This window comes from Pleurodeles waltl, chromosome 5 (assembly GCF_031143425.1).
Source record: "Pleurodeles waltl isolate 20211129_DDA chromosome 5, aPleWal1.hap1.20221129, whole genome shotgun sequence".
Taxonomy (NCBI): Eukaryota; Metazoa; Chordata; class Amphibia; order Caudata; family Salamandridae; genus Pleurodeles; species Pleurodeles waltl.
The window spans coordinates 92,964,703-93,253,060 of record NC_090444.1 but is presented as its reverse complement, the minus strand read 5'-3'; the positions used below and the strand labels follow the sequence as shown (position 1 = coordinate 93,253,060).

Sequence of the window (288,358 nt, the reverse complement as noted above, 5' to 3'; positions counted from 1 at the left end):
AGCGGGTGGGTGGGTTGGGGGGCATCAGCCACAGAGAGCGAGTGGGTGGGTTGGGGGGCATCAGCCACAGAGAGTGGGTGGGTGGGTTGGGGGGCATCAGCCACATAGCGGGTGGGTGGGTTGGGGGGGGGGGCATCAGCCACAGAGAGCGGGTGGGTGGGGCATCAGCCACAGAGAGCGGGTGGGTGGGGCATCAGCCACAGAGAGCGGGTGGGTGGGTGGGGGAGGGCATCAGCCACAGAGAGCGGGTGGGGGGGCATCAGCCACAGAGAGCGGGTGGGGGGGCATCAGCCACAGAGAGCGGGTGGGGGGGCATCAGCCACAGAGAGCGGGTGGGTGGGCGGGCATCAGCCACAGAGAGCGGGTGGGTGGGCGGGCATCAGCCACAGAGAGCGGGTGGGTGGGGGGGCATCAGCCACAGAGAGCGGGTGGGTGGGGGGGCATCAGCCACAGAGAGCGGGTGGGTGGGGGGCATCAGCCACAGAGAGCGGGTGGGGTGGGGGGGCATCAGCCACAGAGAGCGGGTGGGTGGGGGGGCATCAGCCACAGAGAGCGGGTGGGTGGGGGGGCATCAGCCACAGAGAGCGGGTGGGTGGGTTGGGGGGGCATCAGCCACAGAGAGCGGGTGGGGCATCAGCCACGGAGAGCGGGTGGGGCATCAGCCACGGAGAGCGGGTGGGGCATCAGCCACGGAGAGCGGGTGGGGCATCAGCCACGGAGAGCGGGTGGGGCATCAGCCACGGAGAGCGGGTGGGTGGGGCATCAGCCACGGATTGGGGATCAGCCACAGAGGGTGGGTAGGTGGATGGGAGGGGATCAGCCACGGAGAGCGGGCGGGTGGGGGAGGGGATCAGCCACGGAGAGCGGGCGGTGGGGGAGGGGATCAGCCACGGAGAGCAGGCGGGTGGGGGAGGGGATCAGCCACGGAGAGCAGGCGGGTGGGGGAGGGGATCAGCCACGGAGAGCAGGCGGGTGGGGGAGGGGATCAGCCACGGAGGGCGGGTGGGTGGGGGGGGAATGGGAGGGAGGGCATCAGCCACAGAGAGCGTGTGGGTGGGAGGGGGTTAGGGCATCAGCCACAGAGAGCGTGTGGGTGGGAGGGGGTTAGGGCATCAGCCACAGAGAGCGGGTGGGTGGGTGGGAGGGCATCAGCCACAGAGAGCGGGTGGGTGGGTGGGAGGGCATCAGCCACAGAGAGCGGGTGGGTGAGAACGGGTGGGTGGGTTGGGGGGGGGGGCATCAGCCACAGAGAGCGGGTGGGTGGGTTGGGGGGGGGGGCATCAGCCACAGAGAGCGGGTGGGTGGGTTGGGGGGCATCAGCCACAGAGCGCGGGTGGGGCATCAGCCACGGAGAGCGGGTGGGTGGGTTGGGGGGGCATCAGCCACAGAGAGCGGGTGGGTGGGTTGGGGGGGGGCATCAGCCACAGAGAGCGGGTGGGTGGGTTGGGGGGGCATCAGCCACAGAGAGCGGGTGGGTGGGTTGGGGGGGGCATCAGCCACAGAGCGGGTGGGTGGGTTGGGGGGGGCATCAGCCACAGAGAGCGGGTGGGTGGGTTGGGGGGGGGCATCAGCCACAGAGAGCGGGTGGGTGGGGCATCAGCCACGGAGAGCGGGTGGGTGGGGCATCAGCCACGGAGAGCGGGTGCCACGGAGAGCGGGTGGGTGGGTGGGGCATCAGCCACGGAGAGCGGGTGGGTGGGTGGGGCATCAGCCACGGATTGGGGATCAGCCACAGAGGGTGGGTGGATGGGAGGGGATCAGCAACGGAGAGCGGGCGGGTGTGGGAGGGGATCAGCCACGGAGAGCAGGCAGGTGGGGGAGGAGTTCAGCCATGGAGAGTAGGCGGGTGGGGGAGGATCAGCAGTGGAGAGTGGATGGTGTGGGAGAGGATTAGCAACAGAGAACGGGCAGGGTGGGAGGGGACCAGCAAAAGGGAGTGGGCAGGGTGGAGAGGATCAGCAACCGAGAGCGGGAGAAGTGGGAGGGGATTAGCAATATAGAGCAGGCATGGTGGCAGGGGATCAGCAATGGAAAGCAGGCGAGGTTGGAGCGGATCTGCAACAGAGAGAGCTAGAGGATCAGCAACAGAGAGTAAGTGGATTAAAGTGACAGGTTCAGTAATGCAAAACTTAACTGATGGCTTGCACCAGTGTTGCAGAGATGATAAGGACTCGCCTCCTAGTGCCCTATCTTTCATTTGGGGATTACAACTTACTCCAGGAATTATGGGTAAAGCCCTGGGAGAAGGGTCTTCCAGGAGTGTCTTCTTCCTGGTCACGCTGTCCTGTTGTCGACCTTTACAAATGGAAGGAAGTTCCTAGGCTGATCTATATATAAGCTAAACCCTCATTCACCCTCCATGAAGTGTGATCTATTACCCTACTGTGTTGTACCTGCTATCAACTGGAAGACCATTTGGTAGGAATTGCAATCTCAGGGAACCTCCTGTGACCGGGAAGTCTTCATGATTGCTGAAAAGACATACGAGTCATTATTATACACACTATAATTTATTAACATACCCTTAAGTATCCATGAGCATAATTATTATACATACTTTTGTCATCTCTGGAATTGGGATATCGGATTGACCTTTATGTGACTGTCTTTAGAGAAGCTGTATCAGTTCTGCAAAATACTAACTGGACACTGCGTGGTTCTGACGTGTGTCCAGGTTACTAAATATACGTGCATCCAAAGAACCATTTGTAATATTGTTTCACAATTTTTAGCACAGCCCTTTGAGTTCCTCTTATTGTGTGAATACAATTTCAGATAACATTATTGGTTTTTGTTGATAACCACACCTTGTCTCTGGGTTTGTATTGCGGTTCTGGGTGAAAGGTGTTTGTCTGCTGTGGGTTTGTAAGCTTTTTTAGCTCGTGCTAAGTGGAAATGGGCCTTCTCTACAAGGTGATAGATACATGGGTGATAATTGTGTACTGCTGGGACAGTACTGTATGATGATTGTTCCCAAGAGGTAATTTGTGGATGTTCTCCAATCAGTCAAAAAAAAGTGACGTGTCTAGGGAAGCGTGGTCAGTATTATTGTATGCAAATTATACTGCCCACAATAACTTTGACCAATCATCTTCATGAGCAAATAGCAAGCACCGTATATATCCTGCTACATAGTTTGATTTGTTCTCTCAGCTTGTCCATCTTTTTGCAGGTGTTAACTGGATCACAAACGTGCATCCATGCCCAATAACTTGCACATTGCGGACCAGAATTTGGAAATGAATTGGGATCCTAGATCAGTGATAATCACAGATGGTAAACTATGCAGCATACAATATTGGTAAAGAAAATAGATGAAAATTCAATAGCTGTGAGGAATTGTTTTCATGTTATCAAATGTGCCATCTTGGAGAGATGCTCTAAAACAGTTGAGTATTGTATAACCTGTGGTTGTTTTTGGAAGTTCCACTATGAAATCCATGGATATAGAACACCATGGTTTTGGTGGTACTGGAATTGGATGTTAAAGGCTGATAGGGGAGCCATGTGAGCCCTCACCATGGGCACACACTGCACAGGAGTCTACATATTGTTGCACGCCATTGGACATCAACAGACCCCAAAACAGTTGTTTCACAAGCTGTAATGTTTTTTGGAACCCAGCATGTCCCACTAATACTGTATCAAGAAACCATTGCAGAGCTTGCTTTTACAATGTTTAACTTGGTAAATTCAAACAATCCTCATTCTACGAAGCCATTTTTCTGTACCAATTCAGTTCTTCTTGTAACCAGTCTTGTATGCATTTCCATCGGTAAGTCATCCATGAAACTGGCAGTAAGTATACCTCCTTGAAAATGGTCAGTGGAGATGATTGTTTTTTGTTCTTCCTTGATCAGGAGGTTGTTTGGCTTTTCTGATTTGCGATAATGTGTCTGCTTTAACGTTTTCTCTTCCGGGATGACCGGTAAGAACACAGTGGTAATTGTTAAAAAATAGAGTCCAGCCTAATTGTCTGGCTATGAGGGCACAAGCAATCGCAAAAACTGTAGATTGCGAATTTCTGTGTAAATTATTTCAGGATCTCTTGCACCTAACAAGTACGGTCACCATTCTTCAAAAACTGCTTTGATTGCAAGTAGTTCTCGGTCTGCAATGTGGTAATTTTGCTCTGCTGGAAGCAGTTTATGTGAATAGTACTCGATTAGATGCATTTGACCCACGGTTTCATCACGCTGGCAAACAATATCCCCATAGCGTTTTGGGAGGCGTCAGCCTCTACCAGAAATGGGTGTAGTATCCGGATGAGCCAAAATGAGGGCTTCCTTGAACTTTCTTTGTAGGTTCTGGAAGGCGTTTTCCACTGAGCAATCTCAACGAAAAGTTACACCCTTATGTACTAACCGTGTAATAGGGGTGATGGTTTCAGAGAAATTTGCTGATAAAAATTTGCAAACCCTAAAAAGCTTTGGTTCTGCTTCACATTCGTGGGAGATGGACAATTTATTACCACTTCCACTTTTTTGGGATCCATTTTTACACCATTGGGCCCAAGGACATAGCCCAAGTTATCTACTTTGGTCATGTGGAATTCACTTTTTTTCCAATTTGGTGTGCAGATGGTAACAGCGCAGTTGTTGTAGCATGGTGCATACTTGTTTTACGTGTTCCATCAAGGATATCGAATATATAAGCATGTCATTGATATACACCACTCGGCATAGATCGATGAACTACCCAAGGATGTAGTCTATGAAAAACTGGAAGGTGGCTGGGGCTTTGCAAAGCCCAAATGGCATTACTTGATATTCGAACAATCTAAACTTGTTTGGAAGGCCTTCCTCCATTTGTCTCCTTTCCTAACCCTCACTAGATGGTATGCACACCTTAGTTCTAATTTGGTGTGCATTACGGAGGCCTTGACATTATTTAACAACTCGGGGATAAGGGGCAAGAGGTACCCTGTAATGTCATTGAGAGCGGAATAGTCAATACAGACACGTAACTCACCCCCTTTCTTTGGTACATAGAATACGGATGAGGAGACTGGTGACTTTGAATGGTGAATATAGTCATTAGCTAACTACTAATCTAGATATTGGTGAATGTATTTGTTTTCTTTTTAAGGGAGTGCATAGACGAGGCTACACTGTAGTTTGGCCCCTAGCACTAGACCAATCCTACAATTGAATTCCCTATTGAGGGGGTAGAGTGGTGGGCTTTTTCTCGTCAAAGACATCTGCTAAGTCTACATAGATGTCAGGTAGTCCACTCCCAACTGAGATGCTAGGCATAGGCTCTGGCACTTCTTGAGCTTGAATGGTTTGATCGTGATGTGCAGCGACATAATAGTGTTGTTCACAGAATGTAGGACCTAAGGTTGTCATACGAGTATGGCAATTTATATGAGGGTTATGTTTCACCAGCTAAGGTAGACCAAGAATCATTCGAAATTGTGGGACATCTATGATGTTGAAACGGATTTGCTCCTTGTGGTTATTTTCACAAGTCATGAGTAGCAACTCTGTATGTGATAAAATGGGACTGGATATTAGTTACTTACCATCTACTGGTTGTACCTTCTCTGATCTCTCCTTGTAAAGGATGGTAATACCCAAAGGTGCTGTGATTTGGGTGTCGATAAAATTGCCAGTGGCCCAGAATCAATTAGGGCTTTCACCTTTCATGCAAGACCGGGGTGAAATGTAACAAGATAGATATGATCAAGTGAGGATATGCCACACAAAAGTGGTTTAATGAGGCCGTGTTATGTGCTGAACTCAATAAGAGGACCTCGTCACTTAGAAAGTTGACAAGTTTTCTGCTGGTGTGACTGTGAAGTAGCAGCTGTAGAAGCACAGGTAGATGCTTTTGATTTCTGAGGACAAGTCGGGCATTCAAAGTGTCTTGCTTTACCTTATTCAGTTCTCTACGCTTTTCTTTTTCATCTTTTGTTAATGGTCCCCTAATGGGACCGATCTGCATGGTTTCAGTAGTGTCAGTCAAGGTCCTAGCTTGGGACTCACCCATATTTCTGTTCTGAAAAATGATCACTTTGTGGTCTGGGTGTTTCCCTTTCTCAACCTTTCTTTCTGAAATCCGACGAGTTAGCTTTACCACCAAATCGATAAACTTGGCACAGTCATTGGGTAGTTCTAATATCTGTGAGAGTAAGTCTTTCAGCTCGTCCTTAAGCCCCCAAGGAGAGCTATTCTTTTATTCTTCGACCGGTTTGTTTCTATACCTAGTCAGTTGAAGGTTGTGATGCAATATAAGATGTGTAAAACTCAATTATTAATTCTTTGCCGCCTGTAAAAAGGCATGACGAGTAAATAGGTTTTGCATGGCCTCTTTAAAGTGCATAAAGTTGTACAACAGTGTCATCATGCTTGACTAACGGAATTGACCACCTTAGTACGAAAGAGCAAAGTCCACCTTGGTGGCATCCTCAGGAAATGCTGTTGGTGTTGCCGTGAAATGCAAGTGGCATTGATGCATGAAGATGCCAGACTTTTGGCTAGCTCCATGAAATTTCTCTGATAGGGCTAAAAGGGCAGACCTGGGAGGTACTGCTTGAATCTGTGTGGGTGCGAAATTGTCGGTCAATGATGCGCACCCGAAGCCGAAAAGCCAGGGGTTTTAAGAATGGTTTGCTCCTACTGTGAGTAGAAGGTGACACCCAAAGGTTGTCTTTTTTTGCCAACTGATTTTGGATCAAGGTCACGTCTTGCCTTAGTGTTGTATTTTCCACCTGCATAGTGGCTAACATATTACCTATGTCTTGCATGATTATTTGCAATTATTGGCTCACCTCCTTCCTCTCCGAAAGAACCCAAAGAGTTCGCCTCCCTCCTTTCCAGTCTACCGCAACCAAGATAATCTGTGGGATCCCCCAAGGATCCTCCCTCAGGCCCACCCTCTTCAACATCTACATGGCTCCTCTCACCAACATCCTCCGCCACCACGGCATCACCAGAATTTCATACGCGGATGACACCCAGCTCATCATCTCCCTCACTAGGAACCCAGTCACTGCCAAGAATAACTTGCACGCCGGACTGCTAGACATCGCCAAATGGATGACAGCAAGCCACCTCAAACTGAACTCGGACAAAACAGAGATCATCATCTTCGGCCCCAACAAGGCAGCATGGAACGACTCCTGGTGGCCCACCACCCTCAACACCCACCACCCATGCACGCAACCTTGGCATCATACTGGACTCGTCTCTCTCCATGACCCAGCAAATCAACGCCATATCATCCTCCTGCTTCAACATCCTTTGCATGCTATGCAAGACTTTCAAATGGATCCCTTTAGAAACAAGAAAAACAGTCACCCACGCCCTCATAAGCAGCAGACTGGATTACGGCAATGCCCTCTACGCAGGGACCACAGCCAAGCTTCAAAGAAAACTCCAGCGAAACCAGAACGCAGCCGCACGTCTCATCCTCATCCTCCCTCGCCACAAACACATATCCACCCATCTCAGATCCCTACACTGGCTGCGCATCAACAAAAGGATCATTTTCAAAATCCTTGTCCACGCTCACAAAGCCCTCCACGACACTGGACCTGCCTACCTCAACAACCGAGTCAACTTCCACATGCCAACTCTGCAGCTCCGCTCTGCCGACCTCACCCTCGCTACAGTCCCCCGCATCCAAAGTATCACCTTTGGCAGCAGATCCTTCTCCCACCTCGCCGCCAAGACCTGGAACTCCCTCCCCACCAACCTACGCAAGACCCAGGACCTCCTAACCTTCAGAAAGCACCTAAAAACATGGCTTTTTGAGCAGTAACTGCCCCCCCACCCCAGCGCCTTGAGACCCTACCGGGTGAGTAGTGCGCTTAAGGAATTATTTGATTGACTGATTTGCGGGTCCATATCATCTGGGCAAGGTTAAATTGGTGGGCTTTGTGTTCTAACAGGTTCAGTGATGCAAACCTTACCTGAACACACACACACCACGGTGTTGCAGAGACGATAAGGACCTACCCCCAGTGCCCTTCTTTTGTTCAGGGATTACAACTTACTCTGGGAATAACGGGTAAACCTTGGGGAAGTGGGCCTTCCAGTTTGTTGTCTTTCTGGTCACGTCGTCCTGTTGTCGACCTTTAAAGAAATGGGAGGAAATTACTAGACTGATCTATATACGAGCTTAACCCTCATTCACCCGCCGTGAAGTGTGGCCTATTTTCCTACTTGTGTAGCACCTGCGATCAACTGGAAGACTGTTTGGTAGGCATTGCAATGCTTGCAAATCTTTTCTGACTAGGATGATTTTCATGATTGTTGATGCCTGAAAAGACATATGAATCATGATGACACGCACAATAATATATTAACACACCCCTAAAATATCCATGAGCATAATTATCATACATATTTTTGACATCTCTGGGATTGCGATATTGGATTGACCATTAGGTGAATGTCTTTATAGAAGCTCCGCCACTTCTGCGAAATACCAGCTGGACACTGCACAGTTGTGATGTGTGGTGCGTGTTGTTAAATAAATGTGCATCCAGGCTGTCATTTGTAACAGAGTTCAACTGTCTTAGCACTTCCCTTTCAGTTCACCTTATTGTGCTAATAATACAATTTCAGACATTTTGTGATCTTGGTAAACATCCATGAAAACATCCATGTCTTTGTGCATTGACCGTTAGCATGCACGAGTTATGGGTTAATGTCTTTAAGCCATTAATGTCTTTAAGCCAGTGCTTAATTTGTAAATAAAAAGGTGACGGTGCAGTGCCCAAAGCCCTCCTCAAACATGCGGCTGCTGCAATTAAATGTGTGAACACAGAATACTCAGGCAGCATAATCCTGAAGCCATCTTGGGCCTCTTCAATCCATATAAAGCCACTCCCTGCCCCTTCAGCTCACTCTTGCAGCTTTTTACTCTCTCTCTTTGTGACGCTTTTTTCATTTTTCCTTTCATCCGTCTTTCCCATGTGTGTCTTTTGCTCGCAGCAAATGCTTGAGGCAGAAGAATAAGCCCCGGCCCTCAAAAATAAGTGCTGGTTCTCAGCACCGGAAACAACAAGCACAAATTAAGCACTGCTTTAAGCACTGGGTTAGCTGTGCATTAAAATGTCTTAAAGCGTGAGGCATCAAAATCCAAATATATCTGTTACCTGGGCTGGGTTCTACCGGTCTCCTGCACAACAAGTTTTTAATTTACCTTTTGTTGTTGCTTGTGTTTACTGTAAGGACTTACGATTCTGGTCTCATTTTATTTTCTGTTGCAGGTCTCCAGGACCTGCTGTGCAGGCCGTGAACAGAGCCAGAGGATCGAGAGCTCCAGGGCTCTGGAGGCTCAGAGCTGGAGCAGGTAGGTGAATCCTGGATGAATCCTCAATACAAAAAGTGTCAGCAGTTGGATGCGGTTTAAATAGACCGAGCCCTGACTGCACCCAAGGTGGATGACAGGATCACTAAATCCCACAAGATTTCAACCCTAGCTGTGGCGGAGGAAAAATACTGTAAATAATTCACCCGCTCAGTCTGCATTCACTGTCCTGTAAGCAACAAATCTGAATTAGGAGTCTTGTACCTTGTCAATGGGGGGGCTGAGATCATTAGTACCATTATACGTTACCTTATTCTTTGAAAAGCATGTTAACAACCAAGTACAATGTACAGGATTGCACATGGCAATAAATAGTACAATAATAATTCATAATTACATACAGTTTGTGACAGTTTTAGATACAGTACTTCTGACATGGAGGAGATTAGCAAAGAAGAGCGGGTAGGTGGGAGGGGGAGCAGCAACGGAGACAGGGAGAGTGTAAGGGGTAAAAGCAATAGGTAGCTGGAACAGCAATGGAGAGCAGGTGGGTGAGAGGGGGAGCAATAACAGATAGCTAGACAAGCTTTGGGGAATGGGTGGGTTGGTGGGAAACTGGGAAATAGGTGGGTGGAAGCAAGATGGTGGGAATGGGGTTGGGAGTTAGATGGGGAACGGGTGGGAGGGAGACTGGGAATGGATGGGAAGGAGGTGACTGTGAAGAAGTGGGAGGAAGGATGATTGGGAATGAGTGGAAGGATGAGGTACCTCTAACAGGGAATCATTGGGCGGAAGGGAGAACAGGAACGGGTGCGAGGAAGACCAGGAATGGTAAAGGGTGGGTTGGAGGGAGACTTGGAATAGGTGAGTGGGAATGAGGGGGGGGGGGATTGGGAGCCGCCCAGCAGCAGGTGGGTGGGAGGTAGACAGGAAATAGGGGGACCAGGAACTAGATGGGGACAATGAACTGGGAGCTGAGAAATGGGTGGGGGTAGACCGTAACAGGTGGGTGGGAGCTAGATGGGAACAGACCGGAAAGGAGACCAGGAATCGGTGAGTGAGAAAAAAAGACTAGAAATGGGTAACGGGTGGGTGGAAGGTGAGACCAGGAATGGAGAACGGGTGAGTGGGACTAGACCAGGAATGGGGAATGGGTGGAAGGGAGACCAGGAATGGTAAATAGGTGAATGGGAAGATGAAGCTGCAAAGGGAAACAGACAAGGGGGAGGTACCACTCAAAGGAGGGAAAGTAAAGCAATGGGAGAGCCACATGAGGGTGAACACAAGACAGAGAGGGGGGGGGGTCACTGAAGGACATGAGAGACAGCAATGTAGAGAGTGGTGGAAGGGGAAGAGAAGTACATGAGGGAGATATGTGAAAAACAACATGCACTCATGTTTTGCTTAACCAGAAAGAGAAAAGCAGTTGCATAAAAGTAAGCACTGGAAATACACAGGTAATGAGGCTCTAGGAAGCTGGCTCTTTATATGACATATCAAAATGAGATATACCATGCAAAGAGTCCAGGGATTCCCCTTATTAGTGGGTAGAGGCTGGCCTTAGCAATCACAAGGTGCCCTTTTGGAGGTTAGTGTGGTTGAGCAGCCTTAGGCTTAGAGAGGATGTGAGACATCTGCAAATACACACACAGCCAATAATAGAGACACACGACTCAAGGAGGAGATCCACACAAATTCGCAAAAAACAATTTTTATTCATGTTTTAGCACTAGAATCATTACAATTAGGTAAATACGTTTTTGCAAGGAGAAACTTCGCAGCTTTGGAAAGTCAATATTTATCAGAAGGGCAACGTTATCTTATGACAAGAACAATGAGGACTGTTTCTTCTTTTCATTATTCTGCACCCTGTCTTAGGATTCAATAGGCCTCCTCTAGGGGTGACTTATATACTTTAAAAAAGGAAGGTGTGAGATTTGTCTTTGCTTTTAAAGGCAAAGTCAAGTTAGCAGTTTAAACTGCTCTATCACTCTGCAGTGACAGTCTGGGACAGATGTTTTACTTTGTTAAATGCATGGTGGAACAACTAGTGATGGTACTTTTGGTAGAACTTTTGGTATTTCTCTTAGACTCTTCAGAAAGGATATGGTAAACTGGATGACCATTGCAGTTCATATTCGGCTTCATATTCTTCTGCTAGGGCCACTCCATATGGGGAGCTCCCATACCTCAACTATGAAAGGCCCTAACTTTGGCTAGGATTGCGTCTTTGCCAACCTTTCCTCCATCCTCTTCTTGGGACTGTGGGGCACTACCCTCACCTACCCCGATCTTAGCTTGGGCTACACCTAGCTTACCCACAGAGTTTACCCAACACTGGAGAAATCCCACCATGACCAACAGGGTGAGGGGACCTACCTTGCTTCCTAGCTTAGGGTCTGATCCTTATATCATGGCTAGGGCTGCCAGAAAGACAAGCAACCAGCAGCTGGTACTGAAAGCTGTTAGCACCCAGAACCACACTCTGAGTTCTCCACTGACAGGCCAATGTGCACCTGGAGGGGCAACTGTGGAATCTTGGGGCCTCTCCAACTTCTCAGAGTGGGGGGGCTACAATATCGGGTGGCGACACCCTTCTTCCACTCCTCATTCAGTCAGTTCAACAGAGGTCCCTCGAGTCTGATCAGTTGCCAGACATCCCAGGACTTCTTGTCTCCCCTGAGACAGTCTCCCCTGAGGTCAGGAAGGCATAGGCAGGGTCATTCTTGGGGTCCTCCGCTAATTGGGTAGGTTGCCCCTGGATCTCTGGGTCTCCAATTAAGGGTGGCCTCCCCTTCCTACCTCTACTTCTTTTCTGGGCCTGCATCTCCTAACCTTAGGAACAAGACCTCCAAAATACTTGGGTCTGCCAGGGCCCTGGGAATCTGCCCCCTCTGGGTCCAACTGACCTCTAAGAGGTCATTACCTAGGCGACAATCTAAAGGAAGGTCAGGAATAACCACCACCCTATGTAGGATAAGTGTGTCCTCTTCCTCTAGGGACACTAAAGCCACAGGGCGGTCAGCGACTTGCCTTGGGACTGCCCTCACCATCACCTCTCCTGGCAGGTACTGATCTGGGGATACTAACTGGTCCACCTCTACAGTGTGAGTGGTACCTGTGTCTCTCTGGGTAGTCGTTGGGATCCCATTGACCTTAACCTGGTGGAAGTGCCTACTACAACCCTCCGGGATCACCAACTTACCATCTGAGCCCGTCTTCCGTTTAAATGCTATAACAATTTCCTCATCTGAGGTCTCTTCACTATAGGCTGCACTAGCCCACCCGAGTGGCAGCCTTTCTCTTAAGGCATGCTGCATCCCCTCTGTGGGGTCGTGGATGCTCACAGTCAAAACATTACCGCTTTTCCAATAGTTCCTTCAACCCTGGGTCCTCACCACTCTGTTTGCTAGAGATTGGTTGGGTCTTGATTCCAACCTTGGGGTTCGAGGTTTCTGAGGGAACCTCTTTGGTAGACTTACTACCCCCTCCTTTCCTTTCTGTGGGCTTAACCACTCCTTCTTGCGATCACCCCATAGGTTTTCTGGGTACTCGTGTTCTCACCGACTCATATGCTATCCTGCCCAGTTCTCTGGGACTAGATACCTTTGAGTTTACTATATATTGGTGTAACTTGTCTGAGGGACAATGTGTGAGTTTGGGCTGACATGAGGGGGCGTGGCTAAGCTGTGCAGGAAGGATGCTTCTCTCTAGAGGTCTCCCGTAGCAAGTAAGCCATCTGCTAGCTCTTTGGATTGCAGAGTGAGTGAGAACGGCCTGTTGAGGCCGCAAGCCATGGGCCAGAACGTGGATGCAGCAAGATAGCTCAACAGAGCATTACAAAGCCCGAAGGCATGCTTGCAGAGGATGGAGCAAGACCTGCTGTGCCCAATGAGGTTGACTAGGCCACAGGACGTGCTTCCGCTACAATCTGTAGCTGGGAGAGGCCCGCTGCCCAAGAATGAGCATGCGTTCTGGCCCGCATCGGCCACCTGGTTCTGACTGCGTTGTGGGCCACAGAACTTTGGAGCACCTGCCGGGATAGGCGATGTACTGGTGGTGCCTGCAGTGAAAGCAGGCTCCCACACAGACCCAGAAAGGCGGGCAAGGACAATCACAACATTCAGATGGCCTAAAGGGTGCTGGACCCCACAGAGGAGAGCCCTGGGAACAGAGCGACTGATTGGGGCCCAATAGCAGACCCCAGGGGCATAGAAAACATTATAGGCTCCGACCAGACCGCACTCATTCAGCAGCAGATCACTTGCCTTGAGGAAGGGAAGTGCCCCTCCCTTCCTGCTACTCCTTCCCTCGCATTTCAGAGCAAACTGCATGGCCATCTAGCCCTCACTGTGAGCAATTGGAATGGAGGTGGGGCAGCCTCTTGCTACACAGAAGTGGCTCCCAGTGGCATTGCATTCGCTCAAAGGCCCACACCAGCTCCACGAGGGACCATGGAGGGGTCCCTCAATCCAGCCCAGCCACCTTCCCGCCCGACAGAGATTAGGTACAGCAAACAAATGGTGGTGTGCAAGAGCGAGTGTGGCCCCCAGACAAGTTGGACCACATTTTGGAAGCCAGCAATGCCACTAGAGAGGTCCTTGAAAAAAAGATCACATGACAATTGATCTTAACATACTCCATAATGAACATCGGAAGCTGGCAGATAGAGTGAAGTAAGGGGAGACTACCTTAACTCTTGTAAAAACCACTGGTGAATAACTTGAAAATCCAGGTGGCTGCCCATACCGATAAAATTGCTTTGCTGGACAAGAGAGCAGAGGATGCTGAGGGCAGGAGCCAATGTAATAATGTGCAGATTGTGGTGCAACCCCCTCCAATAAGAGCTCTCCTGAGTCCTGCGGAGGCCAGACTGCTCAGTTTTAGGAACAGAGATGCTCTACTCCGTCGGGCTTGCTCTTTGGGTCTGCTGCAGATTAAAAATATATGCATCTCATTTTTGGATGCCAAAAGAGCACTCAGACTTGGGCCTTCACTACATGGTTTTGTTAGCGGCCCAAGTTAAACTGATTGTGGAAGATCGCTCACTCTTTTTCGATGACCCCACACAGAGTCATTGACGAGAAACACAATTGGATGAAGGACACCGTCTGCCTCGCCGACAAAGGGGCAGACAGCGCCAAACGACAGGTAGACATGGAGACAGCAGCTGACAGTCCACAGCACCCAGACTCCAGAAATCAGATATCAGACTCGTCCTACAATGGTTCAGATTCCGATCAGGCCTCTGAGACATGTGCCAGGGGCTTCTCCCTGACCCTCACAGACAGCCAATGATATTTGATATTTAAGCCTCCAGGGTCCAATGGCCGCCCCATGTGGGCGTTGAGGAGGAATGGCAGTTCAATGGATCCTAGTTGTGTTGGATGTCAGACCCCAGGGAGGTGCTGGGTAACACTGCATGGCTGGCTGTGGATGTGTGATGGTGTGTGCACAGAGACAGTCACGTGCACTGATACACAGTGGCCACCCACCCCTATAGTGCTACTCAATAAGCGTACACCGATGGACCAGTGTTGGTACCACATTAGCGAAAGGATGTGTTTGGACACCTGGACACTGCCAGGATGACCGGGGGAGTGGGAGTTGGGGATTGTTTTCTTGAATGCACTGGGCATGAAATGCTACACTCATTCCACCCTGAAATAACACATGGACATTTGACCACCCACACAGCGGAATTGGGTTCGCATCACACTTGGTACCAAAATGAGTCCCTCTATAACCCTGACCGTTTGACGAAATGACTCACCTGATCTCTAAATATACAAGCCTCACTTGGAAAGTCTGGAGCATGCACTCCACCAATAAAAGACACCAGTGTACTCCTACCTGAAACACAGGAGGCTGATTTTACATTCTACAGGAGACTCACTTACTGGGAAGTGAGATTTCCAAACTACAGAGATGCCGGAGAGGAAAATCTATGCTACAATGTACTCCACATATGCTAGAATGACATTGATATAGATCAGAGTTGGAATTCATTTTGAATGCATCTCCCAGGTGATAGCTAAAGAGGGTAGGTCCATCATCATCCATTAAGATTCTAGATGGTGCCCCCTTGTCCCTGGTTGACTATGTTTACAACGTGAACCAGTCAAACAATCTGCAAGCATTTCGTACAGCATTATGCAGACCTTTATAGAGGAGAGAAGCAGACCACTGAGAACACTACAGGCTTGTTCTTGGCTAGGGCTACATTATCCCCAGTTCCCAACAAAGTTCTGCAGTCACTGGGACAAGTGATCAAAGAGTAAGAAATTAGAGGGGCAATTAAAGAGCTTGTGACTGGGAAGACCCCTGGTCTTGATGGCCTGCAGGCAAAATTCTATCAGACGAATGCCCCCTCTTCTTGTTTCCCAACTTGCAGAAGTATACAGAGTAGCCTAGGAAGACAGCATGTTACTGCCCTCCTGTAGGGAAGCCCTGCTGAACTCCATCCCCAAACCACAGAAGGACCTGAAAGACACTTCAGCTTATCACCTAATGTCGATGGTAAAACTCAACTATAACATACTAAGCAAAATATTGGCCTGTCATCTGCAACCTAACAACTATTGATCCACCAAGATCAAAATGGGTTAATTACAGAGAGGGTTTTTTCAGGCGCGCGGCAGGTTCCCGGACATGACTGAGGATCGAAAAATTTGTTTTCCTTGGTTGATGCTAGCGCAGACCTAGGGAGCCCAATCTCTAATATGGGATGGGCGACTATACTGACCGACTGACTTAGACATACTCTGTCTTCTACACTGTAAGTGACTTGGTGTGCACTTGATAAATTACTGACACATAGGAGAAGTAGTTTAATAATCAAAGGCTTTTTTCGTGGGTCCTGAAGAAGCGTCACTGAATCACTTTGTGACCAAACACAGACGCGAAACATGTTGACCATGTAGGATTAGGCGAACTACCTTCCTAGATTATAGAGTGTAACGGTACATTATTTCCAGTAACACTCTAATATTTTTTGCTTTTAATCTTGGCCTGAACCCAATTTCTATCACATTAAAATAGTGGCTCAGGTTCAGAGCCAATTTTAGAGTTTTGTCTCTTTTTTCTACACTCTCCGTTTCCGATTCAGTTTCTTTCCCAGACCCTTGTTGTTAGCAATTTTACAACGGTTGAGTGCCACCCAGAATGTTGGGTGGCCCGCCAGGCATTGCAGCACCAGTCTGGCGAGGAGTGAGCCCGATGATGATACCTGTCACCCAAATGGGTGCTTGAGGGCCCTCCTAAGAATACTCAGTACAGATTCGCCACTTCCAAACTGGATTAGTTTCCTTATTTCTCTCCTTTGTGGAACAGTGCACTTGTTTTGATATTATAATTACAGAGAGAAACAGAGCACAAAAAAGGTGTCTAGCATTCAGTGACCTGTCTGAGTCCCCAGGGGATGGCTTCACGGAGGTGGTGGTACTCTCTATCGATCTCCTTAAGGGTTTTAACACCATTGAATGGTATTACATGCACACAGTGATGCATCGCATGAACTTGGGATGTGGTGGGACAAGTGTATAGTGCTCTTATGCCAGAGCATATGCCAGAATCAATGTGGGAACAAAATAGATCTCGTGTTTTTGAGATACAAACTGGAATCCGGCATTGAGCTTTTTGCAGATTTCATCAAAAGAGAAGACCGGGGGAAGGCAATCCTATTACATGATCATGAGCATTGCATCTCTCTTTACACATATGAGGCAAGTACGGGGGTGACCTGGAGAATCCAGATGCTGCAACTGCTGGGAGAGGTAACGGGCCTCTGCCCAAACTGTTAGAAGACCTTTGTCTTCCTGGTTTGTAAGGCCCTCCATACAATTCCACTGGTAGTTGTCACGCAGAGTATAGAATGTGAGCCACACGTGCTCCAAAATCTCTGAGTCAAAATCTATAACAACACTTGGGAGGGTAACTTTGCTCAAGAGCTACATTTTATGAAGTGTAGCTTTTGGTGTTTGTTACAACTCCCTATCATGGCACGCATAACACTCATAATTGTGCTACCACAGGTGTTTTACTTATTTGCAGGGTCCCCATCTTGGTAACCTGGGCCTGGTTCTGGTCACTAAACATGCTAATGAAGGACTTAATATGGGACTGGGGTAGACAACGGGTTCTCCTGTGGGTCATGCAGCACATAATAAGTGAGGGTTGTCTTGGAGCCTTGGACTCTAAATTCTATCAAGTAGCAGCCCAACTTCAGTGACTGACCTGTTGGCTTATGGGTCGCCAAACGAAGGACCTAAGAAACTATGGCCTGCAGCGGGGGAAGGGTGTGTGGGTAGCCCTCTTACTGGGGATGCACCCCTCCCTAGATCCCCTGCCTAAACTGCTTGCTCTTGCGCTATACTCTAGGAAGAGATTACTCAAATAAATCTACTGATTCCCGCTGCTCACACCAGCAATTCCACTAGTCAGGCTCCCTTCACAGAGATGCAATTTTTTCATGACACATAACATGTCTAAATGGATGGAAATGGAAATGCTTATGTTGGGAGATTGTTATGAGGAAGGGAAGCTGAAGCCTCTTAAAACACTCACCATAGAGGGCGGCTTACCTAACTCACAGTTCCTGGTATATGTAGCAGTGGTGCAACCCCTTCAGGCTCTGTTGAATGCAGGCTGCAGGAAACCACCGAGACACACAAGGGGTTACAGGCCCTCCTTACCTTCAGGCACAGATGCAAACTTGTCTCCTGGTTGTATGGATCGGCCCTACATATGACCATGGTGGACTTAAGTGCGATACAAGGAATGGGATAGAATTCTGGAGCATGCACATAAAGTGTCCTGAAATACAAGATTCTGCTGAACTCAGTTAAATTACCCACATATATCCCAACTCACGCCACATAAACTACATGGGAGGATAAAGCATGCCCCAGATGCAAGGTACCGATTGTTCATTTCTTTCATATGACCTAGTCCTGCCCTCATGTGGCACGATTTTGGCTGGCACTGGTGGGAAGGTTGGAGTGTACTCTTCACCGTCCTGATCCGTCAAGGGTGGAAGTATGCTTAGTAGGATTATACCTTATCCCACGACTGGCAACAGTGACCTTACAGTTCCTGAGTCTGGCCCTAGCTCATGCTACAAGAGCAATTGCAATGCATTAGAGATCACCTGAGGGTCCTCCTAACTGTAAGTAGAAGAGGGAAGTTGAGCACTGGGTGCTAGCAGAGGAGTCAACTCTCAGTGACCAGCATAGGAACCTATGCACCAGCTCAATAGCTGATGACCGGGATGCATACCAGACCTCTTTTCTGGCAATGACAGAAACTGAATCTCCAACTCCATAACTCTTATGCTGAAAAGCGAAGGGTCTTGGCCACCACAGAATGTGTGAGGTTGATGCCCCAGGTGTCGGTTCACAATGTGGAGTGGTCCTCAAATTAGATATGTGAACAAACTGCCCAGTGAATGTTAATGTTACTGTATATAGTTTGCAAGGTTCACCATACAACACCATTCTGATACTTTGGAGTTATTGTGAACAGGAAAATGAAGAATGGCGGTTACTCCTACGGTGGGCTAAGACATAGGGAGGGGGGCTAGCTAGAAGAAACCAACGATGTCACTCAATACTGTATGACTTACTTGTACAATATACCACATGCAATGTTAATCTGGATGGGTAGCAATGCAGATGGGAGTGTACCTACTGTTATAAGTATGAAAAACAATGAAAAGCATTACAAAAAAAATAATTGTAAGTATGTGTTCCTTAACCATCAAATTATAAAGTCCCTGATAGGTATGTACCTGGTTACCCTAAATCAAGCCATCCAGTGCCTTGGCTTAAGCATCTGTAAAGTCCACCCATGTCTGTGTTGCCCCCTTGTGTGTTGTCCTAAGCTTCTGTCTGTACTCTTCAGGTGTGAGACGAAACAATTCTACAAGTGCTGGCTTCATGTGGGCGCAGGATTCTGCAACCTTATCCTCGAGTGTAAGCAATCTATACCCATCAACTAGTGACACTAAGTCACACAGTAGTGTCCACCACTGTTGTGTACCCACCTTTTTCACCCTAAGAGCTTTTTCATAGGACGCTAACCACTTGTCTGTCATCCCCTTGTACTGTATATAGGCAAGTGGTTAGTAACCTATGAGAGAGCTGTCTTCGGACAATCTGACCTCTTGGGCTCCCCTGTCAGATACTTCACTCACCATGTTGCTGCCACCATTCTCTCTGGGCCTTATGTCCAGCCTGGCTTTTTCTTCAAGGGCCAGCTTCTTTTCTTCCAAGGCCAGGGCTCTCTCTCTTCCAGCTTCAGGGCTTCCACCTCTTCTTGAAGTGATCTCCTGCTGCTGAGGGCGCTCCTCCCACTGCTTGCTCCAGAGGGAACCTTTCGCCTGGTGTTGGGGGTGAGAAAATCAAAACCTCCACCTCTACTTCCGACACTCCTGTTCTCTCCCTACTCTTCTTCTTCCTCACTCCTTTGAGATACCTCTTTTTACAACACATGAAGCTTCCTCCTATTCCTTGAGGACCTTTATTATCAGGTCATCTTTCCTTGCATTTTTTCCCCATGTTGAGCCTTCTGTCCCTACAATGCCCCTTCTGCTCATCTCTTATGAGGATGGGCAGATTGGCCAGGTCAAGCTCCATGTTTTCCTTGTTTAAAGTAACTTTTTAGACTTTCCAAAACCTATTGAAACGTTTATCAAACATTTGAAAAAAAAAATTGAAAACCTTGTCAAAACTTTTATAAATGTATTAAAAGGCTAGCAACTCTTGCAAACATTGCTTCTGAAGTATTTAGGACTTAATCACTAGTAGGAAAACACAAGAATTACCTTTTAAGCGTCACCTTGCCGATTTGTGATGATTTCAAACCTTTAAGCTGTATAGTACTGCTAAACCCAAGTTCTGCATCCCACTGCAGTCCCCAGTGTGAGGAAATGAAGTGTATTACATGGTGTGATTCGGAGACCTCACCTTGTAAAACACTACCAATCATTCTAGAGCCAGTCTGGTTTTACCTTGGGTCGCTGTGGCTTCAACCATCCAGGCTTCAATAAAAGAACAAGTGGAAAGCATTTAAACAACACCACAAAACACAAATCTCAAGAAATCCAACACCAATTTTTAAACATAGCTTATATTTTTATGAATTTATGGACACCAAAATGAAAAAGATCCACCAAAGGGTTCCAGAGATATAGATTTCATAAGGAACAATGAAACAAGACTTTTCACTCAACTGCGAGCAAGCAATATCAAATTCAACAAATTTGACTCTTAGGGCCATATGTACAAACACTTTTTCCCATAGACACAGAATGGGGAAAAACCTTTGCTACATCTGGCCCTTAGAAACTAGTGCAGTCAGACCGCCACAGATGGCAGGAGGCACCTTCAGGCCAGCGGAGACCATGTTTCCACCGGACAGATTACGAAGTTGCACACTGCCAAGGTTACTGCTGCGGTCGCACCACCACGGAAACCAGGAGGCACTCATCTTCAGGAAGCCAGACCTGTCTGGAGCTGCCATGGAACCTGAACTACACGTCTTCTCGCTGCTCCTGCGTGCCCAACGACTCCAGACCCAGCAACGGCGGCAGCAACCGGGAGTACACACACTTACCTGTCACTGTCGCATAATGCCACACACAACATACACATCCCGTACGGGTGGCAATGGGGACACATACTCCAACACGGACACGCTAATTAACACACAGCTACATACACACATGCACAGACTCAGTAGACACACCACGGCCAACACACACTACCAAAACACACACCGAGGGCAGACACACGGTACCAGCTCTGTCAAACACAACAACACACAATACCAGTAAAGCACACAACTACAGAACAACAGCAACACCTCATACGCACCATCAAACACTCCACAACACACACTCCCACCTGACAATACAAACACAACAACATCATTGTACCAATACACACAATCACTCAGCCACACAACGCGGCATACGTCATACCATGCAAACACAACAAACAGAAGTTATGACATACCAATCCCCACATAAACACAGTACCTGCGCAAGGGCACACCACACGCCAAATAACAAATGCCATCACTGTCAATACACACAATATGTACATAAATGAATGTCCCAAACACATACATGCCCAAAACACCATACCCAGCCAACACTGCAGGACAAACGCAAAGAACAAACCCACACAAGCATCCCACACACAACTGGTAGTACAACCACTATACACACAAAACAACCACACACAAAAGAAAGCAGGCAAGACCATAACAGCCATGAGGAATTAAAGGCAGGACAAATATGTAACATTGGAACCAACACCTGGTTGGCCCAGATGTATGGGAATAAATAAATAACTATGTACAATAAATAAAAGCTCTTAGGCCAGTCCAAAATCGTAAGGTGCAACATGCACAAATGGCATGCCTGACTGCCACTACTTGACTCCTCACTGCTAAATTACCTCCACAGGTAGGGGCAAAAAGGGGGCAGGCAGGCACCTCAGGGATTGGTGGGTAGAGTGGGGTGTTTGGGCTTAGGTTTGGGAGGAGGGTCCTTGGGCTTAGGAGGGGGATCTTTGGACGTAGCTTAGGGGAGGGCTGGGAACACTTTGGAGGGGCTGACTGCTTGGCACGAGAGGGGCATGGGTAGTAGCAGGGGGCAGGGGAGGACTCCGAGGTGGTAGGGCTGGAAATGGGGAGGAAAACTGATCTCTGTGGGAGTGGGGGGGGGGGGGGGTCAAACAGGGTGGGAGAAGAGTAGGGAAAAGGGACAACTCCGAGAGGAAAAATGTCTTCGATAAACAGGGATGGTCATGCCAGAAGGGTTTAGGAGTGGAGGGAGAGGGTGTGCTTGTACGAAGGGTCTTGGTGGATGTTTTGGGTGCATGTGTGTGCAAGGAATATTATGTGTGCTGGGTGTCTGTTGGGTGGGTGAGTGTGAGCATTTATGTGTCTTAGGAGGGGGGTGGGGGGGAGGAGGAGCTGGGAGTTGCCGTGCTGGATGGGTGACCGTCTGTTTGGGTGGTGACTGCAGGTATGGTGGTTGTGCTGCATGTGTATGCATCTGTGGTTGTGGTGTATGCGGATGTGGGGACTGGGGTGGATATCTGCGGGTCTGTTATTGTGCTGACTGTGGTTGGGATAGGAGTCGGGCTGTATCGGTGAATGTGGGTTTGGTGTCTGCAGGTGTGTCTGGTGTAGTGTCTGAAGGTGGGGGTGATGGGGGGGGGAGTCTGTGCAGATAGTGGGTGTTGATGTGTCTGCAGGTGGGTGTTGTTTGTGTGCTTGCCGGTGGTGGGTCTTGTGATGCTTGCGTTTGTCTGCGGAACCCTTGGCTATTGAGGTGGATTCATGCTTGTCTGTCTGTGTGCTCTGGCTGGGACGGGGAAGAGGGGTGTCAGATTGGGAGGAGGAAGATGGAGGGGGGACGGAAGACAAAGTGTGACTGACTGCAGTCATTGTGGAAGCCAGAGCCTGAAAGGATCTCTGTAGGCCAGACAGTGAACAGTGAATGCCTTCCAGGAATGCATTGCTCTGTTGGACTTGAGTTGCAAGTCCCTGGATGGCATTCATGATGGTCGACTGACCCACAGAGATCGACCTCAGGGGGTCAATACCCTCCTCACTGAGGGCAGCAGGGCTGGCAGGGGCAGAGGTGCCTGCGGCAAAGGAGACCCAGGAGGGTGAGCGGGCACAGACAACTAGATGGGGAGTTACAGAGAGGACAGTGGTAGTAAGGAGGATGGTGGACAGAGATGGTGCTGGGGTGGTCCCAGATGGGTCTGCCACCACCAGGGAGTGTCCACTGGAGAAGGATTCCAAAGATGTGGAAGATTTGGTCTCCCCAGTGGTACTCCCCTCGCCCTCTCGGCCACTGGGTCCCTCGCTGTGGTGGTTGCAGCACTCCTGGTCCCGTGGCCAGCAGCATCCCAACTTGCCTGTGCCCTGTCTCCTTCGCCTACCGATGCTGATGTACACAAATAGAGAGAGAGGGAGGAAGAGACAGAGAGGGAGAGAAATGGTTAACATATTCCACACATACACACATGTAAACATGCACAACTGTAGGTAAACAGGCTATCTCTGTTGGCATTACACATATCCTACATCATGTCACAAAATGTTACAACTATCCACCCCTTTATGTCATCCCTCACACCCCATCAGATTCCAAGTAAGTTAGCATGACTGGAGTAATCCAATTAAACACCTGTAAAGCCATCTCAGCATGCTACTCATGCCCTGGCAGAAGTAGGTATATCAAGCATATTCCAGAACATGTCTCTCCATACTCCTATCACCTATTGGAAGAGCAGGTGACTGATCACAACACATCATGCATGTCCTGAAACAACACCTAACCAGTCCATCTCAATTAGTAAGGTCTCCTCCTAGCGTAGACTACCCTATTCACAGACCACACAGCACCTGCCATACATATCACATGGCTGGCTGACCCCCTATACATATATGGCAACATGGGTACCTGAACTGATGAAGCCAGAACAAATAAGACTCACATAAAGGTGACAACAGATGTGTAAAATACATGTCTGGAGTACAAGCATGGCAGGACATTCACATATTCACAGAGGAATATCTGCAGACGCAAAATACAGATACAACACATCACTGTCTAAATGCATGTGCAGCTACAATGGCCTAGATAGCATACAATACATACATTGTCAATCACTGAGTGCAGTGTCACAACAACTACACTTCAAGCAGCCACAATTGACATCATAGGCCACCTACCATTCTACCTGACATTCAGTTATAGTTGAAGGACTTACCAACATTAGTGAACCAACATCATTCACACCATACCAGACGTGTTTACCTGTACCTAACTCCAGACTACACAAATTACACATGGAAATGACATGTATATATGATGTACACACAGACCTACATGACTGCCAGTGCATATACAATTGTCATTACAACAAATACCTGCTTTAGAAATAGTGGAACAACAAAACCATTACTTTATGATCACAAAAGTGATGTAATACCTAATCCTCACCAGACTGAACACATCAGCTACGTCAAGAGTAGCAAAGATTGTCCCACGTCATATGTTGTGCCCCCAAGTAACCATTGAGACATGATGTAGGCAGCATATTACCAAGGTTGCTAAAGAATTGGTAGGGCATTGCCACACATAGCATTGACATTGCATGTTGTAAAGGGCTAGCTCTGCCAAGGCACTTACCTCCTCTAGAACCAACCCATTCCGTCAGAGATGAAATGCCCACATGTCAAAGCATGAGGAGTCTAAATACACAAATCAGACACCCAAAGTAGAACGTCCTTTGTTGCAACCTTCACATACCACATAGAATGGAGATAAACGGACAATGGGGGGTTGTAGGAGGCTGGACTGGCTTGTAGTGAGTACCAAGGGGTACTTGCACCTTGCACCAGGCCCAGTTATCCCTTATTAGTGTATAGGGTGTCTAGCAGCTTAGGCTGATAGATAATGGTAGCTTAGCAGAGCAGCTTAGGCTGAACTAGGAGACGTGTGAAGCTACTACAGTACCACTTAGTGTCATATGCACAATATCATAAGAAAACACAATACACAGTTATACTAAAAATAAAGGTACTTTATTTTTATGACAATATGCCAAAGTATCTTAGAGTGTACCCTCAGTGAGAGGATAGGAAATATACACAAGATATATATACACAATAGCACAAATATGCAGTATAGTCTTAGAAAACAGTGCAAACAATGTATAGTTACAATAGGATGCAATGGGGAAACATAGGGATAGGGGCAACACAAACCATATACTCCAGAAGTGGAATGCGAACAACGAATGGACCCCAAACCTATGTGACCTTGTAGAGGGTCGCTGGGACTATTAGAAAATAGTGAGAGTTAGAAAAATAACCCTCCCCAAGACCCTGAAAAGTGAGTGCAAAGTGCACTAAAGTTCCCCTAAGGACAAAGAAGTCGTGTTAGAGGAATAATGCAGGAAAGACACAAACCAGCAATGCAACAACTATGGATTTCCAATCTAGGGTACCTGTGGAACAAGGGGACCAAGTCCAAAAGTCACAAGCAAGTCGGAGATGGGCAGATGCCCAGGAAATGCCAGCTGCGGGTGCAAAGAAGCTTCTACTGGACAGAAGAAGCTGAGGTTTCTGCAGGAACGAAAAGGGCTAGAGTTTGGTGGACGGATCCCTCTCGCCTTGGAGAGCCGTGCAGAAGTGTTTTCCCGCCGAAAGAACGCTAACAAGCCTTGCTAGCTGCAAATCGTGCGGTTAGCGTATTTGGACGCTGCTGAGGCCCAGGAGGGACCAGGAGGTCGCAAATTGGACCAGCAGAGAGAGGGGACATCGAGCAAGACAAGGAGCCCTCACTGAAGCAGGTAGCACCCGGAGAAGTGCCAGAAACAGGCACTACGAGGATGCGTGAAACGGTGCTCGCCGAAGTTGCACAAAGGAGTCCCACGTCGCCGGAGACCAACTTAGAAAGTCGTGCAATGCAGGTTAGAGTGCCGTGGACCCAGGCTTGGCTGTGCACAGAGGATTTCCGCCGGAAGTGCACAGGGGCCGGAGTAGCTGCAAAGTCGCGGTTCCCAGCAATGCAGCCCAGCGAGGTGAGGCAAGGACTTACCTCCACCAAACTTGGACTGAAGAGTCACTGGACTGTGGGGGTCACTTGGACAGAGTCGCTGGATTCGAGGGACCTCGCTCGTCGTGCTGAGAGGTGACCCAAGGGACAGGTAATGCAGCTTTTTGGTGCCTGCGGTTGCAGGGGGAAGATTCCGTCGACCCACGGGAGATTTCTTCGGAGCTTCTGGTGCAGAGAGGAGGCAGACTACCCCCACAGCATGCACAAGCAGGAAAACAGTCGAGAAGGCGGCAGGATCAGCGTTACAGAGTTGCAGTAGTCGTCTTTGCTACTATGTTGCAGGTTTCCAGCGCGGTCAGCAGTCGATTCCTTATCAGAAGGTGAAGAGAGAGATGCAGAGGAACTTGGATGAGCTCTTGCATTCGTTATCTGAAGTTTCCCCAGAGACAGAGACCCTAAATAGCCAGAAAAGAGGGTTTGGCTACCTAGGAGAGAGGATAGGCTACTAACACCTGAAGGAGCCTATCAGCAGGAGTCTCTGACGTCACCTGGTGGCACTGGCCACTCAGAGCAGTCCAGTGTGCCAGCAGCACCTCTGTTTCCAAGATGGCAGAGGTCTGGAGCACACTGGAGGAGCTCTGGACACCTCCCAGGGGAGGTGCAGGTCAGGGGAGTGGTCACTCCCCTTTCCTTTGTCCAGTTTCGCGCCAGAGCAGGGCTAAGGGGTCCCCTGAACCGGTGTAGACTGGCTTATGCAGAATTGGGCACATCTGTGCCCAACAAAGCATTTCCAGAGGCTGGGGGAGGCTACTCCTCCCCTGCCTTCACACCATTTTCCAAAGGGAGAGGGTGTCACACCCTCTCTCAGAGGAAGTTCTTTGTTCTGCCATCCTGGGCCAGGCCTGGCTGGACCCCAGGAGGGCAGCTGCCTGTCTGAGGGGTTGGCAGCAGCAGCAGCTGCAGTGAAACCCCAGGAAGGGCAGTTTGGCAGTACCAGGGTCTGTGCTACAGACCACTGGGATCATGGGATTGTGCCAACTATGCCAGGATGGTATAGAGGGGGCAATTCCATGATCATAGACATGTTACATGGCCATATTCGGAGTTACCATGGTGAAGCTACATATAGGTAGTGACCTATATGTAGTGCACGCGTGTAATGGTGTCCCCGCACTCACAAAGTTCAGGGAATTGGCTCTGAACAATGTGGGGGCACCTTGGCTAGTGCCAGGGTGCCCTCACACTAAGTAACTTTGCACCTAACCTTTACCAGGTAAAGGTTAGACATATAGGTGACTTATAAGTTACCTAAGTGCAGTGTAAAATGGCTGTGAAATAACGTGGACGTTATTTCACTCAGGCTGCAGTGGCAGGCCTGTGTAAGAATTGTCAGAGCTCCCTATGGGTGGCAAAAGAAATGCTGCAGCCCATAGGGATCTCCTGGAACCCCAATACCCTGGGTACCTCAGTACCATATACTAGGGAATTATAAGGGTGTTCCAGTAAGCCAATGTAAATTGGTAAAAATGGTCACTAGCCTGTTAGTGACAATTTGGAAAGAAATGAGAGAGCATAACCACTGAGGTTCTGATTAGCAGAGCCTCAGTGAGACAGTTAGTCACTACACAGGTAACACATTCAGGCACACTTATGAGCACTGGGGCCCTGGGTTACCAGGGTCCCAGTGACACATACAACTAAAACAACATATATACAGTGAAAAATGCGGGTAACATGCCAGGCAAGATGGTACTTTCCTACAGGGGTACAACAACAAACACAGAAATGTACTGTCCTACACAGGCCACATCTGTGGTATAAATGAGATGGCAGCCTCACTAGTTTGGACCCCGTACCAAAAAGGTGAGTCACCCAGTTGATATAACAGGTGATCAGCACAGATGGGAATTTTCAGACACCTTAGAGCCACTAAAGCTCATATGCAGATGGATGGACCAGGTTGGAGTCAATGTGTATGGTGAAACACCAACTCACATCCATAGGAATGGCAGGATGGGGCAACACATGTGGCATTAACATTTGAGCATCAACACATGCAGTCAGAATGAAGTCTTGATACAGGAGTCAAAAACTTACACATAGCTAACCAAGATGCCAGATGCACTTCTCATACACTGGCAAGGTGGTACCAACTGATTCCCACTAGTCTACAAACATTTGCCACTTACTACACTGTAACAGAATCTACAGTGTGCCAGCAAGCACCATACATCCAGAGCCAAGTACCAGGATACAGTCAGTACTTACCCCCTTGTGGCTGCTGTGCTGCCCTCAAACGACCATCCACCTCAGGGTAGGCCACTGCCAAAATGCAGGCCTTGGGGGTGGGGGGTGTCAGGGTCCAACAGGCACCCCACCATCATTGGGAGGACATCCCCAGCTGGGCCTCCACGGTCTTTCGGCCCAGCGTCTAAGGTCCTCCCACTGCTTCAAACAATGGGTGCTCCGCCCGCTGTGGACCCCCAGGGTCCACACTTGTTGGCGATGACACACTAGATTCCCTTCTTCTGACGGGCGTTCACCTGCATGGATGACACAGAAAAAAGGAGAAAGTCACGTACACATGCCCCATACCAACAGTAGTTGACACTACACAACTGTAACAGCAAGTGAGCATACATACCCATCCTCTCAGCACACACGCCTGTACGGTATGCCACATGCATGCATCTACTCCAACTACAGTTCAAATGGCCGACTCACTGTCACACACAACACCAAGCACACATGTCTGGACCATTGTACTCACCTGTGCCTCTGGTGCCCCGTATAAGTGTTCCTACAGGAGTAGGACCTCCTCCACCAGCTTCTCCAGCTCTTCCAGCGTAAAGGCAGGGGCCCTATCACCTGCAGGAAATGCATGATGGCTCCCAGAGGCAGTACACAGCAGCTCACTTAGTGGAGGTCTTGCTAGCAACAGTATCAGGAGTCAAGTGAGCAAGACAGCAGAACATGACAGTCACGGCCACCACGTACAGGACTGTTGCCACCGGCAGTCATCGCCATTGGTCATAGTCCACCATAGGAAACAATGTTAATCTGTGACAAGTTGCACAGCGGTTGTGACCGCCTACCACCATGACGACTTCCGCCGGCAGACTAAGGTCACTTCCAACTGTCCAGAAAAGTAGGTGAGGTGCCTCCCATTTTGGGCATATGTACTCGATGCATGTGCTTAAATAAGTGTGTCAGAAACCTAATCGTCCAGAAATCTGTGTCACCCAATGTTGTGACTTCATGGTTGTGCCACATAATGAGGCAGTCATGAGAATATTACATGTTGAGTCTATATATATATATATCATCTGATAGTTCTCTATAGCTACTCTGAGGTACATAGACTTCAGATAACTATAGGTTGATTAAATTACATATGTGTGATCAGTGCAGAACTGCACAGTTTCCCACACATTTTCTTATACTATATGTCATATGCCCTATCTGACTTCCATTTCAGCCAATGTGCTTCAATGACAGTATATGATGTGCATTTCTATGGTCTGTAATGTTTATCTCAGCAATGCTGTGCATCACCCAACACGTTAGGTATCTGCCACTATACCATGTGCTGCTGACGTGTGCCTACTGCATGACTTATTGTACATTCTCTCCTCTCAACATAGATATCCTGCCATGAGGGAAATGAGACAACCACCAGTGTACTGTCCACTGGTAAACCTGGCAACCATGAAGGACAGGCATGTCATCCAGACCTATCGTCTGACTCGCCAGACCATCATGGATCTATGTAGACAGTTGGAGCCAGATCTGATGTCAGGCAATCGCAATCCCTATTGCATACCTCCCATTGTTCAAGTATTGTCAGTGCTACACTTCCTCGCCACAGGATCATTCTAAAATACTGTCAGCTTAACAGCAGGGATGTCTCAGCCCATGTTTAGTCTGGTGTTGAAGGATGTACTGTGTGCTACCTGGACAGCTACATCAGGTTTCCCCAAAGAGCGGATATGGCCTATATGAAAGCTGACTTTTATCAGATGGGACAGAAGCCTCATGTGGTAGGGGCCATTGATGGAACCCATGTTTCCCTGGTCCCTCCCAGTGTCAATGAACAGGTGTATAGGAACAGGAAGAACTATTACTCAATGAATATGCAGGTGGTGTGTCTGGTAGACCAGTACCTCTCCCAGGTGACAGACAAGTTCCCTGGATCAGTGCATGACTCCTACATTATGCGGAACAGCAATGCCCCACACATGATGACACAACTACACACAGAGAGGGCCTGGCTGGTTGGCAAGTATGCATTGTAATCTGTTTGTATGGTACGTGACCTGTCATCACAATGTGCTCACACGCGGAACCTTTTATTTGTATTGTGCTACCATTGTGTTCACAGGTGACTCTGGCTATCCAAACCTTCCTTGGCTGTTGACACCTGTGAGGTACCCAGCCACGCCAGGTGAACTCCGTTTCAATGAGGCCCACGGGAGGACAAGATGTGTAATCGAACAAACTTTCGGACTCCTGAAAGCAAGATTCAGGTGCCTGGACATATCTGGAGGTGCCCACCTCTACTCGCCCCACAAGGTTTGCCAAATCATTGTTGCTTGCTGCATGCTCCACAATCTAGCCCTGAGGCATCGGATACCATTGCTAGCAGATGACGGTGAGGCAGCTGTACCTGTGGCTGGACATGGTGATATGGAAAGTGATGAAGAGCCAGAGGAAGAAGGAGCAGCTGACTGTCGGACTGTACTCATCAATCAGTACTTCCAGTGACATACAAGTATGTGAGGTGGGCTTTTTTCCCCTCCTTTTACAGTGATCCCCTTTAGTAGGCGGTGACCACGGTTAGCTTCAAGAGGCCCCTTTTTGTAACAAAAACATTAAGGCAGGTAAGGAGAAATAAAAAATGAGTTGCAGAAAGAAAAGGGGAAATAAGAGAAAACACATCATGATTGTTAGTGCCAATGTGAGTTCCCTTTCTCTTGCAATCTCACATGAAGATGAAACTCCTGGAAGTTTGATCCTTTCAAAGGGAGAACCCCACGTTACAACATGCATGGCCACAGGTCGTTCCTGGGGATAAGGAAAAGGTGGGAATAATTTTTACAGTCAACAGGGGTCTGCTTTATAGAAACAAAGTCTCATGATAAGCTACATAGCCAACCAGTGGAACCCCTTCCCTTTTAACTATAGGTCCTCCATTTAGCACACCGCCAAATGGGGAAGAGGTCATTATGGCAGGGAAAAAACAGAAGATTACCTCCTAACATGCTTTTATTGGCCTGGCATCTATTCTGATATCCAAACGTTTTGTAACTCCTGCCCACGGCGTGAAGTAGTTTACCTACCCCAGGTCACTACAGCACCTTTACAACCCCTAACTATCATAGACGTCCCGTTTTCAAGATTAGGAATGGACTTAGGGGAACCCTTATTAACCTCTTCTAAAGGATCCCAATATATATTGGTACTTGTTGATTACACCACAAGGTATCCTGGGGCTATACCCCTGGCTAGTATGACCACCAGAGTGGCAGCCCAAGCAAGGATTGAGTTATTTTCCAGGGTGAGGTTTCCTAAAGAACTCCTTACAGATCAGGACACCCCATTCATGTCCAAATTTATGACTCAGACATGCCACATTCTAGGCAAAAAACATCTAAAGACATCAGTGTACCACTCACAAACAGACGTTCTTGTTGAGAGGTATAACAAAACAATCAAGACAATTCTGAAGAAGACCATTTCCAACGGGGACGGGACTGGGATAGGAAACTTCCACTGGTCCTCTAGGCGGTACGCACCTATGTTCAGTCCTCCACCAGACATGGCCCCTTTGAACTAGTTTTAGGGTTGCAACCTAGAACATTACTGGCTATGGTAGCCAAACATTGGGAGGAAGAAGAAGATGAAGGGAAGAACCTTCTTGAATATACCCACTCCCTTATGGAGAAGGGCCATACCTTATGGGCCGAGTTCCGAAATCAAATGGAGAAAACACAGGAGACAAAAACACAGTTACGACCAGAGAAGCAAGTTGAGGGAGTTACAAGTTGGTTGCAAAGTGTTAATACGCCTTCCCTCTTCTGATAATAAACTCCTTGCAAAATGGCAGGGTCCTTTGACGTTATCGCTAAAGTCACCACCGTCACTTATTCAATAGCTGTCCCTCATACCTGTAGAGGTGGACAAATCTATCATATCAACTTGCTAAAGGAGTGGAGGGAGGAAGCAGCAATCTCTTCAAACACTCAACTTGCCTTGTTCATCACTAATAACCAACCCCTTTAAATTGAGTTACCATTCCAAAAAGATGAAGAAACGGCACCTATATCCGTATAGGCGAAAACAAAGAAAACAAATCCTAGATTTGGTGAACTGTAACAGAGACTTATTCTCCCAAACACCGGAAAGGACAACACTTGTACAACATGACATCCACACAGAGCCAGGAAAGACAATCCGGGTAAGACCATACCGGATCCCCGAGTTCAGACGTAAGGCAGTAGGAGAGGAAGTTAACAAAATGTTAGAGGGAGACATTATCAAACCATCTAAAAGTCCATGGTGTTCACCCATCCTCTTAATGCCCAAACCGAATGGCACCATTCAGTTTTGCATAGATTTTCACCAGCAAAACTCCATATCCAAATTTGATACCTACCCAATGCCACAAGTTGAATTTATTGAACAATTAGGAGCGGACCAATACCTCGCTACATTAGACCTCACAAATGGCTATTGACAAATCCCCCTATCGGTAAATGATAGAGATAAAACTGCTTTTGCCACACCTTCTGGCCTGTATGACTTCAAAGTGATGCCCTTTGGACTTCATGGTGCACCAGCCACATTTAAAAGATTAATGGACAGAATTCTTCAGAATCACAAAACACATGCTGCTGCTTACCTTGATGATATTGTCATCTTTAGTCCCTCTTGGGCCTCACACTTACATCACCTTGAAGAAGTCCTTGACACTCTCTGAAAAGCTGGACTTATAGCAAACTCTGAAAAATGCCACCTGGCTAAAGATTTGATTCAATATTTGGGATACACTATTGCACAGGGAACTATTAAACCTCAGGTTGACAAGGTGAAAGCCATCCAGGACCTCCCTTATCCTACCACAAAACGTGAGTTACATTCCTTCTTAGGATTGATTGGTTAATACAGAAGCTTTATACCACAAATCGCAGATAAGGCAGCCCCTCTCACAGACCTGTTAAAAAACTAAAGACCTAATAAAATAACTGAACTAACGCCACAACAGCAGGAGAGCTTTCACTATCTTAAAACTGTTTTATGCACCGGTCCTGTCTTACGATGTCCATACTATTCCAAACTATTTATTTTACAGACTGACGCTTCCAATCAAGGAAGGACTAGGTGCAGCCTTCTCCCAACCTGACAACTCCATTCATCTTCACCCAGTGATCTACATCAGTCGTAAACTACTACAGAGAGAACAACATTATCCCACCATAGAAAAAAGAATGTTTATATATCAAGTGGGCAGTAGAACCACTCCAGTATTATTTGCTGGGACGCTTTTACCCTACTTACAGATCATGCCCCTTTAACCTGGCTGTGTTGTAACAAAGACACTAATTCTATAATTCTTCGATGGTTTCTAGCCCTACAACCCTTTTCTTTTCAGACACTCCATCTTCCTGGTAAAAGACATCAAGATAGCAGACTACCTTTCACGAACATCGCCGTCCTGATGGCCCGACTGGCCATGCCAGGAGGGGGAGTACTGTAACAAGGTCGCTTTTGTAATCCTCACACAAACCCCTGGAGAAAGCAAGAACAAACGGCCTATGCACACATCAAGGCACCCTGGGGAAACACTGGAATTCCCATTCCCCGAGAGTCATCACAGCAACCGGGTCCCGATGAGGAGCGCATGCGAAAGTCCAGGGGGACAAGAAGAAGGTGCGCCTGATGAAAGGGCAGGAGGGAGGAGAACGTCGGCGAGAGGGGAGCCAAGCACAACAGAAGAGAGACACTCCATGGGAAACCAATGGGAGGAGAGCACAGCAGGTCCAGAGAAGAGTGCGGAGCAGGAGGAGAACAACCCAACATCGAGTTTAGAGGAATGGAAGGAGAGCCCAAAAATCAGCAAGAGAGCGGCCTTGGAAGCCCAGGAGCTGCCTCAAGCCCAACCAGAGCAACAAGAAACTGCTTCTTCCAGCCACATCCCTGGAGGGACCTGGCTAGCAAAGGTACGGTTGCCACTAATTGGCAGAATATCAAAAGTAGGTCTAAAACGTGAGAGTTGGTAGGGTGGGGACAGTGAGCCTGGAGCTTACATGCAGCTGGTGTAAGAGGCATGCATGTAGACGGTGAGCCTTGAACGTACATGTGGTGGATGTAAGTTGCACAGGGTTGCACGATTAGCACTTATCCAGTTGACAGTGGAATAAGAATGGTGATTATATATGTATTTACATTTTTCAAGGGCACTTATGTGTTGACCTCACAGCTGGGCACCTCCTAAAACCTTCACCCTCATGGGCCCTTTTCCCACCCTTAAGATTCCGGAGAGTGAAAATCACTTACGTAACCCCGGCTTTGTTGTTCTTCCGAGGGACGACAACCGGAAAAACCACTGCCGTGGACATCCGCTCACGCACCTTAAAGGAGAAGAAAGTGAAGATTGTTAGAGCCCCTATAAAAGATAAAGTAAAACAAGAAGTAAAAGAATAACAGGACTGATAGTGGAAAGAAATAATGATCTAATAAGAAAATAAAAGGAATTGGTTGTGAACACCAAAACGCTGTCCGCTTCCTTTAATTCAGGAAAGATACTGGACAGGTCTCTGCCACCAAGACAGCTATCCCTCCAGGATACAAGATCACCAGACAACACAGGACCAGCAAACCCAGAGGAAGAATCACAATTATCTACAAGGAATACATCCTCTGCGTCTTCACCAAAGCCAATTGATGCAAAAAACTGGAACACCTGACATTTAGACTCAGCATCTCCAACACCACCACCCTGAGTGGATCGCTGCTCTTCTGACTACCAGGACCAAGAGCAGAATTTGGAAACTCCATCACAGACAAGATCTCCTTCTCATACTCATTTCCATTGTGCTCAATGACCTCAAATTCCACCTCGAAGACCTCACCAGCACTACCACCACCAAACTGTTTGACAGCCTGAGCATACTCAGACTCTCACAGTGGGTGAAGGACCTCACCCAAAATGCCAGACATCTGTTAGACCCCATCTTCAATGACATCTCAGTGGACAAACCCTTCCCCCTCCCCTGAACTGACCATTCACTTATCCGCTTCAACATACACTTCAACCACCAACGAAGAGCCACTACTCTCAAGACCACTGCTGAAACTGGGATACTATCTCCGAAGAAACCTGGTACACAGAACTACAACACTACAGCCCACTCCACCAAGGGTACCTGCTTGTGCAATCAACAAATTTAGCCTCTGTATCACTTCCTGTATAGACATCCTGGCACTTGCTCACAGTACGACCACCACAAGGACCATACCTCAAGCAAGCTGGAAGAAGGATGACGTTTAATGCACCAGGTGGCACTGCATGCAGCTTGAGCACAAATGGAGACTCTCCTACAACGACCTTGGCAAGCAAATCTTTAAATCAGCCCTCCAGCAATACCACCACCAATAGAAAGCCACCAAGACTGCAGGCCTCACAGAACGAATAGAAAACAGCACCAACATCTGAAAGAAAATCTTCTCCATTGTAAAGGAATTCAGCACACCCTCCGTCAGCTTGAACACCACTGCTCCTTCTCAGAATCTCAGCTCCCAGTTCACACATTTTTGTTCCACAACAAGATAAGCACTATCTAGAACAACTTCGCACCCCAGCTAAATCCTGCCACTTTGGCAGCCCTACTTGAAGATAGCAACAGCACTCCTGGGCCCACCCTGACCCACCATCATCCTCAAGGAAATTGCCATTACCTTGCAAACTTTTCACTGAAGGACCCTTCGGACTCTTGCCGACACTTTGCTTCGCAAGAGGACTCAAGCAAATAAGAAATGCTCTCACCCCAATACTCAACAACTTTCTAACCATGAACACCTTCTTGAAGCTCTGGAAAGACACCACCATCCTGCCTCTTCTAAGAAGCCCACAATAGACCCGGCCTCACCAGCTAGCTATAGGCCAATCACACTGTTACCCTACTCAGCCAAAGTCTTAGAAAAAGTCCTTTAAAAAAAAAGGAAGTAGTGCACCAACTGGATACAAATCACCTCCTGGACCCATCTCGATCAAGTTTGCTACATCATAGCAGCAAATCTGCCCTCATCAACACAACTGATGAAATCCAGAACATCAAGGACGGAGGCAACACCTCAGTCCTCATCCTCCTTAATGTCTCAGCTGCTTCCAACACCAACACCATCTCCCACTCAATCCTCATCCATTACCTCCCCAAGTCAGAAATCTGTGATACAGCCCGGTCACTGGTTCAGCTCCTTCCTCACAGGATGCGCAAAAAGAGTCAGCCTACCCCACTATACCTCTGAATCAACAGAGCTGGTCTGCAGAGTCTCCCATCCATTTTCACTTAGCCCCACGCTCTTCATGGCTACACTCACCAACATTGTGAAAACCTTTGGAATCAGAATTATTTAATGAACCATTGAAACAACTCATCCTCTACCTTGCCAAGGACACTGCCAGCACTCAAGCAAAGTTTGTTGAGAGCATGTCAAAAGTCACCCTCTGAATGAAATCAAACTGGCTCTAACTCAAGTCAAACAAGACTGAGGTAGTTCTCTTAAGGAAGAATTTGACTCTCTGGTCCTCCCCGTGATGGCCAACAGAACTCAGAACTCAGACCCACAGCCACCTTTTCCAGCCAAGCCAGCAATCTGGGAATCTTGGTCAACAGTAAACTATTGATGGCCAGCCAAGCCATCTCGGTCCCCTCTTCCTTCCTACTTCTACACCCTCAGGGTCCTCAGGAAAATCTTCATATGCTTTCTCCTCGAACACCGAACAATAGTAAAAGCACTCATCAATAGCAAGCCAGACAAGTGTCCTGCATTCAAACTACTCACACAAACTTGCAAAGCACTATGCAATTTAGCTCCAAATACTTAAACTCCACCAGCTTCCACCCAGTTTCCACACACCCGCCAGACACCTCTGCTCAGCTAACCTCCTGCTTGCCCTGTCGCATTCACAGAGCCAGAGCTGGAGGTTGCACATTCTCATTCCTGGCTCATAAATCCTGGAACAAACTACACCTCTGCACTAGAGCCACTAACTCAACCTTACAATCCAGGGAAAAACTGAAAACGTGGATCTTCACATAGGAAGCAACCCGCCGCTCATTGTAGCCAGGATACCCCCTGCTGAGATGCATGCTTTACCTAACATACAACATAAAACATAACATAACATAACAAGGGAAAACCAGATTCTAAAACATACTTTTAAACTTGCTGGTAAGAATGTTCCCAACAGCATGAAAAATGGAAGAGGAACAGATTCTGATACCCACTGGTAATGATCACCGATGGCAGTGGGAGCCATGACTGCAGACAGCAGCTACAGTCTCCACTAGGCAGCATTCATTTCCTGCAGCAGCTGTCTTCCCTTCCCACTTGTACTCCCATCACAGCATCATCAACTGCATTGCCCGGGCCACCCCGCTGGACTATATTAACGAAGGGCACTGAACCCGTTCTTGCTATTCTGCTCTGCATCCTGTGCAATAAGTGAACTTCTCCAAAGTTCAGGGGAGGAAGAACAGAGGATACTCCCTGGCATGCTCTATGGAAGATCACAGTCCGGAAACTAGGAAGCTGGAGAGCCACTCCACAATGTGTCTTTTCAAGTTCATTTTCCCCACAGTGCCAAGATGGCTTCACTTCACCCATACAGATGGGAAAACCAGGACTAGCCCACCAGTACTGCCTCATATAATGAGTTTGGATGCAAGCTCACAGCCCTCCGCATTTCCACCATCACTGAACTATCTCAAGGACTGATGCATCTAGGACTCCAAGCAGTACTTTTCATAGCTACTCACTCTCAGCCCAACTCTAGTCATTGGTACTTGCACTTTCTTTAAGGAACTCTGTTTCTGCCTGGACCAAGGACCAGATCTGATAAAAAAGGCATGTAATTCTTTAAATACTTTTCAGTGTATAATGAATGGCAGTGCACAAAACAAATAGCAACCTGAGCAGCCCTAGTATCTTAGATATAGCTATCCCAACCACAGGGGACAAGGTCAGAGTGATCCAGAAAGTGACTGACTGCACATCGCCAACACGAATCTGGTGGTTACCCACCACAGGCTGATCATTGGTGAAGTACACTAGCAGGTTGAGGTGTTTGAAAAATAATATATTTAGCCTCATCTCAAGGGTTTCTTGGTCCCTATATCATTCTGGTCATCCAGCCTGCATCATGACTACCAATCCTGCCACTTTCAAGATAAATACCTCCACTACCAGCATCAGCTGCTGCTAATACCGGCACCACTACCAGCATCAGCTGCTGCTAATACCACCACCACTACCAGCATCATTCCTATTAACACCATCACATCTACTGCTGCTACCATCACTGCCACAATGCACAATACTATCACTGCTACCACTGTCAGCACTACTTACACCACTAACCACCTTCAGTACCTCTGTGCTACCACAATCACTACACCCGCCACTACCTCCATGATGACTGCTACCACTAACTCCGTTACTGCCGCCACCAGTACTAGCACCGTCTACACTACCACCACCATCCCAGCCATCAACACTGCTACTACCAGCCGTCAGACTCCAGCTACCTCCACTGCTGCCACAGCCACGATTATCACCAATAAATGCTACACTCCCACCACTACTCGCACCCAGTCTCCAAACCACTACACTGCCCCTACTGCAGTCACCATCACCACTACTCGCACCCCGTCTCCAAACCACTACACTGCCCCCACTGCAGTCACCATCACCACTACCACCACCTTCGTGTTCTTGCGCGTAGGAGAAATGAGGGCTTGACGGTATCATGTTTGCAAGAGAAACAGTAACGTAGGTTTGTGTGTGTGAGACATTTTGATTGAGACCTACTGTATTTGCTTCTGCTCGTTATGTTTTCTGTCTCCGATAGTAGAAACAGGGAGCCTAACTCCATGTCATCACCAAAACCTTTTCCATTCCTAGCATTTTAACCTACTAGTCATTGCTATCGTGTGGGTGCCTAAATTGATCAGTAGAAGCAAATCAAGACTACAACACCCAGAATGCATCATGCTGTTACATGGAAGCCCAATAACGGAGCAGAGCCAGTGATCAGGTGACAGTGAGTGATGTGGGCATCGTAGCAGGGAGAAAGCTCTGGGTGTGTCAGGGACACTGCTTTTGTTCTCCAACACAAGCCCTAGTTTTGTCTTTTGAAAACTAAACAAATCCTGCCGATTTCATGGCAGACTGGCCAGCAGGGCCTTTAGCATGGGAGGGAGCTGGGCCCAGGCCGCCGATGTTCTGAGGGGGGCATGGAGCGGTGTGCATTAAGGTTATGCCAACAGCAGCACCCTTCTCATCCTGTCCCTGCCTGTTAGTTTCTGTCTGATTCACCGAGTAAAGTGGTTTTAGTTCTTCATTGTCATAGGGTGGGCGATGTTTTTAACTCCCCTTCACCCCCCTGACCCTAGCTGACACAACAAAATCATCTTCTTGAGGCAGCTAAACTATTGGGGATTTAGGTGGCTGGGAATGGTGGTGGGTGGGATGTTTGTGTTCAGGGCCTAGTCCCTGCTCATCCAGATACTGACCAGCGAACACAAAAGGGACCCCCTTCTGCCTCATTTAATCACTACCATCAGCAAGGCCGCCAGATTTCTCTCCGCCCACTCCCAGGGCGCTACCTTAGCAAAGCCCAGCTCTGCTGGCCAGCATCATTTTTTAGGGTCGAGCCTGTGAGTGCATGAGGTAGTGCTTGCGTATCACTTGCAAGACGCTGTTGTATTTAGAAAAGGGCTTGGAGCCTGCCTGTCGCTCACCATTTGTTGGCTTGCATGGCACTCTTCTTTACAACCTCGTAATTCGTCCACTTCAGGCCTGACATCATTTCCGGTCGGTCCATAAAGCAGGGAGCAAGCACTGATTGATTTAACTTAATTAGTGCCCGTCCGCTGCTCCCGACGTGATTGAGATACTATTTTGCTGCGTTGGTTATTGCACTAGCTAGATAATATAATACACCAATAGAATCACTGGATTTGTCTCCATATTTTCTTCATGAGAGTCCTCCTTAAAAATGTAATCACACCTGTGTCTGTTGAAGACCTTTACACATCCTTTGCATAACTAGGACAATCGACGGCCATAGGCTCTTTTTCACGGGCACGTGTATTTTTTTTTCAGAATAAAGCTGACTGCCAGCCTTTGTTACCGTGCATGCTGCACTATTGTCTGCTCGTCTTCTCAGTATTTATGCAAATTAAATTTGTGGTGTGTGAAAAATGAAGTTGCAAGCAGGTATTGCCCCACGTATTTGATAAATATGCACTCGTGGATGTCTGTCGAAATTGTGCTGCAAACAGCAGAGTACATATTGTAAAGATGCAGTACTCCGAAAAGAGTATTGTAGTAGTATAAGCACACCACAGGTTCAGCTACTTCAAATCTTTTTGTAAATCTCTTCTGGCCTCTGAACAGCCTCTGATCTGACAGTCATGACTGAATGCATCAAGAAACTGCAAAAGTGACATACGATATATAGACTTAGAGTCAACCTTAGCGGGCTACACGGCCATTAAAGGCCCACTCCAGTGTTAAAGGCCCAGGCGAGGGCCTTTAACAAGGGAGTGGGACTTTAAATGCGGTATAGTCCAGCTACAAGGGCTTTAAGGCTATTAGAACATTCAGCCACTAGAGGGCAGGATGTTCTAATAAGTAACACAAAGCCCTCAGGCAGCACGAGGGGATTAAAAGAGGCCTTTGTTCATAGCTTTTGCGTGAACAAAGAAAACTGGAATGTTGACAACACTCAGGGCTTTTACCAGTCAGTATAAACCCAGAGCACTCCATTGTCTGCAATGGAGCTACCAACATTCCAATGTTCTAATGTTGTGTTTTTACTTATTTAAACTTAAATACATACAAAACAACTCTGTTTTTCATTTAACAATTCTAGACGTGGTTGACTGCTGATGCGTGATCCAGTACAGAATCACGGCGCCTTCATCATGTATATAGATGTGCCTCAGCAGCCCTCTCAGCAGGCCTGCTTCTGCACCGGTCACTAATTCTTTGCTCCCCTGGTGAGGCCGGTGACACAAGAAGGCAGCTCCCTTTCCAGAAGAGCCACAAAAGGTTAAAAGGTTACCGGGCTGCCCTCCAAAACTGCCTTGTTGTTAGGTGACAGGGAGCACCGAAACGGCAAACTTTTTTTCCTGGTGCTCAGAACATCCCTGTTCCAAAGGCGACTGGGTCAGGCTTGTGCAGCTGCACATGGACGTGCTTTGCGCAGAGATGTTTGCATACACAATGTCAGCTGCTCGTTGAAGAGCTGCACTTGTGACTTCACCAGCACTCATGCACGCGAATAGGGGAGCACAAAAGAGGACGAGGGAACGAGAGAAAACGTGGTAGAACAATTCACAGCCAGAAAGAGGTAGAGAAGAAGAAAACTGAAATTCCAGACAAATGTAGAATAGTAGAAAATGGAGGAAAACGAGATTGAAGGTAATGCAGCAAACCAACAGGGCAAGAAAAAGAGAGAAGGGGAGGAAAGCACACGGTGAGGAAGAAAAGCGAAGAAGACACACCATGCTTAAGAGGAAAAGAGAAAGAAAAGGCAAAACGAACAGGGTGGAGCCAGGCGCGTGAACACAAACATACGAGTAAATAATAGGGATTAAAAAACAATAGCAAAGCAAGAGATGGGGAGGAGATATAAAGTGAATGAAGGGGTTGCTAAAGGGTGAAGTCTGTATGGACCACCTCAGATTATTATAGAGCTCTGTGGCTCCCACTCCTGGCGGTAATACACCAACCGCATATGCTGCAGGACTAAGGTCAGAAAACTGGGCAAGTGCACTTACTGCCGAGAGCGGTCTCTGCCCCGCGGGCCGCGTCTAATCCATGTGAGAAAGCTCAGTGGGTTAATTCACCTTCTGCATCAAAAGATTGGAGTACCCAGGGCACTGGGGTTCCAGGGCATCCCTGTGGCCTACAGCATTTCTTTTGCCACACATAGGGTGCCCGTGCAAAGGCTTCTACAGGACTGTCATTGCAGCCTGTGTGAAATGGTGCATGCACACTTTCACTGCACCAGGTCACTTATAAGTCACCTATATGTCAGGCCTTCCAACCCTTAAGGCTGGGTGCAGAGTACCTGTGTGTGAGGGCACCCCTGCACTAGCAGATGTGACCCCCACGTCATCCAGGACCATTTTCCCAGACTTTCTGAGTGCGGGGACGCCATTTTACGCGTGCATTATACATAGGTCACTACCTATGTACAGCTTCACATGGTATCAACAAGTATGGCCATGTTTGGTATCAAACATGTTGGAATCATACCACAAGGCTTTTGCAAGCATTGGTTGTATGATTCCATGCACTCTGGGGGCTCCTTAGAGGACCCCCAGTATTGCCATTACAGCCTTCTGAGGTTTTCCAGGCAGCCCTGGCTGCTGACACCTCACAGACAGGTTTCTGCCCTCCTGTTGCTTGAGCAGCTCAAGCCCAGGAAGGCAGAACAAAGGATTTCCTTTGGGAGAAGAATGTTACACCCTCTTCCCTTGGAAATAGGTGTTACAGGCATGGGAGGGGTAGGCTCCCAGAGCCTCTGGAAATACCTTGAAGGGCAGATGGTGCCCTCCTTGCTTAATCCAGTTTACACCGGTTCAGGGACCACCTGTCCCTGCTCTGGCATGAAACTGGACAAAGGAAAGGGGAGTGACCACTCCCCTGTCCATCACCACCTCAGGGGTGGTGCTCAGAGCTCCTACAGAGTGTCCCTGGGTTTTGCCATCTTGGATTCCAAATTGGCAGGGCACTCTGGGAGCATCTAAGTGGCCAGTGCCAGCAGGTGATGTCAGAGCCCTCCCCTGATAGGTGCTTACCTGTGTAGCTGACTAATCCCCGCTTTCAGGGCTATTTAGGGTCTCTTTCTTGGGTGGTTCTTCAGATTTGGATTGCAAGACTCCAGCAGGACTCCTCTGCATCCTTTACTTCACCTTCTTACTGAGGAAACTGCATCTGGACCCTCCAGGAATTCTACAACTGCAACAAAGAAGCAAAGACAACTTCTGCAAAATTGTATCTTCAGCTCCTGCCAGCAACTGCAACTGTTTCTCGGTTGTGCATCCTCAGAAGACAGCCAATCTTCAGCCTGCACCAGAAGAACGAAGGTCTCTCCCTTGAAGTGAAGGAGTCACTTCCCTGCTTCAGCAGGAACCCCTCTGAAGTGACGACCAGTGGCTTGGGTCCCCTCTCCTGAAGAAGTGTGTGGATCCAGCATCACAGGTGGTGGACTGAAGTGGTCCCAATGGTCCTGAAGTCCAGCTGTCCAACTTTGATGGAGGTAAGAGCTTGCATCCCCACGCAAGACAGTACCCCCATGCACCACATGTTTTGCAGTTGCCAAGGCTTACTGCCACCCTTCCTTGAAGTTCTTTGTGCACTGTGCAGCTCTGGCTCCCGGCACTCCTTCCTACGATGTGCAGCCTCCCGCTTAGTTCTCCGGTGGCGTGGGATCCCTTTGTGTAGTGATGTGTGGGTGTCCTTTTGCACCTTTGTCTCTGTGCTGTGGGATTCCTGTGCATGCTTCCTGGTCTTCTGAGGGCTCTTTTAGTTGCTGGGAGCTCCCTCTGTCTCCCCCTCGTGGGTAGAGGCCACCAGGTCCCTCCTGGTCCCGTGCAGTGCCATTTTCCACTAACCGCGAGCTTTGCGAGTGCCAAGGTTTATTGGCGAAATACAGTGACGCAAACCAGACTGCAATCATCCATCCGGCGTGGGACATCATCTGCACCAACCAGGAACCTGCATCCATCTTCTTGGGTGCAGTACTGACTGTTCTTCACCAGCGGTTCTTCTTTTGCACCTTCATCCGGGTTAACAAGGGCTCCCTGGACTCTTCGGTGCTTCTTGGACTTGGTCCTCTTCTTCCACAGGTCTTCAGGTCCAGGGATCCATCATAAGTGTTTTACAGTCTCTTCTGGTTCTTGCAAAATCTTCTACCATATGTTCTTATGTGTTTTAAGAAAGTAACTGTGATTTACTCCTGCTTTCCTGGGCTCTGAGGTGGGTTCTATTACTTACCTTTGGTGTTTTCTAATACTCCCAGCGCCCCTCTACAAACCACACTTGCCTAGGTGGGCAACCGACTTTCGCATTCCACTTTCTTAGTATATGGATGTGTTCTTCCTAGGCCCATTTCTAACTATTGTGATTTTCACTATTTGCACTGTTTTCTAGCTGTTTTTTACAGCTATTACTGCATTCTAGTGTATATACTGATCTCTTAATGTAGTATAGTCTATAAGGTATTTTTGGCATTTGTGTCACCAAAATAAAGTACCTTTATTTTTGTAACAGTGAGTATTTTCTTTGATGTGTGTGAGTACTGTGTGACTGCAGTGGTAGTGCATGAGCTTTGCGTGTCTCCTAGTTAGGCCTTGGCTGCTCATCCACACTACCCCTAGAGAGCCTGGCTTCTAGACACTGACTACATTTCACTAATAAGGGATAACTGGACCTGGTATAAGGTGTAAGTACCCTAGGTGCCCACTACAAACCAGGCCAGCCTCCTACAATTAGCAACTGTGATAGGAAGGACCTCAATGTACCTCGCCTGGAGGTTTTAATAGCCCTCGGTTGAGCTTTCTTGATACCACGTACTTGGTAACCCCCGAGTTTAAAACGCTGACCCATATCTTGTATACATTGTCGAAATTCCACTTCCTTACAGCAATTTCATCTGGAATAGTTGGAAACCGGAGTTTCCAAATCGAATCCAATATTGTTATATAACAACAAATAAACATTGAGCTTGTATGTGGACCACATACAAAGAGAAACTAATGTTTCATATTTATGTTATAATGTGTGCCTTGATGCATATCTTCAACACATACACACTGCTCTCAGCGGCCCTGCCCTGACTCCAAGTCCTGCTGCTTCCCAGCGATGCGGGAAAAACTTTGGGAGTGCGGTCATTATGGAAGTCTAAAGGATTGTGAAAAGTTCAAGCATCACAAAAAACACAACTGTAGCAAATGAGACAAACCAATTTAGCAGGGGAGTAGTATGGATGTGGTAGGTAGACTGCAGTGCATTTTGAAACACTGATGTGGCAGCACGCTGTAATTTACAGACAATTCGTTTTTCTTGAACTGGCCACTAAAATTGCAACAACTTTTCCAATGCATAGCTGACAGTTGTACTTAATGTCAATAGCTTGTTGTTCAGGACTTGCTGTCAATCCTTGGGAACAAGTCAAATGTCTCTATGACCAAACAAAACGGAGCTCCTTTGACGGCCTTGGAATGATGGAAGGCCTGGCTTCCCTTTGCCTTTTTTTTCATATCACTATAAAAATGTAATTTTGCACAACTTCATCCTTCCAGATGCTCTTACATAAGCTTTCTCTTCTATACAGCTTGCGCTTCGAGTCGTTCGCCTTTGAGCTTTAACTCCATGGTGCACCCTTTATTATTTGTTTACTTCCACCCCATCCAGGTTGATCTCTCTCCATTTGCTCCCCTCACTGTGACCTCTGATTTGCCCCCACACCACCTGCACCCTCTATGTTGCTCCTCACCATACACCCCTATGAGTTTTCTGCCCACTCTGTGTTGCTTTCCCACCTCCATTCTTTCCCTACCCATTTTGTTTCCTCCCACCAACTTGACATTAATTTTTTACTGATCCTACTGGGATCAGTGGGAAAAAAAGCAAACTACCTGTGTTATTTTGTAGGCATGCACAAGCTTGGTGTATAAGCCTACCAAATAATGCAGTTGGCAGTGTAAGTTTTTTTTTCTGGTTTATTAGCAATGTTCCACAGCATCAGGGATGCTATGCAACATGACTAAAGTCATCTGCAAAGTGAACTTGTCCCTAAGGCAAGACCTACTGGCTTTGCCAATGCTTGTTGTTAAAACTGCACCAGCCATAACAGCAAGGGCACTGTCGTCAAAACACAAACAGACTTTGCCTCTTTTTAAGGAAAAACTTTGGACTATCCAATGAGGAGCATCACAAACAGGAATGTTTCTAATTTTACAAAGGTACAAGCTATCCAAATATATCAGGCTTTTGCAGATCTAGGGGTACCATCAACATGTTCTCTGTTACACATCATTGTTATAGAAATGTCTATTGAAGCATTTGTGCAAGTCTGAATGGAAATACACAAAACACTACAACTCTCAGAATGCATTGAATGAAGCAAATGAAAAATAAGTCGCCTACAGGTGCATATTTGTTTATTTCACCAAGTTTCAGGAGCTGTAACAGCCAACCACACACCTGGGATGAGCATCGTATAACAGGCTGTGACTGTACCCACTGTGTAAGAGTAGAGGTGGCCTTGGTCCTCTCCCGATGGTGTTGGTGTCCCAGCAGTCCCTATATACCTAGCATGAGAGCAGCATCAGGATTGGTCTGAGCAGCTTGGTCTGCCACTCAGACAGTGCACTGGAGTCTGTGCTGTTAAAGAAACCTAAGTGTGCATGTCAGTTTGGCTTGCCTAAGGTGGCCAGCTAAACTGACATGGGCACTTAGGTGCAATCACTCCACTCCTCCTCCCCGCTCTCATGGCCCATCACTGCCCCGGTCTGCACATGCTGGCTCAGAGCAAGCAGCTGAAAAATAAAACAATAATCAAATATTGTTTTATTTTTCAGCTGCAGGCTCTGAGCCAGTGGGGCAACGCTCCTTTGCCATTGTGGAAGAGCCACCCCTGGGGAAAAGCAAATAGATACCCATTTACTGTCTAATTTGTAGAGACTGAAAACAGAAAACTAGCATAAATTGCGGCTTCCGTGCTTAAAATGTGTGATCTTAGGCATATGCTTTATTTCACCAAGCACCTTTTTCTTCATCTCTTTTAATAAGTACTCCTCAGAGGTATTCATGTTAAAGATTCCACACGTTAAAGATATACATCTCCATTAATTTTGAAGCTGTGTTATCATACGTTATGTGATGCTTGTTGTATAATTTACATCAGTGCTTTAAATGGGCCGGTACTGTCCGGCACTTTTTAGGGTCGCGCATGCGTATCGCAGCGAGACGCTTTGGTGTTTAGAAAAGGGCTCGGAGCCCTGTCAACGTCACGTCAGTGTTTTTTATTGGTTCGTGGGCTTGCCTAATAAAATCTGCTTGCTTCCATTAGTCGAAGGCACGCATACGGCCTGCCTTTTCCGGTGGCTAGCCCTCCTCGAGCGCAGCGACCAAGTACAGAAAACATGCAAGGCTCGCTGTTTTCCATCAGGCTTGTGGACTTCTTTTTCTCTAATTTACGAGCGCGATCTCGCTTGGCAGAAGTCGAGCGCTTTACATAGTTAATTTCACTTTTTCGGGTTATGTACACAAATGCACTTTTGCCCGATAGGTGAAAAGTCGGGTTATGAGTTTACAACGCGATCAGCTCTAACATGAGCAAACGCGAGACCCGTTGCATTGCAAATGCTTGTTTTATTTTGAGAGGGAGAGTATAGGCACATCTCAAGAAAAACGTAATACTTTTAATTGGAGAAGCGGTACTTCTCAGAAACAAGCAGGTACTCTGGCACAGAGTACTTGCACTTTCATTTTTCCATTTTAAGCACTGATTTACATAGCAAACATTTTCAGGTCTCCTAGGCTCAGCTCGTGCAGGGTTCAAAGAGCCGAGACAGACTTTTGGCTCGAGTCGGGTTCGGCTCTCCCTGTTGATTTGTTGGCTCACACACCTCTGTGTAAAACAGGCGGGAAAAAAGCGTTCGAAACAAAAACAACTTTTAATTAAGTGATTTGTACTCGTGCTATACATCGGCAGGTGCGTAAATCGAGCACCAGAAAATAAATTCTGTCAAGTCCCTCCCCCCCCCCCCAAAAAGAATAAATGAAAGTGTCAAACGTATACTGGGGACTGAAAACATCTAAACCTGTAATTTTGTACAATGTCGAGCCAGAGTTGCTCTAATAAAGTCTGTGTTTGTAAAGACGACGTCGCCTCGTTTCACCGGATTTCTCAGAGACCCAGATTCTGAGTGCATACACCAGTGCTTGATTTGAGATGGTGGTGGGTACCTGCACATATTTAACTCGAGCATTTACTGCGAGCATAAGACACACATGGTAAAGAAAGAAAAGCGTCACAAAGGGAGAAAGCTGCAAGAGTGAGCTGAAGGGGCAGGGAGTGGCTGTAAATGGATTAAAGAGGCACGAGATGGCTTCAGGATTCCGCTGCTTCAGTATTCTGTGCTCGCACATTTAAATACAGGAGCCGCGTTTCAGAGGAGAGCTTTGCGCACCGGCACGTTTTTATCTACAAATTAACCGATACGAATATAAAAACTGAAATGTGATCTTTCGAACCTATTTTTGGCATGAACTCACCTTACTTTGCCATCCTTGGTTACTCGAAGACTCGCCTTTGTTTGAATGAGTAGCTCTAGGGCGCGAACACAGCGCTTGCACTTGGCTGAGCTACCGCAACTGCAGTTTCACTTTCCACTACCGGAGAGAGGAAACTTCCCTCGCGTCACGTGACTCCGCCTCGTGACGTTTGCACCAGGAGGCGGGGGCTGGTTCCGCATATCTGCCCCGGTCGCTCCCCCAGCAGAAGTGTGTACTCCCTCACCAGGGCCAGGCGGGTCTCTGCCATCACCTTTTATCCTCAGAAAGTAACTTACTGTCTCCTTTGTCATTTCATTGCAAATTTAATTTCTAACCTGGAGCAAGGAACTGACAGTAGCAGAATACTTTTGCACTCGGTAGTATATTTGATTGCACCCAATAATTACTATTTCTTCCAGCATTTGCAGCAACTTAACCGCCAGTGAAATGACGCCTGACGGCGAGACAAGAAGCTAGCGGACTCCGGGGCGTAGCTAGCATTGGTGCAGCAGGTGCAGTGGCACCCCGATCATTGCTGTAGTATACTTGCCTAACAGTAGTTAAAGGGACCTTATTTCTTGCCAGTAGCAAAGTCCGTGGCATCCTTGCTACGGTACTGAGCTGACTACTACAAAGTTGTAAGGTTTACTAATTCCATTCGTGGCGACCTTGTCCATGTCAGGGTTTTTCTTTCCAGGTATGCCTAATTTATAACAAAAAGAAAAGGTCTATGGGTATCATAACAGTAATAAAAAACCTGGACTGGATGCACAACCTTGAGACGGAAGAGAGCCCCGTTGCAGTGTAACTCCCCTCTGCGCTTAATTTGTAAATAAAAACGTGCCAGTGCCCACAGCTCTCCTCTGAAACACACAGCTGCTGCAATTCGATGTGTGAGCACAGAATACTTAGGCACTTAATCCTAAAGCCATCTCCGGCCTCTTTAATCCATTTACAGCCACTCCCTGCCCCTTCAGTTCACTCTAGCAGCTTTCTGTTTCTCCATTTGTTACGCGTTTTCGTTTTCTCTTCCTTCATCTTTCCCATACTAGTCTTTTGCTCGCAGTCAATGACTGATGCAGAAAAATAAGTGCCGGTGCTTAGCACCGGAAGCCAGCAATACAAAGTAAGCACCGACTCTCCTAAAAGTAAATACAATTCAGCCATTCTGCCACCAGGAGTCCGATGGCTTCCCTGCCCAGGATTCCATCAAGCAGGTACAAAGACCACCCCACAGGTTGCCCGCCCTCTTGGGTCCTTGCAGCACCAACCCTTGTAGGTGCATGCAGCTCGCCATCTTATTTTACGGTTTTATGTAGCGCGAATTAGAGCCGAAGGTACATGGGGCGCTTTACACGAGCGTCAGTTACATTACACAAGGACAGGTTCATCTTCGGTAGCACGGGGAGACGACGTGATTTGCTCAGGATCACAGGATGTTAAACTGACGCTGAGATTGGAACCTGGTCCTCGGACTCCACGGTCGGCAGCTCTGGCAGTTACGCCACATCCTTTCCGGGTTATGCATTTCTCTGTAGCGCCCCTCCCTTCGGACTCCAGTTCCAACAAGACCCCCCTCAAAACCTGCATCACTGTAGCACTGCGTCCTTTTCTCCTACCAACTTCCTGTAGCATTCGACTTTTCAAGCTCATGCAGCACTCACTTCCCACATGCTTCTGCAGCACCCATACCCTTCCTTCAGTCTCCTCTTACGTTTCACTCTCCTTCATGATGCTGCAGCACTCATTCCCTTTGGGTGCTTGCAGGATTCCTGAACACCCATAGTCATAGAGGATCCCTCCCTTGTGGCTCACTGTAGTTGTCAACTGAACCCTCTATTAGAATATATTTCAGCCTGTGCTGTTTTTAGCCAATATCCCTAAGCTTACGGAAGTTTATAGAGTGACACTACAAGTCCCAGAATGCCTAGTGCTGTTGAATAAAATAATAGTTGCTTAGAGTTAGCCTTATTATAGTAAACTGGCAGCTATATGTTAGGCTCTTGGAGCCCACCTACTATTCTGGCTCCTGCTTAAATTGACTTTCTATAGACTGCAAAACTTTGTTGCCATGCACTCTTCTGATTGCAGAACTTTGTTGCCACGTACTCGGAACTCTGGGTCCACAGTATCCTTGCTTTGTGAGTGTGGTGCCGTTGCATTTTTTGCACTTTAATAACAGCTGACAAACAGCAGGACCACTCTAGCTCAACATAATGACAGAGTCAATGAAAATTACACGTATTCCTTGCTCTCGTTTCTACAGGTTTGCCTACTGCCTCAACCTCACTTTCCTCACAGACCTGTGCTCCATAACAGTAAATGTTTGTATGATCAACTGTCTTGTTCAACTAGTGGTGATAGGTGTGACTCAGTTATCCTGCACTTTACAATTTCTGCCTGTTCTTTCAGCTAATCTAGAAGTAGTGGGGATTAACCTGCTGAGAGAGTTGAGCGCAGTTGGTCTTGATTCCCAAGAGCATTGTGGCAACCAGTGCTTAATTTGAACTGGTGGTTTCCGGTGCGGGACACCAGCACTTACTTTTGAGGGCCGGCACTTATTTTTCTGGCTCAAGTATTTACTGCGAGCAAAAGACACATATGGGAAAGACGGAGAAAAGGAATAACGACAAAGCATCATAAAGGGAGAAAGCAGAAAGCTGCAAAAGTGAGCTGAAGGGGCATGAAGTGGCTGTAAATGGATTAAAGAGACACGAGATGGCTTCAGGATTTTGCTGCCTTAGTATTCCAAACTCTCACATTTAATTGCAGCAGCCACGTTTCAGAGGAGAGCTTTGGGCACTGGCACGTTTTTATTTACAAATTAAGCACTGGTGGCAACCCAAAGTCTAGATAAAGCTAGAGCAGTGGTCTCCAATCTTTTTAATGCCATGCCCCCTGTTGAAAAATAAAAATCATTGCCCACCCCCTCAGACTTTTTCACAAATATTTTATAAAGATGGCAATGTTTAAATATGTCTAGATGTATTTAAACATTGCAGTTAAGTAATGTAGCCTTTTAAAAAATGCAATAACATGATTCTGCTTAAAACAAAACACTGTTATCTGTGTAATGCTTTTTGGGGCCAGAACCTGCTGCCCCCCTGGGGCCCCTTGAGGCCCCCCTAGGGGGTCCGCCCCCCCAGTTTGATGACCCCTGAGCTAGAGCCTTGGACTGGAGGGAGACAGCATCACGAGCTGGGCTGCTGCAGAGCTCAGGGGACGGGTGTCACCCAGTCTGCTACAACGCGCTGTTTCTTCAGTCTGACTGCAGGCCCTTCGGTTTAATAACGCTGATCTGGTCAGGGAGCACTATATAGACCCTGCAAGTAATAAGCATCAGACACCCATAACTAATCCAGCTGAAGCAAAGTCTGGAAGACTGATTTTGCAGCTAGAATACAAGACAAAGTACCCCAATATCACTCACAGACAGGAAAGAATGAATTGTTAATGCACATGTTATATGTTTACATCAGTTGCTTTGCATGACCTGTGTTAATGCTGGAACTAGAATGTGTTAGTTTGACCTGTGGTGTGAGGCTCTCGACCGAGAATGAAGGCTAAGCTTCTAGGTATGATTTTTTTGAGTAATTTACGTTAAAATGTTAAAAGAAGCTCACATTACCTGCGGTTTTGGGGAAAGAGCCTGACGACATTACCTGCCAATAATCTTTATTACTCTTAGTCTGACCCCCTACTCATATTCGCCCCAGTCCCCACTATTGAGGTTTGACCCTCCACAGGGCAGTAAACAAAAAAAGAAATGGTGTAGTTATTCCTCTTTTACTGACTGCAAAACTCCCACACCAACCCTCTTTCCTCCAGGTGATAGTGCTTTAGAAACGTGCGATCGCATGCCCATGTCCTGGCTCTCACGCACTCACCTAGTTCCAAGCACGGGGACCACACTGTAGCCGATGTTGGACCCCACTCAGGAAGTAGCAGGACCAGGGACAGTACTCCTAGTCAGCAACGGCTCGTCGTACTGGCAGAGGGGCCACGCCCCCTACTCTTTCCTGACTTGTAGAGTATCTGTCAGGCTGAACAAAAGTCACTCTGACAGACACTCTTCCGGTTCAGGGCAGGCAGCCAGGAGCTGGACATGCGCTAAATGCACAGACTCCTGGCTGCCTGAGCTGAACTTTGCTGGGCTGAAGAAGTCACAGCCCTGTGAGCATGACCTCTTCAGCCTAGCAAAGGTGCCTCAAGGCCCTCCCCTTTTGATGAGGGCAAGTGCCACTGATAGCCTCTAACCTGAGCGCTTCAGTTTTAAGCCCTGAAGCACCCAGGGCTGAGTGTCAATCAGTGACATCTGGTCACAGAGTGATGTAGGGTCAGCAATCTCACTGACCGCATCCCACTCTATGACGAGTTGGGATTGCTGCCTTCCTTGACGGGCTGACCTAAGGTCTGCCAATGAGGGAAGGCAGCAGTCCCAAACCTCCTGGGACCGCCAAGGCCTCCCTGATAGGGCTGCTGAGGTAATTAAAAAAAAAAATGTTTGGTGCATGTTTGTATGAATAACGTATGTGTATTTGTTTGTGAGTGTTGTGAATGCGTGTGTGAATGAGTTGGTGTGAGTGAGGTGAATGTGTTCGGGTGTAATAAAACAACACTTGTGGTACAGATTCTGCTCGGCTACAGTGCTACTTTGCTTAACAGGATGTCACTTCTGGGACCTTCTGGTTGGGGCGGAGGTGGATGTGTATGAACCAGCATTTCTGGTTATTGTGAAAACGCAATACGTTGGAAACAACAAAAAGAGGCAATTACCATCTATGCATCAAATCCTCTACACAGGTTACAAGACAATCCTTCAGTATTTCACACTTGTAGATTTCTTAATAATCATAACACAAGAGCAAATCAACCAGATACTCAAATGGAACTTTCTGGAAGAAGAAAAACTTGACATACTGGATGGAGTTAGAGGCACTCCACGGGTAAACTCAGAACATAGTTTGGAGTTACTGACACTCCCAAGGTATCACTTGGTACATAGATTGAAGTTGGAAACATTCACAAAGGAAATAGGAACCCAGGTTGCTCTAGGCACATATGTGGAAATTTACATAAACTCTCAAGGTGTGTTAGAGACCAGCTTACTCTTGAAAATTGATTACACTCGGAATTGGGTAAACTCGGAACAGGACTATACATGGCACTAGGTTGGAGTTACTTACACTCTCAAAGCTGTACTCTGTACATTGACCAAACTCAGAAACAAGGCAACACATGAAACAAGGTTACTTCTTGGTACAAGATTGAAGTTACTGACACTATCAAGATTGTGCTCTGTACTTTGACTAAACTCGGAAACAGAGCAATACATGAAACAAGGTTACTTCTCGGCACAAGGTTGGAGTTACTGACACTCCCAAGCTTGTGCTTGAAACATGGACTGGAGTTAGGGACACCCCCAAGATATGCTAGAAACACGGTTACACTTCTTACATAGATTAGAGCTGAGGGCACTCCCAACATATGCTAGAAAACATGGTTAGACTTGAAACATAAGTTGGAGGTATCAGATGGTTCAGGAAACAGTATCTAGTCCATGAGCAACACAGTTCAGAAGCCAAGTCTTGGAGAGAGGGTCCAGAGCCAGGACAAGCAAGGAGATGACAGACAGGCCTGCAAATACTACTAGGAATGAGTATGCACTAACCTGGGAGCACGTACTTAGCCTGGGCTAGCACCTGAACCGGAGTGCGAAGGAAGCAGGCTAGTCTTTACAAGAAGTTTGAGAAGAGGTGGAATCGTACCTCAGGGAAGGAGACACTGGGTGTGTTGCATAAATCAGGATCTTGGAGTCATTGGAAAAGACTTGGAAGACTACAGAGATGGAAGGTTTACAGATGGCTCAGAAGATGAGTGCAGGGACGAGATTGCACTGAACTGAAGAGATGAAGGTCCTGGTGACTCAGAAGACGAGTGCAGGGACCAGGTTGCCATGGGCTAAAGGGATGAAGGTCCGGGCGACTCCGAAGATGAGTGCAGGTACAAAGCTTGTGCTGGACAGGAACACAGGAAGATCCGGGCGACTCAAGCGGTGAGTGCAGAGAAGCTGCAGCTCTGGGTACAGATACAAGGCCAATCCCCGATGCAAGTTCAGAGAAGCTATTTAAACAGGAAGCCAAGAGTGTTCCAGAAGGGCACGTGTCTCACATGGAGGATTGCAAAGGAACCTGACGAAATTCACGTGCTACATACAAACGGATATGGCTTAACAGGCAGCAGGTGCAAATGGTAATTGACAGCAACAAGTACAACAGAACTCAAGTGCATGATGGAACAACCCAATAATTTACAGTTTAAACGTGAAGATCCTAAAAAGGGCATGTCATATCTGCAGGTGATAACTCGCCTAAACATGCATAGCAGCGGAACTGAAGGGCCAGTAGTTCAGGCCTTCGGGAAGGGGGAAGCCACAGAGTATTCAAGACAGAAAGGTGCCACAGGAGAAGGTATGACATAGACTGGTGAGTAATACCCACCGCACATAGAGCACAAGATTGTTGTGACACTGGCTCTACACATTTCTTCAAGCGGTACACCTTGGAATTCTACCAATGATGCTGCCATTTCTCTGGCAGAACGTCCCTGAATGTCATTTGGTAATTGTAAATCTTAAGTTGCATAAGCAAAACCAGTTGTCTGTTTTAATGAACTACTTAGAGTAATGTTTGTGGCTTTCTTACCATGAGCAGGTAAACCAAAGGTGACAAACAGATTGTAGGGCTTTATATACTTACTGGATCTGGCAATGTAAACAGGCAAAGCATGTTTTACATCCAAGAATTGTAACAATTTCTCATCCTCAGAAGTAGGAGAAGGGAAGAAAGAAGCAAAAACGATTTCTTGACAAGAATGAAACTTTGAATTGACTTTAGGTAGAAAAGTGGGATCTGGTTTCAGGACTACTCCAACATCCAGAAGTGTAAAAAATATAGAGCACAGAAGAAGCTCATCCAGGCACAGTGTGGAAGTGATAGCTACAAGAAAATATACTTTTAGAGAAAGAATTTCAAGTCCACTGTATTCAAAGTTTCAAAAGGGTGAGATTGCCAGCATTTTAGAACCAAAGTAAAATCCCAAGGAGGAGTCATGTCATGAGGCAAAAGTCAAGTAATGGAAAAAACCCATACAAAGCCTCAAAAGAAGAGATTCTGATTCCTGCAGAGAAATGTAATCACCATAAAATGCCTTTACCAAAAACAATTGCAATGTAAGTGTAGATAAAGAAATGTTCTTGTGAAACTCTCCTAACAAAAAATCAAGAAAATATGATACTTTGCAAGAAGAAGCACAGACCCCATGAGTTAAACTCCATGAATTGACGTTTAACCAATGCTGAGTGTAATATTTAAGGGCCAAAGGTCTTCTCAAACCTTGAATAGCATCAATAACATTTGATGAAAGACCTTTCTGTAAAATGTTTAATCTTTCAACCTCCAAACTGATAGGGTGAGTTTCAGGTGACTCAATGGATTTTCACCTCTTGGTGGTGGAGGACACAAAGGTAGTATCCAAGGAGGTTAAAGGGACATCCCCTTCAGGAGAGGAAACCAAGTCCAACAAGGCAAGAATTATGTCTGCTTTCTAATTCAGAGACAGATGTCTCTGAATTAGAAGGAAAGGAGGAAAAACATAGAGTAGCTTTTTTGGCCACTGCAGCAGTATAGCATCCACTGCTCATGCTCCTTCCTCCTGAAATCTGGTACAAAACTTCAAAGTTGATGGTTCTTTCTGGATACAAAGTGGTCTAGGAAAGGAGTGCCAAGCTTCATGCAGATCATGTTGAACACTGTTAGACCTGACAGTCTTAGGGTGGTCATCCCCCAACCCTTTGCCTGCCTCCCTCAACTTTTCTGATTCTGTTTTTGCTGGTTTTAGGACTCTGCACACTTTACTACTGCTAATCAGTGCTAAAGTGCATATGCTCTCTCCCTTAAACATGGTACATTGGTTTACTCCCAATTGGCATACTTGATTTACTTATAAGTCCCTAATAAAGTGCACTACATGTGCCCAGGGCCTGTAACGTGCGCCTGCAGCACTGATTGTGCCATCCACATAAGTAGCCCCTTAACCATGTCTCAGGCCTGCCATTGCAAGGCCTGTGTTTACAGTTTCACTGCCACTTCGACTTGGCATTTAAAAGTACTTGCCAAACCTTAAATGCCCCTTTTTTGCCATATAAGTCACCCTTAAGGTAGGCCCTAGGTAACCCATAGGGCAGGGTGCTATGTAGGTAAAAGGCAGGATGTGTACATATGTGTTTTATAATATGTGTTTTCCTTGACTTGGATTGTGGTCCCTACTAGGACATGGGTCTATACCTCTGCCAACCAGAGACCCCATTTCTAACACTGGTGATCAGTGGTGAGGATAGGACTTGTGTTTGTGCAGTACCATACAATAACGACGTATACACTACCTACCCACAGTAAAAGGTCAATTTTATTTGTTCTCTTTTTTGTTACAATTTCCCTGCTGGACATTTTCTAATGTAAATCCTATACAACATGTCTCTGGCTGTGTCCACAAGTGGAGCTGGAGAGCTTGACCTAGCCAAGCCGGAGGCATGCACTGTCAGTCAGCTGAAAGGGTTCTGCAAGGGGATGGGAGTACTTACCCGGGGAGCCTCCAAGAAGGAGAAGTACCAAAAGGGACTGAGGGCCTGGGCAGAAGCCCGTTCACAGGAGTATGTTGACTTGGGAGAGCAAGTGGATGGCTCTCCCAAGGATTTGCCAACAGCAGTGGGAGGGGGGTGGTGACACCCTTGAATTTGTCCCCCTGAGAAAGCAGGAAGCCGTATCTCAAATCACGGTCAGACCACAGAGGAGAGAGGAGAGAGGAGAGAGAATTCAGGCTACAGTTGTCCAGATTGCAAATGGAGGAGGAGGAAAGGAAGGCTGATAGGGCCTTGGCAGAGAAGAAACTATGGCTAGCTCATGAACTGAGTATAAAAGGGCTGGAGTTAAAGTCTAGGCAGTCTGAGTTCAGCTGTGATGGTGGCAGCATACAGACAGGACCTGCTGGAGACAAAAGGGGTTGTATGCCCAAGGATTTGGTGCCAAGTTATGTGGTGGGAAATGACATTGAGAAGTGTTTTCCAGCATATGAAGTTGCACTAAGGGCTCATGGGGTTCCTGAAGAGCAATGGGGGGCAGGCTTGTGGAAACATGTGCCAACACCTCGGAGGAACACACTTCTCACATGAGAGGTTGGGGACCAGACCAAGTATACCCCTCTGAAGGACATCTTACTTGCCAAATTTGGACTGACCCCTGAAAAGTATCGCCAAAGATTCAGGGACAGTAACAGCTCCCCAGCCAAACGTGGGTAGACTTTATAGATTTTTCCAGTAAGGCACTGAATGGCTGGGTGCGGGGCAGTAAAATAAATGATTCCATGGTTTGTACAATTTGATCCTGAGATAACATATGGTCAGTATTTGCTTGACAGAGTTGTGCTATCACATAGTGGACAGTAAACTGACTGATCCCAGGAAGCTTGCTGAGGAGGCAGACCCCTGGACTAGCACCAGAGTGTCCAAAAAGGTGTCTGAGGGTGTGGGGGCACCCACAAAGGTGGTCAGGGTCTTCAACAGAAGAAAGAGGGTGGAGTAAAACATAAAAATAAGGATTTCTCAAAATGCTCCCAAAAGAATTCTCAAGGGAATAGTGGTAACCAGTCCCAGTCTTAGTCTAAAAAGAGAGGGTTCCTTGACAGTAATACAGGGAGCATTGTACCCCAATGCATAGAATGCACTTAGTATGGTCACTCTAAGGGTGACTCCAAATGTCCAAAGTGGGCACAGTCACCCACTGGAGGGCAGACACCTAGGTTGGCTAGTGTAGCGCTTGGGGAGGAGGTAGTCTCAGTTAGTTTTGGGGAGCAGACAGAGGTAACCCTAGTGTCTCTGGGGGATGTAGGAATGGTGCCAAAAGCCCATATGCCGGCTAATACTGTCAAGTATAGGCAGTGGGTCACCATTAATGGGCAACGGGTGGAGGCCCTGCAGGACACAGGAGCCAGCATGACTACTGTCAGCAGAGCATATCCTACTGAACACATTCCACCAAGTCATAGTCGCTGACAATCGTGAGAGCCACCCACCAATATCTATGGTTCCCTTTCAGTGGGGGGGTCTCTGGTACTCTGAAAGTAGCTTTGAATCCTGCATGGCTGTAGATTGTATGTTATGCAATGACCTTGAGCACACTACCTGGAAGGTGGTTGAGCTAAGGTCTCACTTGGTGTAGGAGGCTGGCCTTGTGTGTGGTGGGTACCCAAGGTACTTACACCGTATACCAGGTCCAGGTATCCCTTATTAGTGTAGTGTAGTCAGTGTCTAGAAACCAGGCTCTCTAGAGGTAGCTGTGGATGAGCAGCCAGGGTTTATCTAGGAGACATGTAAAGCTCATGCAATACCACTGTAGTCACACACAGTACTTACACACATGAAAGAAAACACTCAGTCCCTCGTTATGACATTGGCGGTAAATCCCACTTACCGACACGATGACTGCCGCCAAAATACCGCCGCTGCGGAGGATATCTGTTCACCATATTATGACATATTATCCGTCAGTAATCAGCCACACACACAAATCCGCCACACCAAAGGTCAGTGATAAACTGGCAGTATCAAAACCCACACCGTTACACCAACAGAACTACGCCCACCACATTATGACCCATGAATCACCACGGCAGACATTAAATGGCGGTAAACCATTGGCGATACATACAGCAGCGCTCAAAATACACACACACAAACAAAACAACACCACATTGGACAATTCAAACAACACACACCTGACACCCATACACACACCACACCCACCCAGTCACACCACTATAAAACACACACCCACAGTACCAACAACCCTTTATCATTACAAACAATTGCCACCAGAGAGAGACAGCAAGACCACAGACACAACCAGAGCCACACACTACTCACACCTATACACCACTCATGTACCCCACATCATTCACCCCAACACATTACCCAATCTACCCTCACCTACACACCTCACACAACACCCATGGCACCACAAAGACACCACTGATTCACAGAGGAGGAGCTACGGGTCATGTTGGAAGACACCATCAGGGTAGAGCCACAGCTATTTGGAGCACAGGTGCAGCAGATATCGATACATAGGAAGATGGAGCTATGGTGGAGAATCGTGGACAGGGTCAATGCCGTGGGACAGCACCCAAGAGCTAGGGGTGATGTCAGGAAGAGGTGGAATGACCTACGAGGGAAGGTATGTTCCATAGCAGCAAGACACCAACCCGCGATCCAGAGGTCTGGCGGTGGAACCCCACCTCCTCCCCCACAACCCACAGCATGGAAGGAGCAATTCTTGGCAATCCTGCATCTTGAGGGCCTGGCCGGAGTAGGAGGAGGACTGGACTCTGGTAAGTCAACTCTATTACTACTACCCCACTATCTGCATGCCATTACATATCCCCACCCTCACCTTTACTCCCATCACTCCAACACTACCCACACACCCCACCAGCACATCTCACTCATCCCAATGGCAAGCCCTGCATGCTTCACCAGTGCATGGACACCCCTCACAGTCCTGCATGGACACTCATCACTAAAGCATGCACACTATAGAGAACTAATCACCCCACTATACACCAACGTACACAAGTGAAAGCTGCCAGGGCTAATACAACCAAAGAGGGCAAGTCACGGATGCACAATATGTCAGACACAGAAACCCATAACACATCATTTACATCCCCACAGGTTCCCCAGCCAATGTCACCGGAGAGGAGGTGCCAGCACTATCCAGTCCCCTAACTGAAGAGGCCCACAGTGAAGACAGCAACTCTGGTCTTCTGGATCTGGATGACCAACCTGGTCCCTACAGGGACCTCTGGACATTCGATTACCCAGGCCCAGTCACACACCACCACAGAGCCTCCCCCATCAGGAAACACCAACACAGCACCCACCCAGCGTACCCATACCTCTGTCCCCAGGACACGTCAATCAGCAGTATGTCCACTTCTACAGAGACCCCAGGGCACACCTCAAACCCATGACAATCAGGGACCTAGGGTCAGTGGCAGTGGGCACACAGTTCTGGGGACAGAGGCACAGGCCAACAGGGACACTGGGAGGACTGCTGAGCGCCAGTGGGAGGACAGGCCCAGGGAACCGACTCTCCATGAGGCACTTGCAGAGATCCTGGGAGCATATCATCATTCCTAGGACACGATGGACCAGATCCTGTACAATGTGCAGGAGAACAGGTGGCTGCAGGAGGGACAGTACCAGGGGATCAGGGAGGACTTGCAGGCCATCAACAACACCCTGATCTCCATAGCAGGGGTGCTGGCAGACATGGCCAATATTATAACGGAGGCACTCTCACACCAGCAGGCCCCTTCCACTAGCCAGACATATGAACAGCCTTCCACCTCTGCTGCCGCTAGTGGACAGGAGGCCCCGCCACAGGACTCACAGGCCACCAGCACCCCTCCCCTGCAGGAGAACCACCCCGCAAATTTTCCCTGGGATCCAGACAGAAGCCAGAGACTATTGCCAAGATCCCCGCCAGGAAATGAGACTCTCCTGATTGTCATCCTTGTGTCCCACCCTGTCACCCTGTCCACCTTGAACTGCCATTGGTCCCCTTCCTATGTCCCCTTGGACAATGCATCTGTGCTACAAATAGACTGGAACAATACCCTGGACTTCCCTCCATCATCACCCCAGTCCATTGCACTTGCCCCTCAGAATTTTAGCACTTCAATAAACACCCTTGCAAAAAAAAGAATTTTGGAGTATATCAAATTGTTCAAGTATGTATTCATTTAAACAGGTACAAACATGGCAATTCAACTGTACAGAAAATGAGCATAGATTAATGACCTGTAGCTGGCTGCAGTGATCACACCCGGAGCATATGTGAGGTCGGTCACCAACATCCGCAAAATGAATTGCCAAAGGGTACAGTAAGTGGGCATAGAAGTGGGAAATAGCAGCATGCCAGAGCCACAGAAAGTTCAACAAATACAATAGAAACGTGAAGTAACACTGTCTTACCTGTGTGTCATTAGAAGTATTGTCTGATCACTGATGTTCTGTTGTCCTCATCCTCATCCTCTGCCTCCTCATCTTCACTGTCCACAGGGTCCACTGCTGCCACACGGGCATCCCCAGCCTCCTCCTCCTGCAGAAAAGGCACATGGCATCTCAGGCCCCCTGTGTCCTCTCCCACTGTGTCAGTCCCCCCCTCCTAAGGTACACAAACGAAGCACTCAGACACCCGACAGCCATCCACCTCACAACAGCATACAGCCCATGCACCTGCACCCAAAAGCACCAGACAGACACCTCCAACAACCACTCCCTCATTCTCCACTCCCATTCCTTCACCCTCTTCCCGCCCCAATTTCCCTAAAAAACTGTTCTGATCCACCATTGACCTCTTCCCTATCCCTCCCCCGTCCTGCACATATGGCTAGGGTGGGAAGAACCCAGCCAAGCACCTGAGCCACCAAGTCTACGGGCCCAGTCGTAACCACAACCATTTGTGGTGGAAAAGGATCCATGCCCCATGTCCTGAAGGTGAAAGAGCCTGCAGCAGGCAGTCTCAAGTGAAAGGAGCCTGCCCCAGCTGCCAGCAAGACCAGGGAGCCTTCCCAGCAGGCAAAAATGTAAAGGAGCTTGCCCCAGGTGCCAGAAAGAGCAAGGAACCTGCCCCAGCTGCTGCTAAGACGGTAAAGGAGCCTGCCCCAGCTGCCAGAAAAAGCAAGGAGCCTGCCCCAGCAGCTGCTAAGAAGGTAAAGGAGCCTGTCCCAGCTGCCAGGCAGAGCAAGGAGCCTGCACCAACAGGGAGGAAGAGCAAGGGGCCTGGGGCAGGAACTGTGACGGAGCCTCCACCACCAACCCTTGTTGTGCAGCCATCTGAGGCTGCAAGGGATGGTCAGGCGCCTCCCCCCACCAGCAGCATCACCACCTCCAGGTGGGCAGCCGTACGAGGCTGCAGGGATGGGCAGCACCACCACCTCCAGTGGGCAGCCGTCAGAGGCTGCAGGGAATGGGTAGGAGCCTCCCCCCACCAGCAGCACCACCACCACCTCCAGTGGGCAGGCGTCAGAGGCTGCAGGGGATGGGCAGGAGCCTCCCCTCAACAGCAGCAGCACCATCACTGAGCAGCAGTCGCCGCCAGCAGACGGTAAGCAATCCTGCTTCCATGGGCTGCTGTGCGGCCTGCCCCCTGTAAATTTAGTGAGTACGACACCCACCTGAGAGACTGTGACCTTGCACTCCCCAGGTTCAAGAGCACAGGGCATGAGGCCCCCTCCAGAACCAGTGGGTAAGACACCCAAATAGCCAAGATACCCCAGGATCAAGAGCACAGGGCACAAGGCCACCTCCAGAACCAGTGGGCAAGTCACCCACTCAAGAGACTGAGTAAATCTTGCCTTGCACTCCCCAGGCCCAAGCACAGGGCATGTTGCCCCCTCCAGAACAAGTGGGCAAGTCACCCACGCAAGAGACTATGGCCTTGCAGTCTTCAGGACCAAGCACAGGGCATGTTGCCCCCTCCAGAACCAGTGGTGTTGTTCCATTTCCTGGCTGAGGTGTCCCCCGTCCCCCTGAGGTGCCTGCCTATTTACCAACTGATGCCCCTGCAGTGCTCTCTCTCCGTGTTGATGCAGGTGACATGTGTGGCCTTGGACTTTGGCCTGTGGCCATTTGGCCTATGAACATTGTGGACTGGGCTGTGCCCCTTTTTATGTACATATGTATATATCTATTCTCTTGCCTAAGCTATTTTCCTAGATGTGTTGCCTACGAACATTGTGGACTGAGCTGTGTCCCTTTTTATGTACATATGTATATATCTATTCTCTTGCCTAAATTATTTTTCTAGATGTGTTGCTCTCATTACATTCACTTTTTTCAAAATTGTTTTGTCCTTGCATTAATCATTGGAGTTGCGGGGTAAAATGTTTTAGTAATGCAGCTTATTGTATGTATGGTGTTGGGGGAGGGTGTGTGTGTGTGTGTGTTGCGTGTGTGTGTCACTGTCGTTTTCCTCCCCCTCTACCTTGTGTGCTAGGCGGCTGTACTCACCATCGTCGTCTTCGCCGGCGTTGATGTTTGTGGTGGAGCAGCAGGTAGAAGGTCATGGGAAAGACATGCAGCTCGGGCTCCATGGGGGCGTGGTTGTTCCCTGTGTGACCAATGGTGAGTCCTTTCCCTTCTGTGCTCAGTTTCTGCCAGGCTTTTGATGTCATTGGTACAGCCCCGGAAAAGATGGTGGATTGATGTGTCTTAATATGGTGGGCGGAACACTGACTTCCGCCTGGCTGTAGGAGGCTACTGCTGTGGTGGCTGTTGTTTCCGCACCGGCGGTCGGTGTGTTACATTGGCTGTCTATCAGAGATCTTTCTGCCATGGTCATTATTTGGTGGTAATTACCGCCGGCCTGTTGGCGGTATTACCGCCACTTTAACACCAACCGCCAGTGTTGTAATGAGGGCCACAGTGTTACAAAAATAAAGGTACTTTATTTTAGTGACACAAATACCAAAAATACCATACAGGCTACAAACCCTTAGGTGGTATGTAATACACAAATTATATACACTAATATGCATAAATAGGCATAAAAACAGTTAGAAAACAGTGCAATCAGTGAAAATCACAGTAGAGAAAAATGGTCCTAGGGGAAACACAAACCATATACTAAAAAAGTGGAATATGAGAGTCGGTCCCCCACCTAGGTAAGTGGAGTGTGTAGAGGGGAGCTGGGAGTACTAGGGACGCTTAAAGGTAAGTACCACAACACCCCGCAGTGACCAGGAAAGCAGGAGTAAATCAGTGTAAATTCCCCAGAACACCCACTTAGGAGAGAAGAAGAATAATGCAAAGCCAAGAAGAGACTGCAAGACATCCACAGTGGATTCCTGGACAAAAGGACCTGTGCAACAAGCACAGCAGAGTCCGGTAACGGCAGGATCCCCTACCCACCAGGCTGAAGGTGCAAAAGATGAGTTGACGGTGATGAAGGAGAGTCAGCATTGCACCCAAGAAGACGGAGCCGAGTTCCTGGAGGATGCAGGTGATGTCCCACGTCAGAAGGAGGATTGCAGTCAGGTTTGCGTTTTCGGATTCCACAGACAAACTTTGGCACACGCAAAACTTGCGGTTGGCGGAAAGTGGTGCTGCCGGGGACCAGGAAGGACCAGGTGGACTCTACTCAGTAGGGGGAATCAGAGGGGGGCTGTCCGTGGCACCGAGAGCCCACAGAAGCACTCACAGGAGTCCCACAGGATAGGGACACAGAAGTCAAAGAAGGAGCCCATGCAGCTCTAGGAAAAAAGTTTCCACGCCGCAGGGGAACCACTCATGAAGCTGGGCGTCACAGGATGGAGTGCTGGAGGCTGGAGCTTCAAGATGCCTGAAGATCCCTTGGAGAGGATGCCAACAAGCTTGGCAGCTGCAAATGACGCAGTGCACGGAGGTACTCTCCTGCGTGTGCTGGCAAGGGCTTACCTCCACTCAAGTTGGACAGCTGGAAAAGAGAACCGTCAGGACCTCTTCAGTCTACCACCCGTGTTGCAGGATCCACGCAACTCAGCAGGAGAGGGGATCCACGCAGCAAGTCGTCATTGTAGTTGGTGCCTGCAGATACAGGGGAGTGACTACCTCACTCCAAAGGAGATTCCTTCTACTTTCTGGTGCAGGCTGAAGACAGGCTGTCCTCAGAGGATGCACGACTGGGGAAATGTTGCAGTTGCTGGAAGGAGCCATGGATACAATGTTTGGGTTCTGGAGCGTCCAGATGCATTTTCTTCAGACAGAAGTTGAAGTGGAGGTTGCAGAGGAATCCTGCTGGAGTCTTGCAAACCGAATCTGAGGAATCACCCAAGAGCGAGGCCCTAAATAGACGTGAAAGGGGGATTGGTTACCTAGCTGGGTGACCACCTATCAGGAGGGGGCTCTGATGTCACATGCTGGCACTGGCCACTCAGATGCTCCCAGAGTTTCCTGCCAACCTTGAATCCAAGATGGCAAAACCCAGGGACCCTCTGGAGGAGCTCTGAGCACCACCCCTGGGGTGGTGATGGACAGGGGAGTGGTCATTCCCCTTTCGTTTGTCCAGTTTCGCGCCAGAGGAGGGTCTGGGGCTCCCTGAACCAGAGAAGACTGGATTATGCAAGGAGGGCACCAAATGTGTCCTTCAAAGCAGCTCCAGTGGCTTGGGGAGGCTACCCCTCCCAAGTCTGTACCACCTATTTCCAAATGGAGAGGGTGTAACACCCCTATCCCAAAGGAAATCCTTTGTTCTGCCTTTCTGGGCTTGAGCTGCTCAAGCAACAGTAGGGCAGAAACCTGTCTGTGAGGTGGCAGCAGCTGGGGCAGCCTGGAAAAGCTCAGAAGGCTGTAATGGAGATGCTGGGGGTCCTCTAAGGAGCCCTCAGAGTGCATGGAATCATACAACCAATGCTTGCAAAAGCATTGGGGTGTGAGTCCAACATGTTTGATATCAAACATGCCTATGTTCGGAGTTACCATTATGTAGTTGGACATAGGTATTGACCTATGTCCAGTACACGTGTAAAATGGCATCCCCACATTGACGAAGTCTGTGAAAATGGGCCTGAAGTTTGTGGGGGCACCTCTGCTAGTGCAGGGGTTCCCTCACACACAGGTACTTTGCACCCTGCCCTCTGGGCTAGAAGGCCTGCCATAGGGATGACTTATAAGTGACCTGGTGTAGTGAAAAGGGGCAGTGAAAGGGTGCCTGCACCTTTTTATGCAGGCTGCAACGGCAGTCCTACAGAACCCTTTGCTTGGGCGTCCTATGGGTTGCAAAATATATGCAGCAGCCCATAGGGATCTCCTGGAACCCCAATGTCCTGGGTACCTAGGTACCATATACAAGGGACTTACAGTGGGGCACCAATGTGCCAATAGTGGGATGAAATACAGAGTTTTGGGGGAGAGAACATAATCACTGGGGTCCTGGTTAGCAGGATCTCAGTGAACACAGTCAAACACACTGACATCAGGCAGAAAAGGGGGAAATCATACCCAGAAAGAGGGTATTTTCCTACACTTGGAGACATTGGGATTGCCTGACTGGGTCTGCATGACCACAAGGTCCATGGCTGCCTGGGAGGGGATTCAGGGGCGTCTGGAGCCTGGAAAAATGGCCCAGACAGCTGCCAAGGCTAGGGGCAAGAGGTGTGGGAAACCGGTCCCGGGTGCTCCTGGTGTGGTTGACGGGGTCCCTGAGGAGGAGGCCCCTGAGCCAACCAGGGAGGACATTGCTGCCCTAGGTGACTTACCTGAGCTTGATGGCTGGCAAGTTGAGGTGGGCCAACCAGGGAAGAATTCTGCAAGGCGCAGAAAGAGTGTCCCACTCTTGAGGGCTTGAGGCAATAGGCCTCAGCCCAAGCAGCAGGTGAAGCCTCTGGCGATCACCTTATCTATTGGGAGAATTATCTCCTTTACAGTGAGCCTAAGGTACCGGAGGCTGGTGGTCCCCCAGTGTTAACTGGGCCTTCCTACTGGGCCTGGCTCATGATATTCGCCTGGCAGGATACTTACGACAAAACAAGACCTTTGCCAGCCTTGTCACCCACTTCTATTAGCCCCAAATATGGACGGTCTCAGATGCATTCTGTAGGTCCTGTCCTACCTGCCAAGCCAGTGAGAAGACAGGGAAAAGGCTCAAGGCCCCCCTGACCCCACTCCCCGTCATTGGCACCCTCTTTGAAAGGGTGAACATCATGTCTTTGGTCCACTGGACCTCAAAGCTGCCCTAGGCAACAGGTTTATTCTGGTTTTGGTGGACCATGCCACCCAGAAGAAATCTCTCTGAGGATGGTGAGTGCAGCAGTGGTGACCAGAACTCTGATGGGGATCTTTACCCGTGTGGGATTTCCAAAGGAGATTGCTTCTGACAGAGGCACACACTTCATGTCTGCATACATGAAGTAATTGTGGGATGCATGTGGGGTGACCTACAAGTTCACACCCTATCATCCTCAATCCAATGGTCTTGTGGAGAGATTCAACAAGACCTTGAAGGGCATGATCACAGGCCTCCCTGAGGCCATGAAGCGTAAGTGGGATGTCCTCTTGCCATGCCTTCTCTTTGCTTATAGAGAGGTACCCCATAAGGGGGTAGGGTTCAGTTCCTTTGAGCTTCTCTGTCAGGGGACCCCTAAGCATTATCAAAGAGGGTGGGAATAAGCTCCAGAGAAACCTCCCAGGATGTGGTCAGCTACATGTTGGCCCTCCACAACCAGATGCAACACTTCTGGAAAAAGGCCAAGAGCAACCTCAAGGCCAGTCAAGAGGTTATGAAACACTGGTACAACCAGAAGTCCACCCTGGTGGAGTTTGAGCCTGGAGACAAAGTTTTGGTGATGGAGCCAATAGAGTCTAGGGCTCTCCAGGACCGCTGGACTGGCCCATTTGAGATCAAGGAGAGTAAAGGGGAGGCCACTTACTAAGTGGACCTCCAGTCTCCTAAAAACCCCTAAGGGTGCTCAATGTGAATAGAGGGAAGCCTGATTTTGAGAAGACTGAAGTCAACATGCTTCTGGTGACAGATGAAGGTGAGGAGGAGGAGAGTGAACCTCTCCCGGACCTCCTCTCTGCCCAAGAAGTTGGTGGGTCAGTGAAGGGTTTCAGTCTCTCTGACTCCCTGACCGTAGACCAGCTACTGGAGCAGTACTGGAGCAGTAGTCCTCCCTGTTTTCCTTCACCCTGGACTCACACACTTGTGCTTCCACAATATTGACACAGGAGACAGTCCTGCTGTAAAGAATAAAATTTGCAGGTTGTCAGACAGGGTGAAGGCCAGCATCACGGAGGAAATTGCCAAGATAATGGCTCTCGGGGTAATTGAGAAATCCAGCAGTCCCTGTTCCAGCTCTGTGGTGCTGGTACCAAAGGCTGCCGCACCCGGTGCCAAGCCAGAACTAAGGTTCTGCGTGGACTACTGGGGTCTCAATTTTGTCACTAAAACTGACGTTCACCCCATCCCCTGAGATGATGAGCTCAAATACAGGCTAGGCTCTGCCAAATTCCTCAGTACTTTTGATCTCACATCAGGGTACTGGCAGATCATCTTGATTGAGGGGCCAAAGAAAGATCCACTTTTTCAACTCCTGAGGGATATTACCAATTCAGAGTAATGCCCTTTTATTTGAAAAATTCCTGCGCTACCTTCCAGCGGTTGGTTAACAGGGTCCTGGCTGGTAGGATGCGTTCTGCACCGCCTATCTAGACGACATTGCCATCTATAGTTCCAGCTGGGAGGAACACCTGTTCCACCTTCAAGAGTTGCCCCAGGCCCTGCAACAGGCTGGCCTGACAATCAAGGCCAGTAAGTGCGAGATTGGGCAGGGTTCCGTGTTGTACTTGGGACACCTAGTAGGTAGTGGCAAGGTGCAGCCCCTCCATGCCAAGATTGAGACAATCACGGCCTGGCAACCACCTAGAACCCAAACAGAAGAGAGAGCCTTTCTAGACCTCACTGGATACTACCGTAGGTTTGTTAAGGTTTATGGCACCATTGTGGCCCCCCTTAACAGAACTAACTTCCAAAAAGCAACCTAGGTTGGTGAATTGGACAGAGGTTTGTCAGAAAGCCTTTGGCTCCTTAAAGGAAGCCATCTGCATGGCACCCATGCTCAGGGCCCCTGACTACTCCAAGGAGTTCATCGTGCAGACAGATGCTTCAGAGCATGGCATAGGGGCGGATCTAGCACAGCTGAATGTGGAGGGCCTAGACCCACCAGTAGCCTTTATTAGCAAAAGGCTATTACTACAGGAACAGAGGTGGAGTGCCATTGAAAGAGAAGCATTTGCCGTGGCCTGGGTGCTGAAGAAGCTGCGACGATACCTGCTTGGGACTCACTTCTGGGTTCAGACAGACCACAGGCCCGTCAATTGGCTCATGCAGATGAGGGGTGAAAATCCTAGACTCTTGAGGTGGTCCATTTCCCCACGGGGGATAGACTTTATGGTGGGTCATCGCCCGGGGACTGACCACGCCAGTGCTGATGGTCTCTCCAGATTCTTCTGCCTTAGTGATGAGAGCTCCTGGGGGGTTAGGTAGCTCTCCCCACTTTCAGCCGGGGGGCACATATTAGACCTAAAAGCCTTAGGGTGGTCATCCCCCAACTTTTTGCCTGCCTCTCTCCACTTTTCTGATACTGTTTTCGCTGGTTTTAGGACTCTGTGCACTTTACCACTGCTAACCAGTGCTAAAGTGCATAAGCTCTCTCCCTTAAACATGGTAACATTGGTTCACTCCCAATTGGCATATTTGATTGGCCCCTGTCCGCAGCATGTTTCTTTGGGAGCCTAGGTGAACCCTGTGAGGAAGGATCAAATCCATTCTAGTGCCTTACTGTGGATGCCGGAGTCGTGGAGTCTGGTGCAGATGGTGGAGTGGGAGACTGTGTCAAACGCGCGGAGAGGTCGGGGAGGATGAGGCGGCCGTGTCTCTGTGGTCCAGTATGGGTCAGATGACATCGGTGGCTGTGAAGAGGGCCGTTTTGGTGCTGTGTTTGCTCCTGAATCTGGACTGGGAGGGGTCTAAGAACTGGTTTGCTTTGAGAAACTCTATGAGTTGCATGTTGTTGGCCTTTTCAGTTACCTTGGCTGGGAAGGGGAGCAGACAGATGGGTCTGTAATTGTTCAACTTCCTTGGATCTGTGGAGGGTTTCTTTAGGAGCAAGTTGATCTCTGCGTGCTTCCAGTCGGATGGGAATTTGGAGGTCTCGATGGAACGGTTGATAGTCCGGCAGAGCTCTGGTGCGATGGTGTTGCTCACCAGGTTTAAAATGTGATTTAGGCACAGGTCTGAGGGTGCCCCTGAGTGGATGGAGTTCATGAGTTTCCGGGTGTCTTCTACAGAGATATGGGCCCAATGATTCAGTGCAGGAAAATAGCCCTCTCTGACGTGTCACCCCAAACTTTTTGCCTTCCTCCTCTTTTTCTGACCTCATTTTTGTTGGCATTAGGGCTCTGGGCACTTTACTACTGCTAACCAGTGCTAAAGTGCAAGTGCCACCCGCATACGTAGCCCCTTAACCATGTCTCAGGCCTGCCATTGCAAGGCCTGTGTATGCAGTCTCACTGCCACTTTGACTTGGCATTTTAAACTACTTGCCAAGCCTTAAAATCCCCTTTTTCTACATATAGGTCATTCTAAACATAGGCCCTAGGTAACCCATAGTGCATGGTGTTATGTAAGTAAAAGGCAGGACACGTACTTATGTATTTTACATGTCCTGGTAGTGAAAAACTCCTAAATTAATTTTCCACTACTATGAGGCCAGCTCCTCTCATAGACTAGCATTAGAACTGCTCTCATATACTTTTAAGTGGTAGATTCTGATCTGGAATGAGTAGCATTGTCATGTTTAGTATTGCCAGAATGGTAACAGAAAATCCTTCCTACTGGTGAAGTTGGATTTAATATTACTATTTTAGAAATGCCACTTTTAGAAAGTGGGCATTCCTCTGCACTTACTGCCATCTGTGCCCTACAGCCCTGTCTCCAATTCATGTCTGGCCTGTGCTGGTTGAGAGCTCCCCTTGTGCATTCCACCCAGACAACCATAAACACAGGACACTCAGTCACTTATGCATTCATCTGCATACTGAATGGGTCTCCTTGGGCAGGAAGGGTGCAGGGTCTCTCTCTTACACTTCAAAGGCCAGTGGCCTGCCCTCGCACAAAGGACCGATACCCCTCTCCCCCAACAGGGATCCTGGCAGACAGAACTGGGCTGAAAGAGGAGCTTGTGCACTTCAAAACCACTCTTTGAAGTTTTCCCCTACTTCAAAGGCATTTTTGAGGATATAAACTGGGTCTCTTACCCCACCAAATCAGACACTTCTGGACCTACACCTGGACTCTGTCAGACAGACTGCCTGGCTGCCCAAAGGATTCATTTGGGCTGCTTTGCTGAAAGTGTGCTTTCCTGCTTGTCTGGTGCTCCTGACTCTGCTGGAAGGATTCTGCCTTCCTCCTAAAGTGCTCTCGAAGGACTTGGATTGAGCTTGCCTCCTGTTTCCGAAGTCCCGGGGCAAACAAAGACTTCACCCCTTCAGGCAATCCTCGTGCATTGGAAAACCGATGCAATGCCTGCAACGGGGCTAGAAAATTGCTGCACCGCTGACCGGAATGATGCAGGGCCCACCTTGCAACCGGAAGCTGACGCAACGCCTGCCTTGCGGCTGAAAATTCGCCGCATTGCCTGCCAGATCAATGCAGCACCTGTTCCTTCTACCGGCGCATCAAGGATTTTCAATGTATCGTCCCTGGGTGTCAAAATATCACCGCATCGCATTAAGGAACCAAGGCTGTGCTCCTGAAATTCGACACATCCCCTTGCAGCATGTAAATAAACAACGCATTGTCTGTGCCGCACCGGAAAATCTGATGCAACACCTTATTTTTCCACACATCTCCTCTGCGGCCCCCATGCATCATTATTTTTGACGCATCCCAGGTACTGTGTGAGACAAAGATACAACCATTGATTCATAAGTATTGAGACTCTTTTAAACCTTTAAAAAGTGATATCTCAAACTGTGCATATTGGATTTTTGTCATTTTGAGCTTATTTTATTCAGATAAACATTATCTATTTTTCTAAACCTGTGTGGCGTATTTTTGTGGTGTTTTCACTGTGCTACTGTATAGGTTATTGCACAAGTACTTTACACATTGCCTTCTAAGTTAAGCCTGCCTGCTCTGTGCCAAGCTACCAGAGAGTGAGCACAGGATAATTTGTGTTGTGTTGTGACTTAGCCTGACTAGGATTGTGGTCCCTACTTGGACAGGGTGAATACCTCTGACAACTAGAGACCCAAATTTCTAACACCAGGGTCTGGTGCAGACGTGGGGCCTGTGGTTGTGCTGGTGGGCGATGGGGGAAGTCTTTGGCTCTTGAATTCTTCTTATATATGTCTTGGATTTTCAGGTGAAAAAAGGTGGCAAGGTCGTCGCAGAGGTCTTGACAGGAGGTGTCTGTTCCGGGGTTCGTGAATTCCTTGACTATGGTGAAGATCTCCTTGCTATTGTGTGCATTGGTGCTCTATGCGCTCTTGAATGGCAGCTTTCTTGGAGGCTCTATTGAGCTAGTGGTGCGTGATGACTGCGTTTTTGTAGGCTGTGTGGTCTTCAGTTGTTTTGTTGTTGCTCCATTTTCGTTACTGTTGTCTGCAGGTGCGTTTTGATTCTTGGAGTTCTGTCGTGAACCAGCTTGTTTTTTTGTGGTACTGGTTTCTGGCGTGCTTTCTGAAGGGGGCTATGCTGTTAGCCCGTTCTGTGGCTGCATGCTTCGATAAGCTGCACTTCGGTGACTTTGCCCCACCTTCTGCCAAAAGCACGGGCATGGTGGGGTGTGGTGGTCTTCGTGAAAGTGAAATGAACCCATCGGTGGTCGGTCCAATGGTGTTCAGAGGTGTGAGAGATGGAGATGTTGTTCCCTGCTAAGAAGACGGGGTCAGGGGTGTGACCTGCTGAGTGAATGCAGAGTTTGACTGGTTGCTTGAGAAAGAGGGTTGCAAGGTTGTACAATAGGGTTGTGGTGTTTGGGTCATGGTGGATATTGAGGTGGAAGTTGAGATAGCTGAGAAGGATGTTGTCGGTAGAGGCGAGCATGTGGGGGTGACGAGGTTGGCAATGGCTTTGCTGACTTGGCACCAGGGCCCGGGCGGTCTATAGACAAGTGTGCCCCAGAGGGAGGTGTTCGGATCGGTCTCAGTCAGGAAGTGTAGGTGTTCAAAGGTGGTAGGCTGGTTCTGTGTCTCAATGGTGGTCTACAGGTGGAGGGTGTTCTTGTATGCTATGGTGATGCCTCCTCCTGGTTGTAGGAGGCTGGACTGGCTTGTAGTGAGTACCTAGGGGTACTTGCACCTTGCACCAGGCCCAGTTATCCCTTATTAGTGTATAGGGTGTCTAGCAGCATAGGCTGATAGATAATGGTAGCTTAGCAGAGCAGCTTAGGCTGAACTAGGAGACGAGTGAAGCTCCTACAGTACCACTAATGTCACTTGCACAATAGCATAAGAAAACACAATACACAGTTATACTAAAAATAAAGGTACTTTATTTTTATGACAATATGCCAAAAGTATCTCAGTGAGTACCCTCAGTATGAGGATAGCAAATATACACAAGATATTTCGACACAATACCAAAATATGCAGTAATAGTCTTAGAAAACAGTTCAAACAATGTATAGTTACAATAGGATGCAATGGGGACACATAGGGATAGGGGCAACACAAACCATATACTCCAAAAGTGGAATGCGAACCACGAATGGACCCCAAACCTATGTGACCTTGTAGAGGGTCGCTGGGACTATTAGAAAATAGTAAGGGTTAGAAAAATAGCCCACCCCAAGACCCTGAAAAGTGAGTGCAAAGTGCACTAAAGTTTCCCAAAGGACATAGAAGTCGTGATAGGGGAATTCTGCAGGAAAGACACAAACCAGTAATGCAACAACGATGGATTTCCAGTCGAGGGTACCTGTGGAACAAGGGGACCAAGTCCAAAAGTCACAAGCAAGTCGGAGATGGGCAGATGCCCAGGAAATGCCAGCTATGGGTGAAAAGAAGCTGCTACTGGACAGTAGAAGCTTAGGTTTCTGCAGGAACGACAAGGGCTAGAGACTTCCCCTTTGGAGGACGGATCCCTTACGCCGTGGAGAGTCGTGCAGAAGTGTTTTCCCGCCGAAACACCGCCAACAAGCCTCGCTAGCTGCAAATCGTGCGGTTAGGGATTTTGGATGCTGCTGTGGCCCAGGAGGGACCAGGATGTCGCCAGTTGCGTCAGGGGACAGAGGGGGCATCGAGCAAGACAAGGAGCCCTCTCAGCAGCAGGCAGCACCCGGAGAAGTGCCAGAAACAGGCACTACAAGGATGCGTGAAACGGTGCTCACCCGAAGTTGCACAAAGGAGTCCCACGTCGCCGGAGACCAACTTAGAAAGTCGTGCAATGCAGATTAGAGTGCCATGGACCCAGGCTTGGCTGTGCACAAAGGATTTCTGCCGGAAGTGCACAGGGGCCGGAGTAGCTGCAAAAGTCACGGTTCCCAGCAATGCAGTCTGGCGTGGGGAGGCAAGGACTTACCTCCACCAAACTTGGACTGAAGAGTCACTGGACTGTGGGAGTCACTTGGACAGAGTTGCTGGATTCAAGGGACCTCGCTCGTCGTGCTGAGAGGAGACCCAAGGGACCGGCAATGCAGTTCTTTGGTGCCTGCGGTTGCAGGGGGAAGATTCCGTCGACCCACAGGAGATTTCTTCGGAGCTTCTAGTGCAGAGAGGAGGCAGACTACCCCCACAGCATGCACCACCAGGAAAACAGTTGAGAAGGCGGCAGGATCAGCGTTACAGAGTTGCAGTAGTCGTCTTAGCTACTTTGTTGCAGTTTTGCAGGCTTCCAGCGCGGTCAGCAGTCGATTCCTTGGCAGAAGGTGAAGAGAGAGATGCAGAGGAACTCGGATGAGCTCTTGCATTCGTTATCTAAAGAATCCCCAGAGACAGAGACCCTAAATAGCCAGAAAAGAGGGTTTGGCTACCTAGGAGAGAGGATAGGCTAGCAACACCTGAAGGAGCCTATCAGAAGGAGTCTCTGACGTCACCTGGTGGCACTGGCCACTCAGAGCAGTCCAGTGTGCCAGCAGCACCTCTGTTTCCAAGATGGCAGAGGTCTGGAGCACACTGGAGGAGCTCTGGACACCTCCCAGGGGAGGTGCAGGTCAGGGGAGTGGTCACTCCCCATTCCTTTGTCCAGTTTTGCGCCAGAGCAGGGCTAAGGGGTCCCTGAACCGGTGTAGACTGGCTTATGTAGAAATGGGCACCAAATGTGCCCATGAAAGCATTTCCAGAGGCTGGGGGAGGCTACTCCTCCCCTGCCTTCACACCATTTTCCAAAGGGAGAGGGTGTAACACCCTCTCTCAGAGGAAGTCCTTTGTTCTGCCATCCTGGGACAAGCCTGGCTGGACCCCAGGAGGGCAGAAACCTGTCTGAGGGGTTGGCAGCAGCAGCAGCTGCAGTGAAACCCCTGAAAAGGCAGTTTGGCAGTACCAGGGTCTGTGCTACAGACCACTGGGATCATGGGATTGTGCCAACTATGCCAGGATGGCATAGAGGGGGCAATTCCATGATCATAGACATGTTACATGGCCATATTTGGAGTTACCATTGTGAAGCTACATATAGGTAGTGACCTATATGTAGTGCACGTGTGTAATGGTGTCCCCGCACTCACAAAGTCCGGGGAATTTGCCCTGAACAATGTGGGGGCACCTTGGCTAGTGCCAGGGTGCCCTCACACTAAGTAACTTTGCACCTAACCTTTACCAGGTAAAGGTTAGACATATAGGTGACTTATAAGTTACTTAAGTGCAGTGGTAAATGGCTGTGAAATAACGTGGACGTTATTTCACTCAGGCTGCAGTGGCAGGCCTGTGTAAGAATTGTCAGAGCTCCCTATGGGTGGCAAAAGAAATGCTGCAGCCCATAGGGATCTCCTGGAACCCCAATACCCTGGGTACCTCAGTACCATATACTAGGGAATTATAAGGGTGTTCCAGTATGCCAATGTGAATTGGTGAAATTGGTCACTAGCCTGTTAGTGACAATTTGGAAAGAAATGAGAGAGCATAACCACTGAGGTTCTGGTTAGCAGAGCCTCAGTGAGACAGTTAGGCACTACACAGGGAACACATACATATAGGCCACAAACTTATGAGCACTGGGGTCCTGACTAGCAGGGTCCCAGTGACACATAACAAACATACTGAAAACATATGGTTTTCACTATGAGCACTGGGCCCTGGCTAGCAGGATCCCAGTGAGACAGTGAACACACCCTGACATACACTCACAAACAGGCCAAAAGTGGGGGTCACAAGGCTAGAAAGAGGCTACTTTCTCACACAACCACCCCCCAAACGAAGGACAATAAGGCTAACCTTGGCCAGTTGAGACTTTATTGTCTAAGTGGTGATAAGTAGAGAGTAGCTCTGCAATAGACTGGTTACTCCCTTTATCATCCACTATATGGTTACTTCCCTGTGGGGATGTAAACCACCCTGTTTGAAGTTTTTTAGCTAAGCAACAATGTGAAGATGTATTTTCAGAGTTTCTATCAGTAAGTTTTAGTTTAGAGCAGTGGGAATTGTCCACTGAACCTATTTATAGTGATGGAAATGCCAGACAGGGATGCTGTCTCAGTAAAGCCATAGCTGGGCAAAAACTTTGTCCATATGGCTGGAAGAGAGAACAGGGAAGCTGTTTCTCTTGAGTTGGAGCAGGGCAGGGATGCTGTCCTATGAGCTCCACACTAGGGCAGGGATGCTGTCCTAAGTGTTGTGAGGCAGTGCAGGGTTTCTGCACTAAAGTTTCTCTGGGTGGGTTGGAGGGATGCTCCATGTTAACTAAAATGGTGCTCCTTTTCTCACCAATGTTAGTTATCCCACAAAGAGGTACTTCCACCTCAGGGAGTACAGTTTTGCCAACTGATAATTCCCTTGGAACAGGTGCCACCCCAGGAGAGGTTTCTCCCACCACAGGAATGGTATCCTGAATGGTAGGGTGGTTAGGGGATACTGTGATACCCCTTTTACCTGTTGTTGGAGAGGGATCCTGAGTTTTCAGGCCTTCTCTCCTTTGCTTTTTCATTTCAGTGAAATGAGAGGGAACAATTCCTCTGGGATGCCCAGCATGGCTGCATGGGCATAAAACTCTACCTCAGCCCAACCTGAGGCCTCTAGGTCATTACCTAAGAGACAATCTACAGGTAAGCTAGGTGATACTACCACCTGCTTAGGGCCAGTAACTCCACCCCAACTAAACTGAATTATAGCTAAGGGAAGAAACTTAGTGGAGTTATGGACATCAATAATCTTATACTGTTGTCCAATGATGTGTTGTTCAGGATGCACTAGGTTTTCAGTCACCAAAGTGATACTGGCACCTGTGTCCCTGTAGGCCAAGGCCTCAACACCATTTATTGAAACTGTCTGCCTGTACTTATCCATTGTAAGGGGACAAGCAGCCAGTGTGGCAAGGCCAATGCCACTAGGTGTGACAGAAACTGTCTTGGGACTGACTACCCCAGTTTCTACTATGGACCCATAAGTGAACCCAACTACACCTTTAACTTGACTGTTGCCAGCAGTCCCACCACTAGTACCACTTCTGCTAGGGGCACTAGAGCTTGATGTATTAGTGGTGGTAGGCTCAGGGGGTTTACCTGGACAGGACTTATCCCCTGGCCTATGGCCTCTGTTTTTACACACAAAGCACCAAGGCTTTTTAAATTGTGTAGGTTGAGAAGAAGAGGAATAATTTGTTTTATCCCCACCCCCTGAAGAGTGTTTAGGATTTGAAGTGGGATTTTTGGTTTTACCCTTATCCCCATGCTTATCTTGAGATTTTTCACCATCTTTCTTCTTATTGTTCTCTTTGTCACCCCCTGTATGAACTTTTCTGTTCACCCTTGTTCTGACCCATTTGTCTGCCTTCTTTCCCTATTCTTGGGGAGAGGTCAGATCTGAGTCCACTAAGTACTGGTGCAACAAATCAGACACACAATTATTAAGAATATGCTCTCTCAGGATAAAGTTATACAGGCTGTCATAATCAGTAACTTTACTGCCATGTAACCACCCCTCCAAGGCCTTCACTGAATGGTCAATGAAATCAACCCAGTCTTGTGAAGACTCCTTTTTGGTCTCTCTGAACTTTATCCTGTACTGTTCAGTGGTTAAGCCATAACCATCCAGGAGTGCATTCTTCAGAACTTTGTAATCATTGGCTTCATTTTCTTTCACAGTAAGGAGCCTATCCCTACCTTTTCCACTAAATGATAGCCATAGGATAGCAGCCCACTGCCTTTGAGGGACATCCTGTACAGCACAGGCCCTCTCAAGTGCAGCAAACCACTTGTTAATGTCATCCCCCTCCTTATAAGGGGGAACTATCTTGTGCAGATTCCTGGAATCATGCTCTTTTGCAGGATGACTATGGGGAATACTGCTGCTGCCACCATGGGTTTCTAAACCCAACTTCTGTCTTTCCTTCTCTACTTCTAAGGTCTGTCTATCCAAATCCAGCTGTTGCTTCTTGAGCTTCAGTCTGGTTTGTTCCACTCTCAATCTATTGAGCTCCCTTTCTAACATTCTGTCATCAGGGTGGGTGGGAGGGATATGCCTTGAAACAGAAGTATGGTGAGAATGGACAGAAGGAGACCTGTCCCTTACAGAAGGCACCCTAACAGCTTGGTTAACAGAAATATCACTTCTACTGTGGTGAGAAGGAATACTCTTGCTATGATGTGAGACAACACCATCTGTATGGTGTGACTGTACATCAGTACCAACTATGCCAGACTGTCAAGTAATGGGCAGGCTCTGAAGTTTTTTTCCTGAATCTTTTCCTAGGGGAGTCCCTGGATCAGATTGGGAAACATTTGCTACTTTTTCAACAGATGTGGCCCTTTTGGCCTTATCTTGTTCTCTAAGCATGTTAAGCAATAATTCCAAGGAAGGATTCTTCCCTACACTCAAACCTCTCTCTATGCAGAGACTCCTTGCTCCTTTCCAGCTAAGGTGATCATATGCAAGTTTGGACAGATCAACATTTTGGCCTGTGCCAGACATTTTTAGAGAGAGTTAAAGTGATAGAAAAAGAAAAAAAAAGTTTTCAGAACTTTTAGAAAGACAGAAAAAAAACCTTTTTAAACTTTTAAGAACTTTTAGAAAGTTTAGAGGTACTTTTCAGCACTTTAGAAAAGAGGTGAGAAAAGAAATGCAAAACTTTTTGGTTAGGTGTACATACACTGAACTTGTTTTGTATATTTTTCTCTTATGAAAAGTCCAATGACAAGAGTGGTAAGTAGTCTCAAAGCACTTATCCCACCGCTGCACAACCAATATAGGAGGCTGGACTGGCTTGTAGTGAGTACCTAGGGGTACTTGCACCTTGCACAAGGCCCAGTTATCCCTTATTAGTGTATAGGGTGTCTAGCAGCATAGGCTGATAGATAATGGTAGCTTAGCAGAGCAGCTTAGGCTGAACTAGGAGACGAGTGAAGCTCCTACAGTACCACTAATGTCACTTGCACAATATCATAAGAAAACACAATACACAGTTATACTAAAAATAAAGGTACTTTATTTTTATGACAATATGCCAAAAGTATCTCAGTGAGTACCCTCAGTATGAGGATAGCAAATATACACAAGATATATGTACACAATACCAAAATATGCAGTAATAGTCTTAGAAAACAGTGCAAACAATGTATAGTTACAATAGGATGCAATGGGGACACATAGGGATAGGGGCAACACAAACCATATACTCCAAAAGTGGAATGCGAACCACAAATGGACCCCAAACCTATGTGACCTTGTAGAGGGTCGCTGGGACTATTAGAAAATAGTAAGGGTTAGAAAAATAGCCCACCCCAAGACCCTGAAAAGTGAGTGCAAAGTGCACTAAAGTTCCCCAAAGGACATAGAAGTTGTGATAGGGGAATTCTGCAGGAAAGACACAAACCAGTAATGCAACAACGATGGATTTCCAGTCGAGGGTACCTGTGGAACAAGGGGACCAAGTCCAAAAGTCACAAGCAAGTCGGAGATGGGCAGATGCCCAGGAAATGCCACCTATGGGTGGAAAGAAGCTGCTACTGGACAGTAGAAGCTTAGGTTTCTGCAGGAACGACAAGGGCTAGAGACTTCCCCTTTGGAGGACCGATCCCTTACGCCGTGTAGAGTCGTGCATAAGTGTTTTCCCGCCGAAAGACCGCCAACAAGCCTTGCTAGCTGCAAATCGTGGGTTAGGGATTTTGGATGCTGCTGTGGCCCAGGAGGGACCAGGATGTCGCCAGTTGCGTCAGGGGACAGAGGGGGCGTCGAGCAAGACAAGGAGCCCTCTCAGCAGCAGGCAGCACCCGGAGAAGTGCCAGAAACAGGCACTACAAGGATGCGTGAAACGGTGCTCACCCGAAGTTGCACAAAGGAGTCCCACGTCGCCGGAGACCAACTTAGAAAGTCATGCAATGCAGGTTAGAGTGCCGTGGACCCAGGCTTGGCTGTGCACAAAGGATTTCCGCCGGAAGTGCACAGGGGCCGGAGTAGCTTCAAAAGTCGCGGTTCCCAGCAATGCAGTCTGGCGTGGGGAGGCAAGGACTTACCTTCACCAAACTTGGACTGAAGGGTCACTGGACTATGGGAGTCACTTGGACAGAGTTGCTGGATTCAAGGGACCTCGCTCTTCGTGCTGAGAGGAGACCCAAGGGACCGGTAATGCAGTTCTTTGGTGCCTGCGGTTGCAGGGGGAAGATTCCGTCGACCCACAGGAGATTTCTTCGGAGCTTCTAGTGCAGAGAGGAGGCAGACTACCCCCACAGCATGCACCACCAGGAAAACAGTCGAGAAGGCGGCAGGATCAGCGTTACAGAGTTGCAGTAGTCGTCTTAGCTAATTTGTTGCAGTTTTGCAGGCTTCCAGCGTGGTCAGCAGTCGATTCCTTGGCAGAAGGTGAAGAGAGAGATGCAGAGGAACTCGGATGAGCTCTTGCATTCGTTATCTAAAGAATCCCCAGAGACAGGGACCCTAAATAGCCAGAAAAGAGGGTTTGGCTACCTAGGAGAGAGGATAGGCTAGCAACACCTGAAGGAGCCTATCAGAAGGAGTCTCTGACGTCACCTGGTGGCACTGGCCACTTAGAGCAGTCCAGTGTGCCAGCAGCACCTCTGTTTCCAAGATGGCAGAGGTCTGGAGCACACTGGAGGAGCTCTGGACACCTCCCAGGGGAGGTGCAGGTCAGGGGAGTGGTCACTCCCCTTTCCTTTGTCCAGTTTCGCGCCAGAGCAGGGCTAAGGGGTCCCTGAACCGGTGTAGACTGGCTTATGCAGAAATGGGCACCAAATGTGCCCATGAAAGCATTTCCAGAGGCTGGGGAAGGCTACTCCTCCCCTGCCTTCACACCATTTTCCAAAGGGAGAGGGTGTAACACCCTCTCTCAGAGGAAGTCCTTTGTTCTGCCATCCTGGGACAAGCCTGGCTGGACCCCAGGAGGGCAGAAACCTGTCTGAGGGGTTGGCAGCAGCAGCAGCTGCAGTGAAACCCCTGAAAAGGCAGTTTGGCAGTACCAGGGTCTGTGCTACAGACCACTGGGATCATGGGATTGTGCCAACTATGCCAGGATGGCATAGAGGGGGCAATTCCATGATCATAGACATGTTACATGGCCATATTCGGAGTTACCATTGTGAAGCTACATATAGGTAGTGACCTATATGTAGTGCACGTGTGTAATGGTGTCCCCGCACTCACAAAGTCCGGGGAATTTGCCCTGAACAATGTGGGGGCACCTTGGCTAGTGCCAGGGTGCCCTCACACTAAGTAACTTTGCACCTAACCTTTACCAGGTAAAGGTTAGACATATAGGTGACTTATAAGTTACTTAAGTGCAGTGGTAAATGGCTGTGAAATAACGTGGACGTTATTTCACTCAGGCTGCAGTGACAGGCCTGTGTAAGAATTGTCAGAGCTCCCTATGGGTGGCAAAAGAAATGCTGCAGCCCATAGGGATCTCCTGGAACCCCAAAACCCTGGGTACCTCAGTACCATATACTAGGGAATTATAAGGGTGTTCCAGTATGCCAATGTGAATTGGTGAAATTGGTCACTAGCTTGTTAGTGACAATTTGGAAAGAAATGAGAGAGCATAACCACTGAGGTTCTGGTTAGCAGAGCCTCAGTGAGACAGTTAGGCACTACACAGGGAACACATACATATAGGCCACAAACTTATGAGCACTGGGGTCCTGACTAGCAGGGTCCCAGTGACACATAACAAACATACTGAAAACATATGGTTTTCACTATGAGCACTGGGCCCTGGCTAGCAGGATCCCAGTGAGACAGTGAACACACCCTGACATACACTCACAAACAGGCCAAAAGTGGGGGTAACAAGGCTAGAAAGAGGCTACTTTCTCACACTGGTCGCTTGACTTGGTCTTTGTGGATGATTTTATACCTATCAGGAATGGCGGTGGTGATATCCGGGGCTGAGGTGGGGGTGATCCAGGTCTCTGTGAGGAAGGTAACGTGAGGGGCGATCGAGTCAAGAAGATCCCAAACTTCTACTGCATGTTTGACGTGGCAGCGGGTGTTGAGGAGTATGCAATTGAGGTGTCCGTCTGGGCTTGGTGCGGGGTCGTGTGGCGCGTGGAGGCAGGTCAGGGAGTAGAAGCAGCAGGAGAATGGTCCATGAGTGTTCTTTGGCTCGGGTAGGTGGCAGGCTGAGGACCTTCCAGGGTTGAGGGCGTGCAGAGCGTTGGTGTTGTACCAATGGGTGGTGTGGGAACCAGGGTCCGTGGTTCTGAGTGTGGTCCAGGCGCAGATGGGCGCAGACAGGCTTGCCTTTGGTGTGCCTTTGGTGCGCGAGCGGCACGGCTGGGCCACGACTACCATTAAGAAAGGGAGGGAGGTGGGAAGGGCTGGTCAGCTGGGAGGGTGGGAATGTGCTTTGCAGGGAGGAGGGGGTGGGGCCACAGGGGAAGCAGGTAGCGAGTGTGGGAAATGACACACAGTGAAAGCACTGAAGTAGCAGCACAAGATTGCAAAAGAGAGGAGAACAACAGACAGACAAAAAAGTGAAAAAAAGAGGAAAAAGCAGGAAAGACAGAGACAGACAGAAGCAAATGGCCACTAGGCCATCAAGGATGAAGCGAATGGGGGTGCCTGCCGGCCTACATGTCAGAGCCGGCAGGCTCTTGAAGAAATCAGAAGCTGCGGCAGCAGGAAGGAGCAAACAGACGTCACCACTCGCCACGGCTCGGCCCCTTCTCCGATCCTCACCTTGGGCGCTGGCTGATGGCTGCGAAGAGCTCTGTAGACCCATCAGGCCAGGGAGAACCGAGGACCACCATTGACTGCCATTGGCTGCCGTATTGCCCCATCCACGATGACTACGCAACCTGGCCTACGCACGTCTGTCCCCCAGACGCATTGAACTGGCAACCCACAGCCACCCACTGCTGCATCACCCCAAAGATCATCAATCTGGGGCCTGAAAAAAACTCATCTCGTCTGACCTAGTAATGGCGTCTGCACAAAGTGGCACCCAGGTGCTTTCCTTCTCAGAGGAACTTTCACTTTAACTCCAGGAGGACTCTTGCTCGACATCACCAAAAATGCTGTGAGTATCATTCTGCTCCAAGCAACTGCAGCATAGTAATAAGCTCACCTGCTCTGCTTAGCCCGTCGCCATGCACACTTATAATTGGAGCGGCAATAGACATCATGATCACCACTACATTAGTTGATGCCACCGAACAAATACACCACAGCGCAGATCATGGAAGGAGACCAAAGAGACACTGTCTCAAAGAAGGACATCTGCCCTACCTGAGACCCTCTTATCCTACACAGCGTCCCTCAATCCCCCCTCATTGTAAGAGGGGGCTTGTGACTTAAGAGCATACCCAATCGTTTTCAAGGGACCTTCCATTGATAAGCACTCCTGCAACTGCAAACGCTTAACTGCAAACACCTCGACAAGACTTGGAGAGTGGTGGCGGCCTTGGTGAAAACTGGTACTGGAGGTGGAGGGTCTGTGGCCACACATTACGCAGGGACTGCCCAGATCAATGGTGGTCTTCCTCTACATGCCGCCCAAAAAAGTCCAAGCCAATAGGGTCTCCAGATACTTTCAATCAGCAGAAGCTCGCACCCAATGTCCATTGGTGACAGCAGACAGCAACGTGGCCCTGACAAAGGAAGTCCTTCTTACCTCCCTACAGGATTTAAAAAAAGAGTTATGGAAGAATCTTCAAACTGATCTTGCTACCTTGCTAAAGGCCCGCTGGTCGGATCTTACATCCAAACATACCACCCTACAACAAGATGTGAAACCTATTGGGGCTCGAACGCATGATCTGGACGCTACCTGTCAGACACTAGATCAGAGATTGCATCACCGTGAAAGCCTCCTCATACAATCTCAATGACCATCTCCAAGCTACTCTATTGAAAGGTGAAGATCTTGAAAATCGCTCCAGGTGAGATAACATTCTCCTAGGAAATCTAGAGGAAGGAGCGGAACATCCTGACCTTGAGGCCTTCGTCATCAGCTTGTTTTCAGAGCTCTTAGGCACAGAATGCCAAAAAATTAAACTGAATAGAGTCCACCAAGTGGGCCCACAACCCTAGGGAGGGGCAAAATGCCCCAGAGATGTCCTAGCAAATTCCACTCTTTTAAAGTCAAGGATGCTGTACTGCAAGTGGCACGAAAAGTGGAAGAGGTATTTTTCCAAGGCTTCACTTGCTCACTGTATCAAGATGTGCACCAGCAACTCTCCTGTGGATTGCAGGTTAAGTCAGTGACTGATAAACTGCTCCACAAGAACATTCAATAAGGATGGACCTGTCCTTTTGGTCTTGCCTTTTCCTTTAAGAATAGAGCATACCATTTCACAGCTCTGAGTGGAGCAGCAGAACTACTGAAAGCACCAATTCCTGATAACCAAGTTTCCCCCACTGAAACCAACTCGGATCAGAGACAATGGCTCCCTCAACAATGACCCAGGTGCCAGGGGAAACGATGGGCCCCACAGTGACCAGCTGTATCACCTAAGAGTCCCCAGTCACCCTCTTCTACATAACACCTACTTGACTTTGCTTGCAAAATAATGTATAATGAAGTTGCATAGAGAATGTATCAATGTGCTACTAATGTACACGTTTGAAATGTGCCCACGGGGAGTGGCCACCAATGTATACGATGATTAATTAAATTGACTAATAATGAGTAAATAATGTACTAATGTATGATTTTATATTAGCATTAAGAGTTATATGTTAAGGTTTTGCTGAATTAATCACTAGGCCTTAGTTGGCAAGGGTCTGGGCTTGCTGCCTGGTCTCATATTAAATGTGTATTTCTAACGTCTTGCTGTCTTCCTGAAGGACATGAAACTGTACTTTTCCAGAAGCTAGAAATGTGTGTGTAACCGTAATAAATTCTTTCTCATGAGACCCGACTTGCTCAAGGAGACATTCTTGCCGAATGCAACAGTGTAATTCGCAACAGTTGCAAGGTCGCCTAAACTGGTAAAGACAATGGAACTACTGACTGGAGCAACAAGTGTAACTTTTCTTACCTGACATTCTACCTGTTGAAGACGTCAATAACAGGAGCCAATAAACTACGTGAGAACTGTCTTAAGTGAAAATTCTAGTAAGGTGATCAATGGATCATTGAACAGAGATAACGATGCACCAAATATTGACCAATTGGAAACTAGAGACTTGTTCGACAAGTTTAATATAACAGGATGACACAAGGAGAAATCAGCCATTCTATGCCACTTTTTTTTCCCTGAAGCCATTACGTGCCATTACCTAGCCATTTTCTATCGATCCTTTACTTTGCCTTTACTTTGCTTCCCTGAGAGACTTTTGTCTGATACTTTAAACCATCCTCACTTCTTGCCTTGCCCGATACTTACTTCTCCTCCTTATGAGGGAAGACCCTATTGCCCTATCCTGCTGAGACTTTGCTGTTTATCCTGGCTGATGGTGAATCAACTGATGTCCTGAGGACGAAGACTGACTCTGTATGCTGACCCATTACGGAGGGTAACTATATGATAATGAGATTGTAATTGTCTGTTTGCCTTTTCTTTCTAGGTACCAACTGCTCTTTTGATAGAATCCATAGTTAGATGTTTTCTAAATTTGTGTTGCTAAATTGTTTTGCATGAAGCCCAACATGCTGTTGCTAATTCAAGGTTAGTTAAGGAGTTCACTAATATCGGGTGCAAATAGATAAATGACTGAATTTTTGCTTTATTGAACAATGTGCTAATGATACTCTGCTAAAGTTGATTCATGTTGACGTCGTGCTTTGTTCTAATGTTCATTATTTTTGCTTTGATAAAGTCTTATTCAAGTTGCCATATTGTGACTTTGTTGATGTGTTTTCTGGTATTGAGACTAATAAACTTGCTAGTAGAGTGTAACAAATAGGGAATAAATATCATAAATCTTACTAAATTTGTGTGGTTATTCATGGCTGAAAGGTCATACTGTGTTTCGATTCTTATTAATGTCATTAACTAATTTGATTGATCGTTATTGTGAATATTTATGAGGTATTGATCTATTGTTTGAAATGCTGAATAGCTATCTCGACTTAAGGTGTCTCCAATCAGGGTCAAAAAGTTCATTGGCCTAAAACGAGTCCCTGTAAGTTAAATTATTAGAGGTGGGATGTGTTATCAGTTCTGGTAGCAGAGGACAGTTTTGGCCCTTTGGGGCCCTAAGACGAGGGACCATTGTTTTAGAATTGTTTTTGAGAATTGTTTTTGTTTTTGAGAAATTGGAGAGATGATGTGCTCCTAAGTCCCAAATGACTTTCGCGGAATCTCGGGGCTTGCCGAAGTTAGTTGGGTATGTTCTCGGCGTTCTAGTGATAGTGTGAATGAAGGAGGGTTTTGCGCTTGCACAGTTTATGCATACCACAGGTGAATTGTGAGGATTTTAGGCCAGGTGATGTTTTACTAGGAGTGTGCGTACTCCGCAGTATGAGAGTGGGGAAGTCGGCGAACTTCATGTGAGTGTGGCGCTTTATGCTAAAAAATTGTCCACGTGGTTGTTGGTGATGTACGGACCCTACGTGGTCTAAGAGTCCGGAGTATATTGATAAGTGTATGAGACACTTGGTTTATGTTGTAATTTGTGCAGTTTAATAGGTCAATCGGGTGTGGTTGACAAGCCGAGTTTGAGTCAATGTGAGTAAATTAAAACTTTGATGGAGATTTGGTGAGTTCTAAAGTGCACAAGGACGAACCATTGACAAGTTGAGAGTAAAATGTGATGGTCAAATTTTGCTTGCGAGTGCGGGATCTGAGAAGGAGAGAGTAGCGGCTGAGGCTTCAAGTGAAATCTCTGTAAAGTTCTGAAGCGAAAATTCAAGCAAATTTGAGTTTTTGTAAGTGCTCGCAATATATTGCATTACTTTTTGTGTGAATAGAGAGTGAGGAGGACAAGCCGCAAGACTTTGTCAGCCACTGTGTGTGTGAGTGTGACATCATTGGAGCCGCGCTGGGATAGGTCAGTTAGTGAGAAGGGTCGCGCACGGATTGGCAGCCGTCCGTGGAAGACAATTGGTTGAGAAGGTAGACGAAGAGTGTTCTGGGAATTAAAGTCACTTCCTGATTCGATTGATAAACAAAATAAAAGACGCAAAAATGAACATTTTCAAGGCTTTAAGAAGTGCTTTGAGGGGAGATGTGTACATTACAGCGAGTGCGGGGGAGCCTACACCGCCAGAGGATGCTCCTGCTATGCTGTAATGGAGGAGAGGGGAGTTGCGCCATGTTTTTGGCTAAAGCAATGGTGCAAATTAACAGAGAAAGATGGGTGTTTGGCGTTCCCAGAGAATGGGTTGTTCAACATAGGGATCTTAGAGAATTTACGGAAGGCGTTAAATGAGCAAAAACCGCCTCTGAGACCAGCAACTCCCTGCTTGGAATGCTTTTACTTACTCCCGCTGAACATTTGTGCGGCAGGCCAAATTTAGGGGATTTCTAACATTGTGCATTCTATACACTTGCCGTTCTAGGCTGACAACACCAGGAGTGACCCACTGATGCAGGGCACTTGGGGCCAGATGTATCAAAGGATTTTACCCATTCTGTGTCTATGGGAAAATGCGTTGGTACATATGGCCCTTGATGCTGCCAGGAGGTCACAACACTATACCACATCACTGCCTCCAGTTACACCTCAACGTTTTGGTTAAATAACCATGAATTTCACATGTGGGATATGAAGTACTTACACCTATTTCTTGTGTTCTTGTATTTACCTGTTGGGGACATAGGCTCCCCATTGTTTATGTTTTACTGTTTGTCTATTATCCCTTGAGTGAACCAGTTGTGATGTATAAGGGGAGATTTGCAGAAATGTTTCTGAAGGGAGGGGGTACATTTGATAGCTGGGGCACACTAAAATGCGACTTGCAAGAAAATACTAATTACCAACCTTAATAATGGTATTGACTACACTCACCTTGAAAATGAAGCGGGTTAACTTACCCTCTAAAATAAATAAAATGTAGACATATCTCTGAGACTAAAGATATGATATAGTAGCCCTACAAGAGACCCATCGACAACGCGCCAACGAGCACAGGCTCTACCATAAACCTTACCACCAGATACACCGTTCTTCAGCACCAGCTAAACACAATGGAGTCACCCTGCTTTTCCACTTTCACTTGCTAGGCACTAAGACAGATAAGGAAGGGAGGATGATGATGGTCAAGTGGACATTCCATGGCAGACTCTGCACAAAGTATCACTATATGCCCCGACCTCTGCACAGGCCACATTCCTCCAGTCATTTCTCATCATACTGGGGGTTCGCTGAATAGGAGATTGTCTTCATGGGCGACTTCAACCTCATTTGGGAATCTGCTCTTGATACTACCCATCCCTAATGGTCCCGCACAGGGAGCTTCACAAAAGCCTTAAAACAGGAGGCACATTCTATAGGCCTGATAGATACTTGGAGGTCAAGACACCCAACTGCACACGACTATACTTCTTTTCACACTCCCATCACTCTTATTTGCGGCTGGACTATACATTTCTTAGTCAATCCCTAGGACATGCATTTAGGTTGGCCACAATCCACCCTATTGCCCTATCTGATCATGCCCCGGTGGAGATAGTGCTGGACTGTGCAGCCTCAACACCTAAGTTACGATGGTGTTTTTTTTCCAAATTCCCTTACTAGGAAAAGCCTCTTTCGAGACAATGTGCATAAGACAATTTGTGAATTTTTTTCACCTAAACCCTCTGCAAGACACTTCACACGCCACCACTTATGATGCCTTTAAAGCTGTACTATGAGGGAAATGTATCTCTCTATTAGCAGCACAAAATAAACAAAAGGCACAAGAAAGGCTGCTCCTAGAAGCCGAACTCCATGCGGCAGAGAGGGCATATAAAGACACCTCCATGCTGCAATTACAGAGGAAAATTATAGTTCTGAGGGAGAAATAGAATGGAATTTACACACACATAGAGCAGAGTTCACTTTATTCCGACTCGAACACAGGTTTAATCATAAAGGGAACAAAATTAGCTCCCATGTAGTGCAACAACTAAAGGTGAAACATAAAAAGGAATATATTGGCCACCTTACAACAGAAAAGCAAACAAACACACATGATGGACAGAATGTGGAACCTATCAAATATTACCCCCCCAGTAACACACCTGGGTTTAATCCATAAACTCTTTTGTTCACCATGCCACCCCTGTTTGGACCCAGACATATGCAAATTAGCCTTGACCCTGTTCCATCTGGGAACAGACCAGGACAAAATGTCAGGCCAGGTCCTCTCTTCACTGGAAGCAAGCATCCTGGAGTGGGGTTCAGGGTATCACCCTTCAACAGCCACTCTAACTCAAGTGCAGTAGCATTGTGAGCCTGGAACACATGGCTGGGCATACCCAGCGCACTTAGGGTGACAAAAGCAAACAAACACAAATGACGGACAAAATGTGGAACCAATCAAACATTCACCCCCAGTCATAGATCTGGGTTTAATCCATCAATTCTTTTGCTCACCATGTTACCCCAGTTTGTGCTCAGCCATATGCAAATCAGTCTTAACCCTGTTCCCCATGAAAACAGTCCAGCCCGAAGTGCCAGAGTAGGTCCTCCCTGGAACAGAAACAAACATCCTGGGACAAGTTTCAGCCTATCACGCTTCATCATCCAGGCGTGGTTGAATCCAGTAGTATAGTGAGCCCAGGACCCATGTCTGGACATACCAGGCGCACTTAGGGTGACAAAAGCAAACAAACACAAATGATGGACATAATGTGGAACCAATTAAACATTCAAGTTCTGTCACTGATCTGGGTTTAATCTATCAATAATTTTTCTCTCCATGCCACCCAGTTTGGACCCAGCCATATGCAAATTAATCTTGACCTTGTTCCCCCTGGGAACAGTCCAGCCCGCACTGCCAGACCAGGTACTTCCTGGACCAGAAAACGCATCCTGTGACCAGTTTCAAGGTATCACCCTTCATCAACCAGGCTAGCTTGAACCCAGTGGCATAGTGAGCCCGGGTCCCACATCTGGGCATACCCGGCGCAACAAAAGCGAACAAACACAAATGATGGATGGAATGCGGAACCAATTAAACACCCCAAGTCACAGATCTGGGTTTAATTCATCAATTCTTTCGCCCACCATGCCATAGTGCACCCAGGACCCACACCTGGGCATATCCGATGCACTTAGGGCAACAAAAGCAAACAAACACAAATATTTGGTTCTGCATTCTGTCCATCATTTGCGTTTTTTTGCTTTTGTCGCCCTAAGTGTGCCGGGTATGCACTGATGTGAGCCCCGGGCTCACTATGTCATTGGATTCAAGCTAGCCTGGCTGGTGATACCATGAAACTGGTCCCAGGATGCTTGTTTCTGGTCCAGGGAGGACCTGGCCTGGCAGTTTAGGCTGGACTGTTCCCAGGGGGAGCAGAGTCAAGATTGATTTGAATATGGCTGGGTTCAAACTGGGGTGGTGTGGTGAGCAAAACAAATGATGGATTAAACCCAGACCTGTGATTGGAGGTAAATGTTTGAGTGGTTCTGCATTCCATCCATCATTTGTGTTTTTTTGCTTTTGTTTCCCTAAGTGTACCGGCTGTGCCCAGACATGGGTCCCAGCTCACAATGCCACTGGATTCAAGTTGGTTTGGATGATGGAGGGTGATACCCTGATACTGCTCCCAGGATGCTTGTTTCCAGTCCAGGGAGGACTTGACTTGGCAGTTCAGGCTGGACTGTTCCCAGAGGGAACAGGGTCAAGATTGATTTGCATACGGCTGGGTTCAAACTGAGGTGGCATGGTGAGCAAAAGAATTGACAAGTTAAATCCAGATCTGTGACTGGAGATGAATCTTTGATTAGTTCAGCATTTTGTTCATCATTTGTGTGTTTTTGCTTTTGTGGCCTTAAGTGCGCCGGGGATGCCCATCCGTGGGTCTCAGGCTCACTATGCCACTGGATTCAAGCTAGCCTAGCTGATGAAGGTTGATACTCTGAAGCTGTTCCCAGGATGCTTGTTTCCGGTGAAGGGATGACCTGGCTTAGCAGTTCGGGCTAGACTGGTCCCAGTGGAAACAGGGTCAAGACTGATTTGCATATGGCTGTTTCCAAACTGGGGTGGCATGGTGAGCAAAAGAATTGATGGATTATACCCAAATCTGTGACTAGGGATGAGTGTTTGATTGGTTCTGCATTCCGTGCATTATTTGTGTACTTTTGCTTTTGTTGCCCTTGGTGGCCCGGGTATGCCCAGACGTGGGTACTTGGCTCACTATGCCACTGGATTCAAGCTAGCCTGGCTGATGAACGGTGATACCCTGACCCGGTCCCAGGGTGCTTGTTTCCAGTCCAGGGAGTACCTGGCCTGGCAGTTCGGGATGGACTGTTCCCATGGCTAAAAGGGACAAGACTGATTTGTATGTGGCCGGGTACAAACTGGGTAGCATAGTGAGCAAAGGAATTGATGGATTAAACCCATATCTGTGACTGGGGATGAATGTTTGATTGGTTCAGCATTTCATCCATCATTTGCGCATTTTTGCTTTTGTTTCCTTAAGTGCGCTGGGTATATGCAGGCGTGGGTCCCGGGCTCACTATGCCACTGGATTCAAGCTAGGCTGGCTCATGAAAGGTGATACCCTAACACCAGTCCCCGGATGCGTGTTTTCAGTCCAGGGAGGACCTGGCCTGGCAGTTCAGGATGGACTGTTCCCAGGGGAGAACAGGGTCAAGACTAATTTGCATATGGCTGGCTCCAAACTGGAGTGGCATGGTGAGCAAAAGAATTGATGGATTAAACCTGGGGTTGAATGTTTAATTGGTTCTGCATTCTGTCCATCATTTGTGGTTTTTTGTTTTTGTCACCCTAAGTGCGCCATGTATGTCCAGATGTGGGTCCCGGGCTCACTAAACAACTGGATTTAGGCTAGCGTGGCTGATAAAGGGTGATACCCTGAAACCGGTTCCAGGATGCTTGTTTCTGGTCCAGGGAGGACCTGGCCTGGCAGTTTAGGCTGGACTGTTCCCAGGGGGAGCAGAGTCAAGAATGATTTGCATATGGCTGGGTTCAAACTGGGGTGGTGTGGTGAGCAAAAACAATTATGGATTAAACCTAGATCTGTGATTGGAGGTAAATGTTTGAGTGGTTCTGCATTCCATCCATCATTTGTGTTTTTTTGCTTTTGTTGCCCTAGGTGTACTGGCTGTGCCCAGACATGGGTCCCAGGCTCACAATGCCACTGGATTCAAGTTAGTTTGGATGATGAAGGGTGATACCCTGATACTGCTCCCAGGATGCTTGTTTCCGGTCTCAGAGGGAACAGGGTCAAGATTGATTTGCATACGGCTGGGTTCAAACTGAGGTGGCATGGTGAGCAAAAGAATTGACAAGTTAATTCCAGATCTGTGACTGGGGATGAATCTTTGATTAGTATGGCATTTCGTTCATCATTTGTGTGTTTTTGCTTTTGTGGCCTTAAGTGCGCCGGGGATGCCCATCCGTGGGTCTCAGGCTCACTATGTGTAGGAAAGTACCATCTTGCCTGGCATGTTACCCCCATTTTTCACTGTATATATGTTGTTTTAGTTGTATGTGTCACTGGGACCCTGCCAGCCAGGGCCCCAGTGCTCATAAGTGTGCCTGAATGTGTTCCCTGTGTTATGACTAACTGTCTCACTGAGGCTCTGCTAACCAGAACCTCAGTGGTTATGCTCTCTCATTTCTTTCAAATTGTCACTAACAGGCTAGTGACCAATTTTACCAATCTACATTGGCTTACTGGAACACCCTTATAATTCCCTAGTATATGGTACTGAGGTACCCAGGGTATTGGGGTTCCAGGAGATCCCTATGGGCTGCAGCATTTCTTTTGCCACCCATAGGTAGCTCTGACAATTCTTACACAGGCCTGCCACTGCAGCCTGAGTGAAATAACGTCCACGTTATTTCACAGCCATTTTACACTGCACTTAAGTAACTTATAAGTCACCTATATGTCTAACCTTTACCTGGTAAAGGTTGGGTGCTAAGTTACTTAGTGTGTGGGCACCCTGGCACTAGCCAAGGTGCCCCCACACTGTTCAGGGCCAATTCCCCGGACTTTGTGAGTGCGGGGACACCATTACACACGTGCACTACATATAGGTCACTACCTATATGTAGCTTCACAATGGTAACTCCGAATATGGCCATGTAACATGTCTATGATCATGGAATTGCCCCCTCTATGCCATCCTGGCATGGTTGGCACAATCCCATGATCCCAGTGGTCTGTAGCACAGACCCTGGTACTGCCAAACTGCCTTTCCCGGGGTTTCACTGCAGCTGCTGCTGCTGCCAGCCCCTCAGACAGGCTTCTGCCCTCCTGGGGTCCAGCCAGGCCTGGCCCAGGATGGCAGAACGAAGGACTTCCTCTGAGAGAGGGTGTTACACCCTCTCCCTTTGGAAAATGGTGTGAAGGCAGGGGAGGAGTAGCCTCCCCCAGCCTCTGGAAATGCTTTCATGGGCACACATGGTGTCCATTTCTGCATAAGCCAGTCTACACTGGTTCAGGGACCCCTTAGCCCTGCTCTGGCGCAAAACTGGACAAAGGAAAGGGGAGTGACCACTCCCCTGACCTGTACCTCCCCTGGGAGGTGCCCAGAGCTCCTCCAGTGTGCTCCAGACCTCTGCCATCTTGGAAACAGAGGTGCTGCTGGCACACTGGACTGCTCTGAGTGGCCAGTGCCATCAGGTGACGTCAGAGACTCCTTCTGATAGGCTCCTTCAGGTGTTGCTAGCCTATCTTCTCTCCTAAGTAGCCAAACCCTCTTTTCTGGCTATTTAGGGTCTCTGCTTTGGGGATTTCCTTAGATAACGAATGCAAGAGCTCATCTGAGTTCCTCTGCATCTCTCTCTTCACCTTCTGCCAAGGAATCGACTGCTGACCGCGCTGGAAGCCTGCAAAACTGCAACAAAGTAGCGAAGACGACTACTGCAACTCTGTAACGCTGATCCTGCCACCTTCTCGACTGTTTTCCTGGTGGTGCATGCTGTGGGGGTAGTCTGCCTCCTCTCTGCACTAGAAGCTCCGAAGAAATCTCCCGTGGGTCGACGGAATCGTCCCCCTGCAACCGCAGGCACCAAAGAACTGCATCACCGGTACCCTGGGTCTCCTCTCAGCACGACGAGCGAGGTCCCTTGAATCCAGCAACTCTGTCCAAGTGACTCCCACAGTCCAGTGACTCTTCATTCCAAGTTTGGTGGAGATAAGTCCTTGCTTCCCCACGCCAGACTGCATTGCTGGGAACCGCGACTTTTGCAGCTACTCCGGCCTCCGTGCACTTCCGGCGGAAATCCTTTGTGCACAGTACAGCCTGGGTCCACGGCACTCTAACCTGCATTGCACGACCTCCTAAGTTGTCCTCCGGCGACGTGGGACTCCTTTGTGCAACTTTGGGTGAGCACTGTTTCTCTCCACTTCATAGTGCCTGTTCCGGCACTTCTGCGGGTGCTGCCTACTTCTGAGAGGGCTCCTTGTCTCGCTTGACGCCCCCTCTGTCCCCAGACGCAATTGGCGACATCCTGGTCCCTCCTGTGCCACCGCAGCATCCAAAAACCCTAACTGCATGATTTGCAGCTAGCAAGGCTTGTTGGCGGTCTTTCTTCAGGAAAACACTTCTGCACGACTCCCCACGGCGTGGGGGATCCATCCTCCAAAGGGGAAGTCTCTAGCCCCTGTCGTTCCTGCAGAATCCTCAGCTTCTACATCCCAGTAGCAGCTTCTTTGCATCCACAGCTGGCATTTCCTGGGCATCTGCCCATCTCCGACTTGCTTGTGACTTTTGGACTTGGTCCCCTTGTTCCACAGGTACCCTTGACTGGAAATCCATTGTTGTTGCATTGCTGGTTTGTGTCTTTCCTGCAGAATTCCCCTATCACGACATCTATGTCCTTTGGGCAACTTTAGTGCACTTTGCACTCACTTTTCAGGGTCTTGGGGTGGGCTATTTTTCTAACCCTTACTATTTTCTAATAGTCCTAGCGACCCTCTACAAGGTCACATAGGTTTGGGGTCCATTCGTGGTTCGCATTCCACTTTTGGAGTATATGGTTTGTGTTGCCCCTATCCCTATGTGTCCCCATTGCATCCTATTGTAACTATACCTTGTTTGCACTGTTTTCTAAGACTATTACTGCATATTTCGGTATTGTGTACATATATCTTGTGTATATTTGCTATCCTCATACTGAGGGTACTCACTGAGATACTTTTGGCATATTATCATAAAAATAAAGTACCTTTATTTTTAGTATATCTGTGTATTGTGTTTTCTTATGATATTGTGCATATGACACTAGTGGTACTGTAGGAGCTTCACTCGTCTCCTAGTTCAGCCTAAGCTGCTCTGCTAAGCTACCATTATCTATCAGCCTATGCTGCTAGACACCCTATACACTAATAAGGGATAACTGGGCCTGGTGCAAGGTGTAAGTACCCCTAGGTACTCACTACAAGCCAGTCCAGCCTCCTACATTGGTTGTGCAGCGGTGGGATAAGTGCTTTGAGACTACTTACCACTCTTGTCATTGTACTTTTCATAAGAGAAAAATATACAAAACAAGTTCAGTGTATGTACACCTAACCAAAAAGTTTTGCATTTCTTTTCTCACTTCTTTTCTAAAGTGCTGAAAAGTACTTCTAAACTTTCAAAAAGTTCTTAAAAAGTTTAAAAAGTTTTTTTTCTGTTTTTCTAAAAGTTCTGACAAACTTGTTATCCTTTTTCTATCACTTTAACTCTTTCTAAAATGTCTGGCACAGGCCAAAATGTTGATCTGTCCAAACTTGCATATGATCACCTTAGTTGGAAAGGAGCAAGGAGTCTCTGCATAGAAAGAGGTTTGAGTGTAGGGAAGAATCCTTCCTTGGAATTATTGCTTAACATGCTTAGAGAACAAGATAAGGCCAGAAGGGCCCCATCTGTTGAAAAAGTAGCCAATGGTTCCCAATCTGATCCAGGGACTCCCCTAGGAAAAGATTCAGGAAAGAAACGTCCTAGCCTGTCCATTACTAGACAGTCTAGCATAGTTGGTACTGATGTAGAGGTACACCATACAGATAATGTTATCTCACATCATAGCAAGAGTATTATTTCTCACCACAGTAGAAGTGATGTTTCTGTTAACCAAGCTGTTAGGGTGCCTTCTGTAAGGGATAGGTCTCCTTCTGTCCATTCTCACCATACTTCTGTTTCAAGGCATGTCCCTCCCACCCACCCTAATGACAGATTGTTAGAAAGGGAGCTCAATAAATTGAGAGTGGAACAAACCAGACTGAAGCTCAAGAAGCAACAGCTGGATTTGGATAGACAGACCTTAGAAGTAGAGAAGGAGAGACAGAAACTGGGTTTAGAAACCCATGGTGGCAGCAGCAGTATTCCCCATAGTCATCCTGCAAAAGAGCATGATTCCAGGAATCTGCACAAGATAGTTCCCCCTTATAAGGAGGGGGATGACATTAACAAGTGGTTTGCTGCACTTGAGAGGGCCTGTGCTGTACAGGATGTCCCTCAAAGGCAGTGGGCTGCTATCCTATGGCTATCATTTAGTGGAAAAGGTAGGGATAGGCTCCTTACTGTGAAAGAAAATGAAGCCAATGATTACAAAGTTCTTAAGAATGCACTCCTGGATGGTTATGGCTTAACCACTGAACAGTACAGGATAAAGTTCAGAGAGACCAAAAAGGAGTCTTCACAAGACTGGGTTGATTTCATTGACCATTCAGTGAAGGCCTTGGAGGGGTGGTTACATGGCAGTAAAGTTACTGATTATGACAGCCTGTATAACTTGATCCTGAGAGGGCATATTCTTAATAATTGTGTGTCTGATTTGTTGCACCAGTACTTGGTGGACTCTGATCTGACCTCTCCCCAAGAATTGGGAAAGAAGGCAGACAAATGGGTCAGAACAAAGGTGAACAGAAAAGTTCATACAGGGGGTGACAAAGATGGCAACAAGAAGAAGGATGGTAAGTCTTCTGACAAGGGTGGGGACAAATCTAAAAATGAGTCTTCATCAGGCCCACAAAAACACTCTCGTGAGGGTGGTGAGCCCAAATCCTCTTCTAATCAAAACAAAGAAAAGAAACCATGGTGCACCTGTCCTGAAAAGCCCTTGTTACTCTAAAAAATTCTATGTCCAGACTGATGCGTCTGAATTAGGAGTAGGGGCAGTCCTATCACAACTTAATTCTGAGGGCCAGGATCAACCTGTTGCTTTTATTAGTAGAAGGTTGACCCCTAGAGAAAAGCGTTGGTCTGCCATTGAGAGGGAGGCCTTTGCTGTGGTCTGGGCACTGAAGAAGTTGAGGCCATACCTGTTTGGCATTCACTTCATTGTTCAGACAGACCACAAACCTCTACTTTGGCTAAAACAAATGAAAGGTGAAAATCCTAAATTGTTGAGGTGGTCCATATCCCTACAGGGAATGGACTATACAGTGGAACATAGACCTGGGAGTAGCCACTCCAATGCAGATGGACTCTCCAGATATTTCCACTTAGACAATGAAGACTCATCAGGTCATGGCTAGTCTTATTGTCCTTCGTTTGGGGGGGGGGGGGGGAGGGGGTTGTGTAGGAAAGTACCATCTTGCCTGGCATGTTACCCCCATTTTTCACTGTATATATGTTGTTTTAGTTGTATGTGTCACTGGGACCCTGCCAGCCAGGGCCCCAGTGCTCATAAGTGTGCCTGAATGTGTTCCCTGTGTTATGACTAACTGTCTCACTGAGGCTCTGCTAACCAGAACCTCAGTGGTTATGCTCTCTCATTTCTTTCAAATTGTCACTAACAGGCTAGTGACCAATTTTACCAATTTACATTGGCTTACTGGAACACCCTTATAATTCCCTAGTATATGGTACTGAGGTACCCAGGGTATTGGGGTTCCAGGAGATCCCTATGGGCTGCAGCATTTCTTTTGCCACCCATAGGGAGCTCTGACAATTCTTACACAGGCCTGCCACTGCAGCCTGAGTGAAATAACGTCCACGTTATTTCACAGCCATTTTACACTGCACTTAAGTAACTTATAAGTCACCTATATGTCTAACCTTTACCTGGTAAAGGTTGGGTGCTAAGTTACTTAGTGTGTGCCCACCCTGGCACTAGCCAAGGTGCCCCCACATTGTTCAGGGCCAATTCCCCGGACTTTGTGAGTGCGGGGACACCATTACACGCGTGCACTACATATAGGTCACTACCTATATGTAGCTTCACAATGGTAACTCCGAATATGGCCATGTAACATGTCTATGATCATGGAATTGCCCCCTCTATGCCATCCTGGCATGGTTGGCACAATCCCATGATCCCAGTGGTCTGTAGCACAGACCCTGGTACTGCCAAACTGCCTTTCCCGGGGTTTCACTGCAGCTGCTGCCAGCCCCTCAGACAGGCTTCTGCCCTCCTGGGGTCCAGCCAGGCCTGGCCCAGGATGGCAGAACGAAGGACTTCCTCTGAGAGAGGGTGTTACACCCTCTCCCTTTGGAAAATGGTGTGAAGGCAGGGGAGGAGTAGCCTCCCCCAGCCTCTGGAAATGCTTTCATGGGCACACATGGTGCCCATTTCTGCATAAGCCAGTCTACACCGGTTCAGGGACCCCTTAGCCCTGCTCTGGCGCGAAACTGGACAAAGGAAAGGGGAGTGACCACTCCCCTGATCTGTACCTCCCCTGGGAGGTGCCCAGAGCTCCTCCAGTGTGCTCCAGACCTCTGCCATCTTGGAAACAGAGGTGCTGCTGGCACACTGGACTGCTCTGAGTGGCCAGTGCCATCAGGTGACGTCAGAGACTCCTTCTGATAGGCTCCTTCAGGTGTTGCTAGCCTATCTTCTCTCCTAAGTAGCCAAACCCTCTTTTCTGGCTATTTAGGGTCTCTGCTTTGGGGATTTCCTTAGATAACGAATGCAAGAGCTCATCCGAGTTCCTCTGCATCTCTCTCTTCACCTTCTACCAAGGAATCGACTGCTGACCGCGCTGGAAGCCTGCAAAACTGCAACAAAGTAGCGAAGACGACTACTGCAACTCTGTAACGCTGATCCTGCCGCCTTCTCGACTGTTTTCCTGGTGGTGCATGCTGTGGGGGTAGTCTGCCTCCTCTCTGCACTAGAAGCTCCGAAGAAATCTCCCGTGGGTCGACGGAATCGTCCCCCTGCAACCGCAGGCACCAAAGAACTGCATCACCAGTACCCTGGGTCTCCTCTCAGCATGACGAGCGAGGTCCCTTGAATCCAGCAACTCTGTCCAAGTGACTCCCACAGTCCAGTGACTCTTCAGTCCAAGTTTGGTGGAGGTAAGTCCTTGCCTCCCCACGCCAGACTGCATTGCTGGGAACCGCGACTTTTGAAGCTACTCCGGCCTCCGTGCACTTCCGGCGGAAATCCTTTATGCACAGTCCAGCCTAGGTCCACAGCACTCTAACCTGCATTGCACGACCTCCTAAGTTGTCCTCCGGCGACGTGGGACTCCTTTGTGCGACTTCGGGCGAGCACTGTTTCTCTCCACTTCGTAGTGCCTGTTCCGGCACTTCTGCGGGTGCTGCCTGCTTCTGAGAGGGCTCTTTGTCTTGCTCGACGCCCCCTCTGTCTCCAGACGCAATTGGCGACATCCTGGTCCCTCCTGGGCCACAGCAGCATCCAATAACCCTAACCACACGATTTGGAGCTAGCAAGGCTTGTTGGCAGTCTTTCTTCAGGAAAACACTTCTGCACGACTCTCCACGGCGTGGGGGATCCATCCTCCAAAGGGGAAGTCTCTAGCCCCTGTCGTTCCTGCAGAATCCTCAGCTTCTACATCCCAGTAGCAGCTTCTTTGCATCCACAGCTGGCATTTCCAGGGCATCTGCCCATCTCCGACTTGCTTGTGACTTTTGGACTTGGTCCCCTTGTTCCACAGGTACCCTCGACTGGAAATCCATCGTTGTTGCATTGCTGGTTTGTGTCTTTCCTGCAGAATTCCCCTATCACGACATCTATGTCCTTTGGGGAACTTTAGTGCACTTTGCACTCACTTTTCAGGGTCTTGGGGTGGGCTATTTTTCTAACCCTTACTATTTTCTAATAGTCCCAGCGACCCTCTACCAGGTCACATAGGTTTGGGGTCCATTCATGGTTCGCATTCCACTTTTGGAATATATGGTTTGTGTTGCCCCTATCCCTATGTGTCCCCATTGCATCCTATTGTAACTGTACATTGTTTGCACTGTTTTCTAAGACTATTACTGCATATGTTGGTATTGTGTACATATATCTTGTGTATATTTGCCATCCTCATACTGAGGGTACTCACTGAGATACTTTTGGCATATTGTCATAAAAATAAAGTACCTTTATTTTTAGTATATCTGTGTATTGTGTTTTCTTATGATATTGTGCATATGACACTAGTGGTACTGTAGGAGCTTCACTCGTCTCCTAGTTCAGCATAAGCTGCTCTGCTAAGCTACCATTATCTATCAGCCTATGCTGCTAGACACCCTATACACTAATAAGGGATAACTGGGCCTGGTGCAAGGTGTAAGTACCCCTAGGTACTCACTACAAGCCAGTCCAGCCTCCTACATTGGTAGTGCAGCGGTGGGATAAGTGCTTTGAGACTACTTACCACTCTTGTCATTGTACTTTTCATAAGAGAAAAATATACAAAACAAGTTCAGTGTATGTACACCTAACCAAAAAGTTTTGCATTTCTTTTCTCACTTCTTTTCTAAAGTGCTGAAAAGTACTTCTAAACTTTCAAAAAGTTCTTAAAAAGTTTAAAAAGTTTTTTTTCTGTTTTTCTAAAAGTTCTGACAAACTTGTTATCCTTTTTCTATCGCTTTAACTCTTTCTAAAATGTCTGGCACAGGCCAAAATGTTGATCTGTCCAAACTTGCATATGATCACCTTAGCTGGAAAGGAGCAAGGAGTCTCTGCATAGAAAGAGGTTTGAGTGTAGGGAAGAATCCTTCCTTGGAATTATTGCTTAACATGCTTAGAGAACAAGATAAGGCCAGAAGGGCCCCATCTGTTGAAAAAGTAGCCAATGGTTCCCAATCTGATCCAGGGACTCCCCTAGGAAAAGATTCAGGAAAGAAACGTCCTAGCCTGTCCATTACTAGACAGTCTAGCATAGTTGGTACTGATGTAGAGGTACACCATACAGATAATGTTATCTCACATCATAGCAAGAGTATTATTTCTCACCACAGTAGAAGTGATGTTTCTGTTAACCAAGCTGTTAGGGTGCCTTCTGTAAGGGATAGGTCTCCTTCTGTCCATTCTCACCATACTTCTGTTTCAAGGCATGTCCCTCCCACCCACCCTAATGACAGATTGTTAGAAAGGGAGCTCAATAAATTGAGAGTGGAACAAACCAGACTGAAGCTCAAGAAGCAACAGCTGGATTTGGATAGACAGACCTTAGAAGTAGAGAAGGAGAGACAGAAACTGGGTTTAGAAACCCATGGTGGCAGCAGCAGTATTCCCCATAGTCATCCTGCAAAAGAGCATGATTCCAGGAATCTGCACAAGATAGTTCCCCCTTATAAGGAGGGGGATGACATTAACAAGTGGTTTGCTGCACTTGAGAGGGCCTGTGCTGTACAGGATGTCCCTCAAAGGCAGTGGGCTGCTATCCTATGGCTATCATTTAGTGGAAAAGGTAGGGATAGGCTCCTTACTGTGAAAGAAAATGAAGCCAATGATTACAAATTTCTTAAGAATGCACTCCTGGATGGTTATGGCTTAACCACTGAACAGTACAGGATAAAGTTCAGAGAGACCAAAAAGGAGTCTTCACAAGACTGGGTTGATTTCATTGACCATTCAGTGAAGGCCTTGGAGGGGTGGTTACATGGCAGTAAAGTTACTGATTATGACAGCCTGTATAACTTGATCCTGAGAGAGCATATTCTTAATAATTGTGTGTCTGATTTGTTGCACCAGTACTTGGTGGACTCTGATCTGACTTCTCCCCAAGAATTGGGAAAGAAGGCAGACAAATGGGTCAGAACAAAGGTGAACAGAAAAGTTCATACAGGGGGTGACAAAGATGGCAACAAGAAGAAGGATGGTAAGTCTTCTGACAAGGGTGGGGACAAATCTAAAAATGAGTCTTCATCAGGCCCACAAAAACACTCTCGTGAGGGTGGTGGGCCCAAATCCTCTTCTAATCAAAACAAAGAAAAGAAACCATGGTGCACCTGTCCTGAAAAGCCCTTGTTACTCTAAAAAATTCTATGTCCAGACTGATGCGTCTGAATTAGGAGTAGGGGCAGTCCTATCACAACTTAATTCTGAGGGCCAGGATCAACCTGTTGCTTTTATTAGTAGAAGGTTGACCCCTAGAGAAAAGCGTTGGTCTGCCATTGAGAGGGAGGCCTTTGCTGTGGTCTGGGCACTGAAGAAGTTGAGGCCATACCTGTTTGGCATTCACTTCATTGTTCAGACAGACCACAAACCTCTACTTTGGCTAAAACAAATGAAAGGTGAAAATCCTAAATTGTTGAGGTGGTCCATATCCCTACAGGGAATGGACTATACAGTGGAACATAGACCTGGGAGTAGCCACTCCAATGCAGATGGACTCTCCAGATATTTCCACTTAGACAATGAAGACTCATCAGGTCATGGCTAGTCTTATTGTCCTTCGTTTGGGGGGGAGGGGGGGGGGGGGAGGGGGTTGTGTAGGAAAGTACCATCTTGCCTGGCATGTTACCCCCATTTTTCACTGTATATATGTTGTTTTAGTTGTATGTGTCACTGGGACCCTGCCAGCCAGGGCCCCAGTGCTCATAAGTGTGCCTGAATGTGTTCCCTGTGTTATGACTAACTGTCTCACTGAGGCTCTGCTAACCAGAACCTCAGTGGTTATGCTCTCTCATTTCTTTCAAATTGTCACTAACAGGCTAGTGACCAATTTTACCAATTTACATTGGCTTACTGGAACACCATTATAATTCCCTAGTATATGGTACTGAGGTACCCAGGGTATTGGGGTTCCAGGAGATCCCTATGGGCTGCAGCATTTCTTTTGCCACCCATAGAGAGCTCTGACAATTCTTACACAGGCCTGCCACTGCAGCCTGAGTGAAATAACGTCCACGTTATTTCACAGTCATTTTACACTGCACTTAAGTAACTTATAAGTCACCTATATGTCTAACCTTTACCTGGTAAAGGTTGGGTGCTAAGTTACTTAGTGTGTGCCCACCCTGGCACTAGCCAAGGTGCCCCCACATTGTTCAGGGCCAATTCCCCGGACTTTGTGAGTGCGGGGACACCATTACACACGTGCACTACATATAGGTCACTACCTATATGTAGCTTCACAATGGTAACTCCGAATATGGCCATGTAACATGTCTATGATCATGGAATTGCCCCCTCTATGCCATCCTGGCATGGTTGGCACAATCCCATGATCCCAGTGGTCTGTAGCATAGACCCTGGTACTGCCAAACTGCCTTTCCCGGGGTTTCACTGCAGCTGCTGCCAGCCCCTCAGACAGGCTTCTGCCCTCCTGGGGTCCAGCCAGGCCTGGCCCAGGATGGCAGAACGAAGGACTTCCTCTGAGAGAGGGTGTTACACCCTCTCCCTTTGGAAAATGGTGTGAAGGCAGGGGAGGAGTAGCCTCCCCCAGCCTCTGGAAATGCTTTCATGGGCACACATGGTGCCCATTTCTGCATAAGCCAGTCTACACCGGTTCAGGGACCCCTTAGCCCTGCTCTGGCGCGAAACTGGACAAAGGAAAGGGGAGTGACCACTCCCCTGATCTGTACCTCCCCTGGGAGGTGCCCAGAGCTCCTCCAGTGTGCTCCAGACCTCTGCCATCTTGGAAACAGAGGTGCTGCTGGCACACTGGACTGCTCTGAGTGGCCAGTGCCATCAGGTGACGTCAGAGACTCCTTCTGATAGGCTCCTTCAGGTGTTGCTAGCCTATCTTCTCTCCTAAGTAGCCAAACCCTCTTTTCTGGCTATTTAGGGTCTCTGCTTTGGGGATTTCCTTAGATAACGAATGCAAGAGCTCATCCGAGTTCCTCTGCATCTCTCTCTTCACCTTCTACCAAGGAATCGACTGCTGACCGCGCTGGAAGCCTGCAAAACTGCAACAAAGTAGCGAAGACGACTACTGCAACTCTGTAACGCTGATCCTGCCGCCTTCTCGACTGTTTTCCTGGTGGTGCATGCTGTGGGGGTAGTCTGCCTCCTCTCTGCACTAGAAGCTCCGAAGAAATCTCCCGTGGGTCGACGGAATCGTCCCCCTGCAACCGCAGGCACCAAAGAACTGCATCACCAGTACCCTGGGTCTCCTCTCAGCACGACGAGCGAGGTCCCTTGAATCCAGCAACTCTGTCCAAGTGACTCCCACAGTCCAGTGACTCTTCAGTCCAAGTTTGGTGGAGGTAAGTCCTTGCCTCCCCACGCCAGACTGCATTGCTGGGAACTGCGACTTTTGAAGCTACTCCGGCCTCCGTGCACTTCCGGCGGAAATCCTTTGTGCACAGTCCAGCCTAGGTCCACAGCATTCTAACCTGCATTGCACGACCTCCTAAGTTGTCCTCCGGCGACGTGGGACTCCTTTGTGCGACTTCGGGCGAGCACTGTTTCTCTCCACTTCGTAGTGCCTGTTCCGGCACTTCTGCGGGTGCTGCCTGCTTCTGAGAGGGCTCTTTGTCTTGCTCGACGCCCCCTCTGTCTCCAGACGCAATTGGCGACATCCTGGTCCCTCCTGGGCCACAGCAGCATCCAATAACCCTAACCACACGATTTGGAGCTAGCAAGGCTTGTTGGCAGTCTTTCTTCAGGAAAACACTTCTGCACGACTCTCCACGGCGTGGGGGATCCATCCTCCAAAGGGGAAGTCTCTAGCCCCTGTCGTTCCTGCAGAATCCTCAGCTTCTACATCCCAGTAGCAGCTTCTTTGCATCCACAGCTGGCATTTCCAGGGCATCTGCCCATCTCCGACTTGCTTGTGACTTTTGGACTTGGTCCCCTTGTTCCACAGGTACCCTCGACTGGAAATCCATCGTTGTTGCATTGCTGGTTTGTGTCTTTCCTGCAGAATTCCCCTATCACGACATCTATGTCCTTTGGGGAACTTTAGTGCACTTTGCACTCACTTTTCAGGGTCTTGGGGTGGGCTATTTTTCTAACCCTTACTATTTTCTAATAGTCCCAGCGACCCTCTACCAGGTCACATAGGATTGGGGTCCATTCGTGGTTCGCATTCCACTTTTGGAATATATGGTTTGTGTTGCCCCTATCCCTATGTGTCCCCATTGCATCCTATTGTAACTGTACATTGTTTGCACTGTTTTCTAAGACTATTACTGCATATGTTGGTATTGTGTACATATATCTTGTGTATATTTGCCATCCTCATACTGAGGGTACTCACTGAGATACTTTTGGCATATTGTCATAAAAATAAAGTACCTTTATTTTTAGTATATCTGTGTATTGTGTTTTCTTATGATATTGTGCATATGACACTAGTGGTACTGTAGGAGCTTCACTCGTCTCCTAGTTCAGCATAAGCTGCTCTGCTAAGCTACCATTATCTATCAGCCTATGCTGCTAGACACCCTATACACTAATAAGGGATAACTGGGCCTGGTGCAAGGTGTAAGTACCCCTAGGTACTCACTACAAGCCAGTCCAGCCTCCTACATTGGTTGTGCAGCGGTGGGATAAGTGCTTTGAGACTACTTACCACTCTTGTCATTGTACTTTTCATAAGAGAAAAATATACAAAACAAGTTCAGTGTATGTACACCTAACCAAAAAGTTTTGCATTTCTTTTCTCACTTCTTTTCTAAAGTGCTGAAAAGTACTTCTAAACTTTCAAAAAGTTCTTAAAAAGTTTAAAAAGTTTTTTTTCTGTTTTTCTAAAAGTTCTGACAAACTTGTTATCCTTTTTCTATCACTTTAACTCTTTCTAAAATGTCTGGCACAGGCCAAAATGTTGATCTGTCCAAACTTGCATATGATCACCTTAGCTGGAAAGGAGCAAGGAGTCTCTGCATAGAAAGAGGTTTGAGTGTAGGGAAGAATCCTTCCTTGGAATTATTGCTTAACATGCTTAGAGAACAAGATAAGGCCAGAAGGGCCCCATCTGTTGAAAAAGTAGCCAATGGTTCCCAATCTGATCCAGGGACTCCCCTAGGAAAAGATTCAGGAAAGAAACGTCCTAGCCTGTCCATTACTAGACAGTCTAGCATAGTTGGTACTGATGTAGAGGTACACCATACAGATAATGTTATCTCACATCATAGCAAGAGTATTATTTCTCACCACAGTAGAAGTGATGTTTCTGTTAACCAAGCTGTTAGGGTGCCTTCTGTAAGGGATAGGTCTCCTTCTGTCCATTCTCACCATACTTCTGTTTCAAGGCATGTCCCTCCCACCCACCCTAATGACAGATTGTTAGAAAGGGAGCTCAATAAATTGAGAGTGGAACAAACCAGACTGAAGCTCAAGAAGCAACAGCTGGATTTGGATAGACAGACCTTAGAAGTAGAGAAGGAGAGACAGAAACTGGGTTTAGAAACCCATGGTGGCAGCAGCAGTATTCCCCATAGTCATCCTGCAAAAGAGCATGATTCCAGGAATCTGCACAAGATAGTTCCCCCTTATAAGGAGGGGGATGACATTAACAAGTGGTTTGCTGCACTTGAGAGGGCCTGTGCTGTACAGGATGTCCCTCAAAGGCAGTGGGCTGCTATCCTATGGCTATCATTTAGTGGAAAAGGTAGGGATAGGCTCCTTACTGTGAAAGAAAATGAAGCCAATGATTACAAAGTTCTTAAGAATGCACTCCTGGATGGTTATGGCTTAACCACTGAACAGTACAGGATAAAGTTCAGAGAGACCAAAAAGGAGTCTTCACAAGACTGGGTTGATTTCATTGACCATTCAGTGAAGGCCTTGGAGGGGTGGTTACATGGCAGTAAAGTTACTGATTATGACAGCCTGTATAACTTGATCCTGAGAGAGCATATTCTTAATAATTGTGTGTCTGATTTGTTGCACCAGTACTTGGTGGACTCTGATCTGACCTCTCCCCAAGAATTGGGAAAGAAGGCAGACAAATGGGTCAGAACAAAGGTGAACAGAAAAGTTCATACAGGGGGTGACAAAGATGGCAACAAGAAGAAGGATGGTAAGTCTTCTGACAAGGGTGGGGACAAATCTAAAAATGAGTCTTCATCAGGCCCACAAAAACACTCTCGTGAGGGTGGTGGGCCCAAATCCTCTTCTAATCAAAACAAAGAAAAGAAACCATGGTGCACCTGTCCTGAAAAGCCCTTGTTACTCTAAAAAATTCTATGTCCAGACTGATGCGTCTGAATTAGGAGTAGGGGCAGTCCTATCACAACTTAATTCTGAGGGCCAGGATCAACCTGTTGCTTTTATTAGTAGAAGGTTGACCCCTAGAGAAAAGCGTTGGTCTGCCATTGAGAGGGAGGCCTTTGCTGTGGTCTGGGCACTGAAGAAGTTGAGGCCATACCTGTTTGGCATTCACTTCATTGTTCAGACAGACCACAAACCTCTACTTTGGCTAAAACAAATGAAAGGTGAAAATCCTAAATTGTTGAGGTGGTCCATATCCCTACAGGGAATGGACTATACAGTGGAACATAGACCTGGGAGTAGCCACTCCAATGCAGATGGACTCTCCAGATATTTCCACTTAGACAATGAAGACTCATCAGGTCATGGCTAGTCTTATTGTCCTTCGTTTGGGGGGGGGGGGGAGGGGGTTGTGTAGGAAAGTACCATCTTGCCTGGCATGTTACCCCCATTTTTCACTGTATATATGTTGTTTTAGTTGTATGTGTCACTGGGACCCTGCCAGCCAGGGCCCCAGTGCTCATAAGTGTGCCTGAATGTGTTCCCTGTGTTATGACTAACTGTCTCACTGAGGCTCTGCTAACCAGAACCTCAGTGGTTATGCTCTCTCATTTCTTTCAAATTGTCACTAACAGGCTAGTGACCAATTTTACCAATTTACATTGGCTTACTGGAACACCCTTATAATTCCCTAGTATATGGTACTGAGGTACCCAGGGTATTGGGGTTCCAGGAGATCCCTATGGGCTGCAGCATTTCTTTTGCCACCCATAGGGAGCTCTGACAATTCTTACACAGGCCTGCCACTGCAGCCTGAGTGAAATAACGTCCACGTTATTTCACAGCCATTTTACACTGCACTTAAGTAACTTATAAGTCACCTATATGTCTAACCTTTACCTGGTAAAGTTTGGGTGCTAAGTTACTTAGTGTGTGCCCACCCTGGCACTAGCCAAGGTGCCCCCACATTGTTCAGGGCCAATTCCCCGGACTTTGTGAGTGCGGGGACACCATTACACGCGTGCACTACATATAGGTCACTACCTATATGTAGCTTCACAATGGTAACTCCGAATATGGCCATGTAACATGTCTATGATCATGGAATTGCCCCCTCTATGCCATCCTGGCATGGTTGGCACAATCCCATGATCCCAGTGGTCTGTAGCACAGACCCTGGTACTGCCAAACTGCCTTTCCCGGGGTTTCACTGCAGCTGCTGCCAGCCCCTCAGACAGGCTTCTGCCCTCCTGGGGTCCAGCCAGGCCTGGCGCAGGATGGCAGAACGAAGGACTTCCTCTGAGAGAGGGTGTTACACCCTCTCCCTTTGGAAAATGGTGTGAAGGCAGGGGAGGAGTAGCCTCCCCCAGCCTCTGGAAATGCTTTCATGGGCACACATGGTGCCCATTTCTGCATAAGCCAGTCTACACCGGTTCAGGGACCCCTTAGCCCTGCTCTGGCGCGAAACTGGACAAAGGAAAGGGGAGTGACCACTCCCCTGATCTGTACCTCCCCTGGGAGGTGCCCAGAGCTCCTCCAGTGTGCTCCAGACCTCTGCCATCTTGGAAACAGAGGTGCTGCTGGCACACTGGACTGCTCTGAGTGGCCAGTGCCATCAGGTGACGTCAGAGACTCCTTCTGATAGGCTCCTTCAGGTGTTGCTAGCCTATCTTCTCTCCTAAGTAGCCAAACCCTCTTTTCTGGCTATTTAGGGTCTCTGCTTTGGGGATTTCCTTAGATAACGAATGCAAGAGCTCATCCGAGTTCCTCTGCATCTCTCTCTTCACCTTCTACCAAGGAATCGACTGCTGACCGCGCTGGAAGCCTGCAAAACTGCAACAAAGTAGCGAAGACGACTACTGCAACTCTGTAACGCTGATCCTGCCGCCTTCTCGACTGTTTTCCTGGTGGTGCATGCTGTGGGGGTAGTCTGCCTCCTCTCTGCACTAGAAGCTCCGAAGAAATCTCCCGTGGGTCGACGGAATCGTCCCCCTGCAACCGCAGGCACCAAAGAACTGCATCACCAGTACCCTGGGTCTCCTCTCAGCACGACGAGCGAGGTCCCTTGAATCCAGCAACTCTGTCCAAGTGACTCCCACAGTCCAGTGACTCTTCAGTCCAAGTTTGGTGGAGGTAAGTCCTTGCCTCCCCACGCCAGACTGCATTGCTGGGAACCGCGACTTTTGAAGCTACTCCGGCCTCCGTGCACTTCCGGCGGAAATCCTTTGTGCACAGTCCAGCCTAGGTCCACAGCACTCTAACCTGCATTGCACGACCTCCTAAGTTGTCCTCCGGCGACGTGGGACTCCTTTGTGCGACTTCGGGCGAGCACTGTTTCTCTCCACTTCGTAGTGCCTGTTCCGGCACTTCTGCGGGTGCTGCCTGCTTCTGAGAGGGCTCTTTGTCTTGCTCGACGCCCCCTCTGTCTCTAGACGCAATTGGCGACATCCTGGTCCCTCCTGGGCCACAGCAGCATCCAATAACCCTAACCACACGATTTGGAGCTAGCAAGGCTTGTTGGCAGTCTTTCTTCAGGAAAACACTTCTGCACGACTCTCCACGGCGTGGGGGATCCATCCTCCAAAGGGGAAGTCTCTAGCCCCTGTCGTTCCTGCAGAATCCTCAGCTTCTACATCCCAGTAGCAGCTTCTTTGCATCCACAGCTGGCATTTCCTGGGCATCTGCCCATCTCCGACTTGCTTGTGACTTTTGGACTTGGTCCCCTTGTTCCACAGGTACCCTCGACTGGAAATCCATCGTTGTTGCATTGCTGGTTTGTGTCTTTCCTGCAGAATTCCCCTATCACGACATCTATGTCCTTTGGGGAACTTTAGTGCACTTTGCACTCACTTTTCAGGGTCTTGGGGTGGGCTATTTTTCTAACCCTTACTATTTTCTAATAGTCCCAGCGACCCTCTACCAGGTCACATAGGTTTGGGGTCCATTCGTGGTTCGCATTCCACTTTTGGAATATATGGTTTGTGTTGCCCCTATCCCTATGTGTCCCCATTGCATCCTATTGTAACTGTACATTGTTTGCACTGTTTTCTAAGACTATTACTGCATATGTTGGTATTGTGTACATATATCTTGTGTATATTTGCCATCCTCATACTGAGGGTACTCACTGAGATACTTTTGGCATATTGTCATAAAAATAAAGTACCTTTATTTTTAGTATATCTGTGTATTGTGTTTTCTTATGATATTGTGCATATGACACTAGTGGTACTGTAGGAGCTTCACTCGTCTCCTAGTTCAGCATAAGCTGCTCTGCTAAGCTACCATTATCTATCAGCCTATGCTGCTAGACACCCTATACACTAATAAGGGATAACTGGGCCTGGTGCAAGGTGTAAGTACCCCTAGGTACTCACTACAAGCCAGTCCAGCCTCCTACAGTATGCCACTGGATTCAAGCTAGCCTAGCTGATGAAGGTTGATACCCTGAAACTGTTCTCAGGATTCTTGTTTCCAGTGAAGGGAGGACCTGGCTTAGCAGCTCGGGCTGGACTGGTCCCAGGGGGAACAGGGTCAAGACTGATTTGCATGTGGCTGGGTCCAAACTGGGGTGGCATGGTGATCAAAAGAATTGATGGATTAAACCCAAATCTGTGACTAGGGATGAGTGTTTGATTGGTTCTGCATTCCGTGCATTATTTGTGTTCTTTTGCTTTTGTTGCCCTTAGTGCGCCGGGTATGCCCAGACGTGGGTACTGGGCTCACTATGCCACTGGATTCAAGCTAGCTTGGCTGATGAAGGGTGATACCCTGACCCGGTCCCAGGGTGCTTGTTTCCAGTCCAGGGAGTACCTAGCCTGGCAGTTCGGGCTGGACTGTTCCAATGGCTAAAAGGGACAAGACTGATTTGCATATGGCCGGGTCCAAACTGGGTAGCGTAGTGAGCAAAGGAATTGATGGATTAAACCCAGATCTGTGACTGGGGATGAACGTTTGATTGGTTCAGCATTTCATCCATCATTTGCGTATTTTTGCTTTTGTCTCCTTAAGTGCGCGGGGTATATGCAGGCATGGGCCCCGGGCTCACTGTGCCACTATTCAAGCTAGGCTGGCTTGTGAAGGGTGATACTCTAACACCGATCCCAGGATGCATGTTTTCAGTCCAGGGAGGACCTGGCCTGGCAGTTCAGGCTGGATTGTTCCCAGGGGGGAACAGGGTCAAGACTCATTTGCATATGGCTGGCTCCAAACTGGAGTGGCATGGTGAGCAAAAGAATTGATGGATTAAACCTGGGGTTGAATGTTTAATTGGTTCTGCATCCTGTCCATCATCTGTTTTTTGTTTTTTTTGTCATCCTAAGTGCACTGGGTATGTCCAGATGTGGGTCCCGGGCTCACTATACCACTGGATTTAGGCTAGTGTGGCTGATAAAGGGTGATACCCTGAAACTGGTTCCAGGATGCTTGTTTCCAGTCCAGGGAGGACCTGGCCTGGTAGTTCAGGCTGAAGTGTTACCAGGGGGAACATGGTCAATACTCATATGCCTATAGCTGGTCCAAATTGGGGTGGCATGGTGAGCAAAGGAATTGATTAATTAAACAAGATCTGTGAATTGGGGTGAATGTTTGATTGGTTCTGTATTCTGTCCACCATTTGTGTTGTTTTGCTTTTGTCACCCTAAGTGCGCTGGGTAAGCCACTTAGGGTGACAAAAGGAGAGAGAGTGAGGCTGCCTTATGCTGACAGATCTCTTTCATGGCTGGAATGTTCTCACTTTTGAGTACTGCCAGAGAGGCTTTGGGCTACCCTCCACTGAGATATCACTACACCCAACTAATACACTGGACTCTTCAACCTGACATGTGCCTAGCGGCCACCAGAGGTCTCACCCCGGTGGAAACATTTGTACACCAGTCTGGACATACAAGGGGCTCCATATCATTCCTCTATAATCATTTAATAACAACAGCTCCACCCTATACTCCATGCCATATGCATTTTTGGGACAACATATTTGGTACCTCAATCTCTAAGCAGTGGCAGAAATTATGGAACAATACCCCCCCTTTAACCACTTCCTGGGCATGCATGAAGCACACTATAAAATATTAGTTGATTGGTATCTTTATCCTACTACACTCAAAACAATATTCCCCAATCAATCTAACCTTTGCTGGAGGGGATGCGCTCTGGTCAGTGATTTCCGCTATATTTGATGGGACTGCCCCACTATCTGTCCCTTCTGGGCCGAAATCCTAGCACAAATAAAAAACATACTGGGTTATCCTCTACCTTCTACACCAGGCTTTGCCATTCTAGATTTAAGGGATGCATCTCTGAAACAACAAACCTCTAGTGACCGCTCCATCCTGTGGCTATGTCTAGGGAGCATTGATAACAGCCCTCGCTGCAGCCTGGAAGAAACCAATGACACCATCTCTCTCTTTTGCACGGCAGGTTATGGCAAGCTTCAACACTGGAGCGGATGGCAGACATACAACTAGATAACTTCTGAGATTGTAAACCAATGTGGACATCTGGTTCACTTTCTATCAGAATGTCTCCACCTCAGCAACTGCCCCACTTGTACAAGGGCGCTCCACCTCTTTCAGTTCTAGGTATCCCCTAGAAAACCCTTGCCACACGCTACTGTCATAGTTTTTTTTCCCACAATTTACATCTACGTGAGGTTTCTTGCGTCCAGCATTCACTCATGGTTCTCTTATTTCTAGTTCTTATTGGAGGGGAGTGGAGGGATGGGGTTAATGAGCATTAAGCAGTTCCCACCTCACTATAATGTGTACACAGCCCAGTGTGCATGATTTTTCAAACATGTTTCCCTTTTTATAAGCAACTGTAACTGGTATTAGCAATTTGAGTGTGAAATATTTCGAAACCTGTTGGGGTGCGGTACTTGTATGTCTCAATGCTTGGAAGAAAAACCCAATAAAGAAAGCTTGACAAAAAAATTAAATTGAATGATTTAGTACAATAAATATAATGAAATTGAAGACAGTTAGATCCACGAAAATACCAAGGTTGTAGAGAGGACCCACCAAACCTCCACGAAAACATGGCAGTGGAGTAGACCAACCAGAGATAAAAGCCAGGAAGTGAATTAATTCACTAGAGTTTATTATTCAGCAATACTGTTCAGTTTTATTGAAGTGTAAAGAGCAATAATAGCCCTGCAAGAGCATAGTTTAATCTCGTTTATTTTGTAGGTTTTTAGTTCAGAATTAGTTTCACAGCTAGTAAATGTGTTACACAATATGTAAAAATGTAAGTGATTAGAAGGAAATCATTGTAAAAAAATTGTAAAAATTTGATTAAAACTAGAACTTCCATACCAAAACTTCCTGCAAACTACTTGTGTTACCAAGTTGATGAATAAAATGATGGACTTATCATACTTCTGTGCATAATGAAGATGTTGCCCTATATGCGAATAACACTTTGAGACAAGCGAACTCGCAAGTACAAAACTAACTGAGGAGCTGTGTCTGATCTACTCACTGCATTTTGGGTAAATTATAAATAATGTAAATAATAATAAAGGCAATTACCAAGTCTACTGTATACTTCGGTCTTCCATAACTCTTTTCTTTAATACTTTTCAAAAGGTAGGGACATTTTCCTTGGCACATGAATCCCTAGTGTTTGGCAACCTTATTCAGCTGGCCCACTCAAGGATAAAAATACAAATACAAGTTTTTTCCATGCACTAACAAATCTAGCAAGCTAAATGGTGCAAAATAAATACTTTAAAATACTAAACAAAGTTAAACAATAGTGGTGTCATTGAACATGATAATAGAAGGAACATGCAGTAGGGTGGTTTGGGATGAAGACACGTGAGAGACTGCATGTGATTCCAAGCATCCTAACACATTTTCCTCTCCTAGTGAAATAGAAAAAAACAGACATTCATTTTCCGTCAACAAAACCAAATAACGAGTGGGCTCAGTAACGCTGGCATGAAGAGGAACTGATGCTGTTCCCATCGTCCTGTGATGCTCATCCTCCGCTGATATTTCTTTGTCAGCCAAGGCTGGTGATGTTGGAGCGGCCCCCAGGTGGAGCAACAATCCGATGTCCTGTGCGGCGCGAGTTGTCATTTACCTGGGAACCAGCAAATGAGTAACCTGGTGAAATAAAATGTTAGAAATTAGTGGAGAACCTTATATGCATGAGTGAGAGATGTGGACATAGTTACGCACTCAATAGGGCGTTACACATCAGGTTGAGAGCACAACATCTGTATGAGTGCTACAGTAAGATAACGCCATGCAGTTGTGTTGGACATCCCTACGCAGGTGAGGTGGTAGACTGGCCCTACAGGAAGAAAATGTAGGCCCCCTTAAACCAGAAATGGCATTTGTCACTTTGCAGTGGTGATAAACATCTTTAATGCAGCCGAATTTAAAGATGTGGGGTAAAATTCTGACCCAAGTCAATATGAAACTGATAATCAACACCCTATCCTTATATACTTTGAATAACTGTTACACCCCACCAAATCTGCAGAACAACTTTTCTTTCCTACTGCGTTCACCAAGATATGCTGAAATGCCATCTGAGCTGTGATGTCAGGAGATATGTTTTCAGAGTTTATAGACAAGAGTGCCTCATTAAGAAATGCATATCTAGCGCTGACAGATGTATTTCCTGGCTTGACAGTTCAGTTGTGCTAAAAGCAAACTTTTTCCTGTGTGTAAAAAAAAGAATCTCAATTTTGGCTACTTCATTGTTGAAAAATGTATGTGTTCTGGTGTGAGGGGTCTGTGAAGCTTTGAAGACCTTTGCTATCTTGTAAAAGAATTGGTTAGTCAAATAGTTATTGCAGAATTGCACCCCTCCTAAAACTACTACCAATAGCGTCTTTCTGCCAAACGTTACACTATGTACAACTTAAAAGATATATGAGAGAAAACTTCATTTTAAAACAGAGATGTGTTAAGGCATGGGCAGACTGCAATTGCCCTGAGCTCACACATTTGTAGGGCTCCCTGGGAAAGTGGGCTTTCTCTCTCTCTCTCTCTCTTTCACTCACCTTTGACTATTTCTATATTTCAACCTCTCTGTTCCCTGACTACCTCTCCTTTTCCAGAGTAAGACTTTTGGGGACACACCCAGAAAGAACATATTTCAACTGTTTGTGTGTGACATCTTTTCCAAAAGTTTGTTTCGCAACATGCGGTCTTCAATTGGCAGAAAAGGAGTTTGTACTAACAGGGACCCCAAAAATATATCTTGCCCAGGGCCCCAAAAATCCTTAAGACAACACTGTTTTAAAAGAGCATTTTTGCATGGATTTGTTTATATTGCAGTAATAAAAGGTGAATATTGTATTGTAAATTTAGTTTGAAAAGACGCACCTGGGACTGTGATGTGGGAATAACAACATCCATGAACGTTCACAATACAGTTACCCTGAAAATAATATTCTATTTGCAAAAACACTTTCTACATGCTTCGTTTGTTTCTCCCAGTTTGTTGGTTTTCTTTTGACATCCTTGATTTTGTATTTTTGGTGTGTTTAGATTCTGCTCTAACTTTGCCTGTTGCACAAGCCTCAGAGAGGTGTGCACAGTTCTAAAACCATACTGGTCTGCTTTTCAGTGTGACACCTGCAATACGGAGTTAGCCTGTTAAGTTGTGACTGGACAGGTAGCTGGTACTCAAATAGTCATAAATTGACCATTACAAGCAAGCCAAAGGAAGGCATGATTACTGATGTAGTACCGTTGTAATAAATAAGTAAACCAAGTTGTCTCCTCTATAAAGCTGGCTCCTCAGACTCCAGCCATCACTCCTGAACTTATGACATGAATCAGTTTTATAGTATTCATTTTGATATTTTTTACCATTACTGATATATGAGAGAAAAACAATTTCTAGCACGGGTCACAACTGTTGGGAAGGAAGTGTGAAGCTTGTCTTCTCTAGGAGGCTGGCACAATCAAATAAGAGGAGAGTTTTGAGTCTCAGAAGGAACTCCAGTCTTGTCATCCTCTATGCCATGCTGGCCTATTTTCCCACCGGAAGGTTAGTAGCCAAAATACACTCTGCCAGGACTAAAAATACATAATTCTGTAGTGAATAAGATGGGTGGTTTCTGGAAAATTTGTAATGGTGACATTGTACATGTCTACTAATGGGTTAGATTCATCCCCTTTCAGTATCCAGAGTAGGGACACTGTAGAGCAGGACCAGCTATCTCTTGGGGTTGTATCTCAATGACTAGATGCTGTGAAGGTCTGTTTAGTTTCCTTCTTGAATGTATAAAGAAAGGTTATTCCTTTCTGCAGTTAAGAGAACAAGTGAAAGGTAACAAGTTTCTCCAGAAGTGGATCCGGGTTAGAAGAAAAAAGCACACAGGGCAAAAACGTGCTTGACAATCTTATTGCTCTTGAGTGAAGATTAAATTATGCAGAAATAGATAAGCAAAACATGAAGCTCTCCCTAATATTAGGGAAGAGAAAAAAGCCAAGCAGAAACATACAATAGAAGACTCAAGGGGAATCCAGGCGGCAAGTAGCAAAAATCAGGAACAGAAATAGTAGCAAGTGGGTGAAGAGCACAATGACAAATAAGGGAACTAATGAGTTGTAACACTTCATTCATTAATGCCTTCATTACATAAATCACAGGAAAAGACAACCTCATCATGGATTGGGAACCTGGGGTACAATAAAATCTCTAGGCAGTTTGAGTGCATTTATTTATCAAGTGGCCAGTGTCTGTGGAGCATTACCTGAAAACCTTCAAGACCTTAAAACTAATATTTCATCTTTTCTTCAGGTAACGTCTGCACCGGGATCTAGTTGCTAATTTGAATCTTTGAGCCGCCCATGCCATACCGAGTGGCTGGAAGCTTCCTGCTGAAACTTCAGATTCAAAATCCAGCATCCGGTTCGCTACAGCTCAACATTCAGCACTCCAGTTGAGTCTGACGAGTGTAACTACTTAGAGGCAGTGATAGCTTGACATGGTCTTGAAGTGCCTGCATCTGACTTTGACACAGGTCAGCACCTACAGGTGCACCTTTCACTCACATCACCTGACTCACCTCACAGTTATTCCTACAGGCAACCACATTCAACTGCACCTCCAAAGTCCTGACGCCTCACAGAAGCTTCCTACATTCTTCACCAGCAGATTTAAGTCTATCACCCTGAGATCACAGTTTGCTGGATATAAGTACTGCTTGAATTCAAGGTTCAACAATAATACAAGGTGGCTGTTATTTTTAATTGTGTTACAATTCCTATTTTTTAAAAACACTCAATAAGCTGTATCCTTTATTTTGTAAGCCTTTTGTATGGTTATTATCTCTTGAAATCCTCTAATCCAATTTTGTTTTTGAGTTTAATTTTACTTTGCAGGAGACTGAGAAAGAAGATAAGGGTACTGGGGACATTATCTGTAGAGGGTGATGTGGTAGCCCTAGAGCCACAGAGAGTGAAAAGCACACATTACACCAATGGGAAAGAGGCACTGGCAGCAGGAAATGTAGGGACAGCACCACATAATCTGACTAGACCTAGGACGCATGGATGGACACCGCACTGTAATATGGAGATAGATGGATTAAAGGTATTAAAATAGCAGCATGTGAGCCTTTGTACATTCTCTAAACCAGCATCCTTGGAATTTTGCTAACACCATTCATTGATCGGTAGACCAGTGCAAGAGGTTACAGGCGAGCCCTAGGGGAGACCCTAACAAGGGTGGATCAGGTGCATAGCAATCTGATTATGGAAATGGGAAGAGAAAAACACAAAGTGCTTCTAAAAGATCCAGTCTAATATGGGCAGTCTGAGCCAATCTTAGTAAAGGGGATCTCAATGAGGAAAAACATCGTTGATTCTCCAGGGCGATTGTGCTAGGATTATCATACCCCCCCATCTCAGAAGACAAGAGCAGGATTGTCCCAGGAGACTCACTTGTAAGATGACAAAGAGGACAACTACTGGGGTTTTATGGACAGAGTATAGCACAGAAAGAATTCCTGGAAAGCTACGAAAGTTCCTAAAAAGACATCAGTGAATGAGGTCTATGTGAGTACACGTATGCAGCCAGATTATTCTAGAGGTAAGGATGGTCAGTCTACTATGTTAGTCTGCTTCCCCAATATTGAGCGTGACCACCTCTAAGCCTTGGTCAACCTGGAAAGGGGAGGGGTTTTGCTAGTGAAATACATCAGTGGCTTGTAGATGTTGCCAATGAGAAAATTGGCTCGAGAACCAACCCATGTAGACTATGGTAGACTACTGCTTGGGATGGTCTTCTTTGTGAACAAGTCAACAACCATAAGACTTTTGTTGACCTCATATTATTTTCACCACCAGGAACTAAAGGGAATAAAATTGCCTCTGCTTAACTTTGATGCAACTCAGTTGCTACAGACACAGATTAGACTCCACATCTGCGCCTTTCTGTGCTTTGCCTAGTTTGATGCAGTATGCCAGTTTCTTCTTGTACTGTAGATTTCATTCTGCATTTCCCTGCTTGCACGCAGCATGCCAACGATAACTACCAATTCAAATGTGGGTTCCACAATGATTTACAGTGACCAGACTGATTATTCTTTACCTATTTACCATTAATAAAGAACACTTGACTCTATGCACCTTTTATTTTTCCTGATGCAATGAAACATTTATTTGTTATTTATTTTTAGCTATAATTCAATGCATTTTAAATTAATGCCTCTTTGTCAGGAATGATCTTCTGGCTTTAATATGTAGATATTCATATATGAGTGGATGGTGCAAAGTTTTACTTAGGAGCCCGCCACCAATGCTGCTGAATGCTGGGGTTGCTGACCATAAACGATGCCTAGTTTTGATTCCACCACATGCGTCTTTCTTCCACCACCCTTGCACCATGTGTCTCAGAACCTCAGTTTCTGCAGGTTCTTTTTCATCCCTGCTTTCCCCATTTATGACTATTATCCTATCTTATCTTTCATTTCATCCTTCCTTCCTTCTCCTTTTTCTGCCTTTGTCTCTTCAATTAAGCACTGTCATCAGAAGCCATTGTGGTGTATGTCTGATTGTTCCAGAGTAGCCCTGATTGAACAGAGAATACGTAGCCTTTGTTCTCTGTTACTCGAAGGCTAGTATGCGTAAGCATAGAGCAGATGATGAATATAATATTTTTTTTGCCTATAGAACAAGTGTTAAGAAGTGTTGGAAGGGAGGTCCTTAGGGAACCTTAGGTCGATGGCAGAGTTCTTTCTGGGTCCAGTTTGGCAAATGTCTTCCCACTCCTATTCAGCGTTCAGAAATCTGAGGATAGCAGCAAACTGGACCTATGCCATAGTTCTGAATTTTATATAGATCTAGGGGCACTCTTTCAGTGAAATGCAGTGGGTGGAAACTTAACTGGCTGCCCCAAGGAGGTTGTTTAGTAGCTTGCGGGTTTGAAGCCTTTGGGAACAGCTTTCTGATGTACCTTGCCAGGATTGGCATGGTGGCCACTGTATTGACTTTGTTATGGGGTGGTAGCTACAGTTGTAACTGAAGTGGCTTGTATTGTTTTGTCGTTTTTTTTTTGTTTTTTTTTGGGCAGAGGTTGGTACTAGAGGCATTATTTTCGGAAGAAACAGATCTGTAGGTCAAACGCTGGCAGTGTTGTTTTGGATAGCTGAATGGGGATTATGTCTAAAGCATCATGGTATGACTTTGTTCATTTGGTTATGGGTGTAGGAGAGGAAAGATTAAAACTATGGCGCTGGTGTACATGTGACAGATTGATACTTATACCTTCTTCACCATAATTGGGCATTGAGAGCAAAGCACAAGCAGCCACCCTTACAGCCTCCCTTCCCCCCGCACCTTGTCCCACTTATGTCACCCCTCACATCCAGAACCTTTTGCCAAGAAGTCCCTTTTGTCTGAGGGTCCACAAAAACCTACATTTTGAGAACATACATTTTAGGCCTCCTAACATAAAATGCAATGCACCGAAATATGAGTGCATTGTTTCAACAAATAGCACACCAACTCGGTGTAACATGGATTTGGCTACAATGGATGAAGACAGTGGTCCTCCGACCACTTATATGTGTAACTGTTAGGCGCAATTCTTTTCTCTGTAAAATATACATTATTTTCTAATATATTTCCAATAGTTTCAGAGAGTTGAGCATGTATCGAATATGTGCTATTATTGGCTCTGCCCTCCCAACATTTTAGACACGCATAATGTATCGACAGAAAAAGTTCTAATCTGTATTTTCTGCATCAGTTTCATTATCAACCTAATTTTTGATCTTGTTCATGACCATCATAAAAGGTCGAGTTGAATGACTAGCTCGAGATTAGACTATGGATCTTAAAGTATTCTTCAAATGGGTTGAGCCGCGTCTTCTCTCATTTTTTCTGAGCTGTGAGCCTGAACGGCCAAACATTAAGTAAATTCTATCTTCAAAATATCTCCAATCTATTAAGTGTATATATATGATGCTACAAAATCAATCATGTGAAAACGAAAGTTTCAGCATAATATCTAGTCCATTTCTGTCTCTCGGTGCAGATCCTTCATTAATTTAAATCCCTAGGATACGAAAAGAAAAGGCTGGGGGCAGAACACTAGATGTCCAAGGAGGCGGAACGTGGAAGAATATCTCACAGTAGAAAACCTTTCCTGCTTTAGAAAAGAGTAATAGGCTGTGCGGTTAAGAAGCTTCAGTATCTTGGACCATGTAGGGCTCTAGCATCTCCCTAACCTAGGTTGCGTACAGTATTACCATGGGTTTCTTCTATCTTTCACCAGGAATTAAAGCAGGGCAGCAATGTATATTAATCCTTACTTAATGTAGCGCAGGGCTCTTTATGTGCATAAGGGCAGTGCCATTTAAATCCTTAAGTCTCCATCTGTTAAAGATGCGAGGAGAACGTTTTACCATAGACACACCCAGCTGTCCGTGGTGAGGATGGAAACAGTATCTGTAAGTGTTTATTTACCACACCTTGAAGATAATTATCCTCATTTTATATTAGGATGAGGAAGTTCCTGTCGATTTTTCTAATACAAATGTTCTTCTTTTTCTACTGCCTTATGTAGTTTGTGTCTTGAGCTTTCCACTCAAATACTTTGATTCAGAGGCAAGTTGTTTGTGGGATATTTCTATAAAAAGATCGTTTTTGACTAAAAAAAAAAAAAAAAAAAAAAAATATATATATTTTCAGTAAATCATTTAATCACTAAGGAAAAAGGGCTTTGTCCATTGCTAAACTGGTACACAGAGCTCTGAACTATGTGTTGATTTGTACTGATGTTACGAAAGTAAATTTCCAAAATAAACAGCAGTAAATTGCTTAAGGTTACAGTACCTGTTAGTCACATCACATGCCGTGGTCATGTAGATAATGAGTGTAGCAGTGTTAGTTTAGGCTGTCCAAACTATATCACTGCAATGACTACAATGCACTGCTCCAAAAATCATTCTTAGCTAAAAGTACAGAGTTCGAACTCCTCCCCAACTCGAATCCCTGTATTTACATCAAGTCCTATGTTGTAAACTTTCATTTTACATGACTATAAAGGGTGTGGGGCTCAATCCTCCATCCATTCGACAGAGGCAGTAGATGTTCCTTTCGGTAGACTCCAACCTATGCAAATTAGCCATTGGAGATCTGTTTTAAAAAAAACATTATATTGGTGTATTTATCATAATGTAAGAACATTATTACTAGTCAGATTACCATAAATTCCCCCCTTCCCTCCTCTTCCCTTCAAAGCTATTACTGAACATATTTAAGAATCAGCAGGGTTTTGATTATAATAATTAAGATCAGTCTCGTATACGCCCACCACATGTGTAATACTGTACAGCGCTCCTCACACCATGTCTAGCAACAACCTTTGTAATTGGGGAAACTTTGCTGTTGTATTGCAGAGTGAGGTACCAATCAAAAGCTATTTTATATTATGTTTACCTTCCTTGTATATTTGGCACTAGTTTTGGAATATAATGTCACAATCTGCACCATTCTTGCTGGGATATTTCCGTGCACAACACTATGCGGGTCATTACGACCTCAGCGGTCTTTTTCAAAGACCGCCGAGAAACCGCCGTACTGAAGACCGCCGCTCGGCGAATTATGACTGCTGGCAGCCCTCCGTCCTTTTTCGGACGGAGAGCCGCCAGCAGCCATACTGGCAGTCGGCGGGGAAGTGGAGGTTGCTCCACCTCCACTGCCCCGTCATCAGAACACCGCCTACTGAATCACATTCCATGATTCGGCGTGGCGGTGTTCTGGTGACGGGGTGCTGGCGGCGGAGCAGCCCCCATGGATCCCGTCCCCTCCCGGAGGATCAACGGACAAGGTAAGTTGATCGTCCGTTAGGGGAGGTGGGTGGAGGGGTGTTGTGTGTTGTGTGCGTGCATGGGGGTGTGCGTGTGAGTATGTAGAGGGGGTTTGTGAGGGCGTATATGCATGCAGGGGGTGTTGTGTGTTTGAAAATGTGTGCGTGTCTGTCTGTTTGTATGTCTGTATGTATGTGTGCGTGTATGACTGTGTGTGTGTCTGTTGGTATGTGTGCGGGTATGTGTATTGGTGGTGTCTGTATGCGTGTAGGGTGGGTGTGTGTTCCAATGCTGGGGGTAGGGGGTGGGGATGACCACTATCAGTGCCAGGGAAGGAATTCCCAAGCGCTGACAGTGCCTACCGCCATGGATTTCAGGGCGGTTCCAAACCCCACAAAATCCATGGCGGTATGCAGGGTCGTGATACCGCCGGCGGTCTGGTGATGGCCGCCGGGCTGGAGACCGAAGTCTCCAGCCCAGCGGTCGTCTCCGCCCTGGCGGTCGGAATGGAGAAGTGGTGGATGACCATGGCAGTAACCGCCATGGTCATAATTCCATTTTTTTACGCCGGCCTGTTGGCGGTATTACCGCCACTTCTCCCCCGTCTGCCAGGGTCATAATAAGGGCCTATGTTTCCATTTATTCATACAGGGCCACTTATGTTTGTCTGGAAGGTTTTTAATGTCATATACATTGCAGAGATAAGCCCTTTAGTTGATTCATAGTTGGGGAATACGTTTCCACACGGCGTCAGTTTCCTGGCTCCTGATATTTATTTATCGGGTGTAAGATCTAGTGCCTCAGCTAAAAATAAGGAATTCGGAGATATCAAATTCCATTTTGCATTGGTTGAATGATCTGATTGATTAGTCATAAGAATAATAAAAATCACCCTGCCACCATGCAGCATATTTTATGTGGTCCATGGCTCAATGGTTCAGCAATGGCATGAATGGGAAAAAGTTGTAACTAATGGGGACTGTGTCAACAAGTCCCGCATCTCTGTCATGCACCTCCATTGTACCAGAACACATTTTATTTCTTGTATCAGAAAGGCATAGTTCAGTAAACCTATCTAGTGGGTATTTATCTTGTTTCGAGTCAAGAACTCTCTGATTCAAAGTATGTCCTCTTTTCCTTTCACATGACATTTCTTCGTTTTTTTGTAGTGTTCTCCAGCATGGGTGGTTACTCCCCTGTGTACACAGTGTAGAAAATAATAAACTTAACAGCAAACTTCAATGAAAACCAACAGCTGCACATTCTCTCCTACATGCATCTAGGAGTCATCCATCAAGTACCATATCCAACATTCCTAAAGGGGAATACCAATGAATCAGGAGAAATTGCAGCAAAATAGAGGATCGCACGATAAAAGCAACAGAACTAACAGATCGACTTAAAGCATGTGGCTATGAGGAGGAATAACTACACAGAACCATTCAAGAAACTGCACGAATGGACATCATCACATCAGGAAGTCAATGCCTAAACATTGCATTTAATAACACATCACAAATCTTTACAACAGACATTAAACCTTTACCCCAAATAAGCTTCAAGAGGGCCCCCAACCTAAAACTCTGCAACTCCTCCTTCAAAAAGAAACGTAAACAACAAGATTTTCATTTTATAAAACCTGTTTGTTTTTTTACCTGCATGAACGGTAAACCTCCATCTGCAAACTGGGCCTCAACAAAACTAAGGTTTGCACTATTAACAAACACAAGCATCATATCCAGGAATAAATTTATTGTGGCAGTACATGTAGTGTACAACATAATCTGCCCATGTGGAAAAACTACATAGGAAGTACAATAAGACCTTTAAAACATCAAATTCAGGAAAACTACCAGAATATCCAAAAATCAGACCCACGATTACCTTTTATGGAACATTTTGAACATCATCCCAATCAAAGAAGCTTTTCCTTTTTAGGTGTACAAATAATGATGAAAAATCCCAGGGGTGGAGGCTTGGAATCTACCCTACGTAAGTGTGAGAGTTGGTTGATCATTAAATATAATACAGTAACGAAGGGACTTAATAAAGATGCAGAACTTCACCAGTGGCTGACTTGAATAAAACGGCCACAACCATATGTAAAGATGGAACTCGGACAAACCTGTGGAAGCTCTGATAAATGAAGATTTGATCTATCAAATCAATCACAGGGTATACAGCAGCAGACTGCCCTTCAGTCTTTAGAAGGATACGTATATAGAGGAAGCACAATGATACCGCATTAGCAAAGGCGACATTGTGTCACACAATGTAAGTACCTTTGCCTATATATATATATATATATATATATATATATATATATATATATATATATATATATATATATATATATATATAAAATGTTGGGTTACCTTATTACATTTAGTAAATGCTGACTTTTGATTGGCAACATGTAGAAACATTATATTTGGTTTTAAATGAGTTGTCATTTAAAATCCTATGGTAAAGTCGTTTTTTAGGTCGTAATTATGAAAATTGCACTTTTATAAAGTTGGCATTTTCTTGTCCTAACCCTTTGATATCTGCAATCGGTGTTCTGGGTCACATGGCCGAATAGTTTGGCAGCTGGCCTTCCAAGACAATTACACAACGGGATGCTATGTGTTGGCAAAATGGGTCTTCTTGCCACTATTGGTGGGGCAGAACTGTTCCCTGCCCCACTTACATTTCTTTACAAGAACTGCCTGCAGCATACACACAAAGGAACTTAACACCAGTCATTTGTCACCCTAGAGTATTTGAAGCCTGGGCAGGGAAAGAAAGGAACTTTCCAGAACCAGATGTGGGGTAGCCTAGAAAGTTTGCCAACTTCAAAGGTTGGCACCAGGTATAAATATTGGACTCTCCGACCAACTCTGCAGTACACTCTTGGACCTGTGGGAGACTCCAGAAGGACTGCCTTGTTCCCTAGAGAACTGTCTTGCTGCTAATACAGGATTGTCCTGTTGCTCGAGGCCTCCCTTGCTGAAGGAAAACTGGATCATCTCCTTGTTCCCAGGAAGACCTGATTGACTCTAAGGGCCAGTTGGCTGACCTCCTGTTCTGAACTACAGGGACACAACAAGCTTCAGAGGTCTTCTTGCAACTACCCAGCTGATCTGGTGTAACTGGACTTGCCTGGACCTGTAATTGGGCTTGCCTGAGCCCTGCTTGTCTCTGCTATAGTGTGTACCTGAGCCCCAAGAAGTGCCTTCCTGGGTCCTGTACCGTTGGCTGGCATCAGAGTTCATTCTTCAGTGAAGAAAAGAGATATCCTGAAGTTCTGTGCTCTTCGCGAGCAGGCCTTTTCCCGCTGAGACCCTGCCACTTGCTACAGCCAATGGGAAGCACCAATGAATTCTTCATGTTACGGGAGCCACCAGCTATGAAAGGCAACGCAAGATCTGCACTCCATACGACAGCAACAAAAGCCTGTGGTGATTGCCAATGCAAAGCTGTAGCAACGACTGTCTGCGACCCCCAACAGGATCTTTGCGCTACATGATGATCATCCACGATACTTGCCCTGCTCCTCTCATCCTCCTCCACTGCAAACTGGACCCTTTGCTCAAGACTTTGAGAAGGTAACCTTTTCAGTGGGATTAACCTGGTCTCTGTACCTGGTCTGCGTTTCATCGCAGTCAGCATAGATCTTGTGACTTTCCCCCAGTCTAGCATAACCAGATGATTCGAGTGGCCCTTTGTACTTTCCAGTGCTATACTTACCTAAAACTTTGAACTTGCATGATTCTGGCTCAGCTGATTTAATTTTTACTGTCTTTCTCTCATTTTATTTATTAAAATGCACTTTACATTTCTAAATTGGTGCAGGATTTGTCTTCTGTTATATTTTCACTTTATTACTGATTCTGTGCTACATAAACACTTAACATAGTGCATCTAAATTAAGCCTGACTGCTATTGTGCTAAGCTACTTTGGGTTTAAGCATAGGTTTAATTAGCGACGTTTGTGGTTCACCCTGACTAGAATAGTGGTTGTTGCTTGAGTAGGGGTTCGACCACCGTCAATCAATAACCCAAATTCTTACAGGAGATATCTTCTCTACTCCTGGTTTTCTGTGGCATGTTTTGGGAGCTCTGTGCATGCTCGGCTAAATCAGATTGTGGTAGCCATGCCCGCACCAAAATCTGTATTTTTTTATTTATTTATTTATTGCTTTTATGAAGTTAATGTTATACAGAACAAGAAACAGCTCTGATGCATCAGGCAGAACACTTACAGAGCAAATTGCAAAAATCACAACTAACCTTAGAGCCTGATGGATAACCATAACTTTCCTATTTGGCGATTCTACATTTAATACATTTTCATGTAGACAAAGTATAAGCAGACAAGAGGCAGATAGCCCAATTATGCATGCCACCATCTGCTTGGGGAAACAGTGGAATGAGAAAAGATAGCCAAAGAAAAGAGAAGAAGAGAAAAAGGAAGAAAAGAGGAAGTCCTCGCAGGTATCACAGCCAGCCTGAAAGAACAAAGCGTTCTCTCAATTCACCAAAGGGTAGGGGTTGGGGGAGGCCAGTGGACACAGTCAGTTTTAGACATCGGCCTCCATCGTACCTCTCTGCGGGCCAGATTCAAGGAAGACTCGCAAGGGTGACCACACATCTCGTGGCAGAGAGGTGGGCGGCATTAGTTCCCAATAGGCCACTAGCTGTTCCTGGCAGTACGCAGCATTCTGGAACTAATACTGGCAACAGGGTGTCTGCCCTCTACCCCAACACATCGCCACTCTGTGCTTCGCCAGCACCAGAAGCAATCCCACCAATCTCCTGTTTCTGGGGTGGGGAATCTCCCTCACGTATCCCAGAAGAGTAAGTTTAGGGGACCTTGGCAACTCAAGCCCGGCCATTTCCTCCAGCGCACTCAGCACATCCATCCAGAATCCCTGCTGTGCCCCACAACCCCACGCCAGGTGTATGAAATCGTATCTGTCATCAGACCGGATGCCCATCTTCTTGAGACGTCGCGGCGTATAGTACAAGCGATGCAGAAATTTAAATGTAATAATCGTAGTCTATAGTTGGGGGGAGTTCACGCATGTACACAAAACAATACCGCCATACATCATCCAACAGGGTCTCCCCTATATCTATCTCCCATTGTGCTCTTGCCCTAGACGACACCGCGGGTGCAGTCGTCTGCATGCACACATAAAGGCCTGTGATAAGGCCGCGGGGAGATGGGGACCTGTGCAGTAACTCCAAGACGCGGCTCGTCGGGGCGCCGCAGGGAAACCAGAGTATCTGGACCCCAGGGAACTCTCTGATTTGTAGGTAAGTGAGCCTATATTGCATGGTATCATACGGAGCACAGAGTGCATCTTCCAGAGAGATTAATTATTTCTCAGGTTACCAAGATCCCAGGGTCATCAGCTGCAATTCACTCAGATGCTCGTCCATCCGGCCACCCGCCAATGTACGCGGGTGCACAACGTCCCACTGGTGTTGAGGACGCAAAAAATACCCCGGTCCCAGCCCTCCCCAGAAGCACCCGCCAGGCCCGCACCGTGCACCCCACCGTATCCACGTCCCACGTCCTAGAACTGGGCCTTTCGTATACCACACCAGACAGTCGGGCGGGCCAAACAGAATCATGTTCTAGAGCCAGGTGTGATAAATATTTTATGGGGTGCATCCAAAAATGCACATAGTGGGCCTGTGTGCAATTGTAATAAAGTTCCAGATCTGGGGCAGCCAAGCCGCCCAGCTCAAACGGCAGCGTGAGCCTCTCCCATGAGATCCTGGGGTGCTTACCGGCCCAGACCAAGGATATGAGTAAAGACCTAAGTCTTTTCAGGAAGCTAGATGTGAGTGTGAGAGGAATGTTGGTAAACAAATAGAGAAATTTGGGTAGGACCTCCATCTTAGCAATTGCTATATCGCCAGTCACCGAAAGCGGTGGAGAATGCCATGCCTTCACCCTGTCTTCTAGCCACATAATGGCCGACCATAATTCATCCAACTCCATGCACACCCATAAGCCCAAATAACATACGAATCATCGGCCCAACTCAGGTGGTATCTCGAGCGGTACTGTGTCATAATACCCGACAAAGGTAAAACCACAGACTTAGACCAGTTTATTGTGATCCCAGAGATCCGACCAAAACGCGCAAGCTCATCTATTAGTATGTTGAGGTCAACCTGCGGGTCCTGTACATATAAAGCAACATCATCAGCATACATAGAGATCAGGATTGGGAGTTGTCTGGACGCCAAACCCCTGTGATTATGATTCTGCCTCAAATGCTCAGCAAATAGCAGGGGCGAAATGGGGCAGCCCTGCCAAGTACCCTTAGGCACTGGAAAGGGATCCAATGTCACCCCATTAATTCTCAGTCTCTCCACCGGAGCCGCGTGCAACAGACGGATTAATTGGATGAATCTGGGGCTCAAACTCACCCTCAATAACAGGCCAAACATATATGTGCATTCTAGGGAGTCAAACGCCTTAGTGGCGTTAAAAAAAACAGACGCAGCACGGTCTTCAGGATTTACCATTCGAGATACTGCAAAGAAGGCATGAAGATTACACAGGGTTAAGTGACCTGGCACGAAACCAGATTGATCCGGGAGCACCATAGACAGGAGAAGGGGCTGCAGACGCGTCGCTATCAGCTTCGCTTACACCTTATTGTCCAGATTTATAAGCGATAGTGGCCTATACCAGTCACAATGACACAGGTCTTTACCCGGCTTCAATATAGTAACTATGAGGGCCTCACGCAGCGATGGCAGGAGGATGCCATTCTCAAGCGCCTCGGCATACACATCTAATAAATGCGGCGCCAATAAATCTGCATATTCCTTATAGAAGGCCGCAGTAAGCCCATCTAAGTTAGGGGCTTTATCTCCCAGCAGGCTACGGATGACTTGTATGATGTCCTCAACAGATAACAGTGAGCCCGGATACTGCCTGTGCGTGTTCTCCAGCCAAAGTAGGCTGAAATCCTCGAAATATTCTGTGTATGTCTCCAGGCATGCCCTCTCTGAAGCAGAATAAAGGAAGGCATAGAACTCAGTTAGCACCTGCTTGACCTCGTCAGTACCAGCCCGACATTCACCAGCAGAGTCCAACAGCTCCAAAATATCATTCCAAGCCCATGGCCGATGCAGCATTGCCGGCAACATTCTGCCAGCCCTCTCGCCTTCTCCATACCGTCTGGCTTTAGCTTCTCCACCCAGAAAGCAGATCTCACGAAGCGCCGCCTCCTCGTGTTCTGACAATCTGACGTGACCAGCTACTTTGTACTGTGTTGATGCATGTTCCCGCTCTTTCAGCACCATGTTTTACCCCCCATAAATCTACCACAGCACCCTCCGTCATGATTTGAGAAAGCACGGCTGCCACGTGTTGGGGCCGAGCCCGGCTCTCACGATCCACCACTGTATCCAGAACTACATTGAATTCTCCACCCCACAGTAGCGACCCAGGACCCAGGGAGCACACCAAGGCCCTCATTCCGACCCTGGCGGTTTGAAACCGCCAGGGTGGAGGGCAGAGGAAGCACTGCCAACAGGCTGGCGGTGCTTCCCGGGCCATTACTGCTGCGGTCAGAAAAGGGGAACCGGGATTCCGACCCCCTTCCCGCCAGCCTGTTCCTGGCGGTTTACACCGCCAGGAAGAGGCTGGGGGAAGAGGCTGGCGGGAACGGGTGTCGTGGGGCCCCCTAACAGGGCCCCATGAAGATTTCCAGTGTCTGCTTTGCAGACACTGAAAATCGCGACGGGTGCCACTGCACCCGTCGCACCCCTGCAAATCCGCCGGCTCCATTCGGAGCCGGCTTCCTCTTTGCAGGGGCTTTCCCGCTGGGCCGGCGGGCGATCTGTTGGAGATCGCCCGCCGGCCCAGCGGGAAAGTTGTAATGACCCCCGCGGTCATTTGACCGCGGTGTGGTCTTTTGGCGGTTTCCGCCCGGCGGGCGGCGACTGCCGCCCGCCGGGGTCCTTTATGACCCCCCAAGTGCCACACCTACTCAAAGAACTGTGGGTCATCCACATTGGGACCATATACTGACACCAGTCGAAACGGCCTGTCGTGTAATGTACCCTGCAGCAGGACATAGCGACCATGTGGGTCTATAATCACTTTCTCAGTACGCCATTGCAGTCCCCTTCTGATCAAAATGGCTACCCCCTCACATAGCTCGAATACGCAACCACATGACACTCCCCAATCCAGCCGGCCCTCACCCTATGCTTCGTAGCAGTAGTCAGGTGAATTTCTTGGAGCATGCAGACATCTATCGCATGACGCTGCATATAGGACAATACTAATCGCATCTTTTGCCCATCATTCAGCCCCCGGACATTCCAGGTCAAACAATTCACATATGTCACCCTCCTAGGAGCCATCATAGCAAATGCCTCAACTGCACTGCGGCCATCTCTCATCCAGTCACAATTCTAGACAGCAGCGAGGACAAGGAAATACAGATAGGCAAAGGTAAAGAGAGAGCATTCGATATGATAACCAACAAGACAACAACCACCCCCACCCACGCTGGCCCCCCAATTGAGCCAGCCCTACAAACCCACCCACACCCAAACACAGATCCAACCGCATACCAGGAAACAACTTGATTGGACTCATCCAATGGGGTGTCGGCATGGCCATCTGTCGTCCACCTGGGTATGAATGAGTGGGCAGGAGCCTCCACAACACCAGTGGTATCACGAGACAGACTGCACCGAAGTCCAGTTCACCCACAAGGCCCGACAGAACACAAAACACAGTTCAGGACCTCAGGCGTCATCCAGAAACAATTGTTCTCAGTCATTATCAGTAAGAGGGTCGCCACCCTTCCCAGTATCTAGCAAGCATCCCGGGATCGCTTTTTTTGGCATAGTTTTGGCATAGTTAATTGCCTGTTCCGGGTCTGTAAAAAAATGTAGTTTACCCTTGTGCTGTACCCGTAATTTGGCCGGATATATGAGGGAATTTTTGGCATCCGTTTGAATCAGAGTGCGCTTGGCCGGGAGGAACACCCTGTGAGCCGCATGCACGCCAGGGGTATAGTCCGGGAAGATGTTGAGCTCATTGTTATTGTAAGCCACGGGACGGCGCACCCTAGCAAGACGAAGTATCGTGTCTCTATCCCTGTAGTTCAATAAGCGCACAATGTCTGGGAGCGCCGGCGTCCCAGGCGGCGGCCACGGCCCAAGTGATCTATGCGCCCGCTCTGCCACCAACACCTGGGAAAGCTCGCCAGGGAAGAGCACAGACAGCATAGTCTCCACATAGTCCTCCATGCGCTCCATAGCTGTCGATTATGGGAGACCCAAAATGCGGATATTATTGCGTCTAGAGTGGGCTTAAAGATCTTTGTTTTTATTCCGGATTATCTCTAACACCCGTTCCATTTGCAGTAGCCTCTCTCTGTCCCTGCGACAACCATCCTCCAAATCAGAAGTGCGTGATTCCACCTGCTCAAGACAGGTGTCGTGGCCGTCCACCCTTTCTTTTAAACGATCCATTTGCTCCATCAGGTGATCTAGCTTGGCATCGCTACTGGCTAGACTATGCTTGAGGTCCAAGAACATAGCCTTCACTGTGGTCGACTGAGTGTCTTCTTCTTGAAACAGATCATCCGCTGACTTGCCGGCTTGAATGCATTTTTTCTTCCCCTCAAACGTGAGTTTGGGCTGTTTCTGGCCTGCCTTCCTCATCGTATCAGGAACTCACCTGGGGGAAGAGGCCACACCCTCCAAAATCCACTATTGAAGCGCCCAAGCGTGCGTTAGACACCACCCAGTGTCCAGCAGTGTGAACTAGGGGGCGCCTACTTTCCCATCTCACCCACAGGTGAGTATCGGCACACAGTGCCTCTCCCCCACATCGGGGCCCCGGGTCTCACCGACCTGCTCTGCTGCCACAGTTTATATGCTGGAAGCAGAAAGAGAGGGGGGAGCACTCACACTCTCTTCATCTCAGCTCCCCCAGGTAGCCACAGAACAGACAAGGCCCCGCTGGGGACCGGAACCAATCACGTAGCTTCCCCCTGCAGAACCACCTCCTCTCTAGGAGGATGGGTGGGTTGTCCGGCAAAAAACTCAGGTCTACCGTCAGCAGCAGGCAGCTGGCACCGACCCATGTCCCCGGCACCGGCAGTACGCGTCTCTCCAGGCCCTACACACAGGCCCCAGCACTCCAGCTCACACACCTGCAGAGCCCACGCCCCGATCCTCGCCTTCGATCCGGCCCTGCAGGTGTCCAGCGCTGGAGGCACACACGCGCCCAGGTGCACCCGGCCTCAGAGCCCCAAGTCTCCTTCTTCAGGGGGGCAGTCACCGTCCCGCACTGCGCCCACGGCTACCTCTTGTCCACCGCCCGTGACCGCCTAGACGCGGCCCACACAAGCCGCGCACAGGCCCAGGCACCACCTCCATCGACCCGAACAGGCCCTGCGCGTCCACTACCATTGGGCCGGCTCCATTCCTGCAGCTTGCAGCTCCTGGGGGCCTCAGAACATAAGGCGGATACACAAACGTGCCTCGGGTATCCGATCCATCAGGATTATAGACAGATTTATGCCCCTGCCCTGCAGAGCCTCACAGCATGACAGCCATCTTGCAGGACGGACAGGCCATGCCCCCCACCATAATCTGTATTTTTAACAACTTAAATTTGTATTCTGTCAAGAAATATGTGATACTTGCCACTCAGTTGATATTCATGCAAGCCAGAAATGTAAAGTGTACTTTTACTATTTGCACTGTGTAAGGACCTTGGTAAATGAGTGAGACGGTGAGAAATTGTCTACAAGTTCATTTTTGGAAGACCACCCACCTTAGTGTGTACAGTGACTTAGCGTAGGCATGAACCACAGTCTTGTTTTGTTTTTCAGCAAGGAATCTCTCTTAAGAATATCCTTTCATGAGAGTGCTTCAACTACAGTACACTGGTATTTAGCATCTCACGTAGTGACCTACTGTGTTTATTTCCATTAATACAATGCTTTATTTCCATACCTGAAAAGCTGATGTTAGAGTGATGAAGGTTTCTGATGGGTGGAGCCTGAGATTTCACAGGGGATGATTTGGTTGAAGGGGCAGGAGTTGCAAACTTTGGAGTAGTTTCTAGCTCATACACTGGCCCGTCATACATTCCTCTGGAGACCCCCTGTAATTCACACACCTGGGAAATACAAGTAGAAAAGGAGAACAATGTGTTATTTTGTGGATTGTAATAAACTGAACTTTGATGCCTTTCATCTTACAGAACATTTGTACAACTCTAGACTAGCTGGAGCTCTGGGGAGAAACTACTTTTAGGGCAGGAGAGGCTGTCTACAACTCTTCCCCAGAAAGAGACCTTGAAGTAGAGGGCCGTTGAAGGTTTGATGGGCAACTTGTGGCATGCTACTTTGAATGTTGAACCAACAAACACTCACTACCCAGTTCTGGCTCAGAAAGGCCCAGGAGTGGCTACATGATTCAGGAGTGGGACCAGAATCTAAGGCTGGGGCTGGAGGTGAAGACTGTGGACAATGCGGCATGGAGGCAGCACAGAATAGGCCTCCTAGTGGATTCTACTCATCACTCTGGCCATTACGAATACTGGCCTGGGGCTAGTGAATCACATGCTTGAGCATTGCAGATATTCGGCTGGGTGGTTTTGTGTTGCTACATGCTGAGCATTATGATACTCACTTGGGAGTGGTAGTTTAGCTAGGGGGACTCTGCAGTGCATTAACAATAGTCTTTTTAGCACATCATTATCTTCAGCATTTATCACAGATGTATTCCTTCTGAATTTCTGCTTCCATGAGCACTATAGTTCAAAATGCCTCACAGTGCCAGCACATGCAGGGCACATGGCATATTTAAATGAGGCTCCTCTATAAGCAAATGCAGCAGAGCCAGCCCAGTGGAAAATCAGTACTGCTGGGCTACAAACAGCGCAGATGTTTCCATGGTACATAATACATTATCACAGCTTTGTATTTCAGTGCATACGGTCTTACCTTGTTGCGTGTTTTAATGCGTTGGTAGATGTATTCTGGGAAAGGCTTCCGGGGAATGAAGCGCCCCATACCCTGGCTCACATGGAGGTTTCCGTCTTCAAACACAATCTTTCCTTGACTGATTACGACCAATGGTGCCCCACGGCACTCCATTCCCTCAAAGATGTTATATTCCACAGCCTGCAGACAAACAACTGAGTTCATTATTAATTTAAGAGCACTACAAGCAGGAAGAAAGGAGACAATCATGCTGATTAACAAACAGGAGACCATGCACATCAGACTGTTGGTTTGACACTGCCATAAACCTTTGTACCATGAAGACAGAAAACCAGGAAATCATGCAGTCTCACATGAAAATGAAGTTGTAATATCTGTGCTCTTAAAATACCATGCCTTCTCCCAGAAATGTATTTTAGTCTGGATGTTATGCCCAATATTGAAAATAACATCTGCACTGCAGACAATGTCACTTTCTTTTAATGGAGCATCTCCATACGTAGGGGAATGGAGTTGCAGTATTACTATTTAGATACACACAGGCACCACCTGGTTCCATCATCCATCACAAACTTCAGAAAAGCCTTTAAAACCTTGCTCCTCTAGAAATGAATTGAGAGTAATAGTTGATTTTCATATCTTCTATTTGATCTCACAATTTCCTTCCTTTCTAATAATGCAACAGGCACCTCCCACCACCAACATCTCAGCCATGATGTGGTAATAGGCCCCTCAATACCTCCAATCTACACATTAAGTGGTAAGGTCATATCAGCACAGAGCTTCTCAGTTCCCTTCCGTTATGAAGCAATGGCAGGCAGTCAAACGCAATGCCTTTCTGTAGGAAAGTACCATCTTGCCTGGCATGTTACCCCCATTTTTCACTGTAAGTATGTTTGTTTTTGCCCTTATGTCACTGGGATCCTGCTAGGCAGGACCCCAGTGCTCATAATGTATTCCCTGTATGTGTTCCCTGTGTGGTGCCTAACTGCATCACTGAGGCTCTGCTAACCAGAACCTCAGTGGTTATGCTCTCTCTGCTTTCTAAATTGTCACTGCAGGCTAGTGACTAATGTTACCAATTCTAATTGGCACACTGGGACACCCATATAATTCCCTTGTATATGGTACCTAGGTACCCAGGGTATTGGGGTTCCAGGAGATCCCTATGGGCTGCAGCATTTCTTTTGCCACCCATAGGGAGCTCAGACAATTCTTACACAGGACTGCCACTGCAGCGTGAGTAAAATAACATCCATGTTATTTCACAGCCATTTTTCACTGCACATAAATAACTTATAAGTCACCTATATGTCTAACCCTCACTTGGTGAAGGTTAGGTGCCAAGTTACTTAGGGGGTCATTACGACCTTGGCGGGCGGCTAACGCCGCCCGCCAGGCGGTAACCGCCGTGTGGCCGCCAATGCGGCCGCACTCACGTGGCCCCCATTACGACATCCCCGCTGGGCCAGCGGGGATGAGGCCGCAACATAGGGGCCGGCTCCTAATGGAGCCGGCGGTGTTGCGGCCGTGCGACGGGTGCAGTTGCACCCGTCGCGCTTTTCACTGTCTGCTATGCAGACGGTGAAAAGCTGGCCAGGGCCCTGTTAGGCGGCCCCTGCACTGCCCATGCCAGTGGCATGGGCAGTGCAGGGGCCCCCAGGAGCCCCAGGACACCCCTTACCGCCAGCCTCTTCCTGGCGGTGCAAACCGCCAGAAACAGGCTGGCGGTAGGGGTGTCATAATCCCCAGGGCAGCGCTGCTTGCGATTATCACCGCCGGGGCTAAAACGGCCGGCCCCTTAGTGTGTGGGCACCCTGGCACTAGCCAAGGTGCCCCCACATTGTTCAGGGCAAATTCCCCGGACTTTGTGAGTGCAGGGACACCATTACACGTGTGCACTACATATAGGTCACTGCCTATATGTAGCGTCACAGTGGTAACTCCGAACATGGCCATGTAACATGTCTAAGATCATGGAATTGTCACCCCCAATACCATTCTGGGTTTGGGGGTGGCAATTCCATGATCCCCCGGGTCTCTAGCACAGAACCCGGGTACTGCCAAACTGCCAAACTGCCTTTCCGGGGTTACCACTGCAGCCACTGCTGCTGCCAAACCCTCAGATAGGTTTCTGCCCCCCTGGGGTCTGGGCAGCCCAGTCCCAGGAAGGCAGAACAAAAGATATCCTCTGAGAGAGGGTGTTACACCCTCTCCCTTTGGAAATAGGTGTGAAGGGCTGGGGAGGAGTAGCCTCCCCCAGCATCTGGAAATGCTTTGATGGGCACCGATGGTGCCCATCTCTGCATAAGCCAGTCTACACTGGTTCAGGGATCCCCCAGCCTTGCTCTGGCGCAAAACTGGACAAAGGAAAGGGGAGTGACCACTCCCCTGACCTGCACCTCCCATGGGAGGTGCCCAGAGCTCCTCCAGTGTGTCACAGCACCCTGCACTGGAAGCCAAGAAGAAACCTCCTGTGGGTCGACAGAATCTTCCCCCTGCTAACGCAGGCACCAAACTTTTGCATCACTGGTCCTCTGGGTCCCCTCTCATCCTGACGAGCGTGGTCCCTGGAACACAGGAGCTGGGTCCAAGTGTCTCCCGCAGTCCAGTGGCCCTTCTGTCCAAAGTTAGTGGAGGTAAGTCCTTGCCTCCCTACACCAGACAGCAAACCTGTGTACTGCGTGATTTGCAGCTGCTCCGGCTTCTGTGCACTTTTCCAAGGATTCCTTTGTGCACAGCCTAGCCTGGATCCCCAGCACTCCGTCCTGTAGTGCTCAACCCGCTGAGTTGGACTCCGATGACGTGGCACTCTCCTTTGTGACTCTGAGTCAACCGCTGTCCTCAGATCTTCCAAGTGCCTGCTCCAGTACTTCTGCGGGGGCGGCATCCTGGTCCATCCTGGTCCACAGCAGCACCCAAAATCCTCAACCGCAACTCTTGCAGCTAGCAAGGCTTGTTTACGGTATTTCTGCCTGGAAACACTTCTGCAACCTCCAGCACGCCGTAGGACATCTTCCATCCAAAGCAGAAGTTTCTAGCCCTTTTCGTTGTTGCAGAATCTTTGGCGTCTTCCACCCAGATGCAGCCCTCTTGCACCTTCATATGGGTTTTTCTGGGCTCCTGCCTCCCCTTTCGTGACTCTTGGACTTGGTCCCCTTCCTTTACAGGTCCTCAGGTCCAGGAATCCATCTTCAGTGTTTTGCTGGTGCTTGTGGTTCTTGCAGAATCTCCTATAACGACTATTGTGTCTTTCTGGGGTAGTAGGTTAACTTTACTCCTACTTTTCAGGGTCTTGGGGTGGGGTATCTTAGACACCCTTACTGTTTTCTCACAGTCCCAGCGACCCTCTACAACCTCCCATAGGTCTGGGTTCCATTCGTGATTTGCATTCCACTTTTGGAGTATATGGTTTGTGTTGCCCCTAGACCTATGCCTACCAATTGCATTCTATTGTGATTCTACATTGTTTGCACTACTTTTCTTACTGTTACTTACCTGTTTTGAGTTTGTGTACATATAATTTGTGTATATTACTTACCTCCTAAGTGAGGGTATCCTCTGAGATACTTTTGGCATATTGTCACTAAAATAAAGTACCTTTATTTTTAGTAACTCTGAGTATTGTGTTTTCTTATGATATTGTGCTATATGATATGAGTGGTATAGTAGGAGCTTTGCATGTCTCCTAGTTCAGCCTAAGCTGCTTTGCCATAGCTACCTTCTATCAGCCTAAGCTGCTAGAAACACCTCTATTCTACCAATAAGGGATAACTGGACCTGGCACAGGGTGTAAGTACCACAAGGTACCCACTATAAGCCAGGCCAGCCTCCTACACTTTCCCCCATTGCAAGGAAGTACTTAGTGAAATCATGCCCTTACTGCCCAACACTCTATATAGGGACATTTTGCTCTCATAATTGTTCTCTTATGTCCCTTGTATTCTTCTTTATATTCTATGTTTATACACTTATTCGCCCACAAGCTGCCTCTTGACTTGGACCTTGATCTCCAAACTGCACCTACTGTCTGTAGTCCTTATCAGTGCACGAATCACCTGGTCACCATGGTCTATGAGTTCTTGATATGTTCACATTTGTGTTACCTATATACATTCAGAATACAAAGCTTATATGGCTTAAAGATTCACTGTGGCTATATCTTCTGCTAATGGCCTTGGTGCAACGAAAAGAAGTATATATTTGAAAGCTTCTACAGTATGTCTATTGTACTGAAAAATCTGTTCTTTTCTAAGACATTCTCATCAATGTACAGTTTTGCTGATAGGAGAAACTGCTAAGTTATCATCCACTGACCTCTTTTGAGGAATTAACCCTCTAACTAATCCCATTATTGATCATCGGAGATGAGTCTCACTGCTTCACAGCTTCACCTGGGATAATTTTGGGGTCAACACAGTTAATGTTTTATATATATATATACATATATATATATATGTATCTGCTGAGAGTGGAGGAACAGTTTTGATTGGAGGTTGCAATCTTATATTCTACCCTGATACTATGTGCCATCTTTGTGAGGGCGAGCTAGCACGTGGCAGCCAAATTTCTATCAATCACCATTGTCTGCAGGTTGAGTTTTTGGGCCCAAGAAGAAAATGCTGTTTTTCCTAATGTTAATAACTACTAAGGTACCTCACAAAGGTGATCTGGTAGAAGGGGCATTTGGTGATGTTTTATAGGCGTATATAATATATTTTTAATATTTATACATATGTCTCAAGAGATATTAAGCCACACGTAAACAGGAGCATACACCCTAAATAGGGATGCAGGCCTGATGACATGTTTATGTTTTTGTAGTTATTGGCACAAATGCAGGTTAAATAACTGTGTCTAAGAACATCATTGTACACATTGAAAGAACCTACCAACCCCCATCATATCCCCAAAACAAGTCTATCTACAGCGAGGAAACAATGCCTCTGGGAGTATTATAAATGCAGAACCTGAATATGGTAAAATCCAGCTCTACTGTAGTGAAGATGTAATTCGTGACTTACGGACTATGATGATCTTATGAAGGGCTGCTATTTCTCTTCTCCTAGAACTAAATTTGTTTAAAACGTCTAAAATGCATTGTGTTATTCATTTTCATTTAAAAAAGACTCTATGATTGTAGGGATCTAAATAAAAGGGGAAAGAAGTGGTTTGGAAATGTATGTTTCACAGAGGCACAGGAACCCAACAGATTCAGAGCCGTAGGCGCCTCATCTAGCAGGAGGGTTTTTAATTCAAGAGAAGACATGATAATCCACAAAACATTGGGCTGTTTGTATGGTACCATTTCAAATGTATTTCCAAACCTCAGAAATTACATCAGCCAAATCATAATTTTTAGGAGAAATCTGAAAGTGTGTTTTTTTCTTAATTGATTTACCCAGAATTGTCCATAGTGCTCTGGTATGGGCTGTACAATTGTCAGTGTGATATCCTGAATTGAATATCATGCTAGGAGATGTATCTTTCAATGGCATAGCACAAGGTCCATTAAATGTAGCTTCCAGAATATGAAGTGGTTGTAAAGAAGGAAGTACCACTCTCATGAGCAGAACAAGGTATCAACCCAACTTAATGCGTTTTTGCATTTGTGAAGCTACTCAATATACCTCTATTAAAATACAAATGAATTAGCATGCCCGAGTCATCTATGCAGTCCTAGTCTGCATGTCCAGAACTGCCAGGACAAGATGCAGTGTTTCCTAGCAACAAGCCAGCACACATAGAATGTATAATTGAATAGGAAATGGCAGATCCATCTGCTGTGGGCACGCCTGACTGGCAAGTCATAGCAGGAGTGAATGCCAAGGCTACTGCGGGGGAGTTGTGTAACTGTCTCTCATGCATTTAATTAAACCTTGAAAAAACATGCTTTCATTCCTCAATGTAATGGAAAAAGTGATTTTATGCAGGGGCCGTCAGGTTTAATATTCCATAGTTTGAGAGTTCACATTATTCAATAATAATCAATTGTGTATATTAGGGTACATCATTGTAGAAAGCTTGTCACCATATGTTCAATCATTAACCATTAAAAAATCGGTGTCCCAACTAAACTACGTTTCTGCAGGCTTATAAAACTTTTCACATAGTTCTGGAAAGTGGAGAGAAAATTTTGTATATATCAGAAAACAGAGAAATCAAAGCTTTTGGGGGTCCCAAACTCTAACTATATAAGACCATTATCAGTAGTACATTTTTTTTGGGGCATGAATATGCACCCCAGGAGACCACTACAAAGGCAGGAGGTGTGGCTGTGGGCAGGAGCACAGCCCTGCAGCACCAAGAGGGGAGCATATAATCTCCCCCAAACAGGACCCCCTCCCAATCAGGACCTGGTCTCTCCCAGCCTTCAGACCCTTATAGCACCTCTCCCCCACCACCTTCAGGTGGCAAGGCCAGGTGCAAGTATGCATCTGGCCACTCCAGAGCCCTGGGCCTGAGGCCGTGACCTGGTGTAGACATAGGCGCCTCCCACCCCCAATACCCGCAAGAGGGAGCCAACTGCACCGCTCTCAAGCAGACCACAGCATCTTCTGTTAGCAGGTGCGCTGCTTGTTTTGAGCAGGTTGCAAATATCAGTGAACCTGTCCACAGGACTGGAAAAACAACCACAAAAGGGCCCAGAATTCCCAGTCTGTGTGGCTATTCCCCATTCGAGGGCAAATCTCTTTATTGTCCGATTTCAGTGCACCCATAATGGCTGGAATTGGGTATTCTAGACTCCTGGTATCCTGCACCAAAATTCAGCAAACTCATAAAGAGGACCACAATGAAGAGGCAGAGTCTAGGAGATAGGAGTTGTATTTTGATGTATATAAATATAGAAAGTGAATTAGTTTCTGCGTTCTCCCACCTCTAATCTGATACACTTGCTGCCTACTCCAAGGCAACTCCACCTCCTAAAACCTACTCATATCTTTGTCAGTGCGTCCCCACTCCCTTCAACATTAAAAAATGTTACTTGGCGATCTTCCTGCAAAATCCCCGTCCTCGCTCATTGTGCCCTATCTGCTATCCTGCCACTGTCACTCTTGTCCCCGCTCCTTTCCACCATCTCCCTAGTGTTTGTGGAGACCTGAAACAAATGGTGAAATTTAGTTGCATGCACTCTGACCTGCCAGGGTGCAATCAATTGGTGCAACAATAAGTACCCACGTCCTATATCTTCTTTCGTACAGGTTAATTTGATCTTTTCAGGCTGCCTAACTTCTCTGAGGAGAAAACTACAACAAGCATATATATGTATGTGAAACATGTACAATATGAAACTAGCTAAAAGTCAGAGGAGTGCTGTGCAGGGTCAAAGGCAGGCATGCCGCCAATAGGTGATCTTATAAATCTATGTGTGTGTATATATAGAAAAATTTTCTTTCCTGTAGCATAACATAGACAGAGACGTCCAAAAAGTGTGTCATATAAATATCAGACCACTCCCATAACCTAACTTCCTCAAGTTAGTTTGATATTTTCAGGATCTATAGGTCTCCACTCTCTGAGGACGAAAATACAACATGAAATGTATGTGTGTGGTATGTGTATAGCATGCACCTAGCAGAAATACTGAAACTGAGTGCTGTACATGCTCAAAGGCAGGCACACAGTCAATAACTAATTGGGTAGAAGAATTGATATACACATAAACATATAATAAGCCTAGGCTTAACCCTTTGAAAGTTGTAAATGATTAATAACTGCTTTATATATTGAAGCATCAGCAATGATATTACATACATTTACAGTCAGTACTCTTACAGCCTCCGTTGGAGCTCTATGTCACTCCAGTATTGTTGGTACTAAGGCTGCTGATGGAAATAGCTGCAGTTACTGGAACTACCCAGGAGAAACACACTTTAATTATAACACTACATGCATCCACAAAAGGAAAGCAAGCTTTTATAAGTAGCTGTACTGAGGACCACTCTAGTGGAATGTGCTTGTTATGTTGGGAATGAGTAGTCAAAGTTATGGAGCTGAGTGGTTGTTATCCTTATTTCTGTATTCTGTATTCTGGAGGATACTTCTAGTGTATCATTTAAATGCTTGAATTCGTTTGGGGGGGACTATGAAGTCTTGGAGCTTTGAGGAGGCACTGATGTACAATAGGAATACAAGTTTTATGTAAAGGATTCTCATAAAAGCATCCAACGAAAATGAATTAGTGAAGGAGGCTAGTAAATCAGTCTGTCATATGTGTGCTTTCTGCCTCTCTCTTAAGGATGAATGGGAAAAGGGTCTTGAGGCTGTCTTGTGAACTACCACCACTAGATTGCTTCAGACCAAAGGACACTACTTCTCATGGTCCTTCTACCTTGAATGTGAACCTTTCTCACATCTGTTGAAGCTAGAGGAGTCGCGAGTCATGCAAATAAGAATATCCTCATAAACAAATGGTTCTTCCTCCGCACTGTTGTTCTGGATCATGGATCAGACAATCAGGTGTATTTCATCTTTGGAGGGCTGCAATTGGAAACTAACATTTATTCACTACACCCTTTGAGTAAACGTGGGGATAGCAGCTCCTATAGAGAAGAGTTCACCATAACGAGCATAGGAGAGGATTGAAGGAAATACAATGTCACCGAGAAGTGATAATTTTGGAACACATAGGAGCTACCTCCGATCTGTAAGCCACAAATGTGACGAGCGACCAGCACAAGAAGTCACTACTTTCTGGCAAAGTAATCGGTCACAAGGATCTTTGCTACTTCTCCTTCAAAGTGAGGGGTGGCCAGTTCATCACTAACAACAAACACTGAGAGGCTAGGTGTCGAAATGACTGCTAGACATTTCCCAGTCTAAGATGGGGCTTGAGATGTAACTTTGCTCCATTAAACAAACAGCTCTGAGCTACCCCACTGTACACAGGAGTTTCTCCTAACTCCGGTTCCACCTTAGAGTTGGCAACTCGGACTTTAAGACGAAGGACAGTCTAAGTGTAAACCGAATCCATGACTGAAGCAGACCTTTGGAAAAGGGGGAAGCAAAAAGCAGAGATTGTGGAAAATACCAAAAAAATAGGTGAATCGGAGGCTGCAAATTAGTGAAGGTAAAGAAAATAGTTGGAGTATCCGGTGGGTGGATGGCTAGAGATGGAGAACAAGATTATGAAGATAGGGGGAATAGATTTCTGTAAATAGTTTAAGCCAACCTAGAGGAAAAATGTTTGCTAAAGTTGTTATTTCAAAATTCCATTAAACATGTTTTTGGAAAAACAACAATAAATAAACACCTAGGGCCAGATGTACGAAAGGATTTTACCCATTCTGTGTCTATGGGAAAAAGCTTTCGTACATATGGCCCCTACTGCGTCACAAAGGCATCCCCTCCAAAATGTCATAATTTCATTGCTAATGTAATTACTGTGTTCAGAATAACTGGGCACCTCACCAATAAGTGATAGATGTGCTAGGGGATCAAGGATAAATGTAATTCATTATATTTAGCAGCCCCCTTGCTCAAGGACAGCACAATCACAGGAGCTGAGAATATCTGCTAGAATCATTTGTGTAGTATTTGCTTGCCTCATATACAGAAGAAATGTTTTTTTTGGGAACTGCCCGGTAACCACCTAAGAAATGGCTCAAATGGTCTTGAAAGCTACAAACCAAGCATATTTATTAGCCTAAAAAAAGTGGTCCTCCTTGCAAGACCACATGATGTGCAATTAGAATTTTTCTGAAAAACAAACCATACATTGATAACATTGAATATTGTAAAAAGAAAACATCACATTACTTTGCCTTTCGTGGTAAATGTATGTTCACATATTTGTATGGACAGCAGTGCATTAACTGTTTTAAATGAATAAATAATAAATTCCTACCGATTTGTGGCTGTTGGCCGATATGCTCTTAATACTGTCTGGATCCCAAATGACCACATCTGCATCTGAGCCAACTGCAATTCGCCCCTTCCTCGGGTACAAGTTAAATATTTTGGCTGCATTGCTGCTGGTGACAGCAACAAACTGATTCTCATCCATTTTACCTGTGGCCTAAAGCAAAACAGATATGTTTAACTTCTTTTTGTTTATAAATGTTTGCAAATCTTCTTTTGACAAAGATACCACAAAGCTATCTAAGAATGAAATATGCAAGCAATGCATCCTGATTCCATAAATGTACTGTGTGTAATATTAAAAAAAATGTATGGCAATTAATAAAACAGGGAAAATTAAATATCCAATATAGTGTAGAATATAGAGATGATCTTCTAGCAGCACATGCCATTCACTCCAAAGTTTTCATCTGGTGGCTATAAGAGAAGAGGGCAGGTGTATGGTGTGTAAAAGAGAACGGCTAAGGGTATCTTTTCTACTAATTTAAAACAGCTTTCAAATCAAATTTAAATTAAAGGGGTCTGGTGAAGATGTTTCCCATAAGGTAGTCCTTTTTGGTGCATGGCAATTAGTTTAAAACTTCCTTTTTCAGATAAATATTGTGCATTTATGTAAAACATAACAGAAAGATATATAGATAACCAAAAAAGCTTACAGAGCATTACACACCTGAAAGTGACATTCTTGATATCATAGCAGTGAACATGTAAGGAGGATGAATCTTTCGGCAAGTGAAGACCCTCCTTCCAGCCATGATCATCATCAAGTGCCCAAGTGAAGAGCCAGTGAGAGCAACCCCATGGGTCCAGCAGCAGATCACCTCCTTAGGCCCCCAGCCCTCACTTTAGGTCAACCCTTCCTCTATACTTCGCCAGGGGTCCCATATCTTAGCAAACTTAATAAGGCAGCCACATATTTCAGCTCCTCAGCTCTCCTGAACTAATCCATATCGGATTCCCACAATTACAGAGTTGGTACAGATGTACGTCCACAATTTATAACAATATCATGCCTTGCCATCATTACTGTCAAGTTACAAAAAAGGAGTGCATATTTATTAAGGGGTTGTTCTCCTCAAATACCTAGGACTACCAATTGATGGGTGAGTACCAAGTCTTCCCCGATAACTGAAGATAGCTTCTGCTCAATACCCCGCCAATACCCCATTGCCCAGGGACGACTCCAAACAGTGTGCAGCGGAATCCTGCTCTGATTACAACCCTGCAGACAGACATTGCTGTCAATTCTCCCCATGGAAAATAGTCTAGTTCTAATGTCCTAAGCCCTGTGCAAAATCTTCTGTTGGATCAAGTGGAATCCAGCCATAATAGCCACCTCCTTGGGATACCTACATGCTTTGCCCCAAACATCATCTAGCAGGTTCCCTAGAGTTTAAAACGTTGAATTTTGTCTTAGAAAGCATAAGATCCTTACTTAAAGAAATATTCTCTTATACAGGCTAAATGGCCCTATCAGCCTGGTGTATCTGGTACAGGCTATTGCCTCGGACAAGGACCAGGCAAACCATCTTTTAGGTCTCTCTTCCAAGGCTTCAAATCTATGAAATGTTATGTTCTGTTGTCTCATCTATTAGTTATCAGGCAGCACTAATCCTACCTTTTCAGCAACATTGTATGAATCCTTAATCCCAGTGTCAGGCCCAAGAAAGGGGTTACTGTAGCAGGTGGATCAATTTAATCAGGCTTGTGGCTTCCACTCCCTGGGCCCTTAAAATGGATGCCCTGAGTTCTGTTTAGGGATTCACTCAAGCTATCTCTCCTCCTAAGGTCTTCGGTCTCAAATCAAAGAGGTCACTCTTCCAACTAGAAGAACTGTCATTGATCTTCCTCGCTTTTCCTGCCATCTGTTCTGCACTTGAGGACCAGGATGTAAACATAAGACCAGATGACATGGTTTCAAAGGCATACTTGTACAGCCATGGAGTTACTCACTCCAGACCTCTGTCAAGTACCTCATTACGGGTGGACGGTGGTGCTCCTTCTTGTCAACAATTCACCTCTGCAGATGGGCTTAGTGTGACCTTATTTTGAAGCAGTTTAGGACCCATTATGTGGGATTCCTCACATACACCTGTTAGCAAACCTGAACAATGATCTTCTTAGGGGTGAATGCTATGCTATCCATAGCTAGATGTGGTACAAATAATATCTTCAGCACAATATCATCTAGTATAAATATTTGTTTCCAAAAGTTGGTCTCCAAAATATTGCACCATTGGAGTTAATAACAGAAAATTCAGATTGGCTAGTATACACAGTTTGAAAATGATCCCCGTGCATGTGGACAGAGGCTCCTGTAAATCTTTGGAAAGAGCTGGCTAAAAGAGCATTGTTAATTTGCCTCTGTCAGTCAAACCGCATTGTTTCTGGGTGTGCCATTAAATGGCAAACAAAGGGCTCAGCAGAACATTGTGTGATATACTCTTTAAAGTAAATTAAGAGTTTGTATTATTTATTTATGATTTTTAGAAAGGCAACGTTAATTCCAATGAAAAACGATAATCACAATTTTTAATGTTCCTATCCTGTACCAACATTGTATTTTGTAATAATATCAGCTCAGTGTGAGAATTTCCATGGTGTTCTGAGGCATCATTGGTTATTGGCCAGTATTATATCTGGGTAACACGAGTATCCCACTCAGTAGTACTCAGTAGTATCTCACTCCTGTTGGATAACTAAGTTACGGCCTTTGGGTACTTGACCCATCAGCTCCCTCAATGTTACTCTCATTAAAAGGAGGTGTGCCGGTCGTTACTTAGGAAAAATATAGGTAATGTGAGAGCTCAGGGCAGGGTAGCACAGCTTTACAAAGCCATGCTCCTCCCAGATCAGGCTACACCAGAGTTTCTCATGGACATGATACTGACAGTCTTTAACTGGAAAGAAAAAGCCCTGAAGAAAACACTGTAGTCCCAGGGAACATCCCTGACTTATGCTACTGTGTGAAGTCTAACTGCTGGGGGGGAATGGGAACATCACAAAATCATGGGGGATTCACCTTTCATATCCATTAAGGTTTATCCCCATTTCAAACCTAAACTTAGTCCAATTAAATAAGGTCTAAGACACCTTAAAGCCCAGAACTTGGCATACTTTCTGTCAGGATCAAGGCTGCGTGCGTTCCAGGTTCCTTCCGAAGGTCCGCTCCGTGGATTTGCGGCGCGTTATGCGCACCACTGGTCATCTCCGCTTGTTCTAAGAATGGCCAGCAGCGTCGTTTGCCCTGTGGTAAAGCTCACATAGCTGCAGGTTCAGGCCATTGGTGGTCAAAATGCACTTATCAGTGCTATTTTATGAAGGGACTACAGTTTCCATGTTTTTAGAGGCAGCAGCCATCTTGGGGTGTGGCTGGCCTATAAAGCCCAGCCACACCCAACCTCGTGGCTCACTATTTTGAAGACTTTGATGCAGTCAGACCTCAAGGGACCTTCCTCTGGAGAAAAGCAGAATTTCTTTAAAGGCAGCTTGGCAGAAACTTGAAGGTTCCTGTTATTCCATTTGGGAATTCAGACACGAGTAGGTCGTACTCGTGGGCGGTAAGGTCGTGAAGAGCCCAAGTCAGAAGGGAGTTGATTCTTCCGAACTTTCAGCATTCCCCTAGCCTAATGAGCATGGCGTTTTGGACCACTTCAGTAAAGCGCTTCAGTTCACGGCAGCAAACGCACTCAGTAAATCGCTTCAGTTCACGGCAGCAAACGCGCTCAGTAAAGCGCTTCAGTTCATGGCAGCCAACGCGCTCAGTAAAGCGCTTCAGTTCAAGACAGCAAACACGCTCCGTAAAGCGCTTCAGTTCACAGCAGCAAACGCGCTCAGTAAAGCGCTTCAGTTCACGGCAGCAAACGTGCTCCATAAAGCGATTCAGTTCACGGCAGTCAACACGCTCAGTAAAGCGCTTCAATTCACGGCAGCAACGCGCTATCGATAAAGCACTTCAGTTCACAATAATAACGCGCATTGACTGGTGCTTCAATCAAAAGGAATAAACGCGCATTGGCATAACGCTTCAGGTCCAGAGGAGAAAAAGGCGATTTGGTCACAATATTTGAAAGCACTTCAGTTCACAGAAAGTAAAGCGCCCTTGGCTCAATACTTAAAGCGCTTTTCATGTACAGGAGAACATTTATCCAAAAAGGGTTTCAAAGATAAAGAAATCACAGTTTCGTTGTTTTAGGATGCATGATATGTGAGATACATATTAAGATGCTTTATATTGTTTGAAAAGACCTCTTTAAGTGTTTTACGAGTCTTCTAAACTGAGATTTAATGTTTAGAGTTTTATCAATGCATAAGTGGTTCTATGATTGATATTTAAGAGAGTGTCCATGGTCTAAAACTCTGGTCTTCTTGGGACTCTGAGGTCTCAGTTCATTCTGGTGTTGTGATTTACAGAAGGGGCTATTGCCCAAGCACAAAGAGTATCAGTCTGGTATTATGGAGATGCATGTACGCAAAGGCTCTAATGGTGAACTAGATTGTCATTAATGAGTATATGCATGCTTGTTCTAACCTTTTCCTTTTCAGATCTCTCTCCCAGCTGTTCCCTACCTTAATTCCCTTCCCCCGCCTGGCTTCATCATAAGTGCTATTAAAGCTTTCTGAGTCGATGATGCCGGGAGGTGGGCCTTCTTGCTCAGCAGCGTGCAGATCCCAAAGAAAAGACACTGTGACACTTTCTCAATCACATGCCATTTCTGCTCTCTGGGCAACAATCTGCGACTGACAATAACAACAGGATATGCACTACCCTTCCCATTAGATTGAGTGGGGTTAGCTACAAACTGATTGTCTGAGACCCAATCTGTGCCCTCACTCTAAAATTCACTTCTAGAGATGCCACTGGCATTTACCCCAGTGCTTGTCTTTTTTGAAAGACAAATATTTTATTACACAGAATACAAAATACTACACACTACAATAATGCTTGAGTACCCTCCTTACAGGGGTACCTTGGGTGGGCACCTATTAATTGCAGTCTTTATTTCTTCCGGGCAGTCAGGATGACACTGCATGAACAGGCAGTGTCGCGGTCACACCCTTCACCAGCACACAGAGGGTCCCACTGGCAGTTCCCTGCTTCAGTCGGGCCAGCCTGTCGGGCACACAAGTTACAGTGCCTTGGTGGTGACAATAGGGACAGAATATGGAGACCAGATGGCACACTTCAGCTATGCCACAGTTCTTCCAAGAAAGCTTTTCAGATCAATCTGCTGTCTTAACTGTATTGATCACTCAGGTTGCAAGTCTTTGTTCGACAGACCCGTGCACAAGAGTCATTTGCTACAGCTTCTTCCAACAGTCCACTTCTTCTGCTAGAATGGTGCTTTCCTTCCCTCTCCCTAAGGCAAGGCTCCTTGGGTCCCAGGACAAGTCAGCTGTTATTTCTTCAAACTGGACTTCAGGTGATGTCCTCTTACCTCAAGGGAACTGGCTATCTAACACATTACAGCCCTTAGTTGAATAGCGGTCCTCTGAGTACTCTGTGGAGCACTTTCTCCTCCGCTAAAAAGAACTTGGAACTGGAACCACAAGTGGGACAACCCCTCCCACTTTTAGACTGAGTTAGCAACCAATGTATGTGGGGCTTCAATCTGCCTATTCAGCAGTGGTTTAGGTTGGTTCCCTTTTCATGTGCCCTTCCCAGGCTGCCTTTCACACTCTGCATTTGTCCTGAGTGATGCTCCTCACAGCAGGGTTGTCTCCAGACTGGAGCACACAAAACAGAGGCACAAAGAGGTGTGAGCTGTCTGCTCCTTCACTGTTAACAGCCACATCTGGTAGTGATCAGGAAGAGAGACAGAGGGCTGCTCCCCTTCACTACCACCTTGACCACAGATACTTTAGTCTCATGGTTCACCACTGCCATCAACCAAATTGTAGTTCTAGGAAGACTAGTCAGTAGCTCTCTGCATTAGTAGAGTCCTAACTGAATTTCTAAATGAAAACATGTCTCTTCTTTTCTCACTTCAGTGCCTGAGTTCCCTCCATCCAGTCTCAGGATTGTCAGCAATACTCTTCCACTGGCTGATAAAACAACCTAATTTCCATCTTCTGCTCAAGAGCAGCCAAGGACTTCCAAAATAGAACCCACAGTCATGTATCATCTGGTTCACTCATGCACCCATATACTGCCCAGAGGCTGTTGGCACTAGGATTCCAGGTTCACTGTAAGTAGAACATTGGGTGAGTAGACCAGTATCCTGCCACCGCTGCATTACACATATGAAACGTGACAAGAGCAGTGGTCCAGCTGTCACTATGAAGGGTTTTGCTTTTTGCCACCTCCAGGTACAGAACCTCTCATAAGTCAAGGTTGAGCTTAGACTTCTGTGAACACACTGCATTAGTGTGAGCCTGGGGCCAAAATCCAAACTTTAGGATACCAGATACACACAGTTCAACACATCTGGGCATCATGCAGGGGACAGTCCCATCCCAATAATAACCAAACTGACACATGATTGCCTTTGTGATGAGTTTAGTTTTCCTGAAGCTAAACCTAACCAAAACAGAATGCCTGTTATTTGTCAAGAGCAACAAACGAGAAATAATAAAAACCCGGTTCAAAGACATTAACCTTGATGAATACAACCCCAACATTCAGTGAATGTCTAGTCACTTGGATTCACTTTGTACGGCAACCTAACCCTCAAGGAAAACATTAACAAAAAAACAAAATGGCCTAGTACCAGCTCCCTCTTCTAAAGAAAGTAAATCATTTTTTTCCAGAAAACTACTTCGGAACAGCTGTTCAAGCCCTTCCATTGTGTCTGGATGGTGGTAACTCCCTGCTTCATGGCCTTCCAGTCCCTACATCGGCACTTCCTAAAGGGATCAGACATTTTGCAGCACATTTCATCCAAGGCCAGGAGAAATATGATTGCATCACCCCTCTCCTGATGGAACTCCATTGGCTCCCATTGCAAGCCCTCACCATCTTCAAAACTTGCAGCATCATTTAAAAAGCCACCATGACCTGCAATCCTACTTTTCTTACGGCCAAGCTCACCATCTCAAGAGGCTCTCATCACACCTGCAGCCAGCCCACACTCAGACTGGAGACTAAGAAGTGTTAAAAAAACATACAGTGGGCCTTTTCCATCTGTGCACACAGGATCTGGAACAACTTCCCTGTATCCACAAGAACCACCTAAATGCCTCGTCAGTTTAAGCTTCTTTAAACAATGTTACATCACAATGCAGTACAATTCAATAACAAGCTACTTCTTCCATCGCTGATTTAGCATATGCTTGCCTTTGACTTGAGCTCAAGATGCTATCCGCAGCTTCCCTAGACTGGTGCACCTCCCTGGTCTTATGGAAGGGGATGGCGTTCTCATCTATGGACAGTGCGTACATTTAGTGTCTATAGTGAGGAGATCAACCACCAATTTCCTCACTTGAGATCCTACAGGGGAATGGGCTGCAGGGATTCCTAAATATAGCTCTTATGCCTAATTCCCTGGCAGACTTGCAGAAGAGAGGTCAGCACCCACCCTGGACAAAGGCAGTGCACTATTCAGTGCCCCGAACCGATACAGTGGCTCCGCATGTCCTTGCCTACTTACTCCTCTAACACTGGAGCACATGGCCCTCTGTTTCTTATGAGTCCAGGGCTTCTCTCTTCCTCAGAGTGATACAGATAGGACTGTTCTGGGGAGCACCATCTCCTGTTTGAGGTGTGCCCATCTGGACTACTCTCAGGGTGCAGAGCACCAACCTCTTGAGTTGTTTTTGTGTACTCCAGCATGTTTTTAAAACGTAGAACTGTCTATCCTTCAAAAGCATTTGTATAGTAACAACAGTATTCATCTATATTTTAGTATAAACACACTACTGAGACATCCATGTTAAAAATCTAGGACAATGTACTCAGGGAGGTATGGATGGACTCAGGGCTGGGTTTATGGCTGTGCGACCAGCCCTGTGCTGGCTCTGACCCCTCGCGTGGCTGTGTTTAAAAATATCTTATAGGTTTAAAAGCCCCCACTGCAGAGTTCCTTGGGAGATGGACACTTTGCAGGCAACAGTGAAAATGTCAAGTTAAGATGATTAATGTTCTTGCTGGAGAGCGATCAGAGATTTGTCTAGTGGCGGTTTTGACTCATCATAAAGTAGCTAAGAGGGCTAATATGTCTTTTGCAAAGAATATGTACCATGCAGATCACAGAACTGTATTTTATGTGAATAACCTTGTGGGTTACTTTTGTTACCTGCAGTTTGTAAGTTACAATCCTAATATAGCACAGTAGCCTATGATCTGCCATCTTAGAGCTGCATGCAAACTGCAAGGCATAGGTTTGGAACCTTATGTTTTCCCCAGTATTTAATTATACTAATGATGTTAAAAAGGTTTTATATGGGTAGAAAAACATTCTTATTAGTAAAGCCAACCTCAACCATTGGGTTACGTTTTAGATATTGAGGTTGTGCTTCTATAAACCAAGCACTGTTAAAATATACTGCACGCCTGTATGGATGCTATGGGAGTCCTACATCTTGTAGTCCTCATTGTCTTCTGTAACATTCCCTCTAGGCCGATTTACACATTTGTATGATTCATTGTCTCGGTATAATGTGTGTGTGATGTAAAGTGTTCTGACACCCTACACTGATATGAGCAGTGAAATAAAACGAATTAAAGGGCATGTGAGAAAGGGACTATGGAGTGATGTGAGGCACTGTTGTGGAGAAGGTCATTGGGGGCACCAAAAAAGATTGTTACACTTGGTGCCACCAATGCTGAAGCCGGCTCTGCTCGGACTTGTCGCCCATTAACTGTAAAATGGCCGACAATTGGGGAAATGGAGCACACCATTCTGACTGATTCAATTCCTTCTTTGTTGATCAGAAACCATGGGCTATTTTGAACTTTTTGTCCGAATTTTGGAATGCGGGTTTTGATATCCCAAAAGTAATCTTAGACATCTGCGCTTTAGAATACTAAAATAATCCCTTCAGTTTACAATACTAAAGAGCTTTGCTTGATTCTTTAGTTCCATGCCAATGACAGCCAGCATTATATCTCAGCCTTAGGTGTGAGAGGAATAGCAACACGTGACTATACTACTTAACATCAACACCACAATATTGTGGCATACTAATATAGACAACAGAATACCGAGGGACTAAATAATGAAATGTAAGTGCATATAGAGAAGAATAGATTTACTATTCTTAACTCCACATCTATGTACCTTGAAGTTATATGTCCGTGTAGGCACATATAGGTATATATATATATATATATATGTACACATATGTGGAGTTAGGTACAATCTAGACTTACTTACATGTTGATATTTTATTTTCAATATTATAACCTCAATATTCTGTCCCATTGATATTGATGATTCAGTATTCGGCAGCGCACCACAGCACACTGCCTCTCACAACTACAATCACAATGCTGGGAAAAAATGTGTCAATGACCAATCCAGAGACCGAGCAAACAAGAGGAGATAAACAGGAAAACTATAGTGATATGTGTATAATACCTCAGGAGAAAGTTATACATCTTGGATCTACCATGGATAAATGCTACTCAAATTAACTAGCTAGTTGGAAAAGGATTTCTGTTTACACATTCTGGCATATAATCTCTTTCATCCCCAGAGAATCTAGAACCGTTTCCGTGGGCCTGTTGATCATTTCTCCCCATAGACTACTGCAATACGCTATACAGGGATTATCCAAAAAGAATATGTGCCACTTTGGAAAGTTGTCCAGTCAGGTGCTAACCTGAGACAACTATGAGAGTCTCATTAAGGTTAGAAACAAGAGTCCTGGGTCAGGACCAGATTATCTCTATAAAACTGGATTTTGTGTCAGTTGACTAAAAGGGGAAACCACTCTACACTTCTCTGGGGCATACAACTGTGATCCATACTAGCTCTGCGGAGGGACAATTTACCAAAATACCAAAGACTAAAGGCCTCATTTACAATTTGGTGAATGGGATACTCTGTAGCAAACCTGACAGATGTGCCATCTACCCTATCACAGGGCTTTATAGCCTACTGCACTTGTAATATGGCGGACTGGATATTGGCCACGTTTTGACAGACTTTGACGATCTCTAAATAAGGTCCAAAATTTGTCAAAAAGTCACATCAAATTTTTTCAGCCTAAGGGTCAAACCTGGAATGGACTTGTCTAGCAACTAGGAGACGCCCCCTCATCACTCTCTTTCTTTGCCACCAGACAGGCCCTCATTCTCATCAGCCTATTACTCCCCAGCCGGGTACAAGTGGGAGTTTGTGTCTGGATCAGGATCAAGATCCTGCACCAAATTAGATAGGTAAAATGTGACAACATGTTTGTGGGGAAAATGTAGTATTCAGAGTTTTGCAACTCAGAATGAGGAAAGCATGCAATATTACTATGCAATCATACAATCAATCTGTGCACACTGGCTATCTGGGTCTGTCTACACAGTCCATCAACTTGCTTTCCCTTTCCTCTGGGAAACCTACAATTATCCCACCTCCACCGGGCTCTCTAGGCAGTGGTGCCCACCAGCTCCCTGCACTCAGAACATTTACCCTCACATCAATAGCAAGCTAGTCACTGCTCCAATCCCTCTGAGCTAGGTTTCCACTATACAACATCACATACATTCATTCAGACACTACACTTACCAGTCTATTCAATCGAAGGGAAGACTGCAACAATATTAATTGTGAGCTCATTACATCTCAGCACAGAGTCTAGTGGCGAGACAGCTCAACTCGCTATCTCGCTTAGAAGGGAGCACCAGAACACTATCTGCTTTCCTTGTAGTATCATTATATGATGTAAGGGTTTAAGCGCTTTGAGGCCCTGCGAGGAGCTGTCAATGTATGGAGCCTGCAGCAGTTCGCTAGACATCAAACACATATGTCTGTTTGTTCCATTTTCTCTAAATGTTCTTGAATAACTGCAAATTAATTGTAAATGAAATTCATGAGCCCCCAGGCTCAGAGGTGTGGCAGTGATTTTATCTGATGAGATCTGCAGTTAAACAGTTTAACATAATCCAAAGCATGCATTGAGCCCTGGGGGGCTGACCAGTGAATAAAAAGGCAACAGATCCAAAAGGGGTCACATTAGTTAGCACAAAAAGATCATTTAGAACCATAACAGAGGGAAGGAGTTTTCCAAATACTTCAGTGTGAAGCTTTAAAAGCATATAAAATGCTTCATTAATTGCTTCTCAGTCATTTTATACACTTGTTCAGTTCCTTTTTAGAGAATTATCAGTCTCTTATTCCTAGTGTCTCCTTTGAATCTAATGTTCATAACTAATATTTGAATAATAGTTTGAGCTTTTTTGAATTTGTTAAATGCTGTTCTTTATCCCTGGTGAACAGTGCAGTTTTTCACGTGTTTAAACACAGTTTGTGTCAATTCGTTCTTCCATCCCTACAAAGGGTGTCAAGTGGTTCTTAAATCACTATCCTGAACTCTCTCAATGGAAGGTCGTGTACCCTTTTAGAGGGTATTTAGGTCTGCCTAGTGAAAGGGACCTTTTACAGAGTCAAGATCGCTTCACCTTTTGAGTGAAGCAGACAGACTGACTGACAACAATTCAGCACATCCCTCCTTGCCCACTAATATAACAGTGAGAGGTATTACCTCGCTTGAACAGTGAATGGCCTGTTGGCTTAAACAGGTTGAGGATGTTCTGCTGCTGTTGCTTATGTATGTGGGTCTCAGCTAGAGCTGGGTGGTAATGGGAGATTCGACAAATATTGAAAGATTTTTTGACCTCCAACCTCATGCTTTCCCCCCTCATTTAGAGGTTGGTGGTTTTACGACTGGAAAGCTGCCGCTGAGTCTGCCATCAGCAAACCCCTCTGATGGGGGCACCCGCTTGAGGACATATTGACAGAAGGGCCACTCTTTTGAGGGCTGCTATTCCTGTGTCATGTTTTCTGGTTTTGTTCCTATCCAGGACCCCCATGCACACCTTGACTTTCACAGACATGAAAGGTGCAAGCATGTGTCACATCCACTAAAATTGCAAGTGAGGAGATACAAACACCTAAAATGGGACAATGTTTCAATCCCAGCAAAATAGATCAGTTGATTAAAGTACCTGCTGCAGAAGAGTGTGTACTTTCCAGATGACAGTTTTCAGTCCAGGGTAGACAGTTTAGAGGGTTCAGGCAGAAGCTACAGACTCCGTGTATAGCCTGCAGCTCACATGCTGCAATCCTTTAAGGAAGGCTCGGCTGGTTGATTTATGGTGCATCAATTTGTGTGCAAGCAGCTGGTCATGTGTTCCAATCCCATTACTGTAACTCCTGAGTTAATACATCTTTTTCTGAGATCCGCTTGCCATCTGTTTAAGCTTTTATAGCGTCCGCTCAGGCTTTCGTTGAAGCTCTATAAAATGAGTGCCACTGCCTTTAGCTGTGATTGCCCAATTGGTTCAGTTTAAATGAACCAAGAGTACAAGTGCCAGAAGGCATTAGCCTAGGTGTAGGAGGGAAATATTGTCTCTGGTGACATTGAATCATTTGGTGACCCTATTCAAAGGGTTTTACAGAACAGCCATGACTGCCAATATGTGTTTCACTGTAACCAGAGCTGTACATGCCAGAGAAGGGGCTTTGCCCAAGCAGCCACTGAATAAAAGGCCTTCAGATCTGTGTTTCCATGCTCCATTCTCCTTGTTCTAAACCCTACAGTGTACATGTAGCTTTCCTTCATGTAGAGGCACATGTGGTTTAATTAATTGGGATGTTAACCCCACATCCCACTTTTCAATAATTGCTCAGGTGTGGTTATCGTCAACGCACAAGAGTTGACGGGTCACCAGTGCATGTAAATCTTATAAAGCAATGGTGGTCGGGCCCGGTATCCGACCTGATTTGAGGAGACAGTGAGGTCTATCCTGATATGTTGGTTGTATTTTGAATAGTGGTGAAGAGTGGAGACTCTGAGTCCACCATATTGCAGGCCTTAGATATCATGGAGGATCAGGATTGCTTGCTGGGCCTAGTGTTCGTCAGAGCAGTCTCAGTTTCTCCGTCTGCCCTGATGCTTGATTGACAGGCATGGAGTAAGTTGTTTGCTTGCATAAAGGATCAAAGTTGTTTTGCAAGTTCATGTTCAAGGATCTTAATGAGAACCGTTTTTATGGATTATGTTTGTTCTTCAGGACTGGGTAGTGCACCTCCATGCATAGGCATCAAAATACTGGAATGCAAGCTCAAAGGTCTCCATCCTCCTGCAGCACTTCCTGTGCTTCTTCTAATCGAACTGCCTGTACACAGATGGCTGACTGGGCTCCTTCCTTTCCGTTGGTGAAGGAAAGCTCAATGAGCCAAAGAAAAGTAAATAAGGTTGTTTATGTTTCTCAATTTTATTTCAGATGATTGGGATTACCTTTTTCAAAAAGCATGGGGAGGACTCTAGACAACCATCTCTATACAGGCAGCTCGATAAGAAGATGCACAGGGAGCATCATGCAGGTTGAAGCTGGTTTTATCACCCAAATATGCAGAACAGTGGCGTAACAAAGCCTTTCCGAAGCCCCCATTTTGCGGGGGCCCCAGACCACCAGGGGCCCCCTCAGCACAGTACCCTGGCTTGAGAGCACCTGAGTGAGTTCGGAGAGGGTCCCCTTCATGTACATTGCAGGGGGCCCTCAGGTTTTGTTGCGCCACTCATGCGGGAGGCTGCCACTGCTTTCACAGTGCCCCCTATTTGCCCACTTTGTGGATGTCGAAAGGTGGCCAGCCACAGAGAGCTCCCTTTGAGGGTCAGCTGTGTTAAATATAGCTAAAGGAACATTCTGGTGTTCCCAATGTTCTACTCTAAGTGCTGAGTTACTACCTTGCAAGCTTGTTCACTCCGAAGTAACTCATGAATGTACAACCAAGTGCACTCATTTTCAGGTGAGAATGCCTCTTCCACTGGATTAAAGTCACCGGTGCCGATCCAATCAGAGGAAACGATGTGTGGTCACCAATCCAGTGGGGTCGTCTTCGGGCAGCACTAAGAACCATTTCTAGGGTGACCAAGAACTTCTGCACATAATTATTGGCCTGACCGCTTCCCAATAATCTCTTGTGAAAGACCTCTGTGAGTGTGGACATTTGGGGTATTCCTCATGGACAGGACAAGGCCTTGGGCCTTGTTTACCGGGCTTCCTGGCACTCTGAAGTTCATACTGCTCATTGACACCTCACCCACAATGATCATTTATTGTCCTTGTGAACCCTCTTTCTGGAAGTGAAAATCCTACAGAGATGACAAATGCTTACGTGAGGACTATAGCCCAAGAAAATGAGTTTGTATGTGGACAGCTGTCAGGAACAGTACTTCACTAATGATGCACTGCTACAAGCTTTGAACAATACAAGATAAGAAAAAGTGGGTAGGAAAATGAGGAAAGGAAAGGTTGTTCTTTCATCATCTCATGCAGAATATTGAGAAAGTAAATATGTGGTTTTACATTCAAAGAATTTACAACATAAAATTGCAACATAAAGCAGGAGTATGAGAGGACCAATTTCACACCACAGTTTGTGCTCATGCATTAAATTTTTAACTGCAATAAGTAAATACAAAGCCAATGGGCCTCGCGTTTTGGCTGCCAATGCAGGTATGTTGGTTTTGTGAATACTTTTTACTGATGATTTTCAGTATGGGCAAAAAGAATAGCTTTTTATTACTGGTGTGCAGCATGGACAAAAAAAGGAAAAAAAGTGCAACCACGTGAGTGTATGCGTTGTGATGCTACAGCGGCCCAACAAGACGACATATGACTATGAATGGAACTATGACTATGAATATGTATTTATATAGCACACTATCGCCTGGGTGTCTTGGAGCTATGAAAACTATATTGACTGCAACAAGGTCAGCCAACAAACACACTCCAAAAGAAAAGCTTTGAGACCTTTTTTAAAATTCAGTAAATTTGGTTGCGACCGAAGAGAGAGGCGAAGCTTGTTCCATATCTTGGCTGCTGCCACGAGAAGACTCTGTCCCCACAATTGGTTGTCTTCGTTCTTGGAATATTAACCAGATATTGCTGGTTAAACCTAAATTATGAGCTGGCATATGCCATTGGAATTTACCTGCCATGAATTCTGGACAGCCTAATAAAGTATCTTTTTGGACTAGAACCACAGCATATTAACAGTTCTTGGAGCTTATGAAATTAGAAATGAAGGCACATTTTGCACAATTTGTAAGCTTTACTCCAGGGCTTTCGGTGGGGCCAGATAGACAGCATTATAATAATCCAAAAAGGACGGTTTTAGTGCTGTTATGACCAAAGGAAGCAGATTTTCTTTTTAGGAAAGGGAGCACGTTCATTATGCATGTTTGCATGCAGCAGTGGGTGGGAATTTGAGGGGGGAGCAGAATAAGAGAGAGCAGGAGAACCAATACACTCCCAATGAGTGCTGAAAGAAAAATAAACAAAAGTAGTTCCCTTAATGTGATTAGTGGAAGGATACCAGCCATGCTATCAAAAGGATGGTAATGAAGTTATGCTCCAGAGAAAGGACTAAACAAGAAGAGGAAGGAAATTTGATCAAATAAAAAGTAATCACATGAAATTGGCAATAAAATTAACCAATGGTAGGCAAAAGCGTGACCCAAAGCCCACTAAAAGTATTGGTATTGTTTACAATATATCTTTGACAAAAGACAGTTAAAAGATGTTTGCAGGCAAGCCTACATTTCACTTCAGGCTCAAAATGACCAAGTCCTTAATCCCAGAAATCATTTTCCTACCCTAAATCACACTTATAACATCATAAATATTGTCTTTCTAGGTCTACTGGTGGATTCATGGTCATGTCTGAGGGGTGGGGTTGCTCCTTAAGAATATGGTGGACACATACCAATTTGTACATTTGTGAGGATACAAAATCAATGCAAATTGCTTTTCATATTCAATGTACACACTTATCTGTATTCCAAAAAATGATGAAACATTGGGGGTGAAAAAGATCAAAGATCCTCATATCTTCAGAGGCCTAAGGGGAACAGATTACCCTAAATGGAAAATATTTTTAATGTAAAGAAAAAAAGAAAAAGGTTAAGATGCCTTAGCCTTAATCAGGAATTGGAAGACATAGAGCCCACAGACAATCCTCTGATTTAGAGTTAGTTGCACTACACACCTATTAGAGGTTTTTGACTCCCAAAACAAGAGCACATTTATGAAAAAAGGTACAAGGAGGGGCAGAGGAAGGGTATAAGGTCTATGAATTCATATGCCCTGCAATGCACACATTAAGTGGAGACAAACCAGGTCCCTCTTCTTTCCCCAGAGAACATAATTAATTCATCAATATTCAGGAATATAGCATCAAACCAAAGAGATCAATACCTGCTCACACAAGCTTGCTAATGACCCAACCAAATGTGTGGTCAGAGTTTAGTTACAATTCCACTGAGTGTCCCCATCACAGCCATAGCCTCCTCTGAGGAGCCTTTTGTTTGACACTGTGAGATGCTGGTCTATGGGAACCTTATACAGTTTGCAGCCAGGCTCACATTACTATAGAAGGCATCACAGTTATAGAGTCACAGTTATGAGCTCTTCGTTCCCCTAGCTCTGGTAGCAGCTGTTTACAACATAAGAAACAAAATCACTCACTACAGACTTGTCCCAGACAATGGTCATTCTTTCTTCAATTCCATTCACTCCCTCCGGAATCAGAGTAAAGTTATCTTTTCCGATGGCTTTCTGTGCTGTGCTGTACGAACAGTGTCCACTTCCTGTCACCTGCAGGTCTCCACTGTAGATAAAAATATGGCATATGTGGATTTTATATAAAACATTCCAATTAAATTTAAAAGCAGGTTTATTTTTATTTGCGTCTTTGGCACTGCATGGTGACCATGAAACCAAAGAACCTCAGGCTGCATTCTATTTCACTGTTTAGCTTGCTCACATCATTACAGGGACCAATCACATTGAAATCAGCAGTGCACTTAATTTCTTCTTGAAAAAGGAAGGTCCAGCCCAAACTGCTGGAGAACGCCTCCTGTGAACAGGAATCCAAGCATCTCCAGACATGTCTCAGCCTTGCTTGGTCTAGTGGTAACATTTACTTTGGGATCAGTTCTGTCTAAGTTAGTCATCTTTAATGGCAACGGTTTGCCCAGACATGCTGATGAGACGCTTCAAATCCAAAACACAACTGTTTCCTGCACAGAGGGAGCCTGCTATAGAAGTTTGGCGTATACTTTCGGATATCTTTTGGGTCAGGAAGAAGGTGAATTTGCATGTGTTGGCACTGGTCTGTAATGGCACAGATAATTTAAAACTCAGTGGAGTGGACGAGATTTAGGTGTTTTGAACCGCTGTTTTTGTTATGTCTAAGTAGACATCACAACTAGATTAAAGAGATGCATGCATAACACATTTCAAGACATGTATGCCAGATCACTTTATGTAATTTGGATTGAGCTAATTCTAATACATAATTTAATGGAGCTTTGGTTAGTTAAAGAACGATTTAGGCCCTCAGTACGACTTTGGCGGTCTTGCTAGAAGCCCGCCAAAGCCGCGGGCACGACTATACCGCCAGTGCTGGCGGTATATGTGGCTCCCTATTATGACTTTTCCGCTGGGCCAGCGGACAGAAACAGTGTTTCCGTCCACTGGCCCAGCGGAAAAGTCACATCAACATTGCAGCCGGCTCATAATAGAGCCAGCGGCAATGTTGATGTGCAGCAGGTGCAGCAGCACCCGTCGCGCATTTCACTGCTCGAAATTCGGGCAATGAAATGCGCAATGGGGCTGTGGCTGGGGCCCCTGCACTGTCCATGCCAAGTGCATGGGCAGTGCATGAGCCCCCAGGGGCACCCCGAGTCCCCCTTACCTCCAGCTTTTCTATGGCGGTGTTTACCGCCATGGACAGGCTGGCGGTTGGGGGTTATGACCGTCAGGTGGAAGCCTGGCGGTATGTTGGAGGGGCCGGCGGTAGGGCTGTGGCTAATGCGCTACGGTCATAATCCACTGACGGTACACCGCCAGCCTGTTGGCGGTGTTACCGCCGGCCGCCAGGGTCGTAATGAGGCCCTTAATGATGTCACCCAATGAGCATGCCCTTACACACACCAAAGAGACACAAAAGGCAGACTGCACAGTAAAATGTACATTAACATGAATATTCATAAAACATAAATAAAGATGTGCAAGGAGCAAAATGAACCAACGCCAATACATGCAACTCAAGGGCTAGGCCGTTTCATAATTATGAAAGTCGGTCTGCCCTTCCAGATGCATTGCACCAACAACAAACAACATGAACAGGCACATCAAGACACACATTATCACCTATAACCAAGCATATCATCAATGACATCTTCTAGCGCTAATCCATGGGTGGTAATGCAGAAATGCTATAGTGCCAAAGTGGTGAAACATCTGCCTAAGCCATCATCACTTAAATAGTTTAGAGTGCTGAAATAATCAGCAACCAGCTGTATGCAAAGATAAGCTGAGAAACCCAAGACACAGGATGGCACATCTTCCATACTCCAGGGTTTATTTTGATGTACACTATTTAGCCCTGCATTGCGGTTTTCTGTTGTGTGTAATCCAGATGAACTAAATAAAAAGGCTTATAACTTCCGAAAAAATGTTCTGGAATGTTTATTGCTGTGACAAAATAACCTTTCAAAACATTTTTCTCAACAATGTTTATTAAGGCGTGCTTTCCCTAGTTTTGCATTTGTACTACATTGCGGAAAATAACGTCTGAAAATAAACTTGACAAAGAAAAGACCCACTTTTGGTAGTTTGATGAATATAACTTTATTGGGTTCTGATATTTACACCAGGGTTCTATGTCTCAACCTCTATTGTGAAGCTTGGATGTCGTTTAGGGATATCTTTGAAATCTCATTTCGGTGGCAGCGCTTCTATCACCGTGACTGCCATACACTTTCACACAATTGCTAGGGATAATGCACTAGACCAAGAATTAGTTATGAAATGCATCTGAATGTTAAATAATTTGCATTCGTCCATATTTTCCATTGTAAACCAAACTGCCCATGCTGTTCTGGTCTTACCCAAATATAAAATAATATCCCACTGGAATACTCACTATCTTCTAGAATATTCTTAAAAGTGGCAGTGCATCTAATTTGTCCTAATATTGTATTTATTTTATTTATTTTTTAAGTGTGATATACAAATTAAATAATCTCTAGAAACTACCAGCCTAAATTGGATGACCTATATTTATTCTAAGTATGCGCACTTCAATAAATAATCTCACCTGTACAGTTCCTACATCACTGAATAAGAAGGCTTTTACGGTAATTTGAAAAACCTAGTAATGTAGTTCCATGCTTAACTTCAACTGTTCCAAATTTGTGGCTGTAAAATATTGGGGAATTAGTTGTGGGGGTGAGTGCCCACCTCACATAATAACCACAACCCTTGTCAGGGTGAACCCCCAAAGTCACTAATTTAACCTGAGCTCAGCCCTTGGTAGCTAGGGCACAGAACAGACAAGCTAGACTTAGAGGAAATGTGTAAAGTTTGTATGCACTACCAAAATAGTAATACAGTCAAAACACAACACAAGAACTATTCCAAACCAATTTAGAAAAATAGAGTAAATGTTGTTAAATAAAATGACACCAAAATGACAAACATCTAATGAGAGAAACCAGCATTATGAATTATTTTCCTTTATATGTGAAAATAGCGCCATAAAGCGTTAAGTGTAACCACAGTCATCTGGTTGTGTTTGACCGGGACCCAGGCGCAAGTTCAAGCCAACCACGATGGTTGTGGGTCGGATACAGAAGACGGGTTTAGCCCAGTCGGAGGTATAACCTTTGGATTTAGTCTCTGGAATGGACGTCAAAAATCCTTAGCGGGTCAAGGCAGCAGAGCAAGCTGGTGCCAAAGAGGACTCTGTGCCGTCACATACCCTCTGGATGAGGACTCAGGAAATCTGTTCACTTTTGGCAGGAAAACTCAGAAGAGGAGAAATTTAGTGCTTTCGCTCGGATTCTTCCATCTGGGAAAGGCCCCAAGAGGGCTTTATGCGGCCAGATACTTTATCTGAACATTCCCACTGAATTGGATTTGCTGCTGCAAGAAAGCTCTGAGCAGAAGCAACCTGCATCTTTGGTCCCCCACCAACACACCTTCATCAGATCAGCTCCACCTGTTGTCCCCGGTCCTCCATAGGTCTTTGAAGCCAAAAGGTTTTTAAGTCCAGTAAAAGGTAAGAAGAGTACACTTTGAAACATGCTAAGGGTCCAGGACCTTGTGAACAGCCCTTGAGGGTCAGGATTCACTCCAGCAGAGGCCAGCATCAGGGTCTAGGGTAGATCCAGTTGGAACTGGTCAGTTTGGCAGTTGCAGGAAATGCCTCTTGTAGATTGGTGTGTCCCTGTAGCTTGAACAAGAGATCAGCTTTAAGACCATTGGAGTCCACTTCTTTGTCCAGGGTAGGAGAGGCAGAACAGGTCCTATTTTCTAGCTCTTGGCAGTAGCTCCAGTCCTCTTCTGTTCTGTTCTTTTCTGACTCATGCCCCCCTCTAACTAATATTGTAAACGTTCCCAGGGGTAACCTTGCCCACATTTGCAGCACTTCCTATGTGTCCTATTGCACACAATTCCATGGTGCCCCTCTCTGCCTAAATCCAGGACAGTGAAACCCTTCTCCCATTGTGCAGCACTTGTGTGCCTACCTCAGAGGTGTGGCCAGAGAAATGAGCAACCACTCCTCTGTGGTTGTGGGAGTAGCTCCTCTCTCACTGGGATTTTGCCTGGCTGACTGGTGGAACAAAGAAGGGCCCTGTCCAGGTGTCATCTAACATTTGCCAGTGACTGAGTAGGCCTCATTCCAGTTAACTTAGTTCCTGGGCACAACCATAATGGCCATCTTGCTGGAGGAACATAGCAGTTTCCCACACCCAAGACCTTTGTCCCAGACCTGGGAGCAAGTTCAGACCACAACAAAGGACTATCCAGCTCAAGTGTGGTGGTTGTTTCATGCAAATAGGCCTCCAGCTGTTTTAGGTAGGGAAAAGAAAACTTTCCAAAAGTATTTTCCAAACAGTTAATACAAATCTGGTTTCACCAATATATTGAGTATGTAATAAGTAAATAAAAAAGTCCAAGAATGCAATTTGCAGCTGTTTCCTAGGTGGAGACAACATTATTACATGTAATCGTGTATCCCAATACCTTCATATAGAACAGCCAACCCTGCTACAGTGAAAATAGCTTTTGGGGCCTTGTCACTGTAAGGATATGTTTAACATTAACTTTTACATGCCCTACTTTTAAAAACGGAGTGCTCTGCTTTATGGGCAGTAAGACTACTTAAGAGTGCATTATTATTCTGTAAAAGGAAAGGAGGGTTTAGGCCTGTAAAAAGGGGTTAGTTTGACAGGTCGAATTTGCAGTTTAAAACGGCACAGCCTGGCTACAGATGGTAGGCCTGCAGTCATGTTTACGCCATCACTATAGTGGAGGGCACAGTAGATGCTACAGTCCGCTTGTGACTTTTACATTACAGGCCGTGGCTACAGTTTTGTTCGATATACTGATAGGTATGTTAAATGTGGCAATTAAGGGCACAACAGTCCTAACCACTGGCCTTATATGGGGTTCAAAATTGAGTTTGAAACCCCAGACCACCCCTAAATGTTTTCCTCTTTTCAGGAAAGAAACTTGATGTCCCAACAGCTGGTTTATGACAAAATCCCATTCATAGGACAGAATCCCATTCAGAGGACCTCGGTATTGGTTTAATTGAGCTTTGCGTTTTATTGTGCTACCCAAATGCTAACTCCACAATCTAAGAACTTTTTAATTAAGACCAGTTACCATATTGTTTGTCTCTCTCTCAGGGCTCCAAGTGTTATTGTCTGCAGTATGTATGACTGGAGTGGTGCTGTTATTTTTTATTTGTTTGCTACTGCTTGATGTGTACACCATTGCTGGTATTTGTACACCAAATAGTGCTAGACAGTAATGTGATATCTGATGCTATAAATAGTATTAATCATACCTATATGCAGACAGAACTTTGAGTCAGCATCATTTGTGCGAAGTACGTGGCCCATATCACAAACCTAAATAGGTAATGGTCACATAAGTGACCCACATCAACTCTCTGCTGGCTTGTGTCAGTGATTGCTTTAGAAGCAGGGCTCCCCTCTTGCAATTACATTGATCCTTATTCCGTCTCCTCACATCTCTCGTTCTAATAGCCTATTTTACTCTTTCCTATGTGATCAATGCCATGCGACTACAATCTACTGACCAATTTTGGGGAAGATCATTCCATTCATAAGGCTGCTCCTGCACCCCCTCTAATTTGTTCTCTCTCATTTTAACTCTCTTGTCACATGTAGCCCTTTGAGGTGGCCTTAGAGCAACAAACAGAACATAACACTTCTCTTAGTCTATGTATACTTGGGACAGTGTATCATGGTTCATGGCTGTGGGTGCCTAAATGCCTGTAGGTTTGTTGCTCTGTTTGTATGGTTGCATGCATGTGTCATCTACGTCAATATATATGTGGATATATACGTGGACCCCTGTGGCACAATTGTATTACGGAAGGGGTCCCAGACACATATGCAGTGCCAACTCTATGATAAAAGGGCTTCCCAAATTTGCATGTGGGTGTGTCCACATTCAAATGAGGAATCTCTTTGCCTCTGCGCCCACGTGTACAATACGATGCAACACAAAAAGGCCATTAGGAGGTGCACTCACTTTGTGCCACAAAAAGGTGGCACACTGTTGGTGTGCCCTCTGAAGGCAGCCCTCTGGAGGGTCAAAAGGGGTCCAATGGACCTCCAATACATCTCCCTACAGGAGGGTGCAGTCACTCACTACACCTCTCTGCAAGGGGATTTCTCTCCTCTCTTCAAAGTGCAGGCAGGTTGCTGCTGGTACTGTGAAACACAGAGCGGCTTTGAAGCAGCGGCTCCGTATTTGGCAGCGCATTCATCATCACAGAGTGCACTTTTCCTGTTTACAGCCGGTGCATCAGTTTAAAGGTGCTCTGTGGCGCAAACAGGGATAGTGCGTCCTATTTGGAATAAGGCCCTGATGTGGTGAACTGTAAAAGGTAGTCTTTCTTCACTCTTTCAAATCAACACACCCATTTTTTCACACATTTCCTGCCTCCTTCCGTTTTCCCTCTTCGTCATGTGGTTTCGTAACATGATGAAAAAAGTGTACGAGAAAAGTCATATCCTAATAAACAACAAGAAGTGTTTGAGGGATTTGATCTCCTAATGCACTGAAAGCCATGTATGTGCAATGTGCCTACTACACAGGAAGAAATGTATGAGCATAGTGGTGTCCTACTGTATGGGAGAAATGTATGACCCTGGTGATTACCTACAGTATCGTGGCATACTACTAAACAGGGCATAATGCATCAACAATGTCCTTCCCTATTACACTGGAAGAAATGTATGAGCAATGTGGCCTCCGACTACACAAAAGAAATGTTTACGAAATGTGGTATCCCACTACAAAGGATGAACCGTATGAACAATGTGGTCCCCTAGTACACTCAAGACGTGTATGGGTAATGTGATCTCCTACCACATGGGAATCTGGCATCCAACTACACAGGAAGAAATGTATGAGCAATGTGGTATCCTACTACATGACAATACATGTATGGTCAATGTGATCTTCCACAGTGGAAAGACAAGTATGAGCCTTGTGGTATCCTACCACACTCAAAGATGTGATTGAGCAGTGTGCGCTCCTACTCCATATGGAGAAATGTAGGAAGGCAAAGAAATATGTCATCTTTCTACATGGGAAGAAATGTCTGAGGTGGAAATGTATGAATGACTGATATCCTGCTATGGGGGAAATATCAGAGCTGTGGCATCCACTTGCAGAAGACAATGTGGGAATCGAAATGTAACAGCAATGTGGCATACTACTGCTCCTTCGGGCTTGTAATCTCGATATCGCCCTGGCGCTGTTTCCCTTCAACTTCGAGCTGCCTCTCCTTCTGGCCCTCTGTCAGCCCCTTGCCCTCTGGGGTGCCCCCCCTGGGTATATGATTTTCACTGCTGATCCTGGCAGCTTTAACAAGATGGCCGCCACGACGGACGCACCTCGAGAAGCTCTTGAGGGTTGGGATCATTCTTTTTTTATGTAAGTCCTGATTCTCCTCCTTCCCTCTGGTGCCCCCCCCCCTCTACTACTGACCGTCCTTGAACCTCCTGACTCGGACATGGTCTTTTGGGGGTTGCTTACGCCTTTGAGCCCTGCATGCGAGAACTGACTATTGATTGACGTCCAGGTCCCCCTGGGCCTCGCCTGTCCCCGCAGTTGGGCTGCCTTTGCACTGATGCAGCTGTGACCATTTCTCACCATTTTTGCTCCCACTGGATGAGACTGATGCTGGACCTGATCTCCGCTCTCCCAGAGCCTTGCCTCCCTCCGCAGGTGATCTGTCTTTGCTCTTTGGCAGCTGAGGGCATCCTTTTCAGTGTCTTTGGTCCCGCCGGGTGAGTCAGACTGGTCTAAGTCTCCGCTCTCGCCCCGTCCTCTGAGGAGCTGTTTTCGCCAGCTCATGCTCGTGGGATCCTACCCGACCGCCTTATGTACTGAGACGGCTATTGGGCATTCTTCTGCGTCCCTGATCCCACTGCCGGGCTACGGGCGTTCTGCCCGCCCTGAACAGCCTGGGTCTAAGGCAGGACCAGACTCCCACCTCCCGGAGTCTCATCTCTGGCTCCAACGGTTAAGGAATCTCCTCCCCCGACTCTGACCCGCGAGGAGCCGCCTGACTACACCGCCCCTAAAGGCCCCCAACCTGGGCTGGTCTACTAAAGCCCCTTCCCTGGCCCAGCCTTGGAGGTGCCCCCATCTCCGGTCATCACCCATGAGGAGCTGCCCATCAACCATCTGTGCCGACGCTGAAGACCCCTAACCTGGGGTAGCCCTCCTGTTGTCCTCATCCTCCTGATGTCGCCCCCCACAGGATACACCTCCTCTTCCATTTCCCCCTTCCTCAAACCCCATGGGCCCAACTCCTTCTCCATTTCCCCCCCTAATCACCTCTCCCAACTCTGCGCTGAAAAACTTCAAACGCAAACTTTCCAGGCAATATCCAGAGCTTCTTCTCGTGGACACCTATTTTACTGCTCATAAAGGCCCGAAAAAGACTGATCTCATCTTCTTCACTAGACGCCCGGCTAAATGGAACACCCTCCTCACTACTCACCTCCACCCGTTCAAGTCTACTAATATCCCTTACGGTTGCAAACTCTCTATCTCCAGCTCCCCGGCTTTCCAGGGAAATCTCATCATCTCCATCTTCAGAAATGGAACCATCATGATTCAAGCTAATGACTCCAACCTCCGTGCCTTTGAATCCTTATTCCCTGCCCTTAAGTCCACACTCCCTCCCCCCCAATCCACCCCCAGCCCTTTGACACCCCTCCCCACCCCCATTACTCCCCTTACCACCACCCCTTGCCCCCCCCCGGCTCCCAGTGCCGTCAACCCCACCCTGTCTGTCCCATCCATCCCCACTTTCCCCTCTCACCTTAATCATGCCTCTTACTCCCGCAACCTCAATACCCCCAGTTACTACGCCCTCCCTGTCTCCTCCTCCTCTACTCCCCTGATCCTCCCCCACATCACCTCTCCTCTCCCCGAACCCCCCTTCGACTCCCCCCCTCTATCGCCCCTCATTCCCACCCTCTCCCCCGGATCTCCTCTAGACCCAACTTGTTGACCTGTAGTAACTTTCTTACCAAGCCTGCCTCCCCTTTCCCACCTTACCCTTACTCCGACTCTAACCCCTCCCACTCCTCAACAGCCTCCCTTAACCTTCTGCCCAATGATCCTATATCCCATCGTAATCAATCCCCCCAGCCCCTTCCTAAGAAGAATTTTTCCTCCCACTCCTTCACCCCTAATTTCTCTCCCTCCACCAACATTAATTCACGGCTCTCCAACCTTGAATCCCAACTAAAACTCATCACTCAAGGCATTAACAAACTAGCGAGAAGCCTTGATTCACTGTTCCCCCCTGTGCCGACCCAGTCACTCATGCTTCTATCGGCCAACAACTCTTCCCAGTACACCCACTGGCCCTCTATTCCCCTTCCTCGTAACACCCCGAGACCTAGAAGAACCAGCCCTCCTCTATCCCATAAGGAAGCCACCATTCTCGCTCTCTCCTATAACCCCCCCCTCCCCACACCGCCCCCCCCCCCTCCAACATTCTAGTCATCACCGGTCTCAGGAGACAGCATATACAACCTCCCTCTCCCAGACTCCCTGCCCAACTCGTCATTATCCCCCCTCTCCCTTCCAATCCCGAGCCTAAGATCCATCCTCGCACCAACTGCATGCTCATCAACTGTAGATCAGCAGTCAAACACGCTACGGATCTTGCTGACGCTATCCTCAGCCATAACATTGACATTGCCTTCATCACAGAGACCTGGCTAACCGAACTCTCTCAACCAATCCTGGACACCCTTGTCCCTCCCGGCTACTCTATCTACAACAAAGAGAGAAAGAACCGACGGGGGGGAGGTATTGCCATCATTCACAAAAATACCATAGAAATTGATTTCAAAGAAACTCTCATTTTCAATTCCTGTGAACACTTGAACGCCTCCTTGAAGACCAACGCCAACTCTAAGGTGTCCTTCCACCTTCTCTACCACCCCCCGGGTAATACCCAACCTTTTGCGGATCACCTAGCTGACCTAATAACTCACTGCTCCCTCTCTGACCCCAACTTTATCATCTTGGGCGATCTCAACCTTCGCTGGAATGATGAGAACAATGCACTCATTCAATCCCTACATGACCTCCTTCACAGCAACAACCTTTCTCAACACTGCAAGGGCCAAACCCACAGCAAAGGTGCTATACTAGATGCGATCATAGCACATAAAGATTCCCTCAAGGTCGTTGACATCCTTCCTGTCGACTGGTCAGATCATCACATCATCCTTTTCCATCTCAACTTTATCCCCCAACCCACTCCCCATCCTCAAAAATCCTTTAGTTGGAAAAGAAATGTCAGCCAAATCCCCTTATCTACCCTTGAAGAAAAAATCACCTCTCTTCTTCCCCCCCCTCGACCATCCTCTCCACGACGGACTTAACCACCCACTACAATTCAACTATAACTACCATATTGGATCAGCTTGCCCCTCTAAAACTGAAAAAACTGCGAAATATCCCATCTAGAGCTTGGTTCAACAATGACCTCAACTCTGAGAGAAGACAACTCAGAGCCACGGAAAGACTTTGGAGATCTGACCCCTCCTCCACCCACTTAGATCAGCTCAGATGTGCACGGAGAAGGTACAAAAAACACATATATAATGAAAAAAGATCCTTCTTCCAGAATACCCTTGTGTAGGAAGTTGGCTCTGTATGTGCTATTTCAAAGTAAGGAATAGCATGCACAGAGTCCAAGGGTTCCCCTTAGAGGTAAAATAGTGGTAAAAATAGATAATACTAATGCTCTATTTTGTGGTAGTGTGGTCGAGCAGTAGGCTTATCCAAGGAGTAGTGTTAAGCATTTGTTGTACATACACATAGACAATAAATGAGGTACACACACTCAGAGACAAATAAAGCCAATAGGTTTTGTATAGAAAAATATATTTTCTTAGTTTATTTTAAGAACCACAGGTTCAAATTTAACATGTAATATCTTGTTTGAAAGGTATTGCAGGTAAGTACATTAGGAACTTTGAATCATTTCAATTGCATGTATACTTTTCAAGTTATTCACAAATAGCTATTTCAAAAGTGGACACAGTGCAATTTTCACAGTTCCTGGGGGAGGTAAGTTTTTGTTAGTTTTACCAGGTAAGTAAGGCACTTACAGGGTTCAGTTCTTGGTCCAAGGTAGCCCACCGTTGGGGGTTCAGAGCAACCCCAAAGTTACCACACCAGCAGCTCAGGGCCGGTCAGGTGCAGAGTTCAAAGTGGTGCCCAAAACGCATAGGCTGCAATGGAGAGAAGGGGGTGCCCCGGTTCCAGTCTGCCAGCAGGTAAGTACCCGCGTCTTCGGAGGGCAGACCAGAGGGGTCTTGTAGGGCACCGGGGGGGACACAAGCCCACACAGAAATTTCACCCTCAGCGGCGCGGGGGCGGCCGGGTGCAGTGTTAGAACAAGCGTCGGGTTCGCAATGGAAGTCAATGAGAGATCAAGGGATCTCTTCAGCGCTGCAGGCAGGTAAGGGGGGGTTTCCTCGGGGAAACCTCCACTTGGGCAAAGGAGAGGGACTCCTGGGGGTCACTTCTGCAGTGAAAGTCCGGTCCTTCAGGTCCTGGGGGCTGCGGGTGCAGGGTCTTTTCCAGGCGTCGGGACTTAGGTTTCAGAGAGTCGCGGTCAGGGGAAGCCTCGGGATTCCCTCTGCAGGCGGCGCTGTGGGGGCTCAGGGGGGACAGGTTTTGGTACTCACAGTCGTAGAGTAGTCCGGGGGTCCTCCCTGAGGTGTTGGTCCTCCGCCAGCCGAGTCGGGGTCGCCGGGTGCAGTGTTGCAAGTCTCACGCTTCTTGCGGGGAGATTGCAGGGTTCTTTAAAGCTGCTCCTTTGGATAAAGTTGCAGTCTTTTTGGAGCAGGTCTGCTGTCCTCGGGAGTTTCTTGTCGTCGTCGAAGCAGGGCAGTCCTCAGAGGATTCAGAGGTCGCTGGTCCCTTTGGAAGGCGTCGCTGGAGCAGAGTTCTTTGGAAGGCAGGAGACAGGCCGGTGAGTTTCTGGAGCCAAGGCAGTTGTTGTCTTCTGGTCTTCCTCTGCAGGGGTTTTCAGCTAGGCAGTCCTTCTTCTTGTTGTTGCAGGAATCTAATTTCTAGGTTCAGGGAGAGCCCTTAAATACTAAATTTAAGGGCGTGTTTAGGTCTGGGGGGTTAGTAGCCAATGGCTACTAGCCCTGAGGGTGAGTACACCCTCGTTGTGCCTCCTCCCAAGGGGAGGGGGTCACATCCCTAATCCTATTGGGGGAATCCTCCATCTGCAAGATGGAGGATTTCTAAAAGTTAGAGTCACCTCAGCTCAGGACACCTTAGGGGCTGTCCTGACTGGCCAGTGACTCCTCCTTGTTATTCTCATTATTTTCTCCGGCCTTGCCGCCAAAAGTGGGGGCCGGGGCCGGAGGGGGCGGGCAACTCCACTAGCTGGAGTGTCCTGCGGTGCTGTGACAAAGGGGTGAGCCTTTGAGGCTCACCGCCAGGTGTTACAGCTCCTGCCTGGGGGAGGTGTTAGCATCTCCACCCAGTGCAGGCTTTGTTACTGGCCTCAGAGTGACAAAGGCACTCTCCCCATGGGGCCAGCAACATGTCTCTAGTGTGGCAGGCTGCTGGAACTAGTCAGCCTACACAGACAGTCGGTTAAGTTTCAGGGGGCACCTCTAAGGTGCCCTCTGGGGTGTATTTTGCAATAAAATGTACACTGGCATCAGTGTGCATTTATTGTGCTGAGAAGTTTGATACCAAACTTCCCAGTTTTCAGTGTAGCCATTATGGTGCTGTGGAGTTCGTGTTTGACAAACTCCCAGACCATATACTCTTATGGCTACCCTGCACTTACAATGTCTAAGGTTTTGTTTAGACACTGTAGGGGTACCATGCTCATGCACTGGTACCCTCACCTATGGTATAGTGCACCCTGCCTTAGGGCTGTAAGGCCTGCTAGAGGGGTGACTGACCTATACTTGCATAGGCAGTGAGAGGCTGGCATGGCACCCTGAGGGGAGTGCCATGTCGACTTACTCGTTTTGTTCTCACTAGCACACACAAGCTGGCAAGCAGTGTGTCTGTGCTGAGTGAGAGGTCTCCAGGGTGGCATAAGACATGCTGCAGCCCTTAGAGACCTTCCTTGGCATCAGGGCCCTTGGTACTAGCAGTACCAGTTACAAGGGACTTATCTGGATGCCAGGGTCTGCCAATTGTGGATACAAAAGTACAGGTTAGGGAAAGAACACTGGTGCTGGGGCCTGGTTAGCAGGCCTCAGCACACTTTCAATTGTAAACATAGCATCAGCAAAGGCAAAAAGTCAGGGGGCAACCATGCCAAGGAGGCATTTCCTTACACCTTGACAGAGCCAAAAACCGTCCGAAAGAGCTCTTTAACATCGTTAAACAACAAACGACCAAACCTACTCCCAACCCCTTACCCACCACTGAGACCACCTGCGTTAACTTTGCCAACTTCTTCAACGATAAAATCACTGAGATTGAACGTTCTTTAGCAAGGGACTCTCCCCCCAACATTGTGCCCCTCCTCCCATCCACTGTCAATCTTACCCCCACTCTATACCCCTCCGACAACTCTTCCCCCCTAACCGAGATCACTCTCCCCACCTGGTCGCATCGGTCTCCAAACTCATGTCCTCCTCTAAAACCTCCTCCCACCTAGCTGACCCCCTCCCTTCCTCCTTGGCAAAAAAACTCCACCAGTCCCTCTCCCCTACTTGGACAATGATCATCAATAGCTCCCTTCAGACTGGCGTGTTCCCTGACTGCCTAAAACTAGGCCAAATCACGCCAATTTTGAAGAAACCAGGAGCAGACCCGAACAACCTCCACAACTACAGACCTGTCTCCAACCTTCCCTTCCTGGCCAAAATTCTCGAAAAATGTGCTCTCCAACAATTAACCCAACATATTGACTCCAACAGCCTCCTAAACCCTCTTCAATCTGGCTTCAGGAAAGGCTGCAGCACTGAATCCGCCATCCTCAACATTGTAGATGACCTCCTCATCTCTCTTGACTCTGACAGACCCTGCCTACTCATTCTCCTTGATCTTACAGCAGCCTTTGACACTGTCGACCATAAACTCCTTCTCGACTCCCTCCAAAAGAGAGTAGGCATTGAAGGCACTGTCCTCCGCTGGTTTTCCTCCTTCCTACAAAACCGTACACAACTAGTAAAGCTTCTAAACTCGACCTCGCCCACCTCCCCCATTACCAGAGGGGTCCCCCAGGGTTCTGTCCTCTCTCCAACCCTCTTCAACATCTACATGGACCCTCTTACCACTATCCTCACCCGAGCTAATATCCCCTTCCACCTCTATGCGGATGACACGCAACTCTATATTGAACTATCTTCCTTAGATGACATCCACCACCTGAACAATACCCTTAAAGAAGCCCTTTGCTGGCTCTCTCATAACCACCTCAAACTCAATCATGAAAAGACGGAAATACTCCTCCTCTCGAAATCTAACCAGCTTCCTCAACTGCAAGAATGGCTAAAATCTATTGACGCCCTTAAATGCACTCTCTCCCCATCTACCACGGTCAAATCCCTGGGAATCTCTCTGGACTCTGACCTGACCTTGCAGGACCATATTAAGTCAAACGCTAATAATGCCTTCCGCAGCCTTAAACTTCTTCACAAAATCAAATCCTTCATACCCCACGATGACCTCAAACAGGCCACTCAAGCACTGGCACTCTCAAGACTAGACTATGGGATCTCTATCCTCACTGGCACGGCCAAATCCCGACTCGCCCCTATGAGGTCCACTCTTCATGCAGCAGCTAGACTAGTGACAGGAACTAACAAATTTGACCACATCTCCCCAGCCCTGAAGAACCTGAAATGGCTCTCGATTGAGGCCCGCTGCCTGTTCCGCACTGCCTGCCTGACACACAAAGCCCTTCACACTGGAAAACCTGAATACCTCGCTAACAAGCTAGTGAAAGCTGGTCAAACCAGATCTCTGAGAAGCACAAACTCTCTCCTCCTCCTCCTTCCGAAACCCAACAAGCAAAAAACTCGATCATGCTCATTCTCTAACAACGCTCCGAGAATATGGAACTCCTTACCCATCCACATCAGATCTAACACCTCCCACCTGTCCTTTAAGAAACTACTGAAAGAATTCCTCCTAAACCACCCCTCTCATTAATAAGGGTCTCTCCCTCTCCACCCCCCCTTCCCCGAACTGCCACCCTTCTATCCGTGAGAACCCACTTGTACCCCCATTGTACAAAATGACTCTTGACTTGTTGTGTTTCTTATGTTTATTCTTATGTTTATCATGTTTATTCTTATGTTTACTTCCTGTCATGCTGTAAAGCGCTCTGTTACCCTCTCGGTCTTGCTAGCGCTATAGAAAACTCTTAAAAATAAATAAATAAATAAAAATAAAAAAAATGCAAAGCAATACACGAGCAATAGGACATACTACTACACGTGAAGCAGCATATGAGCAATGGGACATCCTCCTACTCAGGAAGCAACCTTAGAGTAATGAGCTAATGTGCAAAACTGAAAGTAACCTATGAGCAATACAAACTCTGATCACGTGGAAATAACCACTGAGCAATGTTGTGTTGTGCTGCGTAGCAAAGCCACCCTGTGATGAAAGATGAACTAGAAAGCAATCACCCTTTCAACACGCCAATCACATAGCTTCGAAAAACCTATTGCTACCAATGCCAGGCTCCACCAGCACTGTCTCGTTACCCCAGAGGTGGCAATGCCCACTGCTTGCTTGGTAAATATGCTGTAGTATTTACAACACAGTCGGTAATTGAAAGTAAGGACAGTGCATTTTTAATCAGGAGGAACCATATGAATCTCGATTGTCAATTATGAGTACACCTCCCAAATTTGCCATAACCCCATGTGCAGATGCTGATAGGTTGGATCAAATAAAGTTAAAAAAAAAATATGTCTCAACTCCATGTTGTGAGGGATCGCATCCCCCAGACCTGGGTTTTCTTTGAAGAACCCAGTGCATTCTGAATGACATGGAATCACCTGGTTATCTTATCAAGGTATCATGCTAACACATGTATTTGGAGAATAATGACACATCATGCAATGACAAATCTTACCATGCCAGTAGGGAGTTCAGGTAATCCGGTGTCGTGGGGTCCGGGCTCAGAGGTGGTGATGTCACAAAGGATGCAGCCTTGGCCCAGTTTTTGCTCCAATAATGTGTTCCATCTGTTCCAAGACTGGCAGTGATTGGTTCCCCAAATACCAATGTGCCTATTTAAAAAAAAAAAAACTGAGCGCTATTAATCTTTATGATGGAATGTGCACTAGTTATTGCACAAATGAGACCAAAGGAATACAGCTTTTCAAAAAGACACATCAGAAATGGGTGCTAGACTTAAAACCTTATTACAGAATCTGTGCCACCATAGTGTGTGTGAATTGTTACTGTTTTGCACCAAAAACAGCAATTTCTCAGACAGCAGAGGATGTTTGTGGGTGTTTTCCCTAATGTGCAACGCTAGCAGTATTATCACACATGACATATCATGTTGTGTTTTATGAGGTGCATGTAGAATTCTCAAAATGCCCATAGTGATGCATGGAGCCGACTGTGTTGGAGGTCTGGGGGAGGGGGGGCTGCTGGTTCCTGGGAGTCGGCTATAAGAAATGACAGCACCCTGGTCTTCAGTGTTCGATTTCTGGCACAGCACCATTTTAAAATGGGGCTTTTCTTTCACATTTTCATAAGAATAACAATGTTTGTGCATAGTAATTGTGAATCATGTGTTAAAAATTAGAAACTGTCATGACAAGGGGAGCACCTTTGTACTGCTTTAAGGCCCTACTGGCAGAAAACTCCAGCATGTCAGCTAACAAACTAACTGTTTCCATACAGGTTATGGAGAGTAGGAAGGCGCTGTCAAAATATGAATATACACAAGGCCTGGAAATGTGGTAGCCATCGGATTATTTCACATGAACCCCAGAGGCCGACCTTGACTCCGCCGTTTGTATTTATCTTTATTCAGTTTAGATCACTTAAGTAGGACTCTAGGCACTTTGAACCAATACTGTGCTTTCCAGGTTTAGTTCCAATGGGGAAGCATAGGTAGGAGGCGTCCCAGGCATAAGCATCATAAATAAAACCTTAGGAGCCCCTGTTCTGTGTGTATTGCATACCCAGGTTCTTTATGGATGTAAGGGTCAGGCCTAGGTGTGTTTTATTGTTCATAAAGAGCAGCAGCTATACCTGAGCAGTAACTGAGATTACTGCCTGCTAGTACATAACCCATTACAGAACAAAGGACACTTAATAACTAAGCACAACTCCAGAGGCCAAAGGTATGCTACATAAGCACTCACATTTGGAGTCAATTTAAACATGGGTGGAGACAGTCTCTCCACCCAGGCCTAATCCCCCTCAAAACCACGCCAGACTCCAGCAGCGCTGCCAGTGTAATTCCACCCGTTTGCAAGGAGCAGCCATGATGCAGCAGGAGAGTGGCAGTGAAGTGGAGGGCATCAGCGCGGCGTTGCTCCCTTCTCCCACTGACAGCTACGCTGAGCTGTCTGGTGGAAACTAATCTAATGCAAATCTACTGAGGTCTGGGGAACCTCCGGGTTTCATTCCGCACTGCACTGCATTCAAAGCAGTATGTGGAGTTTGGGGGGTTTTCAAGCAGTGCTTAATTTGTGAATAAAAAGGTGCCGGTGCCGAAAGCCCCCCTCTTAAACATGCAGCTGCTGCAATTAAATGTGTGAACACGGAATACTGAGGCAGCGTAATCCTGAAGCCATCTCGGGCCTCTTTAATCCATACAAAGCCACTTCCTGCCCCTTCAGCTCACTCTTGCAGCTTTCTGCTTTCTCTCTTTGTGACACTTTTTCGTTTTTCCCTTCCTCGTCTTTCCCATATGTGTCTTTTGCTCGCAGTAAATGCTTGAGGCAGAAGAATAAGCCCGGGCCCTCAAAAATAAGTGCTGGTACTCAGCACCGGAAACAGCAAGCACAAATTAAGCACTGTTTTCAAGGATCCAGAGGAACTAAAGAACCGTGGTAATCCTTAAGATTGCCTTCCCTGGGTACGCCATTGGAAAAAAGGAATTGGGGTACGCTATGCATATGTTTCACCGGTGTGGAAACTTCAGGGATTTCCATTTTGCAAGGTGATTGATGGCCCACCCCAAGGAAAATTATCATAAAGATAATCACAGTTCCTCATAGTGTGTTGGGGGAGGGGGGGCCACCACTACCTCTGCAGGGTTTCGAGTAATCCCACAGGAATACCTGAGCACTGGTGATGTGGAGACGTGAGCTGGTGCCATCTCAAGCTAGCAAGCGCACCACCCTCCTGCCCAGCAGCGTACCACAGGGCACCGCAGCCCCTACAGTGCTGGGGGGGGGGGCGCTAGGGTCCCCGATCTAGCAGTGGGGTCCTCAGGTCTGCTGCAAACTAAATGCAGTGAAGAACAATAAGCAAAACAGTTGCCAGCTTCAGGTAACTGCTGTGTTTGCTGAACATAAAATTACAAACCTGCAAAAATGTTTTGATTTAGTATGGCTGGTGGAAAGGGCCCAGCAAAAAGGTGCCTTTGTGGCTCTTGCTGCCTCAGAACATTGGAGGAGATCGGAAGAACAAGAAAAACAGCACAGATGAGATGAAACAGGACCGTGAGGCCACTAAGGGGAGAGCAGAAAGGGCATTTAAGAGTATAACAAGACAGGGAATAAAGTAGGGAAGAGGGGAAGAAAGGAAGAAAAAGATAGAAATGAAAGCAAAGGCAGGCACATAACACAGGCCCCTGCAGCGTCTGCGTTGCAGGAGGAGCTCAACCCTTCATGGGGACCCAGCTCTTCAGGGAATCTCATTCAGCCAAAAGCCAATTAATATATGTGTGAGACCCTCTGTATCCTCCTCACATTCTGCCTGGGCCCCCCCACCAATTTGTGTTATGCCACTGATCCTAACTTACCCTGGAGGTTCTGGCCCTCTTAAAATAAGACAGAGAAGAGAGTCTGCAGCCACAACACTCCTTACTCCTGACCTCACCCAAATGTATTCATATTTTCTAAAGGACAGAGGCAGTAACGAAATGAATGGCTGCAGAATAGGATATGGCAAGCGATTCTGTGAACCTGCCTCAGATACCCTGTTGCAGAAAATTAAAAATGACAAGTTTGTATTATACATGGCATCTGTGAATCACTGCAGTTACTAAGTCATAAATCTTATAGTGCTCTTAGCAACTATATTGATATTAACCAAAATTGCCTAAAGCAGCAGGTTCTGGTCCTCCTGAATTTATTCTCCAATAAATGAATTCATAAATCAGGGTCCAGTTCAAATTTAGACTTTCATGCTAAAGTATCCCTGTACTGGAGGCTTCCGGACAGGAAGTAAGGCGGTACCTTTTTTTCTTGCGTGAGCGATGACGTCCGCCGCGCTCTTACTCATCACCTTGGTGAAGTAGATGGGACAGTTTACGCGCCTGGCGATCATGATGGCTCGGTACACAGCTTCAGCTTCCAGCTGAGAAGGGAAGAACCATCAATAGTTTGGTACTGCTCATTTTTATCAAAAAATGACAAGACTCCCAGAAAGAACTGACACATTAGCAAACAAGCATTTAAATTTCATTGATTGAAAATCTTGTGTGGTGAAAACATTTGCTTTGGTAACACAGATGGGGCAGCGGTGCAACCCAATCTCATGCAAGTACCAGGTAAAGAGGTGCCTCTTATACAATGTGCCCTAGAAACGTTCTCAGGCAACATATTGCTACACACATTTCGTAGAAAAAACAAAGACTACAGAAAAACATTACCTCCTCTGGTCTACTCAATGCGTGTCCCTCCGGGCCGGTAATTCCCATCTGTAGAATTCGCTTTTGCTCCTAAATACAAACAAATCAAAATTCAAAACTATGGTAATTCACAAATTGTGTGCCAGAAATAAGATTCTCTTACTCTAGACATGGTACCGCTGGATGTAATGACCTGCATGGGGCAATGACAGTCCATTGCAAAGGCAGTCGGCCTGTGGCCCACACTGACAAGTGTTCTTTAAAATTGCATATGCAAAATGTATGCATTTGCTTACAATTGTGAGGTACGTGACTCACACAGTACAGAAAAAATATGTATCTATGGATTATATAGACGTAAGAGAAAGAATGTGACAAAGAGGACCCAGCATTCTACAGAGCAGAGGCACAGATAAGTCTCTTCTGTTCAATATTGTTTGTGTTCCTGAAATGGGGAATACCTTTATAGGATTGCTGGCCATACAAGGACTATGTATTTAAAGGACAACAAGTGGTAAGATCCAGACAACATCTTTCTGCAGGTTACAAGGTCAAATCAGAGGCAGAGACCTTTTAGCGGAACGCACCAACGCACAAATTAACCTTACTGCTGCAGGGGGGCCGGTCCTATGCATATGAGGACGTTTGTTAGGCAGGATGCAGGTGTATAACAAGCAGGTCACAAAAAGGTTTTCCTGTAACAATAGCACACACAGCTTACACATAAACTGCCACGTTTCAGCTGTTTTGATTCTATTGGGTCATGCGAACGGTCATGCTTAATTTGTAAAGCAATATGTGCAGAATCCAAAGGTTTTCTTGGGAGGTCACTCCCCACTGCCACTGCCACTGTAGATACCATCCTGACCATTTCAGCCCTTTCCCTGATGCGATTCCTATGCCAGCCCCTTTGCTATATATAGTGGGCCATTGCTCATCAGCTGGGTTTGCATAGGAAAGAAAGACCAGAACATAGGTTGTATTTTGACATTTGGTTCAAACGATTGCATTCCCCATTCATGAAGAGGTGGCTAGATCCCAAGTTGTTTTAATCTATGGTGTAAGTAGCTTGCCCAGTGTTGTTCCATCATTTGCATTCTGGTACATGTAGTCAGTATTTTAGAAAGGAAACAAGCTGCAAGTACTAGAAATGAATGAAATGAACTGTGCTGGGACGAGTCCACTTAAAAGCTCCTAATTATTTTGTTGATGTACTGAATCTATGGGTCTGATTTAGACTTTAGTGGATGATACTCTGTCTCTCAGGGTGGCAGAGGGGATTACCTTCACCACCTTGACAGACTGCCCATATTTAAAGATGACCACAGGTCCAGCTGTCATCTCTCAGTGTTGAGAGGAATCCCCTCACAGCAGTTCCCTTCATCCTGCAACACGTTTGATGGACGGCTGCCGACAGCTTTGACGGCTGCCCACCAAACTTTTAAGATTTTTTTATTAACAAACTCCCAAATAGAAGTTTATTTTAGAAAAGCAAAACATTAATGATCGTCAGGGACCTCACATTCACCTGAAATAGGGCAGATGGTGGGGATGCCTATCCCCCGTCTGCTCCTACTCCATCGGGCCCTCAGAGGAGCCAATTGGGGCTACATCAACGAAAAGATTACGGGCCATATGTATGAACACTTTTTTCCCATAGACACAGAATGGGTAAAAACATTTGATACATCTGGCCCTACATTTCGACCATCCATAAATCGGGCAGGTGTGCCAAGACTTGTGTGTGCAGCGTAGTGTGTTGTATTTGTAACAGAATACTGCGTCCGCCATACTGTAAATAAGGCCCTAAATCCGGCCAACCCAACGTCAGACCACATATCCGAACCCACATTGGTGAATGGTTGCTTGCGAACCACAGGTGAGAGGCGTCCTGGACCACTCTCGCTCAAATCCCTAATCCTCCCTGGGTGATGTGGCAGGACTAGGAGAGGATTCGTGGGGCACTGATGAAAATGCCCCTTGTGTGATAACAGTGGCATTCTTGAAATAAAATAGGTGTGTCAGTCACAATTACCAACAGTGCTGCAGCAGCAGTGGTTGGTTAATCCAAAATGTACAACTATCTCACCACTGCATGAAGCAAAACAGACATGATTGCAGGCACTTCGATGATGTTCTGGTGCACACAAATCAGTTCACCTACTGGTGTGAAACTTCTCCGCAAATTAGTCACTGGTATGGGGGTTCTCCAAGATGTGTTTTACAGACCCTGAATTGAACGTGGAAGGTTACTGGCCACTGACTGTGGATGCTGTGCATGCCTATTTGATCCAGGCATGCCAGGCTACATTTGATGGATTTACTCACACAGTAGCTACAAATGTTTTTAATTAGAATATCTGCCACTCTCTCAGCCCATGAGGTTTTAAATTCGAAGCATCCTGTTCACTTACCTGAGCTATCAAATCTCCATTTTCAGCATGAACTAGGATTACAGCGCCAAGTCCTTTTAGAAAAGTAAATGCTTCATACAACTGAAAGAGCAAAAGTAGGGGAAATTAAAAATACATTCATTAGTTCAAAGTACTCAGTTCGTGCACTTTTTTTTACCAAATCTTTGCCAGTAAACTTCAGCTTTTAATTTTAACTGACTATTTTTTTTTAATTTATGTATTTCTAGTTTTTACAGCAGCGCCTACAGACAGTTAATACAATATTTCGCCCCAATCCACTATAAACTGCACCAGTGTGCATATCTACCAGATCATGCACTTCTCTATGATTCTGCCCGGGCAAGCTTTAGGGGTCCCATTAAATAAAGTGGGGTCCATGCACAAAATGGCAACGTTTGGGGCACAATTACTTAAGTCTGCGCTTGTGCAAAAGTGACCCTAACGCTCTTTTGGACTGAGTTTATTGTTTCATTCTATATAACATAAACCCCTTTGAACTCAGGCATTTTTAAAAACATCCAAAGATTTCTTTGCATTGTTGCTGCTCCCAATGTGTGGAGCATGCACGGATGTGTCTCAAGTCCTTGTGAAGCTGCACCTGGTAGTATATGGTACTCTGATGTTTCAAGGAAGTGGTGCTCTACCAATAGCTGTGTAAGATTGAGTTTGGCCACAAATGATCAAGCTAAGCTTGATGTAACCACTAGGGTACCAATCACCGGATTCTTCAGCTGCTGTGAAAGAAACTGAGACTGTTGGTTGGTGGCACGCTAACCACCTATGTGGTGTCACACCAGCAGAATAAAGTCCATCCCATATAAATATAACTTCTAGCTAGAGGTTTTCCCCAAACAGACTTCTACCCAGATCCAAGGAGACTCTTCCTGGTAAAACCATGCCTTTGTGGCATGATGGAATGGAAGTCTCAAAGTTGTGGGTACTGGGAACATGATCTTACCCCAAACTAGGGGTATACTGTATATAAGGTATAAAAATTGTCCCTGAGGTGTGGGGAGCTTTCTCCAAGCACATCTGGCACAAGATGGCTCACATGGTGGATGCACAGAGAAGGTGCCACCAAAAATCATGTCAGACTGAAAAGCCTACAATAGCTGGATAACCTTCTTATCAGCGTCTAGGGCATGATTCACAAACGTAAACTTTGTAAACTTACACTTTTGTGTAAGTTTACTTTTTTTTGTATTCACAAACTACAAGTTAATAGTAAGTTTACAAATGTGGAGACGTTGCAGTCAGAATGGAGAACTCCGTAGATAACAAGACAGACCTATCCTATCTTTAAATGTGAGGAGTTCTCTGCCCCCAACTGCTGGGTCTCCACAGTCGTAAACTTGCTATTAACTTGCAGTTAGTGAATACCACAAAAAACATCAAATTACCCAAAAGTGTAAGCTTACGTTTTTGAATCGGGCCCTGAGCCTGCAGATACTGGCAATGGTCACGCCTGAGGCTGCTCCACCCACATTAAGAGAGGGAAAGGGCAGGGGAGAATTCTGTCAGTTTTGGAAGAAGTCCCAAGTGGATGTAATTTATTTTCACAACTACTTAAAATATGGTGTGTCGGACCAGGCTACGTATCCTCAGTCAATCACCTCCGCTCGCATCCCATCACCCTCCCTCCCAAACAATGCACAGTAGTACAATATTCTAGACACCACACACCCATCGGCTGCGGAGATGGGCATCCTGAGGAATACTCTACCTGGCTGTCCGACATCTGGTACAGATCTTTGTATGCCATGTACACTTGGAAGGAGGTGACACCTGTTCAAAAGCATAGTAGTAGTAAATGAATGCCTCTAATTTACAACTTCATGCACTTCTATACATCAGTGAGCACTTTCTATGAATTAACCAATAAGCATGAATATATTTATATGGCTGATATCAACCTTGAATAAACACAGTTTAAACTACATACTTGAGGCATGATCTTGTGCACATTCTGGTTAATCTTTTTATTTTATGAAATAATAATAGACAAGTGTTGGAGCTGGCAATCACACAACATTTTTCTTTTTTTTTTATAAATGTACACTACTAAGATTTAACATTTTATGAGCAAGCCGTTTTCACTCGTAGGTGTCCAGTGGTTTAATTAAGTGTGTAATAGCACCCCCCCACCCCCCCCCCCCCCACACATGGTGCAGCTCGGCATGCTAAAGAAAGCATAACTAAGTTTATTCTTACGACGTACAAAGGGTTCATATATTTTGTGTAGGAGGGGTGCGGTTCTATTTCTAAGTATGTGCATCAGTGATCAGCACAGTATCACATATATGTTAACCTATTGAGTAGCCACGGAGATAGCACGAAATGTGCCTCACATTCATTCCTCACTCCAGGTAATATGGACAAGTTGGATGCCGCAGGTTGAGTATTTATTGACTCTGAAAGTGTTATCTTGATGCGCTTTAAACGCACTCTTTCTTTCTGTCCAAATGTAAACAAAAACACAACCAATGCTGGAGAATTAGTTAAGTTAAACTTTTCATAAAAAGTAATATCCCTGGGTCTCAGTGGGAACAGCGCTTTCTCTGCAATGACTTCAGAGTGAATTCTCGATGCAGAATCCTTATTACTGAACACAGGGGTGGGACCACCCCTCGCTCTCTATAGGGTGGGACCGCCCATCGCTCTCTATAACAAGCCTTTGCAATGCAGAGGGTCTCGCATTTGTGAGAGTTCGAGCTACTGGGGGTGTAAATGAAGATGCCTTTTACCCGTGTGTTTTCGTTTGGAGTGTTAGGGGAAGAGGTGGACTTGTGCAGGGGGACTATGGGGGGGGGGGGGGGGGGGTGGGGGGGGGGGGCAAGGAAGAAGCAGGGCAGCAGGAATGGAACAGCACAAAGAGGGAGTTAGGATACCCACAAGTAATAGGGTAGGGCAGAAAGGGCAGATAAGGGGCACTGGCCGGCCAGAGAGTGCGGCTGTCGAGTTTCCGAGCAGGCTTTCACTTTATTCACCTTAGAAGGACTCCTGTGGGAATCCAGAGTGAATCCGTGCAGTTTCGCCATGTGGTCTATTGGCAGCCAACTGTAGCGCCTAGTGATAAAGCCATTAAGGAACATCTGCAGCCTTAGAATGGCCAGAGATAGCGGTTGCAGAAATTCATGTCTCTGTTCCAGTGCTTGTTTACTCAGGCTTCAAAGCCTTCATGTACTTTATTGTTTATAAATGTAAGCAAGCATTGGCAAACACTGTCTGGGCAAAGGTTCAGTTTAACATCTGGATGAAGCAATCAGCAAAATGTTACCAGTTCTGCGGTATAAGGGGCTGCCACTGCTCAGCAACTCGGGTCGCAGTGTTTGAAGAACTTTTTATTTGTCTGTGCACGAAACATTTTTTTTATCTGCAAATTACGAGTCAGGTGATGGATTATGTGGAAAGTGTAGAAAATCCATAATGACACAGAAAAGACCTCAGCCACAGAGCAGCATATTTCCAGTGGCCCTGCATTTAAAACATCATTACCCAATAATTAGTCTATACTGTACTTGCAGAAGTTTAAACAATATATGACAATTTAACCAAACAGTAAACACAACTACAGTGTTAGGTGCCATGGACCATACAAATGGCAGAATTCTGCTATACAACCACACTTAAAATACCATCTGTGTTCCATTTCAGGCTTTTCTTGTCAAAATAAATCTCAGGTTCACATCTCAGTTCCCTCCATTAGCACCTCTCTTTGGCAGCAGTTGCTACAAAAGACCGGATTCAACAGTATTCATTGAAACAACCTTGGAAAGATGAAAGTCTACTATGACCCTGCTGAAAGGTTCAAACTTCTGATCTTTAGACTAAACGCAGATATCTGCAACAGGCACAGGAACGCACAGAGCAAATCAGGCGATTACTTCCTGCAGACTGATGGCACCTGGCCCTAGGCCCGTCACGTGGCGCAGGGTCACGGGCTGAGAGAGATCGTCACGGGAGCGCTGAGAGCGAATACAGTGACCCCCGTAGTGCTGTGTGTGTGTGCCAAGGTTCGTGTGGGCTTGTATATGTTTTTCAGACTTTGAAGAGCACGCTTTCTACTGACACGCGCATTTTTAACACTGCCTGCATCACTTTCGCCACTTATCTCCTACCCAGCACCGTGCCGATGTCTCCAGGTGGGGTGAACAAATGCAGGAATAAAATAAATCCAGTGGCCCTGCTTATTACTAAAGCACTTCCATTTACATTCTTCATCTGAGAACCAACTCAAATAAAAACTACAAACATTGTTGTGTATACACAACAAACAAAGCATGATCATGCTAGGGACGTGTGGCAATGCATATGTGCAGCGGCGACCAACACAAATTTCAATGGGAGGGGCGTGTAGGGGTGGGGATAGGGATGGGGGAAAATGACAAATTAATAATTTAAAAAAACGAGCGCGATCGCACTGTGTGAAACTTTGAATTCGCCAAGGAGAGCTTGGAAAAACAATAGAAGTAAACTGGTAGTCATGCAAAGCGCTTGATTACTGTCGAGCAAGATCATGCTGTGTAGGAAATAAAAAGAAAAAGTAGTCCAGAAACCATGCAGAAAACATGGAGCCTCGTATGTTTTCAGTAGTTGGTCAGTGCGGTCGAGGAGGGCTAAACAACGGAAAAGGCATGACGTATGCATGCCTTTCACAAATGAAATCACGGTAATTTTAATAAGCAAGCCCACGAATGTATGAAAGTGATGGGCGTGGTTAAAAGCCCAAGACAAAGACAACAGATCAGAAGCGCATGCACGCTCGACCTAAAAATAACTATGTGGTAGAAGGGAGAGATGTATTGATTCATCTCCCCTGCAGTGTGTTCAGCACTACTGTATCACCATGACCCCAGACCCTACTAGTTCAATTCTGCTCTTTCAGATTACATTCCCGACATAAGTTCCAATCCATCCCTGGGTTTCAGTAGGCAGTGGCAATAGCAAAGGGGGACAGTCACAAAGCACAGTGAAACCTCTATGGGTGTGGAGGGATCCCATTTTATGAATAACAAAGTGTCCCAAAATAGTGACAATATGTTTGCAAGGTGAACACATTTAGGCCCATATTATTTAAAAAACAGGTTGATGTTGTGAAATAATATGTATTCCACCTGGAATTCTGCCATTTGTATAATACTAAATATGGAGCTGAGTTGTGCTTGCCAGCACTTCCTCATATTATATAGCCAGACTTGGTAGGGAGCACACCGGCCAGAAATGTTTCCTACACTTCTTTCAAGGGAGGAGTGTGGCGGTGAAACACCAGGTTGCAAATGTTTGGCAGAAAATGCTTCACCATTCCCAAAGAAATCTGTTAATTACAAGGAAAACTAAATTAAATAAAACAACCATAGCTAAGGGTATAAATTGTCAGGCATGGTCAACCACGAATGGTGTCAGATGCACAGGCCAGAGTTCCCTGGCTAGGTATCCTTCTAACTCCCACTTATCTGCCATAGGTTAATATAATGCACTCCATACCAATCATAGGAGACCCTCCTCTCATGTCTGTGAGAAATGACGGCACAGAATAGGCGGTCTGTCTGTTGTGTATGGAGACCAGCGAGGCAGAGGACCATCGCATAAGGCACTAGGTGGCAGTGGCTTCGGAATCCTTCCAATCCGAGACTGCCCATCAAAAGGGTATTGGCTGAAACAGGCTCGGCACAGACAGTGCTGCCTAATTGCAGGGGTCAAGGTGGAGGAGTTTAGCCCTCTCAGACAGGGGAGCTTCCGGACACTGCACTGAGGGCATAACACAGCTCGGGATCCACACAGAGTAGCGGTGAGTCCTAGGGTGGGTGAGAGACAGTCCCATCCCCAGGGTACGGCTTATTGCACCTTGCTTTCTCAATGTAACCCAAACTCCAGAAAGTGCAGGAAGCTACTATTGCAGGAACGCTGCCCAAGAGACAACTATGACATCGCAGCTCTGTCCTCATCAACGACATCTGACATAAGAGTCCTACAGTGTGGTTTAATCGACTTGCACAAGACGATCCTAGCGAGGTGTTTGCTCGAGCGCTGGGATACCCGAGAGGTGCAGAGAACACCAACTGGGAGGGAGACCATGAGGACTGCTTTTACCCTGTAGACTGTCGGGAGTCTGTTACGAACCAAAGGCAAATCCAGAGCAGCCCTGAGTGACCCCGTGGATGAGTCCGGACCCAGGAGGGGATCAGTGCTGAAACTGTGACATTGAAGTGCAGTCCATAGAACACTCTGTGAAGCCCAGTGGGTACTAGTATGCTATGGGAAAACCAAAGCAGACTAAAGAACCTGACACCCTGCAGATGTTGGAGACGGGATGGACACAAACGAGTCATGGGAGAGCCCCCCACCAGTGCATGGGGTACTTTCAGACCACCAACAGCGCCGCCTTGATGGGCTATTAGCCACAATTAATGCCTCCAGTGAAGCTCCAGAGTCCAAAATTGACACAGTTGCACTGGAGGTGGGAGGACTCTGGATACACCACCGAAAAGTGGAAGAAAAGGTAAAGGCCAATGGGGAATGCCTCACAGCACTTAGGACTGAAAGCAAAGCGTCACAGATGCAAATTAAGTCCCTCACAAAACGCCTTTCCCAACAGGACAAAGGGCTGACGATGTGAAAGGGAGACAAAGAAGAAACAATGTGCAGATACTGGGCTTCCTGGAAGGAGTGGAATGCTTGGATACAATCACTTACTTAAAAATTTGGATGCCAAAGGAGGTGGTGCCTGAGAGGTTATCGCAATCCTTTGCACTTTAATTAGCACACAGGGTGCCCACCCGGAAACCTCCCACCCCCCCAAAAAAAATCCTCGTAAGTATCACAGAAAGCGAAAAATAAGAAAATGCAAGCCCCGAGAAGTACTCACAAACCAAAGAGACAACAACTGGAGAAGGGTAGAGTGGCTTCGGTACTTGCAGATGTGGAGATTGGACGCAGACGAATATGAGATGAGGACAGGGCAAGAGCATCTGCGCTCCAGTCCTCAGACTCTGAATCTGAGGCATCTTCATTGACAGTGGACAAACACCCCCAGATGACACTTAGGATAGCAGATGACCTTTGACCCCACCGACCAGAACCCCTCATCTGGCAAGGACTTTGGTGGAGCCCGCCCTTCCCTTCCATTTCGGGACGGTGGTGGCACTGCATAGATGAGAACCCTTGAATCTGCATTTGGGCGACTGTCTGCCTCCCAGGGACTTGCCACAGATCTGAACTTCTGGGACTTCCAATACCCCTAGACTCAAGGACTTCTTGAATACCCTGGGTAAAATAGGAGGCCCGAGCCCTGGAAGCCTGGTCTTGTTTAAAAACTCTCACCTACTTCGAGCCTCTGTTTCATAGGTTCGAAACCTAAGTATTTTGTTGTTTAGTTTTTTAGTTGTGACAGTGGGCCATTTCCCTTCCACCCTGGGGTTTAGGAGTTGGGACAACAAGTGTACACTCAATGTCCCTGACACCACACAGGGCTACACGACTGAAGGTCGATTGTACTGTACAGCATAGCACTTTTTTGAAGGGCACGATGGAACGGACTCTAAATAACTACACCTTCGGTACCTGGAATGTTAGAGGATTGCTCTCTAAAGCAAAGAGGCACAAGGTGGTAACATATCTCAAAATGAGGGGGGGGGGTCAATGTAGCATGCCTGCAGGAGACACACCTCAATGGTAAGAAAGAGGTCTATTTATAGTGTCGATGGAGGGGTCTATTGTTTGCACCTGCCTACTCAGCAAACATGAGAGGAGCCTGTATTTGGGTAAGACGTGGGGGTTTATTCTTCCCTTACCAATACCAGCATAGAAAAGGAGTGGGTTCTTGCAGACTGAACAGGGTGGAGGCTTTCCAGGGCAGCATCTATGCCCTGAATGATGACCACATTAACTTTTTTAACTCTCACTCATTGCAACTTAGCTGAATGATAACATGCCCAATGCTCCTGAATGGTGATTATAACTGCATCACTGATGTCATATTGGACTGCTCCACACCACCAGTGTCAGGGGCACAAACTATTAAGGTGGTGAAGGGGTTCACTAACTGTATACATAGTTGGGAGATGATAGATGTTTGGAGGTTACATCATAGAAAAGCAAAGGTCTACTGGTTTTACTCTGGCCTGCACAAAGCACACGTACTGCTCAACAGGGTGTGATGTTAACCTCCTCCCTGGTGTGGGCGAAATATCTGGGAAGAACGATTTCTGACAATAAACCCCTCATAGTGACGTGGAGGATGTGTTCGCCCTTCTTGCCAGTGGCTACCTAGAGAATTCAATCCAGTTCTCCAACTGAACTCCACCCTCCCTCCCCCTACGAGAATTCCTATGGACGGTAATTTCAGAATATTTAGAAATGAACGAGCAAACAGCTTCCTCTTGACTTACTGAATGGGAGGCTTTTAAGCTAGAAGTGAAAGGTCCCTGTTTGAGCAAGACTGTAGGAAAATGGAAGGAACTGGGCATAGAGCTGGTCTGGTTTGATAAAACAATCCACAAACTAGATACAATACACAAATCTAATTGGCAAGCTCCGGTGACACCATTACCCCGAATATATCAACAGAGTACTTGAAGGGAGGGTACACCAGGAAGGCTGTTGACTTGGCTGGTTAGACCGGAGTAAAGAGGATCTCCAATACTGTACATCCAAGATACCAGGAGCACCAGAGTTTATGCACAAAGACAAAATCAATGCCTTCTTTGACTATTATAAGAAACTATATGTCCCTCATGAAGGATCTTCCTGAAGGATATGGAAGCTTTCCTTGACAGGGCCTCACTCAACATACTGGTGCAGGTAGATAGGGAGGCACTGGGTGGCCCCATGACCCAGACTGAGCTACGTGGGTCACATAAAAGAGGAAATAGACTGGGTGTCATATACACTTTACCACACTTACTTTGACATCCTAATCCCGCAGCTTGCTAAGATGTATGCACTGGCCCTAGAGAAGGGGGAGCTGAGGAGATGACACAGGAGGCACTCGAGATTCCTTGATGGAGCCAGGTAAACCTCTAGATACCGTCAGTTCATACTGACCACTCTCCATGCTGAACCTTGATTTTGAAATACTAAGCAGGGTACTGGGAATGCGCCTTTATTAACATATGACAACACTGATCCGTGGTGATCAAAGTGGATTCATACCTATAAGAAACTCAGTGGTGCTTTCTTAGAACCACTATGGCTCTTATCGACCTGGGAGTATAGTGGATCAGCTAGATCAAGACGCTTTACTCTAACGCCAGAGCAATGGTTCAGATAGATATCCTAATTTCCCCCAATACAATATTTATCATGGCTCCAGGCAAAGATGTCCCCTCTCCCCACTGCTATTCACCATTGTGATTGAACCTCTGGCAGCGATGGCCAGGGCTGAAAGTAAAGGCAGTGGTATTCCGTTATAGGATGAGATCCGTATTATTTCCTTATATGTCGACCACATATTATTCTACATCAGGAACAGAGAGCCTGATGTGACTAAGGCCCAACTGTTGCTCAGGGACTTTGATGAGGTCTCGGGACTGAGGACTAATGACTCCAAAATCAGCATTTTTCTAATGTCCCAAAGGGAGAAACACCTAATCTAGAGACATTAGCAATGTTATGGACTCGTCAAACATTTAAATATCTGGGGGTAAATATATATCATTCCACTGTTGATTTTTATGATGGAAATCTGGGGGTGTTGCTATGTGTACTTAAGGGCTAGTGATATTCTAGAAATCATTCCAATGCCCAAAAGTGGCGAGAATAGCCCTAAGGAAAATGATCCTTCCACCCAGGCTACTCTATTTCTTTGTCAATTTGCCAGTGTCAGTCCCCTATGACTGGTTTTGGTAAGTGGACTTTTTGGTACGGGAATTGATATGGGACACGGGGGGAAGAGAGTTGCCGTAGACACACTTAAATACCCTGTCACTTCAGGGGCCTCAGTGTTATTGATTTAGAGGCATATTACCTATCGGCACAGCTACAATGGATTGCAAAGTGATTAGACAGGAGGGGACTGTGGAAATGGGATATGTCGGTAGAGAACCAAACCAAGGAGCCCTCATAGGACTCTTCCTCAAGAAGCCAACACCACCCTGGAAAACACCGACCTTACTGACCATAGTCTTATAATGTTGTAGGACATGTGTCAAACTGACTGACCACTGCCCCCTATACACACCTACAATACTACTGACACTGGGGAGATGGGTGGGCAATCCCTTGTTTTATACAGCTCACCACTTGGTAAAGTAGACTGACCATGGTCTCTTCACAGTAGGGGACTATTACGTGAATGATGCGGTCATGTCTTTGGAGCAGCTGATACGCTACTTTGGACTGGCCACCTGGATAGTTCCTGATGTACAGGGTACTCACACCAGAGTTTGTGCACTTATGGGACCTGAAAATGGTAGAACCCCCACAACACAACATCCTGCACCTATTCCTGATGATAGGAAATGGTAGGCACTTGATTATACGACTCTATAGATCGCTTAATGGCATGTTACAAAAAGGCCCACTAAAGGTGAGGCATAGATAGAGGAGGACCTGTGGCATGACATAACGGATGGGGAATGGGACAGGATTCAGAATACACACAGAGGGTATCATGCAACACATGACTGAAGTTCACCCAGTTTATTTACCTGCACTAAACCTACCTCACTCACAAGAAAATAGAGGATATGTGTGGTGGGGACCTTGATCCAGATGCTCATTTCCATCAGCTTCTTTCCTTAGAATGATATAGTGCTGCTGCGACATGCAGACCTATTGGTCAAGTATTATCACACACTTCGGTGAAACTTTAGGCAGAGATATAGCTGTGATACAAGTGATATGTTTAATAGGGGGGGTTCCTAGGCCGGAGTCCAATTAAGCAGAAAATACATCCTTAGACATTTCTCAGGTGCTGGCCAGAAAACTGGTTGCCAAGACTTGGTAATCAAAACAGGGTCTGACCGACATGAGCTGGAAGGAAGAGGTTGAGTATCAAGCTACAGCGAAGGAAGAAGTATGCTTGAGAGAAGAAACAGCCAGGATGTATAAGAGGCCCTTATCCGATTTATGCAGTGAGGTCCTCCAAACCTTTATAGATTATTCCAAATCAGCATGAACTCCTAGGGACTCCCCTAATAACTCCACATGCAGTGCCCAAGAAATGACGAATGGGGGTCCTCACGATCAATAATGAAATGTGGTCCATAGGAACCCCTGCCGAGGTTAGTTGGTTAGAACCCTCCTACCCCACCACAGCAGCTTTTGAATTCAAAGTTACCATATTGAACTGAACTATAATCAGTGACCAGAGTGTGTGACTTTTCTATTAAACGTTTGTTAGTTAATTATCAATGAACCTCATCTACACACTTCCTATGTCACTGTAATATCCAGTTATATCTGTATAAGAATTGTACAATGGAAATTACCTGCAAAAACTGTGTAACATAAACAATAAAAAGAGGTTTAAAAATATATGTATATATTAATCAATTGTAGATACATTTTAATCAACTATATCTAGTTCATGAAAAGTACATTTTATACCATTTAAGATTTGCCCTTCATTGAATGCCATTGGGATGATCACTTATGTGCTATTTTATGTTCTATTAGTTTGTTGGTAGGTCTTCAGCCCTTAAACCCATGTGCACTCTACTAAAACCCTTACTTGATAAATGATCACAGTGTGAACAAAGATCATAATACCAAAGTATGAAAGGCCAAATCTTGAGCTTTTATTTAAAATTAAAAATTTTTATCTGGGCTCTAAGATATAGCAAGGACCTAGGTACACATTATCTATACAAACCAAAAGCAGGTACGCTAGCTTTGGTTAGTCTACCTGTTTGTGACTGAAGCATGTAAATGACTTTTCATATGTACGAGCTGCCAACTCACCACATTGGTTATCTACCACCGTGTATTCTAAACTGAGCTTATTGTACTTCAACCTCCCTCTTTCCTTCGATGCGATCCTACTGGGTGCCTTTAAATTCAGATGGAAAAAGTCTTCAGATTGCTCTGATCTGGACCTCCTCCCACTAACAATCTCACATAAAACTGCTTCAAACCTATGGCATAGTAAGGGTTTCATTAATGACCTCATTATCACCAAGAAAGAATTGATTCAAACCTATGGCTCCATTAAAGTAAACTGTAAATACCACCTCCAGATTTGTGTCTCAGTCTCTCATATACCCACCAATGCTTAGGTCCAATGGAAAAAAGAATACACCCAGGTCAAAGATCATAGAAACATTCACAAAGGACCTCTTAGCACCCTCCTCTCTTCCTCTCTGAACCACGCAAAGGACTCAACTGGCACCCCCTTCCAACTTTTAACATCTCTCTCCAAAGCATCACAATGATTGTGCTCTTTTATTCAGGAATGCCATTAACAAAAACAAAACTGCTATATAGTCCTTGACCAGTATCAATCTCAGAAGACGCTCCATCTCTAAGGCAGAAAGAATTTCGAAACTGAGAGGACCAAGTCAGCAACACGTGGTATTAGATAGTACCTTCTGTATTTGTGATGCAGGCCACCTGTGCTCCCCCATAATACTGGACCTTCCAGCACCATTTGACTCTGTTGGCCACCAAACCCTCTTAGATGCCCTCTAAAGCAAGACGGGCGTGGGTGGAATGGTACTGCTATGGTTTGAATTTCATCTTGCGGTCGCACCCAGCAGACCCAAATGTGTTAATGCCGCTCCTATTCCGTTCACAAACCTCTGTGTTGTACCTCTGGGCTCCATTCTGGTTTCTATGCTTTTTAATCTATACGTTGAACCACTTGGAGAACTGAAAGATCTTGGGATATCACTGACTCTTAAATTGGATTTTCCTGAATCCATCTACATAATCAGACTGACACAGAAGGCCATACACAGACGGATAGAGTAGAAATTCTTAAAGTTCAATTCTTCAAAGACGTTCTTTTACTGAACACAAAGTAAAAAAAATAAAGCAGAATTAAATTGGCTAAAGCTGCTAAGAATACATGCAATTCTTCCAGAGAGCTATTCCACTTGTTGCTGTGATAATTCTGCCTAACAAAAATTATGAGCATACCAGCCTTGTCTTTTTTTAACTCATATGACCACCTATTCACAACAGACCATTAGAAGTGCATACCTAATCTGCAAGGCATTGCACCGTAACTGTCCTGGATACCGCACCCAACAACTATCTACACTTGGAAGCCCACAAAAACTATGATTCAAAGTAAAATCTCCATCTGCATCCCACATTTCAAGAAGCAATGCGCCTTACAATCATTCTCAGGTAATTTTCCCACAATTGGGATTCTTTTCCAGCACATCTCCCCAGCTTCCCCTCTTTCTGTGCCTTCAGTTACCTTTTACAAAATGCTGGTAAACATCTCCATATGATGGAATAACCGTTGTCATTGAACATCCCCTCAATCCTTGACTCTGTTCCATTTGTGACCCACTCATACTGTGTCTATATTACTTTCAAAACTGTATACTTGTTACCGACTAGCACACTGTTACTGGAACTGTTATACCTAATTTTGTATATGCGCCTCAATTTTAAATTCTTTTGAGCATTAACTGAAAATGTTTATCACATTGCCTCTTGCAAGTCCATTGTTTTAGTGCTTTGGTGTTCTAGGGCCTGATTTAGATATTGGCGGATGGGTTACTCCGAACAACGGTGAAAAATATTCATAGGACATAGGGGGAGTTAGATTTCGGTGGATGGGATTTCTGTCACTGTTATGAAGGAGTAACCCGTCCACTAATATCTAAATCAGGCCCTTAGTGTGGCTAAATCTGTTTTTCAATTTGCCTTCTCCAAGCAAGTTGCTTGTATATGATGTACAGAGCTCTGAAACATGGTAGGGTGGATTCTATGCTATAGAAAACATTAAATAAATAACATTGGTTGGGTGTGTACCCTAAATAGTAACACCACAATATCGATGGGACAGAATATCGAGGACAAAATATTGGAAAAATAATTGACAGGAAAGAAAGCCTAGATTTTCAATATCTACCTTGACATATATGTACCTATTCGGTACAGGGAAACAGCCTTTACTACTCAGCCGGAACCACGAAGTGCGTTGCCATTGCGGGCAATACAACAAACCCATTGTTACCGCATGTTCCTTTGCCATGCAAGTTGTTACAACGACTTGCTTTAGGGAACACTTTGTTGGACTGCTGTTGGATTTTAAGTCCAACACCTTCCCTACTGTTGTGCAGACTGTAGTTGGAATAGTAAATTTTACTATACCAAAGCCAGCGCTTCCCTAAGGCAAGTCGTTGTAATGACTTGCGTGTTAAAGGAACACGTGGTAACAATGCGTTTGTGGTATTACCCATGTTGTAATGCCATGCATGCTAAAAGCACTTGCGGCTCCATCATACTACCTGCAATACATATATGTTCAAGGTACGTAGATGTGGAGTTAGGAATAGTAACTCTATACTTCCCTATATGCACTTACCTTTCGATATTTTGTCCTTCAATATTCAGTCATCAATATTCTTATATGACAGTATTTTAGGGGTCAGTATTCAGTAGTACAATCATTGGTTGCATTTACAAATTGGAGAGGGAGAAGCAGTTCCCAAATGCAGAAGTACTGCTCATGTCAGATCACAATCTACTGCTACAGGCAACAATACTACTCATATTAATTGTTCAAGGTTGATCCTTACGCCCTCTGTTGTTTGGTGTTGAGAAGATAAATGCAGTGATAGTGCAGAGGAGATGCAGTGGCAGCCCTGGCAGAAATTTAAATTTGGAAAAAACAGCCACATTAACATTCTGAACAAGTGTAGGGGTAAAAAATAAATTAGCTGATCTCCAGTCGTGAAATGATGGCCCATGTTACGTACAATAATGCGCTAGTCAATTACTTTGATGATTTTGTGACTCCTGAGTCTTCAGTTCTCGCCTGGTGCACTTTTAAGAAGGGAAACATCCTTTTTTACGACTTTTTTTTTACGAAGGTCGTGGTTAACGAAAGCGCAACAACGCTTTTTTTAACCACGACTTCGGTTTTTTGTGCCTTAACTATGTATGTTCTGAACAACGAACATGCGTGGTTAAGGTACAAAGAAGGGACTTGGCGAAGGTAAGTGGTGGGATTAGGTTTTGGGGAGGGGGTGGGGGGTCAGGGGGTTTTAGGTTTTGGGGTGGGGTTGGGGGTGGGGCGTTTTTGGTTTTGGGGAGTGGGTGGGGGGTCAGGGGGTTTTAGGTTTTGGGGTGGGGTTGGGGGGGGTGGGGCGTTTTTGGTTTTGGGGAGTGGGTGGGGGTCAGGGGGTTTTAGGGTGGGGTTGGGGGGGTGGGGCGTTTTTGGTTTTGGGGAGTGGGTGGGGGGTCAGGGGGTTTTAGGTTTTGGGGTGGGGTTGGGGGGTGGGGCGTTTTGGGGAGTGGGTGGGGGGTCAGGGGGTTTTAGGTTTTGGGGTGCGGTAGGGGGGTGGGGCGTTTTTGGTTTTGGGGAGTGGGTGGGGGGTCAGGGGGTTTTAGGTTTTGGGGTGGGGTTGGGGGGGTGGGGTGAGGGATGTAGGGTGAATGGTGCCTATTGCTAATGATTTTATCAGGAATGCCTTTACAACGAAATATCGTTGTTAAGGCATTTGTGGTAAAATCATTAGTAGTAGCAACGAGTTCGGTGTTCCGACCTCGTTGTTTAGGCAGTAGTTTTTTTTGCAGTCGTTGTTTCGTCGTATATTCCTTTTAAGAAACGCAATTAGGATGATGAGCAGACCTGGTATGATCAAAGTGGTCTCAAACACTAGTAAGCAGGAAATAGGTAAAGAAACAAAGAGAACATGCACTGGCAAAGCTAATGGATCTGGCTTTTATGTGCCAATGCATGTAAGCACTAACTCTAACGCAAGAAACAGTATTGTAAGGAAATGCCTCCTTGGCATGGTTACCGTCTGATTTTTTGCCTTTGCTGATGCTAAGTTATGATTTGAAAGTGTGCTGGGACCCTGCTAACCAGGCCCCAGCACCAGTGTTCTTTCCCTAAACTGTACCTTTGGCTCCACAATTGGCACAACCCTGGCACTCAGGTAAGTCCCTTGTAACTGGTACCCCTGGTACCAAGGGCCCTGATGCCAGGGAAGGTCTCTAAGGGCTGCAGCATGTCTTATGCCACCCTAGGGACCCCTCATGCAGCACATACACACTGCTTGCCAGCTTGTGTGTGCTGGTGGGGTGAAAATGACTAAGGGCCTCATTCCGACCCTGGCGGTCATGGACCGCCAGGGCCGGGGACAGACGAAGCACCGCCAACAGGCTGGCGGTGCTTCAGGGGCAATTCTGACCGCGGCGGTAAAGCCAGGGTTTTCCCCTGCCCCAGAGAATCCTCCACGGCGGCGCTGCAAGCAGCGCCGCCATGGGGATTCCGACCCCCTTCCCGCCATCCTGGTCCTGGCGATAAAAACCGCCAGGAACAGGATGGCGGGAACGGGTGTCGTGGGGCCCCTGGGGGCCCCTGCACTGCCCATGCCATAGGCATGGGCAGTGGAGGGGCCCCCTAACAGGGCCCCATAATGATTTTCAGTGTCTGCCTAGCAGACACTGAAAATCGCGACGGGTGCCACTGCACCCGTCGCACCCCTTCAACTCCGCCGGCTCCATTGGGAGCCGGCTTCATTGTTGAAGGGGTTTTCCCGCTGGGCCGGCGGGCGGCCTTCTGGCGGTCGCCCGCCGGCCCAGCGGGAAAGTCAGAATGACCGCCGCGGTCATTTGACCGCGGTACGGTCTTCTGGCGGTTCCTGCCAGGCGGGCGGCTTTCGCCGCCCGCCGGGGTCGGAATGACCCCCTAAGTCTACATGGCACTCCCCTCAGAGTGCCATGCCAACCTCACACTGCCTGTGGCATAGGTAAGTCACCCCTCTAGCAGGCCTTACAGCCCTTAGGCAGGGTGCACTATACCACAGGTGAGAGCATATGTGCATGAGCACTATGCCCCTACAGTGTCTATGCAAAACCTTAGACATTGTAAGTACAGGGTAGCCATAAGAGTAAATGGTCTGGGAGTCTGTCAAACACGAACTCCACAGCACCATAATGGCTACACTGAAAACTGGGAAGTTTGGTATCAAACTTCTCAGCACAATAACTGCACACTGATGCCAGTGTGCACTTTATTGTAAAATACACCCAGAGGGCATCTTAGAGATTCCCCCTGAAAACATAACCGACTCCCAGTGTGGGCTGACTAGTTTTTGCCAGCCTGCCACACACCAGACATGTTGCTGGCCACATGGGGAGAGTGCCTTTGTCACTCTGTGGCCAGGAACAAAGCCTGTACTGGGTGGAGGTGCTTCTCACCTCCCCCTGCAGGAACTGTAACACCTGGCGGTGAGCCTCAAAGGCTCACCCCCTTTGTTACAACGCCACAGGGCATCCCAGCTAGTGGAGATGCCCGCCCCTCCGGCCACTGCCCCCACTTTTGGCGGCAAGGCTGGAGAAGATAATGAGGAAAACAAGGAGGAGTCACTCGCCAGTCAGGACAGCCCCTAAGGTGTCCTGAGCTGAGGTGACTCTTACTTTTAGAACTCCTCCATCTTGTAGAAGGAAGATTCCCCCAATAGGATTAGGGATGTGACCCCCTCCCCACAGGGAGGAGGCACAAAGAGGGTGTAGCCACCCTCAAGGACAGTAGCCATTGGCTACTGCCCTCCCAGACCTAAACACACCCCTAAATTCAGTATTTAGGGGCTCCCAGAACCGAGGAAGATAGATTCCTGCAACCTAAAGAAGAAGAAGGACTGCTGACCTGAAGCCCTGCAGTGAAGACGGAGACGACAACTGATTTGGCCCCAGCCCCACCGGCCTGTCTCCCTACTTCGACAAAAACTGCAACAGCGACAAATCCAACAGGGACCAGCGACCTCTGAAGCCTCAGAGGACTGCCCTGCATCTAAAGGGCCAAGAAGCTCCCAAGAACAGCGGCCCTGTTCAAGAAACTGCAACTTTCTGCAACAAAGAAGCAACTTTAAAGACCCCACGTTTCCCGCCGGAAGCGTGAGACTTTCCACCTTGCACCCGACGCCCCCCGCTCGACCTGTGAAAAACTAACACTACAGGGAGGACTCCCAGGAGACTGCGAGCCCGTGAGTAGCCAGAGTTGACCCCCCTGGGCCCCCACAGCGACGCCTGCAGAGGAAATCCAGAGGCTCCCCCTGACCGCGACTGCCTGTAACAAGGTACCCGACGCCTGGAACCAACACTGCACCTGCAGCCCCCAGGACCTGAAGGAACTGAACTCCAGTGCAGGAGCGACCCCCAGGCGACCCTCTGCCTAGCCCAGGTGGTGGCTACCCCGAGGAGCCCCCACTGTGCCTGCCTGCATCATTGAAGAGACCCCCGGGTCTCCCCATTGATTCCTATCTGAAACCCGACGCCTGTTTGCACTGTGCACCTGGGCGTCCCTGTGCCACTGAGGGTGTACTTTCTGTGCCTGCTTGTGTCCCCCCCGGTGCCCTACAAAATCCCCCTGGTCTGCCCTCTGAGGATGCGGGTACTTACCTGCTGGCAGACTGAAAACGGGGCACCCCTGTTTCCATTGAAGCCTATGTGTTTTGGGCACCTCTTTGACCGCTGCACCTGACTGTCCCTGAGCTGCTGGTGCGGTAACTTTGGGGTTGCCTTGAACCCCCAACGGTGGGCTACCTTGGACCCAACTTTAAACCCTGTAAGTGTTTTACTTACCTGTGAACTTAACATTTAGTTAGCTCCCCCAGGAACTGTTGATTTTTGCAGTGTCCACTTTTAAAATAGCTTATTGCCATTTTTATAAAGTGTACATGCTATTGTGATTATTCAAAGTTCCTAGAATACCTGAGTGAAATACCTTTTTTATTTGAAGTATTACTTGTAAATCTTGAACCTGTGGTTCTTAAAATAAACTAAGAAAATATATTTTTCTATATAAAAACCTATTGGCCTGGAGTAAGTCTTTGAGTGTGTGTTCCTCATTTATTGCCTGTGTGTGTACAACAAATGCTTAACACTACCCTCTGATAAGCCTACTGCTCGACCACACTACCACAAAATAGAGCATTACAATTATCTCTTTTTGCAACTATCTTACCTCTAAGGGGAACCCTTGGACTCTGTGCACACTATTTCTTACTTTGAAATAGTATATACAGAGCCAACTTCCTACAAGTATACAGAAGAAGTCTGTCCCTCTGGAACTGAAGGGGAACATGCATTGCATGATGTAGTAAGCACAGACCCGTACAAAAGTACTGTCAACACTAGAAGTCAACAATGCAGGTGCTTCAGTAGTTTAGAGCTATTGACAAACGTACAGGCTTGACAGAGATGCCGCACTGCACTGGTGTTTCTTTGAAACTCCAATGTTAAGAAGGAGACCGTAGAGAAGACCTACTCCTGGGGAGGGAGGGAACGATCATACAAAGTGTTTTTTAAGTGAAAAAAACAAAGGGATGAAACAGCCAAGGCGTGTCAAATAATGGTATAAGATGGGGTTGGTTTATTGCGTTCTGTTTCAGCAGGGACACAGTTCCGGGATGGGGTGTTTTGGATGTTACACTCCCCTAAAAAATATATTCTGTACTAGTTGGGTACAAGTGCTTTCAGTAATAAGTGTCTGTTGGATTTCACCCCTGGTTTTTGCATGCCTTCACTGACAAAACACACACTCTCACTCCTATATGTTTTGGAGGCCTTAAAATCTTGATTAGTTTGAAAAATATTGCATTTTAAGTTCCCCTAACAATTTGCGTTACTCTTTTTTTCCACTTCCTCTTAAGCCCCCTTCCTGTCCTGACAATATGTCCCAGCGTGATTGTACTGAAATCTGAAGCTCATCCTCCCCCACCCCCAATCCTACTGACCAAGCTACGCCCCCAAGGGACGAGTCAAATAATGGTGTCAGATGGGGTCGGTTTTTTGCGGGCCGGCTCATTCCTGATCGGTACAGATACAGTTGTTCGCAGTAGAAACACAAAAAGACTGACAGCCCGGGTGAACAATATTTCCGAACACTATGAGGCATGAGCAAAATTTTGTTCACACTGGTGTTATCTCATGTAATTTCCAACACTTCCTGTTATGCATGTTTCATGAAATAACCCAACATTATGTCATTTCATGACGATGCATAATTGAGATGCCATTTGGGTGAAAATCCCAAATCACAGGAACACGGGAACAATTTGAACAAACAGAAGGCAAGCAACTGTTGTTCCCCTTAAGTTGATTTAGAGCCATTTTTTAGTGCAACATGAATCCTCAAGTCCAAAATGGATGCAAAGATGCATATTGTGCTGAAAGATATTGCAAAATGCTGGACCGGAATTTTGCATCATTTTGTCGAATTTTTTTACCATTAAATTTCCACTATGGAAATTACAAGATTCCACCCATGCTTAGAAAACACCCTGCTTCAACCCTGTCTTAATCAATTATAGAAAGAGAAGTCTCTTTCTTTCCCCAGTCTAAAACAGATGTTTTTGCAGACACTCTTTAGCTATGTCTGAACATCTGCTATCTTGCTGAATAAAGTTACAAAATCCAGGTACTTTGTTAGTGGAGGGCTATCACATATTGAAGTATGAAAATTCACATTGCTCACCTTTGAAAATTGCCCATTGCCAAAGTGGATATAACATCCAAGTCACCCACCCTGCTTTTCAGATGCTTCTAATGTGAAGCTCAGGTCATCTGTGTCACTTAATACATGCTCACGATATCTGGCCTCAAAGAAATAAGAAAAAAGGGCCCTGTTCACAAAGGTAAACTTACTTGCTACTATTATGAATTATTCCCGGCCACTGGGTATGCCTGAGCCTCCTTAGCCCTATTTACAGTTCACCCTCTGTTTACATATTAAGATTGATACACAGCTATACGTGTAGGCGTTCTCTACTTACATATAAAATCATAGTCTAGAAAAAGTCCACGTCAAATGAGTGTGCTATGGTATTGGTATCTCAGCACCTTAGGGTTTTCTCTACATATTTATGAACAGATTTCGTGGAACCCTTTCTACTTTAAAATATTGCCTTTGACTAACTTTCTATATAGCAATGATGCTCGTTCCTATTTCTTTCAGCAGAGCACCAATCCTGCTAAATAATATGAAAGCCCAAATATAGGTGTAACCTTACGATGATGGTATCAAGGAAGAAGAGCTGGCCAAACAAGCAAAGTGGGGTTTGAATGAATAATGAGTGAAATTCTGTAAATTATTCAAAACAATTATAAAAGATGGAATAAATAAAGGTGGTAAAAATCATCTTCAAACAATAGTTGAATAAATAAATCCATTTTTTTAAGTTGTTTTGTACAAACCTTTATCTTGCACCAGCATGTCTAGTTCCTCTCGGATCCCTTCGTACCAATTTGTGATGTCCACGTGGAGGGAGTAGTCACAGCAGGATTTTGTGTCGGCAACCTCATGCCACTTTTCAAATGTGGCCAACAGAGATGATCCAGGATCGGGGAACACATGATCAACTAAAATGCAGACAAAAGGCAACACTCAAGATTCTCATTCCATATTTGTGTTTTTATTTTGTGTTAATGAGTACTGGATCCATGTAAATGCACAAATGAGAGCATGATATGAGGTTTAATCTAAGTTGCTTGAATCGGTGTGCTTCTTTTGTAGGTGTGGCAGTAAAGTAAACTAGAGCCTACTGGATGTTTCATTCATAGTACTGAATTTGTAGAATAATATTCCTTGTAGGTTTCACAAACTGTTTTACAATAATGCTGCATTAAGCACGGATGTAAGATGCTTTTTTTTTACATGTGTTTGGCCTTCAAAGGCTCCTCAGTTTGCTCAATTTGTGTAGCTCTAAAAATATAGAATATACTTAACCCAGGTGCCTGGCACCGCATAAGATTTGATCTAAAATAACTAAATCACTGCATGTTTAAATGCAACAATGGGTGATAAAACTAAGCAATAGTTTTACATTGTATTTACAAATACCATAGTGAGAAAGCACTAAATAATTAAAAAAAACACTAATTTTAATGCGTAATTACTCATACCTAAACACCATTTGTATTACACAGAGTTCAAGATGGGGCCTCTTTGAGCTGCTCTTAAAAAAGATCATGATTGAGGGAGAGAGGCTTATGTTCGGTGTTAATAAGTTTCAGATGTGGGGGCCTGTAGAGAACAGTATTTGCACTAAAATGTCCTCTTACCCTGCATCCACATGGTATAATCATGAGTATGTTAACATTTTCAAACCATTGCCTTGGTTTAAATAACACAATGTAAACAAATGAACTAAAAAGTCATATGAAACGTGCATTGAACCAGAGAGGTGCAAAGGACCACTTTGATCACTGTGTCCATCCATCTGCTCTGGTTGAGATCGATCGCTTTAATAATTTAGTAGAGCTCATCCATCCAGGGAAGTGATAATGTCCCTAGTTCAGCGCTTTAAAGATCTTTTATCATGAAATGCATTTTCAATGAACAACCTGCCTGGTAATGATAACAGTTAGAAAAGTACTCACACACTACTGATAGCATTTATAGTATTTGTTCTAATCTACAATATAGAGGAAGAGACGCATCTGAATACTAGTGTAACCCATTGTTCAGTAATGAATCCTCTCCTTGGCCACAGTACATCAATTTATCTTCTTCACTCAGGTAAGGCAGCTCAATTCTGTAGAGGCAGTGGATAAATGATCATGTTAATTAAATGCAGCAAGTGATAAATCACAGAGCCCGCTCTCATTCAGAGCATGACCCCCATAGGAACCTTGATTGAAATAATTTGCAACATCGAATTAATCAACCAGTGCTGGCTTGTGTGTACAGGAGGCAATTCAGAGCTAACCCTCTAAAAGTACTCTGAGATGTACTGAAAATAAAAGGGATATCTGCTAGGTGCAGCAATGATAGAAGACTGACAGAGACAAGATAAGGGAAATCTTAGCCACTGTGCTCCTCCCCAGAAGAAAAGGTTGTTTAGATAAAGGGTCACGGACAGACCAAAGCGGTTAGTACCAGCACCGATGATAGCCCACACCGCTCAGAGCATACAAGGTAACCAAGGTAAAAGGTCATTTTTACGCCTCTTGTTTCAGGATGCATTTTCAGCCATCTCAGGCAATGCTCGGGCTGATACATCTATGACAAAATGAAAACATCCCTATTGTACATTGAAAGTCACAGAATTATATGTGCCAGTATTTCCTTTCTTTCAGTAGGCCATCACGGGTGTGGTAGTTTTTATTATTCCTCATCATAGAATTTGTTAATGTGATAATATGGAGGTTATTTTCACTCAGGACAGCCAACACTTCTCCGCACTCTGCGGCTTGCGGGCCTGGAGCTTTTTCAAGGCAGTATGAATTTTGATTCACACTTTTAAGTGAATAAGTTCACTATGCCAGGGCCCTAGGTATGTGACCTAACACAGGCTGTTCAGTATGAAGAGGCGACAACTACATGGGCCGGTAAGGGCACTCTGTCAATTTTCAATATAAAATGAAATTGGGTATTTTCCTGTGATGCCAGTTCCTGTTTGAATCATATATAAGGAGGCCTTTATGAGTGATGGGTGCATCGTAATGTATTTGTTCCTTTCTTTTTCATCACATTCATCGACCTCTTGCTTCTATTTTTGTCCCTGATTTTACCTCCTTTTAGTTGGAATTTCCTATGGATTAAGCTGAATGCTTTTGCTTGGCTCTTTTCTCTTTTGCACTGTCAGAGAGAGGTTGGTATAATGCTATTTACTTTTGCATTAAGGTTCATCTTTAATTAAGAATAACAAGGTTGCCAAGGAAGTTTGCTACAGTTCGTGGCTTTTTCCTCGTAGCTGGGGCACTATAGAGGAGGCGCTTCTTCCCCTTCACACAAACTATTCTGTGCCAGGTAACAGCGTGGCCACAGCGGGGAATCACCCTTCCCTTGAACAATCAAGAATGAAACTTAACAGATCTTCTCAGCGCTCAGTCCTGGAATCACTGCTGTCCTCTTTGAGGCTGAGCCCATACTCCACTGTCCACCAATCCTTCTTCTCAGCAGGTACTACTGTGGAATCTGACTACAGCGGCACAGAGGAGCAAAAAAAGGAAAGGGGAGAGGAAAGCAAGGGGATGGAATGTGCATGCAAAAAAGGACATTTTCCCGTAAAAAAAGAAAACAAATTTGAAATGAACTGGGAAAATGTAAAACAAAATAACATTACTTAAATGGAGACTTGCAACATTAACTTGTATGGATGTGAAATGATGTTTGCCCCAAAACAACATAAAGCCACCAGCACAACAGAGGTGTCATGGAGCAATAGAAAAGTACATTTTCAAGGTGATTGTAGTAAATAAGGGATTTAGGGCCGGATGTATCAAAGGGTTTTACCCATTCTGTGTCTATGGGAAAATGTGTTCATTCATATGGCCCTTGTTTTCTAGCAATGCCATTACCCTTAAACACATGCACATGTTTAATCTTGGTTTAGTGCAATGCATCTGACACTTGTGATGGCCCACATCATGATGAATGTGTTTCCAGCTATGCCTAACCCGCATCCAGATGCTTATTGAAGACTGGACTATATTCTTCAGATTCTACAAATGAATAATCTCTGTGATAATGATTTAATAAACCATTAACCAATGATACTATTTCACAAAATCATTATTACTCACTATTCTCCCATCACTAGATGTTCAGTTGCTCAGCACTCCATACTTACTGATCATGGTGGTGCCTCCTGCCACTGCGGCCTTGGTGCCTTGGTAGAAATCATCCACAGTTGTCATTCCCAGGTATGGCTTCTGCAGGCAGGTGTTGACATCAATCCCTCCCGGTATAACCATTCTTCCATTCGCCTCAATGGTCTTTACTCCTCCAGGAACAATCAGATTTTCTCCAATTTGCCTAACATACATTAAAATAATGTTAAATGCATTGTATTCAAGATGATAAAGTAAAAGTGCAATTTATACACGGTTTTGAAATTAGCTTGAACGCACAAATTAATGATACATGCAGTTTTACACACAGAGTAAATAGATGTAACCCTACACTTATGTTCTTCTGTGCATTCCTACTACTGTACAGGCCACACTACAGACCATTTTCTAAGTAGTGGAACATTTAAAGACACACTCTTAGAATTCATATTAGACAATTCCATTAAGTACCCTATTATGTACCTGTGGTGACCTACAGACCTGGTTTGACAAACAAAAAATTCCACAGATAAATAGCATCACAACTAGCATGGAATCTGGCAATCTCCAAACCTCATTTCAGGACCTACTCACATAGCAAGAAATTCACTAGATGGGCTCGCCAGCAAACCAAAACCAGTCAACATTAAGTTTACTGACTCTGTTCCTTGGAGCGAACACCACAACAATTCTTTCATTTATAATATCCCATGGAACAACCCTGCTTCACACACAATAATCCATAGACAATGCAACAAGCTCAACCTTGAAGAACTCAAAACAACTAATTTATGGCTACTGTAGACTGTTAGCAGATAATCACAGAAGAGAAATTGTATGCCTGGATGAACAAAGCTACAAAAAAAGAAACAGATAATAGTTAGGATGAATGTGGAAATATAAACACTAAAAACACAAATTTGCACCCTTCAATGACAATGGTAAAATAAAAAATGTACTCTAGACAAAACATGTCTTCAAGACACAATAGGATTTACAAATTGAAAACAAAAAAGTAAACAGAGCACACTACTCAAACACGATTTCTAATGGCGTGGTCCAAAAAGGAATTTCATAAGATACAATCTAGAACTGCACATCTCTGACACCTCAATCACTAAATCTCTGGATCTAACAGCATATCATTTCATTCCCAAAGCCAAAACATTATATCTATACCTACTAAACAAAACACCCAGTTCCAATTTGAAGACTTGTATACAGAGATCACTCCAAACAGGAAGGCCCTTACTTTAACTTTCTTTCAACAAATGACCCTTTTGGAATCCCATGACCTGATTAAAGCTAGTGGACTCGCTGGCTCACCACCACACCCTTGACCCCACAAGCTTTCAAGTCAATACTCTTACTAGCTGCAATTCTAACAATGAATATAAAAAACACAACTCTTGTGAATACAGGCACTTTTCCATCAGAACTCAAGATATATTATATGAAACCACTCATTAGGAAAAATAGTGCAGACCCAGTTGATGCTAACAACTTCAAACATTTCTCAGCAAATTAAAGAAAGGGCACGTTTCTCAGAGATATTCAGTTTCCTGGAAGCGAGCTTACAACTATCCGACCCGTATTCAGGCTTCCATTCAAGCAGGGCCACTGAATCTATCCTGATCTCCATCTGGTATGACATAAAAACAAAAGTGGATAGAAAGAGGGTAGCAGTACTACTCCTCCTCATCCTAAGGCAGCTTTCAACCCTTTGCATTATGAAGCACTACAATATAGACAAAAGAAACTGCTATTGCAGAAAGCATCCTGAACTGGATAGCCTCCTACTTTAAGGACATAGCAAACAATATAGTAATGTGTCAAGTCACCTCTACACCATTCACTATTCAGTATCTCCCAAGGGGTACCTCAAGTGTCTAGAATATCACCACTCCTCTCCAAGGTTTAATTCAGTCCATTCCATGAGGAGAAGACTGATGGAAACAAGGTTTGCATCCATGGCTAGGACTGTGAAGCATCTCACAAACGTAAGTACATAGCAAAACAGAATTTGCACAAAATTCACATGAAAGAGTATTACAAAATGCATGACACTGAATGGAAACAGCTTGACTAACCTAAATCCATCATGCGTGAGTAAATCATTAATACTGGTCTCCCACAGAGTAGCACGGTACGCAATCAAAAAGTGCTTTTGTGTTTTATCAGGGGTAGCGTGCACTATTTAAATAACCAAACCATACCATAACATACACCTCTTACTGTTACCACCCTTGGGAATCCATAGACATGCATTATATACATAAACTCCAATCCAAGTATCATATTAGCACTTGTGTAGTAGTGGTAGGGGCCGACTTCCATTGAAAAGTCATCTGGTATGTCTGCCCTGCAGGGGCAGCTCCTTCACAATGGCAAAGAAGTGTCGCCCCCCTGACTAAGAGCCGGCAGCTGAAAAAAACCCCACAATAGTTTAGACTTTTCAGCTGCTGGCTCAGCCAACATGTGCAGAGAAGGGCGGGCTGGGCGATGGGAGGGGAGAGAGGAGAGGGAGAGTGGAGTCACAGAGTGCACTTAAGTGCGCCAATTAGTTTGGTCAGCTGTCTTAGGCCGGCCAAACTGACATGCGCACTTAGGTTTCTCCAACCCGGCTGTGTTGCACAGCGGGGTTGGAAAAACTGCACAGACTGCCATGCTCAGACCAAACCTGGCGCTGCGCTCATGCTAGGTATAGCATGAGAACAGCACCAGGGTTGCTGTGGGGAGCCTGTGCTGTGCAGGCAGCATTGGGACTGGTAAATTCATTTTTTGTATTTAGTTTTTATTTGTTCCCCCCACCCACTTGAGATTTTTGTCGGCCACCACTGCTGCCCTGGTTCCTCAAGTTTAAGCTGCAGTGGGTGCTACCATCATTGTTAGGGGGTGGTAATTCCAGTGCATGTTTTGGTAAAGAGCTTTTGAAAATTCTAAATATTATCTGGGCACTGTAGGAATTTAAGCTGGCAAAATGTTTGGAAAGCCGAAAAATATTTTGAACACCCAAATACCCATCACCTAAAATAGGCTTGAACTCCCAAAGGAAGAACAATGACAGTTTGGGGCTGCCACGGAGTACCAGACCAAAGTCGAAGTTTCAGTGTCCTAATAATTGGGTCATCATGGGTTCAGTACAGTGCACTAGACGCAGGCAAAAGAAAACCAGATCCTCCTCCATCTGGGCTACAAATTCACAGTTGGAACTGGGGAATTATATGTTTTCCAATTGGGCTACCGCCCACATTAGTTCCCCAGGGGTACTGAGCGTTAGGCACAGCTCCTGTGGGTATACCGCTCATCTGTCATCCGCGGGGTGTTCATACAAAACAGCTGCCCACATGTACAAGAAGAAGAAAAGGAAACGGTTGGTACAAGATGAACTTAGACAAAATCACCTGTAGGTCAAATTGAACTACTGGGAAGAATCATTCAGTGGTACTTAAATTAGAAAGTAAAAATAAGAACTGGGACCACTGTCCATTTTGAATTCCAGCAGGGCAAGAGCTCTAGCATGGCAGAATCTTTTTTTAACTTTGGAAGCATGGCTTTTGGAAACATCGAGTTAATGGTTTCTAACTCTGGATATAGTGATAATCCATGCCCACCACCTCCTGCTGCCGAGCACCTTGGGAGACACAGAGGTCTCCATGGGTGATGCAGAAGGGTTTCTTGTGTGATATAAAGGTCCCCTTGAATTTGCAGAGGTCCCCTTGGGTAATTCAGAGGTCTCCTTAGGGATGTAGAGGTCCCTTTGGGTGATGCAGAGGTCCCCTTGGGTGATGCAGAGGTCCTTTTGGGTGATACACAGGTCCCCCCTGGGTGACGCAGAGGTCTCATTGTATGATGAAGCGGTCCTTTTGGGTGATGCAGAGGTCCCTTCGGTTGATGCAGAGATCCCCTTGAGTGATGCACAGGTTTCCCTGGATGATCTAGAGGTCCCTTTGGGTGATGCAGAGGCCTGCCCTTACTTCATCACTGTCTCTGACTGTGTTCAGCTTAGACAATCATGGGTGGCCTCTCCCTTTGCCTGTCAGCTTGCCATGGTAGATGTTAGGTTCTCCCTTCTTCCCTTAAATTATCCCTTCTCACCACTTGATGACTAGAAGGGGTGAGTAACACAGGTCTCTTGGGCTTGGGCAAGGAATGATAATGCTGCTGCCTCCTAGACCCCTATCCTAAGACCGACTTGATGAAAATGTATTTGTTAACTGCAACACGTTTTTTAGCTTCAGTAACTTTCTTCCAGGAGATCAGTTCAATGGTTACTATATTATGTTAAGCAACACTTAAAGGAATTCATCCCCTGCTCATCCTTTGATGACCTTTATCATTGTAATGCCTTGGACGTGGTATTTTCAAGAAGAGTCTTATGGGCTGCTCTACATGGCAAAATCGCTCATGAAATAAATACTCACACCTAACATCTCCTGCAATCTAGGGGTTACAAATCCCTGCTAGCACAACTTAGTCTTACATCCTTCCAAGGTGAGTAAACTGGAGTACGGTAAAATTAGGTAATAGTAACAACCACAACGCTATTCAAAAATCCCAGTAAACATACACATATTAATTCAGAGAAACATATCAACTCTCTGCACCTTGCTTACGTGTTCTTGTGACTCAGATTTACATTCAAATTCATACAAGGTAATGTTTTCAACATCTCTCATGACCATCGGTAGAGTCAAATACTGCCTCCATAGAGCATCCTACATCTCAGGGGCCCCAGAACAATAAATGGTGAGAGCTTTGGCAGCGGTCAGACCACCACATTATGACCGTGGCGGTTAGGCCACGGTCAGACTGCCAGCACTGTCAGTTCTTCTCCACAGGAGGGACTTGCGGTGCTGGTGGTCCTCATCCGCCAGGGCAGCGCTGCAAGCAGTGCCGCCCTGGGGATTAAGACCCTCTCTCCGCCAGCTTTTACATGGCAGTAGCACCGCCATGTAAAGGCTGGTGGAGATGGGGTGCAGGGCGTCCTAGGGGGAGCCCTGCACTGCCCATGCACTTGGCATGGGCAGTGCAGGGGCACCCATGGCCAGCTCTGTTGCGCTGTTCACTGTCTGCTTTGCCCACAATGTTGTGGGCTGTTTCCCGGTGGGCCAGCAGGTGGAAACTCTGTTTCCACCCACTGACCCAGCGGAAAACTCTTAATGGGGCCCACGGGAAGGCCGCTGCACTGGTGGCAACCTGACCGCAGGACTTTGGCAGACGGCCTTTTCCGTCCACTAAACTCGTAATGACCTCCAAAGTGTGAGGTCAGTTCTTCCAGAGCCCCCAAGTGTGGGTAATGAGCTACCCCTATAATCACATTCCAAAAAGCTGTAGGTCTCTCTCCATGACTTTAAGGTAATGTCAAAATCAGGGTTTACCCCAGAGCAGTGAAGTTGCATCACTCCGCTGTATTCCACTTCCCTATGCCCTCACAGTGAATTGCACTCAATGCTGGGATAGAATTCAGCAGGTCTGGGATCTGGCAAATCCTCTCCCTCCTCTGTGCCCCACACCTTTTGAGAGGTCCAGAGAGTTCTGGGGTCATCCTCCAGAAGGTGCACACACTCCAGACTGCAATCCTCTAATAGGAAGATCCTAACACTCATGCTGTGCTTCAGGGCACAAGTCCTAAAAATGAAGTGGTAGGAATAGCCAAGTTAGGCAATTAAGCAAGTGACATCACTCGGAGTAACATCACAGCGTGTGACATTACATATGGCGTCAAAGAAAGTGACATCACAGCAAGTGGCATTACAACCCATGCCTTTACAGGAAGTGACATCACAAGCAGTGCTATCAGATCTTAGGACCACACACATACATTTAGCAGGTCTATCGTGAGTAAATTTGAGCACATTACAAAGCTGATCAGTACTTAAGCCTGTAACTTGAGTTCCCTGCTTAAAGGAATTAACAGCTCAAATGGGGATGACTAACTGCAGTAGACAAGCGACTAAGTGCTACAAGCTAGGCATACTAAACGTGCCACGCCAAGAACAGAGCACAGTTCATGAATTGCATTAAAAATACTAGAAAATGCAATTGTAAATATCAAAACTATAAAATATATTAACTCACCAACTATATATACTCTGATAATTTTAGCACTTGTTAACCATTATCAAAAGAAAAAATGAAAGTTGTGCATTATATTTGGTATTCCGATCATGGCAAACGATATTCCCAATGAAAGCTACAGTTATAACTCGATATAATGCACACATATTAATTCAGACATTCTTGTCTATGCTATATTGCAAAAGGCTGTTTAACCAGAAGTAATGAGCAATTAGTGAGACCTTTTACATCATTGAATCTCTAACATGTAGGTATCAAAATAACTTTAAAAAATCCAGTGTGTCTGATATCTTTTGTTGTGATGAGCAGTAGGATCTACCATCCTAGACTGAGTATCATACATATACCAAAGAGGAGGAGGCGGGCCTCTGAGATCTATGAAATTTATAGAAGAAAGATGTGCGACACCAACACATTTTCGTAAGGGTGACTCTCTCAGGTTCATGGTGCTGAAACCTCTTTAGTAGACACAATTGCTCTCAAAATAGGTTGCAGTAGTTCTGTAATCTCATTCCCATAATTGTCAATATAGTAATTAAAACCTTCTGAAATGAGTTTATAATTAAGACCTCCTGCACAGGTCTTTACAAAAACACACATAACACATGCTCAAATCACTCTTGTGTGTTTTTCTTTGAGGGGCCCACCAGGAGGGTGTGTCTGCAGCCATCAGTGTAGCCAGGGACTTTAGGTACACGGACAGCCAGCATGTGTTGACCATTGTGGAAAACTGATGTAAATAGAACCACAGAGGTGAATTAGGAATTTCAAAGGTTATGAGAGAATACATTGACTGGAGTAAGACCCTAAGTAACTGCTGAAAACAGTGCTGAAACTTGTCAGACAGGTCAGTGACTAAGGCACGGGACACAAAGTGAGCCTATCCTTGCCATGTTTGGAAACCATCTAACATGCTTGCAGAATTTGTGAAGAGGATTTTGAAGTCAGAGTCAAGAAGTATATACGCAAACACTCCTGATTTAGCCAGAAAGCTCACACTGTGTAAACTAAACATAAAACAATGCAGCCTTTTGTAAGTGTTAAACTTCCTTTACCAAAGGATGGAGCAATCTAACTCCACTGCCAGCTTACTCCACCTGGCATAATATTCTATCTGCAGCACATTTCCATGTAGATGTGATTGCTTTAGCTGCCTACGCTCTCCAGAAGTGAGAGGTATGCTTACTCAGCCCTACCCACAACTTAATGCATCTATGTTGGGCACCACCGCTCAGTTTATGAGATTAGGGCTTATTTTTCCACCTACAGACCATGACCCAAAGCAAGAGAGAAAGACAAGAAAAGAAAGAAAGGAGAAAGCGAGATAGGAAAACAATGAGGAAGGCAGAAAAGGGGATGAAAAAAAGAACCTGCAAGAATAAGCAAGTTTGGGATAGTAAAAGAAAAAGGTTATGGCAACCCTGGCATTCAGCGATGGGAACCTACAAAAAGTTTGGTGCTCTGCATTTATGTTTTTATAAATTACACGCTGCTCCCAAAATGTCACTTCCACATTTAGCAGCAGACTTCTCTCATGTTTTTATTGTTGGCATAATTATATCGAAACCACCCTCACATTCACCAGCACAACCTGAGTCAGTACCACCAGAATATCTACACAAAGAATGGACCATTCATTTTACAGTAAGAGGTCTCGACTTCACATCAAAGTAAGTGTAAGCCAACCAGTATCCAAGGTTAAGAAGGGAAATACTGATAATGCTAATTCACAAGAAAAGGACACATGCAATTCCAGCCCGAACTAGCACTTCCAAGAAAATATTAGCCTTCACAAGGAAATATTGCTAGTTTGCATGGAAAAACCACACAACTACAGAGCTGTAGGAGCAGCAAAGGACACCAAAAACTATGGCCAGTAACCAGAATCTACACTAGACTACACTCGCCAATAAGAACTTTGCACATCCTAGAAATGTTACACTGCCAACATAGTGCACTTGGGAAGGCGTATTTTACCTACCTGTTGACAGTAACACTGACCTGTCGACTTGCCTATTCACCGTAACCTCATCCACAAGGAGCCAGCCCTATGTATGCACACATGATTTTAATCTCATACATAGTATATTTCTGAAATACATCAGTCTGCCGGACCTCAGAACATTGTTAAAAAAAAGCTACCATGTGTTATTGTATAATGATACACTGCAGCGCAACCTTTGCAGCATTGTTGTAGTAGGTAGGTGTGAGTAGGGCAAATAATAAGACCAGTCATGCCCGTCAGGGTACCACCTTGCCAAACTTTAACGTGGAATATCCAGTGCTCTCGAATTTCCAGAGCTGCAGAGAAGAAACTTGTCTTCTTTTCAAAGAAAACAGCCTTCAACATTTAGTGACTGGAAATGGTGTAAAAAGCACATAATTTCAAAAGTTTGGAAATCATTTTTTGTTGTGGTATTTAATTTACATATAACTCCCATGTAGAGTGGTGTACTGTATACCCACATAAATGCTAGGAATGAATCTGCAGCACTTATTGCGCCACCCACTTACGTAGCCCTCTAAAACAAGTCCCAGGCCTGCCATTGCGGCCTGAATATAGTATCGCACTGCCATGTCGAGGTGGCATCAAAATCCACTTACCAAACCTTAAACTTCCCTTTCATTACACATAAGTCACCCGTCAGGTAGGCCCTAGGTAGCCCATAGGGCTGGGTGCTGTGTAATTAAAAGGTTGGACATTTACGTTTTACATGTCCTGGTAGTGAAAAAACCCTAAATTAGTTAAATTAGTTTTTCACTACTGAGAGGTCTGTCCCTCCTATACAATAACATTGGGGAGTCCTTATTACCTTTAAATAACTGTAATTCCTAATAGGGAGCAGGTAGATAGGTCATGTTGCTACCTATGAAATTGTAATGATAAACCCTCTGTAATGTTAAAGTCAGAATTTTCACAATAATTGTGAAAATGCCACTTTTAGAAAGTTCGTATTTTGCTGCTTGCAGCCTGTTTTGGGTCACATGACTAGGTGTAGCTGACAATTAGACTTTGTGAATCCCTCCTAGACAGTCACACAGTATAGGGATTAGGGTTCCCTCAATGGGCTATCTGCTTGCAGGATGAGGGGGTGGAGCTCAGCACAACCCCACTTACACCTGAATAATCTGCACTCTGCCATCAGACAAAGGGCCTAACAACCCTGTATTGTCACTGCAGACCACTTGGAGCCAGGGTAGGGGAGTGAGGAAATTCCATTCAGTTCCAAGAACCCTTCCAGAAGCTTCTACCACCTTCCAGAAAAAAGGCACCAGTGTATAAAAATAGGCCCTTCAGGCCCACTCTTCAGTTCACTACTGGACCTGCGGAATGATTCTCAGAGGACTGACTGCTGCTGTGACCTGCTGTGCACTCTGCCAGACTGCTGCTGTATCCAGAAGGACTGCATTGTTGCCTGGAGCCTGCTTTGAAACCTCAGATGCCAGCCCTGCATCTTTACATGCACCCAGAACTGCCAGAAGTGAATCCAAGGGCTAGTTCACTGTTCAGAGCTACATGGGCATAACAGGCTCCCACCATCTTCAACCCACACCTGGACCCAACATGAGTGAGTACTGAACTCCGAAGTGTGTCCCACCAGTCCTGGACCCTTGGTTGCGGTGCTGAAGATGCCCAGATGGCCAATTTCCAATGACCAAAACTAAGGACTTAGAGTAAATTTGGCCAAAAAGTGCTCTGAGAGCCAGGAGGAGACTGGGACCAACTTGCTTGCCTATCCACCAAAGTTGCATCGCTGGTTGGATTGACTTCGCTGCCTCTCCCACTACATTCCACTCTGAGCAGCAAATCCATTTCAGCATTCCTTCACCAGCGGGGTATCCAACCTCGTTCAACTGTCTTTGGCTACAGCCCTCAGATTCGCCCCACTGGACTTTTTCAACTTTCATTTCAGTGCTAAGTCTGAAAGTAGAAATCTTCACTGTGGCTTTGACCCAAGGCCTTCCAATGATGATGCTCCCTCCTTAGACACCTGCTGCAGCCTTACCCCGCTGAACTTTACCTTTTCAGACATTTTTCTTCAAGAAGTTTTCCCAAGGTAAGCGCTGACTAGGCCCAATCCACTTCTTGTATCTGATCCGCGTTCCACTGCGGTCAGCCTTAACTTTCAACTTTGACCCAGTATTGCGTGACTAGATGCCTGTGGTTAGTGCTTTAATCTTTTAGGCACTAGATTTCACTTAAAACTTAAAAATTCATAACTCTGGTTATACTGATTGGATTTTTGTCGTTTTGGTATCAAATAATATATTAAAATGTACTCTATTTTTCTACATTCTTGGCCAAGCTACCCAGGGTCAAGCACAGGTTAATTTAGTTACTTTTTGTGGTTCACCTTGCAATACACTGTGGCTGTTGCTTGATCAGAGCTCACACCCAAGTCAACCAATAACCCAATTTCTCACATATGGTAACAAAATATTACTTTACTTCAAAAACCCTAGAAATTCACTGAAAATGAAACATTATAGATAGGTGGAATTTCAGTGACAACATAATATTTTAAACATACAAAACCACTGAAATTCACCAGTTTATAGCTGGCTCTGCTACGATAACTTGTGTTCCAATGCAACTATAACTCGTGCCTTCGCCATGCACTGCCAATTACCCTTATTACCTCACATATTACATCACTCATGACATCTTCTATGTCATCATTGATAATATTACTTCAAGATTTGCAATTAAATTATTGTTAAGAAAACTGTGCAGGACAGTTGCGCGGCTATCTGGTCATGTGAGACCGGTTCAAAGTGACAGGTTCAGGGACAAGGATTGTGGTTGTTGCTTGAGTAGGGTTTTACCTCCCTCAACCAATAACTCAATTTCTAACAGATATCAACCTCACCCTCAAGGATCATATTGTAGAAAAAACACAAAGACAGCCTGGTATCAATCAGCTCTCTCTGCTACTTAAAATTAAACAGTTTTTCCAAAAAGTGACTCCAGAACTGCTATTTAAGATCTTGTACTCCTGAATCTGAATGATGGTAATGCCCTGCTCCATGGCTTACCAAGCTCCACAGTGGCATCCCATTAGTGCACCCTAAATTTCACAACATGTCTCATTCAGGTTGTGATGAATTATAATCACCCCTACCCTGATAAAACGTCTTGGAATCTGTGAGGTCTTCTTGCCAGTCTGCACCATCTTAAAAAATAAATGCATCATTTACAAAGCCATCATGATCAGCACCCCCACTTATCTTGCAGACAAGTTCACAGTCGTGGATGGTTTTCAACACAGCTGCAGTCAGGACCCTATCTAACTACAGATTAAGAAGTGTAAAAAAGAATAAACAAGGCAGCTGGCCTTTTCCATCTATGCACCCACGATCTGGAACAACAACTCCATATCCATAAGGGCCACTCAACACTGCTCGAATTTAAGAAAGAGCTGACGATGCACCTCTGTAAAGGAAATTACATCAATATGCATTAAAAGTCCTCAAACCAGGAATCTCTGTTGTCACTCGTTGCCTTTAAGATTGTCTTTGACCCTGTTCCATGCTCCTCTGCCTTTTGACTAAGATCGTGCTATAAAAATACCTAATGCATATGTACATGCATACTTACATACAGGGATACACATACTCTCTTAGCCTTTTTCAAAGGGGCCATAAATCTGATGTAGATTTGGGACAGAACATCGAGCATCAACAGCCAATGTGGAACCTGCTTGCTTTGGGAAATTTTTCCCTAAGTCTTTTTTTTTCACAGAAAAGATGTGAGGGAGACACCTAGATCCTCCAATACAGGAGACCAAGGCTTTGGTGGGGACTCTTTGTCTCTCTCCCCTAGGGCCCTGGTCCTGCTGGAATTGCTAAGATGGGCACAATGCTCAGCAATACCTGCGCTGAGCAAAACCTAAGGAATTGTTATTCTCTTATTATTCCACCACATTTCATTACTCTGTCAACAGAGGACCTATTGGCTCCATTGGAAAACTTTGTCTGACGGCTCAACAGAGTGGGGCCATCAGAGGAAGGTCATTACACCACCCCTCTTATTAGGGTGGATAGTGTAATGTCTTTTATTTCTGCCCATCACTGCCAAGAAAAACCTGCTAGTGAGGAACAGAAAAAAAGAATGATGACCCCTACACCCAGGGAGAAACTGCTCAGGTTGTGAGGATCGTTATGCTTTTTTTTTTGTTTTTCCGAAGCAAACGGCTGCTGTGGGAGTTTGTTTTAAAAAAAAAAAAAACTTTTGTAAACTTTGGGGAACAAGCATCTAAATAGACAGGGGCCATCTACTACGTTTTTGTACAATGAAAATAATTGTCATGACAACAGTTAGCAGTCATCTCTAAATTTGGTAGATGGTAGTACGTCAGTGAGGCGGATGAAATATCCTCTGCCACCCTGATGGATGGAGTACTATCTATCAAACTTTAAATCAGGCACAAAGTTTTTAAGAAGGCTGCCAGGTTCAAAAGGCACCCGTTCTTCTAATCTAGAAAAGCATAGGTTGCCTAAGATACAAGTATTATAAAAGGGTTGAAAATGTAGAACCTACTTGATGATTCCATCTTCCAAGTAGATATCAGCGTAGAAGGATTGGTCGTCATTGATGATTCTTCCTCCCTTAATGAGCAGACGGTCATTCTGTGAAAGGAATTCAAAGAAAGAAATAGATAAAGAAATCAATAACTTAAAAAAGGAAGAATTAATGTGCATGTGATGTTCTTAGTAATATTAAGATCGCTTTTTGGGAAAAGATAAACGAATCAAGTACACATTTTAATTGCCAATCATCTCCATTCCCTCTTAGTCCCTATAATTCCAGGGGCAGCTATGAAAATGACCACCTCTTGTTGTCCTGGCACTGTGCCCTATGACCTTCGGAGAATGGGATGATAAAGCAGAGTAGAGATTGATTGCCTTTGAAGGGGGTATTGAATATTTGGTGAACGGCTAACTAAAAGGGGATGTCCATGGTGCTGATGATAATTGATTTTTTGTAGACACAAGCACACCAGTACTGGGTGGAGACCACCCACGCAATTAAGAGGCCACCATAGCTCTCAAATTAAAACACACAATGAAGACAACATAGGCCTGGCGCATCTGCGCCAGGTCAAATGGTATTAGAGGATGCAAACAGTTGGTAATCCAACATATTCTCTCTATAAATTGGTACTTGTGAATACGTTATGGCCCGCCAGCTACAGATGGGGTGTCCCAAGCGTCGGTCTGCAACTCTTGAGAACCAGCTTTCTCAAATGTTTTAGCAGAGGTGTAATACATAGATGTTATACGATGTGACTAGCAGTGTAGATGTTTTTTTAACCAATTTGTATTGATTTTCATTGTAGCAGCTCAGGGGCAAATTACATGCAAACTGATCTGTGTTACATGTCCAGGTGCAAGAATCCCACAGTGGGGGAGTGGTTTGTAGTCTAACATGGTGGAAGCGATCTAAATGAGCTCCTCGGCCAGTCCATCTGCAAGGAGTTTGTCTAGCCCTATCCCCAAAACGACCGCAAAAGTAGGGGTGGAAGTGCTGTGCTCATTACGGGGGCCCAAAAACCATTCGGAATACCTCCTGAGCCATCTTGAGAGGCGGCTTGGCCTATGAGTCCCAAATCCAGGACGAGGCAGAGAGACCACGTGAGCCAATGGCCCACCAACAGAGACCCAGGAAAGGGCCCAACCGCACGCAGCTTAACAGGGGCCCACTGACGACCTGAACGACACCATGCCTCCTGCCGGGATTCCCTCTTGTGGTGCGGATGCGGCCTATACACAGCTCTGGTGCGAGGAGCAGACCGCAACACCACCCATCATCTGTTTGGCTGGCCTGCGCCTCCCGAGATCGCGCTCCATGGCTGCGCTGGGAGGTGACGGACCGCGAATCCCAATGACACCTGACGAAGCCTAGGCCGCGCATGGAGAGTCCAGAGGCGCACCTGCATGCTGCATACCTCAAGCTGCAGAACCAAGCCACCCTGAACAAGACCCTTCCACTATCCGGAAACCTACAGGCCGAGGCCGGGGAACAGCTGCTTTGTCTTCAGGGACTACGGGAAGGGAGGAGAAGAGCATAGATAAAAGTCCAGCCCACGTCAACCCAACACCAACAGCTTCCAATGGCCAGACCTTACGAGTGACAAACCACTCCAGTCCTCACCACGGAAACCGCAACCCAGGTGTCTGGCACCAGAGAAGATATGCACCCCTGCAATTTCCCCACACCCACCAGAGTAACATCTACAGCGGCCTGGGAATTTCACTTTGCTCCTATGCCCTTGCGACACATATCAGCTCCTCCAGTCCAGACTTGATGTGGGGGGCCCTAGGCTTACAGACCCCCTCCCTGGGGTAGAAGCTCCTGGATCAACAGCTATAACTGAGCCACCCGGGGACAGCCATACACAAGAAAAGGAGGGAGACCGCCCTGCCTCCCCTGCAAACTACAGCAGTCTTACTCACCGGCACAAAATAGACAGGCTGCAGGAGGAGACACTTGACAGGCTGGTAAGCTCTCCTGCAACATTGTTCATTTTGTCCTACCCTCTGGCAGGCGGCGGTGAACAGCACCCTGTCTATATACCTTCACCACTCACAAACTGCCATGGTGAGGGGAAGGGAAGAAAAACCTGATCAATCCAATAAAATGGATAAATATGCGGTACCAACGGTTTCTCCTGGAGAGATGACGTCTGCTCCACAGGACCCTGGACATGACACAACTACACCAGCCCCCCCAACCTACACCCACCGAAATAATAACAGCCATGCAAGGGTCAAAGATACACTGGAAACCAAGATTGACTTTTGTGATGGAACTGTCATTGCTGCGGACCAACGTAAACACACTCAGAAACAGACTCAAGAACTCAGAGACAGCTGTCATGGAGTTTGCTGATTCCGCAGATACTCTCCTTCAACAGGTGGACCACCTACAATAAGATAGGGCTCTGATCTGCGCTAATCTTGAAGACATAAAAGAGCGTTAAAGAAGAAACAACCTGCAACTGGACAGGGTCCCTGAGAAAGCGGAGGGCCCCAGTGTTGAGCTCTTCATCAAGCATATCATCCTAGATATCCTGAATCCTCAGGGCATTTCCAAATTTTTTTCAGTGGAACGGGCTAACAGAATGCTGGGCCAAACCTTAAAACCGTTAACCCCCCAAGAACAATCATAACCCGGAACACTATCCTATAAGCTGCTGCAAATCACCAGCCCTACAATTAGAAAATGCCACCATAAGTCTCTACTCAGACTTCACCATCCAAGTGCAACAACAGCGACGGTGTTTCATGGATGTCAAAAAGGAACTCAGAGCAAGAAATCTAAAATATATGATACTCTTTCCAGCCAAACTGCGAGTCATTGCAGAAAGAAAAACATGGCACTTTCTCACTCCAGAGGAGGTTTGGGAGTAGCTGAAGGGTTGGCGCCCTGGATCCAGCAAGCACAGACACCAAAAGACTCGAGTCACTGATGACCACACCGAAAGCCCACCGCTACAATTCGATCAAAACCCCGAGAGAGCCAGCAACGAGGAGCAGAGCAATACCAAGTGACACTCAATATCACATCTAAAGGGACGTAAGATTTCATAGTTTGGTGCATATTATCTGCACAGTGGGCGGCACATGTTAAAGTTAACCTCACCCAAGTTGATAGTTACAACAAATTGTTTATGGGGATGACAGGCGCTCTGCATGTTGGGGGAAGGTGGCCAGTTCAAAGGCCACTGTGCAGGGCGGCAGGGAGGGGGGGTATCGCTTTAAGGGACAGTTTGCGTGTTTTTTCGGCAGGTACCTTGGTCATGGCTAGAATCTGGGGGCGTAGTCTACATTAACTGTCTATATCACCATATACTATTTCTGACGTGCAATTTACCCTGCGCACCCTTAAAGCGAGGCATAGTTATGCAATACATCAGGAGAAATAACCCCAATATAATATTGCTACAGGAGACCCACCTGCTAGGAATCACCTGCAAGGAGTTATCTCTAAAGGATACTCACTCACAGCTCACACAGGCTATACCTCTGATTTGCGGGGGTGGGCATCCTAGTTAAAAACACGACACCATTTACTTCACATTCAATGTGGAGAGACCCACAGGGGAAATATGTGGCAAAGTCTGGCATTTGGGATGGGATAACTATCAATATCTGTTCAGTTTACATCCCGCCCCGCCATCAGCAGCTTACCTTCCCCAACCCGAGTGCATTGTTATTGCAATTGCTCGCGGGACTTCTGCTCATTTAGGGAGACTATAATGCGGTCATGAGACCATAAATCGCGTCACCCACGCCACACGACACAAGACACCATCCACACTGGCAACATTTGTAGAGGCCTTAGGCCATGTAGATCCATGGCGCTCTCGACACCTGGAGGAGCAATAGACGTTCCTCTTGGGAAACACATAACAGTGCCTCGCGCTTACATTATATCTTCATCCACCACATACACCTAGCCAGAATAGTCACTGTGAGACACCCTGCCCGAGGAATATCAGACCATTCACCAGTGTGGATTGAGTTTAGATGGGACTCCAAGACGAACACAGGCTCAAGACCCGTGAATCCATGGTACTTAAAAGACGAAACAATCATGAAAGCCTTAAGGAAGACAATGGAAGACTACTTTAAGGTTAATGAGGGATCTGTAGACTCAACTGCTAGTTTATGGGAGGCCTCTAAAGCAGTGCTAAGCGGCCAAGCCTACTCCCTAATTGCAGGAAATAGGAAAGAAGAGAGGGCCAGATGGATAACTTAGAAAAAGGGATACTAGCTTTAGAACAAGACCTATCCTGGGGTGGGGGGGTAGATTCAAAAGTTACCCATACTCTTAGACTTAAAGAATGTAAATATAAAGACCTGGTCGATGACGCTGCACACAAACTCCACATTCTGACACAGCGGAGACTCTATGAGGTGGGGGACAAAGCTGGGAAGTTAGTGGCATGGCTAGAGAAAAGGGATCACAGATGGGGAGATTAAGAAGGGGGAGGTGGACATAGCATAAAAATTCCTGACTTACTACTCCAAACTCTACGAAGCTAGGAGCACTGCCCCCAAGAGGAAATATGAGAATTCCTTAGAGACATTAAAACCGCTACCCTCTCGACAGAACATACACAAATGTTAGAGAGCGACTTCACACCCCATGAAATAATACAAGCAATAGGCTCCATCTCACCCGGGAAGGCAATGGGACCAAAGGATCTACCCATCGAGCTCTACAAAGGCCTAGCCAGGGAAATAGCACCCCACCTGCTTAAAATGTGGACTGAGGCCAAAGCCACAGGTATCATTCCCAAGGACCAATGCCAGGCCACAATAGTTGTGATCCACAAATCGGCTAGACCACCAGATGAATGTTGGTCGTATGGACCTATATCCCTCTTAAATGTGGAAATAAATGTTTTCGCCAAACTCCTCTCAAATGACTCAGGCAAGTAGTGACCATGCTTATACACCCAGATCAATCAGGCTTTATGCCCTATAGAAGTCCCAGACTAAACCTCCAAAGCCTATTCAGCGTGCTGGCTGGTGCGCTAGACACCAACATATCCACGCTAGTCTTCTCCACAGACGGATCTAAGGCCTTTGACATCCTATAACAGGATTATATGTATGCAGTGCTAGAGCCCCTCCTTTCTGGGGTGGATCCGTCTTTTATATCAAGAATCAGAGGCCCGGCTGAGAATCAATGGGGCAACGTTGCGCACCTTCACACTACGAACGGGGGACAAGACAGAGGTGTCCACTCTCCCCCTTGTTGTCTGTCCTAGCTTTAGAGCCCTTGGCGGTGTGGATTATGGAAGACCCGCTGGTTAGTGTGATTGCCTAGGATGTGCCGTGGGAGGAGCATATATGCCTGTACGCAGATGATATTTTACTATATGCCACAGACCCAACATTTACTATTCCACTACTCATGCAGATCCTCCTCATCTTCAGTTCCTTCTCGGGATACACCATTAACTGGTGGAAGTTCCGTGTATACCTAGTAAAAGGTCACTCACCAACCCTTAGAGCAGAAATACCGGTGCCCATAGTAAATGAGGGGTTCAAATATTTAGGAGTCTATGTTACTAAAGACCCACAGACGTTTTACCAATGAAATTTGATGCCGATTTTGGAGCGATTTGAGGCTGATGTCCATCATTAGAAAACATTGCTGGTCTCTCTTTTGGGACGAGGGGCAATGCTCGAAATGATTACACTGCCTCCGATGATTTACGCTTTACAAAACACAACATATCCAGTGCCCAAAGAGTTTTTCCGTAAGACAGAGGCATCTCTACGGCTGTTGCTCTAGTGAACCGGTACACCTCGCTCAGCCCTCCAGAAACTAACCAGACCTTTTGACTTCTGTGGACCGCCACTTTATCATTACTGGAACCCAGGGACCCCCAGTGAATCATTATTGGAAGCTGGGGACCGCCACTGAATCATTATTGGAATCTAGGGACCCCCCCTCTTAGTCATTACTGGAAGTCGGGGCCTCAGGCCTAAACAGTGTCAATGATTTAAACAGCAAAATAATACACAAAAAAACACAGAAACAAGCATTCCATCAAACACCTACACAAATAACACGTTTTATTTAATTTGCAAACAAATAAAATAAAAAAATAAAAATGTTATTAGGAAGGTTGGAGCTTTTCTAAATTCAAATGAAGCCACACATCATCCATACTATATTCTTTTGGATGCAGCTACCCTGCTCCCATGAATCAATCTGAGGATACTAATTGAATTTTTAGCCCCCAATTTCAATTTCCTTGACACTTACAGTACGTTTTAAAATGTTCATTTGTACATTTAGCCACATTATTTATATGCACTTTATTAATCTGTTAATATTATTTAATTTTCTAAGCAGTCATGGACCCACTGAGGAGGCTTTGTGGACCCCCCAGGGGTCCCCGGACCACATGTTGGGAACCACTGATAAAGTATACAAACACTCATTTTCTTTTAAAACGCTACAAGGCATATCAGTTAAGGCACATAATTGATATAATACCAAGGTTGTAAATGAAGTCTTCTACTCAGTATTGCAAAACAAGGGCACTTGCCAAAAACAAACTCATTTTCTAAACCTTCACACAACTCTGTAGTGGTTTTAAATGAGTCACCTGTTGAACAAATGTGTAACATATATCAGTGTATTCGAACTTGCACTTTAACTTGATTTGCGTTCCTGAAAAGTGTTTATGGGTGACCTTTTCATGGAAGGCTTCTTTAAATCGCAAGGAATCATAAGAAGAGGTGCAATTTGTATGGATTTCTTTTATCCTTCTCCTGTGAACAGTAGCACATACCACAGTACAAGCCATTGTAGGAACCTCTTTTAAACAGTGAACTGTTTCCATCACAGTTGCTCAGTAGGACCATGCCGCGCCCCTTGATGAAATATTTCATCCTGACTGGAAATACCTCCGTGGGCATCAGGCACCAGATGAAAAGCAGCCCTAGTGTCAGCAGGTGCCCTTCCGAGCATCGGTGGGCTCCTCCAGCCCCACCGATGCTCCAAATGCCCTTCTTAAGCCTTCACTATTGCTGCCTAAGTAATTATTCAGTTGGGTATTTTATTTAACTTTTTGTCATCCTGTATTTGCTATCTTTTTTATTATTTTTTTTGTGAAGAATTCCTTCACAACAACTAGTCTGTCAAAAGCAGAAGTGTTGCTCACAACTTTAGGCAATGTTACACTCATGAATTTAATTGAACAGATTATGGGCCTGATTACAACTTTGGAGGAAGGTGTTAATCCGTCCCAAATGTGACGGATATAACACCAGCCGTATTACGAGTCCATTATATCCTATGGAACTCGTAATACAGCTGGTGGTATATCCGTCACATTTGGGACGGATTAACACCTCCTCCAAAGTTGTAATCAGGCCCTATGTTTGCTTGGTTGAACTAGCCAAAGACGCCAGTCTTGTCACTGCGATCGCTCCCTCGAGTGATTTCCAGTTGCTATGTCCTTTAGCAATGCTGGCTCTAATGATTTATTTTTTATATACTATAGTGCAGTGGTTCCCAACCTTTTGAAGTCTTTGGACCCCCACTTTATCATTACTGGAACCTGGGGACCCCCCCTGACTCATTATTGGAATCCGGGGACCCCACACTGAGTCATTACTGAAAGGACCTAATCTGTTAATATTATTTAGTTTTCTAAGCTGTCGCGGACCCCCTGAGGAGGCTTTGCGGACCCCCAGGGGTTCAGGGACCACAGGTTCGGAACCACTGTTATAGTGCATTAACACAAGAACCTTATTTAGCAGTCCTTTTAGATACATTATGGTATATGTGTTCATTTGCAAGCTTGTCTAACTACACCTATCCACCTGTGATGTCTTTCAAGGTTATAAATGAACTGCAGTGTGTGTAGTGAATACAAACTCACAAAAGAGAGTACAAAAAACATTGAAAAATTCAACGGAGCAGCTTGTATTTATTAAGAATTCTGAAACACATTATCGTTATTTCAGTTGTATTTTGATGGCAAAATGTTAAATATATGATCTTTTCCTCAATGTGCATTGTACCAGAATACTGAGGTTTGTGTCATAATAATCTTTATTTCTGCATGTGCCATAAAAGAACAGATTAAAAAACACAATACAGTAAATAAATAGGTTAAAACTGTAAGGCCAATAAATATTACAATACGGAGCGCATGAAAAGCACTACCAAAAAGACAATGTTGTATTACATAGAGAACAAAAATCATTAAATGAAGATAGAGATAAAACACTATCATTAGTTTTGATCATAAGACCACCAATCCTGGGGGCATGGGTGGGCATAGGTTTCCTAGCTGAAAGGTAATACAAGAATGAATACAGTGCCCACATATCCCCTCAATCATAAAGTGCAAGAATGGTAATGGGAAAGGGAAAACAAACAGATTATTCAATCCGCTTCAGTGGCTTTAGAGCTGACGGTAGATGTTTTATATTTAGACCTGACGCGCCACATAAAGTGAGGGAAACTGGCACCTCAAAAACTATTTGTTGACTGGTATCAATTTGCAGTATCCTATAAGCCTCCTTGTGCTGTCTGGTTCCAAGGTTACGGCAATTTGGAAGAGGACATTTAATCCTGAGATTTTTATAAGCAGGGCAAAATAAGAGGGCGTGGGCCATCGTTTCCAGGACTGACCCGCAAGACGGGCAGGCCGGCCCTGTTGAAATTTGTGGGTGTGCCCAACTGGCAGCAAAATAATTCAAAGGGAGGGTCCCAAACCTAAATTGGATGAATAGAGTCTTGGCAAAAGTGGGCTGAATCTCGTCAAGATATTGCTCTGCTGAGTATTCATCCTTCCATCGAATTAAGCCGTCAGTCAAAGGGGCCAGAGCTGTCCCAGATAACTGGGTGCTAGTGACGTGCTGCATGTAATTCAACTTCAGCGCTGCTTTTTAAACAAGGAGAGACTCCCTCCATTGTTTCCCCCACAAGTTCTCGCTCCCCATTGCCCTCAGGGATTCTCTCACGTACTTGAGCCAAGAAAGCTCGTCTGACCCCAAGATGCTCAATATTTCTTCCAGCCCTTGGTGATAGGATGGCGACTCGGGTGTGGCCCAGATTCTTCGCCAGTATAATAATGGTTTAAAACCAGTCTTACCAGTAATGGTCTGAGCCCCACACCCAACCTAAGGGGAAGCAATGGCATACTAGCTGGAAGACTGTTGCAAGAAGCAGTTCTCTGAGATTACCAAAGGGTTTGCTCCATTATGTCCCAAAGCTCTGGACCGTAAAGGGCTCCGCTCAGGGTTTGCAGGTTATGGGGGTCATTTCAACCCTGGCGGTACAGGACCGCCAGGGCTGAAATGACGGAAGCACCGCCAACAGGCTGGCGGTGCTTCCAGGGTCATTACGACCACGGCGGAAGCGCCGCGGTCGCACCCCCGGGGCTGGCGGTTTCCCGCCACAATGGCCCCAGCGGTAGTAATCCGCCAGGGCAGCGCTGCTAGCAGCGCTGCCCAGGGGATTACGAGTCCCCCTACCGCCAGCCTTTTCCTGGCAGTTTGAACCGCCAGGAAAAGGCTGGCGGGAAAAGGCTGGCGGCCCTGACAGGGCCCCATGCGGCTTTTCACTGTCTGCCATGCAGACAGTGAAAAGCACAACAGTGCAACTGCACCCATCGCACGGCCACAACACCGCCGGCTCCATTTGGAGCCGGCTCCCATGTTGCGGCCCACATCCCCGCCGGCCCAGCGGGGATGTCATAATGGGCACCGCAGGAGTGCGGCCGCATTGGTGGCCGCACGGCGGTTACACGCCCGCCAATGTTGTAATGAGGCCCTTAGTCTGAGTAACAGGGGAGACAGGTCTAGAGTAAGAACCCCTATTTACCTTTAGCAAGTATGATGGTCCAGTTTAAGTCTACGCCTTGCAATGTGAGTGGACCACTCCATGTGCTCCGTGAGGGTCATCCCAGGGTAATCAATGGTTTGCACCAGTTCGAGTGAAGTCCCTAACAAAGCAGGGTTAGATCTCGATGTCAAGCAAGGGTTGAACACCATGAATTTGGTTTTTGCAATATTGATTTGCAGGCCCTTCAGTCTGCAGAAACTTCTGAATTTATTTAAGATTTTCTGAAGCCCCATTGGAGATTTAGACATGAGGAGCATATCATCTGCAAACAATAATGCAGGGACCTTCACGTTGGCTGATCTTGGGACATCACCCTCACAGGAGTTAAGATGGGAAATCAGATCATTAACATACAAGGTGAAGAGGTAGGGGCAAGGACACAACACTGTTTCCCCCCACCCCCCAGAAAACATGGAATGGCTCTGTCACCTCGCCCAACCATCCACATCTGACCTGAGCAAAGTTAGACTTGTGAAATCTTACAATAACACCAGGACGGTAGTTAGGGATCCCCGTATTGGCTAGCACTTGCCACAGCGTAGCTCGTGTAACCAGGCCAAAGGCAGACCGCAGGTCCACAAACATGACATCAGCCAACCACCCCTAGGGCCATGGTTTTCCAATAAATTAGCTGAAGCCTAAACACCTGATAGATAGAGGAAGTACAGTACCAACAACCAGCTAGCAGAGGGGTGAGTATCTTGTTGACCTCCATCCAATCAAGTAGCCTATGCAAGATAATTCTGCAAAACAGTTCTTGAGTATTATCTATAAAGCTGATGGGCCTATAGCTAGAGGGGGAAAAAGGGGAACTTTTTTTTATATACGGGTATGATTTCTGCCCCTGCCCAAGATGGAGGAATAGGTGTCCCACATATAATAGCATTAAAGAATAAAGTGAATTATGGGCCCCAAACGTCTCAGCACAAAACAAATTCCTGGTGATCTTCTCTAATCCTGGTGCCTTATTGGGATCTGTCTTCCTAATTGCAGAGCACACTCCCTAAATCATAATGGGGGGTACATTCCACTCTCTGCCTCACCACTTAATCCAACCGCAGATGGACTGGGTCCCATCGGGGTGGAAATGCACTCAACTAGTTCAGAATACAAGTCAGAGAAGTGGGAAATCCAGGTAGCTGTAGGAATGTTACTGTCTGTGGGGCAGACACCCTCCTCGCTCCCAGTGGCTACTAGGTTCCAGCACCCTCCTTGCTCCCAGTGGCTACTGGTTCCAAAAGCCACGTTGATCACCTGCTCTCACAGCGGCCAACAGGCCTTCATACCTACTTTGGTCCCACTCCATTTGGGCCTCAGAGATAGCTCATTTATAGGCTGCCCTCCTAGGCCTTATCACCCTTCTGTCCTGTTGTTTGATTGAGTCAATTAGTTCTGGTTTAAATAAACAATACTTGAGGCCCGCGAACATTAACATATGGAAGTATCTAAATTTTCTGGAGAGTGGTTGCCTGGTCAAGGACCAAGTCCTAACGCAGCAGTTGACCTAAGATTCCCTCCACACGCCGATAAATTGGCCCAACCTGTTCCAACGGGCGGGCCATGGCGCTCCACTTAAATTTTCAGGTTAGGAATAGACCAAACGTAATCTCCTTCCACCGAGAGTTCAAGACCATTGCTATCAAAGGGCTCATAGTGACAGTTGAAATCCCCTCCCACAATTTTATACACCCTTTCAGGGAGGGATGTCAGATGTGAAGAGAGGAGCTCAACTGCTGGAGTTTCCTGTTTATTACCAACATGTCTAAAATAAACATTATAGACCAGTGGTTCCCAACCTGTGGTCCAGGGACCCCTAGGGTCTATGAAGCCTCCTCAGGGGGTCCACGACTGCTTAGAAAATGAAATATTATTAACTGATTAGGTTCCCAGCTTTCAGAAATGACTTAGTGGGGGGTCCCCGGATTCCAATAATGATTCATTGAGGGTCCCTGGGTTCCAGTATGATAAAGTGGGGGTCCACAGAAGTCAAAAGGTTGGGAACCACTGTTATAGACGTATAACACAAAGTTTGGGGAAAAGGTGAGTTTTAAATACAGGGCCACAGAAATATTGTACAAAAACATTGATGGCCAAAATATCAACAAGGTAAAATATATATAAGGTTTACTATACTTAATTCTTCTACATGTAACTTGATGATGCCTATACCTTTAAGCTACACAGATGCAGAGTTTGGAATAGTAAATCCATATTACCAATATACACTTACTTCCGCTATATTTTTGTTGTCGATATTTTTGCAGCAATATTCTTGTAGCATGATATTTCTCTAGTCGCTATACTGACATACAATCAAACTCCTGCCTGTACACTTTAAGTGCTATTCATTAAAGTATAGCTGCCCCAGACATTAGATTTAAAGCAATGACTGCACTGACCGCTGCTGGTCATCATGTCTTGTCTGGAAAGAATGAGAAGATAAAGCAGATCAGTAAGTTTGTGGGTCCATGTTATGCACCTTGTGGTGGCTATCAGATGTTCAGGCTTTGAATCCCAGTAGCCCAGACAGTTGTGATGCATTTAGGTTTTGATGTCCTCTGTTGAAGACATGCATAGCTGGATGCTCCTGCAGAATCCCGCAGGAGGGTGGACAACATGGAACCCGTTGGGTGAAAGGGACAGTAAATCTTGTAAGAAATAGATGCAAGGAGCAAGCAGTGAAGGGCTGATGTTACAAGATTTGTGAGGCTTTCAGTGCTCTGGCTATTGAGTTTACCCTTGAGATGCCTCCGGCCATCTCGATTGGCAAATGCAGATAGATGGGAGCAGCCAGAAGGGTTTTGCTGACTTCGCAACTTCCTGGTAGAGATTCCTGCTAACGTGGAAGGGGCTGAGTTCGCACAGCTTCCAGGTAAATGTGGAACTTAACTACCTAAAAGTAGTATGAGACTCTGCACCACTCATGAACTCAAAGTAGCTTGACAATATAAAATATTCCAAAGGGGCCAGGGGGTGAAAGAGAATGAATGTATGAGGGGGTAGATGGATGGAGAGATGTAACCAGAAAGCAAATAGAAATGTCATTACGACAGTACACATAATTATTTTACAACGAGGTACAGAAGTGAGAAGTGGGCTGCCTTATTTAAGGCTTGTTTATATTTCAATAGGAGCCACACCGTACGTTTGAAAGCAGACTGTCCCGACATATTGCTTGAATGTCTCAGGGTTCAGATGCAGTTTTGATAGGGGGCTCTTGAAATAATCCAGTACATTAATATTGCAAACAATATCTAACGTGATTATTTCTTAACAAAAGAAACTACATTTCTGTAGCAACCAAACGCACAGCATTCCTAACTCAATATAAACAACCACAAGTGAAAATCTAGGCAATGGCACAAATGTTGTCCACCGTAGCTCACATGTCCTTGTGAAATGTCATATTTCAAACAATATTTGGCGGAAAGATATGATCTGGAAGAACCAATGTTCTACCTCCTGTGTGCAGTAGCTCAAGGGTTGCACATTACCTTTCAAACTCCCCAAAGGCTAAGTGAGTTCAGTAGAAAACATCATTTTAGTAGCTGAAATACATTTCTATGTTGTCTGCTTCCTATGATCCTCTTTCTGCCAGGGCTGGTTCCGGTGCAGCCATCGAGGGGAAAGAATGCAGACAACGACATCCGGAGCTGGGCCAGGAGCTGAGAACATTTAGGCTAATGTGCTCATGGCAGATGTTTGCAGAGAGTAGCCCTCTGGAGATGAAACTGAGAGCATGAGCGGAGATTTTCGCACCCTAGAATTTGTCTCGCTTAGCTTCCCTTGTTCATTTTTACTGATGACAGTTTTAATTGAAGCTCTTTGCCTTGAAAAGCAAATATTTATTCTGATGGACGCAGACACATAAAAAACAAGGATGGCTCGGTTACTGCGCCAAACTGTTTTGTAGGACAATTTAGTCCCATTTATCTGTAAGCAAGACTATTATTTTTAAACTGTAAGCAATTTTAATGCCTGTCAGTTTATGAAAAATTATATCCAAATTCCTTCTTTTTTGCCAAAGGCATTCATATGATTAAATACGGAAAATTAATCCTCTACAACACTTACAAGGCTACACATTTGAGCACTCTGCCATATCTGTCAAACAAAATAAAGGTCTCCGGTTTACCACCTGCTTTGAGTGTGGAGGGCCAGGGGAGACTGTTTCTAGGTTTATGGGGCCCCTGTGAAGTAGCTGTTTATTGGGAGGGGGTACGCATGTGCTGATACCTGCAGTCCCTGCCTGCAGCCTTACCGGGTGCAGATGCACCCTGGGTAAAACCAGGCCTAGCGCTCTTGCACCTGGGATTAGAGGGTGTGGTAAAATCACACTGCGTGGTCCTGGGTGCATCAACACTGCGGACCTCAAGATCGCCCAAGGCGGTATTCCTGGCACTTAATAATGAGGGTCTCGGTGGTTGTCTCCCATCATCAGTCTGATGTCCATCTTTGCACTGATCCTCTGCATTGGTGCGCCTACAACTGCTGATTCCATATCACAGCCTTCTTGGTTGTGCCATGAATGTTCACTATCCTCCACCTCTGACATCCTGCTGGCACCTCAAGCCAGCCTGCTTGACCCGCAACACGTTAGGGAGATGAAAGGCTCTGTGCCTGGGGGATCCCTCTCATCCAAAACCACAGATGTCTATCAGAACTGACCACGCTGCTGCTCATGATCGGAACAACAGCCAGAAACCACCCTGCAGCACTTCCAGGTCTGATGACTCAGTGTATGAGTGCATGCACTGCCCTGAATCTGTGTTTGATTTCATGGTCAAAGAGTCAAACCTCTGCAATTCCACTCAGCCATTCATCCTTAATAAAACATGTTTTTGAATTTATAGATCAGACTACCACCCAAAGGTCTCTTGGACCTATAACGTTTAAAGAGTTTTAAGAGCCTTTCTGAACTGTAAGTGGTTGGTCATTGGTTGGAGTTTGTGAGGTAAAAAGTTCCAAATATGTGGTATTAGGACAAAACAGGCTCAGCATCTAAGGCGAGTCAATAAAATCAGCACCTCCGAGTTGAGTAAAAAATAATCTCTAATGTTCAGCACTAGGATACTTTGTGGGATGAACATATGATTTACATGTAAGTGTTATGTTACAACTAGCAAACTTTCTGGCAAAACGTGTAGCCTTAACATGGAAGGCGGCAGCAGTGCCCCCGTACCTCTGCTGCCGACAAACCTACTTAGGTGGGAAACACCGGAATATGAGACACTAAGATATAGAGAGAGAGAGAGAGAGAGAGAGCAACTTGCAGATCGGTACATGGGACACATTTCTGATGGCCCTAGCCAAGAAGATGGACCAGAGCACAACAGAGAACTTATGGTCCCTCATCTAGATCACACAAAAAGTAATGGCACCACTTGACACATCTACTAAAAATACAATGGACAGTTGATGGTCTGTTGACAGATTGAGCAAAATACTGAGGGCATTAACCAGAGGCACATGCCCACCAAATCTCACACAATTATTACAATAGCTGAGTTTCTTGGACCACAGATGCAGTTCACGGGCAGATGATTCTTGTAGTTGTGCAAGTGACTCAGGTTGTTTTGGTGCTCCCTCGTGTTGAAAATGAAAGTTCCCATATACCTACTAGCTAAAATGAACACTTTGCAACCAGTCATTGACACCTATTTTATCTAACTTCATAATGTTGTTTGTCACTGCCACTCTAACATGTAACCTATACCTGCCTACGGATGCAAAACAACTGGTTGATCAACAGATGTATTGATACCACAGTTTTATATTTTGCGAAAAATACCCAATAAAGAGTTATTTTAAAGACAAATGTTAACACAGGTGCCTGAGAATCACAGCCCTCACCTGAGACCCCTGGACGTACGTGTGTGTGTCCCTCAGCTCTGTGGAATGGTCTATGATCGAACCAGCTAAGTTGATGCACATATCTAAGATTCTGTGCTTAGGTTAAACTCTGTCTACTGTATCCCTGTACCCTATAGATACGTATGAATAGTTACAGAGCAATCGGAGGGGTTGCATGTTTCGATTAGTTGCATGTGTTTGAAGCTTTGGCTGATCCATCTGGCTGCTCGCTAAAATCAGACTATAACGCGCATGTGCAATGTAACGGGTCTGGCATTTGCTTGAGCTAGAGCAATTATCATTGTACACTCCTAATCGGACTTTTCTTGCCACATAAATTTAAAATGAAAATAAAACAGTTTCACATAACTAACTGGACTTTTATTGCCATATAAACTGAAAAGTTAAAGTTTCACATAAGTGAGCTGACGGCCACCATCAGTGCAAAGCAGACACACAAAGGGAAAAAAAGTTAACTCTTAGTGAAACCTATCGGCAAAAGAGCAATTATCCATGTAACTGCCAAAAGTGCAACTATCTACGTAACCGGCATAATAGGGTCAATGTCATGCAAAGTGCTCGACTTCAGCCCAGCGAGATCGCACTGTGAAAAAAGAGAAAAAGTAGTCCACAAACCGGACAGAAAACAGCAAGCCTCGTATGTTTTCAGTACTTGGACACTGCGCTCGAGGAGGGCTAACCACCGGAAAAGGCATGACGTATGCATGCCTTCCACTAATGAAAGCAAGCAGATTTTAAAAGGCAAGCCCACGTACCAAAGAAAGAGACTGACGTGACACGGACGGGGCTCCGAGCCCTTTTCTAACTACTACAGCGTCTCGCAAGCGATAAGCATGCGCAAGCGCATGCTAGCGCAGGCCCGACCCTAAAAAGGAAGTACTTTGCAATTCAATAAGCTTTCAGCATTGTGTGGCTTTGTGGCATCAGAGTCTATGGCAATACTTGTGACAAGGATTGCATGATTGAGTTAGGTTTCACAGGCTATGAGTCTGACACTTATGTTAGGGTAAATCAAGATACATTATCTCATGAACTCATGGTGATAGTTTTGAAGTCAGTGCGTAAAAGAAGGCAGTAGTTCAGGGCCGCTATGTTTGGTGTGTGAAGCAGTGGGGAGCGGCAGTGCAGTCACAGCACCAGTTTGTGGCACCGACAGGATCTGCCGCACAGCCTCAGCAATCATCCATTTTGGGAACCAAAGAAGGCCTTTAAGTGAAAGGAATAACCGGAAGGTGGGCTTTCAATTCCATTGAGTGCTTTGGCCAACATGAAATCTACCAGTTCAGCGCCTCAGTGCTGACTCTAATTTAACACATGGAGGCAGTGCAGAGGCGGGGAGGAACCATACTGAGGACCCACGGAGACGGCACTATTCCAGGTGAGAGTCTACTCTGCCCTGGGCACCTCGCTCTCCATTTGAGCGTTTAATATATTATAAATAATGGCATTTGTATTCCATATGGATAACAATGGAGTACTGAAGAGTGATGTTAACCCTGGAATTGTTTACAAAAAGACGGGTAATAACAGAGTTTTGGATCGTGTGGATGTTTTTTTGTCACTAGTAGCCCATGTGGGTGATGGAGACTGGCTCCGGCCAGTACTGGCATACCTCTCAGCTCAAGGAGTCTCCAAGGGGGATGAAGTTAACAGCTTGTGAAGCATACCTCCTCGACCGTATTGAAACAGTCTACAAACAGGGTGAAGTCAGGTGTTTATGACAGTGATCCCTTAGAGTCACACATCTCAACCAGTGCAGTCTTTAGGAGGGAGAAGTCAGGTGTTTGAGTGATCCCACTGAACCATATATCTCAAACTATGGAGTCTCCAAGGAAGAAGAAAGTCTTGAATCATACAGCTCATACCGTGGAGACTCCAAGGAGAGTGAAGTCCAATGTTTGTGCTGGTGACCCACTGAAAGTCAATGAAGCTCAACTACTTTCTGAAGTATGGGATAATGTGACACCAGTTAAGTCTACAGAGGAAATTAAGCTTGCTTAGAAGGTGAAAATGTTATCAACGTGGTCACACTTGCCAGATGACAAGGAGTTGAGCAATATGAGAGTGACACCTCCAGGAAACTCTTTTAGTTGCCTAGTTTCATTAAATTCCACATCCATGTTCCTAATGTGAGCTCACAGTAACAGTGCTGGTGCAGAATGCAAGTTTGCAAGCGAATCCACAATGTTAGTCATTCTGCATTGGTTGTTTCTTTTCTAGAGCTACTGTATTTCAGTTCACTCCAGGTTCTCTGGGTCGCAAACCTCGCTTTTTTCTACAGTAATTTTTCTGTTGGAGCGCTGAAAAGCAAGAGGTGCGGTATGTACTGTCTGCCATTGCGTGGTTAGCGTGGATTTGTTGGTAGTTGGGTTGAGCACGCAAGCGCTCTGGCCTGTTGTAATCTCTCAGTGGGCTTTTAACTATGCATACCGCACGCCCACCACTATTGCTCGTTCATGGGCTTGCCCCTCCTTGGGTTAGTTTTGTAACCACCTTGGCCATCGACCCTGTTCAGTGGATAATTGCACAATTGCTGATATGTTTGACTGCAAACAAACGTTTTCTTTTTGTGTCTCTCCTTTGCGCTCATACTCATGGTGGCCATGGCGCATTGAATCGGATCACTTATGTCAACTGTTTTACTTTTCATTTTCAATTTATGTGGCAAGAAAAGTCCAGTTAGGAATTCACAATGGCAATAGCTCTAATTCGAGCAAACGCAAGACCCATTGCATTGCAAATGTTTCTTTTCATCAAGGCGGTTTTCAACACACGCACCAGTCTCCCACCTGCCTCTTCCACCGGTGAGAGCGCCGCCAGCACACACGCGTCACCCCCGCCCCTCTTTGTTCTGCTGACCTACATTTCAGAATTCATTTATTCATCTTACACTGCGCTTTTTGAACGTGAAGTGAAACACACAGCAAACCGCCAGAGGTAGTAAAATCACAGCCCCTTCCAGTGGCGCAGCTGGAGAGCCTGACAGGAAGGAGGACTGCAATAAATCACCCACCGCCGCTGTCAGGGGTCACGACCCCTGGGTTCCGGTCACATGACATCCCCTACCCTAGGCCTGCAGACAGGAGGACATCGCTCCATCTGTGCTGCCTGTCCCGTGAACGCTCATTCACAGTGTTTATAGTAGTCACAAATGGGCTCCACCACCTACAAAGTCATCACTTACACATATGTAAAGTGCATGAAATTTGTGAACGGTAGACGTGTGCACTCGGGAGAGCTTATGGCATAAGGGCCAGAGCTGCCGCCTTTAAAGCGGAGAACCAGGTGCGAGTCTTGGCTAGGGCTTAACAGCCTGTGATTCTGGGCAAATCACTTAATCTCCCCGTGCCTACAAAAGAATAAATGTGTCCTTGAGTAACGTAACTGGTGCTAATGTAAAGCGCTCCAGTACCTTCGGGTTGAGTTTGCGCTATATAACATTGCAAAATATATATGTACACTAAGAAAATTGCATACGTAGTTTAAAAATCCTTCTACTGAATGGAGTTTCAACCTGGTGACTAAGGAGAAGCATAATAAATAATGGTGTACACTCCCACAATGTACCAAAAACAACAGAAGGTTTGACAGATCACAAGTCAGAGCTTTTTTAGGCCGAGCTTAGCAGCACGCTTGCGCTGCTTTTCCGATGTGTTGGTATGTATCTGGGCTTTTATCCACGCCCACCACTATCACTCGTTCGTGGGCTGGCCCTTCAAAAATCCTTTGATGACATTGGTAAATGGTTTACGTTTGTCCCTCCTTGGGGAGGTTTTGTTACCACCTTGGCCATCGCTCTTGTTACATGGCTAATTACACTTTTGCCGGTAAGTTTGACTGCGAGCGAACTTCTTTTTCCTTTTGTGTCTCTCCTCCTCACTCATGCTCATAGCAGCCGTGGCGCTTTGAATCGACTCGCTTATGTAAAACTGTTTTACTTTTGATTTTCAAGTTATGTGGCAAGAAAAGTCTGGTTAGGAGTTTACAACGCTAATGGCTCTAACTCAAGCAAATGCGAGATCCCTTGCATTGCAAATGCTTGTCTTTCCTGGTTGTAAAGCAATGCTAGCATGACCTGGTGTAAGTCATGCTAGCATTGCTAGCATTGGTTTCAGAAAGTAACAGGAGACACTGTTGTCCTTTGAGATAGATGAATTACTTAACAGGATTTTGGGGGCCTGGGTCAAACGTATTTTGGGGGCCCCTGCTCAGAGCAGCTTTGAATTTATGATCCAGTTTCATCTCTTTTATGCCCTCTTTGGCCAGGTCACTGCCAGTGCACAGGCACACTCCTCTAAGTTCTAAAGTTGATACATCTGATGTTCTGGGATAGTGAGGTGTGTTTTCAATATTGTAACACAGCAGCAGCTCACTACTTCAGATAATCTCTGTGTCACCCTCCCATTTCTCAAATGTGACCTCCTGTTTTAATCTAAAATAAACGTCTCTATGGATGTTGCATGAAACATAAGCAGGACATTGCTCTGCAAACTTTCTGGAATAGACTCATACATAACTCACCCTAAAAATAAATTAAAGGAAAACAATATTTAAAACAATCTGTTTAAGAAATATTCAAGGTCACTAGGGCAAGACTGCAGAACAGAACTGGCTCTATCAGGGGCCCCATGAAAGGCTGGGGCCCTGGGCCAGAGCCCACTTTGCCAATGCCTTAAGCCACCTCTGTTACTCAGTATGACAAGTGCCTCAGTGAGGGAACCTCAGTTTTCTCATCCAGTTAGGTATTTTTCGAAAGGAATCGCTACTGATTAGTGACGAAGAAAGTTCAAAGATATAGGAAAGTTTTAGCAATTTTAATCTGTGCTCATGCAGGTACATTTAGGACTAGAAACGCTCTAGGGTCTCAGCATAATTCACAGTTGCCTAGGTTGCTTTACTAAACCTTATACATGAATGTTGTTTACAGCAAGCGTTACAAATGCATTAAATGTGTCTATACACTTTGACAGTACAAATGTGGTGTATCTGGAGTGCTGCATTACATTTCAGTAAATCCTCATGCATAGTCTATATGGTACCTACTGTGCAAGAGGCATCAACTAATTTAAGCTCTACAGTGATTATTCCAAACCTTCATCAGGACAGGGCTGTTAACAAGCCTTTTATCCTGACTTCAGGAAAGAAACCAAGGGATGTGCTTTTAGAAAACTCTTCAACATCTGGGGCTTCTACAGTATATTTTCAGGACTGCTTTGAGGCTTGTGTCCCAGTGGCGGCCGACAGCTTTAGGAGGGAGGGGGGCGGGAAGGACAAACACACACACACACACACACACACACTCAGTCTTTCACACACAGACACGCACGCACGCACGCACATCGATTAACAACACTCATACCATTCAAACATGCACGCTCGCACCAAACATTCATTTTAAAAGATCGCACACACTCATTCTTTCATACACACACGCACGCACGCACATCCATTAACAACACTCATAACACTCAAACATGCATGCGCGCACCAAACATTCAATTTAAAACATCACATACACACACACACACACACTTACCTTCAGCCTCCAGGTCCCAGGAGGGTTGGGACTGCTGCCTTCCCTCATTGGCTGACCTTAGGTCAGCCACTAAGGGAAGGCAGCAGTCCCAGCCTCGTCACAGAGTGGGATGGGGTCAGTGAGACTGCTGACCCCACCCAACTCTGTGACGGAGTGTCACTGATTGACACTCTCCCTGGGCGCTTCAGGGATTAAACTGAAGCGCCCAGGGAGAGTGTCAATTGGCGACGCTTTCCTCGTCACCCAGGGGAGGGCCTCGAGGCACCTTTGCTGAGCCGAGGAGGTCACGCCCATAGGAGCTGTGACCTCCTCAGCCCAGCAAAGTTCAGCTCAGGCAGCCAGGAGTCTGCGCAAATAGCGTATGTCTGCTCCTGGCTGTCTGAGCTGAAAATGAAGAGTGTCTGTCAGGCTGACCTTTGTTCAGCCTGACAGACACTCTTCATGAGGGGTAAAAGGTGGGGGGCGTGGCCCCTCCGCCCTAAAGGACGGGCCGCCACTGTTGTGTCCTTTAATTCATTGAATGAATGTGTCTCTTTCTGGACCCAGCAACTCATGCTTAGAGGTACCTCCATTTATTGAAGTGCTCAGATGGGAAGACATAACCACTCAGCCAGGATACTGAAACTTACATGAAATTAGCAAACTGCTTTGGGCCACCTCATAAACACGAGTGGGCCGGTCTGTCCAACAACTGACACTAAGGACCTGATCATAAGTGGGCTGTGAAATTCAAATCCCTGGGCAACCCTTGTCTGTTCTTGGACTGGAATCACAAATTCTACAGTAACCTCCACAGCACACGGGACTTTCCCCAGGTAAATTTTGGCAAATCAAACCTGCGAAAATTTACCAGGAGGAAAATACATGGTAACTACTGAACCATGAAGACTTTGGTGTGGAACACACTACTTTTGCATACAGTTCCCTACTTTTCCGTAAAACTTAGAATCAGAAGTATTTCCCACACCCAAAAGGTACAGTACCCTCGGGTATCAGCATTTACTGGGTGCAGTAAATACGTCATCCCATTCTGACTCACTTGTAAACAGGGCCTTAAAATTGAAAGTGTGTTACGTAAATCATGACTTTGACTTAGGCAACTTTGAGAAAAATAATTTTTGATTCGAGCCTCAGGCACCTACATTTCTAAATCAGCTCATCATTGGGCAAACGTTGGGTGGCTCAAAAGGAAGAACGTACATATATGAAGTCACTGTTAAGTTGAGATAGTAGGGGAGAATTAAGTGCATACTTCTCCAGAAGCCAAGAAATTGGATGGGCTAGATGTATGTGGTTGTCTATGTAGCTAACACTTGTCTTGTCAAGCACAGGCAAAGCCAATCAATACCTCTGACATGTGTATATTAAATGTACGCAGATGGAGGAAACTCATAGTCACATAGAGAGATCACAGACATGCATGCAGATCAAATCATACAGTTGATAGATAGAAAAACACGAGCACATAGAAATACGGTCTACAAGCAAACACACGCACAAACCAGCAAATATTTGTGCAGCATAAAACACCCAGACCAGCACAGAAATATAGGTATACACAAACTTCTCAACTTGAGCCATAACAGGCATGAGTAACTCAATCACTCCTGTTTCTTAATATTGCCCTTTTTTGTATTACAAATTCAGGCATACAATTATCAGAATGCGCAGACAAAAAGGGCAGGATAAGCTATTCAAGTGTGTAATTGGGGAACTTAAGAATGTCCCAGAAGACAAAGACGAATATTATAAACCCTTTTTTGTAATGCATTTTAATTATTTTATAGAAAATCAGAAAACTATTTGTGGGTAGATAACAAATTTAAGGTAAACAATTGAATAAGTGCGTTTGGGGCAGAGGGACTGAAATGCCATGCCAACTGGATGGCACACTTCACTTGAGTGTGGAGTATAGTACAGGTACATATGTGTAAGCGAAGCATACAACATTATGTCCCTGGTTTCATTGCCACATAAAGGGGCACCTGTAATCTAATATGTTGGAAATCCACCAAAGCCTGTGTCCCAGTTTTCCATTTATATTCCATGACATTCGCAGTTGCTTTCCAAAGAACTTTCGTGTACACACAAAACATACATTTAATGTTTATGATGTTGACAACTTCATTTATTTCCCTGCCTTTTTAAGGTTGTATTGGTACTTGACACAGACATATTTCGGGGTTGGTCTGTTTGGAGTATTTATACTTAAAACGTGTTACTCAAAATACAATCATTTAATCACATGAAATAAAATAACAGGAGTTTGGTAATTTTCATTTGAAAACGTCAAAAGACTGTAATTGGCAACCAAGATATACAAAGCTTCAAAGTCAACAGAATGTTCGGAAGTCAACAGAAATGTTGTGGACTACAGAGAGGAAAACTGGAATTATGCGATTATGCGATTATGCGGCTGCTACGTTTTCTGCATAGTTGTAGATGTTCCACCCCTAATCACATAATGCATTATCTGCTGCATACTTTGCAATTTGTACACAAAAAATGTGTTTCTAGCTCAAACTGATCAAAAGTTACTACAACGCTGACAATGGAAGATTCTATGCAAAGATTAACTAGTCATCTTTCAGTTGCTAATTATACTTATTAAGAGTTAAAATGATACTAATGAGGTCTAACCTTTGCCCAGATAATGCTAACATGTGTAGGAAGGAATAAATATTCAAGTGAATACGGTGCATAAGTTGTTTTTCTTGCCACATAATTTAGTCAACTCAGCCTCATAATTTTGGCATCCACTTCCACATAATTTAACGGGCCCTGATTATGGCTTGAAAGAACGGAGGTACTGCCCAGGTTACACAAATCATACGGATTTAACCTTCAGGCAGGACACCAAACTCTCGAGGTATGCAGACCTTGACAGAGGTTGCTCTTAATACAAGTTCAGTATTGACACAGGACAGTTATCCTTCTAGTTACACACATCATACAGGCTGAGTCAACACTCCTACATGGCACTGGGCTCTTACCAGCTCAGGCTACATGGATATCCCTTGTGTCACAGAAACTGCAGGCCCAGACTTCCGACGCACAGCTATCAAACATTATGGAGTTTTCTCATGTTTTGGATACTGATTGTGCCCCGAGGAAGAAACCAGACCTGCTAGGTTTTTAGGCAGAGAAACTATCAAGTTAGAGAGATTACATGAGTGTAAGCTTCAGAGGGAAACTCTGTCTACCAGGCACAGGCTACAGGCCCAGGCAGCAGTGGTTCAAGTAACAAAGGTCTTATAGACTCAGGCCTTCTGATCTGTCCCAGAGTTACAGTGAATATACATACTCAGTCATCAGAAAACAGAACACGACCACGTGTTTTCCATGCTTTGCACAGCCAACCTAGCCTTCAGATTGTGAAACCTACATGCATAGGTCTCCTCCAAAAGGACTTCCACAACCTTACAGTAATCTCATCGGGCCAGGGCGTTGGTAGCAAAGCTAACACTTGTGTTACACATGTTACATGCAGAGGCGTTTCACAGTATAGTTACCCATCAAACCCCGAGGGTCTTACAGGCACAAGCCTATGACACCAGGCGTGTCACTCGGGCTATAGTGCTCTCACAGGCTCAGGAATCTGACAGTAAAATCACTGCTCAGGCTCGCAGATTGTATAGGCCCGGGCCTCTTGCTGTTGAACACCAGAACCAGCCAACACCCCGAACCTGTGTATCCGGAGTGTACAGGCCCGGGCCTCTTGCGGCTGTGCACCAGACCCAGACAAAACCCCTAACCGGGGTATCCAGGGTGTATAGGCCATGGCCTCAGCAGCCGAGCACCAGAACCAGCCAACACTGCTGTGTATCCAGAGTGTATAGGCCATGGCCTCTCTCGGGCTGAGCACCAGATCCATCCGCCACACCTAGCCTGTGTATCCGGAGTGTACAGGCCATGACCCCTCTCGGGCTGAGCACCAGATCCATCCGCCACACCTAACATGTGTGTCCGGAGTGTACAGGCCATGACCCCTCTCGGACTGAGCACCAGATCCATCCGCCACACCTAACATGTGTGTCCGGAGTGTACAGGCCATGACCCCTCTCGGGCTGAGCACCAGATCCATCAGCCACACCTAGCCTGTGTATCCGAGTGTACAGGCCATGACCCCTCTCGGGCTGAGCACCAGATCCATCCGCCACACCTAACCTGTGTATCCACAGTATCTAGGCCCGGGCCTCTCACAGCTGTGCACCAGACCCAGTCGACACCCCTCACCTGTGCATCCAGGTAGTACATGCCTGGACCTCTCGTTGCTCTGCACATGAACGAGCCAACACTCCGAACCTGTGTGTCCAGAGTGTATGCACCAAAAGCGAGGGGTGTGAGACATGCAATCTTCCTAATGATGTGTCTCAGCCGGTCCCGGGAGCGGTGATGGGTGAAGGGGGCGCTGCTTCCCGAGCCGCCCTGCAGCCAGCCCGCACAGATGGTCCGTAAGCACATTGGAAGCAGAGGCCCGGGGGATTAATCCACTCCGCGGCCTCGCAGATTTACAGCCTCTTGGCTTTCAAAGCTTCTCATTTCGGAAATCTGCAGGTTTTTTTAAGAGGGGGTGATAACTGTTAGATGAAACTGCCCTAAAAAGCCCCGAAGCGTCTGAAATGTGCCATTTGGTCCGATGCAAAACTCTAAATTAATCCTAAAAAAAGTAGATTGGTTTATCTGGACATAAATACATCCTTCCGGACTCGCAGACATACTGCAAGCACAGGTGCACTGTCACACACATTCACGTGACTACACATGCACCGACTCATACCGTCATCTAAACACACACAAGTGATGCGCTTATTCAGTCAGTCACACGTGCACATACGCCCACTCACACAGGCACAAACATACAAAAGAACATGGACACAGACATGAATGCACCAAGTCGGTCTCACACATACATGTTTAACATGCAGGTGCACAGTCACAGATGCACACTCACACCTAGACATTCACAGAAAATAGGCACTTAAACATGTTGGGTACACACAAGTGGACTCGCAAGGGCATACTCAGCACGCAGGTACACAATCATCACACCACACACAGATGTGGGGCTCACCACTGATGTTTTGGGGTGTCTGGTTGTTTCTGTTGACGTTTGTATTTCACCAGTAGTTCTTTTGGCATTTCAGCTGGACAAAACCTAATGGTGCAACTGACCCGAGAGAAACCATTTGTAACTGGTCCAGTGGAGGTTAATCAAACATCTAAACACGCGGACAAAGGCATAAAATAAATTTTAGATGCACAAATGGGCGCGTGCCCGTGCACACACCCCAGCATGGCCGCCACCCCCATCCTGCTGGTAAATCACAAAAACGCTGCGCCTGTGGTTTCTTAACACGGAAACTTCAGACCCGGTTGCCATGGTGAATTGTGGTCTCCAAGAGGGGCTTGGGGTGCTCAGCAGCCAATCGGATTGCAGACATCCTCCTCCCACCCATTTATCGTCCCACGTGAAGCAGCTCTTTCTAGGCTTGTAAAGGAATGGGTGCCGTTATTCACACTTCGTCCCCCACCCCCACTTCCTACTAATCCCCTCCACCCTCTCGAGGATATCTGAAAGAACAATGCACGAAACCACACCCAGCTCAACAAAATAGTGTGGATGATAGTCAGGGTGTGACGTAATGGATAACCTGGTTCGAGTCTCGGCGCCGGCTCAACATCCTGTGATTCTAGGCAAATAACTTAATCTCCCCCCAAATTACTTAATCTCCCCTTGCCTACCAAAAATTAAGGTGTCCTTGTGTAATGTGACCGGTGCTCATGTAAAGCGCCCTATGTACCTGGGGGGCGAGTTCGCGCATTATAAAACTGCAAACAAAATATATAATGCTATCATTTCACTACAAAACAGCGTAGTGGGTACATCCTTGCTGCTGTTGACGCATCTGAATCCCGCACCTCAGTGTTTCATGCTAACTAGAGCGAAAACGACAGCAGATGCCATAAATCAACACCAAAGCAAAACCGAAGGAAACACCATTTTGTGGTGAACTCTGCCTAAACTGCAATTATAATTGTCATTATTATTACCGTTCCTATTATTATTATTATTATTAATATTATTACCGTTCCTATTAGTAATATTACCGTTCCTATTAGTAATAACAGTTTGCTCATCATCATCACTACATGCTCTGCCTGCAGGGGGCGCGCTGAGGTGCTCCAGGAGCACGTGCCCACGCCCGAGCTGTGGCAGATGCTGGGGAGGCCGCAGGCTCCTCTATCTCGCTGGACTATTAATGTAGCGCTGCTGGACAGCGCCGACCCAGGCGCATTCATCCCGGTGCAGACTGAGGAGCCGGCGTGGGGTGTGGTCTCAGCAGCCAATCAGATCACTTCCGTCGCAGTCCTTTCATTGAAAGCGCTGTGTGGAATGCATGGAGTGGGCTCCCGGGTCATAGACAGCAATGCTTAATTTGTGCCGGTGGTTAGGTACAGGCACTGACGTTTGGTGACCCGCACCCCCAACTCCCATCCCCCGCGCCAGGAGGTGGGGAGGAGGCCCCGAAATGAAATCAAGACTAGGTTGTATTCGTCATCCGGGACATTCGCAGAAGTCAGGCTCGTTAGAACAGCTTCGGACCAGTGCCTAGCGAAATTTGAGGGCCCCCCTGAACAGCATATGGAGACCCCCCGCTCCCCCCCCACACACTCCCCCAGGGATTACGCAGTAGCTCTCAGGCCACAGTACTGTGCTGAGGGAACCTACTTGAGCTTGGGGCATTTGTTACGGCACAGCTCTGGACGCCTGCTTTTAAATTTTTAACAGATTAAGCTCCGCATAAAATGCTCAGCAATAACTGCTGGGGCCAGCAATGCCCCCCCCCCCCCTCAACTTCCCCGTCTGTAACTCCACAGCCTGGCTGGAACAGCTCCGGTACAATGAAGGGTTTTAAGGTAAATTAAAGAAGACGACGCCCCAGGCCCTTTACAAACCTCCAGAGTTGGGGTACGGCCATTAATGCTGCATCACTGAAGTCACAGGAATTATGAGAAATCCTAGTGGCACCCAAATAACAAGTGTAGCAAATGCGCCACGCCCATTCGGCAGGAGAGTTGATGGGTGGAGTATGCGGCTCGTGCTGTATTTGGGAGCACTCTGTCACACTGACAGTACTGAAGCATGGTGTGCTAGCCTCTGTCCTTTGCACACAGCATCTTTTCCATTGAAAATGGCCACTACGTTTGCGCTGACATACAGTTTTACTCATAAACTATACAGAGTGTAAATGATAATGTTGGAAATCAGGTGTCAGTGACTATCTATCATTCGAGCATCACCGAATAAAGTGTCTTGATTTCTTTTAATCCTATTAAAATCCTTGTTTCATACACTTCAGTTCTAAAAAAATCAGCTTCATTTGTACTTTCCTAAAAGCGGATATTTTTGAAATAGCTGTACAGTTCATTTATATGTATTTAAATCTTATTGAATGTGACCAAAATTGACAACTTCCAGCCTTTCCTTTCACACTCCAGGTGCCCCAGGAGGATTCTCACACAGGTCACATTCCCAAATCCTCTCAGCTTGTATCAGAGAAAGTAAACACCAATTTCCATGGTAAAGGAACAGCTGACATTTTTCATTTGACCTCTGTTTTGAATGAGCAGCAATAGTGACAAGTTAAAAAATGAGGCATCTTTGTTGCTTATTCACCTTCTGAACTCCAGCATTGTTATTTTTGGGGGTGCTGTAGCACTCCTTCTCCCAAGCTCCCAATTTCCGCTGACCTACAAATGTAACACAAATGTAATGCAACAAAAGAGAAAACACTGTGAAGACTGTCCGCTGCAAGACCAATGTGCACATTTGCAGTTGTCGCAATATAATCTTGTGACTACAAGTACCAGAATGCAACAGAGTGGGATCCACTTTTCAAACACGACATGAGGGTCATTCGGTCTTTGCTTCTAGTAAAAAGCCAGTGTGTCATAAGGAGCCTGGCAGTGGGTATATCCAGAAAAGGAACTGAATATATGCAGAACTACCTGCTCCAGAATGCAACGGGCCAATCATGGTCACCTTGAGAACGCTACCCCTAGTTAGAGATGCAGTAAGTTACACGGAGGATGCAATGGGTCTTTACTCAGATGTGGGTTATAAACCAAAGACTACAAGTACCAGAGTGCAACAGTACAACGAGAGTCGGCTGAGATGTTCAGGCCTGAAAAGTGCACTCTTCAGATGCCTGTCCCGACTTATAAATATAGTATGTTATAAGTAGGCTGGCAGTGTGTCTTAACACCAGATGCGGGCTATAAAACAAAGACTACAAGTACCAGAATGCAGTAGTGCAACGAGAGCCAATGAGTTGTTCAAGCCTGACAAGGTCACCTTGAGCTCCCTGCCCCCGTTAGACGCGCACTCGTGTACGCAGTCTGGTAGTGTGTACTGACAAGAGGGTGCATGCTGTGCAGCAGCAGCTACAACCCCCTCTCTCCCCCGCGCTCCCCCATCCTTGTAGAATCAGCTGGACTCCTGGTTCCATTCATTAGCTAGACACAGGGGGGCGGCACTCCTTTGAATTGGACGTGTCCTGCTCCAGTGACTCAGAAGGAGCGAGGGCAGCCAGTGTCAAAGGGGAGGGGTGTGGGGAAGGGCAAGGGTCAGGCTCGGCAGAACACACGTCACTCCCACCCTCAGGGCACCAGCGCATCAGCCCCATCATGTGCATCCGAGCCCACCCGGGTTTGGTGGTGGGAATGGGGGGCTCACGCAGAGCCAGGCGAGGCCAGCTGTTCATCGGTGCGTGGTGTATCACACGTGAAGTGTCCCAATACAAGGGGCAAGGTAGGCCCAGGAGCAAGTGTGTGTGTGCATCCAAGAATGTGTCTGCCTGTGTGTGCATCCAAGAGTATGTTTTTTCGGGGGGGGGGTTGCATCCAAATGTGTTTGTGTGTGTGGGCAAGCAACTGTGTGTGTGTGTGGCATGTGTGTGGCGTGTACCTGTCTGTGTTTTGGCGTGTGTGTGTGTAGGTGTGTCTACTTGTCTTTGCTTGAGTGTTAGTGTGTGTCTGCGGTTTGTGTGTGGATGTGTGTGCATCCAAGTGTTTGTGTGTGAGCATCCAAATGTGTGTGGGGGAGGCATGCATCTGTGTGTGTGTGTGTGTGTGTGTGTACCTGGTGTGTACTTGTCTTTGTGTTCGGGTGTGTGTCGGTGTGTGTACTTGTCTTCGCCTGGGTCTTAGTGTGTGTCTGCGGTTTGTCTATGCACGTCTCACCCCTCTGTTTAGGTGTGGATGCCCATTTATTTATCTATTCAGTTCTATAAAGCACGGACTCGGCTCGAGCAGCAGCGCACTGTACAAGGCAAGAGAGTTAAGGGACTCCTGGGCTGGAAAAATAAACCGCTGCATGGGTGGGGGCCATCGGGGAGCTTGGCTGTGTTTTTTAATGTGTGTGTGCCAGTGAATCTGTGTATTTGTATGTGGGTTTGGGTGTGAAACTCAGTATGTGTGTGTCTGCTTGTTTGTGTGTTTCTGTGTGTGTACCAGATGAGAGCATTTGGATGAGCAGGTGTTTCTCTGCTGTTGTGTCTGTCGAAGATGTGACAATGACAGTGTGCATGACAATGACCGTGTGTGTGTCTTTTGGTACATAGCTTATCTGTGTGTGTGATGATCTATGTGATTTAAGCTAGCCTGGCTGATGATGAGTGATACACTGAAACCGGTCCCAGGATGCTTGTTTCTGGTCCAGGGAGGACCTGGCTTGGCAGTTCGGGCTGGACTGTTCCCTTGAGGAGCAGGGTCAAGACTGATTTGCATATGGCTGGGTCCAAACTGGGGTGGCATGGTGAGCAAAAGAACGATGGATTAAACCCAGATCTGTGACTGGGGGTGAGTGTTTGCATTGTTCAGCACTCCGTCCATCATGCTTTTGTGTTACTTCGAGCGTGAGTCAGCATGAGACCTACTTGTGTGTGGATCTGAGTTCGAAAGTGTGCCTGTGTGTTTGTGACTGTGAGTGCTTGGATGTGAATGCGCGCGTGTGTATGAGATCGTGTGGTCGGTATGTTGTGGAAAGGGGGCGGGGAGGGGCGATGAGCGATGACAGCAGACCCCGCCTCTCTTTGTGCTCTAGGCGTCTGCAGTTGCCATAGCTATCCTTCAGAAGCACGGGCTGTCACAGCTCAGGCCCCCCTGTACCCCGCTGAGCTGGAGGCGGCCACACACGCCCTGTGCACAGACACCACGCTCAACGGGTCCTGTCAACGAAGCTGTTTCACACGCAGGGTGCACATATGCACGATCACATATACCCCTTAGTGCACACAAACCACACCGTCCCCGTGATATATAGATTTCATCCAATGGAAGGCCTTGGAGATCGGTTCCTCGTTCTGTTCTGGTGCTCAGGTGCTAATTAGCTTCTAAGCAGCACAATGCAGAGGTTAATGAAAATGTCGAAACACATGGTGCAGTTGTATCATTCTCTTTGTCGAATTATCGACAAACACACTGAGAGCATCCCGTGTGCAGTCACCTCTCCTCTGGCAGCTGAACACTGCAGAGAGCAGCTGCAAAGACCTGACTTCTTCAGAAAGGCTATAGTTTATTAAACCATCCAAAAACGTATTCACCAACACCCCATTACTGAGAGACAGAAACAAACCCCGCCCTTCCTCCTTTTGGAAACAGACAAGCAACTAAATTTGTGGACAGACATAACAGTGACAAATCTCACCAATGCACTCACGGGGATCTGGGGACATCTGCAAACCACCCAACCCCATCCCTGTATTTTATTAGAAAGTTGTTAATGTCATGGTTCCAGAATCTCCCCATGGCATGTTTAGACCATAAAATAAGATGACACTTTCGGAGTTACTATTCTTATCCTGTTTTGTCCTTGTCATATTCCTGTGGATCAGCAGCACTTACCAATATCCTTGTTGTTCACTGTGAACTACACAGCGGTGTGCTATGAAAGCGCTCCATTCATTCATTCATTCATCGCATCAGGGTGATCATTTCTGGAGGGCCCGCAGCTACCGTGCAGAATATGAATTCCTCGGATAATGACGTGCCTGGCTGGTGAGAGGGTACAGAATAACAATGCCGGGGGGCACACAGCTGGCCTTGGGTGCATCCAAGGCTGGGGCTAGGAAGAGACCAGCTAGGTAGCCCCCTGGGCCACCAGTGGCAGGACTGCTCCCACAAACAGCCAAACCTGCCCCTGTGCTTGGAGAATGGGAGATGACAGCATGTTCAGCTATGCCTAGGGTGGCAGTAGTGTTCTACACATCTAATATAACCGAAAACAACACAATTCAACTTAACACAATATGAGTGGGTGCAGCAATAAGTTCTGCATTGTAGATAATCCAAGATGTGCTGTGCACATTCTGGTCAGATGCTACTTAGAACATGAGTGGTAGATGGGTTACAGGATAAGGGACCAGGGGTTAGGGTACATATAGCTGAGACGCGGCCCCACCCCCTTACCTTATCACCGTCCTGACCCTGCAGGTGCTCCTTTCCCATGGGGTACTTGATCTCCACTCCAGGGACCTTGTCTTCCCGTTCCCCGGGGGAGCTGATGACCGACCCCGACACCTCGCTCACGTCGCTGGCCGTCTCGTTGAAGTTGTCCCCGTCCAGGTCATGGCGGCTGCTGCTCCGCGAGGTCCTGGAGCCCTTCTTACCCACGCTGTAGGCATCAAAGTCAATGGTCTTGTTCTCGTAGGCTCCTTCCACCAAGCCGAACATGCCCCCGTACTTTACCCTGGGGGTCTGGGCCGTGGTGCCAGGCCGCGCCAGGTAGGCGGGCAGGTCGTCCTCTTTGGCCGCCCAGTTCCTCTTCCTGTCGTCCATCCTACCACTGGTGTGCTTGGCAACCACCGGCGTGCTGTGCAACCACTGGCCTGCTGTGCAACCACTGGCCTGCTGTGCAATCACTGGCCTGCTGTGCAACTACTGGCCTGCTGTGCAATCACTGGCCTGCTGTGCAATCGCCAGGTGATGTGCAACCACCAGATGATGTGCGACCACTGGCGTGGTGTGCAATCACCAGCGTGCTGTGCAACCAGCAAGTGGAGTGTGCATAGGCAAGGGGTGGCCTGTACAGTGGAAACCCTTCCCCTAAGCACTGTCTCTTCAAACACAATGTATCCCGGTGCCGAAAAGAAAAATATGGATTTAAATCGCAAATCCGAAGCACAGTGCCTAGAAGAGCCTTGGAATGCAGAGAGTGCGTCAAATCTCCAACAGAGACAAGGCTGCAGATGATGCTCGCTACAGATCACTCAAAAATGAAAATATAACTCCAAAGGTGTTCGGCTCTCTCATGGAAATACTAAGATGACGGGAGGGTGGAGATCTGCTGAGGCGCAGGCAGGACAGGCACCCGCCGCTGTGAAGATGAGGGTGAGGACGAACAATGCAGGCTCGGGTACCAGCGTCCCACACCGCCCGGCTCAGCTGCCGTCTGTCTGGCTGCGCCTCCTCCGACCTCCTGGAAGTGCTGCCTGCGCTCACCCAGCCCGTCAGGTTCAGCCCCTGCGCCGGAGGGCAGCAGCGAGAACAAAGCGCCGGCTGCGTGATGTCACCAGGCGGCAGCAGCCTGGGTGTGGGAGCAGCGGGGCTGGCGAAGCCTGGGCTCCCCCGGGGCTGGGTGGGATGCGCTAAACAAGAGCAATCAATAACGATGTGTCCGGTTCTCTGCCCCCTCCCTCATCACCCAGGCCTGTGCGAGCTGTGCGCACAGCTCACCACCAGCGGTCCAGGGCGCTGTCCCTTCAGCACCAGCCGGCCAGCCTATCACCGAGCCAGGGGCTTCGGGCTCGCTGCATCCCACGGACACGCCCCTTCCTCCCCTCCCTGAAAAAGATGCTCTTCTGACACATTACAGATTCAGATGTGGAGTGCACCAGCATCTCTCTCTGTGCTGCGCAGCCAGTGCTCTCACGCCTGGGGCGCAAACCCCACGCACATGGCAGGCCCTTGGGCTGGGAGGGGTGCAGAATGTCGTCTGAAGCCGGCAGCGCAAAGCCAAGAGGTCTGGCGCCGCGCTGACAATGGAAAGCTGTGTGTTTAGAATGAAGCGGTGTTCTCAGTGTGAAGACGCGGGGGTGGACTCCCTTACGGACAGGGGATGACACTCGTGTCGTATGACTGTGTGTGAAAAGCTGCCCTGGTTTGTAGTGGGTACCAGAGGTAATTACACCGTATACCAGCTCCAGTCATCTGTTATTAGTGAAATGTAGGCAGCTCTAGCAGCTTAGGCTGTCTAGGGGTAGCTGTAGCAGGGCAGCCAAGGCTGAACTAGGAGACATGCAAAGCTCCTGCAATACCACTATAGCCACACAGCACTTATACACAATAAAAGACAATACTCGGTGTTACCAAAAATGAAGGTACTTTATTTTAGTGGCATAAGGCCAAAAATATCTTAGAAGCAATACTCCTACTGGAGGTAAGTATTATACACAACATATACACTAGCAACCAAAATCAGGTAAGTAGACAGTCATAGAATAGTGCAAACAGTGAAAAACACAACAGATTGCAATGGGACTAGGGGCAACACAAACCATATACTAAAATAGTGGAATGCAAATGATGGATTTCCCCCTAGGAAAGTGTAGTGTGTAGAAAGGCTCTTGGAGTGTGAAAAAAACCCAAAGGTAAGTAAAATACCCCACCCCAGAGCCCAGGAAAGCAGGAATAAAATACAGCAAGTTTTCTAAGAACACACTAGAAGTCGTAGTAAAGGATTATGCAAGAACCAAGCAAGACTGAAAGAAGCCAATGATGGATTCCTGGACCTGAAGACCTATGGAGAGAGGAGACCAAGTCCAGACGTCGATGAAGAGTCCAGGAAGAACAGGAGCCCCTGCCAACCTGGATGAAGGTGCAAAAGTGGATTCTCCGGTTAGAAGAAAAGTACAGAAATGCATCAAAGAAGACAGCTTCTGGTTCCTGCCTGGTGCAAGAGATGTCCCACGTCAAGTCGTTGGATGCAGGCTGTATTGGTCACTGGATTCTGCCAACAAGCCTTGGTTCATGCAAGAATGCGTTTTGTGTCAAAGAGGCACTGCCCAGGTCCAGGAGGGACCTTGGGGTCTCATCTCAGACTGAGGAGACAGAGGGGGCCCTCAGAAGACCAGGCAGCACCCACAGGAGTCCCAGGACACGGGGACAAAGGAGTTGCAAAGTGCGGTCATCGCAGCACTACACAAAGGGATCCCACACCACCGGAGAACAACTCAGAGAGCTGTGCATTGCACGATAGAGTGCTGAGGACCAGAGCTACGGTGTGCACAAATAACTTTTGGAAGTAGTGCACAGAAGCCCAAGAAGCTGCAGAAGATGCGGTGCACAGGGGTACTGTCTGGCACGGGGAGGCAAGCTCTTACCTTCACCAAATTTGGACAGCTGGACCTTTGGACAGTCAGAATCACTTTTGGTCCACCACCTGTGTTCCAGGCATCATGCTATTCAACAGGAGAGGAGTCCCAGAAGAGTACTAGTTGTCGTTGCGGAGAGGTGCCACAGGAGATCCGTCAGTCCTTCTGGTGCAGAATGAAGACAGGCAGACCTCAGAGTGTGCACAACCTGGAAACTGTTGCAGTTGCTGGCTCGAGCTGAAGTTGCAGGGTCACAGTAGCCTTTCTGGATACTTTGTTGCCATTACAGTGGTTCCTGAAGCAGTCTGCGGTTGATCCGACGGTCAGAAGCTGAAGCAGAGGATGCAGCAGAGTCTTGGTGGAGTCTTGCAAACCGAACCTGAGGAAACACCAGGGGAGAGACCCTAAATGGCCCTGAGAGGGGAACTGGCTACCTACCCAGGTATGCACCTATCAGGAGGGGTCTCTGAGGTGTGCTTCCTTTAATAAGGAAGGCTGGGAAGGCTGTTTCAAATGTGATGGAAAGTGGACACTTAGCTTCGGAGGGTTTCAGATTAGTTTGTCCGATAATTCATGTTCATTGGTAATGCTGCTGTATAAACATATTTTATTGATGTGTGCTCTGCTTAACCTGTTGGAAATTAATCTTGTATTTATGCAGACTCATATTAATCTTTTTGAAAATAAAGTTTTGTTCCAGGTCACTGAATAATATTCTGGAAGAGAAATTGTCCAGTCTTAGTATTCTGGGGGTAAATTATTTTCAATGACCATGTGTAACTTGAAGTCAGGTGATATTTTCTTCCCAGTGGCTCTGTTTAACTTCTGCCTGACTGCTGAATCTTCTAAAAGACTTCAGCGACTCTTTCAACCCTCCCAGTGCAAAGCTGTGTTACTCTACCCATTTTGGAATGACGTTGTCCTGACATGTTGATCTTTTGTCAGGTTGTCCTTGGACACAGAGGAACTAGGTACTACTGAGAGCTCACTGCACTCTTTAAGGTTTGACATACATGGGTAAGCAAAGATAGAGGCTCGTGTGGGGTACACTTTACAATAAAATATTACGCTGAGTAATTTCACTAAGTTTTATGGCAAAATCATTAATCTGAATTCATACCTAGTTACTCAATAGCAACTCCATGGGTCCCAGAGGAAGCTGGAGGCTTCCATCCTCGGCAGGCTAAGGTTCGCAGATCTTTTTGGGGCAAGTTTCTGTAATGTTGGACTTTGCCCCATAGACCAGTGGTCCTTTTGACTTCTGTGGACCCCTACTTAAGCATCACTGGACCCCCACTGAATCATTATTGGAATCACGGGGTCCCTACTGAGTCACTACTGGAAGCCGGAGAGCCCAACCTAATCAATTTTGAGGATTTGAAGTAGTTTGTGGCTTTTCTAAAGTTAACTTAGCCCACCCATCGTCCATACTATATTTGGTTTGATGCACTCTCACTGCTCCCGCAAATCAATCCAAGGAACTTAACTTTTAGCCTCCAATTTCAAATTCCTTCTCATATTACAGAACACATTCAAATTACAATTTTCAATTCTTCTTTATTTGTATACATTTTATTAATCTTGTTAATATTATTTCATTTTCTAAGCAGTCCCGGGCTCACTGTGTAGGCATTGTGGACTCCCAGGGGTCTCAGGACCACTGTTAAGATCCACTGCTCTAGGCTACACAAAGCAGGCCCTCTACTTGCACAATTGCCATCTTCCTGCAGGATGTGAACTCAAAGCCAAATAGATGCACTTGGCTTTACAAGCTATTCTATAGGGGCAGGTAGCAGATCATGAGAAATGCATAGAGAAGAGAAATATGATGCAGCGGTTACCGCTAACCCTACATAGAGCACTCTACAACTTTAGGGACTACATACATTTGGGGGAATTACCAGCCCTCGGATACCCCATGACTCACATACTCAAGCACTCTCATACATGCTCTGTACAATCAGGCCCCCGGTTAGGACACCCATCACAGATTGTAGTGGTGTGGTTTAGGTATAAAGATACGTACCCCATTGCTAAAATAATATACAACCATCCATTAGTAGTGTCATTGCCCAGGCGTGGGGCTGTGGCCACCCTTGTCAAAAGAAGAACCACTTTGGGTCTACTTATATATCCATACAACATCTAGAAGACTGTTGATGAGCAATATCCCCAAATCATATATATCACCTATTCAATGACAGAGGTTTCTTGCATAATAACCTACACACACTGTCTCAGGGAATTCCGCCCTATACATCTTTTCAATTGTGATGCGTCAAACCCTATACATCGTTTCCATTGTGGTGCACCAAGACATACTATAGCTCTTACAAACTATATTTCCAGATGCAAATCTGACATATGCCTGGGAATAGATGTAGCATTCCAATATCTAGCTTTTGTGTGATTCACAAAGCATGGCTCATGTATAAATTAATGTAAGGTTAAACAGACTAGATTACAATCTCCTACATATAAGTCTCAGACTTAGGTTTCAGATTAGTTTACACTAGAGGGCCCTTTTGAGCACGTCATAAGAGTATCAGGGAAATCCTAAGCACATATTTGAGGGGGTTTTATCAAACATTCATGAACACACTTTTGAACTCTACATGACATTCAAAAGATATCTGAATTACCAGGTTGTTAGATTTGTCAGCTTTAGGGTGGTCCACCCCCAAACGTTTTGCCTTCACGCTCCTATTTTTCAGATTTTGTTTTTGCCTGCCTTAGAACTCTATGTACTTTACCACTGTTAACCAGTGTTAAAGTGCTTGTGCTCACTCCTTAAAACATGATAATATCGGCTTACATCTGATTGCATATTTAAATTACCTATATGTCCCTTGTAAAATGATATACCATATACACAGGGTCTATAAATTAAATGCTACTAGTGAGCCTGCACTACTATTTGTGCTACCCACTTAAGTAGCCCTGTAAAACATGCCTCAGGCCTGCCATTGCAGACTACCAGCAGTTTTAAACTGATAATTCAACTTTGAAATATAACACACTTACCAAGTATACAACTTCCTTTTTATTACATGTAAGTGAACCCTAAGGCGGGTCCTAGACAGCCCAAAGGGCAGTGTGCATTGTAATGAAAATTCTGGACATGTACTTTTACGTTTTACATGTTGTTGTAGTGAAAAACTCACAGATTTGTTTTTCACTACTGTGAGGCCTAATTCTCACATAGTATAACATTGGATTACCTTATTACATTTAATGAATGCTAGCTTTAGATTGGGAACAGGTAGGAAGTCATGTTTGGTATCTGAGGAACTGTCATTTAAAATCCTCTTTAATTGTAAAGTTGGCTCTTAAGTCACAATTCTAAAAATTACACTTTTGGAAAGTTGGCATTTTCTTGTCCCAACCATTTGATGCATGCAGCCTGTTCCTGGGTCACATGACTAAGTGTGAGTGGCAGTTGGCCTTGGTGAATTCCTCCCAGACAGCCACCCAATAGAGGGATTAGCTGTGCCTGGAAGGGCCATCTCAGGCAGGATGGGGGTGGCGGAGCTGGGCACTGCCCCACTTACACAACAGTAGGCTGAGCCCTGCTCTCACACACAAAAACTTCACACTAGCCCACTGTGCCAGTGGCCAGGCTGGGGCCAGAGCAGGGAGGCAGGAAATTCCAGACTCTTCTGTGAGGGAAACCTCCAGAAGTTTCTCTCACTTCAAAGAAGGCACCAATGATAAAAAAGGGATTCTAAGACCACTCTTCTATTCATTCCTGAACCTGGGGAAGGACTCTCAGAGGACTGCCTGCTGCTGTGGCTTACTGCGTATTTCAGAGGGACTGCTTAGCTGCACCAAGAAGAATTGTTCTACTTCTTGAAGCCTGCTCTGAGCCCCAGAGGTCGTCCCTGCTGTTTGAACCCTGCTGTTTTGATTAAACACACAACTTCCAGAATTGACTCCAAGGACTAATTGCTGGCCTCATGATCATAGCCTTAGGGACAGAAAATACTCCTCACCCTCCAAGTGGTGCCTCCCAAGTTTTGGACCTTGGAAGTGGTGCTAAAAGTGCCCAAATAGCCAAAATCCAAAACTTGTGACTTAGAACATTTTTAGCTCAAAAGTGCTCTGAGAAACGAGAGGAGACTGGGACCTAACTACTCATCCATCTGCCCGAGGTGCATTACTGGTTGGTCTCACTTTACAACAGCTCTCGCTATGTTCTTCTCTGTAGCAGCAAATCCTGTTCAGCAGCTCATCCCAGAAGGGGTATTGGACCTCATGGAGCCCTTGTTGGCTAAGCCTCGTCCCACTGGAAATTTTTGACTTCCAAAAAAGAGACTAAGTCCGAACATAGAAATCTTCACCACAACCTCGGCCAGCAGCTCCCCAATGAAGTTGCCTCTTCCTCGGACACCGCTGAACTAATTACCTTTGCAGTAAATTTTTTACAGAATTTCTTTTAGGTCTAAAAGTAAGCTGAGACCGAGGCCAATCCATTCTTTGAATCCAACCGCGCTCCATTGTGGTCAGCCATGACTTTCGACTTTGATCCTGTCTTGCGTGACTAGATGTCTTTGGTTGACGCTTTGATCTTTTAGGCGCTAGTTTTCACTATAAACTTTAAAAAATCATAATTCGAGTTATACTGAATAAAATTTTGTTGTTTGGTGTCAAATAATTTACTAAAATGTACTCTATTTTTGTAAATTGGTGTGGTATTTTTCATGTGTTGTGTTTTCGCTTAATTACTGTTTGGAAGGTGCAAAATACTTTGCGCATTTCCTCTAAGTTAAGCCTGACTGCATTTGTGCCAAGCTACCCGAAGGTTAAGCACAGCTAAATTTAGTGTTTTAGTGGTTCACCCTGATGGGGATCGTGGTTGTTGCTTAAGAAGGGCTCACCTCCTCAACCAACAACCCAATTTCTCACAAAGGTGTATGTGCGGTAGATGGTGCACCAATTTGTTACATTAGAAATTACTCTGATCTGCGAAAAGTTTGTATAGGTAACATGCAGTGTGACTAGAGGTTGCATAGATAGGGTTACGAAATCAGGCAAAGATAAGCTTTATCCGTGCTTTTCGTTGATTTGAACCCGCACTTAGGAAGAGCAACAATTATGAGTGCCTGGGGCAGACAGTTTAATAATGTAGCCAAAGAGATATTGTAAGGAAATGCCTCCTTGGCATGGTTACCCCCTGACTTTTTGCCTTTGCTGATGCTATGTTTTGAATTGAAAGTGTGCTGAGGCCTGCTAACCAGGCCCCAGCACCAGTGTTCTTTCCCTAAACTGTACTTTTGTTTGCACAATTGGAACACCCTGGCATCCAGGTAAGTCCCTTGTAACTGGTACCCCTGGTACCCAGGGCCCTGATGCCAGGGAAGGTCTCTAAGGGCTGCAGCATATCTTATGCCACCCTGGGGACCCCTCACTCAGCACAGACACACTGCTTGCCAGCTTGTGTGTGCTGGTGAGGACAAAACGAGTAAGTCGACATGGCACTCCCCTCAGGGTGCCATGCCAACCTCACACTGCCTATGAAGTATAGATAAGTCACCCCTCTAGCAGGCATTACAGCCTGAAGGCAGGGTGCACTATACCATGGGTGAGGGTACCAGTGCATGAGCACTGTGCCCCTACAGTGTCTAAGCCAAACCTTAGACATTGTAAGTGCAGGGTAGCCATAAGAGTATATGGTCTGGGAGTCTGTCAAACACGAACTCCACAGCACCATAATGGCTACACTGAAAACTGGGAAGTTTGGTATCAAACTTCTCAGCACAATAAATGCACACTGATGCCAGTGTACATTTTATTGTAAAATACACCCCAGAGGGCACCTTAGAGGTGCCCCCTGAAACCTTAACCGACTACCTGTGTAGGCTGACTGGTTCTAGCAGCCTGCCACCCTCGAGACATGTTGCTGGCCACATGGGGAGAGTGCCTTTGTCACTCTGTGGCTAGTAACAAAGCCTGCACTGGGTGGAGATGCTTATCACCTCCCCCTTGCAGGAGCTGTAACACCTGGCGGTGAGCCTCAAAGGCTCACCCCCTTTGTTCCAGCACCACAGGGCATTCCAGCTAGTGGAGTTGCCCGCCCCCTCCGGCCACGGCCCCACTTTTGGCGGCAAGGCCGGAGGAGATAATGAGAAAAACAAGGAGGAGTCACTGACCAGTCAGGACAGCCCCTAAGGCAACCTGAGCTGAAGTGACTCTGACTTTTAGGAATCCTCCATCTTGCAGATGGAGGATCCCCCCAATAGGGATAGGAATGTGACCCCCTCCCCTTGGGAGGAGGCACAAAGAGGGTGTAGCCACCCTCAGGGCTAGTAGCCATTGGCTACTGCCCTCCCTGACCTAAACACACCCCTAAATTCTGTATTTAGGGGCTCCCCTGAACCTAGGAACTCAGATTCCTGCAACCTAAGAAGAAGAGGACTGCTGAGCTGAAAAACCCTGCAGAGAAGACAGAGACACCAACTGCTTTGGCCCCAGCCCTACCGGCCTGTCTCCCCCCTTCGAAAGAAAACTGCTCCAGCGACGCTTTCCCCAGGACCAGCGACCTCTGAACCCTCAGAGGAATGCCCTGCTCTAAAAGGACCAAGAAACTCCTGAGAACAGCGGCCCTGTTCACCCAAGACTGCAACTTTGTTTCCAAAGGAGCAACTTTAAAACGACTGCGTTTCCCGCCAGAAGCGTGAGACTTGCGACCCTGCACCCGGCGACCCCGACTCGACTGGTGGAGAAACAACGCTTCAGGGAGGACTCCCCGGCGACTCCAAGACTATGAGTAACCAAAGTTGTTCCCCCTGAGCCCCCACAGCGACGCCTGCAGAGGGAATCCCGAGGCTCCCCCTGACCGCGACTGCCTGACTCTCAGATCAGCCCCCAGGACCTGAAGGATCGGAACTCCAGTGCAGGAGTGACCCCCAGGAGGCCCTCTCCCTTGCCCAGGTGGTGGCTACCCCGAGGAGCCCCCCCCCTTGCCTGCCTGCATCGCTGAAGAGACCCCTTGGTCTCCCATTGATTCCTATTACAAACCCGACGCTTGTTCGCACACTGCACCCGGCCGCCCCCGCGCTGCTGAGGGTGTACTTTCTGTGTGGACTTGTGTCCCCCCCGGTGCCCTACAAAACCCCCCTGGTCTGCCCTCCGAAGACGCGGGTACTTACCTGCTGGCAGACTGGAACCAGGGCACCCCCTTCTCCATTGAAGCCTATGCGTTTTGGGCACCACTTTGAACTCTGCACCTGACCGGCCCTGAGCTGCTGGTGTGGTAACTTTGGGGTTGCTCTGAACCCCCAACGGTGGGCTACCTTGGACCCAAATCCGAACCCCGTAGGTGGTTTACTTACCTGCAAGAACTAACAATTACTTACCTCCCCTAGGAACTGTGAAAATTGCACTGTGTCTAGTTTTAAAATAGCTATATGTGTTTTATTTGAAAAGTATATATGCTGTTGTGATTATTCATAGTTCCTAAAATACCTTTCATGCAAAGTATTACATGTAGAATTTGAACCTGTGGTTCTTAAAATAAACTAAGAAAATATATTTTTCTATACAAAAACCTATTGGCCTGGAATTGTCTCTGAGTGTGTGTTCCTCATTTATTGCCTATGTGTATGTACAACAAATGCTTAACACTACTCCTTTGATAAGCCTACTGCTCGACCACACTACCACAAAATAGAGCATTAGTATTATCTCTTTTTGCCACTATTTACCTCTAAGGGGAACCCTTGGACTCTGTGCATACTATTCCTTACTTTTAAATAGTGCATACAGAGCCAACTTCCTACAGATATAAATTACGATCATGCATATGCATAAAGTAGGAGTGTCAAAATTGCACCTGTTGATGTGGTGCATGGCCCATACGTTTTCTTCTTTCTTTGAACCAACCAACCTGTATTTGTATCTGCTACACACTGAATATATAAAGCAACGTTTCACAATACTAATTTGTGATTCTCAGATAGAAATAGAACACAGAGAGCTAAAGAGGAAAATATCCTGAACACTGAATCTCTCGAGTGTGGCTATATCAAGTATATAGACAGTTTCCATCAGATTGTGGCTGCTTGAAATTATAAACCTGTAAATTACGGCAGAACTTTTAGCTATGGTGCACTGTTTTTAGTGAATTTCTACTTTTACATACTCCACGAAATCCACTGATGGGTGGAAGACTTACCTCCTGTTCATATGGCGGCCATGAGATTTTGTGGGTACTATGCACAGGTGGCGGGCCTCTGGCCTGAAAGTTCTCATATGTTGGCCATAAGCTTCTGTGGGTACTGTGCACGGGTGGCGTGCCCCTGGCCTGAAAGCTCCTGACTGGGTCGGGGCATCTCTCTATGTACTTTGAAGGGGAGGGCCCTTAAGTTTCATTACGTCACTGTTTTAGGATAATTGTAGATTCACATTTAACACTGCAAGGATGTGTTAAAAAATCCCACGATGCAAAATATTGCTTTGAGTGCCAAAAGCCAGCACTGTCTGTTTGCAGTGGCAGCCCGTCCTTTAGGGCGGAGGGGCCACACCCCCCCACCTTTTGTCCCCCATGAAGAGTGTGTGTCAGGCTCAACAAAGGTCAGCCTGACAGACACTCTTCATGTTCAGGTCAGACAGCCAGGAGCAGACATGCACGATTTGCGCAGACTCCTGACTGCCTGAGCTGAACTTTGCTGGGCTGAGGAGACCACAGCTCCTATGGGCGTGACCTCCTCAGCCCAGCAAAGGTGCCTCAAGGCCCTACCCTGGGTGACGAGAAAATTGACACTCTCCCTGGGCGCTTCAGTTTAAGCCCTGAAGTGCCCAGGGCGAGTGTCAATCAGTGACACTTCGTCACAGAGTGGGGTGGGGTCAGCAGTCTCACTGACCCCATCCCACTCTGTGACGAGGCTGGGACTGCTGCCTTCCCTCATTGGCTGACCTAAGGTCGGCCAATGAGAGAAGGCAGCAGTTCCAACCCTCCTGGGACCTGGAGGCCGAAGGTAAGTGTGTGTGTATGTGTGTGATGTTTCAAATTGAATGTTTGGTGCGTGCGTGCATGTTTGAATGGTATGAATGTTGTTAATTGATGTGCGTGCGTGTGTGAAAGAATGAGTGTGTGTGATGTTTTAAAATGAATGTTTGATGCGTGCATACATGTTTGTATGGTATGAGTGTTGTTAATGGATGTGTGTGCATGTCTGTGTGTGAAAGAATGAGTGTGTGTGTGTGTGTGTGTGTGTGTGTGCCCCGCCCGCCCCCCTCCCTCCTAAAGATGCCAGCCGCCACTGGTCTGGTGGTGTCACACATGACATGGACCCAGCTGCCACCTGGGTGTGGTAGCAGGGCAAACTAAAGGAAAAGAAAGAGCATTATTTGTTTTTAAATTGACTGAGATTTAAAGTCCTTTACACATTTTGGCGTGTACACACACAATGTTTTTTTGCAATTTCACATATAACTTAATGCATAAAAACAGGAACATACAACATTGCTTTTAGCCTCTACCCCTGGTTCTTCCTTGACCTGTCTGACTCACTAGCTATACCTTACCATGCAGACATTAAGGGCCTGATTATGATCTTGGCGGATGGGATACTGTTATATTCTCCTGTGTGGGCTACATGTGTAACAGGGGAAATGTTGTTTTTCCATTGTGTTTAGCTTGGAATTAGAATGCTAATGGGTGTGGATTTTTCTGGGAGTCAGTTAGCTCTGCGGCTGGCTTGGGGAACGTTCACGCTGGTCTCAGTTATAATTAATCTTCATTTATACAACTCCTTGTGGTGTGCGGAGGAGCTACTTCATTTTGGCGACGAGCACCAGCTTTGCTGCCGTGTAGTGCCCGAGGTGGAGCTCGCGAACCGGATCTGTGTGCCCGCGTTGTATCTGCAGCGCATCAGAACTCACGTGGGCATGGCCGATCATTCGTTTGGAAGACGCTGTGTGTGTGTCCTGATTGGAAAAACAGATCGACACACACTGAAAGACATTAAAAAAAAGGACAAAATTTAACTGTGTTTCTGTATGAGAACAGAAACAGGACTAAAGTAACATTTGTTTTTAGCACTCATAAAAAGACTCTGGTTACTGCGTTTGAGTCGAGTTTTGTTAAACACATTACATAGTTTATTTGGTGTGCAAGTTTAATATGCAACATGTCATCTGCAATAAATATTCCTCCTGCATTGTTAGACCAGCATGGGCAATTAATTATACAGTGGGAGGAATGGATAAATATTTTTGAAAATTATCTAGCGGCATTAGATGGCCAATCCTTTTCTTCTAAAAGGAAGAAAGCTTTGCTGTTGAGTACTATTGGCAAACAGGCACACCATATATTTAGGTATTCACCTCTTATTCGAGGAGAAAATAATCAACCTATAGAAGATGAATATGAAGAAGCAAAATTGTGAATGGAGAAAAGATTTGCCAAAGAGGAAAATATTGTATTGTCACAATATAAATTCTACACTAGACCTCAGAAAATAGGAGAGCCATTGTATGACTTAATTTCAAGTTTACGGGAGCTGTCGGTAAAATGCAAGTTTAGGCCCATGTCTGAAGAATTAATTAGGGATCAGTTGATAGTACAGTGTAGAAGCAAAAAAACGCAAGAACGGTTATGGGTGGCAAGAAATCCATCACTCAAGGATGCTATATTGATTTCTAAAATTGTTGAAGAATCTGAACAATGTATGAAAGAAATGGGAAAAAAAGAAAATATGGGTGGCGATGGTGAAGTGGCAGTCGTTACCAAGAAAAATTATTCTCCTGTTCCTTCTTCTTAACAGTTTAACAGAACTCAAAGGTCTTCTAAAACTAAACCATGCTTCAGGTGTGGAAGCTATGCACATTCCAGTGAGGCCAAATGGTGCTTTGCGATAAATAAGGATTATAGGAAGTGTGGTCGCAAGGGACATTACGCCTGTATGTGCAAAGAGGGGGTGACATTCACAGATGATGGTGTGGAGTAAGACTACAGCAAGGATCGTGTATTGATTATACAATACGATGGCGATGAAAAGGGCAGAAGCACGAGACCAAAAGCATCTTTTGTGATTGCAGAGAAAGAGGTGGAACTTATGGTTGACTCTGGATCACTTTATACTATAATTCAGAAGAATTTGTGGGAAAAGGTGTGGCCGCAAAAAGTTTTGTTGCTGAAAGATGTTAACCCATGAGGATATTAAGGTGCAACGATAAATGTTTTGGGTTATTTTGATGCATCTATTCAATTCAAGTCACGCTGCATTGATGGAAAAGTGAATGTGGCCGAGGACGGACCACCCATTCTTGGTTCGGTGCATCAATATGACTTACATATTGTGATTGATCCACATTCTGAAGACCAAGTGTTGATAGTTGAGGATGAGAGTGTGGAACAAATTGTGGCTGGAGCAAAGACGTTTTTGATAAACAAAATTTGGGGATGTTGAAAGGTTATGTACATAAAATAGTATTGAAGGAGGGTGTGGTTCCAGTAAAGCATAAAGTGAGGAGGGTTACAGTAGTGTTGAGAGAGGAACTGAAGAGAATGTTATATGATATGTTAAAAGGTGGTATAATTGAACCAGTTGAAGCCTCTTCATGGGTTTCTCCGATAGTTATTACTAAAGAAAATGGTGGAAGTCTGCGGTTTGTGTGGACTTACGCAGTCGGAACCAGCATATTGTGATAGACTCTTTTCCCCTTTCTAACATTAATGAGTTGCTGTCACTACTCAAAGGGGGTAAATATTTTTCCAAGCTTGATTTGAAAAGCGCATACCATCGGATAAAATTACATGATGAATCCAGTGATCTCACCATATTTATAACAATGGAGGGCACATTTCTGTTCACAAAGATTTTTGGACTGTCTTTGGCAGCGAGCGTGTTTCAAAGAGTTATGGCGCAAGTTTTTAAGGGGGTGCAGAACGTAACATTTTTCCAAGACGATTTATTGATTTGTGGCCAGACAGTCAGAGACTATAACATGACGTTAGCTACTGCTTGAACAAACTCAAGGGGGCAGGCCTGACTCTAGGGAGAGATTAATGCAAGTTTCTGGTGCAGGAAATTGATTATTTGGGCCACAAAACTTCGGGGGAAGGAATCAGGCCTAGTGTGGATTTATTGAAAGCCATCAGAGAGGCACCTGCTCCTTGTGATAAAGACTAGTTACGCTTGTTTATGGGTCTTATAGAGTACTATAGTAAGTTTGTGGACAATTTTGCATTGAAAACTGAAAAAGAAATGAGAGTGTTGCTGCGCAAGGGTCACAAGTTCAGATGGGATAGTGTTCAACAGGGGGCATTTGATGAAATAAAGGAAGATGTTTGCAAAGCAGGTGTTTTAATACCCTTTGATGTTAGGAACAAAACCATAGTGACAGTAGATGCCAGTGCATGTGGAGTAGGGGCAGTTTTGTCACAAGTATGAGGGAAAGGAGAGGCGTTTTCTTCGCGTTCTTTGACAGAAAGTGAGAGGAATTACTCTGTAATAGAGTGTGAAGCGTTGGCTGAGGCATGGCCTGTAGAGCATTTTAGGATGTACCTGTGGGGTATTGAATTTCTCATTTGAACTGATCACAAGCCTCTAGTCAAGGTGTTGAGTCCTGGAGGGACGAGCAAAGGGTCCGCTAGGTTAGCAAGATTGGCTTCAAGGCTTCAAGAGTATCGGTTTAGAGTAGAACACATTCCAGGTTGGAAGAATGTTCCGTGCAAATTTTCGTTCAAGGCTATTAGTGGATTGACAAGACATGGGTAAGGAGGACATAATGAGTACAGAACAAGAAGGAGCTGTTGCATGGTTAGGTGAAGTCGTGGGGTGTGGTGCAGGAACCTTTAAAGTGCATAATTGGGAGTTACTTATGAGAGAGGATGTGGTTCTCAAAGGAGTAGTGCACATGATAAGGGAAGGGAAAAGGCAGGAGAGTACAGTTTCTCCTTCCTCTAGACCTTTTCTCAAAGTAGTGGATGAATTGGCTATGGTGGATGGGGGTATAATTATGAGGAATGAGAAATGTGTTCCCCTGAGGGCCTTAAGAAGAAAATAATTGGTTTAGCTCATCAAGGTCATTTAGGGCAAACCATGACAAAAAAAAGGGTCAGAGAAAGATATTGGTGGCCAGGAATGGATGCTATGATTGCTGAATGGGTAGAAGACTGCTCGGTGTGTAAGGAAAATGAGAAAAGGTTGAAGACTGGGACGTTAAGTATACAGGGCCACTTGGCAGATCCTAGTTCCCCATGGAGTACTGTGTGTGTGTATTTCATTGGTCCTATACAAGGGCTAAAAAACAATCTCAGAAATGCTGCTGTCATGGTGCATGTTCACTCCAGGTGGTGAAATTTCTATCAGAAATCACTACTAGGAATACCATTGATATGTTGGGATGTGTGTTCCAAGAGGAAGGATTCCCTCATGTTTTAATAACGGACAATGGGACGCAACTCACTTTGCATGAAATGAGGAAGTTTTAAGAGTACTGTGGGATTAAACACCATCACACTGCATTGTATAATCCCCAGGCCAATTGGATGGTAGAGAGGATAAACCGGGTGGTTAAGGGGACGATATTGATGGCCACGCAGTGTGACGGGGATGTGGTTAGAATGGTGAATGAGATGGTGAGGGCTCATCGCACCACGATCAGCAAGGCAACTGGAGTTTCTCCTTTTGAGAAGATGGGGGAAAGGAAACCTATTTCTAAGCTATTTTTTAAATAGATGACCAGTGATTTGGGTGTGAATAGTGAAGACAAGGGAAGAGAGGTGAGGATTGAGGATGGTAAGGAGAGGAGGAATAAAGATGTTAAAGAGGGCGATTTGGTGAAGATTAGGCATGGCAGGGTGTCTGGAGGACTTTCTAAATTTTGGGGTCCATTCAAAGTGAAGAAAGTGAGTGAAGGGTACGCGGAGTTGGAGACTGGCAACAAATGGAACAAGAGAAGGGTAGCGTTGTATCAAAGAGGGGGTGATAATGCCAAGGTTGGAAGCTACAAGGATGTTGGTTTCAATAGTTTTAATGATGATGAATGATGAAGAGTTGATAAGAAATGGTAAGGGCAAGGATGGCATGTGGTGTGAGGAGACTGGGAGTGAGAGTGTTGGTAGAGAGAAAGAGTGCAACTCCTGAGATGGGTGAGGTTTGTGGCCAGAGGAATCGGAAACCACCATGTTATTTAGAAGATTATGTACATGGAGTGTGAATATTTAAGACTTTGGTTGCCTTGCAATAACATGCTTTTATTTCTGTATTATGTTTGCAATAACATGTTTTATGTCTGTTATAATTTGTTGGTATAGATGTGGAGAGAGGGCGATGTCTTATATTCTCCTGTGTGGGCTATATGTATAATATGGGAAATGTTGTCTTTCCATCGTGTTTAGCTTGGAATTAGAATGTTAATGGGTGTGGATTCTTCTGCGAGTCAGTTAGGTCTGTGGCTGGCTTGGGGAAGGTTCACGCTGATCTCAGCTATAATAAACTTTATTTTATACAACTCCTTATGGTGTGCGGAGCAGCTACGTCAGATACTCTGTCACAATTGTGACGGAGTATTCCATCCGCCAAGGTCGTAATCAAGTGTGAGCGATTGAAAGCACTACTGAAAATTAGTTTTGTCTGAATTTTCAAGAGAGACAGCCCCCAGCCCCAATAAAATTCTTTAGCTTATTTACTGTATTTAACATATAAGTATGAGAAAATATATTTTCAATTTGTGGGATGGGGTGGTGAAAGTATTTTACATGGGGGAAACATTAAAACATTTGAATTCATTTGCTTTAATGTCATCTTTCGTTGCCATAATATTTTCATTTTCAGTACATTGGATCAAGTATAGCCCCATTTACTTGGTGATTCATTTCTCCTGACCAGACACATTTCCTATTCCATAAAATTAACAAAATATACTTGCTGTGTAAGATCTACACTGTGATTGTTAGACCAAAGTCCTAAGGGAATGCAATAAACCCTGATTTGGGTCTAAGTTTTCTCACATTAGATTGTTTTTCAAGTTTTTCCGCATACATAAGCCCTGGGAGCTATCAAATCATGTGTTGAGGGAATTCATCCCAGGCCACAGAATAGGCCTCAATGACAATGGATGTCTCCTCTTGGATGTTTACTGTTCATTATTTCTGCAAAACCCACTCAAGCAGAATAATAATTGTTTATTTCCATTGACGCTGTTCTTGCCGTTTTCGAAGAAATCTTTCCAACATGTAAACAGTAATGTTGCACATTTCCAAGACTGTTCCACTAACTCACTGTACTACACTCATTCACAATAGTTTGCTGTTGTTCTTGTGACTAGTTTGTCTTGCCATCTGTTCTGCTTCAGACTGAGAGGGAATGCAGTAAAAGGAATGCAAAGAATGCAGGACTCTTAGTCTGAGTAATGAATTTATTAAGGCACTTCCCAAGTTCCATTCACTGAAAGGGTAACATGAGCTTTTATTTCAAGTGCAGCACACACGTGCAATCCCAAAAATGATCACATCAATAATGATCACAGAAACAGAGAAAATGCAATACTTCATCAATAGATATAGACTACGTATTCATGCATGCACAACACAAAGCTAAAAATAAGAATTAAAAATGCATCACCATGGGGCTTGACACCAACATCCATCCTTTGTCTGCCAACTTCAGGTCGTGGACCCCGGAAAAACGAAAAGTGGGAGAATGCCCGAAATGAGATTATTTTCTGAGCAAGGTGTCCCTTCTCAGATGAGTTCTTTCTTCCCAGCCATAAAGCTTCCACTACTTTATATACTTTAAACAAACTTAAGAGGAAGGTTCTAGAACCCCATCGGGTAAGTTATTGTTCAAATGCTGGCCGTACCAGGACAGTGTTGAAAGAGCACGCTAGAGTCTGGCCAAATCCCAAGGTGCACCTCCAAACCTGAGCTGTACCCTGCTTAACCATAAACATTCTCAGCATGGTACATCCTTGTCTCCCGTACTCCCCCATGTTATGTTCCTGTCCTTGGCGAGAAAGAGCAAAAACATATTCACAAGCTGTGCCTGGAAAAATACCTGCACCACTAATGTGACAGCGTTTGCAGCTAAGCTAAGCACAAAATGGAGTCAGTGGTCAAGATGGAGCCAGTGGTTAAATACAGATAGCATTACACTCCACTCTTTCACCAGTCACTCTCAAATCATACTGGTCTAAAATTAGCTCTTTTTGGTTTAAACATTGTAAGCAGGTTAGGTATGCATTGTACACAGCAACATAGCATTATTATGATGGAAATGGCTACAAGTATCCCACCTAAAGCATTGCGTAATTGCCCAAAATCGGGCAACCAATTAAACAACCAGTCCCACCACCCTTTGTCTACATCTTGTCTTACTCCTTTCACTAATTCATGTAATGTGTCAATATGGGACTGGATTGATTTAGAGTGGTCCGACAAATTAAAGCAGCACAGACTTTCAAATTTTGAGCAATCATGATCGTGCTTTATTAGTAAATAATCAATAGCTGCTATGTTTTACAATGCAGCTTTTCTAGTACCTCGTATATCTAGCAATAATTCAGCTAAAGTGATGGAAGTATGATTGATATTTTTAACCATTAAACATGCTAACTTGTTAATGACTTGAGTATTATAAACAGATAATCTTGGAACTCCTACAATGGAAAAACGTATGCTTATATATTCTGAGTTAGATAGTAATTAAATTTAGAGTCACACTCCTCGCTCAATGGAACTGTTTCTCTTAGATAGCGAGGATGTACAGAATGAAACGGAAACATTATGAGTCCTAATCGTGTAAAGGCACACGGTCCGGCAGTTATATTAGCAGGGATGTATGTAAAGGTGGTAGTTCCACAAGAGAATAACCATCCTACTGGTAGTTTGACATGCTTAATTTGACTAGCAGCAGTCACAATGTGGAGACAGGACATGTCATTCATCATCCTTTTGCAATGCTTATCTGTTCGGTAATGACACAGAGTTTGTTGTTCCCATGGTATCTCTTGAGGAGACCCCCATTGTTGCCTCTAGATGCAGCTGAGCGCATTTTCCAATAACGTGACGGTCACAGGACATTTGATAACAGACATCGCCGGTGGTGATATTGTAAGTAATCACTTGGGTTAAATTATCCCATTTTTCATCAGTTGTTTCTTAGCAAAACCTACAGTACTCGTAGGGACTAAAATGGGATAATACGTCACTTTCCTGGACATCTCTTTGTTGGTGACGTTGAATATCTCTGCTAAAACTTTTGCAGGCGTTGGTATTGTCACCAGACAAGTGGATATGATGTCCACCGTACTTTGTATAGCTCCCATGCAAAAGTCCGACCTGTTGAGTATGACTCGTGGCAGATATGTCCAGACATTTTCGGTCAAATGCTGTAAAGGTTTTGATTGGCGTGGTCAATCAATCATTTCAGAGCTGTGGGCTTTAGGTCCCTCCTGTCCCCACATGCAGATGCCAAAAGACCACGTAGCACCGCTAGCACACAGACACCTCATAGTATGATCTGTAGAAGAGAGAAGTATGATAATTCTCGCAAATAACATTTGTCAGCAGGTATATACTCCCACCTCTCCTTCCCGGGTTTCATGATTAATGGAATGTTGTCATTGCCCTTGGCTATGATTTCTGCTGGTTCTGGAGGATGACTTAGGGATTCTACCCACACCTTAGCATCAAGCTTTTTGTCAGATGAACCAAAACCTCCCTCCCCACGTACTGTAAGAAGGGCAGGGCAGTTTCCTTAATCACGATTCCTCCATACACTGGGATAATCACTATCTGTACAAATCGGTCTCCAGATTGTATTATCAAGTCAGTGTCTCCACTATTTAGGAGAATGATTTTAAATTCTCTTTGGTAATCTGCATCGGTCACTCCCCCCAAGACCTGAATACATTTGAGTGCCAACCCAGACCTAGGAGCAATCAATCCGAAATGCTCTGGGGGAATCTGTATTCCAACACCTGTATCACAGAGTAGCATGTCTCTTGGTTTCAATGTGTAAGCTTATAAAGCATGTAGATCAAGACCTGCAGATGTGGGTGTGGCTCAGTAGGGAGCTAGGGCTCCTGGTCTTATTTCCCAATACATTATAATATTGGTCACCACATGGGGTTGTCTCTGTAATGCTGGGGTTAACATTCTCATCAATGGAGTCTCTGCATTTGTTAGTGGCCTATTGTTCAACATTTAGGGGACTTCATTTAAATGCTCTCTCCAGTATTCCATCTGATATTTTTCGTAATTGGGCTTTCAGCAAGCCATTCATTCTCTCAATCAGTCCTGCAGCTTGTAGATAATAAGGAATGGGATGAATCCACTCAATATTGTGTTGTAAACAATAGTCTTGTACCAATTTCCCTATGAAATGTGACCCATTGTCACTCTGGACTTGGAGTGGGACTCCATAATATAACATCAACAAGTCCAGAGTCTTGATAGTGTTATACCGAGTGGCACTTTTGCAAGGGACGGCAATCAGGTAACCAGAATATGTGTCAACTACTGTGCAAGCGTATTGACACCCACGACTAATCGGTAGTGGACCAATGTAATCAATTTGCCATATATGTACTGGTAATTCCCCTCTCCCAACTGACCTTTGACTGTTCGCGGGACAGATCCCTGTTGTATGTGTTGACAAGTAGGACATTGCATGATCACAGTTTTTATCACGTCTAGGGAAATGTGCATCCCTCTAAGCTCTGCCTACCTGTAAGTGACTTTCTCTCCCAGGTGTCCACATTTTTGGTTAGCCCACTTAGCCATCCCCACCAAGTCAGAATGCTGTGTCGCCACTTCTGCCTCTGAGATTTTGGCTTTGTCATCTGCAAGGGAATTGAACCATTGTTCTAGTGAATCAGTGGGACAGTGGGCATCTACATGATACACAGTAACAGTACTTTGCTCTATCATTTCCCATATTTCTTGCCACAACTCTTTGCCCCACCAATCCTTAGTATGCATTTACCAGTTATGTGCATGCCACCTGGGAAGCTAGGTGGCTAACTCACTGGCAGTAGACCAAGAATTGGTGTAAATGTGACTTGTCCCAGGTAATTCTTGTTTCAGTGCTTGATACATAGCGTACAATTCTGCATATTGACTACTCTTTCCTTCTCCTGTAGTAGTTAACAACTCCGTGGGTTATTTGACACTGCTTTCCAATGTCTTTTAGCCCCCACATACCTGGCTGAACCATCGGTAAACCATACATGTTTCCTATCCTCAGGGGACAAGAATTAAAATGGCTCACTCTACCTCACTAGTGACTTTTTTTATTTGCGGCACCTCCTGCACTCTCTTCTCATCCCACAAAGGGGCTTGTGACACCTGTTCATGTAGAGCGGCTGTCCCTGCTGGTCCCACTCAGGCCCTATCCTGTATGTAACATTTCCAGCATATGATACTAGCTTCTTGTGCATGTCCTATACAGTGAGTTTTAGGTGAGCCCATCACCCACTGCATTATTGGAATCTCAGGTCTCAGAATCACATTATGACCTAGGGTAATTTGCTCAATATCCACTAGAGCCCATTAACAAGCAAGTAACTGTTTCTCTAAAGGAGTATATCGTTCTCCATCATCAGGTAGCTTTTTAGTCCAGAAACCTTGAGGCACCCTTGTTCTTCCCTGTTTTTGCCACATGCTCCAAATGGCATATTGCCCCTGAACAGTTACATGCAACCCACTATCTCCTTCCTGTGCTGGCCATAAGTCTAAAGCCTGTTGAATAGCCTCCTTTGTCAAGTCAAACGCACACAGCTGCTGTTCTCCCCATTCAAACTCATGTCGCTTTCCTGTCACTTTGTACAAATGGGGCAAAATCTGACTCAAGTGAGGGATATGCTGTCTCCAAAAACCAAACAATCCAATGAATCGCTGTGTCTCCTGCTTAGTCGGGGAGTAGCAAACTCTAAAATCTTTTGTTTTGCCTGCAGCAACACCTCTGAATGTCCCTGATTCCCCTGAATTCCTAGGAACATCACGTTTTGAGAGGGTCCCTGCGTCTTCTCTAGATTAATCATCCACCTTTTACTCTGCATAAGGTCTGCAACCCACTCCAGCTGAGTCTGCACCTGTTCTGGTGCCTCTCGTTGGATCATCACATCATCAATGTAATGGGTCAATGGCACCCCTGGAATGACAGATACTTCCTCCACGTGCTCTGCCACCAGCTGGTGACAGATGGTGGGGCTATGTATATACCCCATAGGGAAAGATAGCATCTTAAATTGTCTGCCACAATGTAGAAAGCAAATTGTTCCTGACACTCAGGGGCCAATGGTATTGAGAAGTAAGTATTAACAATATCAATGGTAGCATACCAGGTCCTTATATGTTTTTGTATTCTTTCAAGCAAACTGATGGTGTCGTGGACCGCAGCCATCAAAAGTGGTGTATATTTATTCAGCTTGCGGTAATCAACTGTCATTCTATAGCGCCCCCTTCTGGTTTGCGTACAGGCCACAGAGGATTATTCCATTCAGTGGTGATTGGAGCTATCACACCAGCCTCAATCAATTCTTGTATAGTTTTACTTATTTCCTCATGCCCTCCTGGAATGCGGTATTGCTTCAAGTGAATTACCTTGGTTGCCGGTGGCCAGTTTTACGGGGGTATCTTCAGATGGCCCACCTACATGGCTGCCACTGAAATGTATCTCTTTGATCCAAATTGATAACAACCATCATCCAAATATAAAGTCATCCCCTTTAGAATGTCAGTTCCCAGTATATATTCTAAGGGGGGCACACTCAGAACAGTATATTCTCTTTTTGGGGTTCTTCCTATTTTCATCTGAACAGTAGTCTGCATGGCAGGTGTTTGTTTTCCACCCAACCCTTTGATGGCGTAATGCTGACTGGTAAACTTTTGGGGATTTCCAGAAATTAAAGAGGCCTCCACTCCAGTGTCAATGAATGCTCAGGCTCTTTGAACATTCTTGTGTTTCCAGTGTATTTCTAAATCAACATGGGGTCTGTTATATTTACGAGCCCATCCCTGTACCGGAGTTTGGCATGTTTCCTAATCTGATTTAAACCTGTTAACTTTGGCCCAAGTCAGGTCTGGATATATGCTTTCATATCTGCGAGTAGATTCTCCTCCTTCCCTGCTCTCAACAGTTAACCACTCACTGTCCAAATCGTCCTCCTCTTTCCTTCATTAAGAAACATTTCTTTCCCTTTCTTTTCCATCCTCCTGCATCTGTTGCTGGCCCTGATTCACTTGTTTACTATCCAGCTTGTTTACATTTCTACTGCCCTCTTTTTGGTCCAGCCCTCTCTTGCGGTATATCTCCCACAAGCTTTTAATATTTATTCCATCAATCTGCTCCTTGTTGAAACTCTGTTGTTATCTGTGGGACCCTCAGACCTTGAGGCTCTCTTAGGTTTTTCTAGTTTCCAAGCCCCCCTAGCTCGCAAACTGCCCCCTGCACATCTTTTATTCTCTGCCATGTCTGATTAATTAGGAGAGTCATTATTACTTGTTTGTAAGCTGGAGGAGCAAGGCAAATTATTTTATTTCATAATGAAATTGTCAGTGCAGCTTCTAACAAATTGTGAGCTTCATCCAATAGAATAGCAGTTTTCATACTTTTTTCTTTAACTCTTTGCATGGCATCTCTCAAGGTATACCAAGGCTTATTTGGTGGCCAATCAGATTCAGTATGATATTTTTGATTACATCTGAGGATTGCCAATTGTAAAAAATTAGTCGCTCCTTGATTTTCATAACTCCTACATTGTTCTTGTATTAGGGAGTCAGAGCTAAGAGTACAAAACATGAATCTCCCTGATCTAGTGCCACCCCGGAGGCACCTGTATCAAACTACCTCACCATCCATGTAAGCAATGCTTCCCCATATTTCTGTTTGAATCTGTCCATGATATAACTAACTAATTGCTGGGTGTAATCTCCTATAGAGTGCATTTAAATTCCTGACGGATTCTGTTGAGTGCCCTGTATTTTTTGTCTAAATATTGGCTGTGCGCGAACGACTTTTGGCTCGCCTGGCTCAAACTGGCCCCCACCTTTTTTAAACTCTTCATCTCTTGAATTTGATAGATCATTACTCTCCCAAATATTCATATCCTATTCGTCGGGATTCCAGTCTAACCCAGCTTTAGCAATTGCTAAATGAACTTTTCTTTTGATTGATTTTACCCCTTCGTTTCCCATACCTTGTGTGAGCAACTTTGACAGCTGCCTTTTCTGCCACAGACTAATAAGTATTGGCTTTATCTTGCAAAAGCTTATTCCGACAAGACAGAATGCTTACAATATTTTTAGCTTCAACAAGCTGCCCCTCTAATAGATGGTTTTTATGTTCCAGCGGCTTACATTTTTCCTGCATTTTTCAATAAGCAGACAGCAAAATCCACCCTCTTCTGCCTAAAACAGATAAATCACAGGCCCGTTCAAGAGGTACTTTTTGTAAACACATTAATACATTCTTGGGCTCAGCTTCACTAACACATTCATCCCAACATTCTGAAGGCCCTGAACCACAAGACCACTTATTCACAAGGACATTATAAGGTTCTTTGATCCACCCTGGAATCTCACATGAAACTTGGGAAATGGCTTGTGAGGCTGCTTTTGACTTCTTGCCAAACATTTTTCTGTTTTAAATCTTACACTTTTCCCCCTTTGTACTGCTCAACTACACCAATTTGTTCTGCTTCACTGAGGGAACACAGTGAAAGGAATGCAAAGAATGCAGCACTCTTAGTCTGAGTAATTAATTTATTAATGCACTTCCCAAGTTTCATACACAGAAAGAATAATAGGAGCTTTTATTTAAAGTGCAGCAACACACGTACAATTCTAAAAACGACCACATCAGTAGAATAATAATGATCACAGAAACTGAGAAAATGCAATATTTCAACAACGGATATTATATATATATATATATATATAGATATATATATATATATATATATATATATATATATATATATATATATATAGATATATATCTATATATATATATATATATATATATAGACTACGTAGTCATGCATGCACAATGCAAAGCTAAAAGTAAGAAGCACCATAGGGCTTGACACCGACATCATCCCTTTGTCTGCCAACTTCAGGTCATGGAACCCGGACAACTGAAAAGTGGGAGAATTCCATGGGATTATTTTCTGAGCAAGGCGTCCCTTCTCAGATGAGTTCCTTCTTCCTGGCCATCATGCTTCCACTACCTTATATACTTTAAACAAACTTATGAGGGAAGTTCTAGAAACCCCTCTCCCATCAGGAAAAGTTGTTGTTCAAACGATGGCCGTACCAAGTCAGTCTTGAAAGAGCACGTTAGAGACTAGCCAAATCTCAAGGTACACTTCCAAGGCTGAGTTGTGCCCTGCTGAACCATAAACATTCTCAGCCTGGTACATCCTTATCTCCTGTACTCCTCCATGTTATGTTCCTGTCCTTGGTGAGAAAGAGCGAAAACACGCTCAGAAGCTGTGTGCGGAAACATACCTGCACCACTAATGTGTTGGCATTTGCAGCTAAACTAAGCACAAAATGGAGTCAGTGGTCAAGATGGAGCCGGTGGTTAAATACGGATAGCATTACATCATCTCACATGACATTACCATACAGAGGGCAGAATCAATATTCATGTAGTGGTATAGTGCTTAGTTAGTAAAGCTATATGATGTTTTATAGAACTGTGTTCTGATTTGCTGGGAGTATAATTCTTTTGTTCACATCGTGATGATTATGCAGAAACTGACGATTTCCTATGCAAGAAAACGTTATACAAACCCCAGATTTTGGGGGTTGAGCCAGAAGACTTTCCAAAGCTACTGGCGATGCTGTTTGTTTTCTTATTGATTTTGCTGCTCACATGGGGATTTTCTCATTTTACAATTTATTCTGTATTGTGCTATATACTGAGAGCCTTAACAGCAATGACCAGGCATTTGCATTTACAATTTCTGTACCACACCTTTCAAATTTGTATATAAAGCTTAAAATATTTTTTCTTTCTCCAGAACTCAGTTATTGAGTTAGTCCTCACTTAATATACTGTATTTTGGTATGCTGTAAGGTGCCTTATCTCGGGGACATATTGCCTGTGGCCGTACTGTTAAGGTAATATTTCGGGGGTGTAATTTTGGGGTTCTCCATGCCCATAAAAAAGTTTTGGCAGTAGAGGATGGTTGTGAGATAGGAGCACCTGCTTTCTGCTTTTGGGATTTATTTTTTCCCCTGTCCTTAGTTTCAGTGGATTTTCCACAGTGGATTTACCTGGTGAAGTATGTGCTGAGGTCCTGACATGCAGTGCTGTTCTTGAGCAAAGAGGACTGTAAGTAAACATATGGCTGAATAATTCTTGAGAATAAAAATGTTTTGCTGTGTTATTGAAGTATTGTGGTTTGTGCTGCATGCTGGATTGGTAAACTGCATGTGAGATTTTTAGTTACATGATGTTAATTCTTGGTTCAATTTGTGGTTTGATCACTGTGATATTGATGTATTTGTCCTATTTGTGATTTGTGTTTAGGATGTTTTGGTTTTATTATTGGACGATGTGGTAATCAGATTTGTCAAAATCCAAAACCTTGAGATATTATTGTTAAACCTGTCATTAGAAAAGGTAGTGTGTTTTGCAAGGCACTGCATTCACACAGTTAAGGATTTGTCAGAGTTAATGAGTATTTTTTTCTAGGATTTGATAGGCTAATTAGGTTGTGTTATTTGCTTGTTGGTGCACTGGAGTAAGTATACTAGCCAGAGGTGGATTGCTGCTGGACGGGAATCTACCTTAGTGTCAACTGAGTTTGACAAGTGCCATGGAGATACTAGTCTTGTCTCTATTGTTTGCGAGATTCTTTTCATTCCACCTTACTGATTTTCTCCTGATTCAGGTTGAGCAGACAAGATTTATTCATTGAGAAAGGGTTGTGGAATAGTTTTTCCAGTCATGGAGAAAATGCGAAGTGAATGGCTAATCGGCATATGAGTCACACCAAGATTGGTGAGACATCACCGCAGAGTTGTTCTGTTATGGGTTGATTGCTGTCAGAGTTGCACTATGACTGGTTGGCCTTTGGCATAGCCGTGCTGGGATTGGTTGTTGTATGCTTGCTTTTTTTGTGTGGGTTTTAGATTATTTTGATTGGAAATAATAAGTGCTGTGTTGAATAAGCTTAAAGCTCCTAGCATACCTGCTATGAAGGGACAGAAAATACCTGCAGACGTTTCACTTGCAAACGTAATGTTGGCGAATATTGGTCTCTATGCGTGTACCTAGATTGTCGATTAGTATGAATACATCTCTGGTGACAAGGACCTGCAGTTACCTTAAGTAGATACTTTTAGTATTAAAAAGCTCGATTTCAAACAATGAATGGGAGAAAGCCATTACCTACATCTACACAATTTAAGGCACTGAATAAATGGGACTGGATGGCCATAGAGAAGGAGAGAAATAAACTGAAAAAGCAAGTGAAGGTTCATTTAGACAATTGTTGGAAAAGACGTGGGACAATCAAGAGAGACAATGGATAGAGGAAATGGTAGGAGTGAGACTTTTCCCTGTGACAGTTAAAGGAATAGCAGAAAAAACTTGATGAGGGAGACAGAGAAAAAAAGAGACAAGAACAGGATTTGGATGAAGAGGATAACATTTAAAATGATCTTATGAATTCGAGATCTCATCTATATACGGATGGCATGCAGAGACAGGTGCAAGTATCTGATATGGGTGCAGCAGTAGAGGGTATGAGTGTACAGGCACAGAGACTGACAGCACTCGCAGTAGTGGGCGCATCAGCAAATGCCACCCCGAGAATACATTAACAACTTTGCCAGGGAACAGCTGAGATGCTAATGTCATCTCTCAAGTTTCTGATGACATGTCTGCTACTGTACCTGTTGAGCCTTCCAAAGAGAGGCAAGTTAAAATTAAAAGTGGAATTCAGATACATTTTCCCAGGGACAGTTGATTTAAATAGACTGATGTCTCACAATGAGGATGAGATGGGATATTTGATCCAAGAATGAAGCACATGACATGCTTGAGGACTTTGCTGAGGAATACGAAGATTACATTAGTGGAATTATGTAGGAAAGTGCCTCTTTTGACATGGTCACCCCCCCCCCACTTTCTGCTTGGTTTCTGTTGCAATTTCGCCTGAAAGTGCACTGGGTCCCTGCTAAACATGGTTCCCAGTGCCAGATCTCTTTCCCCTAAAACTGCACAGTTATTTTTCCCAATTGACACATCTTTAGCTACCACTGTAAGTCCCTAGTAAATGGTAACCCTTGTACCTAGGGCATGGGGTACTAAAGGAAGGTGCCTGAAGGCTGCAGCACAAATTGTTCCACCCTCGGGGACCCTCTCACTAAATGAACACAGTGCTGCTTTCGCAGGCTGCATGTCTTGGTGCAGAACTAAAATGAAAATACGACATAACACTCAGCCTGCGTGCCCTGTCCCCTTTACATTGAATGCAATATATGTAAGTCACCCCTCTAGCAGGCCTTCAAGCCCTAGAGGCAGGGTGCATTATATTACATGTGAGGGCATACCTGCTTGAGCAGATATGCTCCTGCTATGTCTCTGTCGATTGTCAGACATAGTAAGTGAACAGGGAAGCCATTTCAAGTAAATGGACTGGACACTGGTCATTACGAGTTCCCCAGCTACATGATGGCTTCACTGAAGACAGGGATGTTTGGTACCAAATATCTCGTATTAATAAACCTTCACTGAATCCAGTGATGGACTTATTAATACATGCACTCAGAGGGCACCTTAGAGGTGCCCCCTGAAAACCTACCAACTCCTAGCATGGACACTGACTGGTCTAAACCAGTGCAGTCACCTAAGACAGAGTCCTGGCTCTCTGAGGTGACAACCAACACTCTTGAGGGCTAAGAACAAAGGCCTGCTTTAGGCTGAGATGTTAACACCATGTCCAGGCAGGATGGACATTCCAAGGCAGGGAGGTTCAAAGGCCTTGCTGCCTTTCTAATGCAAGCCAGGCTTCTCCAAATGGTAGGGAAGGCCACCCCAGTTCCTGACCCTACTTCTGGCAGCAGGACCAGTGGGAAAATTAGTTAATTTATAAGGAGTGCCCACATTATGCCAGTCCCACCCCGAAGGTGGACGGGCGTAAGTAGACACTACTTTTTAAATTCCTCCATCTTGTTTGGAATAAATTAGGCCTTTGGGGTTAGGGTTATGCCTACTTCCCAACAGACAGGATCATAAAAAGGGTTTACCACTGGCTACCACCTGGCATGTCCTATAACATCCCTAAATGTAGTATTTAGGTGGCACACCTGAACCTAGACCTCAGATTCCTGATGACCTAAGAAGAGCCGGACACTACAGAGTCGCATCAGCAAAGAAGACTGCAGACACCAACTGACTTGGCCCCGGCCCTACCATCCTGTCTACAGTCCTCGATGATCCTGCGCCAAAAGACGACCTGCCCTGCACCCAAGCGACCTCCAAAGCTTTGGGAGGCCTGCCTGCCTTTGACAAAAGTCAAGAACTCCTAAAAACAGCGGACCTGTTCGAGATGAAACCAACTTTAAAAGAAAAAGAACTCTGCCCTGAGGAATCAGGAAATCGCCTCTGGACCCACCTCTCCACCCGAAGCCCATGGCCCGAGTACAAGTGTCCCACTGGTCCTGTTAAGGTTTCCCAGCGATTCAGAGTCTGAGTCCATAATGGGCTGACCCCTGAGGGACTCTGCCTCAAAGTCTTCAGCCTCAAACCGAAGACTCCCTCTGACTGCAACCTGCCCGGTAAGCTGTTCCTGACGCCAAAGGATCCCCCTGCACCCGGAGCCCCGGGGCCTTGGGAAGCTGCACCATTGGTGTCCCTACGTCCTCTATCATCAGAACTTACCTGGCAGCTGTGGGTTTTCTTTGTTCAGCTTCCTGGCCTGAGCCTGAAGCCTTTTTACAAAACTGATTCCCCTGAATGATTTGCATTGGATGTCCAACGCTGTGTTGGCACCCTGCACCTGGCCGCCCCTGTGATGTTGAGGGTGTAAGTGTGGCGCTAACTTGTGGCCCCCGTTGTGCTACCTCAGCCTCAGGAGTTTGGCCATTGACACCACATTACTCACCCGTGAGCAGCGCATCTTCGTTCACCCCCAAGTCTCTATTGGTTAACATTGGGTACCCGACCCTGAATTTGACCTCTGCACCTAGTCGCCCCTGTGCCACTGTGGGTGCACTCTTGGTACTGATTTGAACCTTGCCTGGTGTTGACCTAAGAACCCAAAGACTGGATTTGTAAGTTGTGTACTTACCTGCAAAAATGTATTTTTGTTTTCCTCCCATAGGTTAACAGTGCTGAACTGAAACATTACACTGTGTTGATTTTTGAAACTGCAAAGTATTTATGTTTGTAAGTTTACTTACCTGATTATATAGTTCTTGGGTTTGAAACATATATAAAAATAAATGTTATTTTTCTAAATTGGTCTCTGATTTATTCTTTGAGTGTGTGTCTCATTTATTGCCTCTCTGAGTACAACAAATGCTTAGCACTAACCTCTGATAAGATTAACTGCTTGCCCACACTACCCCAACTAGAGCATTCACCTGATCTACTTTTGCCTCTACAATACCAATTGGGGATCCACTGGACTCTCTGCACAGTGCAGTTCATTTTAGTGCACTATATAGAGAGCCAACTTCCTACAAATAAGGAATATACAAAAAATTATAAAATGGATTTGACTAGGAGGAAATAAAAGTATTGGGTTTTGTGACTTCATGAGCTCATGCTTAGGATTTAGACACGAAAATGAAAGACTGGAGAGACTTGAAGAATTGCAGAGTAAAGAGAAAATAAAGTTGCTACTAAAAAGAAAGATACAGAGACAGAAAATAAACCAAAGGTGACTGCTATTGATTCAGAACCTTAGGCGGTGTTAGAATTTTCTTTGAGAAGTACAAGGATGGAATTATGTGCATGTACCTTGAACTAAAGTGATCCTTATGCATTTATGATAAATGTTCCTAAATTTCAAAAAGAACCTGACAATTGAACAAAGGAGGTTCATGGATTAGTGATGAAAATACTTTGGATTTATTTGGATACTTTGTCTGAGATTATTGTTCCTAGTGATTGATGGACGAAATGTAAGACTGCTGTTGTTTAGCCGCCTGACAAGCCAGCTACAGTTATTAATGCTCCAGCTGAAATAGCTACTGACAAATATAGAGCAATGATAGATCATTTGATAAAGAAGGTGCCAGAGACTGAAGTGTACTGGGTGTCAAGTCTCCACTCACCTCGGACCTGGAATCTACAGGAGCAAAGATAGTCCTCCCAATACCTCCTAGGAACAACCCCCAACACTCAAATGGAAATAGGTGTCTGTGGCTTGTTCCCAAGAGTAACAGGGGATAGGAAAGGAAAGGGTAGAGAGGAAGAGAAGACAAAAACTATTTTCGGATTTGGCACCCAGGGGACACACGTCTCTGTCTGAAGACCTGTCTCCCTGTTTCTGTGATTCCTATGAAATTACACAGAAAACACAATCAAAATCTTAATAGAAACGTATGCATCAAAACTGTATGAACTTGAGTTCCACCCCCCATTCAGCAATCAATCGCCCACTAAATGAAAGGGACATGAACAATAAGGCTTTACTCATTTCAAGGAGAATACCGGCAAGCGGTTATGGTAATCAAAGGAATACAAAGTTGTATAGAAGTAAAGGACTAAATCACCAGCTTGTTTTATCCATCATTAATAGTCTCTATATAGTTGTGCAACTCGTGGTGTATAGTTTGTTGGAGCCGCAGGGTCAGTACACTGACCTGGTTGATGAATATATGACTATTTCCCCATTGTTGTAGAAGTTGCCAAGTCAAGAGGAAGAATGCTGGCAATAAGAGGACCCCCCCATCAATGCAGAGCGTGGAGTGGAGCCAACAGGGAGATGCTAAAAGGTATGAGACTCCAGATAGGTGCTGGCAATTGAGAAAGCACTGAATGCAAGGTGTGTATCCAGTCAAGAGCTGGATAAGGTAAGTACTCCAGGTGATGGCTGGTGACTGCTGAGATTCCAGAAGAGCAGAACTCAAATATAAGGTAGGTACCTCCAGGTACGTAAAGTCAATCAAAATATGGCTAGGATGCGGGGAGCGGGGCAAACTGAAGAGAGTCTAAACTCTGAAAACAGGCAGGAAAATGGTGAAACTGGATATAGGGAGTGGGACCAACTGAGGAAAGAAGGGACTCTGGTTATGGGCAGGTAAGTGAGGAAACTAGATGCAAGCAGTGGTGGTATCAGAAGATCAACGTTTTATACTAAATAGCGTGGAGAAAACCTCTGAGGACTGGATGTGAAGCCAAGTGCAGCTTCTGACTTGGATGCAGCTTTTGAATATCCCATGTCTGGGATGGCTGTCTGCTCAGGCATGAGTACGCGATCTTGTGATATCCGCATGTGAACTCAGCACTCAAACCCAGAAGGACTACTCAGGTAGTCCTTCCTTCTGGGTCATGCCCATGTCCGTGCACGATGCACATGCAGGCTGGACAATTCCTGACACTGGCAAAGAGCTACACAAGAGCCAAAGGAGTTGGTACATGCCTACTATGAAAGGCTTATGCAGGTTTATTAAAAACAAAGTGGAGTTGAAGAACCCGTGAGTAAAGGTGCTAGCGGTTTAGTATCAGTTTTCATTCTGGGTCTGCACTCAGAGCTTAGTTGGCTTATTCAGCAGAGTGTGACGTGTTGGTAGATGAAGGGAATTGATGATGTCCTGAAATATGCCAAGTACTGTAGTGATTGGTTAGACACAAAAGAGAAAAGGATTTACAAGACGTTGGTGACTGCACAGATAAAGCAGATTCAGAGAAGTGGCGAGAATTAGATCATGGGTTCTAGTTTGCATCTGTGCCACCTGAAAAGTCCAAAATCAATGGAGTGCATCACATGCATGGTGTAAGAATGGGAAATAAGATGGTGCAGCTGAAAGGCCTTGGAAGAGGAGTTATGAGTAATTCTGGAGTGAATGCAAATATGTAATTGCTGAAAAAGTGCACTGATTGTCATTTCTGCCGCAAATTCTGACACTGGAAGTGAAAATGTAGACAGAATCCAGATGAAGTCTTGAACTATTTTGTTCCCCAGATGCAGTGAAACATAAATCTAATGCAGACAGTCAGTTACCCTAGCCCCACTAGCCCCTGTACAGAATGTGCAAAACCAAGTGCAGCTCCGTATGAATATGTTGTAGCTCCAGTGATGTATCAAAAGATGATAAATAAAATGCAGTTCAGATTACCAGCAGAATCCCTTGATTCTAAATAATGATTTTCTCAGTTTTCATCAGAGACTATGTCACAAAG

General features: G+C 46.0%; 1 protein-coding gene across 2 annotated transcripts; it reads right to left on the bottom strand.

Annotated features, from left to right (window-relative positions):
- Nucleotides 1-114,114: 114,114 nt before the first annotated feature.
- LOC138295405 (dihydropyrimidinase-related protein 1-like) lies at nt 114,115-255,741 on the bottom strand. Of its 2 annotated transcripts, none has more exons than XM_069233673.1 (14): nt 254,134-255,741; nt 221,403-221,491; nt 208,801-208,985; nt 205,421-205,585; nt 185,820-185,881; nt 184,097-184,177; nt 181,704-181,772; nt 181,288-181,408; nt 177,993-178,149; nt 161,789-161,930; nt 145,145-145,315; nt 135,298-135,477; nt 134,303-134,468; nt 114,115-115,127 (listed from the first exon to the last, which is right to left on the bottom strand). In XM_069233673.1, exons 1-14 carry the CDS (start codon nt 254,500-254,502, stop codon nt 115,024-115,026), a joined length of 2,061 nt encoding a protein of 686 aa, XP_069089774.1. In that variant the 5' UTR covers nt 254,503-255,741; the 3' UTR covers nt 114,115-115,023. The 2 variants fall into 2 exon arrangements, with proteins under 2 accessions (XP_069089774.1, XP_069089775.1); XM_069233674.1 differs by lacking the exon at nt 254,134-255,741 and adding an exon at nt 246,898-247,051.
- Nucleotides 255,742-288,358: the final 32,617 nt, after the last annotated feature.

What these genes read in the sequence shown, in the direction of transcription:
- LOC138295405 (XM_069233673.1), bottom strand. Translation starts at nt 254,502, where the DNA reads ATGGACGACAGGAAGAGGAACTGGGCGGCCAAAGAGGACGACCTGCCC. An exon ending in AGGGTCAGGACGGTGATAAG is followed by an intron (nt 221,492 to 254,133) that starts GTAAGGGGGTGG and finishes TTCCTTTCACAG; the next exon opens with AATGACCGTCTGCTCATTAA. An exon ending in TTGGAAGATGGAATCATCAA is followed by an intron (nt 208,986 to 221,402) that starts GTAGGTTCTACA and finishes AATGTATGTTAG; the next exon opens with GCAAATTGGAGAAAATCTGA.